We start from the raw sequence: 257,666 nt of genomic DNA on the forward strand, positions 1-257,666 counted from the left end.
CTTTCCAAGGCTAAAAGCAGGAAGGCTCATTCTGAACATGTGGATTTGTCATTCATAACAGAATACAATCCATTCAGTGGACAGATTTTTAATATACTGAGAAAAAACTGGCACCTGCTCATATCGAACGTTTCATCTGCCAATATAGTTTCTCCTAAACCAAAAGTAATCTACAAAAGAGGAAGAACTATTAAAAATATCATTTGCCCCAGCTATATAAAACCATTGAAAATTTGTCAACAAACTTGGCTTCCTGAAAAACCTTGTGGTTTTTTCATTTGCGGCAATTGTAATATCTGTAATTTGGGGACCAATAAGACCTCTAGCTTTCAATATAATAACTCAAAGAAATTTGAAATTAAGTCCTTTATCAACTGCAATACCACACACACTGGTTATCTTCTAAAATGTGCGTGTGGTAAAGCTTATGTTGGAAGCAGCATTCGTTGTTTAAAGACACGAATACAGGAACATGTCAGGGCTATAAAAAATCGAGATGAGAAATATCCTGTCTCTGTTCATATACATGAAACCCATCCAGAAAATACTAATATTACTTTCCATGCTATAGACCATGTTACCAAAAATGAAAGGGGTGGGGACAGGACTGCCCATTTAAGACAAATGGAGGCACGTTGGATTTGCCGTTTACGTACTGTAACACTTGGGCTCAACACCAACAATGAATTTCACCATTTTCTGTAGTAGCCTCTGTCGTTTTGAGACATGTCCCCATAAACAACTTATACATCTTTTGTTAACTATGATCTACATGAGCAGACATTCTCTATGATTCACTAAAGGTGTTATTCTGCCTCAGGGGAAGTAATACCATCTCATTTCATCTCTGAAGGCCTTCTGCTTTTAACATGAACTTACTATCTGTTTCATCATTTGTGATTCGTTTCAATGAATAATGTTCCTAGATATTTCTCTGTCTCAAATAACCATTTTAGGATGGTGAGAACGTGATACATGTTTACTTTATGCAGATGATGACCACGGTACACATGACACTTCTGCATAAAAGGCCTATATGTTATTCTAGGCTTGACAGTGATATATATATTTTTCTTTTCTTTTTCGCTTATAAATAACCACTGCAAAATGGCGAGCGACTCTTTTCCTTCCTCGCGTTCAGCAAATGTTAATTCGGTTATTGGTCAAATCCTTTTTGGGTTCTTGCTATTCACAGAAAGTAATCTTTATTATTGTGTTTCTTGCTGTCCTAAATATAATCTTAGGCGACTTAGACATCCCTTGAGGACACAAATCTATCTTTTGTATGGATCGCCAAACCATTTCAAGATGGCGGACCATTTTGCGTAGGCTTTTCACGACACTGAACGAATGTCATCAAATCTCTCAAGTTCGTTTGTGTTCAATAAAGGTTATATTGACTTCCACTCAAGCCTTTACAATTATTTTTTCTTGCTTTCGTATACATTATGTTACGTTTAAAATATCTTCCGTTATTATTAATTTCTCGCTAGGCACGCCACACTACTTCATGATGGCGGATAAACTAGTAATTGTAGTTTTATCTCACGGCTATATTAAATACGCAACAGCAAGTTCATGATATTGCTCTTACTGTTCCAAACACATACTTTTGTATGTTTGAGATATCTTTTACGATCATAAGATATCTTTCTTTATGATCGCTGCATCATTTAAAGATGGCGGAACAATTTACGTATATGTTCTATAACTTTATCCGGTTTTCTTTTGGGCATCTATCTTTGCAGTTTTATCTCACGACTACATTAATCATGCAAAGTAAGTTAATGATATTGTTTTTGTGGTGTTAAACACATAATTTTGTATATTTAAGATATCTTCTACGATCATAAGATATCTTTCTCTAGGATCGCTACATCATTTTAAGATGGCGGACCAATTTACGTAATTGTCCTATAATGTTATACGGTTTTCTTTTGGGCATTTATCTTTGCCTTATGCCACACAGGTGTAGTGAGTTAATTTTGCCATATATATAGGACCAGAGCGTCGGTTGGTCTTTCTCTACTTTTTCGAACACGCGGAGTGCTGATCTTAGGACTTTCTGACCGTATATCACGTACGTTTTTCCATCCACAACATTAGACCCTACTTTTACCGTTTATCTTTTATACCCTTTTTTAACTTTTCTCTTGAATAGCCAAACTATGGTAGTGTTTTTTTAAATTAGAAAGTCACTACATGGTGCCTAGTTAACTCGCCAATATGGCGCTGACGTTTACATAGGGGTGCGTTTTCGTTTACCTTGTTACTCAAGAGCCCGACGTATAATTTGGATTCAAATTAGGATCATTGCTGTCCTTTAAGCCCTATAGATTAGGCAAGGAGGGTCACCTCTAATCAGAGGGTGTACACTCCAATTCACATTTTGACTTACATTGAATAATATACCTCATGTATGTTGAGCCCTTGAAGAGCGTACCATTACTCCCAGCATTTTTCTAGCATTAGCACTGTTTTCGCACAATGTATACTTTTGTGAGCAGAACAGGCCAGTGCATTTATTCGAATTCCGTGTTAAGAATAGTATGCCCTACATAAACAGGGCTATATATATTTTTTGTTCTGGTCTACTATTCCACCTTTAGCTTAATAAATGTTTAACTCGTTATGCTTTACTTGAAAATGGTCTCTTGCTTTGCTGGCTTTACATGTTGAGTCCTTCAGTACTATCCGGTGTCTACTATCGTATAGAGTAATGCAATTAGAACTACTAAAAAATTAAAATATATAAAATTCAAACTCATAAAAATAAAAATAAAATTCTAAATGTTCCTGCTTTTTCGTAGGATCAAGGCCATCGTACCTTCAATTTTCCACTTTCACATCATATTATTATAGAGGCGTTTGTCTGTATAAAGGTATGTCTTATGCACCCTATTTGATCGAGTAAATGTTACATAAATATAGAGCTCTTTATTATTATGAGGGTATACTTTGTGCACTAAATTTGTTTAAGCTATGGTTTGAAACTTAAGGTTCCAACTAATTACATCATATATTTGTCAAACTTACAAACCAATCGGTCTAAATGCCTCTATAATACAGTAAGAGATAGCTTTTGATGCTAATTGTGGCTGAGGCAAGGGTACCACTATTTATTAATAGCTTATATACATCATAAAATTTCGTTTCTTTAGACAAAATAAAATAAATCCACACACTATGAGGGGTTTCGTCCATTTGGTATAACATATTAAGACAAATATATTTTAGTTTTTTACCATAGGTCTTAGACTTTTGAATATACCAATTACAGAAAGGATAAGGGTAAACACTGATTTACGTTGGACCGTATATGCACTTTCTGTGAGGTATGTGTAATTTTAGACAATAATTCTATTGACTCTGTTACATGTTGGAAACTATTGAGTAATGTTAATGGTGAAACGTTTTGCTTGTATATCCACTTTAGATATTCTGTTGACAATACTTATAGCACAAACTGATCGTATTTGACACACATATATATAACATTCAGAAAAAACTGAACATAAAATCGACTTGACTTTATATGGTTTAAAACGATCAGGTTAACTCTGATTAGATCCTCTTGAAGTTGAATTTTCTCTTTAATTAGAGTTTCTGTTTTTGATTATATCCCCAAGCCCGTTTAGATTCTTTGATTTGACTGAATACATGAATGTATGGAAATTGTATCTTAAACACTTTAGAGATAGTTGTTTTTTCTTTTATGTATCTTTTTAATTGTACATAGTAATGTATGTTTTGTACATGTATCTTTATAGCCTTGAAGAAGTCCCGTTGGGACGAAACGCGTCGCGTCGGCTACGAATTGTATGCTGTGCTTTTAATTGAGAATAACTTGAACAACAAAGGCTATGAATTGTATGCTGTGTTTTAATTGAGAACAACGTGAACAATAAAATAAAGAAAATGTCATCATTCAGATACTGAAGTCTACCGTGAATCCTTGGGGATACTTTATAATTATGGTTGCTTATTGATTTTGACATACATCTCTGTCTATTACATTTGGAACTGAGTTGTGTGTTGAGCCATTTCTGTTTTTGTATTTGCTTTGGGTGAAACCAAATATTAGGGAAGTAGGAAGGTCACGTCCCTGGCTCTTTGCACCACAGTTCTGTCTATTTACAATTTTTGTACTAACCTGACTGGTGCAGGTTCTTTAGTGCCCTGATCTTCTCTTTGCTGTTTAGTATCATTGCTAAACAGATCTCAGTGCCAGTGCTCTGAGTTTTAAAAGGTATATGTCTGATTGGCTCACGCACCATTTGCATAAGTTAACTCCCTAGTATATGATACCAGGGGCACATAGGGCCAGCAAGTTAAAGTGTCTCTCGTGGACGGCAGCACTTAGTGTGCTACCACGAGTGTGACAAGGCAAAGTGTGACTCTCAGCCCCCACTGCTAGCTGGCAGAGCAGTTTTAAGCTGATTACTCGACATTGCCATTTAAACTAAGGAAAAAGCCCAAACATTCCTTTTTAATATGTATGAGTCACCACTAAGGCAGGCCTAATGAGCCCTAAGGCAGAGTGCTGCATATTAAAAAGTATAATGTGTTTTTCATATCCTGACAGTAAAAAACCCACATTGTCGTTTTTACTGTAGAAAGGCTAGTAGCTCACTTGGCGAATACTGGGTTACACGTTGACAATTCAGCTGTGCTTACTTCTGAATGGGACTCCGTAATGTGATACTTCATGCTATCAAAAGAATAGTTGCATTGAACTCGACTTGATGATCAAGTCGAATTTAATATAACTTTTGCACAAGTGGCAACTTTAGTATTTACCCACTTTGTTGCCCAAAGTTTCCCAGTGACCGTTTACAGTTGCTGGCCATAGGACAACCTTCTGCCCTCCTGGGGGCAGATGTGTATAACTCTCAGGAAGGAACAGAAAAGACTGCCATTGGAAGAGGTGTGCAAAAAGAACAATTGGTGGACAGAATGGTAAACAATGTGAAATATTCACCCAAGTACAGAGATCTGGGCCTAAATCCATCATGTTTTTGCTCACAATGCCATTCCAGTTTAAACCCAGCCATATGCAAATCATTCTTGACCCTGATCCCCATTGGAACAGTCCAGCCCGAACTGCCAGGCCAGGTCCTCCCTGGACCGGACAGAAGCATCCTGGGACCTGTTTTGGGGTATCACCCCTCATCAGCCAGGCTAGCTTGAGTCCAGTGTCATGGAGAGCACAGGGCCCAAGTCTTAGCATAACCGTCCCACTCTAGGTGACACATTCAAAAAGAATAATTGATGGACAGAATGCTGAACAATGTCAAACATTCACCCCAGTACAGAGATCTGGGCCTAAATCCATCATTTTTTTGCTCACCATGCCATTCCAGTTTGGACCCAGCCATATGCAAATCAGTCTTGACCCTGCTCCCCATGGGAACAATCCAGCCCGAATTGCCAGGCCAGGTCCTCCCTGGAACGGATACAAGCATCCTGGAAAAGGTTTTGGGGCATCACCCCTCATCATCCAGGCTAACTTGACTCCAGAGGCATGGAGAGCATGGGACCTCTTCATAGAAGGACAACCATACAGGGTCTTAGGATTCTGTCATCCTGCCATTAGATGTCACTCATGAGGGCCTTTTATGAACGTGCCTTTACATCAATATAGGTCACTACACACATCTCCTCTTAGCATACTTAGTTTATCCTCACTTTTCATGCCAGGGTTTTGTCCCATTTCCCTGATACATATGGTCCTTGTAGTTCCCTCTGTCTTCAGACCCTTTCTAGATCACTAGATTGGTTGCTGGACCCTACTGGTAATCTGACCCATTTATATGTGCATTCTGGACTCTTCTTTAAGTTTGTGGCGTTTCATACACCATTACAGGCTTTCCTATGCTCTTTCTTGTGTCTCCTGGTTCCCCTGGTCTTCCCTTCTCCAAGTTCAGCCTTCCCCTCATTGGATGCTCCCTGATTCCTAGCTCCTGTTTAAGTGCCTGCATTTGGCTTTCTCCCTGCACCTGTACTCCTCCACCGAGCCTACTGCTATTGCAGCCCTGTGAGTGCAGAGTACAGTGGCTAGCAACTGACTTCTGTTGAGTCTCCTTGTGTTCTGTTGTACTCCTGCTGCTGTTTTTACAAGCTTATCCTTTGATTCTGTTTCCCTTTTTCCCGGTACCCATTTTCCTGTTTTTGGCTATTTGTAGTATATGTTTTTGTCCCTTGTATTCCTGCATCTCTGTTCCCATGTTAGCCATTGATCATGGTCTCCTAACTGCACTCTTCTTGATCTATGCTGTTATTTGCAGCCTCTTACCTTGTATTCTGTGTTCCTGTTTGCATATTTCTGTCTTGCCTAGTTTGAGTGTAGATCCTTCCTAGCCTTGCTTTCGGTATTTCAGCTCTGTGAATTTGAATCCTGTTCCTGACCCTGATTTCAGTCCTGCTTTTCCTTGAGCCCAGTTTCTGTTTTCGTGTTCCTTGTTCTGTTCCCTGTTGTTTTGTCCTGTGGATACCTTGTAATTCTGATTGTTTTTGCTTCCAAAGTTGATAGTTAGACTCCAAGACTTGTGCCTGTGTCACCGAGGACTTCCCTGTATTCCTTCTCCATAGAAGCTGCTGGGTGTCTCCCAGAACTCTGTGAGATTAATCTGCTCCTTGTTTTTGTATATGATCTTTCCACCTCACAGAGAGAGATCATGTTCCAGGAGCAGACAAAGTATAATTTATGATAGCTTGTCTATTGTTTGCCTGCTTTACCTTACTGTTGTTAGTACTTGTGTTTTCCCTACAGACTTCTAGTTCCCTATTCACTGTCTGTTCCAACCTGCTTCTGTCCTACTACCCTTCCAGCCTTCAGATACTCCCTTGTTTATAGTACACCCCTGTTATCCAGCCGTGTCCCAGTATTACCCAGCAAGTCTCCTTACAGATCACCCTGCTAGAACCCTGACACAGGGCGTGAGCTTAAAAGGCAAGCTTCAAATGGGAGCCACCTTTGAAGGGCAATTAGTGGACACACATAAGAGAGCTACTCTTTTGTCCTTGCAGATATTTTGGCGTCAAGGACAGGGAGGGAGAAATTGTGACCAAACCAATTTTTCTGTGGGAGTGTAGACCCCAGTTAGCCACTCCTCTGGGGTGGGCTAGGGAGCTCCACACACCAGAGGAGTTCTGCCATGATAGGAGTGGGCAGAAAAGTGCATTTTGGTCTAACTAGGGGCCCCACTTCACAGGAAGCCATCATTTGCCGGGAGGGTACCTGTTAGTCCACTGGCTAGTAGTTGCCTCATCCCTGAGGGCATTAACTGGGCATAGAAGAGGCACCCCTGGCTCCCAGATCTCAGATCACATCTGTACTGAACAGTGGGCCAATGAAGGACTGCCCTGCTGTTCCCTGGACCCACGAGAGGCTGCATTAAGGCTGGACTGCAGCTGCTGCTTCTTAGCCTAGCAAAGAGCAGGCTGTGGCTGTGGTGTCCTGCTTGAGGAAAAGTCTTCCCCGAGCCTCAGACAGAAGAAGTGGCTCCAAGAGTCAGGTAGCTGCCTTCCTGTTACAGATACGGGGCCAGGAAAGCTGAGGAAGCCTGCCTTGGTGAGGTGGTAGCCAAGAATGCATGACCGCCACTGATCGCCAATGTGCAACCCGGGAGACCAAGCCCTGCCCCTCAAAAGTTGCTCCTCCGTCTGCTAGACCCAGGAGAGTCCTCAAAGTGCAGTTTGGCCACCCAGCAAGGAAGTTATCACCAGTTAAAAGAAACCGCTGATTTCTCTTTGTACGGGACCAGAGGCAAATGGCTTTTGGATGAACTTCAACTGGATTTTGAAGGACTTTGAGCCTAGTGGACAGTTGCCCCATCGTGTTTGTGGACAGTGGAGTAGCTCCATGAAGGCCCTCGTCCACAGATCAGCTTCCTGTATCTCTTGCATCAGGACCACTCTGATGAGGGCTATGGCGCTTTACCAAAGAGTCTGGAACTGGACTGAAGATTGTTTTGACTGTGCGGTAACTGTTCAATCAAGTACCTTAGGCCTTGTGACTCGCTCCATGCCTGAGTTGGTCGCACAAAGCTACTGGAGAGTCTACGCGGAGAAGCCAGGCTACTCTCTTTTAGAATGAAACTTAAAACAATCCTGTTCTCTGAGTCATTCGGATAAGCCTCCTCCCCTCTCTGTGTGACCAGTAACTAATTAAGGAATTCCGGGGTTCTGGGTCAATAGCGCTTAGAGACCATTGGTGATTTGGCGTTTTACAAATGTAAATTAAAAATAACAATAACAAAGTGGGCCAGAGTAGTAGTTTATCATGTTATAAAAGTTTGCAAAGTTGACCGTGAGTGCAAGCCATTAAAATGATTTATTGCACTGAAAGAAAAAGCAGAGATTCATTTTTCATTTGAAAATTCATAATGCGAAACACTCCAGTGGATTATTGTCAATCAATCAGGGGGTTTAAAGCGGGCTACTCACCCATGGGGTCTCAAGGCGCTGGTGTGTGGGGGGGTGCAGCACTGGTACAGCCGAAGAGCCAGGTCTTGAGGGTTTTCCTGAAGGTGTGCAGAGTAAGGGAGCGTCTGATAATGACTTGGAGCTCGTTCCAGGCTTTTGCTGCGATGTAGGAGAAGGCTCTTTCACCCGTTCTGGTTCTGCGGATGTGCAGGGTTTCTGCCAGGGCGAGGTCGGCGGACAGAGGTTCCTTCTGGGTACGTGGAAGGAGACTCTTTTGTTGCGGTATTTGGGTCCTATGTTGTAGAGGGATTTTTAGGCGTGGGTGAGTAGCTTGAAGGTTACTCTCTTCCCGATGGGGAGCCAGTGGAGGTCTCGCAAGTATTGGGTGATGTGCTCATGCTGTGAGATGCCGAGGACGAGTCTGGCTGCGGTAATCTGGATGGTCTGGAGTTTGTGTAGCAGGGATTTGTTGATTCCAGCCTAGAGGGCGTTTCACTAGTCCAGTTTGCTACTTATAAGTGCATGGGTGACGGTCTTTCTGGCTTCTGGGGGGATCAACTTGAAGGTCTTGCGGAGGTTGTTGAAGCAGGTGGAGGTGACAGCGTTGATCTGTTGGGTCATGGTGAGGGAGAAGTTGAGTATAATGCCGAGGCTCGGGCCATGGTCCATGGGGGTGGGGGGGGGCGCCGAGGGCATAGGGCCACCAGGAGTTGTCCCATGCAGATGGGGAGGGTCTAAGGACTAGGACTTCGGTCTTCTACGAGTTGAGTTTCAGACAGCTGCTGCTCATCCAAGCTGCAAAATCTTTCATTCCTTCTTGGAAGCTGAGTCTGGTGGTTTTGGGGTCCATCGTGTGGGAGAGGATGAGCTGGGTGTTGTCAGCGTAGGATACAATGCTGAGCCCATGCTGTCTGACGAGGGGGGCCATGTAGATGTTGAAGAGCATGGGACTGAGCGATGATCCTTGTGGTACTCCGCAGTTGGGCACTGTGGATTCGGAGAGAAAAGGCAGGATTCTGATCCTTTGGGCTCTGCAGGCAAGGAAGGAGCAGAGTCAGTCGAGGGCAGTTCCCTGTATTCCGGCGTCGTGGAGTCTGGCTGTGAGGCTCATTGAGGTCTCTATTTAAAGATAAAAACATAAACTATTTTTATAAATTTTTAAAGAGGGTGGATGAAAGGCAATACAAACGAGTAGCAGGTGAAGCGGTACAGTGTATACAATTTGTCAAGCAATGGAGAAGTCGTTGGTAAAAATCTTTCTGTATTTTTATTTCAGGTATGCTGTCTGACAAGGGGTCCATGTAGATGTTGAAGAGCATGGGACTGAGCGATGATCCTTGTGGTACTCCGCAGTTGGTCACTGTGGATTCGGAGAGAAAAGGCAGGATTCTGATCATTTGGGCTCTGCAGGCGAGGAAGGAGCAGAGCCAGTCGAGGGCAGTTCCCTGTATTCCGGCGTCGTGGAGTCTGGCTGTGAGGATCATTGAGGTCTCTATTTAAAGATAAAAACATAAACTATTTTAATAAATTTTTAAAGAGGGTGGATGAAAGGCAATACAAACGAGTAGCAGGTAAAGCGGTACAGTGTATACAATTTGTCAAGCAATGGAGAAGTCGTTGGTAAAAATCTTTCTGTATTTTTATTTCAGGTATGCTGGTTTGCATTTGTTGTAAACAGCCAACGCGTTTTGCCCAACATGGGCTTCTTCAGGGCGATTGGCGATACGTGTAGCGGGCATCGAAGGAAAAGATAGGCTTAATAGGTATGAGAGGTCATCAATAATGGAGCCTCAGACCCAGAGAGTCTTCTGTGGGTGAAGTTACGCTATGGTCCAGTGTTACGCCATTCATAGAGCGTTAAACACTGCCTTTCGTTGCGCGGACCGCAAGATATTATTCGGACACAGCTCCTCACAGACTGCGCTATGACTGACGAACAAATCAAGACCTCCATTGAGTGTTTAATGCTCTATGAATGGCGTAACACTGGACCATAGCGTAATTTCACCCACAGACAACTCTGGCATGTGTTGTCATTAGGAGTGTATTACGTCTATTTTTTCTAAATATTAGTTCCCTCCTACCAGTGGTGTCTGTCATGGATAAACATTCAGTAACTTATCAACACTGAGATGGTGGGGGGGTACAAATATGTCTTCGTGTTCTGTGCCCCAATGTACCCCAATCAAGGCCTAGGTAGCTACAAGACCTTTTACCAACATTTGTCCTACATTGCTCCACATAACAGCTCTAACACTGACCATTTACCTAGTTATGTGCTGAATGAAAGTCGATCAGTTTCTTCGAAACTAGTCTCCTTTATTATGCATGAAGATTCTTAGAAAAGTCACTGCACATAACGTACGTAACACCATGAACACATTCTTTGTAAAAAGTCATGGTCAGCTTCATCCTAGGGCGAAAGAGAACTACTTTGCATAATCGCAGGTATTGTTCTAGGTTCATTTGCATAGTCATATTTACAACACATCGCATTATGTAAGGAACCCCAAGGCTATCTTTATGGTATAAAAGAAACATACCAACACTAGATAGACAGAGGAAAAGCTTCACGCTGACAGTAGATGCTGAGGTCCCGGCCTGCAGATGTCCAGTACGCAGTGGTCTGACATCCCTTGCAGGGTGTCCAACTTGAGACCAAGACTGGGTCCTTCATTCTCTCCCTTCAGTTAATGGGGTGGGCTCTTTCCTAGGGGATTCTTGGTTGTACACCCACATACATGCTAGGTACACTTAGGCAGGGTTTGCATCATAGGAGTGTGCTTGATTACCTCTATGTATCAATATGCCTACAAATATTCACTGTTTTAGCACCATGGTAGAATTCTACCCGTTATTTACTCTGTTGGTGCTTGTAATCTTATACATCTGTTTCTGTCTAATGATTGTTGCAGCAAACATGTTTTATACTAGAATGACGGTGGTTCAATAAATGCTTATTGAAAACGACCCCATTGTTTATTCTGTATATCTCTCTGAGACTAAGTGAGCACGATTGACTAAGCGAAAAGTACTGTACTGTGTTCACGATCCCTGAAGGATCAAGGTTTGTCATATTAGATAGTTTCCAGAAACTGTTCGCTCTTTGGTCAGGTTAGGGGGCTTATGGTGGCACTCTGAGCTAACTGGAGTAAAATCGGGCTGTCCCTTGGTTCGCTTCATCCTGAGGAAGATCCGCTGTACCTACTAGTCAATCACGTACTTCTCTGGGTCAAAACGTCAACGCTCTTGTCATAATCCTGACCCTACTCTCTCCGCCCCACATGAAATGGAAACTTAAACCCCAAGCGGCCTGGAGATTTATGTACCTAGGGATGGATGTTCTATGAATGACCAGTTTTTAACCATCCGTACAGCACTGTATATATCCTGTTCACACTTAGCCCTTTTTTCGCACTTTTTTCATCATATCACTTGTGCCGTTTGAACAACTCATGTTCATGAACTGTGACAGCCTTCTAATGTTATCTCGACATTATAAAATATAAAGGAATATATTGAATTATCCCTCTAAACAACTTCAGATTTACTCAATTTTTTGGTGTGTTGTTTGTCCTTCCTTCTCTTACATTTTCAATTATTATTACTGAAAAGTTTGAGTACTGTTTTCTAATTGTTATTATTCAGTAAACCTAGAATCAATTCTATATCCGACAGAACCAACACTTTCCACATTTTTGCATATAGCAGTGTCTGAACTGTGATGGCATGGCAGAGTAAGCTAAACAACGATGATGGATTCTACCCAGATCTGTGACTGGGGGTGAGTGTCTGAAAAGTTTTAGCGCTCTGTCCATCATCTCCTTGTGTTTGCTTTGTTCACCCTAAGGTGGCAGGGTATGCCCAGACGAGAGTCCCTTGCTCACTTTGCTACTGGATTAAAGCTAGCTTGGCTGATGAGGGCTGTTAGCCCGAAACCAGTCCCAGAATGCTTGTTTCCGATTCAGGGCAGACATGGCTTGGCAGTTCGGGCTGGACTGTTCCCGTGAGGCACAGGGTCAAGACTGATTTGCATATAGCTGTGTCTGAACTGGGGTGGCGGAGTGAGCTAAAGAACGATGATGGACTCAACCCAGATCTATGACTAGGGCTGAGTGTCTGAAAAGTTTCAGCGCTTCGTCCATCATCACCTTTTGTTTGCTTTACCCTTTCATAGTAGTCATTCATAGTAAATAACGTGTTGTATGTGTTGGAGTTAAGATAGTTTTTAAACTCCAGCAGATCATCTGTGGTCCCTGTCCAGACCATCAGGATATCATCAATACATCTGCCCTAGTAGTAGATATTGTCTACCCATTGTGCACCACTAGGGCTCCAGACCTGCTCCTCCTCGAACCACCCCAATAATAGGTTAGCATAAGAATGAGCAAATCTGCAGCCCATCGCAGTTCCACATATCTGGTGGCACCATCTGTTCTCAAATAAAAATACATTGTTGTCCAATATTAGCCGCATAATAGTCAAAATCATTTCAATATATATCAATAGTCTCACAGGTCTCCTGTTGAAAAAGTGTATCACTGCCATAATGCCAAAATCTGGTAGAACATTGGTATACAGAGACACCAAATCTAGTATCACCAGCACCATAATGTCATCTCACACAATTTCACATAACATATTCAAAGCATGTTTTATAGCTCTAATAAATAATGGAAGATTAGAAACAAATGGCTGCAAGAAGGAACACATTGTGACAGTTTTCAGTAGGTCCACCTACTGACACAATCAGCCTACGGACACAATCAGCCTACCCGGGGTAAATAAAGCATCCATATGTGTTTTTGGAAGCGTATATAAACAGGGACATCTAGGTCTAACAACATTAAAAAAAAAAGATATTCTCAAATTACAATAGTTCCTCCTCATACCATGCTTTAATCTCCCTGTTTAGTTTGGTGGTGATACCTGGGATCTGGTTGGTATTAAGGGGGGTGTAGCACATGTTGTTACTTAGCTGTGAGTATATCTCATTGTTGTAGTCCAATTTTTCATAACCACTACACGCACCCCTTTATCTGTCTCCCTGCTGATGAAAGTATCATCTTCCTGTAGGGTCTTGAGGGCCAATTTCTCTTGGGATGTTAGATTGTTCATGCTTGTCCCTGATCTTCTGTGTGTCGACATCTGTGTTATCAAATCAAGGTCTCCACATACCTTTCTGTAAAAGGTATCACAATTGTTAATTGAAAGGAGATTTGGGCTCCATTTGGTTTTGGCCCACTATCTTTACTGCGAACTGTGTCTATGCCTCTGGGCTATAACTACACTTCCTACGTTTGCAACCTCCTCCTCTTCAGTTGTTAATGAGAGGAGTGTGGTAGTGTTAATCACATCCTGTTTAGAGGTTACTATATGGGACAATATCTGTCATAGGCTTCGGGTATGTGGTATGTGTTGGAAAGTATTTTTTGAGTTTTGGTCTACCTACAAATTTAAAGACATCAATTTTAACCAGATCAAAATTCAGATTCACAAACAGACAAAATCCCAAGTCTTTCTTCGTGACTTTATTCATTTTAGGCGAGAGTACCTTGTCTGACAGGTTTACAACATCAGATATTGTAATATCAGAAGTATGTGTATCTATTTCCTTTGGGTCCATGCCCTTGTCTGCATCCAAACTCTCTCTTTGAAATGATCTTCCGATTGCCTATTCTTATGCGGCATAGTTCCTCTAAAAACGATTTCTGCTTGTGTTAGATGTGCCCTCCGCCGGGTCTGGGATACGCTCATTGTCAATGGAGGGTGCACTGGAGGAACTGTCACTGACAGTATCAGCTACTGCCATGGTTTCTCCACATGGTTTCTTATTTACCAGATGAACGAATTTCCTAGCTGAAGTAAACACCCTCCCACCTAGAAATTAGTTCTCATCTCTTTTGAGTTGCCTTGTTTTACGCATTTTGATTTGGTCTTGGTGTCTTTGCAGTTCAATTTTTTTAAATATCCTAGTTCTTTTGTGTAGAGTCTGGTAGGGTCGTCTCCTGTATTTCTTTTTTTTTCCATGTCCCTGATCTCTTGTTTATTTAACTCACACTATGTGTAGGATAGCTTATTTAGAAAATTATATGTATAAAGGTGGGCATATCTTTTTATATGGACGAAAACCCTCATTCACCCAAGGGTGACATGCTTCATCATAGGGTTCTTTCAGACACAGAGGGACCGCAAGGAACACAATGTGGGCTACAACTTCCCAGCTGGGAAGGAGCGGGAGTGTTCTTCAAGACAAGCACGTTTGTTATGTAGACCTCAGTGAGTGTCAGTGAGGGGTAGAGTGCAAAAAGAACAAAGCAAGAAAAACCTGCAGGAATCTAAAATTCTCTCAATAGGAATAAGCAACTTTAATATTCACTTCCTATTGGGAAAATTAAAATGGCAACGTGAAACAGGGTTATGGATATTACCCTGTGGGTCAACATGTTTCTGCCCTAGTTGACATACCAATGTTCAGGGGCATTCATCACAACCAAACTCTAGTCACTCTGCTCAATCATATGTGTAAAACAAATATATAGCCATTTAGGAAAATGTTCTAGACCAACCATACATTTCAAATGTACTTCAGTTCGGTAGGTCAGAAGTCCTATAGTAAAAGAAAACAAAAAGTGTAATCAATGCAATGTGCAGCTACCACCACCATAGTGTTGCACCCAAAGGGATATCAATTCTTATCTAATGGGTCTGTTTAGTATATCCAGAGTCACATCATGTGGCGACCTTAGAAATATGTAAAAAAAAAGAGGACATTTATAACTGGTAATTATTGTGACAACAACAGCACAAGCCATCTAAATATCTACATATTAAAGTGTATCTAACTCTTGTATGTATATGTGAAAAATCCCATGTCTCAGAATCATTCTTACACCTTCTACTTATAGGTATAAAGCACTAGCTAGTCACCATTATCATATAGAACTTAGTCTCTGATTAAACATAGCCAACATGCTATAAACTTCTACGAGTAAACGATTTTAGAAAAACCGTTTATTCAAAACATTTTAACAAAGACAAAAAGAAAATGTTTTATCAAAGAAAAAGAATTACTCTCATCACTATCAATATGTGATGGCTAGATCTATTCTCTCACCTGCGTAAATGCAGCACACCTCTTCTTATGACTCTGGACGGGAGCAGTGTGTTGATCTCCACGCCTGATATTTAATCCCAAAACTAGAGTGCCTAGCGTAAGCAACGTATACGTCAAAAACGTAAAAAAAGTACAAACGTTACGTCAATGCCGTCATTGTTATCCGTTGTTATGGTAATTTCAACAAACTAATACGCGCCCACTAATAAACGTCAAAAAGACGTATAAATGTTACGAAGATGCCGTCATTGTAGTACGTTCCCATATTAGTTTTAAACGACTAGTATTTCATCCTTGATACTGAATTTACAGAAGTTTCAGTATGTCAAAAAACAGAGCGCATGCGTTGAAAAGAAAATAACTGCGCATGCGTCACGAGAACGGCAAAAGCAGGTGGATACTATGTAATTGTCATCACTGTTGTCAGTTACCATGACAATATAAAATTTATAGAAACACGGTGATATAAACAGAGTCGAAGGTGCCACATAAAAATATATATTCTCGTACATGCGTAAGAATTCACAACAAAATTTGTTAGTACGCATTGTACGCCTTTATTATATATGGATAGTATTTCACTAAATAACTTCATGAAGGGTGAGTCAAATGTTTCTTCTGATATTATTTAGAGGTGTCACTAAAAGTGTATGATCGTGATAGTTATTTTTCGACAATCTTGTTTCAGGTCCAAAATCAAATTACAGCATATTAGCGTGGTACAAAGAATTCAGGTTTCAGGAAAACAATTCAGGTTTCAGAAAAAAAAAAAAATATTTTTTTGTTGTTTTTATAGTGCCGAGAATATATGTGTGTAGCATATTTAATACAAATACAGATATATCTCGTAATTCACCATGTGTAAAAATATATGCTCAGATATAGCCTATATGCATATCCAACTTTGTTGTCTATCTACAACGACGGAGTCAATGGTCGATCAGGTTCTATCTACAGCATAGGAACAGCAGTTAGTCAGAGATCAGAGAGCAATATGCATCTCTCTTATAATCTTGCTGTAGTACCTATAGTCAACTGAAAAGTCATACACTACACCAGGGTATCTCATCATTTAACCCAATATGGTGACTAGTCATCGTTGTTCACGATGAAACAAGATTGTCTCCAAACGCCCCATGTCTCTGTGGTAGTGTGGTTTATCCAAAACAACCCATCTCATGTCTTCCTCTGTATGACCCATGTCCAAAAAATGGCGTGTCAGTTTTGTATTGAATTTCTTGCGTTTGAAGGAGCTCTTGTGTTCTTTCATTCTTGTTTTAACTTTCCGTGTAGTCATTCCAACATATTTTAACTTACATGGACATTGGATAAGATATACTATAGCCTCTGAATTACAATTTGTATGTTGAGACAAAATCCACGGTGTTTTCAGCCCCAAATCCAATTGAGTAGTGCGCATGGTAAGATGGCATACCACACAAGCACCACATGGAAAGTGACCACGTACTGATTGTCCTGTCCAGATAGCCCGAGGCACATCCGTGCTTCGTGTTTGTCTGGATCTAGTGTGCACAAACATGTCACCTAGATGTGCACCTCCTTTAACCCCTTCAGCGCGGCGCGGATTTCCGCGCCACGCTGAAGGTTCTGAGCGCGGGCGGGGCCATGACGGAACGGTTCCGTCATAATCACAGCCCAACCGACGTGCATGACGGAACCGTTCCGTCATGCGCGTCGAAGGGGTTAAAGGCAAATAAAGGTTTCTTACAGCTTTTCTTGCCCGTAGAATATGCCAGTTTGAATTGACAGCTTTCTTAATGATATCACTCAAGTGACTGAAAGTGCTAACACAGACAAATTGATCTGAGGGAGGCGTAGGGTGTGATTCTATTAGAGCATCTCGGTTATTATTTCTGGCCATTTTGTTAGCTCGTCGCACGAGGGATGTTGGATATGGTCGTGCCCGTAGATTGTTACTCAGGTTTACAGCATGTTGGCGATATTTGATATGTTCTGTACAATTTCTCCTTAACCTAAGAAATTGACCCACTGGTAGATAATCGCGTAAAGCACGTGGATGGAAACTTTGGTAATTCAACAAAGAGTTGCGAGCCATGGGTTTTTGATAAAGTTCGGTATAGGTTTGCCCATCTTTAGGATAAAGAAGTAAATCCAGAAACGGTAAGGATTCTTTACTTGATTCATAGGTGAACTTCAAATTCACATCTAATGAATTTAGCCAGATAGAGAAGCCATCCAGAGTGCCTTGATCACCCAACCAAATTAACAAAATATCATCGATGTACCACTTCCACAGAACCAAATTTCTGTGGAAAGGGTTACTCGCATGATATATAAATGTCTCCTCAAAACGATGCATATAGAAATTAGCCATTGAACGGGCACAGGTACTGCCCATTGAAGTGCCAGACACCTGCCAATATAGTTGGTTCTCAAAAGAGAAAAAATTCACTCTCATGGCAAGGTTGGCACATTCCATAACAAATGATGTCGGTATCTGATTCGATCAGGGATGTATAGTCAACAGATGTTCAATAGTCGTCAGGGTGTCTTTCTGAGGAATATTGGTTGTAATGTGCCTCGACATCAAAAGAGGCTAGAATGTGTTTGTCAGGATCAAACTGTATTGTCGTAAGGAAGGCTAGTACATGATTTGTGTCCTGAAGGTATGATGGCATTTGTGCCACTATAGGTCTCAGGAACCAGTCCACAAATTGGGACAAAGGTTCTAAAATAGAACCAATGCCCGATACAATGGGCCTGCCCGCAGGGGGTTGTTGGTTTTTATGTATCTTGGGCAAGATATAGAAAGCAGCAACTCTAGGCTGTTTTGTGATAAGAAATTCTGATTCTCCTTTTGTAATCCATCCGGATTCCGCTGCTTTACTAACCATAGTATTAATCATCCTTTGTAGTCTCAAAGTTGGATCTCGAGTAATGGGTTTGATCTCTTGTTGAAATTTTGAGATCTTTCTCTCTGCATTAACTATTAGAATCTCTATAAAGTTCATTGAGCTGTTTGTTAGATCTTTTTTCATTGTAGTAGGGGATCCTTGTCTAAATCGTCATACAGAGAAAGAGAGCATTGGTGAGCACACCCTTACAAGGTCAAAATCTCTTCAGGTATTAGGAACAATACAATATCTTGGACTGTTTGATTTATCAGATACGTCTTTAAAAGCCTTTGATACTTTTTCAAACGGAAGGATTAGACTACTGAGGTCCACGGTATTACGCTGGATGGACCTGGATTACGTTTGCAATTGCCTTGATAAATTCTAAGGGAAGACGAAACATGTGTTGGCATAGTCACAGTCTTACATGCTGGATATAACACCAACAAGATTAAAGAAACATCTTATTGAAGAATCTAAATTGCTTGGACTTTGTATATTTTCGCATGACCGGGATCTTGAAATAGAATATGGTTACAAACTAAGCATCATTTAAGGAATTTCTGTTTGTTTCAGAACGAATTGTATTTTTCCTAATACCTGAAGAGAGTTTGACCTTGTAAGGGTGTGCTCACCAATGCTCTCTTTCTCTGTATAATTTATACACACAAGAGGTTCCTTTTGTGTTAATCACATCTTTTGGTAGTAGATGTGTTAGAGTAGTAACAGCACCCCGAATCCTAAATTGACAGATATTGCTACGTTTTCACACTGAATTACTTTGTATGTTGATACTGAACGAATTATTGAGGTGCGGTTCCGTTTCCTGTAGAAGAAAACTCTACTACCAATGTGTTTATAGTCTAAGTCATCATAGGTTGGAAACATTTGGGCCCTCAAGCCCGTAGGGATTCTACTGAGCTTGATGTATTGTTTAAGGGTGATCACATCCAACCACTTACACAGCTCATTCATTTTACGTTTCTCTAGTTTAAAAAAAAATCCTTTTAATCCTTCGTTTCTGACAACCCTGTTGAGTACCGAGTTGCCAGTATTAAAATAACTGTATAACTTCCCCGCTATTTTCTCTCTGTCCAATGTATCCGACATTATCACACTGCAGAATAACAGTAATCAGAATCAAAGCGGTGCCTCTGCTCAGTTTGTATACAAAATAAACACAGGTTAGTGGCTGGGTATAAAAGTGCGTACAGTACAGTATATAGTTCCAAATGTTTCAGTCCAAAGATGTTCTCCAGTGTCCGGTGCTTAAGGAAGAGAAATAGCTACCTGATCTTCCCCTGCTGGAACAGGTCCAAATGTTACAAAATGATGTCTCTGAGCACTCTGAATTAACGTTGAGTTTGTGGCATTAACCGTCTTTTATTTCCACAGTTATATTTCAAATGCACCCTTGTCAACGAGTTTCGTCCTGCGATGTATATAGCACAGCAGACTTCTTCAGGGCTACAATTACAAATGTATATTGTTTTTAGGGAGGAGTCCCTTGGTAAGGTATAATCAGAAGACCATCACCCGGGTTAATGTGACTAAAATCATCCTGAGCGCGGAAGTGATCCATCATGGTAGATATCATAAAATGTTTGGAATATACTAGTTATTACTATCGCTCGAACTATTCCGTCAGTTCCCCCAAACTGCCTTACAGGGTAATCTATCCTAAATATTAGTATAAGATATCAGTAAAGAAGAGAGATAATTCATGGTATGGATATCTGGAGCTACCCTTTGGTGCCCCATGTCATATAATAGAGTCTTAGTCACTCATACTAGTAACCGGCTCGCTATACTGTATTAATCCATGAAAATCCCAAGCCAAATACGCTGGGCAGACTCCTGCACGAGCCGCTAATGTGGACAAATTATATTCTGAAAATGAGCTTGCTTTATGGGAGATGTTGCTAAAATGGACCCAGGCACGGGCCATTAAGGGCCTGAGAGGGAATGCAAGGCTGGCCAGTGCTGCATGGGTGTCTTCTGCTGCACCAGGCAGCAGGCCACGGCTTGCTTGTCCGGGTGGGGTCAGGTGTGGTTCTCTGGCTGCTGCTCTGCGCTGGAAATCAGCAAGTACCACAACCAGGAGCTGAAGGGGTTAAACCGCACAGCGGGACAGACTCTCACCGTAAAGGCATGCTTGTAGGGATGTTAAAATAGGCCATTCTCTCAGCACCAGCTCTCCCTGGCACGCACATCTCCCAGACCTCCCCCACTTCCTACACTAACCTACTATACACTCTCTCCTCTCTCTAGAGAGCCTGCCCTCACTCTACCAAAACACTGTCTCTCTTCCACATATACTGCTCTCTCGCTCTTCATTCCCATTAAAGTTATAGAACTTTCCCCAACTCTCTGCACCCTCTCCCTTTCTAGTGAGCCTTCCCTCACTCTTTAATGACCCTTTCAGAGCTGTCTCACCCCCTCACACAGCCCTGTCAGCCCTCCTCCCTCTGCTTCCTCTGCCTCCTCCTCTCTCTTCCCCACCCTCTGTGCCCTACCCATACTGCTGCGGTTCGGCACTCTCCCATGCCATTAGCAGCGCTGTCCCTTCACTCTGTCCCCTTTTTATCCAGATACATATGGCTTCTGTTGACGGTGGCTCAGGTGGCGAGACACTGATACCCCTTCGAGGGCGACCTTGTGCCACCCTGCCTGGCATGTGCCCTTCTGCAGGCACCAGCAGCATCTCCTGCCCATCTCCCTTTGCAGAGATCAAAGGCAGCTCTACTAGGGAGCAGTCCATGCGGAACTGCTCCAGCTTAGTGCCAGCATCTGACCGGAGGGATGTGCCACCTGCCCCACCACTGGCAAACAGCAACTAGGCACTTTAAAAAAATGTATAAAGCCCTATCACCAATAATTGATATTATAGCACTGTGCAGCATGAAACTACAGATTACAATAGAATCAGGCAAGAAAGCACTGCAAGATACAAGTTTAGTTATGTTTATACTCATGGACTAAGCGGGATCTGAGTCTGAGTAAAGGTGAGGCTCGAAACTTGCGTTTTGAGCCTCACCTTTAATAATCAATGACGCAAGGTACTCGAGGGTAGGCTAGGGTGACCAACCGTCCATAAATTTCACGGACAGTCCGTGAATTTACTGTTGTGTCCGTTGTCCGTGAAGGAAGTTTCCACGTACGGCATTTGTCCGTAATTTTAGCCTTGGGGCCAAAAGACAAATGTTCAGCTGTTGAGATGGCTCAGCTCACGCAGAAGGGGGATCTCCCGTGCAGTGATTCAGAGGGAGGGGCAGCCAGGGTGCCGGGCTGCTTCAAAGAATGTAAATGTGGGGACTGGTTAATCTGGGGATGTAAAGGATGCTTGAATGAGAAATAAATAGGTGTTAATTGACCTAAACTGCCTGAGGTGAAAGATTTCTTCTTTCTCCATGGTATTGTTAAGGTGTTCCAAGCTGAACTGTGAAGTGTGTACTTTGCAACTACAACTGAGGTCACAAACCACTATTACATTACATTGCGATTTCATACCGTCTCATGTTTACAATTCGGAAGGTGTCGCAAAACCCCTTTCAGAATTCAGAACCTCTTTCCCCACTCCTAAAACAGGTTTTTTGTTTCGCTATGGAAGCGTGATTCAAAGACTTTGCTACCTTTGCTACTAAAAAAAAAATCTTTATGACATGCGGCCCCTGGTGGATTGACCTTTCGTATTCTCCTTGCATTAAACATGATTTTTTCCTTCTTGCGCTTTTAACTGTGGAAATGCAGGCTCTGGATAGTGATAGTGTATTAGCTGCAGTAAAATACATATATCAATGTCACCTTTGCAACTAACATCAAAATAATCACAGATGGGATGTGATATTGGTCAGGGCTTTAAGTGGGCCGGGTCCTGCCTGTGCTCAGTACCGGGTACAGTTCTAAAAAGCAGGTGCTGAAATGGGTCCCTATTGGGCTCTCCATTTTTGCCCTAATCCTCAGGGTGGAAACAAAATCTTAACTCTGCTGCACTTCCACCCTTCACTGCCTTTGATGTAACTCTAAAGAGACTGGTTACAGTTCTTTCACAGTCTCATAATTTTAGAACTGAAGCATTTTCAATATTATTTACAATGAAGCCAAAGTTGTTGCTTATTTGTCTTATGCAACTGACAACCATTGACAAAGCCAAAAGTCCTGGCTTGTTCTAGGTGGATTGTTAATGATGGTGTTATTTATCTGGATGCACTGACAGAAGCAGCAAATTTACCAGTCGGGCGCAAAATATGCTAAGCACAGATTTCTTAGCTTACGTGTTTTTAAGCCACACCCTTAGTTACATCGGCCAAGCCCCTTTGACAGACCCCCCAGTTTTTTCACCCCACTTAAAGCCCTGTACTAGTTACATATGGCTGTCCTGTAGCTCTTCTTCATCATTTTACTACAGCAGTCAGCAGAAACATATCATGCACCATTTGAGGTCATTTGTGTCCTGCAAGCTAGAGGTGGTGGAAACGTAAACCTTAGTGGTTTGCATGATATCACCTCAGTACAGCTTCTGACACATAAAACAAGCTACAAAGAAGTGGGCCTGACATTTAAGGTTATACTGCCCCACCTGTGGTCCTCAACTTCTTGGTAAAACTATACTGCTCTTCTACCTTTACCCTGCTTTCGTCCACTCTTCTTGCTTACGTTCAGATTTACTAGTGTATATCTTGCTGGCATCTTTTTGGGCTGGATTTTTTTATACTGTCGACATTTCAATATCTCAAGGTTAGCATTGATCGGCAATTCCCTTTTCATGCTTTCATGTCATACACCTTCTGCACATCTATGTGGACATGCTACAATGATTATTGTTTCTATGCTAATGTGATTCTTCTAAATGATTACTCCTGTTATGACAACACTTTATATGGCGCCCCGCAAATTGTTTCTCTGCACTCCTGCTATTGTGAAATCTATTGTGTAGTGCGCTGTAATAGTTTCATCATGTGCTCCCCCTACCCTTCCATATTGCTTTTACAGATCCCTCAAGCCGGTTTGAGTGGAGTCTGCACAACTGAAAAAAAGAAAATAAACTGCTAGGCTAGATATTTTACGAAGAGACTGTGCCTGTTTTATTTTTCCCAGAGTCTGCTTTCATTTTCTCAAGCACAATGTATGGATTTAAGACAAAGCATACTTCCAGTGCTCTGGAAATAGGAACGCACGGGGAAGGAGAGATGTGGTACTATCCTTGTGCTCTCTTCTCCTGTATATGCGAACAACAGCAGTTCAGTGACTTGGTGCAATTTTCATATTTCAGACTGGGGTGCAATGTCATCATCATTAACGGCAAATGTACTTGCCCATGGACGTTGGCTCAATTTATTAGGTCTCACATTAGCCAAGGCTTTTTGGTTTTGCTAAAATTATATGTATAATATGACACAAAGCTGTCTACTCGGAGGATTGCACTCTAATCCAGCAGTGCAGGACCCATTAAGCTACATCCTATGTGTGCTGCTTTACATCTCACAGTGCAAACACAAGGAGATGATGGACTTTTCAGACACTTACCCCCAGTCACAGTGGGTTGAATCCATCATAATTTTTTAGCTCACTTCGCCACCCCAGTTCAGACATGGCCATATGAAAATCAGTCTTGACCCCGTGCGTCATGGGAACAGTCCAGCCCGAACTGCCAAGCCAGGTCTTCCCTGAACCGGAAACAAGCATCCTGGGACCGGTTTCGTGGTAACACTCCTCATTAGCCAGGCTAGCGTGAATCCAGTGGCAAAGTAAGCAAGGGACCCACGTCTGGGCATACCCTGCCAACTTAGGGAGAACAAAGCAAACACAAGGAGATGATCGATGGAGAGCTGAAACTTTTCGACACTCACCCCCAGTCACAGACCTGGGTTGAATCCATCATCATTCTTTAGCTCACTTCACCACCCCAGTTCAGATCCAGCTATATGCAAATCAGTCTTAACCCTCTGCTCATGGGAACAGTCCAGCCTGAACTGCCAAGCCAGGTCCTCACTGGACCAGAAACAAGCATCCTGGTACCGGTTTCGGGGTAAAATCCCTCATCAGCCAGGGTAGCTTGAATCCAGTGACATCTGACACAAAGCTGGTCACTCGGAGGACTGCACTCTAGTCCAGCAGTGCAAGACCCATTTAGCTACTTCCCATGCGTGCTGCTTTATATCTCACAGTGGCACTCAGATATGAGATGCTAGTAATAAAGTCCATCCGAACAAATCTTCCCGACCACTTCTCTCACCACAAATGCTTGCTCAGGACCATGAACTGTACACAAAATATATTAGACTGAACAACCCAGTGCAGTAACCATATAGATTATGATCATATAAAATAACACAAAAAGACCTGTAGAGTTGCTCAAAACTACACGCATACCGAAAAAAGGTGAAGTGCATGATTGTCTCAAACTAATATAAACTTATTTTGACTTGTACTTATGTTGGTTGTCTATTTACTTATATACCATTGCGCGATCTCCTCTGATGTGTCTGTAAAATGTACCTTTTGTTGCAAATTTATGTCCTGAATTTTGACCTTCTGTCCTGAATTTTTGTCCTGAATTTTGACCCTTTGTCCTGAATTTTTACACTCACCGTCCTGAATTTCCCCTCATGCCAGTTGCTCACCCTAGGGTAGGCGGGAACCTCCGTGACAGAAGAATGGGGAGAACGTCACACCCACCTCCACAGTCCATGTCGCAAGGGCAGTTGCAGTCATCCCCATCACCTCTCTGCAGCAGGCCTCCGAAGTGCAGACCCACACGAGGCTTGTCGCAGCACGAGGTTACAGAATACAGAGGGTGATGAACTCGCAGAACAGTCAGGCCAGGATACAGTGCACGCCGAAGTCTTGACGTCATTTGTTTGAAGAGGTATTAAATATCGCAGGTTCGAAGGGAGGTGGCGGGCGCCGTTGCTGGGTACACTACCAGGCTGGGAGCATATCAATCACCTCACGAATCAGCTCAGACTAACTGGCCTAGGGCGGAGCGGAACTCGGCGCAATTCCACTGAGTTTTTATGCAACTCAATGGAATTCCGTGTGGCGCAAATCCGTAAACTCCGCCAACCCCTTGTACTGACGGAGTAGTTCAAGAAATAGTTAGCAATAGCTACTATTTTCCAAACAATATTTCATGCTATTTACCATGGTGGATCACTTCACTCTTTTGCGCACAGGGTAATTTGGGTCACTTTGACCCAGTGATGGTCTTCTGAATATACCTTACTTAGGGACTCCTCCCTAAAAACTATATACATTTGTACTTGCAGCCCTGAAGAAGTCAGCTGCGATAGATGCAGCGCAGGACGAAACACGCGTTGGTGAGGGCGTATTTGAAACATAACTGCAGAAATAAAAGACTTTTGACTCCCATCACAATATGCTCACCCAATATTATACACAAACAAATAGACCATCAGGTGTCAACCCCAACAAGATTATAGGTCCACACACACCATCGATGTCATAAGAAGCATCAAAAGACACCCCACCCAAGTCATCACACACTATACTGGCCCGATCTTGATCGCTTCACTCCATTCAGCTCCAGTCCCACTTGGCCTCTGTAAGCAAAAAATGTTGGGCATGCCAGGAGACCCCTCAAGAAAGTGAAGAAACCTTGATTACATCATCAGAGTAAGATATGAGTCCAGCAAGAGAAGAAGAATGTCGGCATGCGATCTGATTTCCACATCTCCTGACGTGCTGCAATGCGGTGAGTGATCAGCCATTGATGCCAACATTGCAAGCGCGACAGGTGTGGCTTCTATTTAAGCCATGCCCATTGTACAAACGCTGCACGCTATTCTGCCTGAAACGCTGCATTTGGGGTAGCGACTTCTGTGACTCCTGATTTTCCTCGCCTGCTTCACTTACCTTGGAGTCTGTTCCTCGCCCGCTTCATGTGCCTTGGAGGAGTCAGTCCATTCTTCCGCTTCAGTCGGAAGGTTTACAACCAGCTGCACTAACCAAAGGCGGTGACGTAATTGCGCCTTTCACACTTGCTTCTGTAACCAGATAATACTTCCTGAGAACTCCATGTACTGTACACGTCTAAAGGTATAACACAAAGCACTGCATTGACCTGAATATGTCACTGAAGTTACGTTCATGAGTAAAAATGTTGGGTTAATGAGACTGAAGTCTATAATCTTTGCATGTTCATTTAATTGTGCATTGGTATTTAAAGCCTGTGAATGAACAAGACCTAAGATAGTTCAGTGAATGTGAAGTTAACATTCACTTCATACTATTGGGTATATGTGAATATGCTTTACAAGAGAACAGCATTCTATGTTTATGGAGATACAAATAAGTGCATTGTTCTGTGTTTTATCTTGGGATAACATATGTCAACCATAAGAAGTATTATGATGGTTTATGCCTATCAAAAGAGAATGTAGGCTGTTCTAGCATATTTGTTATAGTTACAGATTGTACCTACAAGTAGAGTTGTTGCCAAGACGTATTGTCACCGTATGGAGACGCTATTACAGAAGATAACCCCGTATGTGTTTATGGTTACACTCAAAGTATACTTAGGAAAGAAAAAAACAAATAGAACACCTTCATTTATGTTTCTTAATTTTTTAATAAAGGTACTGAATGTCATTGTAGCACTTGCAAAAGGAGGAAGAATCAAAGGCAGGGAATCACACCAAGTATTCATTTAGTTGAAGTGGAAGAGTTTGATACTGGTGATAGATAGTGGTTTGAAATATGCTGGTCCCTTAAGTAATAGGTTTATGTTCTCCTTACAGAAGTATCAAGAAAGCAGGAAAGCTCAGCAGTCCTGAAGTTAATTCCAGGGTCCGAAGATTCGCCTGTAGTCTCTCTCTCTCTCTTGAGATCCCATTCCCCTTTCCCCCCTGGTGCCTCAGGCCTGGCGAGTCTATTGTTCACCCAGGTCTCTTATACTGGGAAGGAGTTGGGAACTAGCTTCTGGACCTTGTCAGTAGGTAGCTTCCCTCGCCGGTCAGCTTCACCTGGTAGCTACTGCCCACTGACCCTTCCAGGTCTTGAGTTTGAGGCCCTCCTCCACCAGTAGGCACCAGCCTATGCCTCATCCCTGGTGGTCCAGTGGGAAGCATCTCTGCTCTGCTGCCGCTCTGTGCCTTTTCTCCTCTGATCTCTTTTTTCCTCCTTTCATCTTTTCTGTCACTTTCTTTCACTTTCTGCCCTTTCCTGCTTTTCTGTAATTTCCACTTTTGCACCTTTTCCTCGTCATGTCTCCGCTACTGCTCGACCTCGCGGCCCCACCCCCCTCCAGTGCCGCTTACCTGCTTCAAACTCCCAGCCTTCCAGCCCCCTCACGCTACTTAATGGCGGATGCTGTGCAGCTGCTCTGGGGTACGCCGCCTGCGCTACTCTGTGCCTGGATCGCGCCCAGCGCTACGGACCCTGGTCCTTGGACCATCCACTGCTACAATGCCAACACCCTCCATGCCCTCAACCCCAGACACCACTCTACCTGCCACCTTGCATCACGGAAGAACACCCAAGGCCTGTTCACCTGCCACACCTGCAACTGCACCTTCGCCGGCCTCCGCACACCAGACCTACCGACCGCATGACCCTCAAGAACCAGACCCGACAACCTCAGATGTATCCTATTCAAATGACAGGCTGTGGAGATCTGGGACCTGCTCGACTCCACCTCCCCCGACGTCGCCTTCTTCACAGAAACCTGAATGTACTCCAGCTCAGCCCCAGACATTGAAACCACCATCCCCGCCGGATATATAAACATGCACAAGGACTGCATCAACCAACCTTGAGGAGGCATCGCCATTGTACACAAAGACACCCTCCGCCTCACAACCAGCTCTGATGATTACTCACCCAACATGGAGCACCTCCATTTCCAGATCCAGACCAGCCCAAACGCCACCCTCCACGGCACCCTCATCTACAGGCCTCCCGGACCCTGCCCCCACCCCTTCAGCGACGCCATAGCTGACTTCATTGCTCACCACTCTCTCGCCACAATAGATTACATCCTCCTCTGCGGCCTCAATTTCCACCTGGACAACCTCAAAGACCACAACACCTCATCCCTACTGGAGAACCTCACCACCATCTGACTCAAAGAACAAGTTACTTACCTTCGGTAACGCTTTTTCTGGTGGATACAGTATCTGCCTATGGATTCCTCACTTTTTGAATTATCCCAATGAGCAGCATTCCACGGAAACCTTTCTCCTCAGCTCTCCCTCGTCAATGAGGGATACATTTATCTATGTTTTAGTATAAACACCATATGAATTTCATCACGGTCATCAGATGTTGATTATCATTTTAGCCTATAGATGGCAGTGTCCCACCAAATACAAGTATTTGTTTTATCCTTTAGTGTATCTTTTTTCAAGTTTCACCTACCCGAAAGCATAACCTGTTTAGTTGAAAAGGGCTTCTTGTGGGCTTACAAAGAATTTACAGGGGCATACACCCCCTTCCCATTGGTTGACTTTATTGTCACTTTCATTTGCTTGCTTCTTATTTGTTAACTTTTCTCATATTGTTCCCTCTTGTGTTTGTCCCTCCCTTGGAGCATAGCCTCTTTACCATCATTTGGCGGACCTGTATCTTTCCTGCTTACTTTTAGGGAATTCGATTTTTTTTTTGCCGTAAAAGTGCATGTGTTTTCCAGCTCTCTCCCTCGTGTGCTTCCGATCAAATATCCGCTCCGTGCTCTGTGCTTCTGTCTCCCTTGCTACAAGCTCTCTCGCTGGTGCTTCTCCCTACCAAACTCCCAACCATCTGCGCCCTATTTTGCTTTCTTGCGCGTGTGCTTCTCCTTGCACATCGAGTTTCTTTTCGTTGCATGCTCCTAAGTTGCTCAGCAACCATGCATTTTTTAAAATATATATCTTTTTCATTTTTTTTTTTGGGAGGACCAAGCAGAAAATTGGTGCTGGCTCCCGCACTTAAAAAAATCAAAAAAACTTTTGTGCTACTAAATTTCATTTTTTTTAAATTTACATACCCATGTCAGGATCAGAAATATAAAAAGGTACCCATGTCATTTTGTAGGAGAGTGAATGCATGAAACATACACATCTCTCACCATACGTGCATACACCTAAAAAATGCTGCTCCCACTGCAGCCGCCTCAATGTGCCTTTTTCTTGTATTTTTACCTTAATAATTCAAAGTAAGCGGTTTCTCGATTGGGTCTTCCAGCCACAAAAAATGTTTTGGGACTTAATATTTTCAGGTCCACTTGACATTATAAAATACTTTTGCCGGTTCACCTTAAGTCTAAGGCTGTACGTAAAATTGTCAAAACCTTTTAAAAGGTTCTGGAGGCCATTTGCGGTCCCAGTTAGGAGAACCGCATTGTCTGCATACAGCAGTACAGGGACTGCCTGAGACCCAATTCTGGGAACATCTTTACTATATAATTTCAGTGCTGAAACTAAAGAATTTATATAAAAGAGGAAGGGGGCTAAAATGCAGCCTTGCCTGACCCCTATGAAGTCCTTTATCGGGGATGTGTAATCTTTGGTTTGTGTATGTCGCACTCTAGTTGTGGTGTCCCAATGTAATTGCTAGATGAGGTCAAGTAGAGTGGGATCAATTCTAGCCTGTTCAATCAGATCCCACAACAAAACCATATCTACAAGGTCAAAGGCACAGGAGAGGTCCATATAAGCTATATGTTTGTCCCCCTCCTGGCCTTGACGTATTTCCGAGGGATGGCATTTGTGGCCGCCATCAACAGGTTGAGCGCAGCAGTGTACTCGTGACTAAACCATGAATGGCCAGTGCGCTCTTTGGAAGTTTTGTTTTAGAGATGAGCACACTAGACTCCTCCTGCTAAACTTTTCTCGCTGAATTTGCAATGATTAAATCCTTAAGGGACTTTTATGGTCAATAGAGGCCCACCTTATGCGTACTCCCTTATTTGCTGAGTAGTTGACTTGAGGTATAATCTTAACAGGTGGAGAGGCCTTCAAGGAAATTTTGAACTTTAAGATGATAGGATTATGATCGCTATAGGGTAATAATTGTACCCCATAACCATCAAGGTACTGCTTTACATCCATTGATAACAAGACAAAGTCTATGACACTGCCCTTTCCCTTTCCCCTTCCTGTGAATGTGGGTAGGTTTTTTTCCCCGCTATCCTGGAAATTAGATGAGAAGGTTAAGTTGTGGGATAAGATTAAATGATTTAGGGATTCTCCGTAGTTTGAATGAACAAAATGGCTTGTGTCTTCACCCTGAACATTAACAAGTCCACATATAAGTTTCCCATCCAGCTGGCATTTAGAAATATCATATTCCCCCGCCCATATAATTGAGATGCAAGCCTGTGTTTTCTTTGCAAATTCAGGATTAGTTCCTCCAATTCATCAATAATACCTGTTGGGTGGACTGAGAAAAACTCATTAAAAGAATATTGCACTGTTTTGATGAATATAGGCGTAAAATTTGGAAATACGGCCTAGAGAGTAAAACGTTCACTTCTAAATTTCTAGTAGTACATGGCACAAAAGTAACCAGGCCCCCTTTCCCTCTGCTGGCGACAGATGAAAATGCAGCTGGATAAAAAGATTTATACCTGTTAATGACTACTGTGTCAAAGGCATGTCTCCTGACAATAGATCAAATCGAATTTGCTGACATAAGACAACCAGACCTCATTTTGCAGTTTTTAACAGATCCCTTAAACATTCTAACATAGCAAATATGTACTTTAGACACCCCCACTATTACTTGGCAAAATTACTGATGTTCCAAGCCATTGCACTACGTGTATTTTCAGCTCAGGGTTACTTGTCCCGGGGGGGTGATACATCCATGTCCTGGACTGTTTTTTCCTGTGAGGAGTCAATCGTTTTCACATAAACCTGTTGCTGAGTGGTAAGGCATTATTTGTCCGGGATATGTAACAGGGATAACGGTTACCCGTGAACTTGTAATTCTTTGGGGCAACTGGTTGAAAATGCCTGTAAAAGTAACCTAGCTGCATTAACATCATAAAACTGGGTTTCATCCTGCCATCTCTCACTTGGGCCAAAATGTCTCCTGCAACCTTTGGGTTACGCACATTTACGATGACAGGCATGTCACTTTCCCCTCCTCCTCTCTCTTTACTCTCTCCTCTTGTATCTCTCCACCCGCTTTCTTCACCGAGTCTATCTCTCGCTCAATTCCCCACACCACATCACCCCTCCCACAAGTGATACAGGGCTTTGTATTTCCGTGTTGTGGGTCTCTCTCACTTATGTAGTGTTGTGGTCTCTCATTAAATTCGGAGGTCAACCATCTTTCTACTGCAGTGTAGCATGTCTCTCTCCTGCAGTGCTGCGATCTCTCCGCCAAAGGACAGTCTGGCTTTTATCTTAAGCGTGGTCCCTCTCCTGCAGCATCAAGAATCACTTCCATGCAGTGCAAGGGTCTCATGCAGTGCCAGCAGTTGCTTATGCAAAGCTAAGATGTCTCTCTCATGCAGTGCTGTCACTCTCCTGAGCAGGCATCTCATTCTTTGATGCTATTCTCTCACTCACTCATGCAGTGCTAGAAGCACTCTTACACACTGATGGGTGTATCTCTCCTGTACTGTTGTCTTTTTTCATGCAGTGCTTTTCCCCATCACTGGACTTGGAACAGAGTCAAAATAAATGTGGGTGTAACTTGTGAGCTTCGCTCAGTACTGGGCAGGCCCTCCCCCAGGAAGCTCTGGGCATCTCTTTTCCCCTCCTCCTCTATCATTACTTTCACCCTCTCTCCTCTTGTATCTCTCCACCTGCTTTGTTCACCCAATCTAACTCTTGCTCACATAAATACACTCCGCATAAAACCAATCTACCACATAGCAAATCCACATAAACACACTCCACACCATGCCACATAATTCCAATCAGCATTTCACTCAATGCCATATAGTTCCACACAAATCAACTCAACACGTTTCCATTCCACACCACATAGTTCCCCAAGAAACCACATAATACAAATCAAAAACACGATACATAACACACCACAAACATTCAATCCACACCATATAATTCCACAGCTCACCACAAATTACAAAAGCATGCAACATAATTAAACTCCACAGCACAAAATACCATACCACATAATTACTCTCCATAACACACAATTCCACTCCATAAATTCCTATAAACTAAATACCACATAATTACTATCCGCATAATTCCACTGCATACCATATACGTCTACTCCACAACACATAGGTAAAAACTATTTACATTTACAACGCCAATAGCAATAACCCTCGTTTACTAAATCACTCCACTGCAGACTAAAAAAACATGTTTTCAGGACTTTATCAATTCCATTTCGCTCCTCCTACGACTTTACAATACTGCTCTTTAGTTGTCCACTACGTTTGCTCTCAGTTACAACCGACATCAACTTCACGATTTTTCATTCTTCAAAAATGCCTCGATGATGTACAAAGCTGTCTAGTGAACGTGATCCATAACACAGTCTCGCGCGGTTACAATGTTTGAAATCTCGCGGGGTGGTTTGTTGAAAAGATGGCGACTGCCGAGTCAGGTGTCTCTGCAGCTGCTGAAGAGGTGACAGAGGCTGAGCCCGCCACTGCATCAACAGAGGCGGAGGGGGAAACGGCACCTGCGACTTCAAGTGACCCTGTAAACGACGGCGGTGCGGGGTCGACGGCACCGGCTGCAGCAGATCCTGAAAGCGGGTGAGAGAGGGGCTCCATCCCAATCCAGCATAGAAATAAAAAGAGGGTATTCACTCCCTACACGTTTTGCAATTTAAAGTCAAAAATTGACGTCTAGTTTGCAGCTGCCAAAGTGGCGGCCATCTTTAACTGGAGTGTTTAAGTCAAGGAGGTAATAAACTTGATGACACTTCTTTGAGTGCTAGAGCCCGCCGTTTGGCATATTTCGGTCTGGTGGTGGACATGATGTACAAAAAAACGGTTTTCACTTCGAACCTCTAGTAGTGATACAGTTGATTATGGCGTTGTTTTGGGATTTTTAAAATCATTTTGTTTAATTTGATTATACCCCAAGCTCTTGCTTATCGATTTATAATCATCGCTCGCGGTTTTATGAGTGTTTTTTTATTATACATTTCAGTTTGTATTTACCCATATCTATTTTTTTGCTAATGTTATATGTATGTATCCATATGTGTTTTGTGAAAAAATGAAGTTGAAACTAGTATAAACACATGTTTGTTAGCGATAAATGTGCATTAATGTTGAAAACATGAACATTTCGTTATGAAGGTTGTGCTTATCTACTGCTGTTTTCAGCATCTTTATCAAAATCCCTTTCTTTTTTTAACGTCTTGTCCGTCTGCATCGCTTTTAGCCTGGCAGTCACGACTGACATCATTTAGAATCGCTCACAAAATCCGCTTTCCGTTTTTAACCACATCTAAAAATAATACAGACTGGAAAAAGTGTTATTCTGTCAATATTTATGTGCAAAATCAATAACAACGGAAAACCGGGAGCCTTATTCATAATGTGCCAAATTGGACTGAAGTGTATCGGTATCGTTCTATTTGTCTTTCTGTAGCTTTGCCCTGGGTTGAAGGCTTTTAGAAGGGTCTCTTGGTGGTTTCTGATACTATGCACAATTATTGGCTTCATTTACAAGAATAGTGATTTCTTTTTATTTGTAAAATGCCCACAAGTATTTTTCTCAGAAGATTTAAATTTTATTTGGATTGCCCAGAAAATAATGAGGTAGTGGTAGGTTTTATTTAACCAACAAAATGTAGTACACAGGCTACCTCTTATTTACAGTTCTTACAAACAAAAAAAAACTGCAGCATGGCATAGTGTGCAAAAACAAGTTTGTGTGTGTTAAGGTAAGAGTGCATCGACAACAAAGTGCATTTTGCAGGCAGCACACGGGTGTTGTCAAACCAGAGTTCTACTGTATGAAGTGCTCAAACGAACAGACTCCAGTGTCGCAGGAATGTGTGGTGGCACTGCTCAAATATGCCACATGTGTATATGAGGCTATAAAATGTCCAAAATATCGAAAATGGGTAACCACGGCAAAGTTCGTCTCAGCAAAAAAAAATTCAGTTCTTCAGCTTCCCTGAGTTGTCAAGTTGCAGATCAAAAAGTGACCTGGAAGATGGTTGCAATTAAGTTTCCTTTCAAGTAGTAGTCGTGTTGGTATTTTGACTCTCTTGGCATAGGCGACACCAGAACTATTCTCTAGTGTCCACTTTGTGTAATTTAACTCTACAGAGACTCACTGTAGAAATGTGTGCGATTATCAGGCATCCCTTGTCAAAGGTTCTGCCGCTTGAAAGCTTTAAACCTAGATATTTACGGTTACCATTGTATGTTCTTTAAGCATAGTATCCAATGAAAAGGGCACTCTCAAATGGGTGTTGCCATGTTGTTCAAGGGGAAAAGCACTCCTAAGGCAGTTATTTATTGGGGGGGGGTAGTCAGAGGGCCTGAGGTGAATCTGAAGGCTGTACTCCAGCCTCCGCAAAAGCTACAAGAGTCCCATGGGGAGGTCTTATTGCCAAAGACCAGTACTATCATCTTATTGCAGTTGAGCTGCAGGCAGTTAGCTTACATCCAGTCTGCTACCATGGTCATGCAGTTGGTGGTAGTTGTTTTATCCGTCAGGGAGAGGAAGAGTTTGGTGTCATTGGCTTAGGAGATGATGGTGATGTCTTGTGATTGGATGATGTTGGAGACGGTGTCATGTATGTGTTGAAAGCGGTGGGGCTGAGGAACTATCTCTGTGGGGCTGAGGAACCATCCCTGTGTATCGCCGCTTATCAGTCTCTTGGTCTCTGATGTGAAGGGTGGCTGCATGACCCTTTGGGTCCTTCATTTAAGGAGGGAACTGATCCATTTGAAGCAGATCCTTGCATCCCAATCACATGGAGTCTTCTGATGAGGGTGTTAGTGTTGAAGGCCGCGGAGAGGTCGAGCAGGACAAGGGCAGCTGTTTTTCCTCGGTCCAGGATGATTTTAATGTCGTCAGTGGCTGCGAGGAGTGCTGTTTCGGTGCTGTGGCCGTCTTGGTTGGTGGTGGGTAGTTTAGCAACCAGTTCTCATTCAAGGGTTAGGTTGGTGTGCACAGTTTCTGTAGATGTTTGTGATTTGTGCTGTGGAAGAAGTTGGATAGGTTGTCACAGTATTGTTGGGAGGCAGTGAGGTTGTTGACAGTGGCTAAGGGTGAGGTGAAATCCTTAACTGGCGATAAAATCTACTTGCAGCTATTGGATCTTTCTTTAATGCTGTTCTCTAGGGCTTTTTCTTGGTGTCTTTTTTTTGCTGGTGAGAGCGTCTTAGTGCAGCTTTGTAAGTAGTTATGTCTGAAGTATCAAAGATAATATAGCTATTGTAACTCATACCTTTTTAAAATTTGCATGAAATTCAGAAAACTGTTATAAGGGGTTTTTCATGGTACTCTTTAGGTGGAAGGTTACAATAATCATACCTAACCGCCTTCTCCAGGGCGCACCATTTTTAGCCCGTTGAAATACATTGCAGTAATGTTTGGATATGAAGTCACAAAATGCATATACGAAGGATGATAATAGACTTTAGTTACAAAGAAATTCATTTGTTGGTGAGCTCATTCTAATTTTAGAGATTGTTGTAGTTCTAAAGTGATTTATGTATTTATTTTACCTGTTTTTTTTTCTCATGGGAATTATGGAAGGTGTTACAGAAGCTAAAACGAGGGCATGTTTGTGTGATAAATGTCTGAAATGCCTATAGCTTGTACTTCCAACAGCAGCAACATTCTATCGGTTGATTCCTCTGTGTACTGCAGCTTCACAGTAAAGTTCTAGTACACAGCTAGAGCTGTAATAGAGCTGACACGCTATTTCACCCCTGAGGCGGAAGCCGGGGGTCTGCTCCTTATCTTTTTAATATTGTATTCTTTTTGCACTGTTTGCTGGTATTTTAAAACGCAATTTGTTGTCCTACCTTGCTGCTTCTGCTTCGCGCACTGCTGGGGGAAGGTCAATCTCCCGGCATCGTCACCTCCCACGTGACTCGGGGCCACGCCCCTTTTTATTAGCCACGCCCCCTCCCGGAGGCTTGAAAAACGCCGCGCTGAGCAGCAGCCGGTGCTGACACGCTATTTCACCCCTGAGGCGGAAGCCGGGGGTCTGCTCCTTATCTTTTTAATATTGTATTCTTTTTGCACTGTTTGCTGGTATTTTAAAACGCAATTTGGTGTCCTACCTTGCTGCTTCTGCTTCGCGCACTGCTGGGGGAAGGTCAATCTCCCGGCATCGTCACCTCCCACGTGACACGGGGCCACGCCCCTTTTTATTAGCCACGCCCCCTCCCGGAGGCTTGAAAAACGTCGCGCTGAGCAGCAGCCGGTGCTGACACGCTATTTCACCCCTGAGGCGGAAGCCGGGGGTCTGCTCCTTATCTTTTTAATATTGTATTCTTTTTGCACTGTTTGCTGGTATTTTAAAACGCAATTTGGTGTCCTACCTTGCTGCTTCTGCTTCGCGCACTGCTGGGGGAAGGTCAATCTCCCGGCATCGTCACCTCCCACGTGACTCGGGGCCATGCCCCTTTTTATTAGCCACGCCCCCTCCTCTTCCCCATTACTATGCTCATCGCTCGGAAGCGCAGCGGGCACTTCCTCGACACGCCAAAGACTAGCCCGTCTGTGCCCGTCCGGGCCCGGACGGGCGTAGGGCATACCACTCTGCTTAACTCGTCTAGCCCTCGGGCCCCTTTTCACAGGTATTCGCGGGACACACTGCTTGCTCTACGCACGGCCAGACACCCCAGCTGTTGCTATTATTGGATTGAGGGTTCTACATTTAGACATTGTCTTGTCTGTCGCCCGCATAACACTTGCAAGGACCCTGACCCATTGACTATGGCTCTGCTTAATTGCAGATCACTGCCTTGTCATGCCACGGAGGTTCACTCCGTCCTTCTGGACCATAGTCTTGATGTCCTATTCCTGACGGAAACGTGGCTGACTTCAGGTTCCGACCCCGACATTATCAACGCTCTCCCCCCAGGATACCTCATGTTCCATCTTGATAGGCCGGATGGGAGAGGGGGTGGAGTGGCCATTGTCTATAGAGACACATTCTTATGCAGAGCAGTAGACTGCGGCATCAACAACGCTGAAAGTTGTCAGTTTACCCTTTGCGTCTCCTCTACTGTCTCTATTTCTGGTCTCCTTGTGTATCGGCCCCCCGCTACGCTAGGGAACTTTGTGGATTCTTTCATGGAGGCTGTTATCCCCCTGGCTGCTGCCTCGTCCAACTTGTCATTCTTGGGGACTTCAACTTTCATCTTGACGACCCCAATGACGTAGTAGCAAGGGATTTTTTAAGTTCGCTCAGGGCACTGGACCTACATCTCGTTAATATGGGAGCTACTCATATTAGAGGTCATCAGCTTGATGCGGTTTTTGCTAGTTCTGCGAACCTACTGGCTCTCCAGATGCTGGCTCTCCCTTGGACCGATCATCATCTCATTCCGTTTAGCTGGTTGCTGGGGAACCGGAGAGACCCCGCACCAAGACAACATATTGTGGAACGACTCTGGTCGAAGCTCCCGGTGGACAGTTGGGCGGAAGAACTAGCTAAAACCTGTCCTCACCCCGTAGATGACCCCAACATCGCTGATCAGCTTTTGGGCGAATGGCTGACTAATTCTCTGGACCTACTGATCCCGAATAAAAGGAGGCTTGTCAGGGAGAGAAGAACTGGCTCTGCCCCCTGGTATACCCCCGAACTTAGGTGCATCAGAACCTCTTGTAAAAGGCTTGAACGTGCTTGGAGGAGAGAGCAGACGGAAGAAAGCCGGGCCAATTACAAAAGGGAGTTGAGGAAATATAAAAGCGCACTGAAGGACGCTAAAAAGATTTTCTTTAGCAACAGGATTGAGAGAGCAAGCAATTCTTCTGGAGAATCGTTTAAAATCTTTAAGGAACTTCTGAAAGCCCCGGTCCCTCCAGTGCTGTATGATAACCCCAAAGAAAAATGTGAGGAACTGGCCAGTTTCTTCCATTCAAAAATAGAGAAAATCTTATCTTCCTTACCCACTATTCCTCAAAGCCATGAACCGGTTACTAGCCTCTCAAGTCACTCGATTGAGCTAGCATCTTTTGGCCCCTTCTCGGAAGAGGAGGTGATAAAAGTCCTGTTGGAGATGAAGAGTGGCTCCCCGAGTGACCCAGTTCCCATAAAACATCTTAAGTTCGTGGCTAACACCTTGTCAACTCCTCTGACTGATCTCTTGAACCTCTCACTCGCTCAGGGCACAGTGCCCCAGAGATGGAAAAAGGCTGTGGTGAAAGCCCTATTGAAAAAACCAGGACTGGATCCATCCAATCTGACCAACTTCAGGCCAATTTCACTTCTGCCTGGATTTTCTAAAATTGCAGAAAAGTTGGTCAACCGTCGGCTCTCTCACCATCTTGAGTCTAACCACCTGCTAGGAGATTCCCAGACTGGTTTCCGCCCCGGCCATGGAACAGACACTGCCTTGCTGGCAGTAGTGGAGGAGGCAAGGAGCACTCTAGATACAGGAGGGTCAGTGGCAGTGATCCTCCTGGACTTGAGTGCTGCCTTTGACACCGTGAGTCATCAGGTGCTCCTCCAACGTCTGTCAGAGGTAGGTGTCTCAGGGACGGCCCTGAAATGGTTGGGATCCTTTCTTTCTGACCGTTTCTACCAAGTCTGGGAAGGGTCAGAGCAATCTGCCCTAATCCCTCTTCAATGTGGAGTCCCGCAGGGCTCATCGCTGAGCCCTACCCTATTTAATATATATATGACTCCACTTGAAAGAGTGGTCGCATGATACTCAGCTGGTGGTGGGCCTCACTCAGCTGGCGGAACAACCTGAGGTGTTACACGACTGCCTTGCCAATGTTTTTCGTTGGATGTCTATCTCCGCTCTAAAGCTTAATGGAGGTAAAACCGAGCTGATGCTCCTGGGCAACTCCAGCCCCTCCATTGTTGCGAGCTGCTGGCCCCGGTCTCTTGGTGACCCACCATCCCCCAAGAAGGAGATCAAGTCCTTGGGAGTATGGTTGGAAGAAGACCTGTCCTTCAGGACTCATGCCAGGAAGACCGCAGGAGTTTGCTTTGGTTTACTGAGATCAGCCCGAAAGGTGCTACCTCTGCTTCCTGATTCAGCAAGGAAGCTGTTGATACGTGGCCTGATTCTATCGAGGCTCGATTATGGGAATGCGCTGTTTCTCGGTGCTCCTGAAGCGACCTTCAAAACCCTCCAACAGGTGCAAAACGCAGCTGCGAGAGTCCTTATGGATGTTCCCAGAAGGCAGTCTGCTGCCCCGGCCCTCAAAGCGCTTCACTGGCTCCCCGTGAAGGAGCGGGTGAAATTTAAAGCGCTATGTACAGCCCACAAAATTTTACATGGCAAAGGCCCCCCCATCCTTGCTAACATGGCCCGTCCTTACAAACCCCCACGTCTGCTGCGCTCGGACCAAAAACACCTTTTGCAGTTAGCGAGAGTAAGAAGAGCTCGTTCTGGGGGCAGGCGTTTCTCTGTGCAAGTGGCCTCTCTTTGGAACTCTCTGCCCCTCAAGATTCGCTCAGAGCCCAAGATCCTACCATTTAGGAAACTTCTTAAGACCCACTTGTTTCCATAGTAGTGATTAGCTGTGTCTCTCCTTCTGGTCTTTTGCGCCGGGATGCCCCCGGGTTAGCTGAGCGCATTATAAATTTCATATTATTATTATTATTATTATATTTATGACCTGAACATCGTGTTGGAGTAGGAGCTGGAGAATCGAAATTTCCTGTGGAGGGGAGTGCACTAAATGAACAAAACAATGGGTTTCATTTTATCAGGGAAATTATGGTATATGCTTTAAAATTAAGAACACATTTTCAATAAATTCTCCACTATCTTCCTCATGCATGTCAGAACAAAGGTCTGGCATGCTCTGTGATGCATTTTCTTTCAACTTCAGCAGCAGTCTGTAATTGACTACCAGCTGCTGTAGCTTCGCCTCGGGGTTCTAATGAATGATTTCAGTGCTAATATTCTGTATACATGACAAAAATGAGGCACTCATGAATGGCATTGTGCTCAAATAGGAGCTGTTGATTTAAAATATTTTCATATGGAGCAGCCTGACGTAACTACGCCCTGGGGGGTTAATGCAGAGCAGAACCAGCAGGTTAAAATAAAATGAGGGAAATTAAAGGATTTTATTAGTCATATATATATATTTTTTTTTTGTAAAGGGGTAAAAAACAGTTAATGAGTCAGATCTACTAAAGACCCTCATTGTTTTACACATCTATTTCCTCAGTCTACCCATACTCTCTCTATATTTGTATAATTTTAAAATTGAGGAGGTATTCAGACATTATCAGTTAAAATCAACGCATTCACACAGCAATATAGAAGGAAACAAACCATCGGAGACCACACCAACAAGCATTAATGAAATGCATTAAATAAAGGGTTTCTTGCCTCAATTAAAAGACCACTAGCGTAGAAAAATAAGGCTTGGAATTCCATCAATTTCATGACACTGGCTGGGAAGTCCATGTAATACAGTTTGAAGGAGTAGAAGTAACCACAAAATCTTCATAACAGCCACTAGAGAGAAACAAAAATCTTATTGTGCACAGTACTACATTTATACCTGCACCAATTGAAAAATGTTAATTTTATTTTTTTTGAACCATCTTAATGTAATTAGCTAGCGCTACTCCAATATTAAACAATATAATTAAAAATAAAACTGCCATTACTTCTGCCCATGTAAATAAGCAATACTTAAAAACAATCACGCAATATTGTTTCCTCTCGCCTAGAAAAAAGGCCGCAATCTAAGAGAAAATTTAACAGTATCCTTTACTTTCAGATCACAAACGCAGTGGCTGGCGTTTTCAGCTGTTTTGGCCTTAAAAATCCTTAGTTCTACAGGAAGAGCCTATTCTGATTCTAAAGATCAGTTCCCTTGTAAACTGTATTAGGAATCTCCAATAGATTAGGTAGAATACCATATGCATACATAAAGTTATAAATATGCTTTACTGTTATCTTAGGCAATCTATGTCTCCTGTCTGTGGTCTTACTAACGTCAGAAACCTTTACATTCAACATTCACTTAATTTTGAATGCTAGCATAGAATTCTCAATTTTCAGGCTATTAATCTCAACCTCTTATTTAGACACAACGTTGTCTCCTGAGTAAGACCATCCAATGCAGCTGCAATAGCCTTCTACAGGACCGCAAATAGTGTATCTAAATTTCTTCTCGGCATTTCAAAATGTCTCACCCCTTTGATACCATCCCAGTGCCAACTCCGAATGTACATCAGTGTATAGCTTCTGTAGTGTTATAACTCTTGAACCGTTGTTCTGCACATCTTTCATTGTGCAATCCTTTTACCATTTCAAATAAAGTCCGAAATTCTTTGAAATTCCTTTTTTCACCCGTATTTGATTGCTCAACTCACTGTTGGCAAACAAACTGCTCTTCTCTTCTTTAAAACTAGTTTACTGAATTTCTACCATTATTACTAACCATATTGCACTAAAAATAGTGTTTCCACCAGTGTGGTGCTATCCCTTTATGTATGCACTGCATCTAAAGTGGAGGAACTACTTGCTCTTTCTCAACATCCACTGCTCTATTTTGTCTCTCTACCCCCCTACCTCCTCATCACCCCACATCAATTCGCATATAAAACACCTCTGAAAGCATTCACATTTACCACCTATCGTCTGCTCTATCCTTCTAGACTAAACACTAAATAGACCTTGGAGTATCTTGACATCAACCCCTGAGAGCTCACTGTATCTGCCTACCCATTGCACTGTTTGTAACATCTTTCATCGTTTTGACCCCCCCCCCCCCCCCCCCCCAGTCCTGAACTACACTTCTGGGTATCACCGAGTTGTAGATTTATCCTAAAGACGCTGCCACTCAAGCAGCCCTCTATACCAACTGTGTGTGGCTCGTTCACTCAAGCAACATATCTACAGGTGGTAGAGTTGGTATCATGGTCAACCTAACAGCCATCCCTAGTCCAAGTGCACTTCTACATCCTTTGTTTCATTGTCTCAATCATTGCCGTCCCTCATTGTACCTAGGAACTTCAATTTAAAACTCCACATCAAATTACAGAACACATTTTAGGCCAGATTACTCTGTGATCACTTACTTTATAAAATACTCCGCCCCTACACACAGAGTAAAGCTCTGGACCTCCTACTTATATCTTGCAAGTTAACCTTCTTTACTTTTTAAATTTGAACCTTTCTACTCTGATCAGGACTTGATACTCTCTGTGGCCAATATCCCCTACTGTACCCCATCCCATAACCCTTCTGCTCCTTAAGAAAAAAAACTTGCTTGTGACTCTGCTTTCCTACCCCCAAATCCACAATGACCCTTCAACCAATTCAACAGTACAATGAATCCTGCTTTTGCCTCTATTACTCCTTTTGCAAATTCTCTTCTGTGACTCCACATTCATAACCTTAGATCATACCGGCTAGTAACTCACTAAAAATAGGACAAGGGCACTCCTTTTGATGTAAACATAAGACATCAAAAGATCTTGACACTTGTAGGCAAATCTTTAAACACATTTGTTTGCTCTGAATAGCACCAAGTCCACCTATTTCCTCCATCTTGCATACACGATCAATCACTTAATCTGCCCCCCATGCTCAGCGGTTACTTAGTCCTTCACTATCCGCTAAATATTTTACATCCTAATTTCCCTCCACAATCTTGCTATTGGGTATAACCTAACTATTGTAACTACCTTTCTTTAAAATGCTGGAAACCCAGTATTGCACTGACTTGCTCCATATCTTTCTTCTAGCCACTTTCTCAGCTGATTTCAGTCTGGGTACTGTTGCCTTCATTCACCTGAAAGTACTGTCTTTGGTTTTGGCTAATTTACACCTGCCCCAGGGAGTCTCACCCATAGAGCCACATAGTTCGGGCCTCACATCGGGGTGAGCAGGGCATTCTGGTGGGTTGCTGCTATGATGTTCACTCTCATACTGCACTTCTCAATCGGTGCTGGGCCTCCAGCACAGTATATGGCAAGTGTAAGAAAGTGCTCTCTTTCTGTATGGTTGCCCCCATGTTTTGCTGAACTGCTGATGTACTTTGACGTGTACCCTGAGCTCTTGCCAATCGCGTACCCAGGGCCTATGTTTTTTTTCCCTCTAAAACTGCATTGAAGGTAAAACCCAATTGCACTCTCTGGCCACAGGTCAGCCCCTTGTAAATGGTACCACCGGTACCCAGGGCACTGTGACCAGGGAAGGCCTGTAAGGGCTGCAGCACTTATTGTGCCACCCTTAGAGGCCCTGTTCCTTTACACTCGCACTCTGCCTTTGCAGGCTGCGTGTTTTGGTGCAGAACAAATTGAAGAGTTGACATGGCGTACCCCCCCCCCCCCCCCTGTGTGCCATGCCTACAACCCACTGCCCTGGCATAGATCAGCCACCCTCTAGCTGTGTGCACTATACCAGTGATGTGGGTACAGGTGAATGAACCCTGTACCCCTACAGTGTCTAAGCCAATTCTTAGACATTGTAAGTGCTGTTATGCCATTAAGAGTATATGGTGCTGGGAGTTTTTCATTACAAACTTCACAGTACCATTATGGCTTTATTGAAAACGGAGAAGTTTGGTATCCAACTTCTCAGCACATTAAACCCACACTCATGCCAGTGTGGGATTTCATGAAAAATGCACACAGCGGGCATCTTAGAGATGCCCCCTTAAAAATTACCTAATGCTGGTGTCCAGGCAGAGTGGCTGCTCACCAGCTGCCACCACCAGACATGTTTCTGGACCCTAGGTCGAGAGCCTGCTGCTCTTGGGGGTCTGAAACAATGCACATCCTGGGACGAGGTGACAAGCGTCCTCCCCCAGGATGGGCAGGGTCCACGAAGGGGAAGCTTCAAAGACTTGCTGCCTTTGTTAGCTTCCCCAGGCCTTTTGCCGCTTCCAGCAACTGGTCCCCACTGGTTCTGACCTCCACTTTGGGTGGGAGAACCGATGGGAAAACCAAGTGAGAAAGGGAGGTGTGCCCACCTTTTGCCAACCTCACCCCTCAGATGGGGGAGTGAGGTGAAGCACAACTTTCAGTCCCCGCCCACTGGAGGGCAACATAATAGTACCCACCCCAAGCAAGGGACCCATAGGTCCCAACCTTTTACTTATCTGTAACGCCCCTAAATTTAGTATTATGGGGCACCCCTGAACCTTGCCTCCTCAGACGAGCAACGATCAAGAAGAAAACGACGGAACAGCCGTGCCGAAGCTAAGAAGAGGACGACGCCCCCTGACTTGGCCCCAGCCCTACCGGCCTGTCCCCACCTTGAACCTGCAGAAGTGAAACTCCAGTGTGTCCTGCAGCCAGCAACCTGAAGAACCCAGAGGACCTGCCCTGCCTTCCAAAGAAAAGACTTTCACCTGTGAATACCGGCAGACTTCAGCTCCTGCCAAATCCGCGAGTCTGCACCAGATGCCCCCGGCCCGAGTTTGAGTGGCTCAACACCACAAGGAGGTCTCCCTGGCGATTCTGACCCGAGATGCTGGATCTTATGACCTCATGAAGAGAACTCTGAGGGCTTTGGACTCGCAACTGAGGAATACAGAATTGGATTCAAGGGGTTCACAAAACCAATCCTGGATTGACTATGTTGACTAATCTGTTAAGACACTAGATGGTTAGTTAACTGGGCACAATGTGCATGATTTCAATGGACTTTACAACTTGTTTATGGAAGAACATATTTTAAGTAATTGCACTAACGAAAAGTTACATCAGCATTTGGTAGACCTACGTCTAATTTCTCCCAAAGAATTGGGAAAGAAGGCAGACCGTTGGGTTAAGACAAGAGTGACAAAAACAGCCACGGGGATGCCCAAAAGAAAGGGGTTACAAAACCTCCCCAGGGGAAAGGTAGTGAGAATCCCCAAAATAAAAGGCCTTCGTCTTCAAAAGGGCCCAAAAACCTGCACAGGGAGGTTGAGTCCCTAAACTCTTTCCAGTCCACTAATAGGTACAGGGGAAAGAACTTTGATCCTTTTCAAGACCTGGTGTAACAACTGTAAGAAGTTGGGACACTTAACTGGCGATGATACTTGTCCTAACAAGAAGCCCCCCAGTCCTCCTCCAGCTACTACTGGTGTAGCCAGTCTCCAGATGGGATCAGCAGTGTGTCCAGAGCAAATCGGGTTGCACACTGAAGCAGTTCTAGTCACAGAGGGGTAAGTTGAGTTTGCCACTTTAGCAGTGTGACCACCCAACTTGAAGTATTTGCAATACCCCTGGATCAATGGGACTTGGGTAGAAGCCCTGAGGAGTACAGACGCCAGTGTCACTATGGCGAGAGATACACTGGTTTCCCTAGAGCAATACCTGATTGGGAAAACGTACCCAGTCACCAATGCTGACAGTGTTACTACTAACCATGCTATGGCGACAATGGAAAGGGTGGGGTGGGGTGGGGTGGTTAGTGGTGTCTCAAAAGCTTCCAGCTGCCTGCTTCGTAATGACCTGGAAACCTACGCATGGGCTGAGGTTGAACTAAAAAAAGTGTGTGTGTGTGTGTGTGTTAGTCTTAGTCACTTCACAGAGCCGAAAGCAGGGTGAAAACTAAGTGTTGGAGCCTGAAAGTATGGCCCAACTTTCCAAGAGGAAATGTAAGAAGACCGGGAAACCAGCTTCTGTACAGCAAAAGGATCAGGGCTTTCTCCTCATGGAGAGAACTTGGACACCCCAGATGGGAACTGAGCCCTTGGAGCTTGACCCTTACCAGGTTGAACTCTTAGGCCCCGGGGACCTTCTAGGGAAGAGCTGTGCTTGGACAGCAGGACTGTTCCACTCTTGAAAGCCGGAGGCAGCAAGCTGCTACCCAGGAAAGGGTAGATGTCAGTGGTACCCACAGTGCTTATTGGGAAGAGGGACACTGTACACTGAGGCCAGAGACCCCAACCCTGGAGCCACTAGGAGAGTGAGAGTGGCTCAGAAGTACAGGGAGTTCCTAATAACTTTAGCTCATGACATCCCCCTAGCTGGACATCTTGGCCAAACCAAAACCTGGCAAAGGCTAGTTGGCCACTTTTACTGGCCCCAGATGTCTCAGAAAGCAAAGGAGTTTGTCAGCTCCTGTGTCACCTGTCAAGCCAGTGGCAAAACAGGTGGACACCCAAAGACTCCCTTGATTCCACTACCAGTGGTTGGGGGTCCCTTTGAAAGGGTAGGTGTGGACATAGTAGGCCCACTTGAACCTCCCAAGGCATCAGGAAGCAAATTCATACTAGTGGTAGTGGATCATGCCACTAGGTATCCTGAGGCAATTCCCCCTAGGATTACTACATCTTCTGCAGTAGCCACGGCCCTCATTGGTGTCTTCACCAGGTAGTGTTTCCTAAGGAGGTGGTTTCAGAGGGGGGGGGGGCAAACTTCATGTCTGCTTACCCAAAACACATGTGGAAAGTGTGTGGAGTGCAGTACAAGTTTACTTCACCCTACGATCACAAACCAATGGTCTTGTTGAGAGGTTTAACAAGACATTGAAAGACATGATTTTTGGGTCTCCCTGAAAAACTCAAAAGGAGATGTGCTGTCCTCTTACCATGCTTGCTTTTCGCCTACAGAGCGGTGCCTCAGAAGGGAGTAGGGTTATCTCAGTTTGTACTTCTGTTTGGCCATCCTGTTAGGGGACATCTCTGTCTTGTAATAGAGGGTTGGGAGAAGCCTCTCCAAGAACCCAAACAAGACATTGTGGACTGTGTACTAGGCCTAAGGTTCAGAATGGCAGAGTACATGCAAAAAGACTTCCAAAAATCTTGAGGCCAGCCAGAAGCTTCAGAAGCACTGGTATGACCAAAAAGCTGCACTGGTAGAATTTCAACCAGGGAAAAAGGTGTGGGTTTTGGAGCCAAAGGCACCAAGGGCTCTTCAGGACAGACGGAGTGTCCCTTACCCCATCTTAGAAAAGAAAGTGAGGTCACCTACTTGGTTGACCTGGGCACAAGCAGGACACCCAAAAGGGTGATCCTGTGAACCGCCTTGAGCTTTTCCATGACAGGGCTGTCCTCACCATGCTGATGGTGACTGATGAGGATCAGGAGACAGAGAGTGAACCTCTCTCTGACCTTCTCTAATACAGCCCCAAAGATGGGTCAGTTGATGGAGTTTTCTTTAAAGACACCTTTCACTGCCCAACAGCTGACTGATTGCAAGCAAGTCTTGCAGCAGTATGCTAAGCTCTTTTCCTTGACCCCTGGTCAGACAAACTGGTGTACCCATGATGTGGACATTGATGACGGTGCACTTGTCAAGAACAAAATCGATAGACAGTCTGATCAAGACTAGGAAAGCATCAGAGCTGAAGTCAGTACTTTGCTGGAGCTAGCGGTTATTGAACCCTCTGAGCAGCCCAGTGTTTCTAGTCCCCAAACCAAGACACTCTGCGTTGCCTTCCTGTTTCATCTGACGGTCGTGTGGTGTTTGTTATTGATCTCCTTTATTCTCCAGCTCCCTCTTTGGCGGCTAGTCTTGTTGCTCATCCGCCCAGTAACAGTTTGTGTAGAGGACTGATCTTTTCCTCATCTGGTGTTAAGTTCCTTTGCTGGTCTCCATCCCTCCAGCCATTCCAGGGTTGACTCTGGGGTATCAAAGAACCATTCTCTGCCATCTGCTTCAAAACGGAACTTCGCCGCGAACAATATGAAATATTGGATACCTCTGTCTTCGAGTTGTTTCTTGTCACCATGGAAGGTTCGCCTCCGTCTCTCTACAGCCATGGTAAAATCCAGAAAGAAGGACAGTTCGTTATTTTCAAATTTCACTGGGGGAGACTAACTAACAGCCTGCAGCACAACATCTTGGTCTCTAAAATTTAAAAACCTTGCTAAGATTGGGCGTGGGGTGCTCCAGGCTTATGTCTGCCCGTGGCACCCTATGGGCTCTCTCCACTGTAAAGCACTTGGACAGGTTTTCCGGTCACAAGTGGTTGACGATTAGATCCTCCACAAAAAGATCTGTAGCTGGGCCATCTGATTTTTATGGATACACTAACTATTCTGACGTTCTTACGTCTCAAGCGTCCTTCATAATCGTCAAGTTTGTTTTCTGCCAATTTGCTGGCGATTTGGAGTTCTTTGATTTCTTGTTGCATTTGTTTGGTCTCCTCATCCAGCTTCATGGTGGTCACTTCAATGGCCTTAACTTTCTCGCCTGTCATTTGTAGGTCTGCTCTCATTAGCGTAATCTTGATCGTGAACGTATCCATTCTGTGCTCCAACCATGTTCACACTCCCGCAGTGGCATCTATGACCTCTTGAAACGTATGGTCCCCTTTGTCGGAATCTGCCATTTCCGCTGCGTTTCCCCTCTGTGATGAGTCGGATCTGCCGACTTTTGGGCTGTAAATTTATCCAGCTTAGTTTGGAGTGTGGTTTTCGGCCCTTTTGCGCCGACATGGCCACCGTAGGGTTTTCTCCAACCGAAAATCATTGTGTGCGCAGCTCGCCGTCCCCACCTGGCGTGATGTCCTGGTTCGGCCTGTCTGGGTTCTTCCAGAGGGTTCCTGCACCTTTCAGGTCGCAAGTGTCACATTGTTGTGGATTTAACTCTTTTTACCAAGACGCCTGGGCACTGAAGCACGCCACTTTTAAACGAAGGGTGGAGTAACCCCTGCCTCTTAATATTCCACTACTAGGAGCAGGCCCCTCAGAGCCCGCTGTTGTCTAGTCTATTATGTCCCCCACACATCTTTGGCGTGTGCCTAGTCCAAGTGTTAGTCAACTGGTTAGTGTTGGGAGCCCAGCCAAGGGGAAATACACAGGCCCTCAGTCCCATGGGACTTGTGGATCAAGGCAGCTTTGGCCCACTCCTGCTTAATACCCTTACAGCAGAAACTAGAAGAAGGTTTGGAAGGTCACACAAAGTTGCAAATGCATTGATCTGTGCTTAAAACTTTCAGTGAGAAGTTTAATTATACCCCTTTTCTAGTATTCCTTTTAATGGGGAGTGTTATCAGGCCAACAGAAATGCAGTTAGTGCACATGAATATTGATCAATGGGTCCAGTAGGTGCTCTCTCTGGACATTGATTAAGGTTCGCTGTTTCTGTATATGTTTTTTGGGGATGGCACTACAGGTAATCCCTCCATTGGTGTAACAGCGCACCGAGCCATACAAGGGAAACTAATAATGCCTCAATGCTGATGGCCAGACTTGGAAATCAGAATGCTTGTCGTGCTGATCTACACTATACTGTTTAGGTGGAATTGTCTTTGTAATGTCCGTATTGTGTACATTTGAGCTATATAGTTGATTAATGGAATGCTATTTCTTGTCCACTTTGTCTTCACCTGCAACAATGCATAGTTGTAATGTATTTAGTTCATAAGCTGAAGTTACACTATCTGAACTGTCACCACCTTGTGTGTATGTGCTTATATATAATACACGTGTGTGTGTATATGTGTATATATATATCGTCCAACAAAATGCCCACTGGGGGGCTTGTTAATTAAATGAAGTAAAGCGATTCCCGAGTGCCATTATTGCAGCCTCTGAAGACGGGGTTCCGACCCTGAAACGCGTCAGGCAAATTGAGAGAAGGTGAAGCGGAAAGGCATGCATGGAAATCATGACCGGATGGTCAGAGCAATGTCGAGTGCTTTGGCAATGCAAAGGGCATTTTGTTGGACGATTTTTCACACGGCGGCCTGGCCGTGGCCAAAGCACCATCGCCTGTTGGAGGAGTAACACTATCCAGCAGAACGAGGCCTGAGTCTTAAACGAATTATGACTCTTTGGCACAGCGCTCTACAACTGATGCAGCATACCTTAATGTGACACCACCTACTAAGGTATTTTTAAGATAAGCATAAACTTTGTAATGAGCACTCGGAGACTTACTAAAGAAATAAACAATTCTCCGCTTTACGGACTACAAGTCCCAGCAACACTCCAGATGACGATGCACTTAGCATACGCCCACTGGGGGGCATGTTAATTAAATAAAGTCAGAAATGAAGTAAAGCGATTCCCGAGTGCCATTATTGCAGCCTCTGAAGACGGGGTTTCGACCCTGAAACGCGTCAGGCAAATTGAGAGAAGGTGAAGCGGAAAGCCATGCATGGAAATCATGACCGGATGGTCCGAGCAATGTCGAGTGCTTTGGCAATGCAAAGGGCATTTTGTTGGACGATATATATATATAGATACACACACACACGTATGTATTTATGTTGTTTGGGCTTCTGTTAATTGCTAATAAATTGTTATCTTCCCCAAGATGGGGGAATGCATAATTTATCTTTTGGGTAGTTGTAGGGGTGTTAATGCACACCCTGTTAATCTTTTTCCCCACTTCCATTTTTTTTATTGCCATGCAAATCATCTTTAGTGACCCATCTTAGTAAGATAAAGAGCATTCCACCAATATACGTGCTGATTGTGATGAGCGCACACTATTGCCCTCCAAGTAGGTGTTGCTCTTTTTCCACCAAATGCATTTTTCAGAATATTTTTTGAGAAATATTTCTTACTTGTTTATATGTTGCTCTGTTATTAATTGAAATTGCCTCTTTCTACTATTAAGATCAGATTATTGTTGGTGCCCCTACCAACCCAGGGACAGTGGTAGAAGAACTCCAGAGTTCTACGAGTGTTCTGTTTATTTCCTAATTTGCTCTTATCTGTTTTGATTTAGGGCTTGTTTTTTGTTGGTAAGTCTAGCTGTCATTCTCTTCTAGGGAGTCTACTCTTGTTGATGTCACTGGAGGATTAGATGCGGACTCCTCCAATGGGAAGGACCCTTCGGTATGTAACCAAAAGCAGTACTTATGGCGGGATTTTAGTTTTCAGCGCTGGAGGATATTTTGTGAAAATGATAGCAGCAGTGCACTACTAAAAAGAGGATAGATGCACTGTTATTTTTTCTTTTAATGTATTCCTTTTTTCTGACTTTATAATATGTATCATAATGAAAGATCTGAAATGTTCCTGTGCATAGTAGGAGCCTGCCAATTTATTATCAAATAACACTGGTGTATGGCCTACTCTTGGTTTCTGGTTTTCTCTTGCAATGTTACACAACACACCACTGGGCTGGTGTTCGTAATTTATAATGTAATCACAATGGAGACCGGGCCTGACCTTTAACGTTTCCCAGTTTGTCAACGTATGGCACTCTACCTGCCCAGCGGCCCGTCGCAACTAGAGAACCATGATCCTTTAAAGGAGGATTTCTTTAGCTGAAAGAAAAGGCTTGTTTTTCCTTTGCTGTGTGTATTATTCAACAAAGTTTGAGGTGGTCGTTGGCTACAGTAAGTTTCTACAACCTTACGAAATTTGAAAATGTGTGAATATTGATATGTGGCCTACTGGATTTATTTGTTGCGTGGCACAGTCTACATCCGGAGCAAGAGCAGGTTTTACCTTTTTAAAACATTTTTTTTTTATATATATATTTTTAAAAAATGTACGCAGGACATTGATTTCAATTACGCCACTATATAAAATCCAGCACCTTACCAACTAATTTCACTCTACTGGCTGGAGTTATAGCTATAGTGTTAAATGACTGTTTCACTTTGGGCGTAATTTGCCCCTAATAACACACAACCTTAGTTTTATCCTATCATGCGTATTGTCTGTTTCTGATGTCCTCTAATGAAACTAGGCTGTCCAGATTAGCTCTGCTGCATTGGTGTAAATCTATCATTGGGGGACGAGGGTGCAAGGGGTGGGGAGAGGAGTTCAAGAAGGGCAGATCCATGTGAGTTTGTTTGTTTTTTGGTCTTTTAGGGGGGGGGGATAACTACATAAGATATTCTAAAACTGTGAATTTAAATGAAATTAACTTACATGGTTAGTGAATGGCAGAAATCTGTCTGCTTGAACCAATGTTAGATTCCCTCTATCCGCTATTAAGTGTGTCCTGCAACCCCCGGCCTACAGACCTTGATTTATTGTGTGGTGTTTGGGTAAAAAAATCTTGCTGTCAATATTTACTCTTCCCTGACATAACGTGTGACTGGACAGGACTTCAGCATCTTTAGGAAGAGGCCCCAATCCTGTTTTGTCTAAGGAATGGGATGAATCCGCTCCAATGTTGAATGTGGGAGGCTCCCTTACGCAAGAAGCACATTGTACTAGGAATTAATTCATTAATGCCGGCCATAGCAAAAACTTTACTTTCCTTTTAAATCAAGTCAATAAATAGTGTACATTTAGTGAAAAGAAGCATTAGTATATTTAGTTTGAAAATATATACTGGCTGTTAGAACCGGGTTCTCTAGTTGGCAGGGGTATGCACCCTAGTCCAAATAGGGACCACCGCTTCCGACAGGGTATCTTGGCGCAGAGGAGGAAGGCTTAACTTCAGAGGCAATGTGTAAAGTATTTGTGCAACACACACCAACAGTGAAACAGTAAAAGCACTTGCAAAAGGACACCACCAGTTTTATGAAAAGGTATCTTTATGTAAAATTTATGCAAGATCCAAAAATAGTAAGAAGTCCCCATATGCAAACCGTGTCGGGCAAAATGTCTTTGGGACGGTTGTTGCAAAATAGCCTGGCAGAAACTGTCCTTCAGAGGGGGAACATAAGGGCAAAACAGTTCCTCAAGTGAAGGTATTCAGAGAAATGTCCTTACATACAGTAGGGTAAAATCGTCCGCAATAGACACCAGCCCCTGTCCATGGTACAAAGGTAATGCTTTCCAGGAAGTAGAAAAGGTCTTAAGCAGGCTTGTGCCAACAAAGCCCAGATCAAGAGGTTAGGGAGGGCGTGTCACTCTTTGCCCTGATCGTAGCGGTAAAAGCGCAGGTCACCCTTTTGCACTTATCGTGTTGTTGGCAGTGTGTATTTAGCTATGTGGGGCCAAAAGGTGCAGAGTCAATTCAGCGATTTCTAGCACAGTTCAGTCCTGGGCAGCAGCGGTGATTTAGGGCTGATAGAATTAACCTCACACACCCAGTGCTGCAGAGGCAGTTCAGGCAAGGAAGAAAGCGTGGTGGTCCTTATGAATCCCCCATCAGGTAGGGTAACAGTCAGCAGTTTGTGGTGGAGACACTCTGGGGGTGTTATTTCCAGTTCTCTCTAGCCAGGCAGGATCAGCAGGCAGTAGGGAAGCTCAGCAAGGGGGGGCAGCAGTTAGCCTCCTCACAAGTGGCAATCCTCCTGGCACAGCAATTCTTACTCCAGCAGAGATTCCTCCAGGTCCAGTAGTGTAACAGGGATGTGTGGCCAGAACCCTCCCTATTCTACCCTAAAGTCAGGTGACCGGGAGGGGTGGCACTTTCTGGAAGAATCTAGGGGGTTGGAAATCTCTGGAAAACCCCAGCAGGCTCTGGGGTGTTCCCTTTCCTACCTGCCTGTCAATAGGGACAAAAGGCTACAGTTGCAAAAAGTCCCAGACCGTGCAGACTACCAGCATGCAAATGAAGGGTAGGCCTCACTGCAGTAGCAGGGCCTATGGCTGATACACTAGTGTCTCTATGCTTTTAAGGGAGAGCACCTGCACCTCGGCACTGTTTAGCAGTGCTAAGGGACCCAGAGTCCGAAGTCAAATAGAAATGTGTGGTCCAGTGGAAGGCAAAGAGGGGAAAAAAATGTAGGTGAAGACCACCCTAGGGCTGACAGGTCTAACACTGGCTAACATGGAACTGTGAGAAGAGTAAAAAGTGAAATTTTGCTTCTAAGCTCATATATGCCAATAGGCCCAATTGAAGTGGGTGACCCTTGATCAAAGCCAAAAAGGCTTTATTTTAGAAATCTCTCCCCAATTATCTTCTTTGCTTCATAGGGAAAGTAAAATCCCCATATTTTTTTCCCCCCTTCATCTCCCTCTTTAGTGTTTCAAAATGTTATCATGTTTGTAATTTGTAGAAAGGAAAATATGTAAGGTCGAAGTCTTGGCTTGCTGAGTATTGTGCTAATGGTTGGTCACCAAGGGCATACATGAATGCTTGTGGACAAGATGGAAGTGTTGAAAGTTTGGTTGGTCTGCAACTACTGTATTCCATACTGGTCTTGTACTTTAGTCACTGCTTAGTGGACTGCTCCAGTCTGTATGAATTTCTATATAGTATTGCTTTACACCTGCTCACAGGCCTGATGGATTTTGTGTTAAATCTCTTGTGCTGCCAGGAAGGTGCTGGAGACGGTTTGGAAGCAATGGACACTCAGACTGGTTCTCTTGATGACGACAATGGCCGCCAGCTCGGAGAGATAGAACTTCAGTGTGGGATTTGCGCAAAGTGGTTCTCAGCGGAAACCTTCAGCATTGACACTACGTAGGTTTGCTTTGAAATCTAACTTTGCAAATCAGATTCACTGTAGATCGCCAAATCAGTTTGAGAGCATTACCAGGAAAAAGTACTTCTTTTTGAAGGTTAACATTATGATTAGTCTTTGATTTAAGTCCTGGTTTTTGTGATTGAGTGCTTACTAGAGGGCACAATAGGATCCCTTCATTTGTTAATGATCGGCCAATTATGAAAGTAATAATGGACATGCTGAAAATACACGCAAGATTAGCCCAGACTACAACCATATAGATTCATTTTAGTTTGCTTAGACTGCATTATAGTGCTATAGAATTTTATTTTTATATAGGTTTTATGTAGTACAGTCTTAGTCACAAGAACTCACTGAGCATGGCAAATTGCAAGTTATAAGGATTTGTTGGTGCAAGGAGTTAGTTTAAAATATGTGTATAGTACACTGGGGTTCCCAAATGTGAGCAAATAAATCAAAGTTGGGGCTCTTTTAAGGCCTTAGTTTTTTTAGAAGTGAAACCAAATGACAGGGTAAGGGAAAATTACCTGCTGGTATTGTCTACAGAGTTGGAGGCCTGTGATATGAGCCAAACGTAAATCGGTGATGTTGCCATTTGCATGAAAATGGGCACAATAGATGGCCCAGTGGCCCACTGTTATTGGTGCGTAGCCCTTCTAGTAGTCTCCCTACTCTGTGATACTAGAGTTAGTATCCAGTGTTCATCCATCCCTCTACTGCCTGCAAGACTGTGTAATAAAGAAATGGCTACGCTCCTATATTGTGTGCATGCCATAGTGGGGCGCAGAAGATTTGTTTTTTCCAGCTGCAAGTGAAGAGACACAACAGATCAGAGTTAAGTTGCTTCTCTTCAGTTAATGTCTAGTTTTAATTGAAAGTTAGCACATAACTCTGAATGATAGAATTTTGTTCCTTTTCTGTGCACTAAAATGCTGACCTGTCTTTTTTTTTTAACATCTTTCCATAGCGCATGTCTACCCTTCATGACCAACTACAGCTTTCACTGCAATGTATGCCATCATAGTGGAAACACTTACTTCCTACGCAAACAAGCCAGTAAGTATTTTATCTGTGGCGTTATTCCCTGTAAGTGTGGTGGTGTTCAGGGCCCTGTTATGTTTGGTAATGTATGTTCTTAAGTCTCGCCTGAGCCAGCGCTTTAGCGCTGCTCTGGCGAGAGCTATAGAAGACGGGGATTTGGAAGTGCAAACGAGTGCTTTTCAGGCCCCCAACTACAGTGCATGTGCGCGGGGCGTGCGCACCATTTGGCAGCCTGCGTGTACATTTCGCGGCCGCTTTGATGTTCTCAGTGAGCCGCGCGGCCACTGCGAACATCAAAGCGGCCGCAAAATGATTACTTTCACTTTAGCGGCCGCATAAGTGAAACATACCCTCTAATTCTTCTTTGAGCCACACCTAACCAACCCTTTCATACTTACAATCTAACGTTCGCACCTACTTGGCAGACAAGGGAACATTAGCACCCCATCTCTACCTCACGTACATGTTTTTTTTTAACTAAGGCCATGTGCTATACTTTTGTGATTTAAAATAGGGTTCCCTTTTTTTAAAACTATTTCGGTACGTATATGCACTTTATACTGTAGTATAATCCTACACACTTCACGGCTTATTAACATGCATCCAGGCGTAATTAATTATTGTTTACATTGCTTTGCCACGCAAAACAAAAGGAACGTTTTGAATCCTACTTTACCAGCAATGCAAGTCTTATCACATCAGCCTGCGTTACACATAATTGGCACCATCCCACGCGTGCTACAATTTCTAAGAGCAGCCTCTGGTGTTCCTGGTGTGCATCTCTTCTCTGTTCACTGTCAGTGCACATCGCTTGCAGTTCACTTTAGTGCGCTTTCTTTAGGTACACTTTTTAGTGTAGTCTAAACATATACACTTCAAGGCATCCTAAAATGCACACTGCCGCCGTTATTTATTTAATCCCTTACTTTTCTGGACATGGAACTTTTATAACAGCAACTTGCATAATATGTGTTACACATAATTGGCACCATCGCAGGCGTGCTACAATTTATATGGACAGACTCTTAATGTGCATCTTTTCAGTGTTGACTAAGTGCACTTCACGTGCGGGACACTTAATGTGCTTCCTATATGTACACTTTTTAGGGGAGTCTAAACTTACTCACTTCACAGCCTACTTACATGCGCACTGCCGCCCTTATTTATTTATTACATTGATTTTTCCGTACAGAACAAACCAAGCATTTGAAAGTTAATTTTTCCGGACATGCAAGCCTTATCGCACCCACCTGCAAAACATGTTTTACGCAAAACTCATCAACCCAGGCGCGCTGCAATGTTTGTGGGCTGTCTCTGGTGTTCTCACTGTGCATTTCTCTACCGTTAACTATAAGTGCACCTCCACTGCAGTTCACTTCAGTGCGCTTCCTGTATGTGCACTTTTTAGTATAATACAATCCTACGCACTACATACTCCTAATATACAAACTAGCTTTCGCGCTGTGCCTATACATGCTACTACCATAGCTTGTATAAGCGCCAGCCTTCAACATGTTGCGGATTAAACATCGAAGTGGTGCCTTCCCTTATTTAGACAATTTTGGCAAAGCAGCTACTTTAACCGCACTGCTGGCTTCTTTTATTTCTGAGGCCCATCTTCTTTCTTACAGTTCGCTAGGCTGCAGTGTAAGCTCGTACAGTTAGTGTTAATTTCTTTATATACAGGAATGGAATACTGCATGCATTTAAAATAGTGACTACACTTACAGGCTCATATACATCATTGTTTCACACACACGCTACTTTGAAGAGCACTTTGCATTACTTTTTAATTTGCGCACTAAATGTCACTGCGCTTGCAAGTGTGAGATCGATATCACTGTAGATATAGGTGTGATATCACTATTACTGCAGATGTAAGTGTGGAATATCTATTATAGCAAATATTGGTGTGAGATTGCCATCACTGCAGATATTGGTGTGAGATCACTATTGCTGCAGATATAGGCCTGACATCACTATCACCGCAAATATAGGTGTCAAATCACAACAAGCATTGGCATAGCCAATAGGTCTCGCCTTTGGGACCTTATAAGTGTTTAGCCATGCAAAAGTTGCATAACTAAATACTTATAAGGTCCCAAAAGCGAGACCTATTGGCTATGCCAATGCTTGTTTTTTTCCTTCCTTGTTTAGAGAGCCTTCAGTTTGGTGATCAATTCCGAATAAGCAGGCCTTCAAGTTTATTGCTGTACACTGCACTTCCTTTCCTTCTTTCTAATGTCCTTCCAGTCGCACTGGGACTTTGTCCATTTTTCTGGTGGACCAGTGGGCGTAAATCTCCTGAGGGTTTCTGCCCATCAGTCTTGTTGCTTGTAACAGACTTGGCTTTAAAAATTAGGCCTGGGGGACATTATTACACTAGCAAAATTACTTTACATTTTGCAACATGTAATTTTTGCGTGCCAGAAAGCCATTCATGTAGAAAGTATCTCACCAAAAGATATTTTTTTTGCTCAAACCAGTCTATTACTAGTTTAATGAAAGTGTTTTATTTACCCCAAAATGTACCCTTGTCGCAAGTTATACAATATACTGGCACACAGTTTGCGTTTTTAGATATTTTTTTTTTGTTGTTAAATGTTCATGGAATTTTACTAAAGGTTGTGGGACAAAATTATGCAACCTTCCTCCCCTTTATTAATATTCCTCCTTGCTCTCTACCACATCCTTTATTGACCATCTTTTCTCATTGTAAATAGCTTTGGCTTGGTAGATTTGCCATATCCTATCCTAGTTTAATTTCTGATTCATATTAAACCTTTATTCTCTGATCATTGAGCGTTTGCTATGAATAGAGTAGCTACCCAGGCTAATGTAGTCTTGTCCTCCTTTTATTTGCTGCCTGGATTCTGGACTCCATACATGTTGGATCCCATGATTAGGATTGCAGTTGATTTTCACCATAGCCATCTGCACAAGTTGTGGGCTTTCCTATTACAGTGCATTGTGATGTCACATAACTCTGATTTATTCAAACTCTGTAAATCAAGACCACAACTCGCAAAATGTTGTGCAATGAAAGTCTAGGGCTGCAACATGGTGCCATTGGTAACTTGACACTGATGTCTGATGGCAGTGAAATCCATGCCTCAATAGCGGTCCCAATCTTTTCTTTCATACGATGCAAAATTGCTTCATTATCCTTCTGTACTCTGATAAGGGCCACAATCTCTTACAGCATATCTGCCCCCTTCTCCCTTGACTGAGGTGCAGAGAGACATTGTCTTCACACAAGCCACTAAATCACTTCCTAAGGCCGTGTTTCAGTACATCACACTTGATCTCCCGCTCTGTCCCGCTGAACACCATTCCACACTACTGCTGCAGTTCCCTTTCTTTGTTTCTGTCTGAACTGAGGTGGCGAAGTGAGCTAAAGAATGATGATGGATTCAACCCAGATCTGTGACTGGGGGTGAGTGTCTGAAAAGTTTCAGCGCTTTGTCCATCATCTCTTTTGTGTTTGCTTTGTTTATTTTTGAACCAGTCCTCAACACACACAGCCACTCTTCTTTCTCCGTTACCTTTTCTCAGACTTGTAAATCAACCCTTTTTTTCTTCACAACTTTTTATATACTGCTAAACCAATATTCTAAACACCATTTGTTTCCTTCTTGTGGCTTTTTGCTTTTCTAGACATAGCTAGTTTTTCCCTCTACTTTCCCAACCATTAACAGAACCTACCAAAGCAGCCATTAATTGAGCTTTTCCTTGTTACAAAAGTAAATGAAGTCCTGCAAATTGGCAGTATTAATCAGGCTTTTTATAGGTCTTCATGTAAACGGACATTGTGAATGTTGGTGATTTTTCTTTCTTGCCAGTGCTACAAAGGTGCTTTAACTAAGAATGTGGATGAGTTGAAGTAATTTATCCAGTTGTGAATACTGCTTGTCAAAAGAAGCTAATGTCAGGAAATTGGCAAGACAACCCACCCCATTTAATAACTGTATTTACTGTGTACATATGTACGATCAGAAATAACTATGCAACATATGCCTTTTCTACCATAGGGAAGCATTGAAGCGTAAAGACTCATTTAAGTGCTCTATTTAGTTACCAGTAAAAATTCATATTTAAAAATGTACTTACTTGATAACGAAGTTCTTGGTATCAAAATTGACATAAAAATACAACGTATTTTTTTTTTTAGTTGGTCTCCGATTTATTTTTGAGTGTGTCTAATTTATTGCCTCTGTGTACAACAAATGCATAGCACTACCCTCTGATAAGGCCAACTGTCACCCACACTAGCACAAAATAGAACATATGAGTTATCATACGTGCCTCTGTAAAGCAACTTGTGCTTTCCTGGTCTCTTTAGACAGTGTATCTTGTTTTGGATCACTACATAAAGAGCCAGCTTCCTACACTAATCACCTAAGCTACGTGCTTGGGGCTCTTGAGCCAGAGGGCCCTACTCATGAGCTCCTGCAGACTGTCTTTTTGGAGGGGGCAGACACCTGGTCTTTTGGTTGTACAAATCCACACTGAATGCAGACGGATGGATTAGCGATGCAAGGGTTAAATGTTTCTGTGCTGTGGTTGATGCGAAATCTGGATTGGGAGGGGTGCAGAAGATTGTTGATCTCTAGGTGTTCTGTGGGTTAGCATTTGCTGGACTTTTCTCGGATTTGGTGGGAGATTCGAATTCACAATTAAATTACTTGCACTGCGCCTATCTTACTCCACAGAGGTTTCCAGACTTTCGGTGTCCTAGATGTGCTCAGGTTGAGGATTTTCTACTCACGGTCTGGGGCTGTCTGATTTATAGTATGTTTTTGGTTACAGGACGTGAAGACTCTGGAATGCTCATTAAACTGCAGGCAGCGTCACACGGATGTAGGCTGCCTCCTGGGGTTAAGGGATGCACTGAACAGAAAGTGAGTGACGGATTCTTGAACTTGGCCTTGGGACATTGCTTGTTAATGGAAGTCCCTGCCCATGGCCCACCCTATAGAAGATGGCAGGGTGAAGTGCAATCATGAGCAATGGTCAAAGGGGAGGCGCATCGTGCCGAAGAGTACAGAGGGATACAGAGACTGCCGTTGGCGGACTTGTGGGGAGGAGGTGGTCATTAGGTTCTTGGAACTGAAATAGGGACACGAATTCCACATGAGACTGGTGGCTTCTTTTGCCATTCTGTGTTGGATGCAGTTACACCTGTACAATGGGTATTGACTGGGGGATGGGGGATATGCAGGGGGAAGAGACTGTGCCCTATAACCCCTGGAGGAGCGACCAGGTGACCCGACTAGCCTCTGCTGGACCCATGTCGCCCATGCTCTGTCTCCTTGGTCTTAGGGCTGTCCTATACAGCAAATAGGGAAGAGATTGATTGGAGCCAAAGACCATACTGGGTAGTATTTAGTTCAGTTGTAACAGTTTGTTGTTGATCTTTGTGTGATTAAGACGATTCAGCCTGCGCTGCCAGGGAGTGAGCTGCTACGGACTTATAGTGCTGATTTGGAACTACACATTGTCCTTGCTTTCTTTCCTGTATAACCTTATAGTGCAAGAAATGCTGTTTTATGTTCAAAATCTAAGATAATTAAGAAAAAATAAGTTGGGAAGTGTTCCTGTCGGGCGCAAATCCTAACCGAGCAGGCCGCATTAACGAGTGTAACGCACAGGAGGCCATGATCTTGTTCATGATTTGATCATCAGTATGGAGTTCAGAGAGGGGGCGGATAAGAGGTCATGTCTAGTGTTTTGTGATCAAGTTTGAGGACCACTATCCGGCCCCCCCCCCTTGTGGATTAAAGTAGACTGCCTCCTATTTGACAGTCTTTGTATAGTTCAAGTAGTTTGGAAGTTAGAAGTGAGTAGGTTTATATAGGTGGCATAAAATTCAACTAGCAGTCAGTCCATGCCTGGTGTTATGACCGTATTGATTGGCAAAATAGCATTTTTAACGCATTCAGTATTCCATGGTGAGTGTAAAAAAATATCCAAGTCTCAGGCAAAAGCTTGAGGATCAGGGTGTCTTCCAGAAAATTTTCTTTTTCACACCCTGATTGACCCAGCCCAGCTGGGTATAGCTGCTTGTAGTTATCGTTAAAGTTGTTGATGTCTGGGGGGCGCTAGAGGACGCACTGCGGATTGGCTACACGCTAGTGCCGCTCCGCCGGTCGGGGACATTAATTAGCCAAGAACTCTCGCATTTGGTGTCCCCTGTAAAAAACCTGAGCAGAATATACAGAATCGGAACTACTGCCCTATGATCCTGTGGCATTGGATGCGTGTAATTGACCGGTGCAACGTAGAAAGTCGCATCCGAAGGTGAGCCCCCTGGCGCAGCAGGCCGTATACAAAATGTCGGCGATGTACGCGGTGGCGAACGAGTAGTGGAAACCAAGCCGCGGCTCAATTAGTGGCGCACGGCCGCAGCCGCCATCTGCTGGGTCCCACCATGCACAGCGAGGGACAGTCAAGTGAGTACACGAACATTGGCGGCTTAGAAGCGTATGATACAGACAGAAGCGCGGGCATATAACTGTGTGATCAGAGATCAGCGAAGCGAGATTCGAGAAACGCTGTGCTGTGGGGTATTAACACTTGTAAAAGAAATAGCGGACTTGCGGCGCTCAGAATCAAGGGACCCGATAAAGAGAGAGCAACAGGCTGCACTTTGAAAACTGTGCTAGCCCAAGTGCACACATCACCGGAGGCTCTGGTGCGCAGACAGACTTGTGGGGTGGTGTGCTGCCGCCCTGAGAACAGCACAATACGCTGGAGCGGGGGCTGGGGCGGACGGCTGCTCACGGCAGAACGGCGACATGGTGCGCCCCGGAGACACAGGCTATGGCATGAACCTACAGGGTAATATCTCGCGACCTCTGGGACATGGAGGGAATAGATTCAATTGCAGCGCACTCCAGGTGTAAACGGCTTGCCCACATCGCCTCTTACGGCCTATTTGAACTGAGCCATATCTCCGCGGTCCCTGCGTACGGGTGGATATGCAGGCGGCCTGGTGCTGTGATACATCCTGCTGCACACTCCGAGCCTAGACCGGTGCGTCCATAGACTGAACAGCAGCGGAATAGGGTGTACTCCCCCACACCCCCTCGGAATACAAGCATTCTGAGCTATAAACTGCACACTAGGAACTGATCCTTTCCAGTAGCTGAACTGGGTTCTACAAAACTCGACCTTGTACGTGTTAAAAGAGATATGGTGTATAGTGGGCACAAGTTCTGCTTCACTGGTAGCCACAGTGACGGTGGAAGCGCCCTGTTTTTCACGTACTAGGAACCAGCAAATATCGCCTCGAACTGTCCTCACAGAGAACTGATACCCTGGGTAAAGCAGTTAATCCAACGGCTACAAGGGTAAATGTACAATACATTGAAAAAAGGATTAACCGAGCAAGACCGCTCATCTATCCGGTCAAATAAAGTCCAAGTATCCGTTCTGTGTTAGTTTCTTCTTCTTTAATTCAATCTTGTCAAATATTTTTCTTGTTCCTGTACATATTCTTCAAGCTGATGCCTTCAAGCCAAGCCAACACTTGTTTCGTCCTCAAGGCTATCAGCCCAGGACTTCATCAGGGCTAGAGACTAGAAACATGACTCCATTGTATTGCATAGTTCCAACATTCCACATGTAATTCATGTGGTGAACTTAATTCGACCCACATCACATGTGTGCATTCTAGTTATTTAATTGTGCAATGTGGAAGTGTCCACATTATAAACGCACCAGAAAGAAAACAACATGTTGCAGTAATGTGTATAAAAGCACCAAGGTAAAAGAAGACTTCAACCTGAAAGCTCAAAAGGAAAAAAAAGTCTACAATGTGCACCCCAAGTAACAGAAAAGAGAACAAAGATTATAATTGTTTGAAACATTATAATAAAAGCATAAAGCTTGAGTTAGTATATAAAAAAGAGAAAATAAAAATAAAGTTGAAAGTAAAGTGACATACCTATCACAAGAAAGTGAAAAGGCAAATTCCATAATAGAAGAAAAGTGGAAGAGGCAAAAGACGAAAACCGTAAAAGACGTAAAAATTCTCAAAGGCGTGTCCGTGCGACAACAAAGGAAGAGACAATAAGAATAATAAATTAACACTTACCAAAATACAAAAAGTCAAGATCAAAGAAAAATGGAAGTGCACTTTTCTATACCATGTAAGGTCAAAAGACATCTTTATAGACCGGACTTCCTCATGCGCATCAATATAGTCCAATATGTAAGTTTAAAACATTAAAAAAAGGACCTGACCTCTATAATTAAGCAGTAAGTAAATTAGCAAAGAGTCCAACCTTATTGATGCTGGATAGTAAAACAAACCGCCCCGAACCTCATAAGGTCAGTCAAGCGACTAATCTTAGATGCAAAGTCGTTTCAAAGCATATAAACTCCTATCGAGATACATCTTAATCTCATTATTTAAAAATTAAAGGAAAATTCTTTTTTATTAAAATATAACGCAAATATTAATACTAGATAGGTACCAATCTGTAATAAGGACGCGTACCTTGAAAATGATGTTGGTAAGTTCCATCTGTACAGTAGTTTAAAAGTCCAAGGATTCAATCTCTCTAATATTAGATAGTAAATAGCAGCCAAATATCCTAGTTTGATACAGAAAGGAGGAAACTATCCTAGTTTGATACAGAAAGGAGGAAACTGTCTTAGTATGTAAGAAAGAGCACGAAAAATAGTGTGCATAATTCTAACAATATCACAAGGACAAAAAGACAGTCCTAAGTGCACAACTCGTTTAGCTAAAAGATGTAAAGTGATTTCTATAAATGAAACCACAGCAGTTATAGCAGCATAATAGTAAATAAAGAGCAGGATCGCCTTATGGAGGAAAGCTACATATAACTGGAAGATAAAGTGAAAGCGACTCTAGCATTAACATAATAAGCCAATAGATATTATGGGATACGAGTGCGCGCATAGATTGTTCTATGTATGGTGCTTGATATTGATAATGTCGACAGTCTTAAATCCCACTAAAGGCAAACGTGTTACCGCTAATGTAGTTCAAATATACAAGAAACCAAAGATTAGAAGGCGAATGCTAATACAAACGCTAATCTTAATCATCTAACTGCCCTCTCATTTCACATCGACTAGCCATAAGACCAAGCACTCGTGCTTACCTCGTACTGCATACCAGAGGTCCACAATCAGAACCTCTAACACGAAAGTCGGCGTGTAACCCGCGCGCCATCTTGAGATGGGTCTAAATAGCTTAGGATGTTAAAACAAACGACGGACAATAGTGAAACCAAAAAGGTTACGAGAGAACAACCACAAAGGTTGCGCCATTTTGGAACTGTCAGTCGAACCATTTCAATTCAAATTGATAATAGTCTTAGTAAAATACAAGAAAAAATTAATAAAAAGTTAAAGCAAAAGAAATATATTTAGATAAATAAAATAACAATAATCGAAAGACCAAATGTAAGAACTGTATTAGAGGGCAAAATGACTACTATTATTAGATACTTGGCCCAATGAACTTCGACAACTATTCACGTCTATGCAACTATAACTTAGGATATTCAAAGAGACGACGGACAATAGTGGAACCGAAATGCCACGAGAAAGCAACCACAGAAATAGCGCCATCTTGGTATTATCAATCGGACCAATTCGATTCAAGAAATATATAATCGTAATATTAGTAAAGTGCAAAAAAAGGTATTATATTAGTATATAGAATAAAGCAAAAGGAAGGTATATTTAAATATGTAAAATACCAGTGAATAAAAAAAATAAATGTAAGAAATATTATGAGCGAGGACAAATTAGCTAGGTTCATTGGGCCAAGTGTCTGACCATAATAGAAAGCTGTTAACATCCATACAACTCAGCGTTACTCAGTCAAGAAAAAAAATCCCATTATTTTGTTCTGGTTCCATATTCTATCCAAGCCTGTGATACAAATATGTAGCCTTAGATTTACATATTCAGATCTAAACAATAAGCCATATAACAAGTATAATTCAAGGCAAGCATAAATAAACAGTGTCCATGATGGGGGGGGGGGGGAAGAGAATATGTCCCAATCTGAGTTGCATACCCAGGAAATATTGCAGTTCGTTATCGGTTAATTCCCCGGTCCACCGCATTCAGTTTCAAGATCCAACGTGCTTCCACCTGTTGTAATTTCAATTCTCGGTTGCCCCCCCCCCCCTCCCCTTGTATCAGCTGGCACAGTCTCAAGGGCATAAAATTTAAATGACAAGTGTTTACTTTGTTCGGGACATTCCAAAGCATGGTGTACAACTGGATATCTATCATCCATATTTTTTAAGGCTCTGAAATGTTCTGAGATTCGTACCTTAAGATTTCTGATCGTAATTCCCACATAGATCATAGTGCACTTGCATACAATAACGTAGATCACAAATTTAGTATTGCAATTAATATATTGATTGACCTGAAACTTCTTGGACCCATTATACTGAAAGTCTCTAGTTCCTGAAAGGGCATATTTGCACATACTGCAATCTCCCCACTTATGGAAACCCAAATTATTCTTATGGAGCCAAGTCAGGTTGTCCTTATTGTTCTTAGGATAACTGGGACTAACCATATTACGGATAGTAGTTCCCTTACGATATGTTATACTGGGACACCTGGTTAAATGTTTGTTCAAATCTGGGTCTGTTGTAAGTAAGTTCCAATGGAGTTTGAGGATATTATACACTTTATGTGACCAGGGGTGGTAATTTGTAATCATTCTCACTGGTTCTTGTATTCTCGAGGTCTTGGAGGGGCGTGGTTTGAGTATATCATTTCTTGTAAGAGCATACACTCTTCTTTTAGCTTGTTCTATTACTTTCACACCATAGCCCAATCAGTGAACCTTTTTTCTATATCAGAAGTACATTGATCAAAATCAGAGTCTTTGCTGCAATTCCTACGTGCTCTATAAAATTCCCCATAGGGTATGGAATTTATCTGGGTCATAGGGTGAGCACTCGCTGCATGTAATATAGAGTTACAGGCTGTCTCTTTTCTGTACATTCTGCAATTAATCCTGTTGTTTTCTATCAACAGTTCTACATCCAAGAAAACTATTTTTTTCAACACTAGAAGTCATTGTAAATTTCATGTTAAACAAGTTGGTATTAAGATGTTCAAAAAAGCTATGTATTTCATCCATATTTCCTGTCCAAATAAGTAGGCAATCATCAATATAGTGGCCAAAAACATGATGTAATTCTGCCAAGCAGCTCCAGATGGGCCCCAGATATGCGCCGCTTCAAACCATCCCATAAAGAGACAGGCAAAAGACTGCGCAAATCTGGAACCCATCTCAGTAACGCACGTCTGTTGGTACCACTCTCCTCCAAACAGAAACACATTGTGCTCAAGAATCATTTGCGACATTGTTATAATCATTTCAGAGTGTTCCAGAAATTCCACTCGTCTTTTGTAGAGGAAATGGCGAAGTGCTGACAGTCCCTGCTCATGTAAGATGTTGGTGTATAAAGACACCACATCAAAAAGTTACAAGAGTCATCGACTCGTCCCACTTAATATCAGTGATGGTATTAAGGATGTGTTTAGTATCTCTAATCGTAGATGGCAAGTTGTTCACATAAGGTTGTAAAAAGGTATCTATAAATTCAGAGATTCGTTCTGTCAGGCCTCCAATTCCAGACACTATAGGCCTCCCGGGGGGGGGGGCAGTAGCATCTTTATGAATTTTTGGTACGGTATAGAGGCAAGGATATCTTGGTCTATCTATTCAAAGATGCGGTATTCATCATCATTAAGCAGACCCACCGTGTTCCACTTTTTAAGTTGTTCATTAATCGTTTTCTTGATATCGATCACTGGATTATTGGGCAGGTTCTTGTACCACAATACATTGTTAAATTGACTCATAATCTCATTATCATAATATTCTCTAGACATAACAACGATATTGCCTCCTTTGTCTGCCTGTAAATGTACAATACCTTCACTGTGCTATAATGCTAGCAAAAATGAGTGTATAATATACAGTAGAATATATCACAAGAACTGCACATCCCAAGGGTAACTCGACCATCCCGAATATAAACGGACCACCAGGGACATGGGCAAACCTGATGGGCAACAATCAAACTCTCCTTCGACACCCGCCGCATGTCAAAACCTACAACGGCGCACTCTGACACTGAATTGGACGCGGATGAAACGCAGCAATCTAATATGGATGCTGCATTGCAAGCAATACAAGCAAGTCTACAAGCAATAAATGGCAAACGTGACACACTTACACAGAGAGTGGATAATATATCAGACAAACTAGATAAGCAGGGAGAGAGACTGAATGATGTGGAAGTGCGAATATCAGCAGTCGAGGATGAATCCCACACAACGACACGCAAATGTACGGAGTTAGAAAGATACTGGAGATGATCAAACAAAAAAAATGAAGATTTAGAAGCGAGATCTCGCCACAATAACGTGCGCTTTATAGGGATTCCGGAGAGTACCAATACGGGACGACTCGAAGCCTATGTGGAGAATATGCTGCGGGATATTTTCGGAGCGGAAAACTTCTCCTCAGTGCTTATTGTTGAAAGAGCCCACAGAACATTGGCGACTGCACCAGTCCCAGGTGCCCCACCACGACCCATCATATCACGTGTTCTCAATTACAGAGATAGAGATGCGATACTACGCATGAAAGAGAGAAAAACAACAAATCTCGTATCAAGACAATACTATCTGTTTTTATCCTGATTTTACAATGTCTGTCCAGGCGGCACAGAAAGAGTTTGATCCCGCGAAAAAGAAATTGAGAGAGATGGGGGATCGAGTATGCGCTGCTATATCCAGCATGACTATGCATAACATATGATGGACGAGCCAAAATAGTAACTACTCCATGAGCAGCGCAGGACTTTATAAAGACTGTCGAGATGTAAAATACAAACCAATAGAGCCACTGATCCTGAATCGGACTGACAAACTTATGCAGGTGGTAATGTATATAATGTGCCTTATTGTTTCAGGAACGGAAATGTACATTTGGAATGTTCAGTCACTGGGCCACAAAGTTTAAGTATCTCTGCAGTAAACACGCACATTAACTCAGACCTGTTGTGTAGCTCACAGGCCCTGCCTGATTGGCTGCGCAATACTCTCCATTGCAACACATCCGAATAGTGCACTCGCTAATAGGTGTACACTTGCATACCTCGGACACTTTTCTATGAATGTACAGGGTCATTAATGTGGGATTGCTCACAATACTCTGATACAAAGAGGTAACAAACCGCAGGGAATTCACCAAGTTAATCAGATACACCCCAACCACACTCGTATGCACGAGTGTAGATGTGAGCACTCAGCCCCCCCCCCCCCCCCCCCAGGGTGCTCCCCGCCACTGTTTGTACAATCTTACTGTTGTTAAAAAGGATATGTCTTCGGCATGTTTGGTATGCTGATGTGAGTGGGGGGTTTAGGGGTAAAGTTCTTGGTTTGCATAGGCTTATGAAGTACGTATACAGCAGGATATGGTTTAAGTTGCAGAACCTTAAGTGCAATAATATTGATGTGCTATGTTGCAGATTGTATTTACATGTCACATTATTCACAAGACTTAAAGTTAGAGTATCGATACTAAATTGAAATCCACGCAAATACGTAGTCTATCCTGGAATATTAGAGGCCTAAATAACCCAAAACAAATTAGGCAAATGTTTGCATTTCTGAATAGACAAAATGTCGACATAGTGACGTTGCAGGAGACACACCTTGCAAAAATTAGCAACCACTTACTGGGTAAGAAATGGGCCGAGACAGTGATAATGTCCTCGTATTCTAGCTATGCCAGAGGGGTCCTCCTAATGATGAGGAAAGGTGTACAATTTCAAATAGCTGAAACTATAACGGATAATATGGGGCGATATATTATCGTCACAGGTCATATTCGGGGACATCGTATAGGTCTAATCAACACATGTGGCCCAAACATAGACGACCCCGAGTTCTTTCAAACTATGATGGCAACTTGGAGAACTTCCAGACATGGAATTATTATTGGAGGGGGGGGGGAGAATCTAAACTTGGCACTCAATGAGGAGTTAGATAGATCGGACAATACCAAAGAGCCTCATAAGCGGGCAGTGCAAAGTATGATCGAGGGAATGACGGAATTTAAAATGCTAGATGTATGGCACCTGAGAAACCCACAACATATGGCCACAACACAACCACCACTCTACCATACATAACAGTTGGTCACGCATTGACTCTTGGCTTGCAACTGAGAAGGTGACTGTGCACAAAAGATGCACAACACTTGCCGAAAACGCTATCTGACAACAAACCAGTTCTCTTGGTTATTGAGCCTCCTGATTATGTGCCACCACCATATGTATGGAGGTTCAATGCAAAGGTTTTGCTAGATCCCTTCTACAACACCTCCATAAGACAAGCAATTGAGGAATACTTTTTATTGAACAAACCGTCAGGAGATGATCCCAGCCTATTATGGGAGGCCTTTAAAGCCACCATACGTGGAGTGTGTATAAGCACAAACGCAGGCATACTAAAATATATTGGAAAACAACTCCCCCCCCCCCCCCCCCCCCACACACACACACACACACACACACACACACACACACACACACACACACACACACACACACACACAACGTGAGGCCTAAGTAAAAGCCCTAGAACAGGAATATGAACAAACACACAATGCAACCATACTGGGGGACATTAGAAATATAATGTCTGAATACCAATGCATGGCAGAGAATGGGGAAATTAGCACAAAACTTCCATTATATGCACCTGCATTGCCACTGCAACACCATCCAGCACTATCGGTGACCCAGGACCCACAGCTTTCGGATGAAGAATTGGCTACATGCTGTGCACTGACCGATATGCTCATCCCAAATAGGTATGGGAAATGGGTATTACACATTATAAGTATCTACACCAAACCTACCACACGCCATTAAAACTGCATAAATGTGAGCTTAGACCTGACGCACGATGCCAAAGATGTCATGCAGATAATGCAGACTTCATACATCTGGCGTGGTGTGCACTAACATCTTGTCATATTGGGAAGATATAAGAAAGCTGCTAAGTGATATGCTGGGAACGAGAATAGAATGCATGCCTCGAATATGCTTGCTAGGACTAGTGACAGGATTACGATCTACTAAACGTAAATTTTGTGTAATAGCACTGCTTATGGCGAAGAGAAGGGTGTCCATATGCTGGGGCGGTAGGCACTATCCCAGTAGCAGGCAATGGCTTCAGGATATGGCATATTGCAGAAACGCTCTTAAGACGTATGCGGAGGAACTCCCCACCCGATCTAGACCAAGGGACTTTTGGATACCTCTAACGGACTATTGACCAACGACTTTCAATGTAGAGTCATCAACTACTGTGTGTAATGTTGAGTACTGGATGTAAATATTGCACAATCTGCACTGTGTGCCATCGTTTATCATTGACAGTGCAATAAACTGTAACAAGCCATACATCTTGCTTTACTATCTGTGTAATGACTTTTGTACGCCTGTACTGTTACTGTAATTTGGTTTTGCTGCGTGACTTTAATGAAACTCAAATTTGTTTTTAAAAAGATGTTGTCTGAGCATATCTAACCTGCCCATCTTGTCCTTTCTGGGCATCTGTCAGTTTCTGTCCTCATAGTTGTGCTGATAATTTCTGCTTTATCCCTTTCTGCATGGGTTTTATTTGTGTACTCCCTATAGTTCAGACACCTCCTTCATGGCGGGTTTAGGCCGGTAGCCCATCCTTTTGCGATTAGTCTGTGACCATTGGGTTTTGTGCTCACATCATGTTTTTAATGATTGTAAATCCCTATGTAGCACAGGTTTGAACCCCATATACTGTTTTAATGCACATTCCCTTTAGTGCTTCCCATAGTGTTCTAATGTGCTCTATCGTCGTTTTTGTTTTCAGCGAAGTAGTTTGTTGGTGTAGATCAATTCAACCATTCCGCCCATCACTTTTTTGTAATTCTCAATGTGTTTGAGGTTTCTTATCCACCCCAATGGATCGGGAAGTAAACGAAGCAAAATAGAACATTTGCTCGTCTAGGTTATAATTTAATTTAAGGTTTTTGTAGAGCGCGTAGTAACCCTGGAGCATCCCAGCGCTTCAACCTGACTTCGGGGGGGAACAGCAGCAGGAAGGAAGAGGAATCCGGGAAAGAGAAGAGTTTTCAGTGCCTTCCTGAACTGAAGGAGGTTTGGTTCGGTTCTTAGACTCCGAGGGAGGCTGTTCCAATGTTTGGCAGTGTGGACCGAGAAGCGGCGTCCTCCAGACCGAGCTTTTTTTTTTTTACTCTGGGAACCGTGATAAAATTCTCTCCGTTGGATCGAAGAGCTCTTGTCGCTTTGTAGGGGTATGATAAAATTATTGAGGATGGGTGGGCCTTTGTTATGGAGAAGTTTGTGGGCCAGACAGAGGGCTTTGAAAGCAACCCTCTCTCTGACTGGGAGCCAGTGAAGGAGCTTCAAAGCTGGCTTTGCCGAAGATCTGGCTGGTGTGTGAGTGGGTAGTCGGGCAGCGGCGTTTTGGATTCTCTGCAGGGTATTAAAAGTAGCTTCCGGGGCACCCAGGTAGATTGCATTGCAGTAATCTAACCTTGCCAGGATGAGGCCCTGGATCAATAGTTTCCGGGAAGTGGCGGGAAGCAAAGGGAAGACCTTCCTACATGCCCTGAGGAGACCAAAGCATATTCCTGCTGTCTTTTTGGCCTGAGTTCTGAAGCTCGGATCCTTTTCGAGCCATACGCCCAGGCTCTTGACCTCCTCCTTGGGGGCAGGGGGGTCACCTAAACAGTCGGGCCAGATGTTAGGCGGCAGGGAGGGCTCTTTATGTCCGAGCAGCAGGATATCGGTCTTGGACCCATTCAGTTTCAGCGCTGAGGTGTTCATCCAGCTGTGGATTTCGGTGAGACAGCTGTGGAGATCGGAAGGATCTTGGTGTGGGTGTGAAAGGGTTACCACCAGCTGGGTATCGTCGGCGTAATTGATGATCGTCACGCCGAACGGGGTGACCAATTCCTCCAACGGAGACATGTAAACGTTGAATAACGTAGGGCTAAGAGATGAGCCCTGCGGTACTCCACAGCGGAGGGGGATCGCGGAAGAGTGGCTGTCATTCTCCCAGACTTGGAAAGAGCGACCATCTAGAAAAGACATGAGCCACTTCAAGGCGGTGCCCCTTACTCCAGTGTCTCTCAGCCGCTGGATTAAAATCTGGTGATTTACAGTGTCGAAGGCCGCACTGAGGTCCAGGAGGATCACTGCCACTGATCCTCCTGTGTCCAGAATGCTTCTGGCCTTCTCCACTGCCGCCAGGAGGGCGGTGTCAGTGCCCTGGCCGGGGCGGAAACCAGTCTGGGAGTTCCTGAGTATGTTGTTACTTTCAAGAAATAGTGATAGTTTTTCACTAGCTTCTCCATGATTTTACTGTTTCCGGGGAGGAGGGAGATTGGCCTGTAGTTGGCTAGGTCCTGGGGGTCCAGTGAGGTTTTTTCAAAAGACCTTTGACCACCGCCGCTTTCCAGCTGGGAGGGACTACTCCCTGAGTGAGGGAGCCATTGATGAGGGACGTGAGAGGAGGGATAATGGTGCTGGACACTTTTTTCAGGAAACGAAGCGGAGCAGGGTCGCTGGGGGAGCCACTTTTAATTGTGGCCAGCGTCGCGGCGACCTCTTCCGTGGATACTGGGCCGAAGGGGTGAGGGGGCATCGGTGGAATGACTGTGGCAGTGGGGAGAGTTAGAAGGGTCCCTGTCCGTATGGCCGGTGGGGGGTAGGGATGCGAGAATTTTTTGAATTTTCTCGTCGAAAAAAGTGGCCAGTTGAATACATTTACTTTCCGCGGCTTTGGGGTCCAGGGGTTTTGCAGGGGGATCTGGAGCCTGAAGAAGTTCTTTAAGAATAGCGAAAGTTTCTTGGGCAGAGCAGGGCGAGTTTTTAATTCTATCTTCGTAGAATACGCTCTTGGTTTTTTGGAGCTCCCGTTTGTAAGTTTTTATGGAAGCACGGAACGTACCTTTCTTGTCTGCTGTCTTGTCTTTCCTCCATATGCGTTCATTTCTCTTGCATTCCTTCCGTAAGAGTTTCAATTCGGGGGTGTACCAGGGAGAGGGGTTAACTCTCTTGGTACGTTTAAGGGTGCTGGATCTCGGTAGGAGGCAATCCAGTGATTGGGTGAGCCATGTATTGAATTCAGTGTCGGCTGTAATGGTGTTTTGGGAGGGAGGGGGGATATCTTCCCTAAGTTTGGCTGCCCATTCTTCTGGGACCAGTTTGTGCCAGCGTCTGATAAGAGTTCTGATTTTGGGCGGTTGGGGTGGAGGAATATTGATGTGCCATTCGAAGGGGACCAGGAAATGGTCGGTCCAGGGAAGAGGGAGGTGAGCGCGGATATTAAGGTCTTGAATGTTTGTGAAGATGGGGTCAAGTAGCTGTCCTTTGTTGTGAGTGGCCTGTGGGTTCTTTAAGCAGAGACCAGAGGAGGAGATGTCCAGTAAAAATTCGGCTGCCTGAGTGTCGACTGGGTCCAGAAAGTGAAGATTGAGATCCCCCCTAACAAGAGGTAGTTGGAGGTAGTTGTAGACTCGAGAGTGACATGGTCGATGAGCTTGCTGGGGAATTCGGCGAGTAGGCCGGGGGGGGCGATATACAAGCAGTCCCGACAGGGATGTTACTGGTGAAATTTGGATGGTGAAGTGGCAGCTTTCGCAGTCTTTGATGTTGCCATCTAAGATTCTGCAGGTGAGGGAATCCTTGAATATTATGGCTAGGCCACCTCCTCTACCACGCGGTCTATTCAGAGAACAGATTTGATAGCCCGGAGGGAGCGCGTTGACAATGTCAGGGCCGTTGTTGGGGGTGAGCCATGTCTCGGTGAGAAACAGAATGTCCATGGCGTGGTTTGAGATCAGGAGGTTTATTTCGTGGGCGTGTTTAACAAGCGACCTGCAGTTGAGTAGGCCTAGCTGGAGGCCACCGCGTTCAATATCTGCGCCGGGAGGATTACAGAGACTGCAGCCGGTAAATGGATTATCGCCCATGAGGGTGTAATTGCAGGAGGGATGTTTTAGCGTATTCAGGGCCAAAAGCCTATCTCGGGTATAGACAGGGCATTTCTTGGGAGAAATGGGCATAGTGACTGGGCCTGGGACCGTCCGGGCCCGGACGGGCCCAGACGGGCTTGCCTTTGGCGTGCTTTCGGCGCGCTGACGGCGCGCCCGCTGCGCCCGTCCGCTGCGCGTCCGAGTGCTGCACATGATTTTATGCCGGGAGAGGGCGTGGCCTGATGAAGTGGGCATGGCCTGTGAGCAGGCTCGCTCGCTGATGGCGGTGATGGCGATTTCCTACCCCGTGGCAGCGTTCAGATCGGCTGCACGGGTGTTAGGGATTCTGGATAAGTGCCCCAACCAGACTAGCAGGTGAGGGAGAGGTGCGCAATTATTAAAATCAATTTAACACACAAGTTTTAAAAACCGTTCGATTTCGAGCAGAGCTCCCGGCTGTGCCTCAGGAGTACAGGATCTGGAGAAGGCTGAGCGTCAGCGCTTTTAAGTAGTCAAGGGGGGTGTGGGCCAGGGAAGTGGGCGTGGCCTGATGAAGTGGGCGTGGCCTGTGAGCAGGCTCGCTCGCTGATGGCGGTGATGGCGATTTCCTACCCCGTGGCAGCGTTCAGATCGGCTGCACGGGTGTTGGGGATTCTGGATAAGTGCCCCAACCAGACTAGCAGGTGAGGGACAGTCAACTGTTGGTTTTCCAACTTCATCTCAGGAAAACTTAACACTTTTTAGGTCTGTTGTGCTCTGTACTGGAGTAGAAGCAAAGTAACTACCTAAAGCTTCTAGGCCAGCCGTCAATGGGTTCAGCTCACCACTATCAGCCCTTGAATACTGCATGGGTACTGGGTTTGCCAATCATGATATCTCTCTATTAGGCAATCTAACTGCAATGGAAAGCAATGTTTTCATAGGGCCTACCTAGTTTTTTATTTTAATATGACCCTCCTAGGTTACATCAGGTCTTCTGCTATCCATGGATTCACAGTTGAGCTCTTCAGCAGCTCTGCTCCTGAATCTGCTTCATTTGTTGTGTCCCCAGCTTAATCTCGGACGTTGCCAGGTGGTTTCAAGTTTATTTTGCCCCTGCTTTACTGGCTGCCACCTGAGCAGCTGTGGGTTACTTCAGTTTCTACCAGCACATTTTCTTGTTTTCCACTGTTCATTTCTCTCCATTGCAGTCCTCATCCTGTCCCACTCTAGATTTAGTCTGGTTATCAGCAATTTATTTATTAACTACGCCTGCATCCGTGAAGAAGTGGGAACTCTGCTATTACTTTCAGTTTTGCAAGAAACTGCAGCATGTACTTCAGTCCCAGGCCGCACAATCTCTTCATTTCCAGGAAATTGTTCCAAGCGTTTTGTATAGAATAGGTGTACTTCGGAAAGGTGCACAGTGCTTAACAGGCCCCCCCCTCTAGATATCTTTTGTATAGATACTAAAGTGGGTCCCTAAGAGCTGCAGCGTGTATTGTGTCACTCTAAGGGACCCACCACCAAACTTATACAGACTACCACTACAGGCTGCATGACAAGGTGCTCTAAAAAGTGATGACATGACACTCACCTGTGTGCCATGTCCACTAACCCTACATGTCCAATTTGTAATTCACTCCTGCAACAGGCCTTACAGCCTTAAGGCAGAGTGCATATTACATGTGAGGCCATATCTGTATGAGCAGATATGCCCCTGTAATGGCTAGCTCCATTACTTGGACAGGTAAACAGGAAGCCATATTAAGGTTTGTACTGGGCACTAGTAAATATTAGTTTCCCAGTGCATACCAAAAGAACAAGAATGCAAGGGAATTGGATTGCATGGGGCGACTTACAGTATAGGTGTGCTCTGATGACATTCTGATGTATATTTCAAATTCAGTTAATGAGCTGAAAGCAGTACAGCTACTGCTTGTCGTTATCTTGGTACTATGCATTAATAGATCCAAATTCTGTCTGTTTCCACAGACTGATGCAAGAAACAGTTATGCCACTTGAGAGGATGGAAATGGTATTTTTAGGTCTTCACACACTTTTTTCATTTTCTTGGCCTCTGGACATAAAGGAATCCAAGAGAATGCCTGGATGGTAACTGTAGAAGAGCTATAGTCTCACTACATAGAACATCTACTTTCTGATCCTGGTTTCAGATATTCATAGTAGGCCGTGTTCAACATACCAAAATGGTAATGCTCCAGAAGCTCCTGAATAAATGAGACTATCCCTATGGCTCTGTCCAAAAGTTTTAATTAAATTCCCTATTAGTTGACCTCATATGGCTCGAAGAGCAGGGTTGCAATGCACCAGTTGGTGCTTCTGTCCTCTGTGAGAACTGGGTGTGTCCGATCTAGAATTTGGTGGCAAAATGTTAGTAGTTAAGGTTAATGGACCCTAGACCACCAGAAGCTGCCTCTGTATTAATGAGACGGAGGTCTTCAGTCTGCGGACCTATGACAAGAGTATCCCTCCCTTTATAGGTCTAACACGCGGGGCACTAATCTCTTTAGGTGGTACACCGTCTGTTCAGAGGTGGGAAAGGAAAGAATTCCTTTTCTTTATATAACCCTCACCCACTCTAATAGTGTCATGCTTCATCATCGGGTTCACCCTGTCTCCTAAAGGCCAGGGTGGGCTCGACTGTTTTTCAGGGAGCACTTAAGAGAAGTAGACCAGGGGGCATAAAGATTAAAAGTCCTCCAAACTATTCCAAGCTATCCCTTTATTGGTGGAGTTGGTGGGGATATTAAAAAGAGAAATGTAGGGTATTGAGGATATGATGGTCCTAGGACTCTAAAACCAACATGTTGCAGCCCTACTCTACGGCCCTAAAGAGTCTGGGCTTTTATCATGTGACCAGTCTCTCCTCCCTGGTGTGTAAAGTTCAAGATACTTTCAGAACTTTATACAAACCAACGTGCAGGTACCTGCGTGCACCAAATACAGGTTTATACTTGCCCTCTACTTTGTTGTTTCTTTTCTAGGTCCAACCTGAAATTTAAAATGGATCATATTGGTAACTGTAATCATGTGTGCCAGTTTCGTATTTTGTAACTGGTCCATGCCTCATGTGGAATCCCAATGCGAGATTCTGTATAAAGGCATGCATCACCCAATGCATGCTCATACTATAGTGACATAGGAAATTGTTGTTTCCCATTCCATCTCAATCAACACTTATGGTTGTGATTACACTACATTCGTGCTTCTCTTGTGAGGGTTTTTCTATCAACTTAGCGGACTTATAACACATATTATCGGTAGTCCGTGATGTATATTTAACATATTTACATCACTCACATAAGATATGTAGACCATTAAAAACTGTATCCTGTTTTAATCGTACATCTGTGCATGAGGTCTCTACATATGATTATCACAATCGTACTGCAACTCAAAATTATCATAGTGTGAAGCCACTCACCCGTTGGTATTGGGGTGATAATATAGAGTGTGATGGTGTGTATTTGGCAGAATGGTATAAGTGGATTATCTAGGGTGCAATTTTTTATACTAGTCCAAAGAGAAAAATCTTTTTAACTACATACTGTGCAGGAGCCACAGGGGTAGTATCCTTTTACTTGTGGTTGGTCCCATAGGGTCCTTTGCTATGTTGGCCTTTCCAGCTGTTGCTGTGTACCAGCATGCCCCGAATGCGCCTAGTTAGTTTAAAAGAGAACAAAGGTTTTTTTTGTAAGACAGTTGGTTGAGGGGCGAATGTGCCATTTTCTATTTATTATGTTTTTAGGTCTCGGCTAGCGAAGGCTGCGCTTGCGCAGTCTCGCTCGCGAGATATAATGACTTGGAGAAGAGGGGCTTGAACCTGCCTCTCTTCTCCACTCTTCTCCATTGGCTGGCCTCTTGAATGCTGGCCAGCCATTGGAGAAGAGGTCCGTCACTCCGAACAGGCCCCGTCCTTTTCGGATTCGGGGGCGTGTTTTGCAACTTTTCTAATTATCGCAGCCCGGCCCTTTTTTCGCTGGTGGGCGTGTTTTTTTTTTTTTTTTTTGCTTTCGAAGGTTCAGCCATTTCGTGCGCCGCGGGACTGGGAACGGAGCATTCGGTGTTCATGGCTCTCTGAAATGGCTTTCACGTTAAGGCGGACGCAACGACCGACGTATCTCAACAGCAGGCGGCGCACACCCAACGACACGTACATCCAAAACGTCTCTCGCATTACAAGAGACCCGCCAGACCGGTGTTGCCAGGCAGGACCAAGCTTTTACAGCTCCGTCTCAAATTTTCAGTCGCGCGATACCCCCATGACATAGGTCTCGTGAAAGGTCGCCAGTATGGTTCTGCTCACTACTCGTTCCGCCAACAACGCTCGTGGCAGATGAACACGCTTAGGGGGAGGAGGAATCGCATGCCGCTCAAGCTCGCGTTCACCAGCCCTCCTCCGTGGTTTGCTGTCCATTCCTCGACCGTCTCCCAGCACGGGCTCTCCCTTCTATGGCTAGCCTTTCCCCGATCACTTCAGCACTACCTCCCAGCACCCTTTTCCTCCGCTGTGACTGGTTCCCTCTGTCCCTAACCGCCTGTCTCTCACCCTCCCGGGCACCGACTTCAATCTCCCTTTCTCCTCCACCACTAGCCCCCCCACCCCCACCCCCTCCCGAGCATGGGCACGGGCTATCTAGCCTCATCTTTCTCAGCGGGACGGCTGCCTCTAATGGTTTTTCAAATGAACACGTTCCGTCCTCCCCCGCACCCACCCCAAACAAAATAAATAAATAAATAAATCGGCACCTGCAGGTTTCCGTCTTGGCATGGATGCATATTTCTGAGTTCTTGGAAATCATACATTTCCAAGTAAAGTCTGGAAACATGAAGCAGGAGGTTTGTACCGCTGTAATAGAGAATTCCATTCTTTCATGTGAGAATTTTCATCTAAAATGTATGTGCAAGCAGTAACACCTACAGCAAATGAGTTTAAGTTTTATCTTTTCTTTTTCTACTCTGGTAAAAATATATTGCCATGCGGAGAAACTGCTCACCACACATTCCCGCTATTTTGTTGGGGGGGAGGGGGCGTGTTTTTATACCTTTCACACCGTGGAGTGGGATTTGGTCTGATCTTGGCAGGAGTATATGGAGGGCCCGGGCCTGCTGCTGGCCCTGGTATGGGAATTAAGAGGGCTGCCCGACAAGCATGTGAGGAGGGCGGGGGGGGGGCAAAAGTGTTGTTGGGGGTTTAAAAGGGTCGACTTCTAGGGGCAGGTGAGGCAAACAGGACTCCCTCTGGAGGGGTCGGATGAGGAGGACCATCAGGGAGTGTAAGCGGGGGCAGGACGGAATTGTGGGCACCACAGTGCTCTCAGCTGAGGGTTCAAGAAGAGGATGGGGCAAAAACTTGATACAAATGCATAGGCACAGCTATCAATGGCGCAGCATCTGCAGTAGCAGTGGGACCCTGGAGTACGGGGGCGTTCCATGCCCCTACCATGGATGCATGGATGTGGAGTAAGCGCTACAGCGGTCAACCTCGAAGCTGTGGAACAGGGATCGAGTCTCGGTAGGTACGCTCAACAGCCTGTGATTCTGGGCAAATCACTTAATCTGCCTGTGCATAACAAAATGAGTGAGTCCGTGTGTAAAGCAACTGGTGATCATATGTAAAGCGCCCTGATTCCTTCAGGTCGTGTTTGCGCTATATAACAAAAAACGCTGTGTGAAATTGTGATTTGAAGGGACAATTCTTCTTCACTTAAGCTATCGTTCGTGTCACCCTTGCTATGTGACTCGAAACCTGGGCGCACAAACTGGGTTCTGAAGGGGTGGTCACGTGAGAGTGGGTAGGAGGGTGGGCAGAGGGCTGGTCACGTGAGAGTAGGTAGGAGGGTAGTCAGAGGGCTTTCCACAATCCGCAGGGCTAGTGACAACAAACATGTGGGCATGGGAGGGGCAGGTAGGAACATCTGGCAGCGAGGAGAGCAGCAACTCGCAAACAGATAAGGCTCTTGCGGGCACAATCAGGTGAGGTAAAAGAGGAAGAGCAGGAGTAGGAGAGGCATATGGCGTGGCGATGTGAGTGGCTCTGTGTGTGTGGGTGGCTTTGTGTGTGTCGCTGTGTGTGAGTGCAAATGCAATATGTCTCGCATTTGAGAGTGATTAAGCTATTGACATTGTAAATAACAATGCAGTTTCTTGAAATATTTAAAAAACAAAAAACAATGTCAGGAGCAATGACAATAGCTCTAACTTTAACAATGCCGAGACCATTGCATTGTAAATGCTTGTTTTAATGGTCTTTGAAGACCAGTTGTATGTGGTGACACATATGAGTGAGTTGGATTCCTCCTTCACATTGGTTTCAAGTAAAGCCGACCAGGGAGTGTTCCGAGCACGTTTCTGGGCCTGTTCCATGATTCTTTTTGGGTATACCTTTTCCTGTAGTTGCGTAGCGAGTTTCTCCGATTCCTCTTTGAAGCTGTACTGGTCTGAACAATTCCTTCTGATGCGAAGGAACTGTCCCACTGGAAGATTTTCTCTTGGAGCGCGTGAATAGGCGCCGTTGGATTAAACTGTTTCGATTCGTAGGTTTTGTGTAGAGGGTACTTTCCAGTGTTATCATTTTTTTGTTATGATAACATCTAAAAAGGATGCCGTTGTGGTGTGGGTTGTCATTGTAAAACTAAGATATGAGGCTGGGCTGGGCCCTCTCTCTTTGATCTGCAACCTCAAGGAGTCCTCCATTTTGTTTACACAGGGAGTATCTTTTTGTGAAAGGTGAGACATTTTTACGTATCCACTGTAACCACAATGGGGAAGCACAAAGTTGATGAGAGAATTGTTACAGCATGCCCCTCTGTGTCTATCAACCTCATGTTGGAAAGGGTTATCACTATTTAGATTGATTTGACAGAGCGCAGACTGTCTCTGGATCTTGGGGTGTTACCGGCAGTTTCTGTAAATGGCAATATTCCAGTAAATAGCCTTCTGCCTGAGAAGTGGTCTAAGTACCAGCTGGCAACAGCTTGTCCTGATAATTGCAGTGATCTGGATGTTATTGCTGAGCCTGTGTCTGAGCAGGACAGCTCTCCTCCCATGCAGACTGCTTCCGCCTCTGCTTTTTAGCGTAAAAGTGAACTGGGAAGATCAGTGGCTGTGAAGCTAAAACAGTCCCCATGCCCCCCCCCCCCCCCCCCCCGCCCAACCTGCATATTAACAATCAATTGCTTTCTTGGATTCAGCCTTCCACAGCATCTGAACCTCAATCCGAATCTCAAAGTCTATACCAACCAATCTACGACTTCTCAGACTGGGGACTTTTTGTTTCTTGATTACCCTTTATCTGAATTTTTGTGCATGTGGTTAAAATCCATGATGAGAAACGTAAGCCTCTGAGTGTGTAGAACGGCTCGAGATACTGGGTGACTACTGCACTAGGTGGGCACGTCAAAACCATAGAGTATAGTAACAGAGGCTTTCAAATCATAGTAGTTGAAATAGCTTTGACTCTCTGCTTATTGTGAATTTTTATAATAATGATTTTAGTGATACTCCCAATACTAAGTTTCACCCATTATTTAAAACTATTTCCGAAATAGCAGGTAACTTGGCCTGCTTAGGGCTTCTGCTGTATCTGTTTGGCTGGCGACTTTAATGTGGGGCTGCCTACTAAATATGTGAACCAATATTCTGAACTCTGTTCCTTAGTTAGCACTGACCCTTGGAATGCAAAATTCCGTTATTTTCTTGCCCCACTTGATTTGGTAACCGTGCTGGCTATTTCGGGCTCTTCTAGCAGCGAGGTTCACACTTTTAAGGGGCATGACAGATCATCAACAATAGACTGTCTTTTGAAGAAAAAAAAAGGTTTTTTACCTGTAATCCAGGGGACCTATTTTTTTTTTTTACATGGTATGGTCATCTCCTCAAGCTATAGTGACCACAACTCCATTGAAGCCACACTAGCTGCATCTCAAGGGAAAGTTTAGGCAGGAAATAGGCGCATATAACTTGCAACCTAGCACCGATCTTTAGAGATTGGTCTGGAGATTGTGCAACCCAATTCAATCTGTAAAAGATAATTGAATCTAACATGGAGCTGGTAAATTTGTGTCTGTTCAAGGCTCACGGTGGTGGAAGCTTTCACTAACCTTTGCACTGGGATTAGGAAGGCACTCCTGAAACCTGCTAAGCCTATGTCTGATACTCCCAGATTGTTCAACTCTGACTGTTCGGAAACAAATGGGTCCATTCGGCTGGCATTAGTTTCCAACCCTAGACACTCTGCCTTAGTGGCTCTTCTGCGCAAACAATACAAAATAACCACTGACAAGCGATGACCGGAGGTTGTTAAAGCACAGTGGGTAGCACTAGCTCAGGCCTCGCAACTTGGCAATAGCAAGTCTTTCTAGGCCTCCATGGCCAATCTAAAGCATATCAATAGACTATATAACATAATTTCTTGTCATATTGTCAGCAGTACCTAGGAGGAACATTTTAGCGCAATATTTGCAACACCCTTTTATCGTGTTTTATTTAACTATAGATTCCTGCTTCGTATCTCACTTGTTGTTTAAGATGGCGTAGAAAGTGTTTTTGCCTGCAGAGATTGTCTGCATGCAAATCGATCACATGTTTTTCTTTGGCCTTCTGTCTTGTTTAGATCTGCACCATTTCTCCCCATATTGTCTAATGCGTTGCTTGCTGTTTGTGAACACTTGATTTTACCAAGTGGCCAGAGGGTTTTATTTTTTGATCGGTTGTTGACCCTTGTCAGGATCGACATAACTCGGGAGTCTTTAATTTTTTTTATTTATTTGAGGTGGGTTATGGGTTTTATTTCTTTACTTGCCCTTGTTTCTCATGTTTGATTCAGCAGGGCCTGCAATGTTGTGCAAAATAGAGAAGCAATCTCTTTCACAGACTAGAGATGACATTTCTTCGTTCCTTTTTGATTAACTGTCATCCCCTGATGAAAGAAGTCCAAGGTAAACTCCGGTGACCTATATTCACAACATTTACATTTAAAAAATAAGTGTATATTCTGCTCTGAAACTACAAATTGAAAGGTGCTTTTTTGTGCAGGATAACATTTCTTGCTGTGCAGTAGTCCTATTAATGTGTTAGCATGTTTTCCTAATTTCTTTAGTACCCATAGAGTTTTATTTACAGTGCTTCCTTTCCACTGTTTATCTCCACCACCTCCTCCCTTTACCCACGCTATCTCCCATCATCCATCCTTGCAGATGCAACTCTGATCAGAAAAAGGGGGACTAGTACTAATTTAAAATTCATTTAATTTTAAGAATTTAGATTTATTTACTTTTTGTTTTGATTTAGGACTTGTTTGAGATTCAATAACACTAGCTTGTGTGCTATATTTTCCTCTACCAATTCATCAAGTTTCAGCAATTTGTTGATGTTACTTTTAATCAAGTTGGTGAATCTTTAGTTCAAGTCAAACTGGATAGATTTCTTTATCTTTTTGTCAGCCATGTTAAACATACTATCTTAATCAAGAACGTTGTGCATTCTTTTGCTTAGCGAAGAGAACTTTTCTACGTCCAGGATTCAGTCTATTCAGGGAATGTTTATAAAAAATAATTTTTTTTAAAAAAAGGGCACCAGGAAATCAGTAATTTTAAGATCTAGAGTTTGGAGAGCATTTTCTTTCATGACCACCAAAAGCAAGGATGCATGTGGAAATCTTTCACAAAGGCGATTGACAAACCAAGCACTTGCTGCTGCAGTCTTGCTATTTCATATCACACTGCTGTTCTAGTTGATGTTACGATTACTATATTGAACGGTGCCTGTTAAATTGGGTTGAAAGGATGTTGGGCTGATTAAGCGGGCAGTGATCTAAAATAACAGCTGCTGATGTACTGAAGTTTAGGTGCATTAACTAAATATTTAGGTTTTGATAAAAGACATTTGGTAAGCTTTTAGTGTTTGACCATGTGCTTAGAAAAAAACACAAAAAATCCCCACAAAATATTTAATCTCTAGCCTGTTGCCTTTTCATATACTGCAAAATTCAGAAGAGGAGCTCTTTCTCTTTGATTGTGTGGGAGTGGCCGTAGCTCGTGCGGTGAGGGTTGGGGGGGGTATGGTTTATATATGTTCGAGGCATATGAGCTGCAGATTGTACACTTAGCATAGATCGCCATCAGGTGTTGGGCCCGGATGTTTGCAGTTTGTTTTTGTTCTTTGGACAGTCTTTGGAAGTCACGAGTTCGGTGACTCCTCCTTCGGTCCGTACTGCGCATGGGCTTCGGCTCCATCCTCAGATTGTTTTTTTCCGCCATCGGGCTCGGATGTGATACTTCGTGCTCCGGCTTCGAACTTCTATGGTTCCAGCCTCGACGGAAAATCCTCGTTTCTTCATCATCTTCATCTCTCGAAGCGGCACTTTTCTCCATCCCATACATCGGCACCGGCCTTCGGGCCTTCCTCGACTCCGGTCCCGGCCGATGGAAAGGACTCCGTTCAAAAAGTGCCCAAAATGTGGGTCTAAATTTCCCCACACCGACCTCCATCAGGTGTGTAACCTTTGCCTCTCTCCAGAACACGAGGCCAGAGACTGCCCCGCCTGTAAGTCTTTTCGATCAACAAAGACCATCCGGGATCGAAGAGCTCGACGCACCATGGCGCACTCCTCGACCGCGGCTCCACCGGACATCTTCGGAGACGACGCCGAAGCTTCGGGGCAACTACACACCCAGCAGGAGGACGTCGTCGTCAGCGCTTCCGAGGCCGACGACTCCGACGTGGAGGACATCACACCGGCGCAGCGGGTCGTGAGTACTGTACCCCCTCCCACCCCCGCGCCCAAAACCAAAGAGACTCAGGTTACACCCTCGCCTGCAGGCCTGGGCAAAAGCAAGCACACAGCTTCTATCACCCCACCTTCGGGCCCGGTGTCGAAGCCTCAAGTCTCACGGCAGCTCGGGCTCCAGCCAGCCGACGCCTGGTGCCAAAAAACACCATTCGGCACCGAAGAAAGGGATACCCAGCTCGACTCCGAAGCCACCGGTGCCGAAGCCTGGACTCTCGGTGCCGACCAAACATAAACACATCTGTCGGCACCGACGCTCCGGCGCCGAAAACTCCTTCGACGCCGAAAAAACCGGAGGCTCCAAAAAAGCATGGCGCACAGAAACCATCCAAGCCCTCGGCTCCGAAACCATCGGCACCAGCGGACGATTCGGCGCCACTGGCTCTGTTCACACCAGACCCTTTGCAAAAGACTCTATCTAAAGATCCAAAGACTGGGCTATTGACTTTAATTATCAAGAAAAGACGCCTTGACACTCCGGCTCCTCCTCCACCACCCAAACGGAAGGACTCTGCCACTTCTCCCCTCAGAGTGCCCTCCCCACTACCTCCTCCTCCGCCTCCTCCACCTCCTCCACCCCCTCCCCCACCTCCTCCACCCCCTCCCCCCCTCCCAGGTCTCTGCCACCCTTACCTTATCACTCCCCGACCCCGTCCCCAGATCCGGACTTCGGGGACCCACATTATGACCCAGCGGACGCCCCAATGGACCCCACTCCACCGGGGACCCCAGACCCATGGGAAGACTACCACAACTCCTGATATGCCTCAGGACGACCTATACCCATCCAGGCCGTCTCCTCCAGAGGACTCCTTAGGGTTTCATCACTTAGTGCAGAGAGCAGCACACTACCATGGGGTGGACATGCACAGCGAACCAGTGGAAGACGACTTCCTACTGGACACATTTGACATTCAGGACAAATCCACGTCCATTTTGCCCATGCTTAAGGGTGTCACCAAGCATGCTGCAGAGGTGTTCAAAGACCCTGTCAGGGCCAGGGTACTGAACCCTAGAATAGAGAAAAAGTACAAGGCGGCACCCACAGACCCTGCATACATTAAGGGTCGTGCTCCCTTAGATTCCCTAGTTGTCTCCACAGCTAGAAAGCGGGCTAACTCCCAGTCCTCAGGAGAAGCCCCACCGCCAGACAAGGAATCCAAACTTCTAGACGCGTCAGGCAAACGCACCGCCTCCCAAGCTGCAAACATGTGGCGCATTGCAAATACACAAGCGCTACTTGCGCGCTATGACAGAGCACACTACGACGAACTTGAGGCTCTTATGCAACACCTTCCCGAAAAACACAAGCGCAAGGCTCATGACCTGATACAGGAGGGGTAAACTAATTACAAACACCTCCATTAAGTGTGCCCTCTATGCAGCTGACACTGCTTCTAGAGCCATAAATACCAGTGTCCTGCTTCGTCGCCATGCCTGGCTCAGGATCTCAGGGTTCAAGCCTGAAGTCCAGGCGTCCATACTCAATCACCCTTTTGACCAACAAACTCTCTTTGGGCCAAAGGTAGACGAAGCGTTGGAAAAGATGAAAAAGGACACAGACACAGCAAAGTCTATGGGGGCACTCCAAACACAAGCCTCTAAACGTTCCTTTCGACGCTCATCCTTTCGTGGCACAGGCAGAGGCTTCTCCACCGACAACGCCTCTACCTCCTACAAGTCCCCTCCTCAAAATACCTTTTCAAAGGGCAACCAAAGGGGTGGTTACAGAGGCAACAACAATAAGGGCAGGGGCAAAACTAACACCACCCGATCTGCTACCCCACCCGCACAATGACTTCCCTCCGCTCCCCCCAGACCATCCCACTCCGGTCGGGGGCAGACTACAAAACTTTATCCACACATGGGAGTCCATAACATCGGACAAATGGGTGACCCAAATCATTCGGTCAGGGTACTGTCTCGAGCTAACATCTACCCCACCCAATATCCCACCAAGGCACCGTCCAATGTCTCAAGAACATTCCACACTGCTCAAGCAGGAGGTACTCTCCCTCCTCCAAAAACACGCTATAGAGCAGGTCCCCGTCAATAAGCAAAATCTAGGGGTCTACTCCCTATATTTCTTAATACCAAAGAAAGACGGGACCCTCAGGCCCATTCTGGACCTCCGGCCTCTAAATGCCTACATACATTCAGACCATTTCCACATGGTCACCCTACAACAAGTCCTCCCGCTCCTCTGTCAGGGAGACTTTCTCACTACCTTGGATCTGAAAGACGCATACTTTCACATTCCAATACACCCCTCTCACAGGAAGTACCTCAGGTTCGTGGTGGACGGGCAGCATTACCAATTCACGGTTCTCCCCTTCGGGGTTACCACCGCACCACGGGTGTTTACCAAATGCCTAGCGGTAGTGGCAGCACACCTCAGACGTCAACATATTCACGTCTTCCCTTACTTAGACGACTGGCTGATAAAAGCCGCGTCCTACCACCAATGTGTGCAACATACCAACAGCCCCATCCAACTGCTCCACCAGCTAGGCTTCACGGTGAACTACCAAAAGTCCCACCTCATACCATCTCGCACAAAGCAATATCTCGGGGCCACTATAGACACCTCCAAGGGTATTTCCTATCCAAACTCAGCCAGAATCACAAGCATTCAAGCCTTACGCAAAACATTCCTTCCTCAACACTCTCTTCCAGCAAGAGTGTTTATGAAGCTCATAGGAATGATGGCGTCTTGCATTTTCATAGTGCCCCATGCAAGACTCCACATGCGTCCACTTCAAGAGTGCCTAGCACAACAGTGGAACCAGGCCCAGGGTCAGCTGACGGATCTGGTGTTGGTGGACGGCCGCACACATCACTCTCTGCAGTGGTGGAACACCACAAACCTTTCCAAAGGGCGGCCGTTCCTGGACCCGGTTCCTCAGGTGATTCTAACAGCAGACGCATCGCTCTCCGGCTGGGGAGCGCACCTCCTACACCTCACAATGCAAGGTCTATCGACGCCACAGCAAAAATCGCTCCACATCAACCATCTGGAGCTCTTGGCGATCTTTCTAGCCCTAAAATCCTTCCAAAAACAGATTTCGGGCAAAGCAGTCCTCATTCGCACAGACAACATGACTGCAATGTATTAGATCCAAAAACAGGGGGGGGGGGACACTCTCCCCAGCTCTCCCTCTTAGCCCAGAGCATATAGAGATGGGCAATTCCCTAAAACATCTTTCTCCTGGCACAGCGCGTTCCAGGCGTACAAAACACCATGGCAGATCTGCTCAGCAGACAAACGCAACAACTACACGAATGGGAACTGCATCCACAAGTTCTTCACCCATTCTTCCAACAGTGGGGGCATCCTCAGATAGACCTCTTCGCCACCCACGAAAACAAAAAATGCCCAAGCTTTGCCGCCAGATACCCACACCCATTGTCCAAGGGCAATGCGATATGGATGAACTGGTCAGGCAGATTTGCATACGCCTTTCCACCTCTCCCACTAATTCCATTAGTGGTAAGGAAGCTACAACAACACTCCCTCACACTCATTCTAGTAGCTCCAACGTGGGCCAGGCAGCCGTGGTACACCACACTACTACAACTATCAGTGGTACCACATCAAAAACTGCACCTATCCCCATCCCTACTAACCCAGAACCATGGAGAAATCAGGCACCCGGACCCAGCTCAGCTCAACCTTGCGATCTGGCTCCTGAAATCTTAGAATTTGGATACCTTAACCTTCCCCCTGATTGCATGAACCTCATCATGGAAGCCAGACGTCCTACCACTAGAGCATGCTATGCCGCAAAGTGGAAAAGATTTGTAATTTACTGCCGTAACAATACAATCAACCCTTTAGATGCATCCATACAGCACATCATATGCTATCTGCTCCATCTTCACAGGTGTAACCTAGCATATTCATCCATACGCCTACACCTAGCAGCGATCGCTGCTTATCTACAAAACAGACAGCATTTATCACTGCTCAGAGTGCCCGCTATTAAAGCCTTTATGGAAGGCCTTAAACGAGTAATTCCTCCCAGGGCATCACCTTCCCCTGTATGGAATCTAAATTTAGTTCTTACACGGCTAATGGGTCTGCCCTTCGAACCAATGCATAAATGTGAGCTACAGTTTCTCACCTGGAAAACAGCTTTTCTCGTAGCTATCACTTCCCTTAGAAGGGTTGGTGAAATACAAGCGTTCACTATACAGGAACCTTTCCTACAAATACATCACAGCAAGGTCATACTTCGCACAAATCCGAAGTTTCTGCCCAAGGTCATTTCCCCCCTTCCATCTCAATCAATCGGTGGAATTACCGGTCTTCTTCTCGCAACCTCAATCTGTTGCAGAGAGGGCCTTACACACACTCGATGTTAAAAGGGCTTTGCTGTACTACATACAAAGAACGCAACCCTTCAGGAAGATTAAACAATTGTTCGTTTCCTTCTCTCCACCACATAAAGGCAACCCCACATAAAGGCAACCCCATCTCTAAATCAGGGATAGCTAGGTGGATTGTAAAGTGCATACAAATTTGCTATCAAAAGGCAAAAAGAACATTATCTGTTCCGCCTAAAGCCCACTCTACAAGAAAGTTAGGGGCTTTGATGGCTTTTCTAGGGAACATACCCTTAGATGACATCTGCAAAGCAGCCACATGGTCGACACCGCACACCTTCACAAAACATTACTGTGTAGATGTGCATTCCAAGCAGCAAGCTAGGGTGGGCCAGGCTGTACTAAAGACACTTTTTCAAACCACTGCAACGGATACCGGTGGTCGCCGCTAAGGTTGGGTACTGCTATATAATCTATGCTAAGTGTACAATCTGCAGCTCATATGCCTCGAACGGAATATGCTACTTACCAGTATGCATCTGTTCTTGGCATGTAGAGCTGCAGAGTTGTACACGCCCACCCGCCTCCCCGGCTACCTGTATCCGTTCCAGTCCATCTTATTTAGATACAACACACATGGGTTTCTCACTGTTATTACTACGCTCCATCATTTCCCTGTTGGCGAAAAACAATCTGAGGATGGAGCCGAAGCCCATGCGCAGTACGGACCGAAGGAGGAGTCACCGAACTCGTGACTTCCAAAGAACAAAAACAAACTGCAAACATCCGGGCCCAACACCAGATGGCGATCTATGCTAAGTGTACAACTCTGCAGCTCTACATGCCAAGAACAGATGCATACTGGTAAGTAGCATATTCCTTTTCCTTCTTTCTCTTTAAATAATCTGAAATCAATCTGTTTAAAGCTAAGGCCCGACTAAGTTCTCTGCGTGTTGACCTTACCGACCCCCATATAGGGGTGCGACCAAAAAGTTATGTTGAATGATAGAACCTTTCCTGTTTGCCCTACTTAAAGCACATCTTTGAACCATACTACTGAGCTTGAATGGCAAAAGGCTAGGATGTTCAACAGTAACCAACTATATTAAGTCAATTTGAGTAGTGACTGGCTCAAGGGCATTGATGCTTGGCTGCTAAGAAAAGTCAACCTTGCATGCCTTAGGATAAGCCGAGCCATTTCAAGACCATTTTAAAGTCCTCAACAGTGAGCTCATTATTTAGTTAGCTTCCTCTATACTGTAGCATTCCTTGGTGCTCATGAACTGTTTGCTGTTGGGATATTAGACTACAGTGTAATTGTAAAACTTTGTTATAATTTGTTTATAAACTTGTCACTATATTTTATTTGCAGATTTGAAGGAAATGTGCCTCACTGCACTTGCCAACCTCACATGGCAGTCTAGGACCCAAGATGAACACCCCAAAACCATGTTTTCCAAAGACAAGGTAAACCATTTGAATATATCAGATTGAAGACAATCCTCCATAACACTGTTCACTCTTGTTTGTAGTTCAGATTTGAAAACTGATTTTTGTGTAACTGAAAACTCTGGAAATGCTGCATGCAAGGTGGGTAAAGGTTAGGATCTATTTCAGGGATGGCATTTAGTGGCACCCAGAACTCCATTTTCAACCACTGTGCTCCCAAGACTGGTCCTTGTAGAATCCTCGATTGTGTCCTCTGTAGAAGCTGAGATGTAAGTCTGTATATGCTTCGTCTCTTCAATAACTCAGCAAGGCACTCCTAGATAGGGCAGTATTTATACTATGGTGCAAATATAGGAACATCTATACAACCGTTGTGAATTCTGAAACACGGATACAAACTGCTCTTCTGTTTTTTTCTTTTGTGTCTTTTATGATTGAATTTATGCCAAACTAAGACACATTTTCTTCCATTTATATTTTTACATACTTCGTCTAAATTTAAATCATTTGTAGGGGTAATTTGAATTTTTACCAGTCTTTAAATCTTTTCCTGTCTTTTTCAAAATGGGAAGAATGTACAAAAAGTGCAGATGAGCAGCAGAGCATTCCCTAGAGAAAAGTGCACTGTATTTCAAAGAATTTGGGCTAACTTTGCTATTAAAGAGGGCCCAGCTTTAGCAGTTGGCGATTAATTCATCTTTCTGCTCCCCTGAAAAGGATCACTAAATACTGGGCTCTATCACTACTGAACTTTGAATTGGAATTTATAATAAGACTTTCATGGTTTTTGTGGCGATTTCCCACAGTTAGCTGTATTTGTTCTCCTCTGAATGCCTTCACAGTTCATGAAGTGACTTTCCTGTATAAACAAATCTTTAGAAATACCATCATACATTGTGTTAATTGTCTACCAGCCATCAATACATTAGGAGAATGCCTTGTAGTCCACAAATATCTAGTACATGCAGTTCAAAAATGTATCCAGCTTTGAGTTAAGGAGCAGTCTATTACATCATTAGACTCTGTTAACTGTGTTTCACAGCAGAGGTAAAGCGATTGAGGGAGGGGGGGTCATCTACCTCTGCTTTAGTATTGTATTCGTTCAACATGGATTAGTACCTTATGTAGAGGAACAAGATTGGACGCATAAGTATCACAATGACTCCTGTTCAGAGTTGAGTGAAGTGGTAGCATGCTTACTGTTTTTAAGGAAACTTCACTCGCATACCATTGAATCATAGACATCTAAGTAAACTCTAGTAGACCCCCATCCATGTTCATGACTCAGTCCTTGAACCTTAAAACATACCACATGAACGTTGTGTATGTTTTTGTGTCTAAACCCAAAAGATGCCTACATTTGGTTCCTATCTAAAATAATTTTGGCAAAGTAGGATCTGGAAGAGCCTTCTACTTCAGAGCAAGCTTCACCTAAGAGCCAGGCAACTCCTGTACAACAAGGTGCAAAAAAGAGGTATGGAAGCTTTTGTTCCTCGAGGCCCTGGAAGAGTCCATTAAATGCTAGTCATTCTCCTGTCTACTGCCACCCCCCCCCCCCCCCCCCCCCCATTCACAACAAAGTTATCATGAATTTCCAAGCAGCAATTTCAATAATGAGTAGTCTGTCTCTTTGCATTACAACAAAAAATCAGCAGCGGTTCCACTGCAACGCATTAAGTATTTAGCATCTTCTTTTGGACCTTATCTTTTAGGCAGTGGCGGCTGGTAGAATTTGAAAGAGGAGTCGTAAGAGCAATGAATAAAGTATACTGCCTGGATAAAGTATACTGCCTGGGACAGAAGTGAGCAGGTCTGACATTTTGAGAGGAGGGTTTCGGAAGGTGTCTTCCTAAGAAAATGGTGTATTTTGGTGTAGCTTTCAGCACGGTCTGTGCTAAATGGGCAAAAAATACAGTAATTTTACTGACTTCAGCCTCCCATCTTCCCTCTACCTAAGATGTAGTGTTCCAGGCAGAGCTTCTGAGTTTGCAACTGGGGAACCACATGAACAGGTTAAATTCTTGGCGTTGCCTTACCATCTTTTGATTCAAAGCAAATCACTTGCTCTCCCCTGTGCCTATAAAAAAGGAATGTGACCTTGTGCAGTGTAGTTGGTGCTCATGGAAAGTACTTTAATACCTTCAGGTCGAGTTTCAACATCACAAAAACTGCACAAAGAGGTTAAAAACAAAGCCTGTACACAATGAAAGACTACTAGATACCCATTCAGTGGCTGATTTGTACAAAGTGAAACCAGAAAATCTGGATAAATCAGGGCTTCTCCACTTTTATGTGATCTTAGACAAATATTGTATTTCACAAAAACTCTGTTTTTATTCATTATCACAAATGAAAGCACTTTAAAATATGGGAGTTCATAGTACCAGTATTGTGTTTGACTTCTTTAGATTATAATGGTCCTTTATAATCTGGGCCACGTACAGAGCTTACACTGCACTGGTAATATATTAATGTGTGAATGTTGCTCTATTTCTCCAATTGAAGTGCTCCAGAGGGGAGTGCATTTAATTGGAGCAGGGGTCATGTTATGAGGCCGCATTCTAAATTCTGCCAGACTGTAAAGCAACCATGAACAATTTTCTGAAAAGTGGTCATTTATCCAGCACATACGTTTGTATTTAAAAAGTAAGTTGTCTAATGTAATTGGGTAACTTCCTTTCTAGAAACGGAATGCAATAGTCCAGGATATATGACTTTCAGAAGCATCATTTATAATTTCTTCTCAGCCTGGCACCATTTACAAAGCTTTTGCTGATTTAAGCCAATTCAAGTTACTTTTTTATTTCATGCTGCAGGCTTTACATAAGTAGCGGGAAAAGGAGAAGAGCGCAACAGTACAACAACTAGTTAGAAAATGAAAAGTAAGGGCAAGAGGAAGGGAGGGAAAGAGAAAGGATAGAGTGATGGAGCGGCGACCACTTACCCAAACAACGTTCTCGTCCAGTTAGTGTTGCAGATAGAGCCTGCGGTTTTTCTGCTTCACAAGTTGGCAGCTCCAGAAATCCTCTCGCTGGCTGTAATGCTCCAACCAGATGCACTAGGGGAAAAAGTATGCACAGTGTATTCTGTTTATAGTATGCAGGACGTTACCCTGCCACTAGGAGCCATGAGTTGAGGCTCATGACTGTGACTTTGGGCCCTCTTCCAAAGGCTGCAACCCCTCCCCAACTCTTCGCTCTGTGACTTCTTGGGAAAGAAAGGGGTGGTGAGAGGCAGCTGTAGATTACTCACAAGCAGCAGTACAAGGCTGAAGCTGTACACGCCCGGGGCTGCTTTAAAATGTGATGCTGCATTGCGTCATTACTGGGAGGTCACCGAGGACCCCAAGTATCGCAGAGCCTGGCTGGCAGCATGGCAGCCCAAAGGCTGCTTACATTTCAGTGCTCTATCGGGCACAATATAACTGGTGCATACACACTAGCGCAGGTGCCTATGAAAAACTGACTGGTCTGCCTGACCGTGACATCTGTTTTGTATAACGGAGTGTTGACTAGGCAGACTAAGTAAGGCACTGGGTGCCTTTACTGTAATGCAAATAAGAAGATGGTAATTACCCTTTACAATTACCATCATGTCCGCTTTATTTAGAAGGGCTGAGCACCTCCGCCTGCCCCCAGAAACCACAGTGCTTTCTGGAGAGACCGTCTTTCCAAAAAATGCACCTTCTTGTCCACTAAGCACCTGACAGCACACCATATCATACTGCCTGCTTTTTAAGTCTTGCCTGAGTTCGATTATGTGCTGCCGCTTACAAGACATTTTGTTTAATTACAGGGGGCAAAGAGCCTGCCCACTGCTTACCATTTGTTGGCTTCATTGTCCCTCTCAATTGCCTGCTTCTCTTTGGTCAGTTCATGCTGGTTTCACTTCCTCTTCTTGTGGTTTGCCCTCCCCTGAAGCATATAGCTTGTACTGTTTTTGTGCCTAATGTCCTTCCATTGTTCGCTCTTTAGGAGCTGTATTTTTCTTGTTGTGGAAGCACTCCATAAAAGTGCATGAGTTTAGTCTGCCCTGTGTTGCTTGCCTCCTCCCTCCCTCCCGCTATCAAAAACAAAAAAGCTATGATGGAGCTTTTTGTTACTCCTATGGCTACAGCACTGAAATGGCAACGTCTGGCGCTGTATAAAACACCTGAACAAATAACTCTTTGCGTTTTAATAAGCTGATCAGTAAAATTTGCATTCTTGTACAACAGTACAGCTTTTTATTTATACTGAACCGGGGTGGTTGAAATTGCAGCACACAGTTGACCTTGACAAGCAAGGAAGTGTAATTCAGATTGGGAAAATGCCACAATTTGTTAACTTGATAAGCCAGGAGGAAAGCGGACCCTCGCAATAGACTCACACTATCAGGCTGTTGCTCACGATAAGAAACCTTGCGCTAACTGAAGATAACCTTCCAGGAGTGCAAACCAAATGACCAAACTTACTAATCATAACCATATTTGAAGCCCATAAGTGGTTTTGTAATGACTGCAAACTCCTCCAACTCTAACGTCTGGAGTTTGCCACAGATACTTAATTGCTATTGCAAAACAGCTCCTAAGTTGAAAACGTTGTATCCAGATATTAGGAGCTGGTTCTAATGTAAGCGTGCTTTCTATCGGCCAGCTCAGGACACTGCCCTCTGCTTTTGCACCAGTTACGGCCTATGCAGAAAGCCCCACCAGCATCTTTACTGGAAAATTACTTTCCTGTGAAGTTTCACATTGGCCCGCTGAGTAAGATACTGGCCTTCTGCTCTTGCCAGTCATATGCTTTGTCATAGGAGGATAGTTTTAGTTGCATTCATTCTTCCTCACTGTAGGAAACTGGGTTTTGGTTGCAGTAGTCAACCCACTTTTTGCCTGGTATTTGATGCAACTTTGACTGAAGTACACTGGTTTCATGCATACCAGGTCCCCAGTGGCAGTGTTCTTTCCCCAAAACAAGGTAACTGGCCATCTGATACCCAGCTTAACAGGCCTTTAGCACCTCTGTGTCCCTAGTAAGTGGTACCCCTGGTACTTTGGGCATAGGTACTATAGGGCACCTAAGAGCTTCAGCATATATTGTGCCACTCTAAGGGACCCAGCACCAATCTCAGGCAGGCTGTCACTGCAGGCTGTTGAACAAGTGCTCTAAAAAGTTAAAATGCAGCATGGCACACACCCTATGTGCCATTTCCCCTAACACTGCATGTAATATTTGTAAGTCGCCCCTGCAGCAGGCCTTACAGACCTACGGCAGTGTGCATCATATTACATGCGAGGACATATCTGTATGACCAGATATGCCCCTGTGCTCGGCAGGTCAATTGCTGACCGCACAAGTGGACAGTGAAGCCATCTTAAAATATGTACTGGGCCTGGTAAATACGAGTTTCTCAGCTACGTAATGGCTTCACTGAAACCTATGGTGTTTGGTATCAAACATCTCGTATTAGTAAACCCACACTGATTTCAGTGATGCATTTATTAATGCATGCTTCCAGAGAGTACATTAGAGATGCCCCTGAACCTTACTAGTTCTCTAGTGTCTTGGCTGACTGGTGCAGACCACCTGCCACCACAGACAAGTTACTGATCCCCCTAGGGGGTGAGAGCCCCACTCTTAGAGGACAGAAATAATTCCTGCTCCGGCAGAAGGTGTTTACTCCTCCTCCAAGTAGGATGGCTAAGTAAATCAGCTTAACAAGGCAGGAGGCTTCAAAGGCCTCTACAGCCTTTGATATGCGACCCAAGGCTTCACAAAAGAGGGGAAACGTCACCTTCTGTCCAGGGCCCATCTGGCACTAGGACAGGCGGAAAAATTAGCTAGTCAGGAAGTGTGTGGTCTCCCTCAGGTTAGTACCAACCCTAAGGACAGCTACCTGATGTACACCGACTAGGAAAATTAGACCATCTTGGTTTTTGGTGGAATTGGGTCCTCTGGGTCAGGGTTATGCCAACTTCCCATAGGAAGTAGGACTCAACGCCTCAAGACACCAATTAACCTGAGCCCTACAGCCCAAGGAGAAGTGGACCAATGGCATCCCTACATGCCCAAGCATCTCAAGGACCAAACCCACCAGACTAGCCCCAGTCCAAACTTTCAGCCTCTTTTCGACCAGACCAATACACCTCTGCACCCGGCTGTCCCAGGGCTGCCCAAGGTGATCTGCTGGTGTTGCCTTGGACCTCTCCTTAAGTCCAGGAGAAAGGTCCCGTGAGTTGCTATCAAGTGCCTGAATGCAGCATATGCTTTTCCCCATAGGAGAACATTACAGATCCAGAATTGGAACTATGTTAACGTTTGAAACCTGTAGAAATTCATAACACAAAGTACTCCTCACCCCCCCCCCCCCCCATTAGATTAACTTGGTATTTAATATAAAAATATTATTTTCATAAACCTGTGTTTGAATGTTTGTAGTGTCTCACTTACTGCCTTTGTGTGTGCAATAAATGCTTAGCTCTGCCCTCTGAGCCTAACTGCTCGCTCAAATGATCCAAGGATTCAATATAGTTTCACGTCTCCCCCAGACAAAGCTCTCGCCCACGGGCCATTCAGTTCTCGGACCACCAGGCAGGGTTGGTAGATGCAGAGGTAGCTGCCCTCCCTTCCAAATGGGCTATTTCTCACACAGTTCCCCATCTCCATGGGTTCATAAGCAACATTTTCCTGGTAGTCAAGACCGTGTGGGGCCAGAGGCTGGTCATCAGTCTTCGAGAATTCAACAAGTGGTTGGTGTATTGTCACTTCAAAATAGAAGGGATTCATCTGCTTTGAGACGTCTTGTGCCCCGGGGACTGGCTGGTCGACTTCGACCTCAACTTTTCTAAATTTATTTTTTATTTTTATTTTTTTAATTCTTTTTTTTGCAGTTCCTCGAGCTTTACCGGCACCACCAGACTCTCTAGTTTGCCACTCTTTTGGACTCTCCTCCGCCCCTTGGTGCTTCACGAATGTTCTCAACCCTGTCTTTGAGTACCTTCGGGTGCAGGGAGTTGATTTGATTTAAGAATTTATAAAGCGCGCGTTTGCCCATGGGTGTCTTGGTGCTGGGTAGATGCAGAGAATACCAGGGATCTGTCACGACTTGGGTCTAACTGGAGGAAAACAGCCAGGTTTTTACCTCTTTCATGAATGACCGCATGGAAGGGCTATTTTTGATTGTGATTGGGAGAAGGTTCCAGGCCCTTGCTGCGTGTAACAGAAAGCTGACCCCCCCCCCCCCCCCCAACCTGACGTGTTTCTATCTTGGGATCTGAATAAGTTTTGCTTGGCTAGAACGGAGATTCCTGGATGGCTTATACAATCGTAAATGAGTTTTTATAAACTGGCCTTATAGGCCAAACATACAGACTTACATTTCATTCTTTTTTTCATTGGGAGCCAGTGTAGGGAACTTGGTCTGTGTGCAATCGGCTCAAACCTGGGAATGTCCAGTACCAACCTTGCTGCTGCATTTTGCAAGCGTTGTAGTTTTGCTAAGTGCTGAGCCTGTACCCCAGCAGATAGAGCGTTCCCATAGTCTAGCCTTGATAAGGCCAGGGCTGTTACCACTGTTTTGCGGGAATCCAGGGAGATAAATGGCAGGAGCTTACTTATTATTTTCAGGATGTACCAAATGGTTGATGCCAGTTTGTTAGACGGGCGTCAAATGTCAGTTTGTTGTCCAGTATTACCCCCAGATTTTTCACTTTGTTTACCGGAGATGGGCAGTGGCCTAAACTGTCTGGCCACCACTCCGGGGACCAAATTTTCATATCTGTCACTAGCAGCATGACTTCGCTTTTATCTCCATTTAACTTTAACAATTACTCTGCATCCATTGATTGACTCGTATCATGCAGTTTTGAAATTTTTCTGCCGTCTCTTTGACATTATTTTCGATTGATACCACTATTTGGGTGTCGTCTGCATAAGAGACAGGTAAGAACCCACAATTCCTAATATTTGCTGCTAAAGGCGCTACATACAAATTAAAATGAGTAGGGCTTAAAGAGGATCCCTGGGGTACCCCACACGGAGAGTTAAAAGATTTTGATTTCGCCTTTCCTAGCTCCACTGTGAAAGTTCTGTTGGACAAATAGGATGCTAGCAGTGATTGAGCCGACATATGAACTCCAGCTTCAGCTAGTCGGATCAGGAGTGTATCATGGTTTACTGTGTCAATGGCCGCCGAGAGATCTAAAAGGATCAAGGCAGCCTTTCCTCCGGCATCCAGAACACTCCTGAGTTCCTCTACTGCCATGAGCAGGGCTGTTTCCGTTCCATGTCCCTCTCGGAAACCAAATTGCGAGTGGTCTAAGGCATTTGTATCCGAGAGGCAAAGGGCCAGCTGCTTATTCAATAGTTTCTCCAGAACTTTTGCGGCGAAAGGAATTCTCGCAATAGGTCTGTAGTTCCCGGGTTCCTGAGGGTCCAGATTTGGTTTCTTTAGAAGTAGCAGCACAGAGGTGATTTTCCATGTATATGGGAAGTGGCCTGATTTTGCTATTTGTAAGAATAATCTTCCTAGTTGTTTGCTCACCAGCTCAGGAAATAGATGCATTATCTTCGGTGGGCAAGGGTCCGTTAGGCCACCGCACTTGGTAGTCTTAACTGTTTGAAGAATCTGTTCCACTGAAGGTGGCGGAAAGTGGACACAGGGATTCTGCTTTAGTGGGAGAGATTCCTCTTTGGGTTCTGTGTTTGACCGTGTAGGAAAGTGCTTGTCGGTCAGTTTGAAGGACTCGTAGACTGAGGTCACTTTATCTATGAAAAATTGGCCCAGAGTATTACAAAATTCAGAGCTAATTACTGCCTGTTTGTCGCTATCGATTTTTGTTAGTTTTTTTTACAGTAGTAAAGAGTTCTTTACTAGAATTTTTTGCCTCGTCTATTTTTCGAATAAAATATTTGCTTTTTTCTTCTAGTATTTTTTGTAAATGGGCAGAGAGGTTTTATATTTAGTCTTTCAACCGTTTATCATAGTTAGTCCTCCATCTCCTCTCGACCTTTCTGCAGTATTGCTTTTGTGCCTTTAGTGAGTCAGTGAACCATGGTTGAGAAGGGGTTTTCCTCCTAGATGTAGCTTTTTTTGAGGGACTACTACCTTAACGGCTGACCTTATCCAGCTCGAAATTTGATTTGTAGCAATGTTAATGTCTGGTTCCATCTCAGGAATTGTTAGTGTAAGCTGCTCCTTTAGTTTAGTGGAATCTATCCTAGACCAATCGAGATATGAGGCGCTCTTAGGTGGCGGGGCGGGTATAATTGGAACTTTTTTCACATTTATGGTGAATGTTATTACCTTGTGGTCTGACCAGGGAACCGGTAGAATTTCTAATAGCTCAATGTCAGTATTGGAGGTGAAAATCCCATCGAGAGTGTGCCCAGCTTTGTGGGTGTTCTGCTTAACAATCTGTTCCATGGCTAGGTTGGCCAATGCATCTTTCAGTGTAGCTGTGCCTGTGTCTGAACTCTTCTCTAGATGTAAGTTGAAATCGCCCAGAACGGTAAAATCAGAGCCTTTCACACTGGATTCCAGAAATGGGCTAAGCAGTTGTGTCAATGGTGTTTTAGCCCTAGGTGGTCTATATATCAAAAGGCCCTTAAACGTGTAGTTATTCGTAATGTTAATCTGAAAGAATAGGGTCTCGCAATCTGGGTTGCTGGCGTTTGCATAATTGTGTACCTGGACGACATACTCCTGCTGGGCCAATGTCCTCGGAAACTCTCTCTAGTTGCATTTTGTGTTTGTAGATATTATTTTTTCTTTTTTACACAGGTTAACACTGAGAAAAGGATTTACCGCATTAGTATCAGTTAGTATCAGTTTAACACCCAGATCTAGCAATAAGCATCAAAGTTGACCAGTCAAGGAATGAGTGTTTTTGCAAAAATGTGAAGATTATCTAGCAAATGATGGATTGTGTGGTAAATGCGGCAAATGACTAGTTTTGGAAAAGATTTAGGAACTGTAGCCTGCAGTGAGACAATGTGCCTCATTGATTTTTCCTTCGGAAGTGTTACATAATACCTTAAGGCAGAGTTATTCAAAAGACAGCAAGATTTGTAATAATCTGTGGATAGTGCTGAAAATGTCCATGGAGTTGTGTTTTATGTGAGTAACCCTGCTACTAACTCTATACAGGAGAAGCCCTGACACTCTGATATTTCATACATTACCATCCACCAGTTGTTGCTATGCCCGTGCCCCGCTTACACTGTTTAGTTCCTGCCTTCCCACGAAGGCTAAGGTGAAAGATCTCACTTATTTGCAACTTTTTCGTCGCTTGTAGCCTACTGAAACCATGATTTAAATGTTCTGCTTCTAGTTGCCTGAATATTTCAAAGTAAGCCTAGCTAGCATATTTGGCAAGCAAGTTAACGTGGCACGGAACCAGTGACTAAGAAGCAGTTCTATGGAACTTTCAAAATGTACAGCTGCCCTCCAAATACCATTTGCTTTAAATGCTTTCAGACCCATCATCCTTTTCCCATGCTATATTTTCATCTAATCTACTCCGTGCTTCCTTCGCTGTTTTTAAGGGCTGAAAATTTGGTCAAATGAACAGTCATAGTGACACTTCTTAGATGCTACATGGTGTTACCGTGGCCAGCTGCTTACAGTGTCACTATTCAATGCCAAGATGAATTTTGTGTTAGGATTAGTCTCTGCTCACCTCCCAGGATGCTCTAGAAATGCCAAAAATTCACCTAAGCGTATTACTGTTAATTTCTTGATTTTCCACCGCATGCCACCAAAAATAGACTGCACAGTGCTAGCCTAGTCTGTTTCTGATCCCAGATCACCTTGGTCTATGGAGATGTTGTATTGATGCATGTATTTCAGTTTGGTTGAAGGGCATATTGTGATTTTCTGCACTAACGGCAGACAGATTAAGGTGGACAGAAATCTCCTGCTATTTAGAGTAGGCAATGGGAAAGCCAGTAGGTCTTGCATACTGGCTTTGCCAATTGCTTTTTGCGATGCTGCACATCACTGGGACACTTCCATTAGAATGATGGTTCTGACCTGGAATTTGTCATTGGTTCTTAAGATACAAGTAACTCTGGGGCCCTGCTGCATTTCCAACATTTCACATTGTTTCCCTTTTGCCACAAGAAACTAACCGCGTTAATGTATATTTCTTTCTGTATTTCTTAGTTCTATAATTCTAACCTAGGAGATTAATCCTGAGATCATACAGGTCACTCCTACCTGGAGCCGCTTGGGTTACCCATTGCTGCCCAGTAGCCCATAATTCAAGGCGTATGTGTGTTCAGCCAATATTGTATTCAGCTTCTGTAGCCTAATTGGAGTAATGTGCATGCAGTCTAAAACATTGAGCTGTAAAAAAAACTAATTTGGCCTGCTATACAGCTCTTGCCTTGCCGTCTTTGGCGATGGCAGTATATATAGATGTGATGGGTTTGTCGTCCTTAGCAAGAAGATAGAATGTCTGCCACCATGTATTCTTTTAGCAAGCTCTAAAGTTGTGCACCTTGAGTTGATGCATCTATGCAAAACCACTATGGCATAAACTATATGAACTGTCATAATACTTTAATAAATCCTGGTTAGCCCCTGAAAAGTTGCGCAGCCCCCCGCAAATGATTTTCTTTCCATTAATTTACTTTTTTTGGGGGGCGATAATTTAGATCTCCCTACACACATGTTTTCTCCCATGATAGCCAAACTCAGCCCCTGTACAGAGGGAGACAACAATCTAGATTTAGTCCACTTGATCTTCAACCTAAAAACTAGTCTGATGTGAAACAGCTTAAAGCATTTTCATGGCAGAGGTACATTGGTCTCTCATTGATGGGCTGTCAAACTGAAGGGACACAGTGTGAAATACGATGTCTTTTTTTCTGCAGATTAGGCCATAAGACACAGTGGACCACTAGCGCAAAAACTAGCCTAGTCTCGGATAAAACCCTTCTGTGTTCCCTTTTTAAGCTTGCAGTTGTTCCGAAATTTTCCTACCAGCCCTTATGCTCACTGAAGGTGTGTTTTTTTTTTTTTTTTTTTATATATTTTTTTAAAATTGGATAGTCCTGCCCAATCCAGAATTTGGTCCAAAGTTCATATCTACCAGGATTCAAAAAATGAACTCTCATCCAGCAGAATCCAATTTCTTTTCGACACCAGTGCTAGTGTTATAGATCCTGTTCTGTCTTGCAGTTATGTTGTCATCTAATGTTGAAAATTGTGCTCTGACTAGGCTTAACTTGTGAAAAATGTGCTTGTGCCAGGGTAGTGAGGTAGCACTCCACCCTGACAGAGAATATTTTGCTTTGGATCTTCAAGACTGTAAGGAGCTGCACCGAGCACGACTCCTCCCACATGATCAATGCTTGAACTGTGGGGTTGATTCGTTGGTCTGTACCGCCCTCTACTCGTATTGTTCTGAAGTGAGGGCTCGCTTGCAATCTATGCCCCCAAACATTCACTCCTTCAACTCATGCTCCCACAAAACATAACTGACATACCAGACTTGAGCGCGCTCTCTCTCACTCATTCACCCCCCCCCCCCCCCATTACTAAAGACTCCGAAGTTCTTACTTCCTATCCCTTTACTATGATGGAGAGAGTATGAAACAACAATAGGAGCCGCAGTGGGAGAGTCGGTTATGAAGTTAATTGGCCCATGAGGAATGGAATCCTTTCCAAGGTTTTAATTGGATCCAACTTCGAGACATGCAACAGATTTCAAAGAATGTTTAGTTGGTATGCGGGAAATGCCTGACGTGTGGAAACCATGGTTCGCATTTGGTGGGACTGCCCAAAACGTAAGAGCATTTGGAAGGACGTGCTTCGTGCAGTTTACTGGGTATTATCTTAACCTATTACGGCAGGGCCAGTGTGTTTGCAATAGGTTTGAGAGATAAAATTGTTTTAGGATAGAATTTTGTGAGGTCCCTGATAGCGTATTAGCATGGAGGAAGCCCCAGAAACTGCATCAACACTCTAGGCTTTGAATGAACTAGGGCTTGAGAAACTAGTCCGTGCAGTGAATGAACATAGGGGCGGCTTGATCAGCATCTGAAAAGCACTTTAAGCCACATCAAACAGAATGTCTCAAACACTGCATTTACTTATCAAAATGGGACAAGTGTGTGTATCCTTGTGACGCTAAAAAGGAAACCAGGGTACATAAAACTGCTATATGTGGAGCAGAGAAGAACCACCTCTCTAGAGGAATGGACAGTCTGCCTCTAGGTTCAAGTTAAATATTCCTGCACAAGATTAGAGAGTTCTTATTGTTGTCCAGGTTATGGAGTGCACTGAGCAATGCAACCAATTAGGCTCTATTACGTGTAATCTCTTCAAGACTAGTTTGACATAAACAAAAAACCTGTATACCAAAACTTGCTTTCTGATAACCCTGTAATAAATGTCACCACTGGAGCTATGATATTCCAAATCGGATGTCTGAATTGTTCATTGACCGGTAGCCTTTAACATAACATAATGACGTGGAACAAGGCTGTATCGGCAACCCAGCGCCAAGAGACCGTCTGGTGAACGTGCGCTCTAGAAACTGCCCTTAACACAACATTTGCACAGTAGTCCAATGCCTGTAAACCACTTTACTGATGCACATTCTGTTTTCCACAAAGCCAAATCATGACAAATTGTATTAAGCTACATCCAGTTGCATCTCCAAGTCCTGTCCCCTCCCCTGACTCCTACATATTCTCAACTCGCCTAAACTTTTCCATAAGACTTCTTGAGAGAATCAGCATGTTTTGTAGACCTGCTTTTACAAGAAGAAGCTTTTTGGTGACCGGGCTGATGGGATCCTTGAAATACTATGCAGATCGAATGCCATGGCGTTATGCTCAGTGGCCAGTATCTGTTATCAAACGTACTGCATGTTTAGAGAGGTACATTGTTTGTTTTCTGATGGCAAATACAACATTTGTGTCCATAAATGCTTGTGAAGTCTGCTTTAGCTCTAATTTGTCTCCAGTTTGGGAGGGTTCGGGCATGACATAAAGGAATACGTTCCCCTCGCCTCATCACTTCCATGCAGAATTGATATACAAGCTGTGTTCTTCCCCCTTAGCCATATGAAGACTGTTTATTTGGTGCCTCACGTTTGCTTGACAAATGGTGTCCATTGTCTGGTTCAACTGCATTGGTTGCCTGTTCTGCAAAGAAGTATTTTTAAAGCGCTTTGTTTAACCCATAAAGAATTTCAGGGTCAAGGGCCAGCCTTCCTGAGGGAACACAATCAGTGAATATGAGCCCAAAAGGATCCTTGGATCTAGTTCAGAGATGAATTTAGTGATGCCTCCTGTTAGACCTGTCAGCCCTTTGGCAGTTCCCTCCTCATTTTATTATTTTTGTCCTTTTTCCCCTTCTCATTTTTCCTGTCTACTAAACTTTTTGGGATGCTGATGTAGAGGTTCTGGGCGCCTTTTCCTCCTCACATGAGGAAGAGGCGCAAGATGCTCCACTGAGGTAGATAATGGGGGAAGGTAGGATTCACAAAATGGTGGCTCCAACTGTCACCTCAGCACCTGGACCATGACTGCTATGGGAGGTTCCAGAACCTTCCGGATCTCTCTGGCAAGTCAGGTCCAAGGTGATAAATAGAGGTGACAGGAGGGCGGCCATTTTAGAGGAGAAGAGGCTGCAGGCTAGTCGGGAGTAAGGCACGTGAGTGGGGAGGTGGCTGCGCTGGACAAGGAGTGGACGGATCTCAGGATTTGCCAGGGTATCTTTATCAGTGACATCACCCTCAACCACCTGACCGATCCCTGAGCGCAGCCGTGCTTTTGGAGAACCCCGTCCCAGAGAAGGTCTGAAGGTAGTGGAACCCCTGACTCACCGGACCTGGGAGTGAGCTAACGCCAGGGGCCGCCTACTCCCCAAATCCATTGTTACCTGGGATTGCAGGACTGGCTGGGTGTTGCCACCCCCCTTTGACAGATAGAAGAGGTGCTCGTGCCAAGCCCTAAGAGTCTACCTGACCTCTGTCACCGTTCCAGTGTGGGATCCGGCACCCGCTAAGCCCCCCCCCTTTTCAGGACCCGTCTTGAAACCCTGGCCGCCACCTTCTTCCCCCCCCAAGGTTGTGAAGTTTACCTGGTGCCCGACGGCAGGAGCCGCTGTCGCTGTGGAGCCTGAGGGAGGGATTGGCCCCAGAGGTGTGTCAGGCGAGAGAGCGTCGCGTCCATGCCCGTGAGGAGATCAACTCTCCGGAAGTGCGGGAAGTGAGGCGGGGAGGCTGCCCTCATCACGTGTGAAGGGCCTAGCGCCGCCCCACTGTTGCCGGACGTGATCGGAGGCCACACCCTGTGAGTCGCACTGAACCCGGGGACTGGTGGACGGGCCTTCCAGCAGTAGTGACGAGGAGGGGCGTGCCATCTGCGAGTGGAGAGTGCATTATAGTAATCCCTGGTGGGAGGTGTCCGGAGGGTGTGCGAAGACCCCCCCCCCCCCCCCTCCCCTGTAGGAAGGATTCCTGCATCCGGATCAGGCAGCAAGCCCCGTTCCCCGAAAGGAGGGAACGCTCGTACTGGCAGCGGTGCATCATCCTCAAGGAGGACTACAAGAGTACACAGTAAGCTGGGAAGTATGTTTGAAGGCTAAAGGGGGACCCAGTTGAACCGAGTGTTGTTCCGGGGGGGAAACCGAGTGCTGGCTGTAAATAACGGCACCTCAGCCCAACCGAGGGTGCGACTGAGGTGATTGGATAACAGGTCGAGATCAGGTGCCAGCAAGAGCCTAGAGGTACTGCCAACTAGGCAGAGAATAGCACAACGTTAACGTAGCCTACAAGCGGACTACTTGAAGGAAACAAACTGGTTGCCAGCAGTTAATGAACCTCGCTGTCCAGAGAGACCCGTTGAGATCAGGGGATAGGCTGAATTGTGTAATGGGAGAGTGCTCTTCAGAGCGCCGTCTGTGAGGAGGTTAACAATTCCTTCAGAGCCAAGGCGCCGGGTGGGACCACCTAGAGGGGCTACTGATCTGTTGTAGTGGAGTTACTCCGAGGGGACTGTTACCGTAAATTAGAATGAAATGTTTACCCTGACATGTGTACAAAGGGGTTGTCTTGAAACGTACTGTAAATGTTTATTTTGAAAGTTAAAGAAAAGATTATCTAGGACAGGAACGTCCAGGTTTGGACTTAGACTATAGAGAGAAGTTCATATGCAAATGAAATGAATTGGTTCCCATTGTATTGTTGAATTGAGAACTGAATCCTCATCAGAAAAGAAATGTTATAAAGCTTCAGTAACTCTTTACAAAGAAAATCGGTGTAGTGTTCTTTTTGAGTGATGTGGCGCAGGATTGCGAGCTGAGTGAGATGCAGGCCTGAAAAAGCCAAATGGAGTGTTGAGCCAAGTGACCTGAGCCAAGCTACCCCCTTAGACGTAGGTCTAACAAATTGGTGCTCAGCGGTGGGATTACTTATTCAGTGCTTGCATCCGCTTAGTGGCAATTTTGCGCGCATCACCACCTACACTGGATTGTTTTGACTGGAGTTTTCTCCAGATTGTTTTCTAATTGGAGGATTTTTTTGAAATTGTCCTGTGTATGTTCCCTTCTTGAGTAAAGTTCCTGTGTTGGGGTCCCATTTGGTAGGATGGAATTCGAATTGGGTAGGCTGGAGGAGTACACAGCGGCCCAATTGAGGGAGTTCTGCCAGGAACGGGGGGTATTCTTTAAGCAGGGGGTGAAGAAGACAGAGCTCCAGGCAAGCTTAAGAGCCTGGGTTATGGCCCACCCTAGCGGGAAACGGGAAGAAGAACCAGAACTAGATCTCCTAGAAGAACCGGAAGTCCTTCTACCCCCTGGGAGCGGTAATATGGACGTTGGGTCCAGGGCCCCATCAAGAGTGGGAAGTAGCGCCTCCGGGGGGAGCCTGGCCTCTGCTGACCTAGTGGATCGGAGGGAAGAGAGACAGCTTAGAATGGATCTGGCCCGGTTGGAAAAGGAGAGGGAGGAGAGGAGGTTCCTCCACGAGCTTCAATTAAAAGAGTTAGAGCTCAAAGTCCTTCAACTTGGAACCCCCAGCAGTCCTAATGGTGGCAGCATACCGAGAGAAGTCTCGAGAGAGTCCAGGCCCTACCTGCCCAAAGACGTGGTTGCTAGCTATGGCATAGGGGATGATATTGTAAAATGGCTGGCTGCCTATGAGGTTTCTCTAAGAGCCCATGGGGTCCCTGAAGCCCAGTGGGGGGGTGGCCTGTATAGGTATATGCCTCCGGTGGGGAGGGATGCCTTGTTAGCGCTAGAACAGCCAGACCAGACCAGGTACCCCGTCATGAAGGTAGCCCTAGTAAGGAAATTCGGACTGACCCCTGAAAAATTCAGGCAGAGGTTCCGGGGTAGTCAGAAGTTGTCCACTCAGAATTGGGTGGACTTCTTGGACTATGCCCGGAAAGCCTTAGAGGGCTGGGTGCAAGGTAGTGAAGTCAAGGACTATGAGGGACTGTACAATTTAATCTTAAAGGAGCATCTCCTCGAGAAAAGTTTTCCAGAGCTGCGTCAGCACCTAGTAGACAGCAAGCTCACTAATCCCAGGAAGCTTGCAGAGGAGGCGGATATCTGGGCGAGTACCCGGGTATCCTCAAAAGGGACTGGAGGGAATTTCCAAGGGGCTGGACAGGGTGCCCCCCAGAAGAAAGGGGGGGAAGACAAAAAGAGGGAGTTCTCTAAAGGCCCCCAAAAGAGTTCACCAGGGAAGGGAGTAGGATTCCCTCCTAAGGTTGTTCCCCCACAAACCCCCTTATCCTGACCGTGGTCAGCAGCCTAGGGTTGTCCGATGTTACGAGTGTGGTGAGGTTGGGCACTATAAGGGGGATGCCAAGTGTCCCAAGAGACCACACCCTCCCATTGGAGGAAAGACCCCTGGGGTGGCGAGTGTAGTGCTCGGGGAGGAGTTGCCCCTAGATAAGGGAGGTGAGTGGGCAGGGCTGACCCTAGTGTCCTTAGGGGATTGTGAGATGGTTCCTAAGACCCAGATGCCCTCGAATACTACTAAGTACAGGCAATGGGTCACCATCAATGCCCAGAGGGTGGAGGCTCTGAGGGACACAGGAGCCAGCATGACTATGGTAAGGAGTCAGCTGGTGTCCCCAGAGCAGGTGGTCCCCAATGTAGTCCACCCGGTTGTGATGGCTGACAACCGAGAGGGTCACTATCCGGTGGCCCAGGTCCCCTTTGAGTGGGGAGGGGTTGCGGGTCCTCAACGAGTTGCGATTAGCCCTGCCATGCCGGTCGACTGCCTGTTGGGAAATGACCTTGAACACTCGGCGTGGAAGGAGGTTGAGTTCAGGGCCCACATGGAAATGTTGGGAACCCCTGAGTGGACGTGTGCCCACACTCGGTCCGTGACCACCCGAAGAGGGGATTCACAGAGGTTGGAGCCTGGGACAAAGGCCCAACCAGCTGCCGGAAAGGGTAGACGGGGACGGGGAAAGCCTGCCCCGGCATCTGACCCTCCAAAGGTGGATGGGGCAACTAAGGTGGTCCCGGAGTCTACGGAGGGGGATGTAACGTCCCTGGAGGGCTTGCCTACCCCTGCAGACTGGCAGGTGGAGGGAGGACCTACTAGGGAAGAGTTTTGTCGGGCCCAGAAGGAGTGCCCTACCCTTGAGGGTTTACGGCGGCAGGCCGAAGCCCAGGCAGCGGGTAACGATTCGGGGAACTTCCACATATACTGGGAAGGTGGACTCCTGTATAGCGAACCCAAGGCTCCGGTGCATGGTTCATCCCGAGCCTTGGTAGTTCCCCAGCGTTACTGAGCCTTCCTATTAGGACTGGCTCACGAAATACCCTTGGCAGGACACTTGGGACAAGACAAGACCTTTGCTCGACTTGTCCCTCATTTTTACTGGCCTCAGATGAGGATTACGTCCGATACTTTTTGTAGGACGTGTGTAACCTGCCAAGCTAGTGGGAAGACAGGGGTGAAGCTGAAAGCTCCCCTGGAACCACTGCCTGTCGTTGGTACCCCCTTTGAAAGGGTGGGCATCGACATTGTCGGGCCATTGGATCCACCAACATCGGCCGGTCACAGGTTTATCCTGGTCCTGGTGGATCATGCCACACGGTACCCAGAGGCTATTCCTCTGAGGACCATTACTGCACCTGCGGTGGCACGGGCCCTTATGGGAATTTTTACCCGGATGGGATTCCCCAAAGAAGTGGTGTCGGCCAGAGGTACCAACTTCATGTCGGCATACATGCGGGCTATGTGGAAAGAGTGTGGAGTTACCTACCGGTTCTCCACTCCTTATCACCCCCAGACTAATGGTCTGGTGGAAAGGTTTAACAAAACCTTGAAGGGCATGATCCGGAGTCTGCCCGAGAGCCTGCGGAGGAGATGGGACATCCTCCTACCTTGTTTGCTGTTTTCATACAGGGAGGTACCACAGAAGGGAGTGGGCTTCAGCCCCTTCGAATTGTTGTACGGGCACCCTGTGCGTGGACCCCTCAGCCTGGTGAAGGAAGGATGGGAAAAGTCTCCCAGAAAACTTCCCACGGATGTGGTGAGCTACATGCTGGCCTTTCGTAGCCAAATGGCTAGGTTGTGGAAGCAAGCTTCTGAAAACCTAGAAGCCAGCCAAACGGTCATGAAGGAATGGTACGACCGAAACGCTCACCCGGTGGAGCTGGAGCCTGGCCAGAAGGTGTGGGTGATGGAACCTGGAGAGCTTAGTGCCCTCCAGGATCGCTGGTCAGGCCCCTTTGAGGTGGTTGAGAAAAAGGGCAAGGTTACCTACGTGGTAGATCTTAAGACCCCCAGGCAGCCCCATCGGGTGCTCCATGTCAACCGCCTCAAGCCTCACCAAGAGAGACCCGAGGTCACGTTAATGATGGTGACTGATGGGTCAGAGGAAGAGGAAAGTGAACCTCTTCCTGATCTGTTTGCGTCCCGAGAAAAGGATGGATCGGTGGAGGGAGTGATCCTTTCACCGTCACTTACTCCTGAACAACGGAAGGACTGTCGCCAGGTACTGGAGCAGTTTGCTTCCTTGTTCTCCCTTATTCCGGGAAGGACTCATCTGTGTACCCATGATGTGGACACAGGGGACAGCCCACCTGTGAAGTCCAAGTCCTACCGACTGTCGGATAAGGTGAAGGCTAGCATCCATGAGGAAGTTACCAAGATGCTAGAGCTAGGAGTAATTGAGCCTTCGAGTAGTCCCTGGTCCAGTCCGGTTTTACTGGTACCCAAAGCTGCCCCACCGGGCACTACCCCAGAACTCCGGTTCTGTGTGGATTACAGGGGACTGAATTCAGTGACAAAGACAGACGCTCACCCAATCCCGAGGGCGGATGAGCTCATTGACCGGTTGGGAGCTGCCCAATATCTCAGTACCTTTGACCTCACTTCCGGGTACTGGCAGATTTCCCTAACGGATGGAGCCAAGGAAAGGTCAGCCTTGTCCACACCCGAGGGTCACTACCAGTTCTGTGTGATGCCCTTTGGGCTCAAGAACGCCCCTGCTACGTTCCAGCGACTGGTGAACCAGGTCCTCTCTGGAATGGAAGCCTTTTCAGTTGCGTACCTGGATGACATCGCTGTCTTCAGCCGCAGCTGGGAGGACCATTTGTGTCACCTTCAGGCTGTACTTCAGGCTCTGCAGCAGGCAGGTCTGACGATCAAAGCCAGTAAGTGCCAGATCGGGCAGGGGTCGGTAGTGTACCTCGGTCACTTGGTGGGTCGGGGCAAGGTGCAACCCCTCCAGGCCAAGATCGAAACCATCATGGCCTGGGAACCCCCCAAGACTCAGACAGAGGTTCGGGCCTTCTTGGGCCTCACTGGTTACTACCGACGCTTTGTCAAGGGGTACGGAACCATCGTGGCCCCCTTGACTGAGCTCACCTCCAAAAAGCACCCTCGGCGGGTGATCTGGACCGAGGGATGTCAACAAGCTTTTGACACCTTGAAAAAGGCCATGTGTGCGGCACCTGTTCTCAGGGCCCCTGACTTCGCTAAGGAGTTCATCGTCCAGACAGACTCGTCGGAGCACGGTATTGGGGCAGTGCTGTCGCAACTCAATGATGAGGGTCTAGACCAACCGGTGGTTTTCCTATCTAGGAGACTACTCCCCCGGGAACAGAGGTGGAGTGCAATTGAGAGGGAAGCTTTTGCGGTGGTGTGGGCTCTGAAGAAGCTGCGGCCATACTTGTTTGGCTCGCACTTCCTGGTTCAGACCGACCACCGGCCCCTCAGGTGGCTGATGCAAATGAGGGGCGAAAATCCCAAGCTGTTGAGGTGGTCCATTTCCCTACAGGGGATGGACTTTAGGGTGGAACATCGCCCAGGAGTGGACCACGCCAATGCTGACGGTCTCTCCAGGTATTTCCGCCTTAGTGAAGAGGACTCCCAAGGGGTTGGGTAGCTCTCCCCACTTTCAGCTGGGGGGGACGCGTGTTAGACCTGTCAGCCCTTTGGCAGTTCCCTCCTCATTTTATTATTTTTGTCCTTTTTCCCCTTCTCATTTTTCCTGTCTACTAAACTTTTTGGGATGCTGATGTAGAGGTTCTGGGCGCCTTTTCCTCCTCACATGAGGAAGAGGCGCAAGATGCTCCACTGAGGTAGATAATGGGGGAAGGTAGGATTCACAAAATGGTGGCTCCAACTGTCACCTCAGCACCTGGACCATGACTGCTATGGGAGGTTCCAGAACCTTCCGGATCTCTCTGGCAAGTCAGGTCCAAGGTGATAAATAGAGGTGACAGGAGGGCGGCTATTTTAGAGGAGAAGAGGCTGCAGGCTAGTCAGGAGTAAGGCACGTGAGTGGGGAGGTGGCTGCGCTGGACAAGGAGTGGACGGATCTCAGGATTTGCCAGGGTATCTTTATCAGTGACATCACCCTCAACCACCTGACCGATCCCTGAGCGCAGCCGTGCTTTTGGAGAACCCCGTCCCAGAGAAGGTCTGAAGGTAGTGGAACCCCTGACTCACCGGACCTGGGAGTGAGCTAACGCCAGGGGCCGCCTACTCCCCAAATCCATTGTTACCTGGGATTGCAGGACTGGCTGGGTGTTGCCACCCCCCTTTGACAGATAGAAGAGGTGCTCGTGCCAAGCCCTAAGAGTCTACCTGACCTCTGTCACCGTTCCAGTGTGGGATCCGGCACCCGCTAAGCCCCCCCCCCTTTTCAGGACCCGTCTTGAAACCCTGGCCGCCACCTTCTTCCCCCCCAAGGTTGTGAAGTTTACCTGGTGCCCGACGGCAGGAGCCGCTGTCGCTGTGGAGCCTGAGGGAGGGATTGGCCCCAGAGGTGTGTCAGGCGAGAGAGCGTCGCGTCCATGCCCGTGAGGAGATCAACTCTCCGGAAGTGCGGGAAGTGAGGCGGGGAGGCTGCCCTCATCACGTGTGAAGGGCCTAGCGCCGCCCCACTGTTGCCGGACGTGATCGGAGGCCACACCCTGTGAGTCGCACTGAACCCGGGGACTGGTGGACGGGCCTTCCAGCAGTAGTGACGAGGAGGGGCGTGCCATCTGCGAGTGGAGAGTGCATTATAGTAATCCCTGGTGGGAGGTGTCCGGAGGGTGTGCGAAGACCCCCCCCCCCCCCCCCTTTCCCTGTAGGAAGGATTCCTGCATCCGGATCAGGCAGCAAGCCCCGTTCCCCGAAAGGAGGGAACGCTCGTACTGGCAGCGGTGCATCATCCTCAAGGAGGACTACAAGAGTACACAGTAAGCTGGGAAGTATGTTTGAAGGCTAAAGGGGGACCCAGTTGAACCGAGTGTTGTTCCGGGGGGGAAACCGAGTGCTGGCTGTAAATAACGGCTCCTCAGCCCAACCGAGGGTGCGACTGAGGTGATTGGATAACAGGTCGAGATCAGGTGCCAGCAAGAGCCTAGAGGTACTGCCAACTAGGCAGAGAATAGCACAACGTTAACGTAGCCTACAAGCGGACTACTTGAAGGAAACAAACTGGTTGCCAGCAGTTAATGAACCTCGCTGTCCAGAGAGACCCGTTGAGATCAGGGGATAGGCTGAATTGTGTAATGGGAGAGTGCTCTTCAGAGCGCCGTCTGTGAGGAGGTTAACAATTCCTTCAGAGCCAAGGCGCCGGGTGGGACCACCTAGAGGGGCTACTGATCTGTTGTAGTGGAGTTACTCCGAGGGGACTGTTACCGTAAATTAGAATGAAATGTTTACCCTGACATGTGTACAAAGGGGTTGTCTTGAAACGTACTGTAAATGTTTATTTTGAAAGTTAAAGAAAAGATTATCTAGGACAGGAACGTCCAGGTTTGGACTTAGACTATAGAGAGAAGTTCATATGCAAATGAAATGAATTGGTTCCCATTGTATTGTTGAATTGAGAACTGAATCCTCATCAGAAAAGAAATGTTATAAAGCTTCAGTAACTCTTTACAAAGAAAATCGGTGTAGTGTTCTTTTTGAGTGATGTGGCGCAGGATTGCGAGCTGAGTGAGATGCAGGCCTGAAAAAGCCAAATGGAGTGTTGAGCCAAGTGACCTGAGCCAAGCTACCCCCTTAGACGTAAGTCTAACACCTCCCTATAGGCTCTGCTCCTGGGGTGGCAAGAGCTTTCTGGTCTGCACAACCCGAACTTGGAACAAGCTTCCTCTGGCAATTAAATCAGCCCCCTCTCTCCAGTGTTTCTGCAAGCTTCTCAAGACCTGGCTTTTTACTCATATGTAATCTTATTCTCTCTGTCCTCCCTTCTTCAGCGCCGGGACACCTCTTGGTATTTGTTGCGCTTTATAAATTCAAATAAAATATCCTGCAATGCGGACTTCAGAGGTTCTATAGTCTGGAAATGGGACAGAAGGGTGGAGGACCCTGTGCTTGTCTGCAAAGATGTGCTTCTGAGAGCGGAGGACAATCTTCTTGCAATAAACCTTTCAGATCACTATTCCAGAAATGATTGTCATCCTAGATGCCTTGGATTTGAGGGCACATTAAGACAACCTGTTAGTGGAGCTTGGTCCCCTTCGAGGTCCAGTATTCCATTGTCTCCTCCCATCTGTAAAGTCTTTGTCTAGCCCTCATGGCCTTCCTTCCTAAGGTTATGTCACTTGAAGCCGACCTTTTACAGACTGTGAGAAGTTGGCCTGATGTATGATGTCACTAGTTCTAGTGTACACCTTATATCAGTCCAAATACCCTTATGATGATTGGTTGTAAAGTCAACCTTATAGACCAGCTATCCTAGTGGTAGCATGGACAAGAGCAGTCTTAGGCTAAACTCTGAATGGCATGTGAAGCCAGCTGTGATACCATATATAATCCCTTGAATACCAAATGAAAGGACACCACAACAGATATATATATAAAATAAAGTGTATTTATTCTAAGCAAACCCTCAGCACTCTTTATGAGATTAGAGGTAAGTACAACACAGTCTTATTAATGCATACAGTAAGTCACACAGGTAAGTAATACAGTTAGGCCCTAGGGGCCACGCAAACCATATACTAAGTAAGTGGTATAAGAACCACTGTCACGGAAATAGAATAGGCCTAGGCCTAGGGAATCGCTGGGGCTACACTACACTAGCGTTAGTTAGGAAGTGGGAGGCCCACGGGATTCGTGTGCAGAGTGGAAACACTCACGCGTAATGCGTAAAAGTCAATAGCAATAGTACAGTTTAGAAAACGGTAGATTTAGGACACTTCCGGAGTAGCTAGGAAGTTGAGACTTGAAAACTAGACACTAGGATAGTCACTATCCTGATGAGCACCGGAGTACCCAAGTTACCTAGCCCACAGGCTGCGGGTGCATAGGGGTGAAGATGCGTCGTTTTCGTCGTCGACTCCTATGGATGCCTGAAGAAAGATGCTGACAGGCAGTCAGGGAAGAGTGTCCGGTGGATCCCAAGGCTGGGATCAAGAAGAGAAGAAACCTGCAAGCAGAAGGGACAGAGTCAAGGTCACTAGCCAGTGACCACGTGGAACCAGGAAGGAACCAGGCGATGTCGTGAAGATTTGCAGGTGAAGGTGAAGCTTGTCGCTGCAGCCAGGAGGACCAGGAAGCGTCGAGGACGACCAGGACCAGGAGGCGAGCTGTCCCACGAAGGCTCTTGCTGTCGGCGGCGTCGAAGTTGGACTAGGACTCACCAAGCCTTGGCAAGCGGAACCCACGACGAACGAAGGACTTGCTTCTGGTGCAGACCAGGAAGGTCTGGGGTGCTTCTTCTTTGCAGAGAAGCGGGAGCCAGTCTGGAGGAGCCAAATCAGCGCAGAAGATTTCAGGGTGCGTCGTCACAGAGGCCACTAGCCAGCGGGCAAGCAACCGGACAGACGCGGCAAGCAGGAAAATGCTGAAGGGCCCCACGCAGGACTCGTGGAGTGTGGGGGGCTGATCTTCGGTGCAGATGGTGCTTGGGGTTGGGGCTTCTCAATCCCCGGTGCACAACTTCGAGGGTACCTCAGAAGCTGCGCTGTAAGTTACTAGCCACTTTTCCCAGGTAGCCGGTCGCTCGTCGCCTCCACGGATCTCAGCTCTGCTGCAGATGTGGATGAGGGTCGGAGAAGTCTGGAAGTCAAGGCTCTGGTCGGGCTCTGCAGTCGGTTCCTCGTAGAACGGTCGCAAAGCAAAGGGTAGTCTCTTGATGGTGCCTGTTTGCACAGGGTAGCCACTCCTTGGCTACAAGGGAGATTCTTCAGTCTTCTTCTTTCGTCGAAGGTCCAGAGTTTCTGTTCAGTTTCGTAGGTTCAGGATAATCTAAAGTCTTGAGGCCCAACTCCCACTCTTATACTAATCTGGGGGGCTGGGATACCTGCTAGGTCACGCCTTATGGGTGGGACCTGGGAGGGGGTGGTTACACCCACTTCCCTTTGTCCAGTTTCGCGCCAGAGCTGGGGCTGGAGTGCCCCAGCGCCGGTTTGAACTGGACTATGCAAGGAACACCTTGTGTGCCCCAGGCATGTCTCATTCCTTTCAGCCCACCCTGCCCCAATACACTAAAGGCTGTCTGGGGAGGTGCTAGCACCTCCCCAAGCAGGAAACCTATTGTCCAGGCCTCCCTGGCTGGGATCACTCCCAGCAGCAGGAGGTCAGACTTGTGTCTGTGGCAGCAGCATCCATTTTGTGATGCTGAGGCTTTGGTTAGAGATAAACAGCAAAGTAGGATTTTAACATGTCTCTCCCTCTAGAAGGGAGGAATAATATCCTCATCACCAGAAATGGTATGGGGGTATTATTCCAAAGTGTTAGACACCTTACACGACATGTTTTGATAAAGCCAAACCATAGTTACCATAACCGTTTAAGATTATAAGGTACTTTAAGAGTATATGGTAGGCTATATCATAGAACAGCTATAAGGACATGGTTCCGAAAGCTGCAGACAGGCTCAGCTCATGCTAGAGCACCATCTCACATGTTACCAAGCACTCTGCCTCCAGGATTGTTAAGGCCTGCCATAGGAGTGACTGATAGGTACACATGTGTCTATATATAAGGGTAGATATAGGCATACTATATCTAAGCAAGGGGTGATTACACGACCTTGCCCCAGCTGAGTGATCAGCCAGTTGTGTCTGATTGGAAGGCCAGACCAGGGGTGGCATAATACATGCTGCAGCCCCTGGGAGGCCTAGGGTACACCTATGCCCTGGGTACCTAGGGTACACTGTACAGGGTCCAATAAGGTGATCCTTACCAATTGGTTATGTACCTAGGGTACATGGAGTCCATTTTACAGAGAGAGCAGACAGCCTGAGACCCTGAATGGCAGGATCTCAGGCCAACTAAGTCGAAAAACCAGCTAGACACTAGGCAAAAAGTTGGGGGTAACCATAGTCAGATATCCACCTTCCTACACAGACCATACAGTAGGTGTGTGGAGGCGGGATGAGGAAGGTGTACCGAGGCTAGTGAAAGCTAACTCTGTGAGGAAGTAGATGAACATAGAAATATACCACTGCAAGGTCCACAATGCACTATAAAAATAAGGGCTTGCAAAGTTAAAGTACTCTCCTGCTAGACTGTGATTTTGAGTTCATACTAGCCAAGACACAGGGGCTGGTGATCTTCAGCAGCACCGTTTATTTCAACAGTATCCATCTTTGACTTTAGCTGCTCGCACACTGGCACTGCTGCTCTCCTGAGGTTGAGTGGAACACATACTGAAGCATAATCTGCTATAGAGCTTTGGGGTGTGAGCCTTTGGGATCGTGAAACCTGCACTGATGATGCAGCAGAGGAACTAGAAGACTACAATGTCCACAATGCACTGGGGCAGTGTGCTAGGAAAATATGTGGCTTAGTGTATGCAGAGAATTCGGACCACGTGCGAATCTAGAAAGTGAAGATTGTGGTGCAGTTTGTACACTTGGGCAGAAGTTCAGGCAGAGTGTTTGGGGTTGCCAGTGCTCCATGGGTTGATCCATTGTGTCGAGGATCTGGTTCATGATGTGCCTGTGAAGGGTTTCTTCCTGTGTGCTCTGAATCATGCGTTCACATCTCTAAACAGCTTAGTCATCGGCCCAGTCAAAGTGTTCCTATAAAGCAGAAGTAGCTTTGCAAACATGCACTTCGCCCTCTCGCACAGAAGACGTGACTGAGCAGCACACACCTCATGCAGGAGCGCAGCCGAAGGTGAGCATTTTCTTGCATCCTGCACCGAGCAATCTGTCATTTCACCAAAAATCGAACTGGGATGCAGAAGCAGGGTTAACTTCTGGACCATTTCTGAATGTATCCCTTACAGCGTTGAAGGAAGAAAGTCATTCACACCCAGTGATTGCAGGGACTCCTAGAATAGAGCCCCTATCCTGCCCTGCTACTGAAAATCCCAAGCTTGAGGTATGTAGAGTGAAGATGTATAGCACAGTATTGTCCCATGGCCTTTCTCTTCTCTCTACTACCTAATTTCCTTCTGTGCACCTGTTTAATGGCAAGTGATATTTAAGACCGTTTCCTTTTTGACCATCTCAAGACATAGACCAGGGTATGGTGGGTTAGGGAGACACTTAATGGATTGTATTGGACCCTGTGTTTCAGTTTCTTCGGGCCATCTCCGTCTCTCATCCTCGCAAGGTCGATTCAAATGAGCACGTTTGATTTGGGTGATAGTAAATATCCGATGTCAGTTGAAAGGGACTGCACAGGTGTAGAGATGCTTTCCAGATGTATATTGTATATGCAAGACAATCCTCTTCCGACTGAAGTCTTTAAATTGGACATTATGGTTCAAGAGCTCCACTGCAGAGGGACAGATGTCTCTAATTCCAGATATGGGATTCAATTGAAGCCATTCCTCCCGTACCTCTTGTTGCTGAAAGGGCCCTGGTGAGGAGAAAGAATAGAAGGGGGAAAGGATGGATGCATGGATTAGTGAAAGGATGGGTGCAAGGGTGAACGGGTAGATGCATGGAATAGTGGAAGGATAGATGCATGGAATAGTGGAAGGATAGATGCATGGAATAGTGGAAGGATAAATGCATGGAATAGTGGAAGGATAAATGCATGAAATAGTGGAAGGATAAATGCATGGAAGAGTGGAAGGATAGATGCAAGGGTGAAAGGATAGCTGCATCGAATAGTAAAAGAATGGATGCAAGAGTGGCAGGATAGATGCATGGAATAGTGGAAGGATAGATGCATGGAATAGTGGAAGGATAGATGCATGGAATAGTGGAAGGATAGATGCATGGAATAGTGGAAGGATAGATGCATGGAATAGTGGAAGGATAGATGCATGGAATAGTGGAAGGATAGATGCATGGAATAGTGGAAGGATAGATGCATGGTATGCTGGATACAGGGCAGACAGGCTACCTGCCCCAAGCGTGGTGGTTGAGGTCCCTTGTCACTGGTGTCTTTGGCTCTGTCCTGCTATGGAAAGCCAAACTGGGCCACGTTCACCCTTTTCAGCACGACTCTCAAGATAGGCAAGCGGTCTGTCTTTCTTTTGGGGGGGGGGGGGGGGGAGGTAAATGTTTTGGGCCCTCCTTTTGCTGTTGTCTGGATACCACTATTACTAATATTTATAAGTCACCCCTAAGGCAGGCCTAACAAGTCCTGAAGGCAGGATACAATATATTAACAAGCATTGGCATAGCTAAAAGTTAGTGAGGTAAAGAAGAGTGGTGTGGAATGTTGTAAAGTGGAGTGTTGCGGAGTGGTGTAGAGACTCGTAGAGTGTTGTGAAGGGAGAAGAGAAAAAGGGTGTATTGTGAACTAGAGTGTCGTAGACTCGAGTGCTGTAGAGTCAAGTGGCGTAGAGGCGTGGTGCAGAGTGGAGGGGAATGGAGTGTCGTAGAGTGAAGGAGTGGAGTGTCAGAGTAGAGTAGGGTGTTGTAGAATAGAGTGGAGTACAGTGACACAGGGAGTTGCATAGAGCATCGTAGAGTGGAGTAGTGTCATAGAGTGGAGTAGAGTTTAATGGATTTGAGTCAGAGTATTGTGGAGCATGGTGCTGTAGAGTGGTGTGCTGTAGAGTGGCTTAAAGTACAGTGGTGTAGAGTGCAGTGACATAGAGTAGGGTGGTGTAGGTTGCAGTGACGTGGAGTAACGCAAAGTAGGGGGGGAATGGGAGTGTAGCGGTGTAGGATAGATTGTTTCAGAGTGAAGTGGTGTAGAGTGGTATGTTGGAGAGTAGAGTGCAGACTACAGTGGAGGAGAGCGCAGTCTTGCAGAGTAGAATGTTGTAGAGTGAAGTGGTGTGTAAAAGAGTAGCATAATGCATTGGAGTAGAGTGCAGTGGCCAAGGTAGAGTGGTGTAAAGAGCAGTCGCGTACATTACAGTGTTGTGGAATCGAGTGGCCTAGAGTGCAGTGATTTAGAGTACATTGGTTTTGAGTAAAGTGGTGTATTGTGCACTGGTGAAGAGTGCAGTGGATTAGAGTTGAGTGGCGGAGCATAGATTGCAGTGGCGTGGAGTGACAGGGTAGAGAGGTGTAGCGTGCAGTGACGTAGATTAGATTGTTTCAGAGTACAGTGAAGTTGTGTGGGGTGCAGTGGTATAGAGTGCAGTGCACCAGTGTGCAGTGGTGCAGAATAGAGTCCAGTGTTGTGTAGGGTGAAGTGGCAAAGTGTAGTTGTGCATAGTAGAGTAGGGTAGAGTGCATGGGCGTACAGTAGAGTGGTGCAGAGTAGAGGGTCATAGTGATGTGGGGTAGAGTGCAGTGGTGCATAGTAGGTTAGACTGGTGCAGTGGCATATAGTTCAGTGGCGGAGCATACAGTGTCGCAGAGTAGTGTCGTAGAGTGCAGGGGTGGAGTGCAGTGGCATAGAGAGCGGTGACACACAGTGCAGTGGTGTAGAGTATAGTGGCGTACAGTGCAGGTCGTGCAGAGTCGATTTGGCATAGTGCAGTGGTGTAGAGCATATTGATTTTGAGTAAATTGGTGTGGAGTATATAAGCGTAGAACAGAATGATGTCGATTACTGTGTCAGAGTGGATTGTTGCAGAGTGGAATCGAGTGTCAGAGTGCAGTGGTGTAGTAGAGTGCAGTGTCATGGAGTGCAGAGTAGATTAGTAGCTTAGAGTGAATTGGCGTTGTGTGGAGCGATGTAGAATGTAGTGGCGTACAGTGCATTGGCATAGTGGCGTGGAGCACAGTTTCATAGACTGCAGTGGCGTAGAGTTTAGTATTGTAGAGTGCATAGTTGCCGAATCTGCGTGAACTGATGAGTCGCAGGGTGCAGTGGCGCCTAGTGGAGAGGGGCAGAATAGAGAGGCCCAAAGGGTAGAGTGAAGGGGCGTGGAGTCGTGTGAAGTACAGTATGCATGGTGTGGTGTGGTAACGCACTGCCATTAGACAACACATCTTGAATTGAAATGATCATTACATCTGCACAGACCACCAATATTACTGATCAGTATAAAGCGCACAAACGATGTGTGGAAATGTTATCACAGAGTGCATGCATTTTTTTTTTTTTTTTTTTTTTTTTTTAAATCTTATTAAAATATTTGTTTCCACCACACTTCACAGCCTTCCTCCAGCACACTGGTAATAGCTAGTGTAATTGTCACATAAATCCTCTCACTTTGATGTCAGAGAATGACCCGTAAATACCAAGCTCCCCGAAAGATGGAGCCTGACATTTGACCTCTTTCTTTGAATGCACAGCAAATATGACAAGATAAGAACTAGATTTAAAGACCGGTTTCCAGAAGTCGAACACTAGTGGAAGGATACAGTAAATAAGGTATGGGGCACAGTAGGGACAAACTAAAGCTGGACAGCCTAAAACAAATAATGCCACCAAATACAAAGCGAGCAAATGTGAGTTACAAACCACAAAACCAATGCATCCAGGCTGAATGCATTCCCAGGGAAGCTTTCGTAATGTCCCAAGGTGTTGTCACAGACGTCTGGTACGCATTGAACAAAAAAATTGGACATGTTTTTTCTAACTTTACATTTCCTGAAAGTAAAAAAAAAAAACATTGTCGTTTTTACTATGGAAAGACCAGTAGCTCCATTTGGTGAGTACAAAGTTACACTGACAACGCAGCAGCGATTTATATTCTAAATAGGACTACTAAATCTGATACTGCAAGGTATAAATAGAATCGATGCGTTCAATCCGAATTGATGCCGAAGTCAAATTTAATTTTTTGCTGAAATGTTAACTTTAGTTACCTGTTGGCCATAGTTTTCCACTGACTGTTTACAGAACCCTACCTTGGTGAGTTGGCAGCGAAAAGTGCCTGACAGCCAAATTACAGCCATGGAAGACTGAGTACTGACCCTCAATTTGTACCGGAGTCTGCTGGACCTGGGAGAGTTGGAGTGCAAGGAAGTTACCACCAGTTAGAGGGAATTGCTAGTTTTGCTGTAACTGGAGACCAGTGGCAATTGATTTTTGCTGGACTCGGCTCGGACTTTGAGTGACATTGACCCATGTGGCCAAAGTCACCCCACCTTGTTCTTGGACTGAGGGGTGACCCCAAAAAAGAACCTAGTCACCAGCTAAGCATCTGTTAGCATCTTCAGCATCCATTGCATCAGGACCACTCCATTAAAATCTGCAATGGTTAGCCCATAGAGCCTTGCACTCTACTAGAGACTGCTTTGACTGTGAGGTAACTGTACTTCACAACCTTATTGGTCTCAGTGACTTGCTTCCTGCAGGATTTGGTCGCCACAATGTTTCCTTTATGGCAGTTTTCAAGTTACTTGTGACTAACCCTAAACCTCAAGTCGTGTAGATTACAATGATTTATTGCACTCATTGATGAAAATCAGACTTATAGTTTCTTTAAAAATTCATATCTCTGGAACCCTTCAGTGGATTTGTGTCATTAAGATGTCTATACAGCCTATTTTTATAAACTGGTATTGGAATTTTATTGTGTTGTTCTTACTCAACTGTTTTGCTACTTCTTAATGCCTTACACTTGTTCTTTTGATATATAATGACTGCTCAGTCAAAGCTACCCAGGGTTGAGCTAGGGTTTTCTAAAAACTAACCTAAGTGACTTAATACTGGTCTTTTGAGTTTATTACGTGGTGAGCACAACCACAGCATGTAAAGAAAATGCTTTCCTCACAGTGGGCAAGGATTGGGCTATGCTGAGGATTGTTCTCAATAGTCACTGAAGACACTGAACTGAATTGCTACTTTAACTTGTGAGATTTCAGGGCAGATGTCTTAAGCAGGTGTGGCAGATCCTGCTTGTGCTTCTGAGTGTCTCTCGCCTAACGTGTTGTCCTCTCCCTTGTTAACTATTGATGAACAGCTTTTATTTGAAGGTTGCGAACGCCCATACATTTTCACATGGCACTTTCCAAACACTTTGCGTTAAAGAGAGTTTGGGGTTCAGCAGCATAGAGTGTGATACTTGGTTGACCAAGGGCTTGAGTACAGTCCTTACACTATGAAAAACTGGAAGGTGTAGTCTTTTCCATATTTCCTGACAAAGACCTTGTGGAACTGTGCAAGGGTCCTACACGTAGCAGAGATCACCCCCCCCCCCCCTCACTTTTACACTTTTGTGTCTTGCGCAACATAAATTATCGATGGACCCATTTCTAGGCTCTTCTTCCACAGAACCATGCAGACAGATACGCCAATTGGATGCAGCCAGACCATGTTTTTAACTCTTATGGTTGTATCCTCTAGGTAGGGTGGCTGCTACCTAAGAAATTTAGTATTTGGGTGTATGAATCACGATTTTTAGGAGAGAACATGTATTTCTCCAGTAACCTTAAAAAGCTTGTTACTTTCGAGTTGTAAAAGGTCTTTTTCTAGTTGCTTTTCATTCAGACTGAATCAGTTTTGTCTTTAGAACTCTTGTCAGACTTGTAGTACTCTGCTCTTTCAACTCCAGTTGTCTCATTTGTCTTGTCATTGTATAAAAGTACTACATACGCGACTAAAACAGAGTCCCCAAACACCACCATATTAAGCAAAATAATTCATGCAAATCCGGCGAGTGAGTTCAGTGTTGAGAGAAGAGGAGCTTTTGTGTTTACTACAGCGATTCATAATAAATTAATCGTAATCTAACCAGCTTTCATGTAGGGTGACAATGGTGTAGAAACATGCGTAATGTGGTTCTTGGGATTGCTTGCATGCGTCATATTCCCTTGATGACTGAAAAAAAGAATGCACATCAATAATATTCTATTTATTTATTTTTCCCTGCAGGATATTATTCCGTTCATAGACAAGCACTGGGAGTCGATGACCACGAGGCAAAGACCGGGGAAAATGACGTGGCCGAATAACATAGTAAAGACTATGGTTAGACCCTTTCATTAACTTGGGAGGTGTAAACTGTGCTTGGCAAAGATGCTCATGTGACCTCTGAAGTGATATGTTTGAGTCTCCCTTCTTATTAGTTAGCGCAGATTTGCCTTCTTGGGTCTTATCGAGACTCCAGACAGGTTGAAGAACATCATTGAATATAGGCCATCGTAAGTCTTGGAATGAGTAGCAAACAAAATGATTCTACTAACTTCTATACAGTTCAGCCTTGGATGTAGTGTAGTGTACTGTACTAGCCCATTACTTAAATCTCTCAGCCAGACTGAGGCTTTCTAAAGTATCAAACAACCACTCTTCCTTTCTACTGTTTGAGAGTGATGTGCAGAAACATTGATGAAGACTGTACAAGTCAAAAAGACTTAACTATTGATGGGCTGTTGTGCATCTCGGTTTATTCATATGGAATTATTGAAACTGACGATCTAAGAAATTAATGTTTACATCTGTTTTAGAAGTTCACAAAGTGAAGCGGGTGTTGTATTGCAGGCTATAGAGACAAGGTAAGGCATTTTCGCCTGGAAAACACAGGGACATGAAAACTGCATACATGCGACTTAATTTTTGGTATCCATTGTGGGGTTCATTCCTTAAGGTAATGTGATTTGAGTAAAGGGCTATGTTTGCATTAAGCTACTGTTATCCCTTTACTATACTACCATAGGGCACGAACACCAATACATTTTAGTAATTAAGAGACATTTTAAGAAGTCGAAATGTTGGTAAACGTTTTTTTTTTTAATCTCCTTCTTTTGCTTTCACAATCCAGGCGCACACTTTTTTTGTTCCGTGTTCATTTCATGGCTGCTGTAGGCATATTTACTGCCTCTGTAAAGTACCCATCTACTGAGCCTGAGGCAGGGCAAAAGCAAATGAGCAACAATGTTTTGCGTGTGGCAAACAGTCTTTAACATTCCTTCAAACAGATGTTCTGAAGATTGCACTAAAAGTTGACAAACTGTTTGATTTGGAAAGGTTTTTTTTTTTGTTTTCAATTCCTAATGGCAATTAATGTGTTTTTTTTTTTTATTTTTTTTTTTTTTTTTTATTTTGGGGGTTTTTCTGGTACATTACTGAACTCAAACTAATCAGTAGTTTTTCATCACTCACAAAACCTATTCTCACATTCCTGGATTCTGTAATGGAAATAAAAACAAGACTCTCTTCTTTACAGAGCAAAGAGCGGGACGTGTTTCTGGTGAAGGAGCACCCAGACCCAGGCAGCAAGGACCCAGAGGATGATTATCCAAAATTTGGCATTCTCGATCAGGTTAGCACATGAATATTCCGCTTTTGTTATGGAATCCTCCTATCACTTGCAGCAAATTGATATATATATTGTTTTAATAGGCTAATTCTTAGATTTTAGTCGCCCTGGATCAAGAATGTTTAGAACATACCTCTTCCGTTAACAATTTGCGATTTGTAGTGGGGTGGATAACTTGACCCTGCATATTTTCAAGGCTACCTATGTAGTGTATCGCTAAATGTGCTCCTATGTCTGTACCATATGCATGCATTCATTAAAGTAGATGTTGCTCTTCAAATCTTAATTCAGTTCTCGGATGTATAATCTATATTTCTTACTGCTGCAGTAATTTTCATTAACTATAGGAGTTTCATATCTGCCAAAATATTTTTTGCATGTTTGAGCACTTAACATTTTAAAAATACTCCTCTTAGGTGTAATTGTTGGTGTTGTGGTTCTAGGCCTTGATGCCATGGGCAGAATCTATATATCTAAATGTTTCCAGCTGAAGTGTTCAAAATGGCTGAGCATTCTCTTCAGCGATTGAATGGTTCTTGAGGCTGTATGTATATTTGTGGTACTGGCTGCCTTTTCAGCCAGATTTCTAACAAAGCAAGGGTCTTGCATCTTTGCGCTAAAGCACAGAGTGGAATGTCCTTTAACTGACATCTAGATTATCTGAGTTGGAAAATGGGTCGCTAATTCATGAGCTGAAGAAGGCGCTATAGTTAAAAGCATTGAAATATTTTGATTTGCTATTGTGCTGAAACAACGAAGATTGAAGGGTCACCATGAATACTAACAATCCGAATAAGCGCGCACTAGACCTAATATTGCATGCCTCTGTGTATTTTTACATATGTATTATAGTTTTATATTTCGGGGTAAAGAGGAAGCAGTCTGAGAATAAGAAGGGATAACAGTATGGTTTCCAAGACCATTGTGTCGGGTGTTGGTTGCCAATTCTTCTTCTTTTTTTTTTTTTTCTTTTTTTTTTTTTAACTCGGAGTTGAAGTTTACTTTCAGATGCACCCCCGACCCCTTCCAAACCTGCTTGGCTTTTTTGCCGTTTGGAGATTTTGTTTTTCGAAATATATATATATTTTTTTTAGAAAGACCGTGCAAGATGGTTTGCAGCAGCATCTATTGCTTGCCAGTGTGAGCATCTTGCCACCTTAGACAAGGCTGCAGTAAAAGACCTGCAGGCGTGCTTTTAAAGTCAATTGTGTGGGTAGTGTGAATGGTCGCCCACATGTGACATTTAGCTTTTGTGTTAAGGGAGCACTTTCTGTGCCATTTTACTATGGTCTTATTTAACCGTTCAATACACTATTTGGGGTTAATTTGGTGTAACCAAGTTTCACCATGTTTTAGGAGTCAGACCACACACACAGCAGTCTTCCAGGGAACTGGGTCTAAAAACAGTAGCAGAAAATAATGAAAATATATCCTAGGAATACCTTTTTGTTTTTGGTCAACTAACATTACCAGTCAGGGTACTGCTCTTTGGAATGAAGAATACCCCTATAGTCTCTACCAAAATGCATGGCAGAAATGGCAGCTCATTTACAGCGAGATGATCACCACTTCAATCCTTGCCTAGTTGTCTACCTTGCTGCACACAAGTGAAAACGGAGCAATAACAATGTCAAGTCACTAAACATATTAAAGTTGCTTTCTCTCTGTTGCCATTGTGGCAAACTGTGGAACTACTGGAGCAATAAAAGTGCTGCTGTGGTGAATGATGCCATCAGAGCAAAAGAAAGCTTAGACATCTAAGTGGAATTGAGGACATGTGCCTGCACCTAGAAAAGCTTTGCAATTCCTCAGTGTGAAAAGTCCTCTTGCCTCTAGTTGCAAAGTTTATTTAATTGCATAGTTAATTAAAACCATTGCATACAGCTGTAAATAAAAAGCATTTCTTACAATGACCAATACGATCAAGCGTGATCAAAAGAGCATAAAAACATAGTTTTCTTAAAATCATTTACCCAATTTAGACTTATGTGACAAAACCTCGTTGACACATGTTCTTGATTGCCTCGCTTGTAAGGGTTGTTTAACTAGTGCAAGTAAAAAACTGATTATGAAGTGCAAATGACTTGTGCTAATAGTTCGTAAAAGTGTTGCCTGGCCTTGCACCTTCTCCAGTTGTAAAGTGCTAATGACTTGTGCAAAATGATTTCCTGAAATGGCTCCTGGGCTTGCTCCTTCACTGGCATGATGCCCTCCAGTTCCATAAGGCCATTTGTAAGGATTTATGATCAGTCTCGGGCTAACAGGCTTGATAACTTAGTCCCCTTCAATTCCTCATTGTCCTCATTGTAAAGAGCGCAAGTACGATCACCTTAAAACTGAACTGCAAGTAAGTTGTGCAAAAGGTTTCCTAAAATGTTGCGTGATCTAGCACCTTTTCTGTTCCGATGCCCCTCAGATCTTTTAGCTGCGGTTTTTAGAAAATGTAATCCTTGACAGTCTAGAAGAATTGCGATACCATTTAGCCAAGCGATTACTGCTTGACTGCAAGAGCGAATTTGGAGCTTTAAAAAGATTGGCTTCAACTTTTTCCTTTGAGCCAGGGGCACGGGGCATAGACAGAGGATATGTAATAATGACTCTTGCATATATCCGTATAGTCAACAACTTAAGTTTGTTGACTAGTTCTTCTAGGTTGTGATAATATCTTTGGTTTCTAGAATCTCAAATCGGTAAAACACAAACTGATTCTTTGAAACGAGGGAACAATGGACAGATAATCCTAGGGTTTCAGGATCTTATATAAATTAATTGCTGTCCAGGCATGCTGTCTCATTGCAAATTAGTTTTTGTCCGTTAAATGCGACGGGAAACGAGTTGAAGAGTTGGTTACCTGACAAAAGCCACCTTTTCCCATACTAGTGGCCTACACCTCTTGAATGCCAAGTTTCTCAATTGCCTGACTTAAGTATTCGCCCCATGAGCCTTTTTAGGTCTCGCCTGCGAACGCAGCGCGAAGCGCTGCTGTCCGCCAGCTAGATCTATTGTTGCTGACTTGCCTCGGAAGTGGGACAGGAGATGGGCACGCGCAAGGCTTTTGGCGGATTTGAGCCGGTGTATGCGCACGTGCACACACGCGATGTGCACATCTCCTGTCCCGCTTCCGATAACATGCCAGCCCCGTTGAAGGCTCCGTGTTGGCTATTGTTGGCGCAAAGTGTACTTTTGCAATTCTGAGCAACAATAGCCCACATGCAGCCCCCCAGCCCTTCTTTACTCACCGGGCTGCTCTTCTGGGGGGGCTCCTCCTCGCGGCTGCAGCACTTCTGTTGCGGGGCTTCCCTGCACTCCTGGGAGCCCTGCGCTGCTGTGGTCCTCCTCGGCCACCGCATTCTTCACCCAGGCCCCCTCCTGGGACCCGGGGCTTCTCTTCACTCCGGCCGCCACCGTGGGGCTCTCCCTTCAACAAGGGAGCCCCGCGTTAGCACGGCACGCCGGTTTCTGTTTTTGCCGGAGCAGGCTCCGCCCACGTCCCGGCCAAGGGCGCCTGACTTCCGGCTTGAAGACTAGAAGTTAACAAGCAATTGCAATGCCATAGTTCTCACATTGACGCGAGTTTGAACTATTGACATTTGCAAATAATAATGCCTTTTTATTTTTCTTTTCTTTTTAAAAACCTAAATAAAAGGCATTGTTATTTACAATGTCAATAGCTCCAACTCTCATCAATGCGAGACCTATTGCATTGCAAATGCTTGTTGATTGTGGTTCTGCTGTTTCTTAGTTTCAGTCCAACATAAGTTGTAGATAGAGCCACAGTTGGAGGCATGTAATCGCCAGCATTGTAGAACGAAAGTGTTCATTCTTTATAGTAATCGATTTGTATTTTTTATTTTTTTTATAAACCAAACTCAAGAAGAACCTGGATAGGGGACTCTGTTTTTGGTATGGAAAGCACAGTTTTGCATGCCGTAAGCTACCTTTGGCATTAGCTGAGCTGACATTACGGTGAGTAAATGGCTCAATGACGGACAGCTATGTTTCTTTTTCAATGCTTTGAACCCAAAAATTAGTGTTTGTGCTTTGACCTGCTGAGAAGCTAATGAAGTTTAAAAATCATATGTTCCATGTTGATGCCTAGGTATTTATATGTATTAGCAACATCTACCTTTTTGTCTTCTATGAACCAGGTGAATGACTTGTGTTTGACTTCAACCAGACAGACCACTTTGGTTTAGTTTAACTCTAACCCTTGGTGGTCCATATAGCTTTTTAGAGCATTCATGTTTCATTGCAGGCCTATTTGCGTTTGGCTTTCGAGAACGGTGTCATTGGCCCACTGTAGGCAACCTAATTTCTCTTATGCCAAGGTTGATGTATGGCTGTTGTCTTGTGGAAGTAACAGTACAAGGTTTGCAAAATATAAGTTAAACAGGCTTGGGGTGAGTACGCATCCCCGTTTGAGGCTATTCCTAGTGGCGATTTTGTTAACTTTACTGCCGTCTCCTATTTTGACCTGCACCCAGGCATCTGAGAACAGTGTTGTAATTGCCCTCAGCAAGTCTCTTAGGATGCCCCATTCTTCCAATTTTTACCATAGAAGTCTGCGAGGGACCCGGCTAAAGGCGGTCTTGAGGTGGTCGAAACAGGCAAACAATCGAGTTTTTAGGTCTCGTCTGAGGCAGCGCTTTAGCGCTGCTCTGGCGAGAGCTATAGAAAACTGGGATTTGGCAGTGCAAACGAGTGCTTTTCAGGCCCCCAACTACAGTGCATGTGCACCAGGCGCGCGCACCATTTGGCAGCCTGCGTGTACATTTCGGGGGCGCTTTGATGTTCTCAGTGAGCCGCGCGGCCACTGAGAACATCAAAGCGCCCCCAAAATGTACACCATTTGCCACCCCCTCCCTTATCCCACTTCCTGCTTGTTATCACATCCTTGTTCTTCTAATCTTGCTATTTAGTTCGCTTTCAATCCCCCCTCGCAGGTTTAGGATTTCTTCCCTTGTCCACCCTTGGCTCAAGGTTTGCTGGCTTGGTTTGCTCTCCTGTGTTTCAAAATAAGTAGCGCTTAGAAACCGAGCAAATGCAGCACTCAAAACACTTGCCCATTACCCTCCCAGCACTGCATGCAGGATTCCGTTTGTCTTCACTTTGCCTTTCCCTCTACTTTCTTCTGGTTCCGTCTACCCCTAACACTTAACTGCTGCCTTTTCCCGCCTTCGTGAAGAGCGGACAGACAGACGTTTCGTGGCCTGGACAGCAATCTCGTGTATGAGCGGAAGGTAAGTGAGCAAACGAGTCAGATATGATCCTTTGTTTAGCAATTAACCATGTATTTTTTTCTTCACTAAATTTGGTTACAGCAGCGTAAACTATTGTGCGCGTTTTCATAGAAATACCGCAAACTATGTTAGTCATTTTGATACAGCACATACTGCAAGCTGAACTGCCTGTTGTCAATAGAATAAACGCGTTACCATTACCACACTTTAGTGGACACTTTGCATCCACCATGGGGAGATAAAGGTGCGAGCTGGCCCTACTGGGGCCCGCTCCTGTGGGCTTAACACAGACATCAACAACAGGCACTCAATGCACGGTACTATCTAACCTGCTGAGAGTGTCACTACTTTATGTATCACGTTCTTCGTGTGACCCCAGGACCCCTTACAGAAGTAGGGAGCGAGGAGCGGCTGTGTTTGCTTTGAGACAAATGCACTATTCACTCTTATCATTTTGATCAATCCTGATTTCAGACATGGTTTAGGAGAGTTGTAGACTGAGTTTAAGAGCTCGTAGGATTGTAAGAACCGGAAGGCAGATTGGCCTTGAGGCGGAGTGTGTGTTCCGATGGGGATCACCTTCCCAGGCTCTGGTTTTCATACTGCTAAGGGATGTAAGTGGGACGACCACGGTGGGCCGCAGGTGTTCCACACGTTATATATAAGCACATAGCTCATTCAGATCGGATTTTTGCAAGAAATCATAACAAGAGCCGCTTTTAGAATCCTGAAAAGAGACGGCACAGGTGCGAATGTGCACTCTCAGTCGGAGCCCCGGGCCATCCAGCCTTCCCGTGCTTCCCTCTCTGCCCCTGGGCGGTACCAGTTTCATCCTTGTTTAGTCCGTGCAATTGTTTCCTTGTATTGTAATCCGGGACTTAATTGATTTTGGACGGTTTTGGCTTCACCAGTTCTCGTGGGCCAAGCTACCCTGCATTCACCACAATTCAGGAGAAAATATCCTTTTCAGAACGCACTTCGCCGCATGTGGAAAATAAGTACAGCACTGTTTGGAACTGAAAAACCTGTCATTCGCAGCGCTTCAAATCGGCACTGTATGCATCAACCGCTACCTAAAGCTTTGTGTGTGTCGAGCAATGAATGTCCAGCAGCCACTGTCTGACTGAAATTAACAGACGGTTGGTGTAAACATTCTCCACACTTGTCATAAAGAGTGAAACACCATTTCAAATCCTTAGCGTTTAATCCAGCAGAAACAATGTGATTCTTTTAAATGGAAGTGTTTGGTCGGACACGGAATCTTTATACCTGGGCTAGCATTCCAAACACAGGACATCTAGGGGTGGAGGAGAAGCCCGCCCTCTTGTGCTGAGACTTATATATAAAGGCAGAGGGAGACTTTTGTTTGCTTTTTGACTAGCTTGTATCTCTGAGGGAGAGATAATTTATAAAGCGCCAACAGGAGTAACTCTTCGCGTGAGGCGCATAAGGTGAAATGACTGTGCACAGTGCAGACACACACAATACACAATAACACTGCATGAATACACTTGTTAGGCACGCAGACGAAGTGCATCCAGGCGCATACACACACATACAAAGAGCCGGTTACACAATCATGCTCACTGAACACAAGCACTTATTGCCAGGATACAAGTCCTAACAAGCATTGGCATAGCCAATAGGTCTCGCCTTTGGGACCTTATAAGTGTTTAGTTATCCAGCACAATATCCTTGTTATGGGCTTGTGGGCCGGTGCCCTGGTCTGTCTTTCATTTGCCGCGTCAGGAGGAGGAGGGGCCGGTTGTGTGTGGGCGGTGTTCTGGACCCCTTTTTAGGTCTCGCCTGAGACAGCGCTTTAGCGCTGCTCTGGCGAGACTTATAGTAAGCGAGTTTTGGAAGTGCAAACAGTGGCTTTTCAAGCCTCCAAATACAGTGCATGTGCGCCGGGCACGCGCACCATTTGGCAGCCTGAAAGCACTAGTTTCCACTTTCAAATCCCCCTTACAAAAGCTCATTTCGCGGCCGCTTTGATGATAACATCAAAGCGGCCGGAAAGTGCTCACCATTTGCCACCCCCTCCCTTATCCCACTTCCCTCACATATGGCACACTGGTGCCTGTCCCTTTAAATTGCCCCGCTCATTAAGCTCGCAAAGGAGAAGTATCTGTACCACGGCTTTACAGCATCGTTCACCTACCCTCGGTTGCGGTAGCTCCTGTCTCTTGATGCGTTCGCTCCAGGGTTTGACGCCCACTCCCGGCCGCCTGCAGCCCCCTTCTGCTGGTCCAGCTTCCCTGCCTCTTATCCCGGCCAAACAGCGGACGCCCTGCCAACCCCGGGCCGCCTTTCTTGTTCTCTCAGAGCACTGTGAACAGCAGCGGGGCACGGCTGAACGCGTTAAATCTAGCCATTGAAACGGGCTTGTTGTGGAAACCATTTTGATGTCGGTTCGTTCGACACCGCAATATTTAGAATACATTGTGAAATTATAGGGGTCGAATTCTCGCCAGTAATGACCATCATGTGTATAGTCTGCGCCTCAAGCTGCGTTGCCTCTTAGCGCTTCAATATTATTTGTTATCGCCAAAATCAGCGATACTCCTGTTATCGACCAGCGAACGATGAACACCTGAGCCGGGCCTCTTCGGGATTTTGACCTCTCTGACTTGTTTCACATAGGGCTCATCATAAAATCACCGTGTGAGAGAAAAATGGTGCAAGCAGAGATTGAGTAAATTCACACGTGCAAATTAAGACTATTGAGTCTTACTCCTTATCTGCCGGGACACTTACAGATTTACTAACCTACCTGCTTTTTCGTCTGTCAGTCTACCCCTTTGTACCTACATCCCTCCATATAGTTATCTGTAGACGTGTATGTGTTATGTAATCTTTACCTACACGCACACAAAAACACATCAGTTCCCTATGCTCGTGTTGTGAACTTTCGCAGCCACAGATGGCAGCTGCTCACCCTAATGTAATCTTATTGCGGCCTCTTTGCTTCATCCGGATTACAGCGGTTTTTCCTCCAGCGCGTGGTGTGAGCGCTGTGCAGCAGAGGTTGAGCGGCTGCTTGGCACGCAATATAGTATTCTGAGGGACAACTTTTGGAAGGTGTTTTCACCTTACGTGATCTGTAACCCCAGCGTGCGCCTCCACGCCCTCGGGGTGAGTGGGTGGCTTTAGGTCGCCTTCTGCTGCGCATGCTCGAGTCCTCACGTGATTGCCTTTATTTTCTCCACATGAAACACAAAGGGCCAACTCACAAAGGTGCTCCGGGGTATGGGAAGCGGAACTCCGGTGGTACTCTTTTACATGCTTTGTTAGTCGAACCTAAAAACAAGGGACTGTAGAAACCAGCATTTGCAATGCAATAGGTCTCGCATTTACGCGAGTTTAAGCTATTGGCATTGTAAATGTAAAAGTCTTTTATTTATGTTTTATAAACCAAAACATAAATAAAAGGCATTGTCATTTACAATGCCAAAGGCGCAAACTCGCGTAAATGCGAGACCTATTGCATTGCAAATGCTTGTTCTCTGTTGGGCTCTCTGTTGGGATGCTTGGTGCTGTTAAATTCGTGAGGGTCCCCAAGCCTGGTCTGAACCCAGTTTGTATTTGTGGTATCAAATTCTTTTCATTAACCCACGATTGCAAATGCTTAAGTAAACCTGGCACGTAAAGGTTTGCTTCTATGTCAATAAGAGCGATTACCCCATAGTTGTTTGAGGCTGGACTCCCATTCTCGTAGACGGGTTGAAAAGTATTCGCTTTCCATGTATCTCGGATGATGTTTGTGTAAAAGATTTGATTTCGGTGTGGTGCAAGATAATGAGCACAATAGATTGTGTCCCTTTTAAAGAGGGCATTGGGGTGTCCATTCGGCCCCTTCAGCCATCAAATTCAAAATGTTTGCTAGTTGTTTGATGTCTCCAAATAAAATGAGTTGTTCTGGTGGTTACTGTTAAGACTCTCGGTTTCTGCATGGTAAATCAGGCCACCATGTATGCTGGTTTTACCTTTTGTGAATCCTGGATTTTGGCTTTGATCCATTTACCACTTGCCAAAATTCTTTGCTATTTTGCCTCTTGCTGGACAATAAGAGCTTATTCTGGATATCCTCTTGATATTTTCTTTTGGCTGTCTAACATTCCTTTTTGATATTGTGCACTCAACGTTTGCAATATCATTTTATCAGGCCTCTTCCCTTAATTTGCTCGTATTGTTGTTTTTCTCAATTCTACTGTGATTTGAGTTCTTAAATTGTATATTCCACTACTGCACCAGCTTGGCCTTCCTGAACCCCTGTTTTTATTCATACTGTCAGATCTTTGGAGGATGTGCTCTGGCTGGGGATTTTGTGAGTAAAGTCGAAATGAGGGTTGCCCATGCTTTTTCAAGTTCACCTGCTGTGCTTTTTACTTCACGGTTTACTGTTCCTCTTGTTACCTCTTTTAATATTCCTACAAAGCGGTAGACTTCAGCCATTACCTTCTGTATTTCAGGTCCACAATATTTTAGAATTTATCGGTTGTCAGTGACTGGGGGAGTGATTACACCATCGGTCATCTTGCCTCCATTTACATCCTGCAAATAAATGACTGAGTCAGCACAGGCTGTAGAGCAGATTTCAGGCTACTAGAAGATATTCTATTACTGCAGATCTGAAGTAGATTTTATAGTGGGGCAAGAATAGTAAACCTGGGCTAGGTCTGCTGTTTCAAAGACCAGTCCCTCCAAAATAGTGTTATTCTTGCAGCATATTTCTACAAAAGTACCGATACCATAGGACATTAAAGACACATGGCACATTTCTGGTGCTATTTACACTACCCCGCAGGTCTCTTTGGGAGAGTCTCCAGATGCTGATCAGGGTGTCTGTTTAACACCGCTAGCTCTGCCTCAAAGATTTCTGTATCCAGTCTGGTGCTTTCAGAAGGGCCTTCAAAGATCGAATCTGCAGGAGTTACTAGATTGGTCAGAAAAACTGTTACCGAAAGTAATTACTTATTCTTCCTACGAGCTGCTAGAGTCTGACAGGGCATACAGGAATACCTTCCAAGTTGCTCCTGCCAAAACCACAGGTGATCGTGTCCTTAGGTTTCTCAAAATCCTTGCATCATGGCTCATTAATTCTGGGAGTTCAGAAATGTATGAGACTATAAAAATGTTGAACAATACTACACACACTCAGATCAACTTCTACCGCTACAATTTGTGCGATGTAAAATCACCAGCACTTCAATATAATCAGTACTCCCCTCTGCCTCACCAAGTTAACACTGTCTTTTTATAACAGAAAGAATCTTTAAAAGCATACTTGTTTAAAGTACACCAGCCCAAGACTGTAAAGTAGCCCTTCCATTTTTTTTTTTTTTTTTTTTTTTTTTATTTTATAGAATTCATAAGAAGATCAAGTCGCTCATTTTATGACCCTGATTTGGCCTTGCCTGGTTCCTTAATGTAGTTCTTCCAAAGCTCGCTCATCTACTTGATCCTGTGCAAAAGCGAAAACTATTTTTCTGTCGATCAGTATGGTGAAACCAGTATCATTCTCGGCAAAGAACTGTACCAAGTTGTATATATTTTTTCAAGCGTTCTATAGTATTTGTTTCTAATAGATGCATGTATAACTCTTCTCCTTGGTGTTAAATTCTGAAGAAAGCCACTTAAGTCAGACCAATCCATCACATTGCCGGAGACAAAAAAGAGCCAAAATAGTAAGAGAGTAGGCCTTCCTATTTAGGTGTTTTACTAATGTTGCTATTTTATTTTACGGAGGATTCCTATTCTGGCTGTAAATATTTCATTACAATTGAATCTGTAAATGTAGATAGAGTATCTGTGATGCAGGATTGTAACTTTGCATTTTGCTGGCTAAAACATGCTGTTGATTACGTCTGTGATTTCTTGCAATGTATTAGGTAAGTGTAATTAGCTTTTCTGTACAGTCCTAATAGCTTTTTATATTTGTAAAACATGACCTCACCGACAGTGGCTATGTATTTGTGTTGTGTTTTTTTTTGTTTACTGTTAACATTGTGAAGCTTTTGCATTGTGGGGGGAAAATAACTGGGACTTGTAGTGGGTGGAAGATAACCAACACTATGAACTGTTAATCAAAATCCTTTTCATAATATCCTAGATGTCCCTATATCTAGAGATTTGAAAATGTAAGTATTTTTTCTTTTTGTTTAGGACCTTGGAAACATTGGGCCAGCGTACGATAACCAGAGGCAAAGCAGTACTGTGTCTACCAGTGCCAGTTTAAATGGTAATGCAAATTCTTAGCTTTTTGTAGGTTCTTGCCCTATATCCATGTATTTAGCCACCATGAGAGAGGGAATTGCTGCCTTTTGTGAGATACATTGTTATCTTACAGTGGGCTTAGAAATCAGTTCTCCCACACTCCACCAACACTAGCAGTCCTAATACGTAGTCTGAATGTATATACCAAAAAAGGCAACAATTCATTAGATATTTTGGTGTTCATCCTAGATCATCCCCAAAGAAAGTACCGTCCCTTCTGCGACATGCTCCTAACTTGAGCATATCAGTGGAATTAGTGCTTGCCCATTTTCAGGGGAATACATCTGAGACCGGTTCGAAAAACAAGATCATTTGCATAGTACATGCAATGGAAAAAGTAATCAAATCAGACCTATCCACCATCTGAGGGTATGCTATGCTCCATCAAGCACATATAGAGATATGTAGTTGTTTTGTCATCACAGGACAAGCACGTTAGAGATGATGCCCTAGATACTTGAAGGGTAGAGATTCGTAGACCTCTGTAGGTCTTCAGTAAAGTAAATTTGTTGCAAGGCATTATCCAAAGCAGTGTATGTATAATGCACATGTGTTGCGGATGGGTCACATGTAAAGGAAGATACTTTGATCTTTTAGCTTGTAAGACATAACTTCCATGTCCAAATTGTTTGTATTTGTGAAAGTGGCACCATCTTCCCTTGTTATTTTATACCCCCTGGCCTTTGTCGAGTTTTTCTCAAGCAAACTTGATGATCTAGGACAATCAGGTGCTCTATCTTATTACTGTGCTGGTCATCAGTAGATTTAATTCTTGATAACATGATCCACCAACTAAATCCTGCACCGTTGATAGGAGACTGCCTACTGGTTCCCCTTTTAAAAGGCCAGCCTAGTACTTGGGCTTCTCACGTCATTGTGTACCTACAAACACCCATTGAGATGGTAAGGCTTGACTCATACTTCCCCGAGGCTATCTTCATATTTTCTTCTGCATTCCATCTGATACAATCCTTAGATGAAGCTCCAATTGTTTGAACTATTTAATTCCACTGTCAAGATACCAGGGTCTGTAAGACTTCTGACTAAGAAGGCATTTTCTGATGAGCAACGAAAGATGCATATCTTACCTTCTTCTCTGTCACAAGACCAACGCCTTATAGATCTGCATACATTCTTGTCACCAAGACTTTGACCTTTCTTTTTACTTGTGACTTTATAGATTGTAGTTGAGGGAACCCATGCTGTGGGAGAGAGAATTTAGAATTTTTTTCCAACTGTGAATGATCTGCCATATATACTGCCCAGACAGGAGCTGAGGAACTCGTTTTCACCAGTGTCTAGCACTTGTACTTAAAATTGCTTCCCTGGTCACTTGTACTGGAAGCAATTGAAATGACCAGCACAGGGGCATACCTGGATATGTCCACACATGCTGTATGGAGCACCCTGTCTTAGTTCTGTAAGCCATGCTGTAGAGGTTACTTTACCAGGCTGAATGAGGTGTCTGTGGGCATGGCAAACACAGGGATGCGTGCCATATCATGTTTTTTCTTTTTTCTGAACCAAGACGTGCAGCCTGTAATGGCAGTCTGTCTGTTCTTGGTGAGGGGTCCCTTAGGGTGGCACAATTCATTCTTCAGCCCTCTTTAGTATCCCATTACCTAGCTGCCAGGAGTACCATTTACTAGGGACCTACAGGGGGTGCTAAACATATGGCCAATTGGGGTGTAATTGCACAGTTTTAGGGAACCATATCTGGCACTGGGGACCTGGTTAGCAGGAACCAAGTTCACTTCCAGCTGAAAGTGCATCAAATTCCAGGCAAAAAATGAGGGTGACCATGTCAAGAAGGGGCACTTTCCTACAACTTTTCACCGAATGTTGCAAACTGAGTAGCAAGCTAAAACGTTATTTTCAAAATCTCAAAGGTGCCCTCTTAATGTCTTCTAACTCAAACAGAAGTATTTGCTTCATTTCAGACCCCACTCTCTTAATTAAAACTGTTTAAATTAGCTAATCATTAGGAGATGTTTGGACGGATTTAGAGTCTGGAGGAAATCTGACCAACTGTTTCCTCCCTTTGGCCAAGATTCTAAATAAAAGGTTGTTTCCATGCAGACTGGGATATACTTTTTCCCAGCATGCATTGCCCTCTGTCAGATGAAACTATCGTTACGTTGCTGCATGCTGCAGGAGCACTTTCTGCGGGAAGCTTTCAGCTGTACCTCTGTGAAGCAGCTAAATGTTAGACCGTTCGTACAATTACTACCTGAATTTGCAGGCCAGGAAATCTGTTGAACAGACAGTGCTCCAGAATCTGTTTACTCAATGTGTACATAATACCTACATTCCCAATTTTTTAAACCGCTTAATTTATTTCAAAAGCCAGTTGATCTTGAATGACCCTAACGCTGGAGATTCAAATGCAAAGTGCCATACCCCCTGTCGAGGCACATTACTTTCACACTCCACATGTCAGTATAGAAAAATAAATTAAATATGTGACCTTACTAAGGAATGTTTGAGACATTCCAATCTAATTGGCTGGTTTAAAGTCCCATAATGAGATGAATAAGCTGTGCATATGTGTTTTAGTAATGTCCTGTTTAATGTGACTCCCATCCTGATGATGCAGAATAATTCAAAAGTTTGTTAAACTATGAACAATTCCAGCACTAGGGAGCTGTAGTTATAGTTGAGTGACTTCATCTGTCACGGACACAGTGTTTGACCTACAGTTGCCATCAAATGCTAGTTACTATTCTTGTCAGTGATAATTGGTGCTTTGGCTGCATGTAACCATCAATGTAAACCTATGGTATGGTATATAGGAATGAAGTAAAAGAAAAGTCAATCAAACTGTTTTCAGCTCTTGGAGCTGCCATGTAGGACCAAGTTGTTGAAATGAGACCTAACAGGTTCCTGTTCATGTTCTTGAATATCTACTTCTGTGAAAGAGGCATAGGATATTTATCGAATAGGGCCCCCAAGGTGTAAAACATTACCTTCAGCAGTCCCGAAGTTCAAGTTCCGGGGATCTCCTTGTAAAGGGTGCTCAGATTCGCTTAACCACACTGTACAACTTATTCAGGATGGGGTGGCCCTCCAAGCAGGATTACCTCGTACTCTGTGTTTAGGCCCTTGTCTTAACTCAGATTGAGGTAATCCAGCCCGCTATTCTGTAACCATTTTTGCAGTGTTGCTATATGAATAGATTTGCTTGCGGTCTGCCTCCTTCTCCTTTGAGGTCTACTCGAAGAAGATGCTCCATGGTAAATAGTAAAAGTAATCTAAAATGACCTTTGTTGCTGTAGCATCTCTTGCTTGCTTGAAGCCATTGAGCTCTTGAAGTGTCCTTGTATGTGTAGAGAGCTATTTCAGTATTACAAATGTGGTGAGTCATCAGCCCAACACCACATGATTGACAAACAAGCATGTGCTTCTATAAAACATTCCAGTACCGGAGACTAGATTTACAGGTGAGTAGCATACTCTTTTTCAAGACAATTGGATATGTTCCCCTGGCCATACGTTTTTGATGTTTTCTCTGTTATGTACTTGTTTAGTTTGCTTGCAATTCAGCCCCTCTCTCCATTAACTTGCAAGATTTGATCATTTGTATAGCGCACGAATGCCCAAGGGCGTGTAGGCGCTGAGCGGTAAGGTGCCAGAAGACAGTGAGTTTAGATTTAGTTAGCAAAGAGCAGGTTTTAGTCCCTCTCTGAAGAACAGTGTTGGACTGTTTTTTGTCAGTTTTGTCAGTCTGGAGTGAATTCCAAGATTTCACTGTCCCCAGAATAAAGCTTCTTCCACCCCAACGAGCTTTGTTGAATTTGGGGGGTTTGTAAGAGTTTGCTCTGTGATGATCTTAGATTTCTGACGGGTAAATACCAGGATAGGTGTTGTTTCAGGTTCAGAGGACCATTCCCATGCAATGCTTTGAACACTAGGCATAGGGATTCGGCGGCATGAAGGTGTAAACTTTCCTAATTATCTTTAGAATAAAGACGATAGTAGAGGAAAGATTGCTTATATATAATATACACCTGTCAAATTGAAATGCAGTGTTGCACTTTGGTTTAATTTCCGCTCCAAATATTCCATCTTGATAAATTCACAACTGCGGCAAAGTCACATAGACTGGCAACAAATGCTCCCTTGGTATGAGCCTGCCCGCTGCCACAGAAACACTTTCAAAATTTCATATACCGAAAGAATTGCGAGGGGCATAAAGAAAAACCTTTTGAATGCATGTGTTCAAGTACAACTCGGGCAAGATGTTTCATGATTTCAAAATTGCAACCTTGGGACCTATTGAACAGTTCCAGTAGTCCAGTAAATCACTCCATTTGTATTTTCAAAGGTTTCTCTAATATTGATGTACTCCAGTTTCAAATTAAAGTGAGTTCGAGTATAACCAGAGTAACCAACACAGTACCGTTCCACGATCAGTGTATATTCCATCTTTCTTTATGAGAAGTTAATTATGGTTGCACATTCATTTTTATGCTTCACATAGCTGCTCGGTACTCATTCACTTGACACAAAATTCTAGAAGGTAAAGTGGCCCATATCTTACCTCCCCTCATACCTAAATTTTGTGCCACGCACGTTTCCCTCCTCAGTGTTTTCAAATACCTTTTCTAGTTGCTAAGTTTATGCATATGTTAGAAAGCAATACGTTCTTTTCAGTCCAAGTCTCCTGAGGTCTCTCTTATGCTGGGTTGAAGGTATTGCAAGATATACTGCAAAACCAAGGAGAAAAGGGTTCCAAAAATCCGGAAAAACTTGCAGGAAACAAACGTGGCGCTGAGATGCCAGTGCACTCCGTCTCTTGCTCCCCCCCCCCCCCCCCCCCCCCCAAAAACGTGGCGCTGAGATGCCAGTGCACTCCGTCTCTTTTCTCCCCCCCCCCCCCCCCCCCCCCCCCCTCCCCTTTCCCTGTGACAAACTTGGAACGCCGCCGTATTCCCGCCCTTCTGAATTATCAGATCCAGCCGTGTTGGTAATTCTGTGTGGGGAAATCACTATTCCGGCTCTAGACAAAATTAGGGCTGGAGTGTTTTGTTGCATTTATCTTGACTAGCTCCTAAAAGCGTTAATTTGCGTTTCCAACAAGATTCAAAGTGTGGAAAATATATATTTGTTGGAAGTTTTGTTTTCTCTTTTGAAAGCGTAATTTGATTATAGGCATGTAATTAAATATGTGGTTTAACCTAATTTTTTTTTTTTCCCCTCATAGTTTACTTGTGCAAAGAAACGTAATAAGTGTCCTATGTTGTGCTTTAAAACTTGCCATACATCCCCCTATAAACGTTTTTGGGGTTGGTTGTGCAAGTGTCATTTTCGGTACCACCCTATGTGAGTTTCTGGTCTGAATTGTATCTGATGTTGGTCTGGTTGAGAGGCAGGGTGGGGTGAAGGATGGTACATGCTTTGCCCCCCCTCAAAGTCTAGAACATGAATTCAGACATTTTGTGTCTACAGCCCGCTCCCCCCCCCCACGTCACCATGTGGTTAACAGGGGACTGAAGAGGTTTGTATAGTTATGCGCTGACCTTTCGATTAACATCTGTCTGGTGCTGCTTATCTTCCTGCCTAAATTGAATTGCCTTGGTTGCCATTTGACACAAATATGGTGCTACTTCTGTCCTTGCAGGTGGAGCCTCTTTTGGAGGTGAATGTTTGCCTTCATCTCCTCGAACTTAAGTATCCTGTGATTTGCTTTGGGGCCTATGTCCGTCTTTGTTTAGATGTGTAGAAACGTCCAGCAGTACCTGTGTTTAAACCAAAAATGCAGACATTTGTGAAATGAGACCATATTAGTTCATGTTCCTCTTGTAAATGACCCAGTTTGAGCTGCAATGAGACGTGTGAGATGGCCTTTTGCTACAGCCCACTTCAAAACTGAACGCCTGGTTCTTAAATTTGCCCGTTACTTTGATTTCTGAAAAAAAAAGTATATAAATTAATTTATTAGTTTTTGGTTTTTTAAATCACTCGCAATAACTCAGATTGATCCTGTGTATTGAGGGTTCTAAACATTCGCCTCTGGCTGCACATAGTCACACTTTCACTCAAAAACGTTTTATTTGGGCCTTGATGTAAGCTACATTATATTTATTTCCTCAAGCTGGTTTAGCTGCCTTAACTGTCGTCCAGTAACCTAACTGTAGTTTAAGTGACTGTGTGGATCGCTTGCTTACTTGCAGCTCAGGTTTGGTCATGTCAGATCTGCACAATTTGCACTGTAATATCAACAAGTTATGCTAAGCAATTCTTTTTCGACAACGTAGAAATGTTCCTGTAATGCAAATAAATTACATAGTTTAAATTCATCAAGAATTAAATTGTGTGGTTTGCACCACCCTTGGGGGTGGGGAAGAGAGGGGTCTATGACCATTGCTGATGTTAATAAACAAAGAAGGGTCAGTATCTTCACAAATGACTTTCCACAATGGTTTAATATCAGGTTCTCGTTGTGTAAATTGACATTCATGAAATGAAACACTGCTGTTAAAAGTTGTCCAAACTTTGTTTTCCACTGTGCCTCCCTGTTTGATGCAATAATGTTTTGGAGTGTAGAATCAGCTAAAGTTTTGCTTTTTAATGTTTCATGTTCTGGAGGGTGCTATGGCTGCATTGCGGAGTGAAATGTGATGTGTTTGGCCACGAATGTTTTCTCCCTTTATCCAAGCCAATCTTTTCCTGATAAACTGGCCTTGCAATAATCAAAGAAATGTTTGGCGCGTGCAGTGTGTTAGCTGAAGGTTGCGCTGCTTTCTGTGTCAGGGATTTTTCTTGTCTCCACATTCTAGGAAGAGCACGACTCCAATCGGACCAGGGTTACTTGGAGAGATTGTAAAACTGCGTCAAGATGCTACCATGATTTGCCATGCGAGCCACAGCTTGCGATTGGTCCTTAGTTATGGTGTACTCACACCGCTGTAGGTAGAATCCATAGTAACACTGCTGAACCAAATCAGATTCTGCATCATGATGCGATGGGCCTCACTGCTGTTGGGACTTGCCCCTTTTCTACCTGTTGCAGGAGCGAAAAAAACAATACAGATTATTCCAGAATAGTTTCAGTCTCAACTTGTAAAACACTTTCAGGAAATTTAGAGTCAAAGACTTGTCTAGCAAGCTGTAGCAGTATAGAATGGAGCTTCTAATGTTGTGGCAGTGCAAAACCAAGTAGTGTTCATGTGTCTAGCTTTCTTAATGCCATCTTAGCCTCTAAGAACTCTAGAAATGCTGCTGGCCATCTAGCAGTGGCAATACCGCCTGATCCTCGCTTAATATGTCTGTAAGGTCGTTGCCTTTCAATTTACATTAAATACTTGCTCTTGTGATTTCTGATGAGTTTTCACATGTAATGTAGATGTGTCCTCCAAACCTTCCCACAAACCAGTTGTGCCCTTAGGGGGTTGGTTGCTAGAGCAGAGGTACAAAACGTTCAGAAATATAGATGTTAACGGAACAAGTACCCGTACCAGTTCTTTGAACCCTTATTACATGCCCTTAACGTTTGGCCTGGCTGCTCCTTAAAAGTCAGCCAGTATGAAAGGGAGACTATTGCGTCGTAATCCGAACTGTTAAAACAATGCATCATCTTGTCCAGATATTTCTTAGACTTTACAGTAAACACAATTTTCTTAGTATAGGGAGTGATTCACACAAAATAATAAAATGTTCCAGTTGAAGGAATACATTAAAATGAGCTTGCAAAGCGCACTGCGGCCTAAAAGGCGAACTTTACTTGATCTGCTCCAGACGAAAACTGAGAAAGACCTCCAACACTGAGTGAAATACCACATTTGAAGCAGTTCATGAAGTCCATATATATGTGTGCAGTAACCTAATCTCAGGAGGTAAAGAGTTCATATTTACCAGTGACTTTTATAAAGATCTTCCACCCACTCTTGGTATACCAGTGTTGAGTTTAGTGGGCCTGTGACCGGGTTTCTGTCCGGGCCGAGTAAGTGAAGCGTGAGGGCATGACGTATGGATTACCCTTGTAAAAAGCACTGTGACAAATACCGAAGACTTTTAGAAATCACCAGTTTTTGCACTGGCAGCCAGAAGAGCTCAGCAGGATGTTCAGAGATCTTTTCTCTTAAGAGTCCAAAGAACTAGTCTGTGCTGTGGAATTCGGAATAAGTTTCTGCCTCTGCAGTGTGTATTTTGGAAGCCCCAAGTGAGAGATTATTACTGTGTGAGTGACGATTTGATTGTCTTCAATGGGATGTTGCTGATAATCTTTTTCAATTCAGAAGCAATAAATGCAGGATGATGACTATATTTGAGGTAGGAAAGAGAGTTCCTTATCAAACAAGCGTTGGCAATGCCAAAAGGTCTGGCTTTAAAGGAATGTTGTATGGTAATGTGAAGCATTGCGAGTAAATTGCATGGCAATATGTATTTGTGTGGAAGCAAAGAACTGTAGAATAATATTGGTGTAGGTTAGAAAGTTGGGCAACAGTTGCACTTTCAAGTCAGACATAAACATCCTTGAAGTTTAATGACTGCCCTCCACCCATCCTTGCTGCTGCCAGAGGAAGACCAACATAATACATTGTCTTGTTATCCAAGACGCATTGCAATGTCATGTGTGTGCCCCTGAAAGTTAAACCTCTGCCAGGTGGATAAATAAAATTATCACAACTGCAGTGGTGAGCATGCACTTTTTTCGTGGTAGCACACCACTTCTGCCGAATCAAAACATGTACTCCTGGCTCCCAACATTGGAAGGAGCCAAAGCCCCCTCTCTGGTTATGCTCACATAATTGTTTGGCGGCAGCTGCGATGGCAAGCCGGATCAAAATGACAACGTTCTAGATTTTCTGCTTTTCCTGGTAATTTTAAATGACTTGGCTTAATCATATCAGTAATAAATACCAATCAATCCTAAAATCTCATTTGAGTGCAGGTAAAAACTGTACTTCTCAGACAAATCAGAGTATCCTCTGTATAGCAAAAGAAATCAAAACAAAAACCTCTCCAGATATGCCATTCGGATCATATATAAATGGGTAGGGCTACTGGCAGAGCCTTATTTTCTGGCACACGGGTACCCTTTGATCAAGGAATGAACTCCACAATCCAAGAGCAAGGCATCCCACCCCAACCCACCATACTCGACCAGTCATTCAAGTACAAAAGCAGAATGGAGCGGGAAATCTTATCAAAGGCAGTCAACGCATCTAGGAGGGCCAGTATAGAGGGTCCTCCAACTTAGTCATCCTTTAATAATCAAGTCAGCCAGAGCACACTGTGTGCTAGGAGTGCTTGTCACAGTAGTAAAACTGTCTAGCATATACCACAGATTTAGGTACTTGGATGCAAAAGGTAAGGGCAACATAGACCTTAAATCTGAAAAAATGGCTGGATCTGAAGATAGTTTCTTAAAATCAGTAACTAATGGTCTTCATTGTACAGGAGTCTAAAGGTGACCATGGCGGACAGAGTTCCTTCTAGTGAGTATAAAATCAGCAGCCGTATTGTCGAAATCTTGGATAAGAGGAGACCTTTCAGTCAGTGCAAGTTCTTTTTTTTTTTCTCTAAGAAAAATAGAGATCCTCCTGTAGAAAGGTATAAGTCTATTAGAACTCCAACTTGTGGCTCAAGAAGTTCATCCACTACTTTAAGCATTTCCTTGACCAAATTGTCATCTTAGGCTGACTCTCTGGGGTTTTTTTTGTGACCAGTCTGAGGGTTTTACTACTTCAAGCTCAAATGATTGACTCTGCTTACGAAGTCTCTCTCACCTCAGATTGGCGCTAAACTCTGCAAGGTTCTAATAACCGAGACAGCATATGGTAAGTGATACACCATATGATGTATTGGGGTATGTATCCTATTGAAACATTAATTGATCATTTACACCCACCAAGCATTCAGTAACATTGGATTATAGAGTAGAAGTAGAACTTGGACAGCTCTGCTTCATGGTGGCAAGGGTTGAGAGTCGTGCCAGCTGCTTCTTACTATATTGGTCCTCTGATCTGCCTTCAGGAGTCTAAATCTAGGTCTCTCCTGGACTCTGCATTTATTGCCCACTCTATCCTCTAGGGGTACATACAGGTACTTGTGGACATCCCCGGGGTATCCTTTCCCAATCATTCAGAACTGTAATGAGTGGCTTGAATGGTTTCCATTTCTGCGCAGTAATTAAGGGTCTTGAGCGTTATGGATTTGGCTTTCCAACAGACTAGGACATTCTGCCTGATCAAGTTAACTTCTTCTGACCCAGTGTATTCTTTCAGTTCCAGTGTAGAAGCTTTTAGCTATATCTCACTCTGAAGGCTGTATTTACATTTATAATGTTTTATCTTTGTTTTGTAGATTTTCCAAATCATCTCATTTGGCACACAAGGATTGAATTTTCTGCATCTTATAGAAGGCTTCATGCTGCCACAAGCTCTAAACTCTGCATCTCAGAGTGCCTACATCTCTTGCGTCTCCATCCCATCGCTTATCCACTATGTTTTGCACATATCACTGATGTCCTTTTTCACATCACTATGAATTTGCACAAAGCCATCCATCCTGAAGCTACGGAACACCAGCTGCAGACATATTATAGGGCTTTTGAGTATATCTTTTCCCCCCTCTTTTTCTTTAGTCAACCCTTAGATGTGTATTCTCAACACATTTTGGGCTGTATCCGTCGGGAATCTGGGGATTTGACATTTCCTTATCTCTGCTACTAGTTGATCTGGAGTTTCAGTTTGAGAACATAGACAGTTATATACACTTGATCCAACATGAGAAGACAGCCTTCCTAGGAGACTTGCCACTGTCAGACACCGACTGCTCTGAAGACGAAACTGAAGTTAATCCATTTGGTAATCTAGCTTGCTGCAATGGTTTTCTAGCACTTCAGGAGTCTGTGTCCTGTAACTCATTGTTGTCAAGAAACTGACTAAAATGGGTCTTCTAGAACACCTGGACAGCAGCGCTCTTAAATTAGACTCTTCAAAGTAAATAATGCAAAGTTGGCAAAGGATTTCTTATTTATTTTTGCTGAGGGGCCTCAGACTGGATACGTTTAATCAATTATCTGTGGCCCCGGAGACGACAACAGTTCACGCCAATATTTAGGAGATCTATGTCCATCTTGAATGGATGCTTCATGGTAGGCCAGCGTTCAAAAACCAAGTAGGCCAATCCTTGTAGGCTGACTTGGGCATTGGTTATGTGCACCTCTAAAGCGTTCTGCTTTGCCATCTGTGCTCAATGGATTTTCACTTTGACAGAGCTACACTCTAAGAGCAGGGTTTGCACCCAATGCAGGACATTTTGGACTGGGAAAATTGCTATGCTGTAACCTGGAGTCTATCTCAAATTTAGGTTGACTTCTTCAGAACGTAGGATGATGCAGAACAGACCATTGTGAACTGGCCATAATGCTGCAGGTGAACCTCTATACGTCCTTTGATGTTGCAAACCATAATTTCTTTTCCCAAAGTAGACCAGGTCTGTGAGCGTGCGTGTGTGTGCGCATGAGTTTACGGTCTCTCCTGACTAACTTCTAATGATGGGTGAGTATGCAAGAATACGGTCCCTTCTTGTCATTTTAAAGGAAAAACTGCCAACAGAATTATGAGCTGGAAATCCCTAATGAACATTTTACAGACATCTAGAAGGTTTGCCTAAAGTATTTAGCAGTCATTACACAATAGTTGCTGAAGTGGGATTTAAGATCCAGGATCAGTAGCTCCTTAATAATCCCTAAAACCACATTTCTATCTAGTAGAAATATTTAATTATCAGTTTGGATTTGCAGGCTATTGAATAGCTTATTTATTTCCTGGAGAAATCTCCCCAACATTACTCTTTTTCGTAAATGTTTAAAACCCGAACTCTGTTCTCTGAATGATTTATCGGTTATGAGACAGTTACGCAAGATTAGTGTCTCGGCGAATGTATGTGCATAGGCACCGTGTAAATGTGCTTACCGCCTTGTACCCAGGTTTTTAATGCTGGCGTGTTCAGTGTTGTCTTTGGTCCTGAATATTGTGGCTATTTAAACATAAACCTACCTTACTGCAGCAAATAACTTTTTTTATTGCTTTTCAAGGTGCTGTGTCTGCAGGAAGTAGTAGCAAAGGAAGAGGGGCAAAGCGCAAACAAGATGGTGGATCCACAGGCACAACTAAGAGAACAAGGAGGTAAACAAATTAAACCACTTTACCTGAATTGTTGATTTTCAAAGGAGTTAAGCTTGAAGTAAGCTCCCCCAATGAAATCTAGTGGAATCATTTTGAATTGGGTTGTTCGTAAATTTTACATTGTTGGCCCTACTTGTCCATTACTCTGTAACCCCAAATTAAAAATACAATTGAATTCTGGTTTGCATGCGAGGGTTTCCTAAATGATCGATTCACCGTTGTTACCTATATGGAGGGCCACTGGAATTGTGTGAAAAACACTGCTGACGCACAATTGCATAATTATTGATTTGCCACATAATCCATCATCTGCTGCATAATCTGCAGATTGTAACAAAGATTTTTTTCTAGCTGAAATGTTCAAAAGTTACTAAAAACGCAGCGATGTATGCTGCCTTGCAGTGTAACGCAATTGCAAAGGTTGGCTGGCCACCTTTCTGTTGCTTATTGCTATATTTGGGTGTTGAACCGGTACTAATGAGGTGCAACCTATGCCCATCCAGTGTTAGCAAGTGTAAAAATTTGAAAATAAGTAATACAATCACAATGTGCCCCATTATGCTGCATTACTTTGCCTTTTCTTTCCATACTTTGGGCCTCCCCTGCTGCACAGTTTGTTGCCCTGTTTATATGCTCTTCGTTGCAAATGTAATGGCTGGATAGTTTTGTCAAGGTGTGTAGTTAAAGAGCTGTGCGTTTAGCTAAACGTCTGACAGTGTGATCTGTTTATGTTAAAATGAGGCAACCAGATTGTGTACACACTGATTCACCTTGAACCCATTCCTCTGAATTCGAGACCTTTTTAATAGTTTTTGATTGTGCCTTTCTGGTTATAAAATGAGTAATTTTTATTTTTGGTTTAAATCGCAAAACTCTTTGTCGTATAAAGCAATTGTAATAGGGCAGATTGACATTAACAATCACAGGTAGCCTAAGCATAGGGGTCCCTCACCAAATTGTTGTAATTTTTGTGTGACAGCCTGCAAGATATGCAGTGACTCTTTTAGACTGTTCAGTTGAAATAAAAAAACTAAACACATACTTAGTTTGAGTTTTTCATGTGGGAGTGAGTGTGTGCTTTTCTGTGCATCCCTTTCTGTCATGCTCTTCAGCTGTAGTTCATACTCCCTGTCAAGCAAGCATTTTTGTAGGTATCCTACTTTGTGACGGGTGATTGTACTGAAGAAGCAAGCATTGTCCAGGGACACATGGGTGTAGTGTACTGTTTTCCTTCCATTATCATGGATAGCTTTTATCTGGACCGGGCTGCGCTTTGAGAATCTTCTTTGCTAATAAGATGTCTAACACCATCCTTTCCTTTCAGTGATCCCATGTTTTCCTCCCAGCGCCTTCCACATCATGGTTATCCTCTGGAGCACCCATTCAATAAAGACGGCTACCGATACATTTTGGCTGAGCCTGACCCCCACGCCCCTGACCCTGAGAAACTGGAACTGGACTGCTGGGCAGGAAAGCCGATCCCTGGAGACCTGTACAGAGCATGCCTGTATGAACGGGTTCTTTTGGCTCTTCACGACCGAGGTATGGCGTATCCCACTTAGTCATTGTCCTGGTAAAGCATGACTGATTCTTTTTGTAATGAAGGATCTGTAGAACAGCCTGGTGTTCACAGCCAGTACTTCACATTCTCCCTCCTGATTCCTTCAGTACATATGAAGATCTATAGAGCAATAGGTAATTTACACAACATGTTGTGTGGTAATAATTTGTGTAACAACTTTGTGTTTATATGGGATGATTTTTTGAAATTATTCACAAAGTACTGAATATTTTGGAGCAAATTGGACTTTGGTCAAGGAAGATTAGGCAGTCAGTGTTTGTCGAATGTGCCTTGGATAGTCTCTCTTTGTGTTCTTATGATGCCAATATAGTTGCCATATCATGTATGACACTTTCAGGCAGCCCTGGCTTTTTCATTGAAAAACATTTTGCATTCTAGAACTTTACTTTTTGCAATTTAAGTGTGGGCATAAACATCCTGTTGCTGCTTCAAAGCTGTAACTTGGTGTATTAAAATGAATCCCGGTTTACACCACCAACTAAAGTATTATTTGCACTCTCATTTTCTATTGTTTCAGTATGTCCAGTTCTATTATGTGTGATTTAATGTTTTACTTGCTTAGCTCCTCAGTTAAAGATCTCAGACGACCGGCTGACTGTAATTGGAGAAAAGGGCTACTCCATGGTGCGAGCCTCGCATGGCGTGAGAAAGGGGTCCTGGTATTTTGAAATCTGTGTGGATGAAATGCCCCCAGAAACTGCTGCCAGACTGGGTTGGTCACAGGCACTTGGTAAGCTGTTGCTTTGTGTAACTTACCTTTGAATAGGCCTTGGCGGCCCCTTTCATTCTAGGGCCTACAAATACATTCTTCAAATTTTTTATAACCATTCAATGGGTAAAGCCCTATGCAAGTACTTTAGGATTTGACAGTTCTGTGTATGTTTGTTGCTACTCGCATTGACCAATTTAGAGCCCATACTTAATCCATAAAATACTCATACATGCGTATGTAGACCTTGATTTAAAAATATTCACCAGGACACTCTGTTGGTTGAGGAAGTTAGTGACTGTAAGGGGAAGAAGTAAAGAGCAGTGGTAAGTGTAGTGATGTTTACTTTTCTCTATTCTTTTATAGCACCGGGATTACAAATAAGTCAGCAATTACTCTGCTCCTTTTTGTGTAGTATTGGCGGTTAGTTGTATTTTATAAGGAAATGGTGTGTGCACCTGTAGTTGAAGAGTTTGGCTTGTCCTTCCAAGGAACTACTTACTGCTTTGAGACCCGATGTGAGTAATCTGTACTTTGGTAGATTAGGAAAAGCCATATGATGGCTGCAACCAGAGTTTGGAGTCTAAGTCTGGTGTGCAATACCCATATGTACCTTACATCTGTAGTTTTTAATTGCCCAGTAGAGCACATAATTCAGCTGCACTTGATAAAAATGCTCACTTGTCCATTTTAGGCTAGCACACAGTGATGTGAGTAATGCTTGCAAATAGTCTAACCACTGGCAATCGCTCAGGGTAGCATGCCAACTTAGAATTTGTTTTGCCCTCTGTGCATCTCAGATTAGACCCAGCCATATGCAAATCCGCCTTAATCCTGCTCCAATAGGAAAATTCCATCCCAAACTGTCAAACCAGGGTCCTCTCTGAACCGAACATCAATAATCCAAGGCCGGTTTCGGCATACTAGGCCACTTCATTCTGGCACAGCTTGGTTCCAGTGGCCCAGTTGGCACGGGACCAGAGTTTGGGTATGCAGTTAGAGCGTTTCATCAAACACATAAGAAATTATGAAAGGAATGCTTGCAAATAGTGGAACACTGGCAATCGCCCTGAGTAGGATTCCAGCCCATTGTTTTGTTTTTGCCCATTATGCCACCTCCGATTATACCCAGTTATTTGCAAATCTGCCATTGACACATGACCCTCATCTGGGCATACCCATGGCCACTTGTTTTAAAGTGAAACTAGATCTGTTTTCTAGCTCTTTACGTATGGTATATTGCTGGAAACTGAGGTGCAGATGGGGTTTCTGAAAAAAAGTAGCGCCATCAAACACCACAAATTTATTGCATTCATGTGGCCCCAGCACCAAGTTCTTACATATATGTTGCTGCAAGAATCCGTTTCCCTGCTGCTATAGAATTTCTGCCTTCAGTTAGGATTTTTTGTTTTGCACTAATATGGCCATCCCGGTGCTTTACTGCTTTTAAGTTGGTACGAAATGGTGAATGTTAAGCATTCTGCACGCACACACATCAGTTTCTTTCTTCTCCCAAAACCTCTTCAACCCAAGGCTGATACTGATGTTTTGCACTGTGGTATTTAACATGTGAAAACCCGAGCAACATAACACCTTGTCAATGTGTGTTTGTTTGCAATGTGGGTTTTTGTGTTCAGTAGCATTACTAATCCCTTCCAGGAATGCAATGCAAGAACTGCCTTGGTTAACCAAATCAAATGACAATTCAGCACTTCATCTCTGTTGCGTCTTATGTCATAGCTTCGTTTTGGGAACTTCAAGAAATCCGTTTGCAGGGTTTATTATAATTTTACTATGTTCGTTGCGTCTGTATTTCAGGGAGCTGTACTTCAATTCATACATTAAGTAAGGAGTTTGCAGTAGAGCCTTAAAGATGTTGAATGTGTTTTGAAGCCTACCTAATCTAGTTAGTCATTCAAGTTAAATGAGAGATTAGCTTCTATGATGCAATGATTATTGATGCTGTAGGCAAAACTGCATTTTTTCTGTGACACTGCTTTCTCCTCCCTCCCGCTACCCACCAGTCATCTCCTCCAGCGAAAAAACAGCTTCCATCTGCAGTATTTGCTCTGCTTTTTCTTGTCTTGAATTTGCCAGCTTTGGCAATTAGGCAGAACAGTAACAAGGTATCACTAATGTTGGATTGCCTCACAGATAAAAGAACATTGTTGTAGTGTCAAACCTTCTGTAATTTATTTGTTTTAATCTACAGGCAATCTTCAGGCTCCTCTTGGGTATGACAAGTTTAGCTACTCTTGGCGAAGCAAGAAGGGGACCAAATTCCACCAGTCTATAGGCAAGCATTTTTCCTCTGGCTATGGACAAGGTGATACACTGGGCTTCTACATCAGTCTTCCAGATGACACGGAGACTGCCAAAGCTGTGCCAGATACCTACAAAGATAAGGTACCCAGATTTACTTTACCGTATGGCTTTAAAAAATATGGATTTAAAATTGGACTTCAGTATGGGGTCACTTGGGGCAGCGGCTGCGTACTTCTGGCTTGCCCTTTGCTACCTCTAGCACTGGTCTTGCTGCCCTTGATTTCAGGGGTTAGAAAGACTGAATAAAATAAGAGAACCTAAACAGGCCTTCAAAACCCCTTGCCCTTCAGCTTCCTTTTCAACAGAAAGTAAGATGTTGTAGAGTGACTAAGCCAGAGACTGGGAATCGCCATTTTGTTTGGCTCCTCGGTTGTGTGATATTACTCCAACCTGAAGCATTTTAGTAAATAGATACCCTTGGAAAAGCGTGACAAGTTCTAAAATTCATACAGTTTAGTGATTCAGAAGGAAAGGATTTGGTTAGGAACTGTTCTAAAGCAATTGGATTTTAAAGATTCTGAAGAATTGATGGGTTGTTACAGAACCTTTTGAGACTACAATGGTTCTCTTTCATCTTTTTGCAAAATTCGAACCAGAAGAAATTGCACTGTTCACTTGCATTCAAAGAGGATGTTCATTATGGTTTTCCAAATTGAAAGCAATTGTTTTTATTTGCCTTGTGCATGATCAGTTTGCATTGCAAGCTACCTGGAAAAGAATTTCATTGAATAATGTTTAAATGGGAAACCCTTCTGTGTTTGTTCTCAGTTTTGTGTGGTTACGTTTTTCATGGCAACCTGTGCATTTAAATTAAGTGTGTAAAATTGGTTCACACTTGTAAATCCAGCAGTTTTGTTAACCCCCTTCTTACAATCATATGGAAGAACAGGTACAAAGAAAAGCTTCTCTTTTGCTTCATCTTTTTCTGTAGGATTTGTCAGCCATCATTTGTCAATTTTTAGTGAATTTTTCTCTTCAGTGACCAACTGAGCAGTAAGAGAAAGGCTTTGTAGTGCACAAGTTGGGCCGGTTATTGTAGCATAGACCGATTCCAGCAGGTGTCTAGTACCTGGGTTTGATAGCCAGTGGTCTGAACGGTGCCTGCAGAGTTTTGAGTAATCTGCATATTGAAGGTTTGAATGATGTGGCAATAGTTCAGAGGGTAAAGAGCCTGCTCGTGATACCTGTACCTTACAGGCTGTTCAAATCCCAGAATGCTGACCTAAGTACTTCAAGTGTCAGCCGGCTAAATTTGAAATAAAATATCAAAGTTTGCCCTAATTGGGACTTGGAAAAATGGCAACTGATTGGCTTAGATTCTCTAAATCGTTGGACTTGGGTAAACATACACACATTGAACTTGTTGCTCCTTTACACTTATACACTTGTATATTGATGCACTGTTGTGAGTTAACCAAAGTCTGATGCAGAAACCGCTCCCAACACCACCCTCTCCACCACCACAGAATGCTTGTTTTAAAAAAAAAAAATTAAAAAAAATATTTGAGTTTTATATAGCACTGGCTAGACCCGGAGGTTTCGGAGCGCTTTACATACGGATCAGCAAGTTACAAAGTTAAAGTTGGAGGCTAGTCTTCTACCACGTGTGTGTGTGTGTGTGTGTGTGTGTGTGTGTGTGTGTGTTAGTGTTAGTGATTTTGGCAGGTTAGATCTGGTAACGGCGCATAATGGAATAATTCACACAGTTACTTGTACACATTTCGAATGGCAGACAGTTAGAGCAACACATGTAGCATTTTCTTTCGAAAAATTAGAACAAAACAATCAAAGGGGGAGAGAGAGGTCAGATTCAATGTGGCCTCTACCTCCTGTATTGCGTTGATAACCAAAAGAAGTCCACTTGCTATTAGACTAACTGTCCTTTCGGGGTTTAGATGATTTAAGGAAAGCCAAGAGTTTTCTCAAATTAACCCTTACCCACCAAAGTGACCCAAGGTGGTATGCTTCATCCTCTGGTTCTTCCCGCCCCTCTGCGGGATGGGGCGTCCTACGACCGACTGAGACGTGGGAGCACATTGTGGGGTGTTGACTACGAGGGGATGAAAGTGGGAGAGTCAAAACAAGTGCATATTATTTAAAAAAAAAAAACCTGGCTACGTGGAGTCTAACTTTTATTAAATCCTGTAGCTGTTACTGTTAAAAAAATAAATATATTTTTGCTGAAATACTAATTTCATGCACATACCATATCTAAGCTTCGGAGCCACGGGTAAGGCAGATGATGCCGGGCAAGGGTGCAGCTTTGAAAACTGTGTGACTACAAGCACCCCTTCCTTCCAGTACTGAGCTCATGGGGCTCTAAATAGTGAACAATAATGCCTTAATTCAAAGAATATACAGATTAGGTATTGTATGTGCATGAAATTTGTATTTCATCAACATTATATATTTTTTCACCTTAATAAATAGACCAACTAGGTTCTGTTAGGAGTGGTACATGAGATCATTTTCTCTGGTCCTGACAAAGCCTTAGGGGCGAGGCTTGAAACATGTAGACCAGGAGATAATCACCCATCATAGTGTAAGTCTCCATTTACCCCTTTTTAACAGTACCCGCAACAGGGCGGGAAGAACCCGATGATGAAGCATGCCACCTTGAGTCACTTTGGTGGGTGAGGGTTATTTTAAGAAAACTCATTGCTTTCCTTAAATCATTACCTAAAACCCGATAAGACAGTTAGTCTAATAGCAAGTGGACTTCTTTTGGTTATGTTCTTAAGAAAAATTAGACCATCCATCTAATGGTCCACAAGAATATCCACTAATTCAGCACCTCTTGGGGCAAATGAATGATCAAGATAGAATTGTGTAACTTTAGATTCAGTGGTGTTGGAAGTGTTACATTAAGAGTACACACACTGTTGCATTTGATAGCAAGTTTTTTTCTTTATAGAGACCTTGAGGTTCTTCATACTATTTTGTTATACACCTGCTAATGTTGGCTCATATTTTGGTGAGGCCGGTTCCTAGTCACTGGGGCTTCCTCTATATGTTCATCTAGAACAATGTGGCTGCCCTTGAATCATAATGTATGCAGTGTGCATTGTGAGTTACAGACTTACATGACCACCGTTAACCTTTGTCCCGTTGGTCCTCCGTTTCTCTCCGTTTCTCTTCTCAGTGTACTAATGTCGGTATTCAGATTTGGCACTTATGCTGTTGGAAGCAGATATATATTGTTGAAGTAAATTTTTATAATTGTTTTTGATCTTATTTCATAGGCTTTGATTAAATTCAAAAGCTATTTGTATTTTGAAGAGAAGGATTTTGTGGACAAAGCGGAGAAGAACTTGAAGCCAACTGTTGGAAGCAAAGTAAGTGCCTTACTTAGAAGAAAATGGTTTAAGGGCGCTATGTGGGTTAGATGACGTCAAGCTTTCTGAAACAGGGCAGTCGACTGAGGGGGAAATTCTATATGGCTGTAGTGTTATTGTGGGTGTGTGGGGAAGGCAAAGTGAAGGTAGGGTAACAGGACACTAGAGTAATTGTGGCAGCTTATTAACAAGGTATGGGGAATGGTTTTCATTGGGCATATAAGGCGCATCGGGTGCAGGTGACTGTGGAGAAGGGACACCTGGCTGGCGGTTAGAGTAGTGAATGAATCAAACTTGCCATGCATAGGGTAAAATAGATAAATGGTACCTGGTAAAAGGGTGTGGTAATGGACAAAAGAAGTGAGGAGAAAAGCAAGCAGATTACAATATCGGGAGAATAGAGGGAGTAAAGGGTAAAAAAAATGGGGGGGGGGGTCCTAAAAACAGACCTAGTAACAAAATTGTTGACCACAAAATATGGAGATCTATATTAGAATACGGTCTTTGGTGATTGGCCAAATAAATATCATTCTTGGCAAATAAATCACATTATCTGCCTGTGCCTAAATTGTGAAGGTGTAATAAAAAAAAATCAACTGTACATTTTTTGGTCTAGTGCTTTCCCTCGTAATGTACCCACAATTTTCAGTGCATCATACTTTCTGTAAAATGAAAGACCCCCATCTACGTGCACACAACTGCACCTCTCCTCTCATCTGCCATCAGTTCTTCTCCCCCCCCCCTCCCATTCCACTGCCTCCTTTTCCATACTCGCTCTCTTCCCCTCCAAATATTGAAATGTAGTTCTTTTAGATGATGATGTATCCAGTACTTTTCACGTTTGATGCGCCAAAGGGGAGACTGTGCCATGTTTAACATTCATCAGCATAGGTTACCAACTTAGCACTATCTTTATTTGTACAGTTAACAGTGGTATGGGTATGCTGCTGAAGAGGACTAGCAAAAGTCTTTGTTGCTATCTCTTAGCAGCTGCATGTTTTCATTAAGCAAATCATGCAAATTAAATGAACTCTGAAGTACTCCATTTTATAATGGTCTCACCAAGATGACAGAAAGGTGTTCTACAAAAGATATAAAACCATTGGAAGCACCCAAGAACCATTCTTGTGGTACTCACTGCTACACTGTAAGGTTTTTACCAGTCCCCCCCCATGGGGGACAAGGGGTCCTGCAATACTAGCAGTGCCAAAGCACAACCATCCAATATCTGCAAAGCATAAGATCATCTGAGGTCTGATATGCCCTGAAAGTAATTCCATGTATACAGTATGGTACATAATGGGTATTTATTTTATTCTTCAGATTGTTTTCTACAAAAACGGTGTTAACCAAGGTGTGGCCTACCAGGATATATTTGAAGGTGTTTATTACCCTGCAGTCTCTTTGTACAGATGCTGCACAGTAAGTATACACTAATTCTCTGTATACAAAGTTCTCTGGCTCCTCTTAATGGGTACATCTAAAAACTGTTGGCAATGCTTCCTTTTATCAAACAAAAGATCCCTTGCACCCTCTATACAAAAATTGACATTTGCTTAAACCATAGAAGAAACTGAACACTGAGCTTTCAGATCGAGGCGATTGGGGTGGTAAATGTAAATTCCAATGTTTCCAAACTGCACGATTGCATGTTGCAATAGAAATGAACAGGCTACATTTGTGTTGTTAAAACGAAGGGTTTCATTTAGCTTTAGATTGTTGTAACTACTGATTCCTCAGTCTACCCTTCTCCCACACACCGGTAGGTGGCATCATGCATCTATATTCAGGATCCATAGCACCCCAGAAGTGATGGAGCAAAGCAGCATGTTAGCCTCCCCCCCCCCCCCCCCATGCAATGATGTAAGTTTTGTTTCTTTTTGTTCCTTCACACATGGGGAGAGGATGTGGTCCATCGGCTAGACTGCCGACTTTGGTGCTGGAAACCAGGGGTCGAGCCTCGAGGTCTCGTCGACATCCTGTGACTCTGGGCAAATCACTTAATCTCCCCGTGCCTGAATGTGTAATGTAAATACGGTGCTCATGTAAAGCGCTCCAATACCTTCGGGTCGAGTTCGCGCTATATAAATATGCAACAAAAAAACAAAACAAAATGGACCCGGTGCTCTGCCCTCGCCTTCCGATGACTCATAAAGACCTTGAACAGGGTGCTAGGGAACGATTTTCCCATCCAACGGCTGTGCCTCACTACAGGACGTAGCGGTCTGTCGTGCACCCGCACAAGGTGTGCCTGTGGTGCATGAGCTCCTGACACGACTCAAAAGTAGTGTGCTTAATTTTCCCTGATGCACCCGAAGGTGATTTAGAGACCGGAAGGCAAAGCTGTACGTCACCGAACACAAGAAGTCACGCTCTTCACTGTAGTCCTGCTCACTCTCCAAGTAACTTGCTCTGCCAGTCTCAGAGCTGTTTCCACAGCTACTTCACTTCCATCTCCAAATCTTTGAGTGAGCCCCGTCCAAGCAGAAGCGTAAGAAAGCGAAGCAGGACTCGTTCCCATCCTACCACTCTGATTCCAAAGAGAACATGCAAGGACTTCAAGATGTAAGTCGCATACCGCAAGGTTACCTGCAACAGAACAGAGTCATTAGTTGGTCCTGACTTACTCCGAGCTGCTCGGGCCATTGTTAACCCTGCAGCAGATTGAGGCCATGCTGCACATTTTCAGTGCGCTTTGAGATCACTCATTCACACCTTTCGGCCACACAGAACTACAGGAGCCTCCAGTCAGATTACTACAGGCAGTTCCCCTACATAGACAGTCCCCTTGTGGCCCATTACCAGACCCTTACTGAATCTGATACAGACTTCCACTCTAGGCCCCAAGTCCATACTGGTCCCCTGCCGCCCGTACCCGTTGATGTGGAGCCAGTGTCCATGTCGAACTCCAAATGGACATCGGCTCAAGGTTGAACAATGTCACGCTATGAAAATAGAAAAGCACGACTGGTTGTTTTGCAGCCTGACTCTACACTTAGTGCCACTACTGCCTCGCAATTATCAACAGAGCTCCATTTTTGGGGGTTCTGGCTCTGATCCTGTACCACTGTATAATGCACCTCAGGATACTGATAATAGTGACTGGGGGGGCTTGCTCCCCACATAATTTGATGAATGATGCCTTATGATTTGATGAATGATGACCCCCCCCCTTCCCTTGATGGACTGGAGCCTGCTAACCCCCCCCCCCCCCCCCCACGCCTTGAGACCTTTACGGGTGAGTAGTCGCGCTTAACAAACGCCTGATTGATTGAAACCTTGATTTACATAACACCAGTGTGCTTGTCTCAACAGAGACCATAGTTCCTTCTAACTTGCGTGCCTGCGCAGATGAGCACACTTTGATTTCTTGCTGCACAAAGACCAGTAAACAGCGTGCACCACAAAGGATTCCTCTGCATTCATAAAATGCTTCATTGGAGCCTTTGAAGTGCCGCTGTGGTGATGAAGCTGTACTGCAAAGCATATTTTTAAAGACCGGGTTTGTATACCGAAATGCTAATCGAGGAAGTGTAAACACCTGCAGTGTTACAGACCTAGAGCAGCATGAGAGCAGCCCAAAAGCTTTCACTGTTGGCCAGAGACCTATATGCCACACACCTCACATCCCCTTCAGAGAATAATTTGGGGAAATGTGGCATATCCCAGCCATTAGTATGTTTTGGCAGTTGGGGCATACATTCACCATTAAGGTGTCGGCCATCAGTGACATCCTAGAGGCTGAAACTTTATAACTAAATGAGAGCCATCAGTTTTGGACAGTGAGTGAAAATTCATCAGTTCACCGGGCTGTGTATTTTCATTGCTGCTCATTCCACCAGAGCCAAGGCTGCGACCACTGCCCACGGAGCCACTGACCTGGACATCGGGCCGCAACGTGGGCACCGCTGCAAACATTTACCAAACACTACTGCCTGGGCAGCTTGGACCGTCATTACATGCACTTTTCCCGTCTGCTCCTGCAGGACTACCTGGTTTAATTCTGCTTTGCAGACCCTCCTCTTGGGAGGCATTACGTGGGTATCTATCTCAAGGTAAGGGATCTGCAGCTAGAAGTCTACTAGATGAACAAATTAGCTTCATTTGGTAACACCCTATCTGGTAGAGACTATATAGCCGCAGATTCCTTTCCGGTCCTACCACCCTCCCCGCTATGTGAACTAATTACAGTGTGAGGGTCGCCCTTCTAAAGGACCTTAGAATTTCACACCAGTTGTCAGTCTTAATTGTTGCTCCACGCTCCTGGCATGGAAAGTCGCGAAAGGAACTGACGTCAGTGCGACTGGGTTCTTATATAATCACCGCGCATGTCATGTCCGGCGCGGCTGAGGCGGAGCTGACGGACACCACCTACCAGCAGACAGGGGTATTGCTTGAAAATGTCTGTATCTAGTCTAACACCTGGGGATTAATCTAAGGTAAGGAATCCGTGGCTAAAGAGTCTATACCCGAAAAGTTGTTACTGAACGTAGGTAACTTGTTCATCTTGCAAAACAGTCTGAATGTGTTTTTCCTACAGTTTTTGATGAATTTATCATTTTATTTTTTGTAGGTTTCAGTTAATTTCGGTCCTTACTTCAAATATCCACCCAAAGATGTCACTTATCAGCCTGTAAGTAAGATTTAAAGAATAAAGTCTTGTAATATATGTTGTGATACAATACACTCTGCTCCTTTGTCAATCCGATTTGGATACCAGTTTCAACAAAGGAAACAAGTCGATTTTGAGTGGAAAATACAGTTGGAAATTGCTGTGTAGAAAATGCACAACTGTTCGGTACAATTGAAGCCTTGCTAACTTTTGTTCAATGCATTCTTTTTGAGACTCTTAAAACATCTGCACGCCTTTTTTTTTTTCTCCATCAAATACAAAAGAGGAAAAGAGTAGAAAGCCAGTTGCCACCTATACCACATTTTATGAAGCGTGGTTGGGCATTCCTTTTGTAAAGTGTTTATTTGCAGGATTTGTTAAGTAGATAAATATGTACTTGATTTTTTGGGTTAGTTCAGAAAACGCCCCAGCATCACGTTTTTGCAAAAATAAATGTAACAAAATTAGATGTACTTCCATACTGGGGCTTTCACTTTGCCCTCCTCATTTATTGGTTTTCTTAGAGTGTTGTACTCCTTTTGCTTCCGCCCACAACAACATACAGCATTCTTCAACCATTTGCTATCCTGCACTATAAATGACAGCATTTTTTTCTGATCAGATGTGTGCAACCACTTGAATAGGAGTGCAACTCAGTGCCATTAACTAGTGTGCCTGGATACTGGAACTCCTTTATTTTTATATTTCTGCCAATCCTCTTTGAAACAACGTGGCCTATTTGGGATTTGAAACTGTAAGATCTGTAGAGCAAAGATCCGTGATGACAAATGACCGGATCCAGCTCTGTTGTCTGTTTTCCAGGGATTGCTGTTCCCATACTCCAAAGAGAACAGTAAATACTATATTTGACTGCACTACATCAAAAAAGAGCGGCTATGTTGGGCCCCAGTTTGATTTTGGAAGTCAAGTACGGAGTAGTTTATGCCATCTTCAAGCCTCCAAAGTCTTATCCCCTTCCCCTAACCCTCAAATGCAGGGGCTGCAAGACACTCCAGATCCGATCTTGATCAGTGACTGTCATCCAGGGCCCTGCTCAAAGTTTCAAGCCATCCTTCATCTCGGACTGAGCAGTTTTAAGTCCTTCAACACCTAGTTTAGCTGACCTGTACCTATGCGATCACCTATCCAGTTCTTTTGGTATAGGTGGTCTTGGATTGTAATTTGGGCAGCTTTTGCATAAGTCGTCTTTATTCAGATTAAAAGAAGCCTTTTGTTTACCCACCTGTGCAGCTGTAGCAAACTTAATAAGCAGCGAATACAAGCAGCAGAAAGTCATGGCTGGATCGCATCACTGGAAGGATCATCACCCAAGGCATCGTGTCATCTGGGCCCTACAGTGGGTAAAGCCAGTTCTCGATACGAGTGCTCCCCGGCCACCACCATGCAGTCCATTTGGTTCATGAAACCACAGCACATTGTTTTGGGGCTTCCTGTATGCTCTTGGTGCATAGGTCACTGTCTTCACTCAGGGGTACTTCTACTACTGGGCTTTTTGTTGATGGCCATAAATAGTGAGCAATTTGATAACCAAACACATTTTTAAATGTAGGATTTTCATTCTTGAAAATGGTCTTCCTATCCTAAGCTCCTTTTTTTAGGTATCACATTTTGAACTGTCTATCTGCACTATAAGTTTGCTGAAGAAAGAAACCCTTTCAGACATACCGAATGAAGAAAACCAAGTTATAACCTGTGCCAGTAGCATTGAATCTTGCATGGAAAAATGTTGACCCTGCTTCTTATAGCATTGTAAAAGTTGCACTAAGTCAACATGCCCTGAAGAGCCAGTTTGCCAGCTCATTTTTCCTCTGCATAAAGCCAGGACCCCTGAACATCTACTGCTTTCTTTAGGTTTATAGATTGATTTATCACAAGAACTCGTGGGTTCACTTGACCTATTTTAGAATCGACATCTATTTAGTTCCATTTTGTCCCGAAAGTAGACTTTTTTTCAATCGGATGATCCAAACTTCGCCTGCCTTTCAATGATTATTCCAGCTGTCTTCAAATAGTGTCCTTCCTTTCGCAGAAAAAGTCCTAGAAAGACCAGCACTCTGTGTGAGCAATTTCGCTTCCAAACTCCCATTTAATTGCAGATTGTGGAATGCATTGAGGCTTCATATTGGAGGCTGCAGGGCAAATAGGAGAGCCAAACTCAGCCTTCTTGGTGAAACACCCAGCATAACCTCATTGTCTCACCCCAACTCAAGTACCACAAGAAGTGATTACTCCTCCTTGAAACCGGTTAGCATCCTCTGACACATTAGAGATATCCTTAGTGGAGCAGTTTTAGAATTGATGCTTACCATCAAGACACACAAAGTTTACATCAAGTTAGTTGTTGAGGGATTCCCTGTTTTCCTTGTATCAATCTAGAGAAGAAGTTTCCTTGCATTCTGGTGCTTTAGTTGATGGGACAATGCAGTTTTTGGGTTCTTTAAAGGAGCTGGCTCACCACTTCTCCATGTGAAAGGTAGTGCACCTAGCATAGTTTATTTTGGTTTATTTTCTTGGGTGTTCTTAAAAGGAAAGGGTGGATTTGTTCTAAGCAAAGACCACTTATAATGCTGATTGGCAAATTATGATTGATGCATAGAAATAGACCAGAAATGCGGTCTCTTCTAAGCACGTTTTCTACATGCAATTCTTTTTATAATGGCACATTTTAAAAAGACCTACGATTAATGAGAAGGGGGCTCTTGGGACCCTTACTTCTCACTTTTAATGCCTGTAGGGAAGGTTTAGACAAATTAACGAAGAACCAGAGCAGTTGGTTGGTGTTCAGTAGCATTTCAGATCCCCCTTAAACCCCTTGCCCCACATATTGTAAACTGTTAATAAACCCTAGGATGCTACACACCTATACATTTTGGCCTCAGATAAGCTAAGGTAATTACAGTAATCAGTATAATTCCTTTTATACATTCTTTGAACAAAAAAAAAAAAAGAAAACCATCTATTAGTTGTATCAAGGAGCTTCTTTTAATCTTCTGTTCAGCGCTTGAAAACAGCCAACATATGTTCCACTCCCAGCATGTAGGTCTGCGGCATTCTCAAGGCAGAGGGCATTAGGCTCTGTATTTTAAAGTTGAGAAGGGGGCGGGCGTCTGGCTTCTGTAGTTTTGTGGGGACATTTCCAGACTGCATAATACCATCTAATCCCAGCTTCTCACCTGTCCTCCTCAGACTGCATAAATGTCTGTTCTTGCTTACAGCTGGGTTCTTCATTACCCACAAGGAATTCCTTGATAAACTAATAGGTAGTCTCCCCTTTTTTACATTTTTGTTAAAGAATGTATTCTAGGATGATAACTGTAGTGAGCTTGGCCTATTTTAGGTCCACGCCAAAAGGTGTGTAGCATCCCAGGGTTTATTAACTCTTTACAATAAGTGTATTCTGAGAGTCCATCCTTAAGTGGAGATATGTTACTGTTTATGATTTCACAGAAATACCCAGGCTCAAAAACAAATTACCATTCAGCAACTTTTATTTTCTTAAGACTGTGCAATGACCGGCGTAGCTTGTGCCATCAAAATTACAGCCATATCTTTCAAGTTTTCCTTCTAATGTTGTCTTACATTTGCTGCGTCTTATTGGGTTAGTTGTTCCACAATTTTTCATAGCAGCTCACTAAGGGCTTAATAGCTTTTCTTCCTCTGACAGCAGAGGAGCTAAATGTATAAATGACCTTACATTTTCAATAGACTTGCACTCCTGACATCTGTCCTTTGCTGAGCCCACTTTATCACCAGTAGCCATATCTTCAACAGGACAAATTAATGGAATGCAGTGGAATGGAACTGAATGGTCAGGTCACTTTTTATGGAGAAATCTTGAACTCTATTTTCGTTCAAGATTCAAACTGGCTCAATTGGTATTTGCTTTTAGCCTCTGTTCTGTGAGTTGTGCAGAATGAAAGCTCTTGCATTGTATGCGATGTTCTCTTGGTCTTTGATTGCAAGTATTTGCTAAATTTTCTTGTTACTGGGTTCAGTAACAGCAGAAACCTGTTTTTCAATATGTTCCTCAAAACATGTGTTTATTTACAGAAGATCTGAAGATCTGATGGTACTGGAACATGTAAAAGTTACTACCAAAATATTGAAGGGAATTCTGCTGCTTTTAATAAACACCCAATACACTTTTGTATTGGTTCTTAAAGTAACTGAGGAGTGATATCTGGAGTATAATCTTAGCCTATTCCTTTGCCGTTTCCTGGAGGTTTTAATTTGGTCACAGTAAAAAAGGGATTGAATTAACGTTTTATATTGGCCCAAATCATTTTTGATTAATGTTCTGCCAGATGTGTCCTGGTGTGTATTTTCTATGATAGGCCACTTTCAGGCGCTTTTTTTTCCCAATTGTATGTTAAAATGAGTTGATGGCCTTCTTTTGATTTCTGTTGAAGTTAGGAATTGCTGGTAGAGTGAACGCAAGATGTATTTCAGAATTAAACAAACACCACCTTTTAATTATTTGTGGCTTCTTTCCTTCTGTTTTTCCTCTCTCCTCAACCACAGATGAGTGACATGGGATGGGCAGCAGTGGTTGAGCACACCCTAGCCGATGTACTCTACCACGTGGAAACCGAAGTTGATGGCAGAAAAAGCCCTCCATGGGAAGGATAAATTTTGAGTTAATTCTCGTTATGTCAGTGTCGGTAAAGCCCATATTCCACCCTTATCCTCCCACAAACCCTTTTACATACCTGTAAATGGAGCAAAGCAATACAGTCTCTAAGAAGGCTACATTGTGCTTCCTGACCAAAGTGTTCCTCCTTGTGGCAGCTATCTTCACGTAGAAATGCTTTAGTAATGTTCATTTAGAGTAGCATGCAGACATGATAAAGACTACTACTACTACTACTGGTCCTTAAAATCCATGAAGCAATTACTTTGATCTCCCCACTATTTATGAATGTACTTTGTTGTATTTTAGCTGGTAATGCTGGCAAGTAAACCTGCCTTACTATTCCCCTGGTGCTTGTTTCAGCCAGTGGGCGTTCTAGATGAAGGCACGGAATGTTTGCTGCAACATTGAAACAAAATGGCTGTGGTATTTATTTGTTTTTGCTGTATATAAAACTTTCATACATCTGCATTTAACAGAGTCAATGTATCGGACATAAAAGTAGCAAATGTTTACACTTTTTAATGTAACTTGTATACTTTTAAATAAAAACTTTAAGTGACGCTTGTTAAGTTTTGATGTACTGCCTTCCTTGTTAACATGATGTGAATGTTTTGATATGGCACCCCTTGTCGAGCAATATGTATGAGATCCACCGGCGGGTGTCACATACAGCTTAATTTGCAGGGGAATAAAATGTGCTTTTTGGGTAGAATCTGCATGCTGAAGAGTTCAAAAATGACATGCATGGGTTTTGGCAAACTGAATTGTGGTGCATTGCTGCTATGTTCTGGGGATTGCCAAACCATCAATTAACATGGCTTTGTAAGTCGATATAGAAGGTTATGCAAGGCAGAGGACTTTGTGCATTCACCAGTTTCACAGTTGAACCACCAAATTGGATTCCAGTTTTAGGATCTTTCTGAATGTAGATTACAAAACGGAGTTTTAAATATTGAGAGGAAAGCTGGAGCTCATGCAGATTTTTCATTCTTACCATCATGACCTCTTACAGGGAGCGCTTTGAGCCAGAGTGCAGTATTACACTGATTTTCCCTTGTTCAGTGCTTCAGCCGATAACTGTGTGCAAGTGGGAGGTTAACCCATGATCTCCATCACAGAATGGTCCTTGAATTAGTAGTAAGTACTGTAGTGTGACCTTGTGGTGCCACAACCAGTATACATGTAAAGTGGGGTTACTATTTTGTAGCCAAAATCTTTTCTTGATTTGCAAGCTGTACCTCGTTCCACCCTCTAGAGGTTGGGCCCAAATTGTCTTTTGCAGTCCATCTTCCTGCCCTCCTATGTGGCCTACCATTTAGTGACCTGTCCATCACCTTGTGATGTCAGGCACCCTCCCCAGAAGCCCCTCTACATGGTCGTCATCTCCATATTCTTTTTCTTTCATTTGGTCTAGAAGCATAGCCAGGAGAGGAGAAGTTGGAGAAAATCAAAAAGCCCTGGATGGAACCAAAGGGCTTTCTGTCGGAAGGACATTGACTGCTTAAATTTAAAGAATGTACATCGGGAATGGAGCATATCCCCTTTAGATTTAGCTTTAAGTGCCCACCACCAGTTCACATAAAAAAGAAAAGCCATGATGTTTGTAATTTTTACCTGACCAAGGACCACAACTCTGTGGTCTGATACTTAATGTGGAGTTCCTTCCCAAGACCATAAAGACAAGTGAGAAACGGAGGTCAGCGCACTATGCCTCGGCAGTCGCCACAAAAAACAAAGTTGAGAGACCTTGGGCTGTTGAGCAATGAGTTAAATGTTGAGGAAATGGAGGTGGCACAAGGAAAGTGCTCCCACACATAGGAGATTGCTGAAACGGAGAGGAGGAAGATGTCAAAAGACAGCAAGACAAATAAGCGCCAGCTAACGTCACAGGAGACTCTGATATGGTGGGTGATCCAGCTACGGGCAGATGATCAAAATAACAAATACAGTGAAGACTCCCTGCTGATCATGAAAAAACAATTCTTTTTTTTTTTTTTTTTTTTATTGTTTCCAAGGCGGATTCACAAATATAAACATACATGAATTGATATAACAGAGTGCGTCATAAGTATAGAAAGAAAGAGCATAGAAATAAAAAAAAAAAAAAAAGCATATCACATATACTACAATATACCCATATCATCAGACAGAAAATTCATAAGAGTTCCCCAGATTAGAACACCTAAACGTTTCTTCCTGATCCCTTTTAAGGCATATAAATGCATTTCCATTTCATACATACGATACAGCTTAGCTCTCCAAAATTCAAACGTAGGAGCCTCAGGTGATAACCACTCTGTTGCAATACATAACCGAGCAACAGTCATTGCAAGAAAAAGAAAATAAGAATGTTCTTTTAAGACCTGATGGGTATATACACTCTGACATCTCCCTAATATCATCAGTGATGGAGAGATCTTTACCGAGCAACCAAGTACCAATGAAATAAATTTTTCAATCTCTGCAAAAAAATGGATCAGTTTTGTACACTTATAAAATATATGCACCATGTCTGCCTCTTGTTCTCCACACCGAAAGCATTTACCATCATATTTTTCGCCCCAAGTCGCCATACGTTTAGGAGTATAGTATAACCTAAAAATAGTTTTATAGACTTGGGCTTTTAAATTGGCTGCCAAACAAATTTTCTTAGCAAGACATAGCGATTCCCCTATATCAATTTGAGGGTCTGCCAATTGTATAGTCCAGTACTGGTTGTATTTTTGCATGTCGTCATTTTTATAATCATTTAAAATCGCATATAATGGACCAATCTTTTTCTGGAGCCGAATTCCCTCAACTAAGTCATTGGGAAGTGCCTCAATGTGATTTTTTAAACAAAAATCCCGGACTTGAAGATATTTAAAAAAAAAACGCAGGTGAGAGCCGAAATTTATCTGATAATTCTGCATATGTTACAAATATGGCATTTTTATGATATAAATCCCCAATTCTTGAAATCCCTTTTTTAAGCCATATCTTAGCGATATCATCCCAAAACACCGAGGGAAGTAGTTTATAGGCTTCAAAGGGAGTATAATATGTAATTTTGCCAAATTTCATTATTCTCTTGACATTTCTCCACACTTTAAAAGCTGAGGCAAGAGTCTTAAATCGTGTATGTTTGTAGTAATTGCCCTCTAGTTCTTTTAATAGACATCCTTTTGCTTGTGCTCCTAAAAGTAAGAAGAAAATAGAAGGGCTATCCGCCTCATTCTTTGGAGATTCCCCTGTCAGTATATATCCCATTTTTTGTAAAAAACAAATATAATAATAAAAAAGAAAATCAGGTATACCGCGTCCTCCTCTTTCTTCCGGCAATGTAAGCCATTTCATGGATCTACGCGGTTTGCCGGGGGCCCAAACAAACTTCCCACATATATTTTGTAAATACTGTATATGTTTAAGTGGAAATTCTAAGGGTATACTGCGGAACAGATATAGTATTTTAGCTAAAATATTCATCTTAATTATATTCCCCCTTCCAATAATGGATAATTGAAGTCTGCGCCATTTATCTAATGACTGTTTAATCTGGGCTATACTCACTTCCCAATTTCTCTTAACAATTTCTTGCATTTGAATTTTAATTAGAATACCCAAATAGGTTACTTCATTAGTAACCCGACAATCATTAAATTGTATATTCTTAGTACAAAGAATTTGGGTTTTTTCCGCATTTAATTTGTATCCTGACATACTTCCATAATCTTTGGCCAATGATTCTATCTCCACTATTGCCTCCCTGGGATCAGTAGTTACTATGGCTATATCATCCGCATATGCGAATACAGTAAATAGAATATCAGCACCTGGAAAGGGTTTGATACATAAAGAATTCTGTAGGCTTATGATGAAAGGATGGATATATAAGGCAAACAATAAAGGGGAACAGGGGCACCCTTGCCTTGTTCCTCTAGTAATTTTGATTTCCTCTGACTTTAAGCCCATTGCTGCGATTCTGGCAATTGGTGCATTGTATAATACCTGAATTGCCTTTAGAAAAGCACTTCCAAAACCCATCCGTTTCATCACCTCCCACAGATAGACCCATTCCACGCGATCAAAAGCTTTCTCAGCATCTAGAAGAATTAGAGCTAAATCCTTTTTTTTCACGTCGGCATAGTCAAATAAAGTAATAACTTTATTGATATGAGAGACCGTTCCTCTTTTAGGTATAAAGCCATGCTGATTGATAGTAACTAATGATGATATAACCTTAGACATACGATTGGCCAGCATTTTAGAGTATAATTTGCTGTCACAATTAAGTAAAGATATTGGACGATATGATCCGGGTAATTCAGGCGATTTCCCTTTTTTACTAAAAACAATAATAGAAGCATCGTTCCAGGTAGCGGGTGCTATTCCCTTTTGTGCCATCCTAAATGTAGATAACAATACATTCTTCAATGGTTCAAAAAAGCATTTATACACCTCCCCCGGAATAAAGTCAGGGCCGGCAGCCTTCCCATTAGGTATTTGACTAACAGCCTCCTCTAGTTCCTCCATAGTAAAGGGACTATCTAAAATTTCAGCTTCAATGTTATTTAATTGTTTTAGCACTGCACAATCAGGGATCTGAGCCTTGGTAGAATTTGATTGCTGAGTATACAGTTCCGAATAAAATTGATGAAATACGTGTAGAATCTCCGAGGGGGCTTCCCGAACCACCCTATCTTGATCCTGTACTCTGGAAATCACCCGAGAGGTGGACTTCATTTTTAATCTCAAAGCTAAAGAGCGGCCGATAGCTTCCCCATATTCATAGATGTGTCTTCTATTTGTTAAATATTTACGTGCTATCTCTTCGGCCCATACTCCAGTGATAGTAGCCTTACATTGTGCAATTGACTCTTCCATAAGCAATATCTGATTTAAGTTATCTTTATTTGTCAAAGCTGTAGCCAAACCCACTTCCGCTGCCTCTAATCGCTGATAAAGCCCTCTCATTTGCCCTCGTATCTTATGTTGGTTATATAATCCAAATTTCGTCGTTTCTCCTCTCAAACAGGCTTTAAATGTATCCCAGACTATCGAAATATTCGTCGAACCTAAATTAATCCTGAAAAATTCTGTCATCCAATCAATTATGTGGTTTCTAAATTGTATATCAAGACAAAGCTTCCTATCAAATGAGAAGTTTTTTACAATGTTCATCTCGGCCAAAATTGAGCAATCAATCATGAGAGGAGAATGATCTGAGGTAACTCTGGGATAAATCTGTATCTTTGTAACTGTGTGAATACTAGAGGATATAAAAAAATAATCTAATCTAACTAATTTCTTGTGAGGTGCGGAGTAATACGAATATCCAGGAAGAGAAGGGTATTTTTTGCTCCAAATATCCACAAGGCCGTGATCCTTAACTAAGTTATATAAAGCTTTAAACACTCGTGGTTTGCGTCCCTGATAATGAGCTAAGCCTTTCATTAGTTCCGTGTTGCTTAAGTTTATATTCAAATCTCCGCATAAAATTAACGGTTCTCCCCAACCGGCTAGCTCTAGATTTAAAAACTCAAGGACTTCAGCCTCATCCATATTAGAACCATAAATGGAGCATATAGTAAAAGCCTTACCCCGCACTATAAACTCTGCAATCACCCATCTACCCCATTTGTCAGCTAATTTACGCCCAACTGTGCAATATCCTGGTCTTGATAAAATCATAACCCCTCTAGTATTATTGGTTTGTTGGGAGGCTACATTCAGCGTGTAACCAAGATCTGCTATCAGAAGCCTATTATCCCAAGAGAGATGTGTTTCCTGTAGGCAAAGAATATCAGGTTTAATAAATCGAACTTCTGCGGATATTTGCCTCCTTTTATTGCTGGAGTTAAGCCCAGATACATTAAACGAGCAGATTTTTATGCTACGAGACATTAAGGATTCTTCTTAGTGTCCACAGTACAATATCGTTCCGCTCAAACAGGGGATTAAACAAACATAAACTCTTAATACATGTAAATCTTTCCAGAATATCCGCAACTGAACTTTCATTTGAAACCGCCAAGGACTTTTTCCCCCTTATACCCCAACCTCCCCCACCACCATCACCATCCCAAACCCCCCCCCCCCCCAAGCCTCCCCAACCCCGGTGACCCCTGCCCCTCCCCCTAAAGCGAGGCTAAAGGACCCAGTCCCTAAGGATGGGAGTGAGTGTTGGCCCCTCTGTGGTCCCCACAGCTCTACCTGCACTCTGTGAAGAAAAAAAAGAAAAATCAGCTCTGGGGGAACTACCCCCTTCCTGCTATGCCCCCCCCGCAGTCCTGCCTAATCTGGTCTTGCCCACCTTTCCTGGCAAGTACCTACCCACCCATAGCGATGCTAAACAAACTAACCATCACAAAAAAAAAAAAACGTTTATCTAAAGCATCAAACACACCACAATGGATCTAGTAAATCCAATACATTCGCCAGTTATAATCAAAATATAGCTGTATATTTTAAGGGTTCTTCAAAGAATGTAAATATTCCTTTGCTAAAGCGACATTGGTGAAAAATCTTGAGCTCTCTTTGTAGGTCACTTTAAGTTTTGCGGGATTCATGATGTAAGCCTGCGCACCCTGCTTTTGAAATAAATCCACCAGTTGGCGCAATTGCCAGCGAGTATCCATGGTGTACTTCGAGTAGTCAGGTACCGCAAAAAAGGTGTAGCCGTCAGCCATAGATTTACTATTCAATCGGGTTTGTAAGTAAATATCTTCTCTTGCTCGAAAGCTGTTAAAAGCAACAAGGATCGGCCTCGGTCTAAATCCCATTTATTTAGACCAGGGAAAGCCTTCTGAAACAAATCTACCACAAACTTCCGTGGATCTTGCCCTTCATCACCTTCCGCAATCTGCATTATCCTTAGATTGTTCCGTCGTGATCGATTTTCCAAATCGGCCATTCGCCAAAGGACATCGTCTCTGTTACTACCCAAAAGCTCGGTAGTTTTTTTTTGTTTAGACATTTCATCTTCTATATTGGAAATACGGGTTTCAACTTCAGTGAATCGTTCCCCAAAGTCAGATTGAGCTTTCACGAGCCGCCTGACTGAGCCTTGTAATTTCCGACAAGAATTTTGAATCTTCTGGCAATCTGATGCAGTTTTGTCCATGTGGCTCAAAATTGTTTGATAAATTGTAGTCAGGGTAATGTCAGCCGATTGGGCTGCTTGAAAATCGGCAGCACCTAGAATGCCAGCCTTTGAAGGAGTATCCCGGCCTCTTACTGTGATAGGGGTGTCTGCTTCCCCAGGCTCACCACTGGCATTCACCTCGTCTTCAAAAGACTCAACCAAATCCTCACACGAAGACGCTGAATTCTCTGAGACAGAGTAAAAATCCCCAGATTCAGCCTCTGTCGGCATAAGTCTAACAGGCTCTTCAAGGGTTAAATTATCCGTTACAGATACGCCTTCAAGAGGAATTGAACAATTAGATTCTTTCTCTGTAGTTACATTGTTGCTAGCAGCTGCTACAATGTTACTATCTCCCCCGTCGTTCAGCACTTCATTTGTAGCAGAAACATCAAAGTTTGGCATAGAACAAATGTTAAGCAATGAAGATTCACTGGTCGGCATCGCTGAGCGAGTTTGCTCGATATTAGTATTAGTATTAGAAAACAGAGTCATGATTGTATGCTTAACTTTCCCTGGGTGAACGCCGGAATCTCTCTCACCTTTTTTAGTTGCGGGAATAGAAGTTTTTAAGTCCTGTCCGCGACCCTTGCGAACCTGTTTTGGAGCCATTTCTCCCATCTTCAGCGAAGCCTTCCCCTTGCAAGCGAAGTATTCACCTCGAAGCCAAGCCGGCACACCTGTGCTGGCCGCCGCCCACCACGCTCTTCGCAGCCTCCACAGCGCGGCAACAGCGGTAACTGCCTCCAGCATCCACGCGTCAGCCGATACCGGCGTTTTTAGCAAGCTTTTGATTTTACGGTCCGAGCACGGAAGATAGATAGATAAAGCGGGTTTTTCCGTGAGAAGTGATCTCTTCAGCAGCTCACACCCGATCTCATCTCATCGCTAGTAAGCTAGCGAGCGAACGGGGCACAGCAGAACAGAGCTTTGGGACAGAGGAGAGTCAGCTCACACAACCAGCGCGAAGACTCGCGCAGGCGCCATCTTGCCCCTGAAAAAAAACTAATTCCTTATGGTAAGTATGCAATAGAACCAATCAATGTATATACACCAATCACTTCCCAAGAATGTAAGTTTTTTTTATTCCAATAACACATCATATGTCCAACTAGATGTTTCTTATAGTAAGGCAATTTTATAATTTATAGCATAAACAGTAAATAAAGAAATCCTAAAACAAACTAATTCTTAGGAATCTTTTTGTTAGTGAAAAAGCATACATAGAAACTTTTGAAACCAACATAAAGAAACAAATCAAAAAGAATATATATATCAAGATATATGTCCATCACATATGTTGATGTTAAGTGTCCTATACACACACACACATGCAAAATATTTGGATGAAAATCAGTAACAGCTGAAAAATCACTGTTCCTGTATGGTTAGGGAGTGAAGTCTTTCTATATGTCCCTTCTGTTAGTGGTTCATCTTGAAGGAATTTTAAATCTGGGAACTGCATACCAATTGGCCTCACTCTCCTCAGCCCTGTGTGTGCGCTGAAATGTTTCGGTCCTCTGTAAGGAACACTGTATTTGTTATGAAGGTCTTCCTCAGGGCACCACTAGATGAATTTGGAACGCTTGTATAAAAATAGAACATGCATGTAAATGATAATAAAATGTGAAGTTATTAAGATAGTAATGTGTCTGAAAGAGATATAGGGTAAATACCCCATTTGTTTAAAAAGGCTTAATCCAAGCTTCTCTGTGTGCTTATGTATGCAGAGGTGCTGTGCTGTTTAATTGGCTCCATATGAGTATTCACATTTTGAGTACCTCTTTGGGCCACAGATGATAAATGATGATTAGCTTGACTAAAAGCCGATATAATGTTTGCTAATTTACAAACATGTGAGTAGTGCGATTTTCCCTGATAGGCAGGTCCGCACTTAATTGAATGGACTTGGCTACAGCATGATCTGCCAGTGGCCAGAAAATATAATTAATCCTTTTTTTGCCATCAGCAAGGACTGTGCGGTGTATGTAGAATTTAATAACATTCTGAAGGAAATAGAAGAACGAATACAAGCAGGCCATATTGGCAGATGGCTGTCCAAAAATGAGGAATAACTTTTAATGAAAAAAAGATGGCATGACACTAGTCATATACATCCTGCCTAAAATCCATAAAAATCCAGTTGATGCACCAGGTTGTCCCATAATCTGAGTACATTCTATACTTGAACCACTCACAAAATACATGGATGAATTCCTGAAACCCCTCACCTGAGATATTCCTAGTTATTTTTAAGATACTATGGATATATTCAACACATTGAATAACATTGTGCTTGAAGCAGCAGAAGATACTATGGTCCCAGTGGATATTATCAGCTTATATAGTACCATCCCGCAAGAACCGCCATTGAAGCAATGGAATACTTAGTGGAAACATGACAGAGACCACATGAGGTTCCCACTCAGTCTATTCTGGAAATGGCCAAAATATGCCAGAGAAGCTAAAATCTTTTGTTTCAACCAACGATTATATTTTGAAATCATTGGCACAGTCATGGGTTGTCACTTTGTGCCAGAAAATGCTATTGTGTTCAAGGCCTTGCATGGAATGAAGTGGATTTTTGGAAACAACCCGTTTGAAGACTGTATGTGTATATGGAAACAAAATATTACTGATATCATGATGCTACAGAAGGGGTAAGTGGAAGTTCTACAAGAATTCCTGGCACGGCTCTACCACTGGAGCAAAGATTCAATTCTCCATTACAATAAGCGAGAAAGAAATCCACTTTCTGGATTTGGCTATAAGACATGGAGATTTAAAGTTATATACAACTTTGTGTACCATGGATGCTGACAAACACTTTTTGCCATAAATGTTGTGCATGTCTTAGGGACTTCAAGAATTGCCTCCCCTTAAAGTTAGTTTCTCCTAATTTGAAGACATTGCTCTAAAAAAGAAGATTTAAGCAATGCTAATGTACTCAGTAAGTTACTAGAAAGATAATACAGAGAAAGCTACTAAAACCATCGATGAAAATAGCCTGCTACATATCAAGGGAACATCTGCTTCCACCCAAAGATATAAAACAGAAATGGATCACCTGGTCTGCATACCAAACTTCAATGGAGCTACAAACTTAATTAAAAATTCGATTAAAATGTTTTTTTAATATTGCTTCAAGTTTGGAGCAATTTCAGATTTAACCAATGTTTGCTTTAAAAAGAAACCAGAACATCAAAGATAGTTTAGCACTCTAATACAATGTGACATAAGAAGCTTCTTGGGATTTGTAATAGTAATAGGACAGCATAAGTGTGGAAATTGTTCTACTTGTGCAAGTACAATTGAAGAAGGGGAATTCAGCTACAACATTGTAATAAAACATACTACATTGACTAACTGCAGTAACAAAAATATTGTGCATGGTATTCTTTGCCCATGTGGAAAAGCTTGCATAGGAAAAATAAATCTGTGAGTAACAAATCCAGAATCAGATGTAAAATACTGAATGCTCCTATGGTAGAACATTGTTTGAGTCTTATCAGTGGTTGTTGTTCCTGTTATGATAAGTTGCTTCTGACGCATTTGTTTTTCTGTTCTATCCATTTTGCACATTGTGGTTCTTTCTAAGAAACATATCTGCGCGTCGTCTGCGGCTCCGCGTCCATCGTCGGCGTCGTGCGCCGGAATGACGTCGTCGGAGTACTTGGACGCCGCCCTCGCGCGCTGACGTCAGTTCTTCTTCTTTTTTCCGTGCCAGACAGCACCGATCCGGGAAGAGCTTACCCCTTAGTCCTTTTTTGACTAAACTTTTTGACTCTTTTGGTCTCTTGTCGACACGACTCTGGTGCTGGTAGGATGCCTGGGTTCAAACCCTGCGACTCCTGTCACCGACTGATGTCGGTTATGGACCATCATCGCCGGTGCCTGTTCTGCTTGGGGGCCGACCACGATTCCGAGTCGTGCCTCGACTGCCGGGCCCTGACTTCGAAGGCTAGGCGGGAGTGGTCCCGCAAGCTCCTGGAGTACCGGCAGTCGGCTCCGTGCCGTTCACGGTCCCGGTCGAGGAGGAGGTCGAGGGACTGGTCGCGGAGCCGCAGCCACCACCACTCATCCGGTTCCAAGTCTTCGGGTAAGTCAAAGCATGGTAAGAAGTCCAAGAGGCGACAATCGCTTTTCGGGCTCCCCTCGCCGGTCGCGCGACTTGGCTGAGGGTAGTACCACCTACGCGGCTCCCTGGGACCGACGCGACTCCGGCAGAGATCAGTGCCTTCCTCATGGCAATGAGAGGCCTGGCTCCGCCGTCGACGCCTGCCGGTGCGCCTTTGGGCCCCGTGGGCTCGACTGGGGGGCCTAGCGGGCCAGCGGCTCCGGTCCCGGCGCCGTCGTCGACTCCGGTCCCGATGCCGCAGGTCCCCGCGGGATCCAGGCCTGGATCCCAGACGACGCTGGTTGACCTCACGACCCCTCTGCCGGCGTCACCCCCGGTACCACCTCCGGCGCTGCCTTAAGACGACGCCGTACCTCGGTTCAGTCCCGGTCCGGGCCCGGCGTCGGAGCGGCACCGCCCGCCGCCGCGTCCGACGCCGATGGGTGGCAATCTCATCTTTCGCCCGGCTCCGATCATTCCACCTGTCTACCAGGAATCGTATGACGGTGATGACTGGGAGGGGTCTGAGGGCCATCTGGCCTTGCAGGCCAACTTATCACAGGACTGGGCAGATGAGCTGTGGGATGCCAGTGGTCTGGACACCTCCCCGGACACTGGCTTCATCTCTCCTCCGACTGTGGCTTCGGAGGAGGGTGCTGCATTTTCCGTGGTGCTGCGCAAGGCGGCAGAATCCCTTGGGCTGGAGCTGCCTGCTGTGGCCGTGAGGACTAACCACCTCACTGAAGTGCTCCAGCCGTCAGCAAGCTCCTCGGAGCCTCTGCTGCAGTTTAATGAGGCACTCGTGGACGTTCTGAAGGGCACTTGGTCCAAGCCCTCCACAGTACCTCCTGTGGATTGGAACGTGGCCCGGCGCCACCGCCCTGCACCGAGCGATCCCAGCTTTCTGTCCCAACGCCCGAGAGCCTGGTTATCCAGGCCTCTACTTCCCAGTCCTCCTTCCGGTCCGCTCCCCTGGATCGGGAATCCAAGAGGCTTGAACAGTTAGGTAAGAAGCTGTTCTCTTCCCTTAGTTTGGGACTGCGGTCTTTGAATACCGCTTGCCTCTTGGACCGTTACACTCACTCCCTGTGGGATGCGGTGGAGGACGTGCTGCCCCAGTGTCCGGAGGAGGCCCGGACACAGCTTGCCCAGGCTCTTGCCGACGGGCGGGATGCAGCGCGACATGCTATCCGATGTGGACTAGACACTACGGAGTCGCTGGGTAAGGCGATGTCAACCACGGTAGCTCTTCGCCGCCACTCCTGGCTGCGGTCCACGTCTTTCTCAGGGGATGTCCAGAGCACCGTCATGGATATGCCCTTTGATGGCAGTCGCCTTTTTGGCGAAAAGGCAGATAGTGCGCTGGTGCGTTTCAAGGACTCCCGGGCTACGGCCAAGTTCTTGGGCCTTTCGGCCCCACGCCTGCAAACTTCCGCTTTTTGCCCCTTTTGTGTCCAAGGAAGGGGTGCCCCCTCACGTCCACCTAGCCACCGGCCGCAGACCCAACCTACACACAGTCGTGGACGTGGATTCTGCCGATGCGGTACTGGGGGACAACGTGCTGGTCAGTCCACATCTACCCTGGCAGCATCCGCCTAAAAGCCCTCCTAGTCCGTGCTTTCATGCCCATTCCACGCCAGTGGGAGGCAGAGTTCGCCATCACCTGCTCCACTGGCGTTCCATCACGTCAGACAGGTGGGTGCTGCAAATCGTCCAATGGGGCTACTCCCTCCCCTTCAAGACCACCCCTCCAGCCATGCCACCGTATGTCGGGGGATCACTTGAATCTTCTGCGGGAGGAAGTTACGGTCCTCTTGGCCAAGGGGGCCATCGAGAATGTACCTGGTCCAGAAGTAGGTTGTGGTTGCTATTCCCACTACTTTCTGGTTCCCAAGAAGGGCAAAGGGGGCTTGCGCCCTATCTTGAACCTCAGGAGCGTCAACTTCTTCCTCCGGAAGGAACGGTTCAAGATGCTCACTTTAGCTCAGGTTCTGGCTGCCCTCGACCCTGGAGACTGGATGGTAGCGTTGGACTTGCAGGACGCTTATTTTCACATTCCTGTCCTGCTGGCCCCTGCGGTTCACGGTGGGCCAGGAGCACTTTCAGTTTACCATGCTCCCCTTCGGCCTCACCAGTGCCCCTCGGGTGTTCACGAAAGTGATGGCGGTGGTCGCAGCTCATCTGCGCAGATTAGGGGTTCTAGTCTTCCCCTATCTCGACGACTGGTTGTTAAAGGCGGGCTCGCCCCAGGCAGTCGTCTCCCACCTCCAGACTACGGCCGACCTCCTGCATTTGCTGGGGTTTTCCATCAATGTGCCGAAGTCGCATCTGAGTCCCTCTCAGAAGCTCCTCTTCATTGGAGCGGTTCTGGACTCTGAGCAGTTCCGGGCTTATCCTCCGGAACAGCGGGTCCGGGATATTCAGGCCCTGATTCCCATCTTCCGGCCTCTATCCTGGGTTTCGGTCAGGTTGGTGCTCCGGCTTCTGGGTCTGATGGCCTCCTGCATCCTGCTGGTACATCCCGCCAGGTGGCGGATGCGGGCACTGCAGTGGGATCTGAAGTTTCAGTGGGCCCAGCATCGGGGCAACCTGTCTGACCGTGTCTTGAACTTGGAGGGCACTGCAAAGCAGTTGTAGTGGTGGCTCACGGACCGCGATTGGGTCAGTGGCAGATCCTCTCCCTACCCCAACCGGAGCACGTAGTAGTGACTGATGTGTCCCTCCTGGGATGGGGGGGGGGCCACATGGGAGAGGCGGAGATCAGAGGCCTCTGGTCTCCGGCGGAGTCCCGACTCCATATCAACCTGCGGGCGATCCGGCTTGCACTGAAGGCATTCCTTCCCTCTGTTCGGGGAAGTGTAGTGCAGGTGTTCACAGACAACACCACCGCCATGTGGTATTGCAACAAACAGGGTGGGGTGGGGTCGTGGACCCTTTGTCAGGAGGCTCTGCGCCTCTGGACATGGCTGGAACATCAGGGAATCACCCTGGTGGTTCAACATCTGGCGGGCTCTCTGAACGCCAGAGCCGACTAACTCAGCTGCCGGTGCATGATGGATCACGAGTGGCGTCTAAACTCGGACGTGGCGCAAGGCCTCTTTCGGCAGTGGGGAGAGCCTTGGTTAGATCTATTCGCCACCGAAAAGAACGCGGAATGTCAGCAGTTCTGCGCGTTGGAGTTTCCAAGGCGGCACTCGCTCGGGGACGCCTTTCGTCACGAGTGGAGTTGCGGTCTGTTGTACGCCTTTCCGTCTATACCACTTCTGCCCAGAGTGCTGAAGATCAGGCGCGACTGGGCCCAAGTCATCCTTGTGGCTCCGGATTGGGCAAGAAGGTACTGGTATCCCGAGCTACTCAGTCTGTTGATCGATCCCCCGATCCGTCTGCCTCTTCAGGAGGACCTTCTGTCGCAGCAGCAGGGGACGGTCCTCCACCCAAACCTGTCCAGTCTCCACCTCCATGCGTGGAGATTGAGCGGCGGCAGTTGATGCCATTTGACTTGCCTCCTGAAGTCTGTGATGTTATTCTGGCAGCCAGGCGTCCCTCCACAAAATCGGTACACGCCTGCCGGTGGAACAAATTTGTGGCATGGTGCACAGCAAAAGCTGTGGATCCCCTTTCCGCCCCTCTTTCTGAGGTTCTCCTCTTTCTTCTTTCTTTGGCCCGGCAGGGCTCTGCTCTGGGCACCCTGAAAGGTTGTCTTTCTGCTGTCTCTGCTTTCTTACGGCTTCCTGATCAGCCTTCTCTTTTCAAATACCCTGTTGTCTCTCGCTTTCTTAAGGGCATTACTCACATGTTTCCTCCTGTTCCTTTTGTAATGCCTCAGTGGGATTTAAATCTGGTATTGACGTTTCTGATGTGTGCTCCCTTTGAGCCACTTCATAATTGTCCTCTTCGTCTTTTGACGCTCAAAACTGCTTTCCTGGTGGCCATCACCTCTGCTAGAAGGGTGAGTGCCCTCCAGGCTCTCTTCTAAGCCTCCTTTCCTTTCTGTCCATCCGGACAAAGTTGTTCTCAGAACTCGTCCTTCTTTCCTTCCTAAGTTTGTGACTGCCTTTCACACTGGGCAGTCTGTCACGTTGCCCACCTTCTTTCCGCATCCCTCGAAAGAGGAAGAGCGGCTCCACCGTCTGGACTCAAAATGGGCGCTGTCCTTCTATTTGGATCGCACCAAGCAGTTCCGGGTGGACGACCAACTCTTTGTAGGCTACGTGGGCGCTAAGAAGGGACGAGCGGTGCACAAACGGACCATCTCTCGGTGGGTCGTTTTGTGTATCAAGGCATGTTACTCCTTAGCTAAAAAGGAACCTCCTGTAGGGCTGAGAGCTCATTCTACTCCGGCCACTGTGGCTTCCACTGCACTGGGACGGGGAGTCCCCTTGCACGACATCTGTCAGGCGGCAAAGTGGGCATCGCTGCACACATTTGCTAAGCATTATTGCCTGGACAGGCAAGTCCGGAGAGACGGCTTCTTTGGCCGTTCTGTTCTCCAGGACTTTCTGGTGTGATCTTAGTTCGTAAACCCACCAAAGGGGTTGGTATTGCTGGGGTATCTATTCTAAGGTGAGGAATCTAACTAACGTGTTTCTTTCAGATGAACAAGTTACTTACCTTCGGTAACGATGTATCTGTAAGAAACATTAGTTAGTTAGATTCCTCACCGACCCACCCATCCTCCCCATTCTGCGAACCGATATCTAGGGTTGAGGTTATCCCTTTCAGGGCCCTAGAATTTTTTGCCACCAGTGTCGGTCTCTTGCATGGCTCTGCGTTCCTGGCGTGGAAAGCTATGTACAAGAACTGACGTCAGCGCGCGAGGGTGGCGTCTAAGTACTCCGACGTCATCCCGGCGCTCAAGGACGGACTACGCCTAGCGACGCGCAGGGGTATTGCTGACAAAACATTCCTGGGGATATTCTAAGGTGAGGAATCTAACTAACTAATGTTTCTTACAGATACATCGTTACCGAAGGTAAGTAACTTGTTCATCAATGAGCCTATTTTGGTTGGGAGGATAAAAGGTGGACGGTTTCTTAAGTCCGAAAAAGCTTTGTGATTGAGGGATATCCGCATTTGCAAGAAAACCTTTTTAGCCTCAAGTTACGAAATAATTGTATCAGTTCTACTGAAGATTTTACATAGTCTGGATGTAACGTTGGCATGATTGACACCAAATAGAAAATTGTGATTATCCACTGCTCTTTGGTATAAAGTGTAGATTGGTATTAATTCATGTGCTCTCTTTCCCCCCCCCCCCCCCCCCTCCCCTCCCTCTCGGAACCGTCCCTCTCCATGTCCATGTTTTGGCATCTCCTCGGTTGGGGAATCTGTCCTCTCCTGCCCTAAAAAACAACCTCCCTGGTTTCCCTCAGGACTACTTGTTGATGGTTGAGTCACAAAGGCTGGCTGAGTATGTAGAGCTATTCAAGAAGCTAATGAGTCTGTCTACTTATTCCTTGTTTTTGTTGGAGCACTCTTGTATTCTCATATTGTTTATAATAATCCTTTTAAAGGTAAGAATACTCTGTCTCAATGGAGAAATTAGTTATATCTCGCTGTAATTTCTTTTGGTTTTTTTTTGGCTTTCAAGGTTAGTTTTACATTTCATTATATCCTTCTCAATCTTAATCAGAAGTGCCTTAGAGCCCTCAAGGGCTCTATTCTTTAAGATTGCCTCCTCAAGCTTTATAATGGGCTTCAAATTGTGTTTGTTTTAATTTTTAATTTTTATTTTTTTATTCTTCCTTTCTGCTGCTTTAATTGAAAGGAACATCCAGTCTCTTGAGTGCTTTGTTCCAATATAGCTAAAATCGCTAATATATTTCGAGTGTTCAGTGAGAATCACAGGTGCATTACTTACTTGTAATCCTTGTGGTATGGTGCCTGCACAAAGGTGTTCAAGTGGGACCATAAAGAATGGCCTTAATTCGTTTTTTTCTTAAGATGAATAAGTGTGTCTGCTTCAATTTGTTGTAGCGTATTAAAGGCCCCCACACCCTTATTCAGTGTTGGTGTTCTACACAGAAGTTCCCCAGTATCTTCATCGTAGCCTAGGGCTATGTGTTCCAACATGACCATAAATCTCAATGTTTTAAGGAAACAAACTCCCTCCCTAGTATGAGCTGGATTAAAACGATTTCCAATATTAGTATATAAAAAACTTTCATGCTACTGCAACAACACTGTCTATTTTTAGCACATATATGATCTGAGCATGAATCCATGCCAAAACGACCTTGGCAGCAAGTTGCAGAACCACAAGAGACTAGTGTGGACTTTCGTAAAGGAATATCTAAAGTACCCACGCACCATACTAAAAAATATCCATTGACCTAAGGATCGCTTCCAGAGAGGAACCAGGGAGCACATAAGCCCAGTCCCTATGGAAAATAATGGGAGGTGCTGGAGACATATAAAGAAATATCTGAGTGATACCTACTTTGTCCTGAAGAAGGTGGTGTGAACCATTTTTCACCAAAATGCGGCATTGATGGATTACTTTTATTTCGCGTTTGTTTTTTTTTATTCTTGTGTTAGTGTGGTTAAGAATTCTTTGAATTCTGGATGTGTTCGGTAATGATGGACTATGTGAAGTCCTTTTAACCCAAGGATGTAATTTTATATATGCAAATTATATATGAATGTGTTTATGAAAATATTTCTTGAGGATAACAAGTGACAGATTACATACAAAAAGTTTTTACAATTAAAAAAAATATATACTTTTTATTAATTTGTTTAGTGCATTTTCATTTGCTCTATATAAGCAAGTGTTGGGTCCCAGTTTTTTGAGGGTGCACAAAATTGAATTTTGTTTGTTCTCTTAATTGTAAACTACCCTGTTCCTTTTGGGCAACATAGTGACTCTCCTTTTAATAGGAGGCCGTGACACCCAAGAGGAAGGCCTTGAAGCCGATCACAGAGCATTGGCATCCTACTGACACCTCAGAGGAAAGGACCAGGGGGATTAGCCCTTTGAAAAGGAGCCTCCGACAACGTCTGAGACCCAAGAAGAGGAGTAAGAGGTAACCTACAGAAAAGGAATCCAGAAAATAGTTAGTTGGAACAGGTCTCATTACATGACCAAGAATTGGTAAAGGAGAGGTGTCCTGATGTAGAGAGTGACTCTCCAGAAGAAGAGATGGACCCATGTCCCCAAAACCTTCACCCCCTGACATCGTAGTGTCCAATGCCAAGCTTTAAAGAGGCAAAATACACCATACACCTATTGGGTGTAATTGGAGGAGGAGCAGGTGGAATTAGGTTTCTTCCTATGCACCTTGCCGTCCTTCCAGAGGAAAATCCAGTTCCTTCCAAAGCTCCCCAGCATCCTGGACCTTCCAAAGCTTCCAGGTGCGAAATGTCTTGTGGAAGCCAGCCTCAGCCAACCCTGTAAAGCCTGAAGACTTATAAACATTCTTCCTTGAATCCTGCCTTTTTCAAAGGTAACATGGTGGCAGATTTAATCCTTTTCACAACAGCACGCAAAAGGGCCAACGCATCCACAGCCATAGGGCCTTCGGCAGACCAGGAGAGCAAGAAGATGGAGAGGTCAGCTTCTACCGAATGTGCTGCTCCTATGGGCACCTACATTTGGAGGAGTAGGAGCAGTTTATGCAAAATTTTCTGTTGCAGTACATGGAGACTGCCAAGGTGATCATTCTGGAGAACAATCCCATCTCCAAAACTTGCATCATCACAGTGACAGTGCCTCACTTTCAAGAAAGAGCCACAGCGAGAGATACCACTCAGAAAGGGGTGGGACACTTAATCGGTTTACTTTCTATCAGAGCATCCTATGTATGCAGCACCAGTAGCGTGCAGTATTTGAGGATTCCCTGAGAAATGGAGGACAGTTCCCTCCAACAAATGGTCTCCACATCATTCAACATGTTTATAGTACAGCCCTATTACAAAGGTGTTCAAAAATCAGCAATAAAGCAATGACTTGCAGAAAGGAGAAACTACTGTGTCTGCAGCAAGACATCAAGGGCCTTCTAAGCTGGCACACAATAGAGAGGGTCCCTAAGGTAGTGACGCATCAAGGAGTCTATTCTATTTGTTTACTGGTGCCAATGCAAGACTAGACTCTCGGGTCTATTCTAGACCTACGTGCTTCTTACAGATGTAAGGGTTCAAAATGGCCACACTGCAGGTCAGCCTGCGTCTGCAGAAAGGAGATTACATGGCAACCATAAATCTCCAGGACGCCTACCTACATGAGCCGAACACGGGACACAAAAGGTTCCTTAGGTACGTAGTAGGCGAGGTACACTACCAGTTCACGGTCCTGCCTTTTGAGACCGAATCTGTGCCAAGGATTTTCATAAAGTGTCTTGCTGTAGCACTCTTGATGGGGCATGAGATCCAGGTCTACCCTTACCTAGATGACTGGCTGGCAAAGGTGATATCATTCAGGTAGTGCTAGGAGAATTTAATCCCCATCATGGAGACGCTCTACAGATTGGGTTTTTCCTTTATCATGAATAAATCATCCCTGTACCATAGACTGTTTTTGGGAGCAGTTATAAACTCCAAGGAGGCGAAAGCGTTTCCACTTACTAGAACCCTAGCATGGACAAAGCAGTCACCTTTTCCAGCAAGGACAATCCCGGACAGTGAGTGCAGTGCGGAAACTTAAGGCATATACGCATATTGCTTACCCCGAAGGCCCCATGCCACGTTGCATATGAGGCCACTCCATGAATGGCCACAACACCAGTGGTCAAAGGCAACCTGGGGTTGGGATGGCCAAGTAGTTGTCGCAGGGAAGGGAGAAAAGGAGATCCAGTGGTGGAACAATCAACTTCAGTAACCATCACAACAGATGCATCCCCATTATGGAAAAACTAAATATTAGGGCCCCTATGGAGCCTAGAAGAAAAAGTTAAACATATAAATGGGTTGGAACTTAAGACTGTTTTCTTGGCCCTAAAGGTCATCCAGGGACCAAATAGGGGAAGAACAGTTTAAATGCAGACAGACAGCGCTTCCACAATTTTTATTTCCCAACAAACAGCAACAAAGTCTCACACTCTGTCTCAGCTAGCTCAGGACATATACAAGTGGGCTATTCAGAACAGAGTAACACTAGTAGCTGTGCACTTACCAGGAATTCAGTATACAGAGGCGAACAGGCCAAGCAGACAATCAAGCCCCTCAGTCCAGTGCAAACTAAAATAGCAAATACTGAAGGGATTGTTTCAGAAATGGGTCAAGTCACAGATCCTTTCATGACAGGAGAAGTCTAAATGACAAAACTTTGCATCTAGGTACCTGCACCCGTGGTTGTCGGGAATACCCTGTCGATAGACTGGTCAGGGAAATTTGCTTACACTTTTCCTAAAATCCTAGTGATACCACTGGTGTTGGTGTCATGGTTACTTGTCTGCATTTTCCTAATCCCGATTCAACCTCAATGGGCCAGACCAAACTGGTTCTTGGATCTGGTGGAAATGATGCAAGGCACAGTTATGATATCCACTCAGCAGAACTTGTTAGTGCATGCAACCCAGGTATCTGCATTCGGCCCAGGTATATCAACCGGAATCAGCCACCCTCAGCTTAGCACCATGGTTCCTGAGGACCTAGAGTTTGGTTATCTGGGGCTCCCACAGAGCGCCATGGAAGCCTTTCGAGTATCCAGAAGACCTACAGCGCAAAATGGAACAGTTTTATATACTGGTGCTGCAGGATAGAACTTAGGGAAAGTTCTTGTTTTTTTAAATCTTTTTTTTTTCACCTTTTTATTTCAGAATTGTACATTCATCAGTGAACATTGTTGCATGTGGTTACAATGATCTTGAATTGAATCTGTCAAAAACAAAAATAATTCATTTTAGCAAACAGAAGCAGCGGAAAAGCAGGTGGTTTTTCAATAATAAAAGCATCGAGACAGTGCCACACTACAATTATTTGGGAATTTTCCTTGACTGCAGAGCTTCCTTCATCAAACATAAAGAAGCCATCAAGGCTAAAGCACTGTTACTGGAGGTTGCGTCGGCAAAACTCTCAAAACACCTACTAGGGCCAAGCCCAACTGCTCTGCTCAAGGTGATGAAGGCCAAGATCCCCAATTCCTTATCATACGGTCACGAGATTATGATGGGCTCAACAAACCTCTTCACCACAATCTTCAAGCGAGCATGGCGTCTGCCGAGGTATTCATCTCTGGCACAAGTCAGATTAGAACTCTGCCTGCTAGATCGCAATGGTGTCGAGGCTGGTGCCTTTATTAAGTTCTGTAATAGACTGCGCAACTCCCGGGATTACAGCCTTGAGATCAAACTCTGGAATGAAATATCGACCAGCGCATCTAGCAAAAAATATCGGCACCATTTGGCCCACTCCCTACAGCTCCTCGGAGTCTCGGAATATTGGGGAAGAAATCCACCACAACGGGCATTGAATACCGTAATCAAGCGAAGCGTTCGGCTCTGTTCTTTCCACCCTGGCAGAGCAAAATTATCCAGCAGGAAGCACGCTTGGGCCGTTGTCTCCGTTTACAAACTGGGGGTTGAATCCTCCTACTTATCAAGCACATACTCACTCTATTGGAAGGTCAAGTTCATGGCCCTAAGGCTAGGTAAGTGGCCCTTTTTAAAGTATTTGCCACGATGGCGGCGCCTCAGTCTCAAAATTGAATGCAGCGAATGCGGCTACCACTTTGAAAGCTTGGAGCACATAGCCTGCACATGCCCAGCTCTGCCACATAACAGAAGGACCTTATTGCGAGCGGAGTGGAACAAAATAGGCACTCGCACATGTCGTCAGGCCATAATAGCCGCTATGAACCAAGAAAACACAAAGCTGAATATTCGATTCACCAAATTTGTCGCTAGAGCTGCTAAAATGCTGGGGAAAGAGCAGGCAGCAATTCTTCCGCTGGCTGGCCATGCCATTTCCTTGCAATAAAAACTCTAGCAGCCACCGGCCCCCTTCAGCTAGGCCTACATGGACACTGTTTTCAGCATTTTTAAACTAGCTGTCATATTTGTCTCTCCTTTTAGACTTACTTAAAACCACTCAGTGACTCATGTTATTTAACAGGGAGCAGAAATATTGGTTCTGTTGGGAATAAACTTAGTTTAGACGACACTACATGTGTTCAAAGACTATTGAAAAAAAGTGTACTTAATCACAATTATACACACACATATAAACATTAATTTGAAAAACACAAAGATGATTTTCTTTTTCGCTGTATTTGAATACACATAGATATTATTACAATACAGGACTGACCAAAAGACCAATAAATTAAATCACAACATATTCAGTGACCAACAGTGCATAATGACATAACAATCAACACAAAATTGACATCAAAAACTACATATATGTACATTGGACAAATATATACTTTAAACATGGATGATCCAAAATCAATAGCATATGACACCACAACATATATCCTTCAATATTTCAATGGTGGAATTGCATGGATCAATCAGACAGGTAACGTCGACGTTTCGACCCTGAGATAACGTGTAGATTTATACGCATCGATGACGGGTCTTCATCAGGACAATAATATATATGTCAGCCTGCAATTACAAAACGTATAATCAAAAACTATGTGTGTGTATTTATACTTTTGCTAAAGTGAGTGTAGGGCTAATGCTCACCTGAGGACTAGGAAAAAATTATTTATCCTTGTGTCACATACGGTGAAGTCAATCAAGTTCTCACTCCGTCAGTTCAATATATATTCTGTAATAAATAATGGAAATTCACCCTCGTATATGATCTACAATGTATTCTTTGCCAGGATTGTGAATCAACAATATCAATCACATACCTTAAGATGTATTTAATCCCTGCACGGGGGACTGTGCCGTCAAGACGATCACCGAAATCTATAAACGGAACAGACCATAAAGGGTCATATCTAATCTCTATATTCATAAATGACCTGACAAGCAAGAAATAACCAACAATTAAATTGATTAATGTAGGTGTCACTTTCGCGAAGACTTAACCCAATCTCTGAATAATGTCTTGGGACGGACATCCATACCGAATTCGTACTTATTTATAGTAAAAATCCCACGGACGGGCTGGTGCAAGCGTCTATATAGCCCCTTGTATATCGATATATGTGCCATTGTCATTAATACTGATGGTACTATCAAATTTAAACTTACTGAGCAAATCATAGCAGTGCGGGGAAATTCATACCGCTATTTTATATATAGTAGGCATACAAACAAAGAAACTATTCAAGAACCAATCTGGATTCAATTGCCTCGTGCTTACGAGACCCGAACTACGAGCACATCTGAAGTTATCTAAACAAACCGCTTGAACCACCCCAATTAGTCCGAAGCGTACATTTAAGGCCTACACACAAGTCCACATGGTCCATTACTTACTTGGAGCGCAATTAATGTGCTTCCCATTCCACACAAGCCGGACAAACAATGGCCAAACGCGGGAAACTCAATCAGCTGCTTTTATGCACACGCGCGAGAATTAGACGATAGCTACTAAAAAAGCAAGACATGGATTGTAGTCAGTACGCACGTAACCGACAGGAACTACTTGTAAACCCCGAGCTGGATTCGATATCACAACTGCAGGATCTCAAAATTCGAGTGGTGACTAACGGGTGTGTAACTAAAATAGTGAATATAAAAATGTGAATATAACCGGGCGAAGTGATAATTATAAAACACTAACGGCCCGCACGGAACAACCCACAACCCACAGCAAGTGTTCACATGGATGAAGAGTTTTTTCAATAAATGACCAAACATAGAGTTATTCACAGACAGGATACATAATGAGACGAATCTCTAAAGTGTTTTACGTAAAGGCAGCGACATTTATGCAAAGATATGATTACCCTAATCATGTAGAAAAATGCGGCCAAACGGTGTTTCGACTCAAAATGGCACGTAGTAATGTTGGATCACAATCTTAATTACAAACAACATGCCGAGGCTAACCACAATAAATAGGTGTAGGCCTGAACCAAAAGGAGAACCTTTAAAGAGGAGCATGAACAACACAGGGAACATCCAGGTCTTGCTCGCATAAGACATCCTGATATATTGATGGAATTTAGGATAGTGGGGAAACTCATCCTCGATGAATAACGAAAACGTTATCAATCAAGATCAATCCATGCTTCCATGAATGTATCAGTATGGTGTAGGCATATGACGCTCTCATGCTATAATGACACAAAGTCTTGTAAGTTCACAATGGTAATAATCGCCATATTAAATAGCATTAGCTATAGTTTGAACATATCAATTGTTAGATTAAAGACAAGCCCACAGTTGTATTTAGGCAAGGCTCAAGTACAGAGACAGATTATAGATGGAATATTCATATCAGATATACATATTCAGTAGCCTTATTACAGTTCCAACTGATCATAGAACCACAGCGTCAATGGTATACACTTACAACTTACTCATTTGAATACAAGTCTCCTCATGTTCATTGAGGCCATTATTAACCGCCTCAAGGACGTGTATCCAGCGACATTCCTTATAGTTAAGGGAGCCAACAACATTGCCGCCTCTCTGATGTACAACAATTTTTTCAATGACCCACCATTCGATTTGTTCAGGAGTATGACCCAGCCTAGTGTAGTGTTCTACAAGGGGAGCTCCTTGTGTCCTGCATTTTACTCTACTTAAATGCTGAAGAATTCTATTCTTCACTTTTTGGGACGTTTGTCCTACATAAATCAGTGGACATGGGCATCTGATTGCATAGATGACATTTTGGCTATTGCAATTTGTAAATTGATCAAGGCCATATGTTTTACCCCGATGGACAAAGCTATTACCAGATATTGTGTATCTACATGCTTTGCAGTGGCTACATCTATGATGACCAGTTATAGGTGGTAAACTGAGTTGTGATCTAATGTCAGGTTGGGAAGGTGGTTCTAAATATGAAGACACCACATGATCTTTAACATTCTTAGCACGTTTAAATGCAAATAAAGGTGGTTTGGGCATGTTGATTTCGGAACCCACTAAATTCCAATACTTTCTGATCACCCTTTTAATCTCATTGCTACGGGTGTTAAAGGTGGTAACACATACCAGCTTATCCATTTCTTGATTCTTTGGTTGTATCTCAAGTAAAGTTTCCCTTGGTCTATACCAGGCTCTTTTTCTGGCTCTATTGAGGAGTCCCTTTGGGTATCCTCTCTCCCTTAGTTTGGCAATGAGGATGTTGGTTTCCTTGAAGTAGTCACCTCTTCTGCTGCAATTGCGACGTAAGCGCAAGAATTGTCCATACGGAAGGTTATCCCTGAGATTCCTAGGGTGATGTGAATGGTATTGTAATAGGGTGTTCCTATCAGTAGGTTTTTTGTATAGATTCATTACTATTTTACCATTCTCTTCCTCCAATGTCAAGTCTAAGAACGGAATTGAATCCTTGTTGTGAGTTACGGTGAATTGAATGTCAGTACTACAAGAGTTAAGCCAAGTCAAGAACGACATCAATTGATTCACAGTTTCTGCCCACAGCATAACAATGTCGTCAATATATCGCTTCCAAGCTGATATATTGTTGATGTATGGGTTCTGATCTGAGTAGATGGTTTTTATACTCAAAATGATCCATAAACAGATTCACTAGACTAGGCACGAATCCGGCGCTCATTGCTACACCTCTGCACTGGAGGTAGAAGGTATTCTGAAAGACGAAATAATTTTTCGTCATTGCAATCTGTAGCAGTTGCACCAAAAATTCAGTAGGGATCCAGTGTGGTTTAGGACGAGTGTCCAATACATCGCTGATGACTTCAATTGCTTCTTTTTGTGGGATACTCGTATATAGTGAGCACACATCCAGTGTAACGAATAGTTGTGTGGATTTATCGAAGGGTTGATCTTCAAATAACTGAATGGTGTGCATCGTATCGCGGAGATACGATCTTGTTTCCTGCACAAAAGGCTGTAAAAAACTATCAAGATATTGATTTAGGGGCTCCAACACTGATCCACATCCGGATACGATTGGTCTTCCCGAAGGTTTTTGTAGGTTCTTGTGTATTTTGGGAATTGTATAAATTGTAGGAATCCTCGGATTGATTTTATTGAGGAACTTACATTCAGGTTCCAAAAGAAATCCCTCCTCTATCCCTCGGTTCGTGAGGTCTCTGATCAGCTTAGATTAGATTGATATTGTTGATTCACAATACTGGCAATGAATACATTGTAGATCATATACGAGGGTGAATTTCCATTATTTATTACAGAATATATATTGAACTGACGGAGTGAGAACTTGATTGACTTCACCGTATGTGACTCAAGGATAAATAATTTTTTCCTAGTCCTCAGGTGAGCATTAGCCCTACACTCACTTTAGCAAAAGTATAAATACACACACATAGTTTTTGATTATACGTTTTGTAATTGCAGGCTGACATATATATTATTGTCCTGATGAAGACCCGTCATCGATGCGTATAAATCTACACGTTATCACGGGTCGAAACGTCGACGTTACCTGTCTGATTGATCCATGCAATTCCACCATTGAAATATTGAAGGATATATGTTGTGGTGTCATATGCTATTGATTTTGGATCATCCATGTTTAAAGTATATATTTGTCCAATGTACATATATGTAGTTTTTGATGTCAATTTTGTGTTGATTGTTATGTCATTATGCACTGTTGGTCACTGAATATGTTGTGATTTAATTTATTGGTCTTTTGGTCAGTCCTGTATTGTAATAATATCTATGTGTATTCAAATACAGCGAAAAAGAAAATCATCTTTGTGTTTTTCAAATTAATGTTTATATGTGTGTGTATAATTGTGATTAAGTACACTTTTTTTCAATAGTCTTTGAACACATGTAGTGTCGTCTAAACTAAGTTTATTCCCAACAGAACCAATATTTCTGCTCCATGTACTTACCCAGGTTCTGAGGGTTACTGGGTTACCCCATTAATTCTAATGGGCATGTTATTTAACGAGCCTGATCCGTAAAAGACAAATGCATATTCGGAAATTTTTTAATTTCTACCCATTTTTATCGCAAGATTATTGCACTGTTGTTGCACTAACCGGGGTCCTCTTGTTTCTTTTAAAACATTTTTAACATGTATTCATGAGTCATATGGTTTTAACATTTTTTTAATGATTTTTAGTAATCAAACAATAAATTTGAATTTGAAACTTGTGTACGAGAGTGGTGACATATGTGTCCTTTTTACATCCAAGTAACCCCCCCCCCCTTACCCGCAATGTCCCAGAAAGTGGCCTGGGACTTGGCCCATGGTCAACATCGTGATGCATACTTTTCCATGCCAGATATACTCCCAGTTCCAATGAACTGAATCGTGGACAATGATATAAAAAAAATGAACTAAAACTCTGGCAGCTGTTGACACATCTTATAATTTCTTGATTCACATGGACGGGCTCTAATATATGCTGGGGTCAACCTCCCGGAGTGGATCCTTGGCTCATCTAGTTCTAGGACTACGGGAATGTAATATGGGGCATCCGGTTGAGTTAGTAACTATCCGCTGACATAGAGTAAACCTAATATCCAAAAGCAGTCTCGCAGGGGACAACAATTCCACCTCACACTTAGGGATAGTTAACACAAAATGCTACTATGGTTAAGTACCTCACCCACCTCCTAGGTGAGGGCCTTTGATTCATAGACCTCCATACACCTCTCAGCCTTAGTGGCCTATACAAGGGGCATTGTAGCAGTTTCTTCAACATGCAGATTATCTAATGATGTGAAGAAGGAACAAAAATGGTATCTCCACCAAGGTCAATACTCTCACCACTGTGGAACTTCAACCTTGTGCTAACGCAGCTGATGAAGTCTCCTTTTGAGGCTATGCATAATGCAGGACTCAAGTGTTTATCACTCGCAACAACTTTTCTGTTTTTCATCAAATCCTTGTGACGAGTTAGTGAACTGCAAGAATTCACACCACAAGAATTACTGATATGTAAGGAAAGAGTTGTATTGAGGACAAACCCACAGTTTCTGCCAAAGCTCATTTCACAAGTTATAACACTACTAGCCTTTTTCCCAAAACCAAGATCACAAGCAGGAAGAGCTGCCTTTACATGCCGACTGTCAGAAGGGCAGTCTCTTATTATTTTCAGGAGCCAAGCCAATTCAGGAAGAGAAACCAGTTTTTTGTATCATTTGCACCACAAGCAAAGGCTCACCCGTAACCAAGAGAAAAATTGCAATATTGATGGTTCAAATAATCCAGATTTCTTACAAGCCTCCGGAAGTAGTTCTGGGGCAAAATCCCAAAGTTTTACCTGCATTGCTTGAGGGCATGCATAATGCATTTGCACAAATAGTCCAAAATGGACAAAACACAGCCAAACAGATGGGCTTGACTTGATTTTCTGGAGATACCAAGGCATCATTGATGGATATGCCCTTTGAGAGCAGACTTTGTTTTGGAGAAAAGGTCCATGCGACTTAGAAGCCCTGCAGCTCCCATCTTGAGAATCTTTCCCCAGACCACCAGTACCATAATCTGCACAGAGTTCATAGATTACTCTAGAGGCCTTGCCTTTCACCAGCGACCACCTTCTCAATTCATCCTGCTACCAGTGCAGACCTTTCGTGGTTTATGGGGAAGAGGAGATGCCAAAGGGCGGGGGCTGAATCCTTCTTTTCGCCAGGTAAAGTTTCTAAACCCTGTTGGTTCACCCATGAGGAAACATCTGGGTCCTGTGGAAGATCAAATCTGATATTGCCTGGCTCTTCATTACTGAAGATCAATGGGGCCTCCAGGATATCCTAGTTGGTTATGCCCTCCCTCTTCTGGACACACCTCACCACATCCCCGAGTTTACATTCCCGTATCGTTGGATCGTGCGTGAATCTTAAAGAAGGTGTTAATCTTTCTGTTCAAGATTGTGCCTCTGTCATAGAAGGGTTTAGGCTGTTACTCGCCCTTCTTATTGGTAGCTAATATGGACGGTGTGTTAAACATATTTTAGACTTTAGATTGCTGTAACCGTTGCTTAAGAAGGAAAACTTCAAGATGACCCTTGCAGTTTCTGCAGATCTTGGACCAAGAGAATTAGATAGTGTCCCTGGACTTGTAAGTCATATAGTTGCATTTGCCTGTCCTGTAGTCCCACGGGAAGTACCTTCATTTAGTGGTATTAATGGGGTATTTTATGTTCAGTCCTGTCCTCTAACCTTACATTAAGCCCTTGGGCTTTCACAAAGATCAAGGAGGGTGTTGCACCTATCTTTGAAGGTTGGGGATGCATGTATTTCTGTATCTTAACAACTGGCTTTTGAGGGCGGATTGACACAGCTAGTTTCGGAACCCCTGTAGAAATAATGCATCTGCCCATCTGGGATTGTCCATAGAGTCCAAATCCCATCTTTAACCCTCACAAAGACTTCCCTTTTTCAGGGCTATCATGGACCCTGATAAAAATCGGGTTTCTAGTTGGCACAGGTATGCACCCTGTGGTAGCTTGGCACAGAGCAGTCCGGTTTATATAAAGAGGCAATGTCTAAAGTATTTGTGCGACACACACATAGAGTAACACAATGAAAAATTAACAAAAAGACTCCGTACTGGTTTAGAAAATAGACCATAATTCTATAAATAAATCCAGACTAAAACAACAATACATTAAACGGAAGTAGAGTAATTTAATTTTTAAAGAATGAAGAGTTCCATCCCTTAGAAACAATAAGCGCCAATAGGGGTTATCTGGCCGTGCCGGACCAGGACAAACTCAGCAGTTAAAGCCAACTGCAATGGAGTGCTGGCTGGGTCAAGAGACATGCAGGCCCAGTGAACAGAGTACCTTGATCCTGGGTTGCAACAGCAAGATGCAGGGTGCAGGTGAGAGATGTGTTGATGTTGAGCCCGCAGTAGAGATGATGCATCGTTTTTTTTTTGTTTTTCTTGGGGTTTTTTTCCAAGCAGTGACAGTGATTCATCTAGTCTGAGTGAAGCGTTGGTTCCAGGTGCGATGGTTCCGAAGCGATGCTCTGGGTTAATCCACGCTGCAGGGACGGTGCATTGATCTTCATGCAGCGGTGGGGATGCGTTGGTTTGAGCCAGTTCTATTCCCACAACAAGGTCAATGAGTCTACATGCAGACTGAAGATGCGTCGATTTCTCTTATGCACCTATCTGGGTCCACTTCCAGTTAACCAGCAGCAGAGATAGAGACTTTGATCGCCTGAGCCTCAAGCAACAGGAGGTAAGCCAATAAGCCCTTGAGGTCACTTTAGTTGCAGGGCTGAGTTTAGCTCTTCCCTCAGCAGGGTCAGAGAGTAGCAGGTGGTAGGGCAGCACAGCCAAAAAACTGTTTTTTCAGATCAGCAGTCCAGCGGATTGTCAGTCCTTGATCCAGCACAGCAGTTCTTCTGACAGAGTTCAGTTACAGGTCCGCAAGTGTCTGGTGTGGTGGGATCCGAGATACAGTACTTTTACCTAGTTATGCGTTTGAAGTGGGTGAGACTTCAAAGTGGGGTCTTTTAAGTACAAATAAGCCCTTTCTTCCCAGCCCTAGCTCCCTCTGTGTGCAGACAGGGCACTTCCTATTCAGGTGTACTTGCCAGCCCCTCCCTCTGGAAGAGTTGTCAAAAAAGCTAATGAGTACTCCGACATACCTAACCTTCCTGTGTTGGCAGCTGTCTAGAGGGAATGCACAAAGGGTAGCTGTCACCGACCCCAAACGTGTATTGGAGACAGGCTGCAGGCACACACAACTGTAAGAGCAGAGAAATATCCACTTTCTAAGTGGCATTTCTAAAATAGTAATATTAAATCCACTTTACCAGTAAAAAGGATTTATCATTACCATTCCAAAGATCTAAAACCTGACCGAGCTGCTCCTTTCTAATCCGGAATTAGAGCTTTAAAGTGTATTAAGGAGTAAGCCTTACAGTAGTGAAAAACTAAATCTGATCGAGACTGTTAGTTGTAGATTCCTTATCTTAGAATTTCCCCCAGGTGTAGGTCTAGATCCGTACATTTTTTCTTCAGCAGTACCCCTGCGTGTCCTTAGGTGGCGTCGGTTGGCTCCGTGTTTGTCTGCGTCGTGGGTGCTGGGATGACATCACGGGGCCTACATAGATGCCGCCCATGCGCACTGATGTCAGTTCTTTTTCCACGCCAGCCTAGCGCAGATCCTGAGAGCTACCTCTAACCACTTTTTGGCTAATCTTTTGTCGATGTTTTTTTCGAGTTGTAGACTCCTGGTGCGTCGGATGTCCCAGCGAAGTACTGTCTTCAAGCTCTACATTTCCTGCCACCAGATGATGTCTGTGACAGATCCACACCTCATGTGCCTTTGGTGTTTGGAGCGCAACCATGACCCGAAGTCATGTTCTGAATGCCGTGCCATGAACCCGAAGGCTTTGCTGGAGCAGTAGCGAAAGCTGCTGCAGGCCCAGCACACGGCTCCGCACCGCTCCTGTTCACAGGAAGCTCTCGAACGGTCGCGAAGCCCACACTCCTCGCACTCTAAGTAGTCGGGGAGATCTTTGCATAAGTCAGGGATGCACAAGAAGAAGACTAAGAAGCAGAAGCGTTCTTCAACTTCTCCCTGTCTGTCAGCCGATGCAGCATGGGATCTCGAGCGTCTTTGCACGAAATCTCCATCTCTCGAGCCTGCTTCTGACGGCTCAGTGCCTCCCTCCCTTTCTGGGAGCCTGGAGCATCTCCTCCCCAAATCCAGCAGTTCTATGAGGCCTTTTACCTCGTATCTGGGCAGCCTGGCTCTGCCGGTGCGCCTTTGGGCCCTTCGGAGTCGGTTCGGGGCCCCAGGACTTCACCGCCGGCAGCTTCGGATGGTCTCCATGCATTCAGGTCTGGATACGAATCGACGCCGGTACATCTCACTCTACCTTCCCTGACGTCGATCCCGATGATGCTCCCGGCGTCGACAATGCACCCCAATCCCCATCCTCCTCTCCGAAGTAGACACTGACCCGGAGAGACGTCGATGCTGATGCCGGAAGGGACTTTCATTCCTTTGTTCATTCCTGGCGTTCTTTTTGAGCAAGAAGGTGAGGAAGAGGACTGGGAGGGGCTGCTGGACCCTTTAACTGACCAGATTGAGGAACCGGACTGGCGAATGGACCTGGGTGACGCCAGTGGTCTGGACTCTTTCCCCTGGCACTGGCTTGCTTATGCCCCTATTGTGGCTACTGAGGAGGGAGCTTCCTATACTGTTGTGGTGAGGAGAGTTGCAGAGGTCCTCTGCTTAGAGCTCCCTATGGTGGCAGTCAGGACTAACTTCCTGACAGAGGTGTTTCCGCCTGCGGCTTCCCCTTCTGAACCCCTTTTGCTGTGCAATGAAGCCCTCACGGGCGTCCTTCTGGGCACTTGGTCCAAGCCCAGCACAGGGGCTCCTGTGGATAGGACGATTACCTGCCGACACTGCCCGCTTCAGGTGACACAGCATTCCTGACCCATTAGCCTTCCCCAGCGAGCTCGGTAGTCCAAGCCTCTTCATCAAAAGGCACATTCCTTTCTGCTCATCCAGATAGGGATTCCAAAAAGCTGGACCATCTTGGGAATGTGTGCTCTTCCTCCAGCTTGGCGTTGCAGTCAGTGTACCTCTTGGGCCGATGCTCCCATACGATCTGGGATACGGTAGCCAGGTGCTGCCTCAGAGACCGGAGGAGGCCAAGGCTGTTTCTCCTAAGCAGTTGCAGACGGGAGAGATACCGACAAGTTTGCCATACTATGTGGACTGAATACCCCCGACTCACTGGGCAGAAAGATTGCCACATCGGTAGCTGTTAGACGCTGGTTGAGGGCGTCTGGCTGTTCAAGGTATGTTGGTCTTCTTGGATGGTCATGCCCTTTGATGTCACTTGCCTTTTTGGTGACCCAGCAGACTCAGTGCTTGAGTGCCTCAAGGATTCTCTTGCTATGGCCAGATCCTTGGGCCTCACGGCTACCTCACGTTCACCTCAAGTCTGTTTTTCGTCCCTTACATAGCTGCGGAAGGGGCGCCCAGCTACGTCCTGACCAGCCTAGCCACAGTCATGCAAACTCTCCAGCCTCTGCGTGCAGCGGACATGGAACCCAGTGTCCTTGTGGGTCAGGGAGCCAGCGGTGCGGGCCAGTCCACCCCACCCCCCCCCCTTTACGGCCACTCCCTCCAAACCTTCCGAGTCTGATGTTTCAGGCCCATCAACAGCCAGTTGGAGGCAGGATCCGCCATCACCTCCTCCACTGGCAATCCATCATGTCGTACAGGTGGATTCTGCAAATAGTCCGAAGGGGCTACTCCCTCCCCTTCAAGACTCTCCCTCCCTCCATGCCACCTTCCTATGATTGCATGATGGAGGATCATTTGGCACCTCTCCGCCAGGAAGTATTGACTCTCTTGGCCAAGGAAGCTATTGAGAGGGTCCCTGTGCCAGAAGTAGATTGTGGTTGTTATTCCTGCTACTCAAGAAGGGCAAAGGCCTGCATCCTATCTTAGACCATGAGCCCTCAATGTCTTCCTCCGGAGGGAGATGTTCAAAATACTCACACTAGCCCAAGTTCTGTCTGCCCTCAACCCAGGAGACTGGCTAGTGGCGTTGGACTTGCAGGACGCTTATTTTCATATCCCCATCTTGCTGGCCCACAGACGTTACCTTTGGTTAACGGTGGGTGAAGAGCACTTTCATTTTACTGTGCTCCCCATTGGCCTTACCAGTGACCCTCGGGTGTTCACAAAGGTGAAAGTGGTGGTCACAGCTCATCTGTGCAGATCAGGGGTTCCAGTCTTCCTCCGATCTCGACAACTGGCTGTTGAAAGCGGGCTCGTCCCAGGCTATCATCTCTCTCTTCCAGACTACTTAGAACCTCTTGCATTTGCTGGGGTTCACTATCAATGTGCCGAAGTCACACCTGATTCCCTGTTACACGCTCCCTTTCCTCGGGGCGGTTCTGGACACAGTGCAGTTACGGGCCTATCCTCCTGAGCAGCGAGTCTGGGATATTCAGGCTAAGATACCGATGTTTCAGCCTCTATCCCAGGCTTTGGTGAGAATGACTCTGAGACTGCTGGGTCTCACGACCTCCTGCATCCTGCTGGTGGATCATGCCAGATGGCATTCTCGGGCTCTGCAGTAGGACCTGAAGTTCCAGTGGGTGCAAAATCAGGGGAATCTTTCTGACTACGTCCAAATTTCCGAAAGAACTGCGCACCAACTGCAGTGGTGGCTTACAAACCAAGATTTGGTCAGAGGCAGATCCTGCTCCCTTCCCCAACCAGATGTAACTGTGGTGACGGATGCGTCACTTCTGGGATGGTGCGGCCACCTGGGAGAGACGAAGATCAGAGGAGTTTGGTCTCCAGCAAAGTCCATCCTCCATATCAACCTTTTGGAGCTCTGAGCGATAAGACTGGCACTGAAAACATTCCTTCGCTTGCTCAGGGGGAAAGTGGTGCAGGTGTTCACCGTTAACACCACCGCCATGTGGTACTGCAACAAACAGGGAGGGGTGGAGTCGTGGGCCCATTGTCAAGAGGCTCCCCGCATTTGCACGTTGGAGTTTCCAAGGCGTTGTTCGCTTGGCGATGCTTTTTGTCGCAAGTGGAGCTTCGGCCTCCTGTACGCCTTGCCGCCTGTACCACTTCTGCCCAGAGTGCTCGAGAATATCAATCGTGACCGGGTTTGAGTCATTCTTGTAGCTCTGGACTGGGCACAAAGAGTCTGGTACCATGACCTTCTGAGCATGGCCATCAAGCCTCCGATTATAGACTGCCCATTTGGGAACATCTCTCCACTAAAATGGTGTGCTCCTGTAGATGGAATTAATTTGTGGCTTGGTGCACAGCAAAGGGTGTTAACCCCCACTTTCTCCTCCTCCACCTGAGGTCCTTTTGTATATTCTTTCTGTGGCCCAGCAGGGATCTGCTTTGGGCACTTTCAAAGATATCTTGCAACCATCTCTGCTTTTCTTCGGCTGCCAGATCAGCCTTCTTTATTAAAATCTCTGTTCGTTAACAGATTATTTAAGGGCCTTACTCATTTGTTCTCTCCATCTCCATTTGTATTGCCCCATTAGGACTTAAATCTGGTTCTTATGTGTTCTCCCTTCAATCCTCTTCATAACTGTCCCCTCAGGTTGCTAGCTCTCAAAGCAGCCTTTCTTGTCATCACTTCTGCTCGCAGGGTGAGTGAGCTCAAAGCTTTATCTTCCAAGCCCCGCTTTCTGTCTATCTGGATAAATTGGTGTTTCGGACCAAGCCTTCATTCCTTCCTAAGGTCGTCGCACCTTTTCATGTGGGACAATCTATCATAATCCCCACCTTTTTATCCACCTTTGCGTCCCTCCAAGAAGGAGAGACTCTACCATCTGGACCCTAAACTTGCATTGTCTTTTTATCTTGATCGCACAAAAGACTTCCGGGTGGATGATCAACTCTTCATTGGCTATGTGGGTGCCAAGAAAGGTCAGGATGTTCAGAAACAGACCATCTCCTGATAGTTTGTCCTTTGCATCAAAATATACTATGCTTTGGCGAAGAAGGACCCTCCTGTGGAGTTGCGTGCTCATTCTACCAGGGCAATGCTGGCGACCACACCATTAGCATGTGGAGTTCCAGTCCCTGACATATGTCAGGCAGCAACGTGGTCATCCTTGCACACATTTACCAGCCACTACGGCCTGAATAGTCAAGTCCTATTAATAGCCCCGAATTGGCCGAAAAGGGTGTGGTACACAGACCTTCAGCTCGCATTGAGCCATCCATCACCTTCTCAGGGCAGATCTCCTCTCACAGATGTTGGGGCAGGTTCTACACCCCCATCTCCAGAAACTGCATCTTTGTGCCTGCAGATTGAACGGGGCAGCGTGAGTTCTTTCTCTCTCTCCCTCCCAACTGATGTGGTGGATGTTATTTTATCTGCCCGAATACACTCTACCAAGACGGTCTATGCTGGCAGATAGGCAAAATCTGTGAAATGGTATAGAGGGAAGTCAATTGAACCTTTTAAGGCCCATTTGTCAGAAGTTTTGAATTTTGCGATTTTTCTTGTAGCAGCAAAGGTGTGTGGTTGCAATGGTTAAGGGGTATTTGTCTGCCATATCAGTATTCCTTTTTATGCCCAATCAACCTTCCCTTTTTAAGTCCCCTATAGTTTTAAGGTTCATTAAGGGATTTATTAATGTTTCCTCCCACTATGCCTCAGTGGGATCTTAATCTAGTGCTTGCATATCTTAGGTGTTCTCCTTTTGAGCCCTTACATAGTTGCCCATTAAGGCTTCTTACTTCTAAGACTATCTTTTTAGTAGCAATAGCCTCTGCTAGAAGGATGAGTGAACTACAGTCCCTTAGTACTTAGCCTCCTTCCACAACCTTTTCACACGGGTAAGTTGGGCTTCAAACCAGTGCTACTTTCCTGCCATTTCACTTGGGACAGTCTATAACTTTGCCTACTTTTTACCCTCCCTCTCATCTATCGAAGGAGTAGGAGAGGCTGCATTTCTTGGACCCTATGAGGGCTGTAAAATAAGATGGAAAGCAGAACACAGGAAGACTTTGTCCAGATGAATAATCCTGTGTATCAAGATCTGCTACCACATGGCTAAGAACGAGTAACCTGAAGGTATTAAAGCTCATTCTATTCGAGCTAAGTCTTCAACTTCTGTTTTGGCTGGAGGTGTCCCTGTGGTTGACATTTGCAAAGCAGCAACTTGGGCCTGCCTTTTGCGAAACATTATTGCTTGGATTCGGAAGGGAAGAGGGACGGCTGTTTTGCTCGTTCTGTTTTACAGGATTTTGTGGTGCAGGCAGGCACCCACCTTTGAGTGCAGGACTGCTTGGGGATTCTATTCAGAAGGTGAGGAATCCACAGGTAGATGTATCCATCAGAAAAACAGGTTACTTCCCTTTGGTAATACTTTTTTGGGTGGATACAGTATCTACCTATGGATTACACACTGACTTACCTGCGGCCTCATTGCCTATCTGCTTATACTGAAAATGAGTTTGGTTGTACTTCATGTATGTCGTTTCCAATAGGGATGCTATGAAGTTCATGGATATGCTATTGTAAATACGTTTAAGTGTTTTTTTGTCATCTTTATATATGTATGAAATTGTGTTGGTCTGTGCTGCATGTTACGTATGCTATAGCATATGCATGGTTAGTTCACCGGTTCGCCTTGGAGTCACAGGAAAATGGATTCAAACGGACATCCGCATGCCTACTTATGGCTCCAATGACGTCACGCAGAGTTGCGTGCGGAGCCGTGGTATTGTGAGGTCTGCATGGACATGGGAGAGCTAGAGAGAAAAGGTGCTGTGGAATACTGAAACATGAGGCTTTTCAAAAGGTGAGGAATCTACAGGTAGATACTGTATCGACCAGAAAAAGCATTACCAAAGGTAAGTATCTTGTTCTTTGTCCAGGATCGGCTCAATCAGATATCCCTAATAGATTTTTTTGCTTCTTGACACTATTTTCACTATAAACTTTGGAATTCAATATCTCCTGTTCTACTAATTGGATTTTAGTTGTTTTAGTCTTGTTTTATTTATCAAAACATAATCTATTTTTCTAAACTCGTAGGCTCCTTTTGTGGTGTGTTTTCACAGTTTTACTGTTTGAAGTGTTGCACAAATACTTTACATATTGCCTCCAAGTTAAGCCTGACTGCTGTATACCAAGCTAGGAGCAGTGGTTAATTTGGGGTTTTCAAGTGCCTTACCCTGACAAGGATTGTGGTTTTTGCTTGACCAGGACATACACCCCTGTAAACTAACACCCCAAATTATTGCACCCTTTGTGTCTTAAAGTATTATTCGCCACCACTTTCATCCCACTTTGTGAAGACAAAATAGAATCTGTTTCATATCGCCTCGCACTTGGCTGACCTGATTTTATCTCTTCCTCCTGCACTTTACACATGAGCCTTGAAATACGCAGGAGAGCTCACTTCAGTCGCCATCTGTCTGTAACCTCATCCTTTCCTTCAGTATCAGTCGTCTGTCTTTTCCGTCTCATCCTTTTTCTCGTTTTTGTTTTTAGTTTTCTCATGTTTTGTGTTTTTTTGTGTCGGCTTTACCAGGAAAAGCCGCTAACATCTCTAGCACTCCTCTCTCCATGCCTATTCCTGTACACACAATCTCATGGCCATCCAAGGGTTGATTGCCTTACCAATTTGTCCCTTCATTATTTTCTTATGTGCTTTCTCATTTGCCATGTAGTCCCACTCATTCGAGGCTTTGATCTGTGGAGGTCTAGGCTACAGCTTCATCTCAAACATGACATGCCCCAAGCGCTCAATTCTTTTTCATTTCAAATGTACCACTCACAGGAAGTTGTCACTTTTTATTGTCAGCAGTAACTTTGTTCCATTTTTTAACCTCTTCAGTGCCCATGACGAGATAGTCTCGTCATGGAGCACGGTTGCGCTGTGCCCATGACGAGACTATCTCGTCATGAACCCCACCCACTAGTACAACGCCCGGCACAGGAGGGGGAAAGGGCGTGGCACTGAAGGGGTTAAGCTACACGCATGTGATTAATCTACTGTCCAAGAGCATTTCATGGGTGGGGGTACCAACTGGGGACGGAGGCTCTCCTTCATTAGTCGAAATTACAGACTTGTTGAAAAGTGCACCCACTGTAAACTTAACCTTGCTCACGATACACTCAATTCTAATTCAATCAATCACAACACAATTTCAAAACAAACCCTAAAATACAATGCCTAAAAGCAAAACAAATAAACTTTTGTTCTCCTGCCGGGATACAGGGTGGAAGGTCAAACTCAACACAGAAAGGGAAAAACATCTTGAATACTTCTAGTCTCACCTAGGAAGGTTCTCGACTAGCAGTAGCCTACCTTAAGCATCAGTATATTTATCCTTGTACACAAAGGAATAAACACCACTACCTAGCATTAATTCTCCTACACAGTGAAAAAATGGAAGTGGTTAGATTGCTCTATTGCAACTATACATTCAGTTGCAGAAGCTCTTCTGCAATCCAATCGTGAACATCCGTGCTGGCACACCAATTATTCAGTCTTTACTCAGCCCACCTAACCACAGACCTAGAGGCTGGGAACCAACCTCCCCTACAATTGGTGGTCACTCGTTATCAACCCTGCTATACGCAGAAGAGATCCAGTCAAACTAAAGTTGGTCTACAAAGATAGATTTCCCTTGCAGTATACTTGATAAGGAATGGAATGAAATTAAACCTGACAGAAAATTAGATTATGGTGCTCAACAATAAAATACAAACAAAAGAGCAAAAATTGTACCTCCAAGGTCAACACATCGGGAGAGTAGATTAATAAACATATCTTGGGATGGTTATAGATTTGAGAGGGTCCTCTCTGCCCCAAACTGAGAGAAAAAGCAAGCTCACCTATGGCAGCATTTCCAAAAATATAGAAGCCGCTCGGAGGTCTCATTGTTTTGATGGCGAGACATGCTTTACAAAACTACTGCCAATGATTACCTATGGCAGTAAAGCACTGAGTGGCAGAGACTAACTTGCCATACACCATTATTTCAAAAACTTTCAAGCATCATGTTGATCTTCAGAAAAATGCATCTCCATGCAGATATGCTTGGAGTTTGGTATAATTAAGCAAACTCCAGCCAGACTGGGGACCTTTATAAAATGCGGCCACACAAGTTTACAGCCACACAACAACTCATGGAAGAAAGGAGGGACCTATTACGTCACTCTTTTAACCAACGGAACATTTGTTCATGCAGGCATACCATCATGGCCTCTTTTGATCCGACGTATAGAAGGTTTGATAGGTCTTTAACCTATAACCTGATGTGAAGCCTCCTGCTTTTTCATCAGATAACCTTCTATTAAGATTTCCTGATATTGGATTTCCATTAATTCCATAAATCCAAAGACCTTTACACAAAGATTACATAAAATCACAATGTATCTTCATCAAAGGCGCAATTAAAGAACAGCTTTAGCAATTTGTGCAACACATTACAATGCCATTTTCAACAGATGCAGAAAACAAAACACCTTTGACATAACATGCTATGCAGCAAGCACTAAAGAAATGACTCTTCAGATTAAATATTGCACCACGCATCCATGATCCGCATAAGACAACTCATTACACAAAACCCTATTGTTGCTCACATAATGCAACGCCAGACACCACCATGGCTGCACCAGCATTAATCCACACAATTCCAGCTTTCCCCAACTACTGACATTTTTGTGCTAATTTGTAATAAATTTGCACCTACTAATTTTCACAAATTCTTATTTTATTCTATCATTGCCCATGTTCCTCTGCCAACATTCTATCAATGCTTTAATGAAAAGTTAAAAGGCTTGATGCAGAGAATCTGGGCTATGTGAGTCCCAAGGGGCCCTTATGCATGTAAGAAAAACTTTGCAGGATGAAATTCTAATTCAAAGCCATAAATATTTATTTGAAACTTAAGATTCCTTATGGAAGGCAAGAAAATGAAGCCAATTGTGAGAAGTCGTACGGTAAATACCCAGAACCAAAATCTAGTTCAGCCAAATGGTAGCATCAGTCTTTTCAGTTCATAAGTCAAGGTAGTATAGATAAAAATCAGCAAGAGGACTGACATGAAGTCTGCCGCTGGGGAAACTGCTGCACAGTCTAAGTAAATCAGCAAGCAGACAGTCCAAGGTGGAGACAGCTCAGTTTGACAGACATGGAAAGTTTGTAAGCATTAGTTTGCAAACAGACTAACTTTAACTTTCTACTGACTTTTTTTTAAGGCAGACTTGGAGTATAAAGTCAGGTAACAGTTCAACATAAAGACTGTTCTGTTGAAAGGTAAAGAAACGTGTGGCACAGATCCCAGAAGGAGCACATTTTATAGATTTCAGACCGTGAATAACCACACTTCTGACGTGAGAGAGGGTTGTACTAACAAAGATACCACAACATGAGCTAGTCAGCATTGTATAAAGTAAGCTAAATGAAATGAGATACTTTTAGAAAACGCCTACATTATGAATAATTATTGAATTCCCTTTACCATACTAAAAAGTGAAATGGCATTGCACTATCAAAGCAAACAAAATGGAATAAACCATTTGGAAATGAATAAAGTACTGTTGTGGCATGGAGAGCAGCAAGCCTTAAAAATATAACTTGCAAGGCATAGATCCTAATTACAGCTTCCTTTCCTAAAGAACAAATCAATACAATTTATTTGTAACTTCTACAGGACCATGAAAATGAAATCTATTTAGTTTTATTTTCTGAAAGAGCATAAACACCAGCTAGAAATGTGAGAGCTCACTACTGCAAAATAAAAGCAACACTTTTTCTTCAGCAGCTGTACATTGGATGTCTGTGCTAAGAGGCTGACCCCCTGAATCAAATCAAAATTAATTATGCACAATTAATTAAAAACATTATGTATACAGATCACAATGCCAAATCTAAAACCTTGATTGCATCCATTAAAAGAACAGTAAATGTCTACAATATCAGAAGTGCAGAATACATGAGAAATATAAATCTGCTTACCGTTCACAATTTTTCTACTCCTGATAAATGAGTTTGAATTGCAAAATATGTGCTAAAAGTTCAAAAGAGCTCCTTAACTTTTTCTCAACCTTAATCCGCAACAGTTTAATTTTGTATACATCGGATAAAAACAGGCCATGATGGTTTTCCTGCATGAACAAAACTTCCATTGGTTAAAAACTTGATGTGATAGGTCTCTCCTTTCTTTCATGAGTTGTGTGGCTGTAAATTCTTGTGGCGACAAATGCAGATGATGGACGAAATGCTGAACAAATCAAACATTTACCCCCGGTCACAGTTCTGGGTTAAATCCATCCTTTTTTTTTTGCACTTCACACCATTCCATTTTAGACCCAGCCATATGCAGATCAGTCTTGACCCTGCTCCCTATGGGCACAGCCAGTCCAAACTGCCACGGAGGGTCCTCCATGGACTAAAAAGCATTTTGGGACTGGTTTCGGGGTATCGCCCCTCATCAGCCAGGCTACCTTGAATCTGGTGGCGTAGCAAGCACATGACCCACATCTGTGCATACCCTTCCCACATAAGGCAGCAAATGCAAAAAGGACAGATGATGGATGGAATGCTGAACAAATCAAACATTCACCCCCAGTCACAGATCTGGGTTGAATCCATAGTTTTTTTTGCACACCACACGATTCCAGTGTAGACCCAGACATAGTCTTGACCCTGCTCCGATGGGGATAGTCCAGGCAAAACTTCCAGGCCAGGTCCACCCTGGACCAGAAACCAGCATCCTGGGAACTGTTTCGGGGTATCGCCCCTCATCAGCCTCATCATCTTTGTGCATTTACTATGTAAATGTTTTGGCAGCATTTTATAAAGGTCTCTGCATGCCTAGAGTTTGCTTCATTATGCCAAATTCTAAACTTATCTGTGTGAGATGCATTTTTCTGAAGCTCAATAGCAATCCCAACCTGTTATCCTTCCGTAAACAGCTCAAAACATTTCTCTTTCACTAAATAAACTAACCCTGAAGCTACTGTATCACGAGGCACTATCCTCTTTCTTTTCCAGCGCTTGGACGCCCTAGGGCAGCAGTCGCGCTCAATAAGACCCCTTTTCATTTCATTTCATGCTTGTAAGTTTTAGAAATAATGGTGTCTAGCAAGTTGGTCTCTGCCACTCAGTGCTTTACTACCGTAAGTATCATTGGTAGTAGTTTTCCAGTGACAATTTTCATTATCGCAACAATTGAGTGACTTGTATAGTGTTGGAAATGCCTCCATAAGTGGCCTTTTTTCTTTAAGCTTCCATTTTTAGGGCAGAAAAGACCCTCTCAAATCTATTATCACTCTAAGATATAAATGTGCTTCTACTCTCTCTGTGTTGAACTTGGGGATACCATTTTTGCTCTTTTTTAATGTATTTTATTGTTGATCACCATAATCTTACTTGTTACTTCGCTTTAATTTCAATCCATCCTTTATGTAGTATACTGCAAGGGAGACTTAATCTTTGTAGATCAACTTTAGTTTAACTTGATTGGATCACTCCTGCATACAGCGGGATTGATAACGGGTGACTACCAAGTTTAGGGGGGTCAGAGGTATCCGCCTCTAGGTTTGTAGTTAGGTTTGGCTGAGTAAAGATTGAATAATTGGGTTTCCAGCACACAAGTTTGATTCATCTTTCTTAAAATGACCAATTCCGTGATGGTGAACACTAAGGTCGTGATTTGTTTGTGGAAGAGCTTCTGGGATTGAATCTGTAGTTGTAATAGAGCAATCTGACCACTTCATCTTTTTATGATCATCTGTGCATATTATACTAAGAGTTTTATGTTTGGAAGAGAGGAAGCGGAGTGACAATCGGTTCTATTTTCTATGGTAGGTGATCCCTTTCCAGCCTGTGCTCTATTGTAAAGGCTCTTATGCATCTGAATAGGGACAAAGATGCAATTGTGCAGTCAAAAAGCTAGTTAATGTTGAAATGTGATGTGGCCATGTTGGAGGATTATCTCCTCTTTCATTTAGGACCCTTAGCCCCACCAGCTCAGCCTCTGTGAAGACGTGCTCGCCCAGCTTATCCTGACGTTTAGCAGGCCAGTGCCCTTGAGGAGGAATGTTCCAAATTTTCATTCCAAGTTAGGATTAGTTCGTCGGTTTGGGATATAAAAATCAAGTTCATATTGAAGTCCCCTTGCTCCTTATTCGTTAGCGCTCCGATGCATCATTTCTGGTTTTGCGCAAGGAGCACCGGCCAATTACGGTTCTCTTACACTCATAAGTGTTGTGTTATTTGGATACTACTTCTTTATTTATTTAATACTAGTATGTGGCCCGACACTCTTTAACTTTACTATAGATGCAGCCTACTTTTATTTGTTTATGCACAGTGCACTTTCAGTTTAGGCACGGCTGTGCATGGTGCGCTTTCAGTTTAGGTATGGTTGCCGACTGCTTTTGTTTCCTTCTCTACGGTACACTTTAAATTTAGTATGGCTGCCACCCACTTTTTTTTTGTTTATGCACAGCGTGCATTCAGTTTGCTTTCAGGTCTGGCTGCCATTGACTAGTTTAAACCATAGCTTCATGAGACGGGTAGTGGCACATTGGAGTCAGGTGATGTGTTTAAACTGCTGTTGAGGTGACTGGGGAAAATGGGTAAATGGGTTCACATTTTTGAGGACACAATTGGCACATTACATGTTTTTTCTTTGCGAAACAGAAGAAATAAAATTTTAAGTTTGCCTAGGCTTGCTATTGTGCATGTAATCCCCTGCGTTCCTACCAAATAAGGTACGTGGGAAGAACAGTACCTGCCCCTTTGTGTATCTGAAGTATCCATTTTGCCTCACAGGAAGGCAGGTAGAGCAACATTTGGTCACTGGTAACTCGTTTGTGCTAAGTTAATACATGTATATGATGTGAGGTAGACTGTCATTCTACACTATCACTGCTGAATGGGCATAATGCCTGCTGCCACATCTCTGTCTGCCTCCCTGCAGTGCCTTCACATGCTTTTCACTGCTGCCCGCCCGTGAACCTCCCCTCTCGCGTTAGTGGGCTGCTGCTCTTGCACCCCCCCTTATGCCCCATAAACGGAAAAGGGCACTCATGCAGGTGAGAGCTGGTATACTCTCACCCAGCATATCCTCCTTACTTCTTCAATGTGCCCCATATTTTACCTGGTGCTGTGATGTCCTTTACGTTGTGGGGGCGTGATTGTGAATCTAGGAGTCAGAGAATCCAACCAGGATCCGACTTAATCTTAGCCGCCACATCCGGCTTGATTCCCCTAGATTCTAGCAGTGCTTGCGTGTTTGTGAGGCAAGTGTTTTGTGTGTGGCATTCCCAGGATGTTTTGGTATTATTTATGCAACAGCATGAAAGCTGTTCCAGCTTGTTTTTAAGTTTGGACTGGCGTGAGGAATGGATGAATATGTAAACATATAATTACTTCTCGGTAGTCTCTTTATCCTAGTCCTTTTTCTCTTGCAGCAGGTGAGGCCCCACAGATGCTGGGAGCAGGTGTGGGCTGTAGACATCTGATGAGGGTCCACGTTAAGTGTCTTTACAGCTGAGAGCTCCAGACCCAGTAAGCACATCAAAACTATACGGTCATTAAAGTGAGAGGAATGCAGGGGTGGTTAAGGTGTGTGTCGCTGAGCAGTTATGCGGTCTATGGTTGGAATCAAATATTATTCTAGGCAGCAATGTTTGAGTTAAGCGTCTGGGTGCAGGATGAACTAGAAATACCTGTACATTTTGCAGTAGAATGCATATGCTTTTCTCGCATCAAAAATACACATTGTTAACAATGTAACCAGTCCTGATTTTTGCAAATTCCATTAGCTCTGTAATTGGTAAAATTTAAACGCCAATAGAGTGTGAGCTCTGGTAGTGCATTGTAAAACAAATGCTTAAAAATGTCAACAGCTTTTATACTGTAGATGAGAGGGTGAAAAAATTAATTTAAAAAATAACACGAGAGGGTGCGTGCGAACTGCCCGCAAGATGGCCACAGACCCATAGCGCTCCTTCAGCCATCGCAGACTGGCTATGTATACTAACCGCTGTCTCCTGGGACTGCATGCGGGGAGAGCAGGTATTTACCTTTTCCTGCTCGTTTTCTGCTGTAATTTGGGTTAAGCTCTCCGGCGTAGCACCACTCACTTTAGTGTCGGCGGTTGCGGTCGCCATTTTATGCCTCAGGAGGCACTGCGAGCCGGCAGTTTTCTCGCCCAGTGCCTCCCACAACTATACTTTTCTTAACAAAAAATTCCACACAAAAAAAACCCAGGGGGAGAAGGAAGGCGATGATGACAACAGTAAGAGATAGAGGATAGCTCCTCTAAAAAGGTTAATTCTTCCTTTATCCCTCATACTAATAAAAACTTCTATGTAATGGGAATGCTAACTCTTCAATATATTCTGGGACAGTGGCTTTGAGGTCCTCTATTATTATATATTTTTTTTATTTTTTGTTACTCCTGGCAAGATGTGGTGATTAGGATTAGGAAGATAGAGGATTACAGCAGATAATCCATTTAATTTTTTCTTCAAGAACTCTGGTTAATGTTGCTACCTTTTCCTCCAGGGATAGTTCTGCGCACCCTTCTAAGTATTCAACTTATGGTGCTCTGTTTTTATGACATTAAATAAATACGCTCCTCGATACTTTCTGGTGCGCGCTACTAGGTTCTTTCCGCAGCAATTTTTTGCAGAACCAGCCACATATTTATGCAGATCTCTCCGTCCACTGGTCAAAAGGCTGTCACCTCCTCCGCAACCATGCCCTCTGTCCGTAAAGACTCGAATGTCCCTATAAAACGACAGAAAAAAGATCCTGGCTCTCCTACAAAGTCTCCTTTACCTCTGACCTTGGATGACCTCATGGAAAAAATTAAACACTTGAAACCGTTTGTTATGGAGACCAATGTCACTCTTCAGCGTATTGAAGAAAAGTGGTTACTCTAGAGTCTAGAGTGTTGGGTGTGGAGCAGCAGATTAGTGAGGTGCATGATACGGCTACCAAGATTGATGGCATGGCTAAAGAGATTGTGCTCTTGAAACAATAAACTGAGGACTTAGAAAATCGCAACAGGCGCAAAAATCTCCGAATTTATGGCATTCGGGAAGGAGCGGATGGGTCAGACATGCTTGCCTTTCTTGGGGTTAATATCCCTAAACTGGTGGGCCTCAAGGAGGGAACACATCTTAATCTACAATGAGCTCACTTAATTGGTCCAAAATGTGTTGGTACTTTAAGCTTTGACCACCCCAGAGGAATAATTGTTCTTTTTCTGGAATAGACTAAGCTACTAATGGTCTTATCGGTGGCCAAATCAAGGAAATAAATGTTATGGTCTGGTCAGAAGGTATTTATCTCCCAAGATTTAGCATGGGCGACCGCGACTCGCCGGAAGAATTTCTTGTCTTTCCACCCTACTCTGCAATCCATGAATGTGAGGTATGGTTTGGTGCATCCATGTTTTTTCAAGGTCACCTACAAAGAACAAACTTTCTTATTTGATTGTCTAGAAGATCTTAGAAAATATGTTCTTAAACACAAAGGCGAAGCCATGGACCTTGGGAAGACCTGAATTCCTCCTTCACGGATGTTAAATTATATTATACCTCTACTTTGGTTCCCTTCATTTGAATTACTATATATATTATTCAAGGAGTTAATATAATGTTACTAAGGACATCATAGATATTCTTTAAGGTTCTGCGATATTGTTAACGATCTCGATTTTACTTGTCTGCATATTTAATCTTGTTGGTTATTTTACTTTTCATTGCAGCTATGTGTGGTTTGGTTTGAAGTCCCTTTCTGATGTGGTGTTCCTAAGAGCCTCCCTTACCAGACCTATTGTCTCTATAGGATCCGCATGTCTTGGTAAGTGTTTTATTATACTGGTCCTTCTCGTATTTTGCAGTCCTACTTGTTTATATATTTGCATTGCTATATTGCTGTTTTTGTTGGTTATATGAAGGACAATATTTGTTGTCTCTCTTTCTATTTGTTCTTCTTTTTTTCCATGTTTATAATTGTCTCCATGGCTATTGCTACCCACTATAGACTGATTTTGCGCTTGTTGCTGTTTTCAATCTATGCTCTTCTCCGTCCCTTCACTATATTTTCTTCACATTAGATGTGATCCATTTTCCTAATGACTGAAGGTCTTTCGCTTTTTGTCATCTCCTCTGTCTCTATCAGACTCATTGTTTCCTTTTTCCTTTTTCCTTTTTTTCTCCTTTTTTGGTTCTCTCGCCTTTATCTTTGGTTTTCTTTCTCTATTCTCATTTTGAATCATGGATCGTCATTGACCATAAATATTAGAATACTGTTTGAGATATTTGTGCTTGTATGGTTGGTTGTTTCGGTCCTTTTAAATATTTATTGTAACTCAATAGGTATGCTAACACATTACAATGGGAAATAATCTGAAGGTTATTTCCTGGAATGTCAAGGGTTTATGGAATCCTATTAAGAAGCAAAGAGTGGCCACTCATCTATCCTGTCTTAAATGTGATATTGCTTTATTACAGGAGACACATTTACTAGACAAAGGCTTAAATTCATTGCTTAGAAACTGGGTCAGTCGGGTATTGTGCTCTCCAGCCCTTGATCACAAAAATGGGGTTATTTTGGTACATAAATCTTTGTTTGGTAATTGAGAGGGAGGAAAGAGAAGCGGAGGAGCGATAGTTACTATTGCATGCCACTATTCATCATACACCCATTCTAAATATATATGGTCCTACTGGTATTGATGTGCAATTTTTGGTCCAAATGTCGGATATGTTATGCTCCTGCCCGAATGCAAATCTTATAGTAGGTGGCGATTTTAACCAGATTGTAGACCCCTTTCTAGATAGAAAATCACAGGTTAAATCCGGTCCTAACAAGATGCAGAAAACATTTACAATGTTTATTCACTCTAGAGGGTTGTTTGATGCCTGAAGATTGTATTCTCCAGATGCACTGGAATACACCTTCTATTCACCTACTCATAAATCACAATCCAGAATTGATTATGTATTTCTTTCCCCTCCTTTAGTTCCTACACTTACCCACACTGAAATTGGATCAATAATAATTTCAGATCATGCTCCAGTTGTAGTTGACCTTGATCTACAACTAGACTTATAAACCAAGTAGATGGCGATTTAATAATAGTCTTCTAAAGGATAAAGAATTTGTGATTGTTTTTTTTAGTTTTTGAAGGTTTTCTTCAGGAGTATTTGTCACAAAACATCACACCCGATATTTCATTTCATATAATTTGGGATGCATTTAAGGCATCTGCCCGTGGCTATATAGTTGGCTATGTTACGCAAAAAAAAAAAAAAAAAATTAAAGAAACTGCTCTATTACTTCAGTCTATTAAACTATGAGAGCATGAACATTTCACAACTAAAAGGATAATGTGTTACAGCGCTTAATGAATGTTAAATTTGAATTCAATAAGAGAGCAACAGAGGAAGCCGCTGGAACATTATAAACATTTAATTCTAAGTTCTATGCAGGGTGTAATAAGGCAGGCAAATTACTTGCTAATTATCTGAAGATCAAATCTCAGAAGTCAAAAATAGTGAAGATAACGGACGAGAGTGGTACTCCTCACTTTAAAAACACTGAAATCCTAAAATGTTCCTCTAATATTTATACACCTCTCTATACACCAGATCACACTCCCACGGATGAAGAACGGTATGCTTATTTCCATTCTCTCTCACCCAAACAACAGATACAAGACCTCTCCTTTTAGATGAGCCCATTTTAATTTCAGAGCTAAAATCTGCTCTTCACTCTACCAAAAGATAAAGCGTCTGGTCCGGATGGCTTTTCTGTTAAATTCTACTCTTCTTTTTGACTTTTCTACTCCAGCATTTACTTACTCTAAAAAAAATATTTTCTCTCGCAAACTGAAGCCCGCGGCACTGTCTTGGAGGCTAAGATTTGCTTAATCCAATTATAGACCCATTTCCCTTATTAATTTAGATTGCAAACTCTTTGCTAAGATCTTATCTATTAGGATTTCTCCTCTTATTCCTGATATGGTTGGATTTGAACAAACTAGATTTATTAAAGGAAGTCACATGACTGATAACTCTAGACTATTTTTGGATGTTTTACACATGGCCTCCACTAGTAACACGCCTATGGCTGCTGTAACTTTGGATGCCAAAAAGGCATTTGACGTTGTCAAATGGAAATTGATGATGCGGGCACTTAAATGGCATGGGTTTCGTTTAACTTTCCTTAAATACATTACCATATTATACTCTTCTCCGATGACTTCTGTTTTTCTAAATGGTATCCAATCTTCATATTTTCCTCTTTTACGGGGTACTGGACAGAGATGTCCTTTATCTCCTTTGCTCTTTGTTTTATCTTTAGAACCTTTTTTTACATGCATTACGGGATTTCCCTGCCTTTCATGGATTCCAGTGTAAGGACATCGAGATTAAATTAACTGCGTATGCTGATGATGTGGTCCTTTATATTTCTGATCCAGAATAATCAGTACCGGTCTCGTATCATCCTATTCAAAATTATCTGGATATAAATTGAATTTTTCCAAATCCGAGGTACTTACCCTTAATAAATATTGTTTGAAATATGTTTAGTGGCACTGGACTCAAATGATCTCCACAATTTTTAATAAATGTTTGGGAATTATATATTCTATGTCTTTGGCCAAGACTATTCAGATTAATTTAGATGATGTTTGAAATAAAATTTGTCAAGTGATAGGGAAGTGGTCACCTTTATCTGTCTAGGTGGGGCAGGTTATCCACGATAAAAATTATGTTTCTGCCTATCATCAATTTTTATTTGTCTCTATTAAACTTCCCCAATTTTTTTTTAATTGCTAAATAAATTGATTTCTGGGTTTTTATGAAATGTGAAAATATCTCGCATCTCTTTTGTAAACCTAAAGAGTTGGGTGCTGTTCGCTTTCTAAATTTTCAGCAATATCATGCTGCCTTTGTTCTAAAGCAAGTTCTACCTTGCACCAGATGTAGATTCTTCACCTAACAATATTTGGCATAAATTGGAGGAATCACTTCGGTCACCCTTCCTCTTTCATTCCCTTATATATTTTCCAAACCCTCCTCGTGCATTTTCTGCTTGGACTATTAAGCTTTCTAGCATGATATTTATCTTCCCGTGTTCTTCAAAGTTCTACATCTCCAGTACAAGATTTTTTGGAATCTTCTATTTGGCATAATAAACTTATCCAAATCTCGAACCATACTATTTTTAGGAAACGATGAGTAATTAAAGGTATAATTCATGTTAAACAATTAATGTGTGTTATGACTAATCTTTCTTTTCCGGAAGTACAATCTAAATTTGATCTTTCCTCCACTTATGCTGTTAGATATGAATCCCTTAAAGATGCTCTCTTAAACTATTTCCATGCTTAGTCAATTGCAGCCTCCAACTTGTTCTTCATCTCCTGACCCAATTACATCTTCATCACTCAAAGCATCACATATACATAAATATTTGCATGGCATTACACCTTCCTGTCCCAAATCTAAAATGGAGTTACTCTGGGAATCTGATTTTCAGCATTCCTTCTCTTTAAAGGTCTGGGGTCTAATTTGGAACAAGATACATCATACCTCATGTAATGCCAGTATTACACAAACCCTTTATTATTTTTATAACAGATTACATATTAGCCCACTTTCTCTGCAAAAGTGCAATCCAACGTTTTCAAATATGTGTTGGTCTTGCAATGCTCACCCAGGCACATACCTACATACTTTTTTTCATTGTCCACCAATTACATCCTTTTGGGTTCAGGTCTGTAAAATTATTTCTACTATTTGGTCTACCACCTTTCCCTTTGATATTAAGTGTATTTGTGTGGGAAGCTCCTCACGCCTTTGGTCAGTTCATTCAAAATTAGTTAACTTTGTGGATCTGTTACTTGCCATTGCTTTTCACGTCCGCGTATCCAATTGAAAAAATGCTAAAAATGTCTGTTACTGGCTAGTGGAACCTTCTTTGTTCCCATCATAGACTTAATACAGCATCACCCCTTCTACATTACATATGATTAATAAAGACCTCTTCTGGTTCCACTCACTGTTTATTTAAACAAAGCATACAAACCTTCCAGGGATTCCTCAATGGTTTTTCAACCCCCATGATTGTTGTTACTTCAATTATTTGATAACATATACAGTTTGTTATACAATTGGTAGTATATGAGATAAGCATTTATGATGTGTAGGTAATAGATAAAATGTACATCTGATAATAGATTAATTTATTTCATGTTATAAATACAGAATATGTAATATATATTGCCATGTATAGTTTTCTTCTTTCTCTTCTCTTCTTTACTTTTCTTCTTTTCTTTTTTCCTCTTCTTTCTTCTCCTTGCCCCTTTTTATTAATTATAAAATGTAATAACGTAATTTCTGAGTAATGAATGAAGATATTATTTCAATAGGTTTCTTGTACAATATATCTTTCTTCATCCTATTTCTTGTAAGTACTCTTATGTATCGCTCTAATTCATAACTCCGTTTTATTTTAAACTAAAGATAATTCTGTACATCTGTATTACATTTTGATAAAACTTTTATTAAACAAAACAAAAAAATAACGATACTGCCTGTGATTGCAAAGATGTCATATGCACATTATCGCACTGGCCATTCTGGTGTTGTGTCTCTTAGCACAGTACCTCGAATGAGGGGCGTTTGTGGGAGTACGACATAACTAAAGCCTTCATTTTAAGTGCAACGGGCCTTCTGCTAGAGTAATACCACACCCAGAACTCAAGATACCATGGGGCACCATAATGTCAGAGAATGGTTTCGCCACACTATTCAGAATTTTCTCCTGAGGAATTTGGATGCTATTCCCATATTCTAGGCTCTTTTATTAGGGACATATTCGACCAGGTTTAACTTGAAACAATATGCTCTTGCAAAACCCTGAGGGTGCAGAAGCACTGCACGTCTTGGAATCCAGATTGGGTCTGTGACTTCTGTCACTGGCCAAATTGGGCATTTAAAGAAACCTAGGACTAAGGACTATTACAGAAAGGGAATATTGCAAGTCCTAAGTAGGACTTTTGATTTAAAAATACCCGATTTGCATTTGTAAGGGGATAAGTGTTATCGGCCCTTTGCATACAACGTGTTAGGGTCCTCAGATGTACCCGTGGCCTGACATGTAACGTCTGATATCAATAGCGACCCCCTAGAGTAAACACAGTGAATCTGCAACACCCGTTCGGCTGATTGGGTGTGTTGAGACACAGTAACTATGGATGAGAGATTACCGAGGCCATAATGTTTTTTCAAGGAACAGGGTTGTTTCTAAACATTTGTCACCCATACAGTGGTACATTCAAAGTTAAGCCTCGCAATCTGCAAAATAGTGCCTCGATAAACAATGAGTGAAACTATGAAATATTAACCATTATTGTGGCAGATCCTTGCAGCGCCATATAACTTCCACTATCGTTTTGTATTGAAAGTAGGGCCAGCCAAAGAGGAACGCATCGAACACTTTAATGGCAGCCTCTATGCATTATCGCTGCAAAAAAGAGAAAAAGGAAGGTGAAGCTTAAAAGACACCAACACGGCTAGGTATGTCTATCATAAAGTGTTGTTTTTGAAAGTATAACATTGAAACTATTAGCAAATAGTAACTAGTAGGGATAGCCACACTGATGTTTTGTTCACTCTCTTTAATACACAGAGACTGAGTGACGACATTGATTATGGTATCCAACATGGTATATTAAGAGCAACACTGAAGTGAAGCTTGTTCTGAAAAGGGATTCCCATAAAACCATGGAGCAATAAAGTAGAACAATAGGTAAACTTGTTAACATATAGGATGTGAATGTTATATTTTTAGCTCACATAAATAAGTGTGAGTGCCTAACTGATAGATATGCCTCCTTACTGTATTAATACATAGTGAGTAAACTGTATCGGAAAAACGAGGGCAATTACATAACGACAAATGTGGTAGAAGATTTTCCAGAAATCTATATATTGCAAGGTAATTTGCAGCAATGTGGTTATGAATTTTTGGAAAGCATGCTTTTCCTTTGGCAAATATGTCTTGGACCTGTGCCTCTTAGGTGCATCTATGTTTCCTCGGACACTGTATCTCTACTTATGCCTCCTTTGGCAAATCAATAAAAATTATTTTGAATGCGATATATAAGTGTCTATTTTAGAATGTGATTTTAACATAACATGAGGGAGATGAACCTCATGTCAATTTAAGATAGAGGTGAGCATATGTGTCACCTGGTTCTTGGTTTTTCATCTGTTTTGCTTGCTTATCATTGGTGTTGGTCTATTCTTTTCCAAGAGAACGCCTTAGAGTGGCACATTTGCATTAAACATGTATGTATATATATTTTTTATGGAGAAATGTAAGATATCTCCTGTGGGGCTCATTGCAAGTAGTAAAATAACACTCTGAATTATCATTACAGAAAATCTGCTCTCCCCCTTCATCCTGCCCGTTACAAATTCTTAACGTAACAGGTAATGAAGAAGATGGCATACAAAGTAAAATAAGCCATCGAAACGCTCGCCGACCAGTTTGAGTGACACGCCCCAGCTCTCAGCACAACATTTGAGGGGTGAGTCCCTCACCCCAATGGTTTCATCTGTGCATGTAGTCTGGTTCTGGGGTGGGTAGTATGTATGTATGTATAGAGTGCAAGTGGTATGGATGCAGAGTGAGAAGAGGTGTGAAAGAGTATGGGGGCGTGCAAATTTGGATATTCTAATTCATTGTTAATATCGATATGTTGGTTCCAATTGATATATATTCTGTATTATGTTTTGCACAATATTTCTCTTATATATATAAAAAATATATAATTGTAAAGTTGGTCATATTTTTAACATTATATGGCTTTGTATGTAATAATATATAAAAAAAAAGATGAATGATTAAAAAATTATGAAAAAGAAATGAAATATGAAAGAAAAACATTAGCAGTGTGTATAAAAGAGTGTTCTCTGTGCCCCAGACATGAGCTTATAAAAGCCTTATGGAAAGAAATATAGTTCTAGAGGGATATTCTTTATTTGTAATTCTTGTGTTTTTCCCCCTTTTCCCTGACCTCTAAGTGCTTTACGTTTTAGGGGGTTGCCTTACTTCTCCTCATTAAAAGAAATTTGACATGAGGGGCCTAAATATTTGGCATGTAAGGCCTATGTAGTGGTTTTTTTGTGGCGTGGGATGCGTTTCAAAGCCAATTTTGCCAAGTACATTGGGAAAAATTGAGTGGGATTAAAAAGGCTAGGCCTGGGAACGCCTACAGCAAGCGAGCACAAGTAATGATAATAGAGCCTTTTGGCAGATAATTAACTCTTCTCCCTTGGCAATGGATGAGGCCCCTAGGGTGGAGCTTGCTATTCCAGACGGAGAATGGATAAGGCACTTTACTAATATCTATTCGTGGACGGTTGTAACATCAGTACCTGAACCCGGACATGGCGACTATGATATAACTTACACATCGCATACCACTTTCATTACACCTTTTACATTGGAAGAAGGTAATAATGCAATGTCCGAAAGCAAGAGCGATAAAGCGCTGGGACCAGACGCAATACCAGTAGACTTATATAAGGCTAATAATGGTCTTTGGGGTCCTGTGTTGAGGGCATGCTGCACCGAAGGTTTCTTGCCAAGTTGGGGCAAGTCCATCATTGTACCAATCTTTAAAAAAGGAGATTGCCTTAATCCTGCGTGGTACAGACCCATAGCACTGCTTGACTCATTGGTGAAGATAGTAGGCCGTAATATCTTGGGCAGAAGCGCAAAAACATTCTTTCTGATTTGCAATTTGGCTACCGCCCAGGGATTGGGACAATTGAGCAGAGTCTCAATTTAAATATGGTAATTGGAAAGTACGTAAATATAAAAAATGAAAACCTATGTTTGGCATTTGTCGACTTATCCTCAGCCTTCAACTGTGTGATACATGCCAAACTCTGGTAAAAAATGAAAGATATGGGGGTGGACGCACCAATTATTAGTTTACTAAGGGATCTTTATACGTGATGTAAATCTAGGGTCAGATTTGGCAGGAAGGGAGAATGTACTGAACTTTTCAGCGTAGAGAGAGGGGTGAGAGAGGGATGCATTATGGCCCCTTTCCTGTTCTCATTATATATAAACAGTGTAGGCGAGATCTACCACAAATAGGAACGTGCTCTGTCCCGGCTCTCCTCTTCGCTGACGCCGTTCTTATAGCCTGCAGACCGTTGGCCCTTCAGTCTCTGGGGATACTATTTGATAGAGACGAATTATGGAATAAGGCCATAGCCAACAGGAAATCCTTTATGGCCCTTAGGAGCTTTGTGAAACTCCTGGGTACAAATCCCCTGAGGTGATGATGAAAATCTATAAAGCTAAGTGCCTTAGTACATCGATTTACGGGGCAGAATTTTGGGATATAGAAAATGTACAGATATCCAAATCGTGGAAAATGAATTTTTTAGAAGCCTATTTGCGGTACCCAGAAGCACATCTATCTATGTACGTCACCCTGAACTGGGGGCACAATACATTACAAACATAATAAAATTGCAACTAATTCTTCTTTGGCACAAGAAATGGATCTCGGAACACACAGCCCTTAACTGAGCAATCATTGAGGATTGTCTCAAGCTAAGGTCGAACCTAGGAATCCCATGGTTAGCATATGTGGAACGCTTCTTTTGTGACCTAGGCCATCCTGAGTATTATGAAAGACCAGAAGCACTGTGCAACATCAGTAGGAAGACCCTTAAAGAGGAAGGGTTGACACACTTAGAAAATTTTAGATTGTTAATTGAAATTCCCAACCCTAGTGTATTAAAAAATCAACTGATTTTAACAAATTTTAACCTGCAACCTTACCTCAAAGCAGTACTTTATGGTAGGCACAGATTTGTTTTGACCCGTCTAAGACTAGATATATTTCATAGACTAGTCATTTTTCCAAAAATGAATGACTGGTCAACAATCTTAATCAGTTGGCCCTGTGAAAACACAACACCTCCGGATACAATGCATGTGGTTTTCTTTTGCAAGTTTTGTAGTGATTTAAGGAAAAGATATTCTCCCGATTATGAAATCACTTGGTGACACGCAGTGTTGCCCAGATACTTGCAATCATTGCCCACTTTAGAGATTTGTTACAGATTGGCATCTTTATTATGGGCTGTATTTTACACAAGAAAAAACATTTTATTATTCCAATTAGAAGGAAGTGACGGAACTTAGTCAATGACCCATAATGTGTAACGTACTGTATGGATCTACTTTTATTATCAGGAATATGGATTTTACTCTTGATTAGTTTAGCGTAGGATTGGATTATATTTATGTACTCTTATCTTTGATTAGTCTTAAACGCTTTTGTGGATTAAATCAAGAGGATGTATAAGTGGGATTTGTTTATAGGCCATCTTAATCATGCCTGCATTGCGCCAGTCATCCCCTCAAATGGGTTTCACAGTATGACCACGGAATGATGGGGAACTCTAAAAACTGGGCTTTTGATGACATCTGAATAATAGTTGTCATTGTGTAGGCACTTTACAAATTATTTATGAGAATGTTTGTTTATAAGGTGTATCTGCAAAGCGGGCAGTTTATATCTTATCAGGATATTCATACATGTTCTAATACTTATCTAGAATCGATCATTGAATGTCGTAATATTTTTAGTCCGCTTTTTTAACTAACAATGGATGTTTAAGATTTGTACATGCCGTTTGTTTTAAATGCTGCATTTATGGATATTTTTTATACTTCCGAATAAAGTATTACTGACTGAGTGGGTAAAAAGGCTATGCAAAACATGTGGGGTTTTTTGGGAAAATACACCGTTTTCATGAAATTACAATAAATATTCTTTACCTGTATTTCAAGTAACTTTTCTTTGCTAGTGTATATACTTGGCATCCAAAAATCACGTAAAATTAGGCAGGAGAGGAAACGAAATTACTAATTTGAGGAGAAAATATTTTTTGGCAGGATTCCACAGGTAAACAGTGTGTAGAATTTCGTTTTATGTGAAATGTAAAAAAAAAAAAAAAACAAATCCACACATTACAGGAAAAATATGAAGGTTACATCCGCATAAACAAATTGCTCGGGTCCAAGAAACGTAGGTGTAAAGGCTGATATGCTGTAATGTGCAAGAATCCTTGGTGTTGATACACCCTTCCATGACCAACCCCTATACTAGTTCAGCGGGTTGCTAGTCTTTCTGCTGATACTTAAGGCTCACAAGTACAACCTCATTGGGAATAGTATTCCAGACAATATTGCTATAATACCGTTAATTGCACTTTCATATTGGACGTAGACAAAAGATAACACAATGAGAGCTAATGGTTTTGATAATATGAACATCCCTAGTATTGGTATCTACAGAGCTGCAGGATTGCTTTGGTAGTAATAACTGGATGATGAAAAGCCAGGAATCCCTTGTGAAATAAAAGCTATCCACACAGTTCCACGCCACACAATTCAACTCCACACATTTCCAATCCACACAAAATATTTCGACACAAGACCACATAATTCAACTCAACAACACAATTACGCAACGCACCACATACATCCAATCCTCACCACAGAATTCCACATCATGCCAAACAAATTCAACAGCACATCACATAATTTTTTTTGCTATAAATATTTTTTATTATTTTTGAATAAAACAAACAACTCAGCAGGTGCATTCCAGTTAGAGTCCATCGGTTTATATCTAACCAGTGTTACAGGAAGCAGTGGTGCAAACATTACATTTATCCTTCCTACTCCCCTTAGTCATCTACCCCCCTCTTTAAAATTTTCCTAGGTTCCTTAGCTAAGTATGTATCTTGCGTGGCGTAGCCCCTGCCCACTCGTCGGTTCTCATGGCATGCATTACTGTAGTGTCGTCCCCCACCCCCCCCCCCCATCTCTAGATGATAGTAGCAAATATTCTTGAACTTTCGTGTGCATCCCCTTGCCTTGTTAACCATTTTTTCCGCTCCCATATACATGTCCATAGCACATCACATAGTTAAACTCCACTATATATCACTCCATAACACAACATACCATTCCATATAATTACACTCCATAACACACAATCCCACACCAAATAACTCAAGTACAATCAATACCATTCCAATCCAACCCCCATAATTCCACTACACACCATATACATACACTCCATAACACATGGGTGAAAGACATTGTAATTTACAATGCCAATAGCTCTAACTCTAGCAAATGCGAGACCACTGCATTTCCAATGCTTGTTTTTGTTGACTTGACCACTGGGCTGAGGACCAGCAATGCCAATTTGTGGCCTACTTATGCTAACCTAAACACAAATACACATTATTTCTAATTAATAAAAACACTTCCTCAAATTGTACTGCATAATATAAGATATTTTTAGAATACATTGACGTTATGAATAATTATTGAACACTCTTTGACCTAGAAACAAGAGCAATTACATAACACCATTGAAGCAAACAAAACAATATGCCATTTAGAAATTAATGAAGTACAGTTGTGGCCTGGTCTGCAGCAGCCCCTGAATTTTATTTACGCAGCACATCTCTTGAACACCGCTTTCTTCTGGACATCCATGGCACCAAATTATTTAGGCTTTGTTTTGGGCCCCTTTGTAAGCCCTGTTTGGTGTTTCACTCTCTGCCACAATTGAGGGATATTTTGTATTCCAACTGGATGCTAGTAGTTGCTCAGTTTACTTAAATAATGATTTAGAGCTTTCAGGATTTATTGGGTAACATCCTTTTTGGACAATGTGATAGTCTTTCAAAACAATCTTCTTTTTTTTATATTTTATTGATTTTTATGCCAGCTTACAGCCAAGAAACAGATATATGAAAAGAATCATCAGTCTTTTTTGTCATCAAATTATAACAGTAATTTCATAGCCACTTTGACAATGGGGACTATATCTTCTGGCCCAATAATAGTCTCCTCCTGCCCTTTTTTTTATATACTGACATTTCCAAGTGATATACAGATAAGAGTCTATTTTGCCAGTTGCAAAAAACAGGTGGTTCTATATCAAGCCATTGAGTAGTAATACATAGTCGGAAAATTGACATACAGATAAATATAAATCCATCTTCTGCTTCAGATCTAATACTATCACAACTTGTTTGTAAGCCCAAAATAATTAATTCTGCAGTTATTTGCAACCTAATACCTAAATTAATATGCAAAAAATATTCAACATCTTTTATAAATTGTCTTAATTTTGGACATTGAAAAAACATATGCACAGTATCTGCAGCGATTATTCCGCATCTGTTACACTTATTCTCTCTAACAGAATTCCACTTGTTTAATTTTGCAGGTGTATAGTATCAGTCAAAGAAAGACATAAAATGTTGGCTTTTTAACGATCCACTAAATAAAAGCTTAGTGGAAACTTCAATTACTCTATTCATATCTATTTTATCCACCTCCAATTTATTTATCCATTTATTTTCCCATACTAATAAATCATCTTCATATTTTTCAACCAATAATTGATAGATAAAACCAATTCTCTGTCTTTTTCTGATTGCCTCTATAATTTAATTTTTTTTAAATGCCATCTGTTTTTTTATAATTTTCATTTCAAGGAAACTACGTAGCTGCAGATACTTGAAAATTTCTGTATGAGTAATTTTATATTTTTGTTGTAAAAACAAAAAAGAGGCTATCTGGTTCCCTTCAAATAAATCTCCCAGATAACATATACCCAACCAATACCATCTGGACATAATAGAATCTCTAAAAACATCCGGTAACAAAAGGCAGTTTTTTAATGGAGTATATAGATTCAAGTTTAGATTGCAGCCAATTCTTTTTTTTAACTTTTCTCCAAATCTCGAAGGCTGCTATAATCACTTTAAATTTAGTTTTTTTATAGTAACTTGGTTCGATAATACGTACTAAGCATTGTCGAGCTTCCTCACCCAAAACCATCTCATATATTGTTGGGGTTACTGATTCCTCAATCTTCGCATTGTGAACAAATAAGACACCCATATTCTGCAAAAAAGCAGACCAGTAATATAAATGAAAATTTGGTATTCCCCAGCCTCCTCTATCTTTAGGCAGCATACATTTTTTAATGGCTCTTCTAGACCTGTGCTAGCTAGGAACCTAGAACACATTCTGTCAATACGATCAAAAAAAGATGTAGGAAAAAGTAGGGGAATCGTGCGAAATAAATACAAAAATGTAGGAAAAATTACCATCTTTAGCACGTTACTACGGCCATATAGAGACAAATGAAGATTATCCAGCTTATCTAAGGTCTTGTTGGCTGACACTATTATTGGGTCAGTATTTAGCCGTACAATATTATCTATTACTGGAGATATTTTAATTCCCAAATAAGTAGCTTCTAATTCAAACGTCATATCATCCGGACGCCCTGCATCCGAATGAAGCAGCTGAGTTTTAGAGACATTTAATTTATAGCCAGAATATCGTCCGAATTTCTCCGCTGCTTCCACTATCTTAGGTAGAGCAATCTTAATATTAGGTGTAACAATAGCGATATCGTCCGCGTATGCAAATACTTTATAAGCGACATTATGTATTCGAACCGGCTCAATTACAGAGTTGTTTTCCAAAATATTTAAAAAAGGCTCAATGTATAGCGGAAATAATAAAGGCGAGCTAGGGCAGCCTTGTCTTGTCCCCCTTGTAATCATTATATCACCTGAAAGTCTACCCGATATACGGATTGCTGCCTTCGGGTGATTATATAAAGCTTGTATAGCTTTAATAAATCCTACAGGAAACCCTTTCCAAGCTAAAATTGACCACAAAAATTTCCAAGAGACACAGTCAAAGGCTTTTTCAGTGTCCAGTAACGCTACTGCAACCGGCGAATTAGAGGCCTGTGCCCAGTCCAATAATGCTATGATTCTTTTAATATGATCTGTCGTGTCGCGATGCATAATAAAACCATGTTGTCTCTTACACACCAGCATAGGCATAAGATCGTTCAGCCTATTTGCTATAATCTTTGAATAGATCTTACTGTCCGCGTTAAGAAGAGATATCGGTCTATATGAACCCATGTCCGTGTCTATCCTCCTTTTTTTTTTTTTTAAAGATTACTATAGTTGCTTCAGACCACGAATCTGGAGGGTTTCCCAAAAAAGATTGTTGGCATATTTCTAATAACTCTTTTTTTAAGTAACTTTCTGAACGTACGATAAAATTCCAGAGGGATGTTGTCCGGACCCATGGCTTTACCTAAAGCTAGATCTAATAAAGCTTTCTCCAATTCTTCCCATACTATGGGAACAGATAACACTGTTTTTTGTGCAGCTGACTGTACTAAGGGTTCTAAATCTAACAAATAATCATTTTCACCATTGTCTGATATCTCGTCTAATGGTGCACTATACAAAGATTGATAGAATATCTGTACAGCTTCTAGAATGCCCTCTTTAGTTTCTTGTAAAATTCCATTTCCATCAATAATCTTAGCTATATCATTGTATACAGTTTTCTGCCTTAGCCTTTTAGCCAATATTCTACCGGTTTTTTCACCGAATTCATATACCTGTTCTTTGTATTGTTTATATTTTAAAGCAATTTGATCAGCAATATTAGAATACGCTGCAGACCTCTTTATAGCAAGGTCTTTCTGGGCCAGGTCTACGTCCTTATCAGATCTAATTGCCTCAGCTAATTTGTGTTCCGCTAATGTGACTTTCACAAAGTCATTTCTATATTTAATCAGCAATCTTTTGCGCCGTGATTTCGAAAAACTTAGAGTTTCGCCCCTTACTATAGTCTTAAAAGTATCCCAGACTATCTTATTAGATGTAGTTCCCTTATTAAATTTAAAAAACTCTTGTATCACTTTAGCCATAAATTCACAGTACTCTTCATCCAGCAATAGATTTCTTTCAAAAGACCATGGGCACACTTCTTCTCCCCTCTGCACAGGTATTATAAGATCAAGTATTAGGGGATTATGGCCAGAGATAAGTTTGGGTAAGATCTCCAACTTAATCTTTCCAATGTATTGACGTGAGATAAAAAAATAATCTAGCCGAACAAATGTATTATGTGGGGCCGAAAAAAAAGTATACCCAAGGTCATCTGAATACATAACATTCCAAGCATCATACAACCCATGATCTAAAATTAACTCCCGCAGAGCTGCAAATGTTTGTGGTTTCCTACCAGTATACATTGAGGTAATCCTTATATCAAAATTGACTTCCAGATGAATGTTCATATCACCGCACATGATTAATGGTTGTGGCCATTGAGCTAATTCGATATTTAAAAAATTCATAAACTCCACATCATCCAGATTCGGACCATATACAGTACAAAGAGTAAATATATACTGCCCCATCTCAAATACGCAGATAGCCCAACGGCCCCATTTATCTTCCAGCATTTTAATGCATGTACCTAAACCACGTTTCATCAAAATAGCTACACCTCTCTTCACCCCTGTTTGTTTGGAGCAAGCAACCAATTCTAACCCCAAATTTTTCAAACATCCCCTTTTATCCCACACTATATGAGTTTCTTGTAAACATAATAAATCAATATGTATAATCTGAATAAGTTTAGCTAATACCTTTCCTTTTTAACGTCGTTCAACCCACAAATATTAAGAGTGCATATCTTTAGTTTTCTAGCCATATTTTAAAAAAGAAAAAAAAAAAAATTTCTCCAAAAAAAGTCTAAAAGCCTGAATTAAACTAATTAATATACCACTTGACTCTTGTATCTGTACAATTCTTATACAAAAATCAGTCAGTATACATACCAAGGCTGCCGCTGGCTTTTCTCCCTTCCAACACCCCTCTCCCTCCACCACACCCTGTTCCCAATACCCTTCCCCTTCCACCCTCCCCTCCCACCCCTCCCAACCCACCATATAGGGCATAAGGACTGTCAGTCCCTAAAAGTATGGAAGACCAACCCCCCCATCATCCAGGTAGGAAAGGGAAAAAGAATATCTTAGGAGTCTACACATTAATTATACTCCCCTCAATATAATTCTTACAAGGATGCATTTCTACACATAGATTATAATGACTGTAAGAACTCTTTAGCCTCAATCTCTGAGAAGAAAAACCTGATCTGGCCCTTAATAATAATCTTCAGCTTGGCCGGATTTTGTAAATACTGTTGCACCTTTCGCTTGAAAGCTAGATATGAGCTGCCACAAATGCCAACGTTTTGATACCGTTTCTTTGCAGAAATCAGGTCTTACAAAAAAGTCACATCCTTTTGCTGTTCTCTTTTTGTCCGGTCTGGCTAATCCAAAAACAGCCTCTCTTGCCAAAAAGTTATTAAATCGAATAAGAATAGCTCTAGCTCTTTCTTCCTCTCCTTGCCTTGGTTTTCTCACATTAAACCGGATCCTGTGTCCTCTTTGTATCTCTGTTGACAAATCCCAAAGAGTCCGCTCCGGAAAAGCCTCTGAAAACAATTCAGACAAACTCCTAAATATTCAACTCTCCTTTTTTTTCCGGAATGACTAGAATACGCAAATTCTTTCTACGTGCTTGATTTTCCATCTCTGACAGTTTAAAATTAATATCATCTCGATGTGCTTTTATAGATTTTAACTCAAGTTTCTGGGCAACTAATTTGTCTTCTAATGTAGAGATACTGGACTCTGCTTCGGTTACCCTGAGAGCTATATCGGAGCATATTTTAATTACCCTCCTAACAGAATTCTGTACTTTGCGACAAGTTGCTTGCATACGGGTATTATCTAACTTTGTCTTGGCTCTATGTTCCATCATGTTATTATAAATCATAGATAGAGTTATCTCCTGATCCAATGTTTGCTCACCAGGCTCTATTTCTAGATTTAAACTGGAAGCTTCCTCTGAGTCCAATCCCGCCATTTTACTCTCTGGGGACACTAAACCAGATAGGGCGCTAGCCTTTAATTGATTACCATAATTGAGTCAGCTCTTCCTTGATTTTACTTTTTTGACAGTAGTTGCAGCAGTGCTGGGGGAACCCATATTCGATCTTGCTACATCATCATCATCATCCGTACTTTCCCCCTCTTCGTTATCCAAGCAGTCCTTACTTAAATTAGTGCTTTCATCTGATGAAAAGTCTGATAAAGAGTAAAAATTATCAGCAAGTTCTTGAGATCCTGACAAATTCTGTGGCAGAATCCCCTTATTTAAACCCAACGAGTCCACCTCCTATATCGAGTTTTCCAAAATGCCATCCGGCTCATTCGGCAAAGAATGTTCAAGAACTTCAACTCCCACAATGCACCCTTCTGGCTTATCACTAAACTGATTCTCCTTACTGGACTCCTTCGTTTGCTCCAGATCCTTTAATATAAACTTTGTTGCAGGTAGAGAATCCGATACATCGTTATCTCGGTTAAAACCTGTATCCTTTCTTTGCGCGTGCTGCGACAATGTATCCTTTGGCGTTTGCTTTCCAAACATTTCTGGAAGAGTTCGTATTCCCTGTTTTAGCAAACCCGGTGTTATTGAAGCATTTTTCTCTTTCACAATTTGACCCCCTCCCCTCTTCGAAGTTGTATTAGGAAAATTCCGGGGGAACACACCTTCTCCATCCCCCCTTCTCTCACCCGTCTCAGCCATAGAATCCACCTCGTCAGCCTCCCCGCTTTGCAAGTCCTCCAGTATAATCGCCTGTGCTTTAGCATTTCGGGTCGCTGTTTTCAGTGCTGCCTTCGATGCTTTCGGTGGCATTTCTCGAGTATCGCTGCCGCTAACAGCCTTTCCACATCCGCTGAACACTTTTCGAAAAACGCCAGTGGAGACAGCAAAAAAAAGCCACCAATTTGGCACTTTCGTTAGCCGTAGGAGCCCAAACACCATCCAGCCGTTAGCCGTCGTTGACCGGAACGTCAGAAAACAGGTAAGGAGCTCCTCCCCTACCTAGCAAGCAAGTCTCTGCAGGTCTCGTCTTCACCGGAGCGCGGAGATTAATATCCCCAATATTTCTCCACGTTGAGACCTATTACGGTTCAATATAGAAATCCAAATATTTCATTTTTTAGGAGGTTTTTTTTTCGCTTTTTCCATGAGGAGAGCAGCTATCACGTTTCTCCTTCCAAACCCGGGACGAGGATCAGAGCTGCTTACACAGCCCACGCAGCGGCCGCCATCTTGCCCCCTCAAAACAATCTTCTTGAGCAAGTATACTGATAAAAATATTTGGGATCACACTTTTCAGACAATTTCTGATGGGACACATTTTTCACCTCTTAAAATGAAACTATTGGTCAGTAAAAATGCATTAAACAGGTTCAACTGTAGATTTGGAGTTCTTTCTTTTGAACCTCTAAAGAAGGCCATGCAGTGGGATTTACAACCCTGCACTCTATTTGGGCCGAACTATTATCTCTAGACTAAAAGGTGAATTAGACAGCAATGAATTTTTTAAAAAAAAAAATCTTTTTCTGTGTTCCTCCTAATGCAATGATTTCTGCCCTAAAGCAAGAACTGGGTTTAATATCTTGGGAAATAGTGGATAACTGTATTTTACAACACTTGGGGCCTCATGTAGGTAGCTAAATACCGGTCGGTAACGGCCGAAATTCGGTAAATATCCCGTTACCGACCGGTATTTAGCTATTCGAGATGTAGGAGGCATATTTCAGGATTCGGTAAATTACCGAATCGGTAAAATTCCGATTCGGTAAATACCGAATCCTGAAATCATATGTAGGGAGTATGTAAAGAGTGAAAATTAGTATTAAGAATTCGTTATTTACCACCAAATACAGGTTGGTGATAAATAACGAATACCTTGCAAAAAGTAATATTTTGCAGATGTAAGAGTGCCATGTGGCAGACATACATGCCCTTAGGGCATGTATGTGCGCCACATGTGCACACATGCAAGATTCAGGGGTGCAACAGGGTGTCAATGTAACACCCTGCCACCCTTGAATATGCACCCCCGGTATTTACCGATTCGGTAATGAGGCATACCTTCCCATAGATTCCTATGGGCCTCCAGGCCCATAGGAATCAATGGGAAGGTATGCCTCATTACCGAATCGGTAAATACCGATTCATAATTACCGAATTTTTCCAATTCGGTAAAATTTACCGAATTATTACCTACATCACATTTACCGATTCATAAATACCGAATCGGTAAAATTCGGTATTTATGAATCGGTAAATGTGATGCTACCTACATATGGCCCTTACTGTGGTTACAATTCAATGTTATTCCGTTTTCTTGTTTGGTCTTTTTTTCTGTCCTTGTTATATTTTTCTGAATAGCCCTGACGAAGCACTTATTTGTCCAACACGTATTGGCTGTTTTCAGTTACTCTGTATGAAGAATCGTGGTTGTGATGAATGATTTTATATGAAGAATCATATAAAATTGGGCATTCATCTGTGACAATGAAAACATTTTTTGTTTTAGTTGGACATTCATCTGTTATAGTAAAAAGTATTTTCTATGGAATATTCACAGACCAAGGACTTTATATTGTCTCTCAGATAATCCGTTATATCTTGTTGTTGGTTACATAAAGCTTTGCCACTAGAAGGTAACCAGTGATTTGAGAGTTTAGTGCTGGGTGAGATTTCCAGTACCTATTGAATGTAATTTTTAAAAATCACTAAACACTGGGACACAAACCTCCCTTAGAAACAATATAGAAAACTGCCTGAGCCTGTTGCCAAAATAGCCTATATACAACCCACTGAGTAACCGATACACACAAAGTGAAATATACTGCTCAAGCATGCCAAATTGTAAATATGCACTAGCAGAATATCGAAAGATTTAGAAAGCAAAGAGCCCTAAACACGGTCCTCTAATGAGCAAGTATGAAGTTTAATTCCAGTCTAGAAGTGAGGATGGCGCAGTCAGAACTCATAAGATAAGCCATTCCATGTTTGTCAAAAATGTGATCTTTGGGCTTTCGCGGATCGGAATGACCCAGCATATAGGGTGGATCACTGGACGATGGGGACTAGCGGCTACCTTGGGGCACGTTATGGCAGAGAGAGACCGTAACACATACCCCAGTACACTCAGTGTTGACAGTGTGGTCGAAGGCCAATCGGTTTCTGGGGTGGGCCAAACGGCTCACTGAGCAGACTCCGTTGTGGAGCAGTGTAATGCTCGGGGAAGTGGGTCGACTGCAGGGCTTCTCCAAATGGAAATTAATATATATTGTACGCCTAGGAGATGTGTGGAAGAGGCAAGTGGTACTTTCATTTTCAGAACTACAGACCAAATATTAATTGGCACCCATGGAACACTGGCGATATACGCAACTGAAGCATGCACTAGGCAGGCACCTCAAAGATGGAGATCAGATCCCAGATACAGCCTACTAGAGGACAGGTTACTGTTAGACCCCATTCCCGAGAAGGCACTGTCATATACATATAGGAAGATAATAAATAATTCCACGGAACTACTTGTAAAGTGGAGGGAAGCATGGGAATCAGAAGTGGGTTTGTTAGAAGAAGATGATTGGGCGGAGGCAGTGCAGAGCTCCAGGGAGGTGGCGATCCGGGCAGGATTTAGACTGGCCCAACTAAGGATCTTGCATAGGTCCTATTATATAAGCATGCTTATGTTCAAGTTGGGACGCATATTAACAGAGGCGTGTCAGAGGGGGTATGCTCAGAGGGGCACATTCTCCCATATCCTGTAGGATTGCCCGATTATACAAAAGTATTGGAAGAGGGTGGCCAGGATCATGTCGGAGGTGATAGAGAAGGAAGTCCCCCTTGATGCCAGGTGTCATGTACTATGCGTTTCTGGGGAGCGGACATGGCCCAAATACCAAAGAACCTGGATACAGGCAGCCGCGAGAAATATTTCAGGGGCCTGGGTAGCAAGTCAACTGCCGAAAGTGTCACAATGGATGACAGAAATGGACTGGTGTTGTGCCGTGGAAAAGACAATCTATGAGAGCCAGGGGTGCCCCAAGAAATGGGAGAAAGTTTGGCAGTGGTGGGAAGATTACAGAGGGTAAAGGGGGGGGGGTACTGGTTGTCAGGAGGGGAGGGGTTGGTGGGCGGTGGGTAGCACAGGAGATCCCTTTGAATTATGTTCATCCCAACATGTTTCTGAGCCTCCGATTGTGGAAATCGATCAAACACTTGTATTGTAAACCTGTACCTGTACCTGTGTAATGTGTCTGGATGCTGACACTTGTATAATAAAAAGGTTTTAAAAAAAATAAAATAATGGGATCTTTGCATTGTGAGAAGAAGGGATTAATGACCTCGTACACTGGCCAATCTTGAGAGCAAACAGAACACTTACTGTGAAGAATGGGTCTGCAAAAGCAAGCGTTACAAGGCAAGAAGACTAGCTCAAGATTAGCATGCTGCAGGCAAAACTCCCAGTGCTGTCTGAATAGGCACTTGACACCTTCAAAGACAAAACATATACTTTTATACTAACACCTGTGTAGTTCTGTATGTTTGATGATGCTTGTAAATCTGTGCGTCAAGCCCATTAATAATTATTGGACTGCACTGGTGATGTTTGGACACCACCAGCAATTTAAAAACCATTCTGCTGCTTCTTGCCCCCTCTTCAACCTCCTCTTTAGGGGATGGGATAACGGTGTTGGCATCAAGAACCTAGTAGTGGCCAGTAATTCGAGCAGGAGGATCCACACATGCAAACACATGCACCCACCCATCTACATGTGCACTCGCACCCACCATTCTCTCAAGCACACACCCATTCACAGCTCACACTCACAAATAACCATATATTCACACAAACCTAAAGCACGTACCAGCTGCAAATGGATCCCGAGAGAAGGCTCTGAGGTTCCTGGAGGTTTGAGACTGCTGCCTCTTCTCATTGGCTGACTTTAGGTCAGCCAGTGAGAGGAGACGGCAGTCCCTTACTCATCACAGAGTGGTATGGAGTCAGTGGGACTACTAACCCAACCCCACTTTGTGATGAGGTGTCACTGATGGACTCTTGGCCTTGGAGACTTCAGGACTTAAAACTGAAGCACCCAGGTCCAAGGCTATCAGTGAAGCTCCACCTTGTCATGAGGGGGAGGTCCTCCAAGAGCTTTTCTGGGCTGAGGAGGTCACTCCCACAGGACTCTTACACCTTCTGCTTGGCAATTTTCAGCCCATGCAGCCAGGCACCTGTGTAGTTAGTGCATGTATAGCGCCTAAATGCCTGACCTGATCATGTAAAGTGTCAGGCTGACCTTTGCTCAGCCTGACAAGTCTCTTCCTGTCTACCAAATGGGGTGGGGGCGGGACCCCTCGCCCATTTAAGACAGACTGCTGCTGCAAGAAACAAAGTAGCAAAAAGTCACCAAAGGCCATTGGGTACTTAACCTGTTCCTTACAGCGCAACTGCAAATAAGTGTGTTTTTAATTATAAAAAGCGTTGGTTCTGCAGTTAGGCCTCTTCAGTCAAAAAGGCAACAGAAACTTGGCATACACCGAAGGGTTTTTGTTTTTGCTTCTTATGTGTCTCAAGCAAAAGCAAGGTTCTGGAAGATGAAACCAGGCTAATCCAAGAGAAGCAAACAAATTCATAAAGTTTGAAAATGTTTAATACATCAGTAATATCCAGACCAACTATGCATTCCCAGGTGGTTGGCAGACTATCTAGATACAAACCGCCATTTCTTAAAAACACTGGAAGTTCTTGGAATTTGTGGTGGAGAAATTCAGCTTCAAGTCTGTTATCAGCTTGTTTTTAAATGCAGGATGGTACCAGCGGTTCCTCTGTCGAAAATGATTTTGTTTTCTCCATGTTTGTATGGCAGCCTGATGAAATATTTTGGTGAAATGTCCGTTTCAGAACCCCATTACTTGAGCTCTGAACTTCTCCACTGTCTGGGGTTCCAGGTAAATCACAAAGCTATTTGGTAGGATCTGTTCTTAATGCATAGGATACAATAGTATATCGTTCAGAGCAGGGGCTTTCTTCTGTACTCTAATAATGTATTTTCCTTCAGTCCATCCATTCACCTTCATTTGGGCAGATTGGGCTTCTTCTGTGATGGAGGACAGCTTGCATTTTCATAGTTGCTCCATACGAGACACAGCCACAAAGTTTGAATAGTAGAGTGGTGCCAGAGGTCGAGGAGTTGGGATTAAAAATTATAGCTGACTCGTAGTCTGATTATATCCCTCCTCGGACCACATTGTGACTGGCATGCTAGTAGTTCTCTTAATTCAGGCTCCTGTCAATGTTACCAGCTTGAGCAGTGTCATTTAAGAGATTAAACACTTACTAGTTACGAGTTGGACTCCATGGGTCTACTTGAGAATGGGGAATAACCATAGAAATCAGATTCAGCACATCCAATTTCCATGGTCATGCCACATTCCTGTTGGAATTTTCATATAGCAATTTCTGTCGCATTGAGAAGCTGGAATGCATGGTTGAGCTATTGGGGCTTGTGAGCTGCCATGTTGCATGTAATCTCAAAGGTACTGGTAACTGCTGTTGCCAGGCGCATCTGAGATTTTGAGTAACTTGTAATGAGGTACATAGTTTTACCACAGATACCTATTGAAGAAAACAAGCTTCGAAGGACAATTACCCCTTCAGACACTGCTACGAATTGATACACTGAGGGGAAGTATGGACGCTTCTGAAGATGGTCCATCTAGTCCTCCAGTCATTTTGTCCTTCAGTAACATTGGGAAAAACAGACAGTATCACTATCATCTAAACACACTTGGTGGAATGAGGAATAATACTTCGTGAGCAAAGCTTCAAAGGATTTCCACAGGTCCCTGCACAGAGATCTGCAAATTGCAACAGTCCTCCCAGGTAAGACAAATAAGCAGGCAGATGCCTCGAGCAGGTCTAAATACATATATATGCTTCTTTGTCAACAGAGGTCTTGCAGAATTGTTTTGCAGGAAATATTCATCTGTAGGGAACCACACAGTAAACCTGTTCACAACAGGAAGCAACAGAAGACTCAGATGCTTTGTGTCCTTGGATCTGAAACCCAATTAAGAGGATACAGCTTTTGATAGCTCGTCCATAGTTTCTCCCTGTCTTTTCTTATACATCCCCCGCAAGCCATTCTGGACCTGAAATAATCCAGTACGAGGAGGATCGACATGTCTCTGGCATTGTAGTACATTTACGGATTTAAGACCGGTCTTCTCCGATCACAGGAGCCACCAACAGCTTGCCAGCAGACCCGATGGTCTTCCCAAGATGAAGAGCAGCATCCTGTATCACTACCATTCCATTGCTGAACTAGGACTGATTGGCTGAGGGTGCAGGATTCTACAGCCCTTTAAACCTGGCTAAGGAATGCATGAAGACTGATGAGCAGGAAAATCATTTTGGTACAACATCTTTCCACGCCATCAAATAGAAGAAATAATGCCTTAGATGCCTAATTAAGATGATGGGATGTGGCTAGAGTCTGAGAAAAGCGCTGTAAAATCACAATACGAAAACTAGCTTGCACAAAATCCTTTTGCAAAGGCTTGGCTTGCTGGCTACCCTCGCTCAATTATTCATGGACGATTAAACGCTGGTGATATGGGTACATTGAAGGAACAAGCTAAGTATGAGTTTGGGCTTTCATTTGAAAAACAGTGATATTTTGAGCACGGTTTCTGTTTACTGCAAGAATTGACTATCCACTTATATAATGTCGCTTTCTCTGAGATAATTCCTGCTCACAGGCCCTATCTAATCACTTTGGAGTCCCCACGTCTTTTATAAAAATGATGACATGTAAAATAAGCATTGGCTGTGCCAATATGTACAGCTTTTAAATGAAAGTTCCTCTTCAGTGACATGCACTCTTACTGATCTGAGCACTCATGCACCAATCCATCCACTCGCAGACTCATTGTTGTATTCACTCACTTACACAGCCCCAATCAAACACAAACAAACTCAACAAAATATGCAGGATAAACAAAACGAATAACAGTAGAAAAAGGAAAACATACTGCCACCTAATCATTATAGGTATATGCTTGTAATAATAAACACATGTGAACACAACGTGGGTGGCCACTTTGCAAAGGTATTAAACATAGTATTTTTTGTTGTTGTTTTTTTTAAAGTTCCAGCATGGACGCTACATTTAGAACCAACATCTGGGCCATTTTGGAATGGTGAAACTGTTACAAACTGTTGACAATTCCTGGTTTAGAGTCAACAACCTGGTGGGATGTATCACACTTGTAATGAAATGAGCTCAAAGCAAGCGGCCTGTTAGCACTGTCTGGGGAGCTGCGGTATGCTCTAAAAAGAAAATAAAACAAAGAGAATAAGAAAAGAAATAAAAGGAGGCAAACATGAAAGAAGAAAATGAAAAACTTAAGGACTGGCCACCATCCCTCAGACTGAAGCACACATTTATAGCTGGATGTGCACAAAAAGAGCAGTGGCCCACAAGGGATGAATTAAATGTACTGTCTCAATTACTATTGAAATCCGAACAAAACTTCACCTGTGTCTGCAAAAGGTTATATTAAAAACTACTCAAGATAGCAGCAGATCTGGTTTTACTTTGTGTTTTTTTTTCTTACTGTAAAATGGTGCTCTATCTGTAACACATTCCTCAAATATTAAACTATGACATGAGTTTTCACATACAAATATACAAAAAATATTTAGCCCTTTTCTCCTATATTTTTTTGAATAGCACTAATGGTTCACATTTATTTTTGTTTATATGCTGGGTCCGTTTCAAAGATAGTTCACATATGTATACAATTATCACCCAATCTGATGTCCCAAACCTATCTATAGTTACACTTAGATTGGTATTTTTTGCGATTATTCCTTTTAATTTCTTCTAGACTCCTTTTAAGAAAATGTTGACTCGTTTCGGCCTGTAAAGTTTCTGGCCTCCTCAGCACTATACAAGGTGAGGGTTGACCTTCAAAAAGGACATAAAATAAATATCTTCTGTCATTATAGGAGTCACTAAACATATATGTGATAACACAATTCATTCTAAATTATGAGGATGTATGCAGGGGCTCAAAATCAAAACTATTTTTCTTTTTCCATTTTTCATTAAATTATTATGCCATTGTGTGCTTTAAATTAGAAGGTGTTACAACAAACAATTGATGGACGGAATGCTGACAATGCAGACATTCTCCCCCAGTCAAGAGATCTGGGTTAAATCCATTGTTCTTTTGCCCACTACACCACCCCAGTTTAGACATGGCCATATGCAAATCAGTCTTGACCCTGTGCCTCATGGGAACAGTCCAGCCCGAACTGCCAAGCCATGTCTTCCCTGGACCGGAATCAAGCATCCTAGGACCGGTTTCTGGCTATCAGCCGTCATCAGCCAGGATAGCTTGACTCCAGTGGCGTAGTGAGCACGGGTCTCACGTCTGGGAATACCCATCCCACTTAGGGCGAAAAGCGTTACAACAAACAATTGATGGACGGAATGCTGACAATGCAGACATTCTCCTCCAGTCAAGAGATCTGGGTTAAATCCATCGTTCTTTTGCCCACTACACCACCCCAGTTTAGACATGGCCATATGCAAATCAGTCTTGACCCTGTGCCTCATGGGAACAGTCCAGCCCGAACTGCCAAGCCATGTCTTCCCTGGACCGGAATCAAGCATCCTAGGACCGGTTTCTGGCTATCAGCCGTCATCTGCCAGGATAGCTTGACTCCAGTGGCGTAGTGAGCACGGGTCCCACGTCTGGGAATACCCATCCCACTTAGGGCGAAAAGCGTTACAACAAACAATTGATGGACGGAATGCTGACAATGCAGACATTCTCCCCCAGTCAAGAGATCTGGGTTAAATCCATCGTTCTTTAGCCCACTACACCACCCCAGTTTAGACATGGCCATATGCAAATCAGTCTTGACCCTGTGCCTCATGGGAACAGTCCAGCCCGAACTGCCAAGCCATGTCTTCCCTGGACCGGAATCAAGCATCCTAGGACCGGTTTCTGGCTATCAGCCGTCATCAGCCAGGATAGCTTGACTCCAGTGGCGTAGTGAGCACGGGTCCCACGTCTGGGAATGCCCATCCCACTTAGGGCGAAAAGCGTTACAACAAACAATTGATGGACGGAATGCTGACAATGCAGACATTCTCCCCCAGTCAAGAGATCTGGGTTAAATCCATCGTTCTTTTGCCCACTACACCACCCCAGTTTAGACATGGCCATATGCAAATCAGTCTTGACCCTGTGCCTCATGGGAACAGTCCAGCCCGAACTGCCAAGCCATGTCTTCCCTTCCCTTCCCGCCCTAAGTGGGATGGGTATTCCCAGACGTGGGACCCGTGCTCACTACGCCACTGGAGTCAAGCTATCCTGGCTGATGACGGCTGATAGCCAGAAACCGGTCCTAGGATGCTTGATTCCGGTCCAGGGAAGACATGGCTTGGCAGTTCGGGCTGGACTGTTCCCATGAGGCACAGGGTCAAGACTGATTTGCATATGGCAATGTCTAAACTGGGGTGGTGTAGTGGGCAAAAGAACGATGGATTTAACCCAAATCTCTTGATTGGGGGAGAATGTCTGCATTGTCAGCATTCCGTCCATCATTTGTTTGTTGTAACGCTTTTCGCCCTAAGTGGGATGGGTATTCCCAGACGTGGGACCCGTGCTCACTACGCCACTGGAGTCAAGCTATCCTGGCTGATGATGGCTGATAGCCAGAAACCGGTCCTAGGATGCTTGATTCCGGTCCAGGGAAGACATGGCTTGGCAGTTCGGGCTGGACTGTTCCCATGAGGCACAGGGTCAAGACTGATTTGCATATGGCCATGTCTAAACTGGGGTGGTGTAGTGGGCAAAAGAACGATGGATTTAACCCAAATCTCATGATTGGGGGAGAATGTCTGCATTGTCAGCATTCCGTCCATCATTTGTTTGTTGTAACGCTTTTCGCCCTAAGTGGGATGGGTATTCCCAGACGTGGGACCCGTGCTCACTACGCCACTGGAGTCAAGCTATCCTGGCTGATGACGGCTGATAGCCAGAAACCGGTCCTAGGATGCTTGATTCCGGTCCAGGGAAGACATGGCTTGGCAGTTCGGGCTGGACTGTTCCCATGAGGCACAGGGTCAAGACTGATTTGCATATGGCAATGTCTAAACTGGGGTGGTGTAGTGGGCAAAAGAACGATGGATTTAACCCAAATCTCTTGATTGGGGGAGAATGTCTGCATTGTCAGCATTCCGTCCATCATTTGTTTGTTGTAACGCTTTTCGCCCTAAGTGGGATGGGCATTCCCAGACGTGGGACCCGTGCTCACTACGCCACTGGAGTCAAGCTATCCTGGCTGATGATGGCTGATAGCCAGAAACCGGTCCTAGGATGCTTGATTCCGGTCCAGGGAAGACATGGCTTGGCAGTTCGGGCTGGACTGTTCCCATGAGGCACAGGGTCAAGACTGATTTGCATATGGCCATGTCTAAACTGGGGTGGTGTAGTGGGCAAAAGAACGATGGATTTAACCCAAATCTCTTGATTGGGGGAGAATGTCTGCATTGTCAGCATTCCGTCCATCATTTGTTTGTTGTAACGCTTTTCGCCCTAAGTGGGATGGGTATTCCCAGACGTGGGACCCGTGCTCACTACGCCACTGGAGTCAAGCTATCCTGGCTGATGACGGCTGATAGCCAGAAACCGGTCCTAGGATGCTTGATTCCGGTCCAGGGAAGACATGGCTTGGCAGTTCGGGCTGGACTGTTCCCATGAGGCACAGGGTCAAGACTGATTTGCATATGGCCATGTCTAAACTGGGGTGGTGTAGTGGGCAAAAGAACGATGGATTTAACCCAAATCTCTTGATTGGGGGAGAATGTCTGCATTGTCAGCATTCCGTCCATCATTTGTTTGTTGTAACGCTTAAATTAGAAGGTAGCGGGCGTGGTCTAGTGATCCATCTTGGCGGACACGCTTTAGGCAAGCTCTCGGCAGCCGAATCAATATTCTTCAATATCCTGCCTGCATCTTGCCTAAAATCTCCCTCATCTGTGTGTGGAGTGTTGGTTGCACGGAGGGATAGTGCAGTGGAGTGCTGTGGAATCATAGAGGCTGCAGGCACCGGAAGTGTGGTGTGTGGCGGGGCAGGCTTTAGAGCGGCGTTCTTGAGCTTAGAGCAGCGGCCGTGGGCTATCCGGCCCTACCCTGGAGCTGGCTGGTGGCAGTGGTCTCGGCAGCCGTGTTGGGTCATGGAGGTGGATGAAGGCGCGATTGGGCTGCCCCTCGTTCCCCTTTTCTTGTGTTTGCTGTCAGGCCTGGGCTCGGTCCAGACTGCAGAGGCCGCAGGTGCTTGAGATGAGTGTCGGCACAGGACCGTCTCTAGGGCGGTCTGCCTTGTGGGTCTCTGGCTCACCCATGCCTGCTGGATACGGCGTTGCAGCTTTGTGGGGTGAGTCGCTTGATGCTGCGGCCTTACACTCGGCTGTGGGTGCTTGTGGCGGTCAGTACCTTGGTTGGTCCCAGGTCCCCGGCAGTGACAGCACAGCATGGAAAACTGTTTTAAGTGGCTTGTGGAGATAGACACCCTGGGCTGGGTGGCGGATGTGATTGCAGTTATCCCTGTTGGACCCCACAGCGCCCACATGAACTCATAACCTCCCTCACGCCATAAAACAAGCTAAATCACCTGGTATTATTTTGCCTGCTTGGCCTGAAGGTGACATACTACTGGTAGATGGTTGTTGAGAAGACTGCTGCAAGGGTACATATATCTCCATCTGTTTGCGGGTGTACAGCCTGCGACCCCCTTTATCACATTGACCCACACTTGATCTAGTGAGTCCCCTCATTAGGAGGCAGCGCTGTGGGTAGACCCCTGGTTACAGAAGCAGCCGAGCCAATTCTTGGTGCAGCTTGTGGCCAGGGGCTATCCAGATATTGAGATTCCGCATAGCATGAAGTTCCCCAGCATGACTTTCTTGGCTTCTTTATCTGATAAGACTACAGGCCCCTCTCTTCTCCTGACAGCTTGTGCCACTCCTTTGGGACCGTGGACTTAATTTGCATTCTACGTTGTGCACCTAAAATGTGTGCTTTTTAGTCTCTCTGCACTCTGCTTTTAATGTGCAAAATACAAACGTGTGTTTTTTTTATAACTTTGAACTTGTTTGTTTACTCACCTGGGCATTGCCTTTCCTGTCCCCGGTCCGTCACGGCTCTTGGTGCCGATTGCACGGAGGGGCAAGGCTCCTCCCACTCTCGAGTGGCCTCATTTCCGGCCGGGGGTATTTCTGTAGGATGGGGGCTCGGCCGCGCAGCGGACGCGCCTAAGGCAAGCCCGTCTGCGCCCGTCCGCACCAGGACGACGCCAGTCACTCTGCCAACTTTGAGGAATATTCCTACTCTTATTACCGCGACGGCCTCCTAGCTATTAGATCTTTAATGAGCACGGTCTGCTCTCCCCTACCTAACACACCTATGGGTCCTTTTTGCTGTAGGAACTGTGGTTATAATTCTGAAGTTACTCTGCGACGCCCGCTCATACAACCGCTGATCTTAGGTCAGAACATTAAAATGCTTAGTCTTAATTGTCGATCCCTGGTCAAACACCACCCAGATGTGTTTGACCTACTTCAAGACGAGTCTCCGGGTGTCCTTTTCTCAACAGAAACCTGGTTGTCAGCGGACTCGTTGGCTGAACCGGGTCTGGCGCTCCCCACAGGCTATAGCATTTGTACCCTTAACCGAGAGTCAAGGGTGGGTGGGGTGGCAGTTGTCTGTAAATCACACCTCACCTGCCCATTGGTTAAGGAAGATGTGGCGGGTTGTGAGTGTGGCCGTTTTGGGATCTTTTTCAAACCTAATTTTACTTTGACGGGACTACTAGTCTACCGCCCTCCGGGCCCCTCCAAGGAAGGGAGGAGTGCGCTGGCAGATCTAGTAGGTACTCTGGTTGTGAGGTATGCTAACTTTTTGGTCATTGGTGATGTAAATCTTCACCTTGACAATCCTCACGATTCTGAAGCGGCTAACTTTTCCGCGGATCTAGCAGCTTGCCAACTGCTCCAATTGGTTCCCGGCCCTACTCACTCTGCGGGCCACTTACTCGACCCTGTTTTTTCTAACCTTTCGGGTCTCTCGGTCGTAAACCCCACTCCGTTAGACTGGACGGATTATAACTTGATCTCAAGGAAGCTTCTTGGGGTGGTGTCATCCCGCAGGCCCCAACAGTACTGCACTTTTCGCCGGCCCTGACGTAAGTTAAACTTCGACCAGCTCTGCTCTTCCCTCTCATCAAGTATGCCTTGCTGGCCAGATGAGCCTTACCTGGCTAGTGATGTCTTTACTGACTGGCTAAAGCTTCTGTTGGATACTATGGTCCCGGCCAAATGGTCGAAGGGACGTAGTACCAAGTCTAACCCTTGGTACAATGGTATCCTTTCTACCATGCGCAAAGCGTGTAAACAACTGGAACGGGAGTGGAGGCGAGATTTTGATATCATCCGGAAAGGTCCCTACCAATCCGCAATAAAAAAATACCACAGGGCTGTTCAAAAAGCGCGGGCCTCTTACTTCTCGGAGGAGATCAGAAATAGTCAGAATCCCACCAAGAAGGTTTTCTCCATCATAACTAAAGGTTCCCACTGTTAAGTCTAGCGAGCATTGCAAGGACCTAGCCATCTTTTTCATAAACAAGGTGGAAAACATCTACAAAACCTTCCCCTCGACGGTTGTGGGTAGTGATTCCGAGGACCCTTCCCCTTCTGCCCATATATTAGCCACCTTCCCACCCATTACTGAAGAAGTACTTACACTCTGCCGGAAGGTCAAATTGGGTTCCCCTACTGACCACCTGAAGCCGGAACATCTGAAGCAATTATTATCGGTCTTACTCACACCGTTGGGCCAGGTCATCAACCTGTCGCTGGCCAAGGCTATTGTCCCTAGGTCATGGAAGAAGGCTGTTGTCATGCCACTCCTAAAAAAGCCCACACTAGATCCTACTAAATTGGAGAATTTTTGCCCCATCTCCTTGTTGCCTTGGATTTCTAAAATTACTGAAGCTCATGTCAACTCCATCCTATCTAACTACCTAGAGGAAAATCACATCTTGGATTCCTCTGTGTGGCTTCCGTCGCGGTCTTAGTACTGAATCAGCCCTTCTAGCCGTATCTGAATATATGCGGGCGGTCCTCGGCACTGATCCTATTGGACCTCAGTGCCACTTTCGATACGGTCTCGCATCAGATCCTGATCCATAGACTGCCTTACCTCTTTTCTCTCAGATAGGTTTTTCTAAGTGTCGGCTCCCCCCTTTTCATCTAGGATGTATTCCATCAAACGGGGTACCACAGGGCTCTGCGCTAAGCCCTACACTTTTTAACTTGTATGTTCAGCCGCTGGCCTTACTAGCTGAAAGGAGAGGGTTGTCGATTTGTGTCATACGCAGATGACACTCAACTTGTAGTCACCCTCTCCAACGACTGCCAATATGATGCGGCCAAGTTTCAAAGTGGTTTGGCGGCTGTAGCAGAGTTGCCTACAGCTCAACGCCAGCAAGACCGAGGTCCTGTTGGTTGGGAAGGATCATGAGCTGTGGAGCGGGCATTGGTGGCCCTCCTCCCTGGGACCCCCTCCTACTCCAAAAAAGGTGGTGAAAAATCTGGGTGTTTGGGTTGACTCAGCGTTGAGCTTCCCAACTCCAACTCAGAGGGTGGCGGCGACATGTCTTGGCAGTCTGTGCAGTCTCAGACCCATGCTGGGTTTCTTTGACCCTTCCATCTGGCAGACCATTGTGCAGGCTTCTGTTCTATCTAGACTGGACTACGCCAGTGTGCTTTATCTTGGGGTTAATAAGACCGAGATCTCAAGACTCCAGAGGGTCCAGGATGTCCCCGCCAGAGCGCTTCTTGCTATGCCCAGTCGCTGCCCCACCTCTAGTACCATTCTGCGGTTACACTGGCTGCCAGTGGAGAGGCGGGTGGAGTTTAAATCTCTCTGTTTTGCATTTAAGATCCTGAAATCTCCCACCTCTGGTATAATATCTGGCCTGCTTTTGTTTTACACTTCCCCGCGCCATTTGCGCTCTGCGGGCAAATATTTGGTTTCTATACCACGTGTAAAGAGGGCCCGTGCTGGTGGTTGCTCTTTCTGCGTTCTGGCTGCTAAGCTCTGGAACGATCTTCCGTCTCATATCCGGAGCATGGACAACTATTTGACTTTACGAAAAGTGTTAAAGACCCATTTGTTCCCGCACTAAGTTTCCCGCCTTTGATCCCCCTGTCTTCTTTTGCCCTTCCTGTCTTTTCTCAGGAGGGATACTCGATGTTTAGGTCCTATTTTTCTTAGCGCCGGGACACCCCGTTACTGGGGCAGCTGTGCACTTTACAAGCTATCTTAACATAACATAACATATACCTTGATTGGGCACCTGAAGCAGCTTCACTATGATAAAGGATAAAGTACCAAACTCTATGGCCAAGCAAAGCACCATGAATAAATTCACAGGGGTTGAGGTCATGACGACTGACTCCAGAGGGGTCCTGGGGTCGGGCCTGATAACGAAGCGCTTCTGGCTGCCATTTCCCAGTCCAGAAACATGTTCAATGATAAAATAGGCACAGTTGGCTCAGATGTAAATCTGCTGCGACAGGACCTTCGGAAAGCAATTGAGAGGATCACAGAGGCTGAGACCAGGGTGTCCAATGTCGAGAATGCCACAACATCTCTTCAGCGACAGGTCACCTCACGGCCGTGACCAGGGAGTTGACGGTGTGTGTTGAAGATGCAAAGGTCGTTCTCAGTGCAGCAGCCTATGGTTTGTGGGTTTTTCAGAGTGCTGCGAAGGCGAGTCAATGGACAAATTTCTCACCGTGCACTTGGAACCCGGAGTCCATTTCATCCTGTTTGGTGATAGAACACTCATAGAGTGCTGGTGAAGACACCTCCCCCGGGTGCTCTGCTGTGATGAGTCACTGCTAAATTCCTTAACTTTCACGATAGAGATGCTATCATGAAATTTGCATGAAGTCAAGACACTCTTCTTTTCGAATTCCACCACATCATGATATTTCTGGACTATACTAAAATGGTTCAACAACAGCTGCAAAAAATACTATATATGCTACTCTTCCCTGCTGGCATACATGTGGTTTTCATCTCTCAGACCATATTTTTCGATACCCCAGAGGAGATCTTCGCGTGTACAGATGAGACTGTGTCTGTGAAACCCCACACCCTGCCACGCCTACACTCTAATTAATCTTAGAGTGATAGGCACTCACATCATACGAAGCCTGCAGTGAAGTGTCAGCACTGATCCTGCTCATCCTGGTGGACCAAGCATTGTGATGATGAACGTTGAAAGATTCCCATAGACATGAGAGCACAGTTTACACTCCATTGCGGCACATAGGGCTCTCCCCTTCTTGTGCGTTGGACTGAACACCACCCTTTGTTTGACTGCAATGCAGGCACATCTTATCCGGCTGCACCTTTAGAGTACCTCAGACTAAGGTTCTCTAGAGCAGACTCTTGATTGTTAGTGGGGAAACGGGGATCCATTGGATGAGCCCGGTTCTCGGCCTTCGTTGGGGTTGGGCATGGCCCTTTTCCGCAACAAATACTTCAATGTTTGTGAGGTATAGGGGTGGGAGGAGTGTAAGTTCTAATGTTTTGTTAGAGGTTGAAACGCACAGGCGTGGCACCCGCTTGACGATAATTCCCTATACAGTTTTCCCTGTTATTTTTGTCTCAAATCCAGAAGGCTGAAACGGACCCCACTGGACCCATCAGGCAACTCTGTAACTCAACATGGAAAGTTCATGGAGTCTTAGAAAAGATTGAGCATCGAGCGGTGCTTAGACTGGCTAACAGGTTGCAAACTGACAGTCTCTTTCTACAGGAGACACACCTCCTGGGGTCCGAGGCCCTGTGTTTGGCTAGATTTGGGTACACAGAAACATTTCTTTCAGGGTTTGTGAGGGGACCATGGGGCACTGCTTTTCTTATCCGCCGCAGAGTCTCCTTATGGCTTCATGTGGGTCCACGGCGCCCTCCCTTTAGAGGCCAGCTCACAACTTGGCTCTTGAAAAACCGGTCTTACAGGGCGCATTTATATCGTGCCATAACATAATATTTCTCCCTCAACACTGAAACCACCTCCTCTAATATAGTATTTTGGAAAGCCATGAAGCCCACCCTTAGGGGTGTTGATATAAATGTTTGTGTCAGCAAGCGTAGGCGTAAGTACCAGGAGTTGCCACAACTCGATATGCAGATGTTGGACCTTGAGGAACGTGGTCACAGTGAAGGTGGTGGAATGGCACAACGGCAATTTTGTCTAACCCAACAATAATACCAAGAGGTTCTCCTTGATGAGGCCAAGTGTGCTTGGCAGGCGTCTCCGAGCCTCATATACCAATGGGGGATAAATCCAGTAAAATGCTCCCCAGGCTATGTCAGGTGTCCTGCACAGTTGCCCCGGTACCAGTTATTCATGATGGGTGGGTTGAGCGGGGATTGTGGTCAGGCCCCAGAGAGGTGGCTTGGAGCTTTGCAGAGTAATATAGAGACCTATATGCCCTGAGGGAGGTCATGACCGTACACCAAATGGCAGACAGTATCAAAGCCCTGCCCCTAAATCCCTGTGCGCGTCTGCCAGCATACAGCTAGATGAGCCGCTTACAGAGGAGGAATTAACCGCGGCTCTTGCGGAGTTGCGTCCCAGGAAGGCCCCTGAACCTAATGGTTTTCCTAGTGAATTCCTCAAAGCCTATATGCCGCAATTGGGGGCGATTCAGGCTGCACTAAGAGTTGGGACTTCCTTTGAATTGGAGATGCGCTGAAATTGTTGTTACCCAATGCGGGGCGCCTGCCGGAGGCTCACTCCTCATATCGTCCCATTTACCTCCTTAACATAGAGGTCAAATTTCTTGCCAAGGCCCTGGCTAATAGATTGATGGCGCATATGCCTGACCTGGTTCACCCAGATAAGACTGGTTTCATTCCTCATCGGCCCATTCGTCATAACATACGATGTGCTCATAAAGTCATGGCTTTGGCGGACCAATTGGGTCAACCCGTGGTGTTGCTATTTGCAGACCTTGATAAAGCCTTTGATTCCGTGAGTTGGGAGTACGTATTTATGCTCCTCCAGTGACTTAATCTTGGGCCCCAATTCCTCTCATATGTGCGACTTTTGTACACCGATTTGACTGCCTCTGTCTCTGTGGCTGGCGCTGTTTCTGCCCCATTCCCTGTTCGGCACTGCCCATTGTCCCCTTTGTTTGCTCTGGCAGTGGAGCCCTTGGCTGCCTGGGTCAGGGTTGACGCTGTAGTGAGGGTATTTGAATGGGCAGCGGGTTTGTCTGACAGAATTGCTCTTTATGCAAATGATGTCTTGTTCTTCATGAGCGACCCCGCGGCTCCGGGACCTCGTATTATACAAATCATGCGTGCCTTTGGTGAGACCTCTGGAATCTACATGAATATTGGCAAGTCGGTGTTGTTTCCACTGGGTGGATCGCCAGGTGACACGGGTTGGGCGTCCATGCTGGCTTTGGCGGTTGGAGGGTTTAATTATCTTTGGGTGTTGCTCTCGCCCGTTCCTTCTGTCTCCTGGGACCCCAACATGGCCCCATTTTTTTTTTGCGCATTAAGGAGGCGGTTAAGTCTTGTTCCCCTTTGTCTCTATTTTTATTTGCTAGATCTGCCATCTTTAAGCTGGTCTGACTACCCCGCCTCCTATACCAACTCCAGGACTACCCTTATACTGTCCCTCCCGCATGGTTCCAACAGACCAATGCACACCCTGGTCAGATCTTGTGGGACGGAGGCCCATCCAGCATAACCCTTCGAACCTGCTTCCAATCTACTTTCTGCGGCGGCATCGCCACTGCAGATGTTCAATTATATTATGCTGCCTCACTTGCATATCCTTAATGACTGGTAGTATAGTCTGTGGAGCGACATACTCTACACCACGAGAGATGAGTTATACCTCTGTACCAGACCTGCTTTATAGTGGGATAATTCCCCAGGGATTTCTGTGCATAGGTTTGTGTTTTACATGGGTTTGGGGTCACATCCTTCAGAGCCCTAACTAAGGATGTGCATGGCCTGTTTGGGTCTTTTTGCTGGCAACAACACAATAGAATTTGTTATGGGAAAAAAAATAGAAGGTACCAGCTGTTCTCTTATGTGCTCCAAACATTAATATCTCTGTGGTCCTAGTCGTCATCCCTCAGCTCGAAAGGAAACGTCCTGGTGACCACATTCCTTTCATGCATCCACCGTGTGAATAATAGTCACTTTTTCTAAGTGCCTAACGTGATGGTCTCGCTTGATCAGAATGAGCGACCCAGTGACCACATGCCTCCCCTGCATTGTGGCGCAAAAAGTTGTTAGTGGCACTCTGCTTTCTTTAAAAAAGCTGGTTCTCATTGGAAAGAATGGTCTATCGAAGGTGCATGAGTGATTGCATATCACTAAAACCAAGGTGGCCTCACAACTGTCTTATGTTCCTACCTGTATGGTCTTACTACTGCTGCCCTCCCCGGAGCGTGATTCACTCTGTAATTAGCGGAAAACAAATCACCGCTAGAACAATTTATCTGGTTTTGGTGATATGTAATCACTCGCTCCCCTTCCTTAGACCTTTCTTTCTAAGGAAAACCAGCCTTTTTTTTTAAACAGTTGGGTACCACTACATTTTGCGGCACAATGCAGAGGAGGCACGCAGTCACTGGGTCGCTCTTTTCGATTAAGTGAGACCATCACAGTTAGGTACTTTAAAGAGCGGCTATTTATTCACCTGTGGGTGCATGAAAGGCATGGGGATACCGGGATGTTCTGTTTTCAGCTGAGCCACGATGAATATCACCACCCGGATATTAATGTTTGGAGCGCATAAGAGACCAACTGGTACCTTCTGTTTTAAAGCACACATTGGCATGATAATTGTAATGGAAAAATATTTTTATTTTTATTTTGGGCACCTGTATATATTCTCACTATTAAGAATGAATTGTGTTATCACGTATGTTTAGTGACACCTATAATGACATAAGATAGTTGGTTATTTTATGTTGTTTTTGAAGATCACACTTGCCTTGTATAATCTTGAGGAGGCCAAAAACTTTACACGTCGAAACACGTTGACTTTTTCTTAAAAGCAGTCCACAAGAAATTAAAAGGAATAATCACAAAACCCCAATCTAAGTGTAATAGGTTTGGGACACCAGATTGGGTGGTAATTATGTACAAAAGAAGACTATCTTTAAAACGGATCCAGCGTATACACAAAAAAAGGCGTGGGCTGTTAGTGTTATTTGACAATATATGAAGAAAGAGTGTAGAAATTCCTGTAATAGCTGAACATTTTCTGTATATTTGAATGGGATAAATCATGTCATAGTTGAATATTTGAGGAATGTGTTAGAAGTAGACACCATTTTACAGTAAATAAAATAAAACACAATTGAGAAACTATTGTTGAATACATAGTACATTTAATTCATCCCTTGAGGGCCACTGTTCATTTTGTGTATATGAGTTTACACAAAGCCTAGGGGTTACTTGGATCCCCACATGTTTTATACAGGATGTGGAGATGTGGTCAGAAAAATGCTGTCATATACAAGGCAATAGAGCCAGTGGCTGAAGTTGTCTGACCCGCTTTCTCATTCTGTATACTATCATGCATGGAAGCGGAATGCTTAAGACATTGTCTCTATTGCCATGTGTATGTATAACAAATGGTTTGCAGTTCCTGATGGATAAAAGAGAAGAAGAGGTCAGGGGCTACCTATAGAGACGGATCAGGGGATCTTATCCCTCAGGAACAAGGGCCCTAACATCCCCCAGGGGTGGCATGCTTTATCATTGGGCAGTTCCTCGTTGGGCTGGCGCTGTAATGCCCAATGGCCCCCATGGGAGGCTCTTTGCCAGAGTTCTTTTGTTTTTAGCTGATGTAATAATGTCAGTAGACCGGTGTAAATGTGAGGTAAAAATGACTAAGGAATACCCAAAACAATTTTAATAGCTGGGCCTCCTTGTTATGGATAGAAATAATAGCTGGCTAGAAGTGGATACATTGATCCAATTAAGCACAAGGTGATGTTCAAAAGAAGGTCAACATACTTCTTGTCTGTTTATTGTCACAAGAGATTATGGCAATTCATCAGGACCGATGTGCTAAGCTACTCGTGTGTGGGTCGGTCTAAACTGTCTGTGAATTAGACCATACCCATCAACAATCACACCAGTATGTGGTATACCTTCAGGCTAAAAACGACCTAGAGACAGAAATAAAACAAAGTAACTTTACAAAACAAATATACAGTAGCATGCTGTACAATATGGACAGGTGCATGCTGAAGTAGTCTCCACCCTAATAGTGCATGTGTGTAACGTTCTAGTTTAAACATGATTTTAACAAAGGTACCACACACCAACAGGCAGACACATAACTCACAGCATAAGCCCAGATGTATAGTTGGGAGCAGAAGAGGAGGCAAGCGAATCTTACTGTTAGTACTCTTTCTCCCCAGTACCAGCTCCACTGGACCGGCCCCGCTGGCATCTCCTGTTTCATGTCCATGCATATGTTTGATCCTCTCCATCAAGTTCCCCCAGGGTACTTAAACGCCAGTGAGCATTCCGCTCTGCCATTCATTGTTAAGGTGCAGTTTTCCCCATTCATGGTAAGCCTCTTCATTTGGGACAGAGTCCCTTGCCTCCTCTTTTGTCACCCAACTATACATCTGGGCTTATGATGTGTGTTACGGGTCAGCTTGTCGTTGTGTGGTACCTTTGTTAAAATCATGTTTAAACTAGGTCTATCTAAACAAACCCTGGCCTACTGCCATAATCAGTGAGATTTCATGTAACAAAATACCTTTCTACAATCTGTAACAAAGTGCAATAATAATCGATACATTTTTAAAGGCCAATTGTCTCTGATACTTTTTACCAATAAATTAGCCAGGTCTATTTCCTTTGCTATAACATTTAAGAATATAAAAAACTGAACTGTGGCATTCGACTTAACTTTTCCCATTGAGCTAATCCGACATATAGTCTTTGTCATTGGCTTGCCACCAAACCATCTCAGGCCTGCTGTATTCAGCGTAAGCTATTCCATTCAGGAATAGTTCTAAACTTACGAAGTATACAAAATGACAGTAGGCAAAGCAAAATACCCTCTCTCCTGAGATGTTCTAGCAAGGCTCACCACAGTACAAAGCTTCTAACCATTACCAAAACCATTGCGTACTGCGGTAATCTTAGATTTCATACAGCAAAATACCTCTCTGCAGGCTTTAATAAAGAGTGAAAATAATCCACCCTTAAATGTCCATTAACTTTAACATCTGATGTCAACAACAACCCTACCAGGCCTTCTGCCTTTATCATAAAGTTTCATTCACGGCTCTGACCAATAGCCTTGATCGTTGGCTTGCCTCCATAACAAATACGTTCTGCTGTATTCAGCATAACCGCTCCCACAACACAAAAAGAGTTGACTATTCCTAGAGGCTGCCCCAAAACTCATGGCTGCTGTATCTTTTCTGTCGGTGCTGGTATACAGTGGAATTCTCTTCCGCTGAACTTGAGACAGTTATCAGATCTCTCAAAGTTTAGAAAAACATTAAAGGCATGGTCAGTCGCTCTGTTGATTAGCTTCACTTGGTTTGATGTGTTTCAGTGGCAGTGTATTTGTGTTGTGTTCCTTCAGGGCGATGGTCCCCCTGCCCCACCACTCCCCAAATCTGTAGATGCCTGTAGTTTCTAGGGAGAATGTGGGGTTGAATTCTGTGCTCATGCAAGATAGAAAGCACTGGTTCTTGGAGTTCCCCACTGAAATGCAGAATACTACACATTAATGGTCTGAGCACACTAGGTGACCTTCCTTCTGAAAGACTTTATCTGTACAAGAGACCAGCGATGCCACATTTTGAAAACAAATTTAAGTACAATTTTAGGCAATTAAGAACGTTTGAGTCGTTGGTTTGAAGTTCCATTAGACAGAAAGCGATCTGAGTAAGCAAATGTTGTCTGACCTTGGTTTTTACTATTATTGGGTTATGAAATGCCATCTGACCTGGTCGAGTGTTTACTTTAATGTAGAGTTGATCGTGCAGAACCAACTGCTTTGGTGTTGCTTTGAAAGGGGCCTCTGATAACCATCTACTGACCGCCGCAGTGCTTGTGCTGTGCTCAAAATGCAATGGTATACAGATGTTCAATGCCTTTATCATTGTTGTTGCTATGATGTCATCCATAAGTTATGGTAGGGCAGTACCTCACCATTGAAGCTTTAGGATGCTCCTGTATGCCTGGGTGTGAGATAGAGTCCATTCCCTGACCAGTGAAGCTCCTGTAGAGCCCTCTGCAAGCAGCGGTATGATCAATGACAACCTTAGCCAGACACAAAATGCATAAACTAATGCTAATCCCTACAGCCAATTCAAAATGTGTGGAGCAGGGATCCCCTCACGTCGTGCTTCTATCCTGGCTCTTAGCCTCTAATATAACATTTTATAAAATGGTAGTATGGAGGAACAAATATATCAATATTACCTAAGGGTACAATTAATTACCCTTATACAAGGCCCATCGTCCCTTCTCAATTTCAATGCATCAAGAACCACATGCCACTCAAATTTCCTTTTTGGAATAGGTCTTCATTGTGTTAATTCATTACATTAAGACAAACTGGTACATAGATAACAAAACCAAAACAAGAAAGTAGAATACATTAATACTCATACAAACATCAGCCCTTTTAGACAAACAAGGGACATCTCAACTGTACATGGAACAAATCATATATATATTGTCGCCTGAACCCCAACTACTTCATGTAAGTGCTACCACCCTCATTAATGGCAATGCACTGTGAGGTAATCTTGTATACACATAGGGTATTCACGATATCTCCTCAAACAATTTATATATGTGTATCTCCACAACAATACAAAAAGTTATTCTTGAATTCAGTTGATTCCTCCAATCACAAACTTTCTTAGCCTCTAATAAACAGACACCAGCACAACTATGGAGCTGGCATGAAGGCATTCTGGCTCCTATGGAATTAATTCCTACAGTTAGAAATGCAAAATTGGGGGTGGGGGATGGGGGTCACGCGTCGCAACGAGATGGTGGCCTGGTGCTGAGCTCCGCTTGGACGCGGAGCTCTTTGCATGTTTTACAGCCTACATCCGCATCATTGGAGTTTACCGGATGTCTTCCTGATGCCTTGGTGAGGTCGGAGCGGCATTTGGAGCCGTTCCGACATTGTCAGCCCCTGTGGGACCCAGCGGCGGTGAGCATCTCTTCAGTTTAATGCAAGCGGGCGCCATTTTGTGCTTGCCATTCGCTGCTGCAGACTTCCTACTGAGGTAAAACCGGCGTTTTGATACTTTTTTTTTTCTTCTCTCATTGACAATGTAACCTTAACTGCTTTTTCAATATGAGCTGCTTTATAGTTTGCCTTGCTCATTTCTTGAGGCGCATTGGAATTCATTGTGCTCATTTTTAATGTTCATCACATGTGAGAGCCTCATATTTCATTTTTGACTAGCTACATTGATTCTCCCTATAAAGAAGAAGAGGAATGGAAGGAATTTTCTCTTTTTCTTCCTTTTCCATATTTCTACTGAGTAATTTTTTTATTTTTTTTGCAACATTGTGGGAGTGAGATAATGTTTTTCCTTGGTTGACTAATATTTCTTCTACATCCCTGTCCGTTTTTTGCTGTATGATTAATTAGCTTATTGACAGGTTGGGACCTTCTTAAGCTTGTGTCAACGTGTGG

General features: G+C 43.8%; 1 protein-coding gene across 2 annotated transcripts; it reads left to right on the forward strand.

The window, feature by feature from the left end:
* The first annotated feature begins 32,880 nt into the window (after positions 1-32,880).
* ASH2L (ASH2 like, histone lysine methyltransferase complex subunit) lies at positions 32,881-167,756 on the forward strand. 2 transcript variants are annotated; one of them, XM_085634971.1, is made up of 17 exons: positions 32,881-33,103; positions 51,146-51,212; positions 54,548-54,693; positions 55,665-55,753; positions 91,310-91,404; positions 124,934-125,029; positions 126,225-126,320; positions 137,723-137,798; positions 143,454-143,471; positions 149,880-149,970; positions 151,295-151,512; positions 152,115-152,282; positions 154,474-154,667; positions 157,829-157,921; positions 159,245-159,343; positions 162,495-162,554; positions 167,076-167,756. In XM_085634971.1, exons 1-17 carry the CDS (start codon positions 32,931-32,933, stop codon positions 167,181-167,183), a joined length of 1,887 nt encoding a protein of 628 aa, XP_085491097.1. In that variant the 5' UTR covers positions 32,881-32,930; the 3' UTR covers positions 167,184-167,756. The 2 variants fall into 2 exon arrangements, with proteins under 2 accessions (XP_085491097.1, XP_085491098.1); XM_085634972.1 differs by lacking the exon at positions 143,454-143,471 and having other exon boundaries at positions 32,882-33,103.
* The last annotated feature ends 89,910 nt before the right edge of the window (positions 167,757-257,666 follow it).

Source organism: Triturus cristatus, chromosome 11 (genome assembly GCF_964204655.1).
Source record: "Triturus cristatus chromosome 11, aTriCri1.1, whole genome shotgun sequence".
In the NCBI taxonomy this organism is placed as follows: Eukaryota; Metazoa; Chordata; class Amphibia; order Caudata; family Salamandridae; genus Triturus; species Triturus cristatus.

Excerpts from the sequence above, each read along its gene's own strand:
- ASH2L (XM_085634971.1), top strand. The coding sequence starts at position 32,931 with ATGGCGACTGCCGAGTCAGGTGTCTCTGCAGCTGCTGAAGAGGTGACA. Across the intron at positions 125,030-126,224 it reads ATAACATAGTAAAGACTATG|AGCAAAGAGCGGGACGTGTT; the intron begins GTTAGACCCTTT and ends TCTTCTTTACAG. Across the intron at positions 154,668-157,828 it reads CAGATACCTACAAAGATAAG|GCTTTGATTAAATTCAAAAG; the intron begins GTACCCAGATTT and ends CTTATTTCATAG.